This window comes from Zosterops lateralis, assembly GCF_965231275.1.
Source record: "Zosterops lateralis genome assembly, chromosome: 13".
In the NCBI taxonomy this organism is placed as follows: domain Eukaryota; kingdom Metazoa; phylum Chordata; class Aves; order Passeriformes; family Zosteropidae; genus Zosterops; species Zosterops lateralis.
In genome coordinates, this window is record NC_139773.1 from 12753527 (window position 1) to 13020974 (window position 267448).

Consider the following 267448-nt stretch of genomic DNA (forward strand, 5'->3'; position numbering starts at 1 on the left):
GGTGCTCGGGGCTGCCCAGGGTGAGAGCACGCAGCCCCCCCGTCCCCCCCTGCTCCGCAGCCCCCGCGCAGCCCCCATTAGCATCCCCGCGCCCGGCCCCCTGCCCAGCCTTGAACTTGGCCATGCCGGGCTGCGCTCCTTCTGCCTGCCTGGGCTCGCACAATGCCGGCCTTGACCCATTGTTTGCTTTTTTCGGATTTCAGCTGGGAAAGCGGCCACCTCGCGCAGCCTGCCCCGAGCACGCCGGGAGCGGGGCACAATGGGGAACCCTGCTCTGCAGGCAGAAGGGCTCCAAATCATTTGAGAGACATATTCATTATATTCTTTCACGGGGGTCTGTTTGCATTGGGTTTAGCGGTTACTTCCCAGACGGGGTTCAGACCAAATAAAGATCATTGAGCGGCGAGGGATTCGCTCGGGCTTTCAGGGAAATGTGCCTGATGCGGGGCACGGCACAGCCCGGCTGCTCGGCTCTCGGCTGCTCCCGCTCCCCTCCTCATTTGCCTGCGTTTATTTTGTGCCCATTGCCTCCTCCACCTCGAGACTGCACCAAATCACACGCTCACTTTTGCAAAAGGGAGAGTTTATTTTCAACAGTGCATAGGGTGGTGGGGGGGAGGGGGGTGGGATTTGAATGGGAGAGAATTACAGGCAGTACATTTCTCTTACAGGAACACAGAGGGTGCAGTACAACAGCAGCAGGGCTGCCTGGCCTGGACAGGCTCATGGTCCTCTGGGCTCCAAGCACAGTGCCCTCAGGAAGGCTGCACTCCCACAGCTCCACAGACACAGGGATCAAGAGCAGCAAGGGCTGAGCTCTGCTCCATGAGCAAAGCCAGGGGCTAAAAGCTCCCTCCAAACTTCACACATCTGGTATTTCACCAGGTGAGACAGTGACTGGCTCAGGTCTCTCTGCCTAAGCACTTTGGTCCCGCTCTGGGGCATTGAGGGCACTGGAGGCAACATACAGGAGTGATGTGGGATGATCCCCTGGCTCCCTGTGTTGCCCTGGCTCCCGCCCCATGGCTGCATTGCTGTGTTTTGAAGTGATGCAGAAATCCACTGTGTTCACGAGACAAAGCTGTCTCCTCTCTGGGGCCAGTGGAGAAGCAGGCTGGGACCCTCCTGGAGAGACTCGGAGAAGTCAGATGGCAAGTCCGGGCAGGTGGTAGCCAACTGCAAGAAGGAACTCACAGGCTTCAAAAGTCCCTTGTCCACTCACTGGGATCTAGGAAGGAAAGAAAAAAAAAAATGGAATGATTATAATCTCTGTCAGAAAAATGGTCCAGTAGTGCTTGGCTGAGAACAGATAAACTTGTCTCTGATGGAGCAGAACTCCAATCCTCTTTCCCTCCTCACCACACGTTTCTCATGGCTCTGGACCACCTTACCCTCTTCCTTACTGGGAAAACTGTAGTCCCCAGGATGCCAAGCTTCCCCTGCACCCTCCTCAATCCCCTACCTCTGCCTGCCCCGTACACTGCCAGCCAGGGGAGGGCTCACCGCTTGTCCTTCCTCCCTAGGCTTTGGGGCATGGGATTACTCTGCATGTCAGAGCCACTAAAGGCACAGCCCTCTGATGTTTTAATCTTCGTGTTAACTTTCCCTGCCCTCGGCGCCCTTGCCTGACTGGAGAAAGTGATACCAAGCCACCAAGCTGGAGCCGAAGCTGTGACGCTCAGCCAAAGTCCCCTTCTCTGCTTTCCCCATGCCTCCCGTGATTTGCCCCACACATCTCGCACCTTGCAGCACCTTCTCCTCCCTTTTTCCTGATTTTTTTCATCTATTTCCTTTACATTTTACCCATGTTGAGTGCGTATTCCCTAGCCCCCAAACCAGCCCCATCCTTTTCCTATCCTCCTTTTGCTTTGCCCATAAACTGTTACACTGGGAAGGAGTAAAGACTAATATAACAAATCCTTGCGTACACTTGCAAAAGGAACCATCAGCTGGCTAATTTATTCTTTTTATTGCACCAAATTGTAATTTTATAAAATATTGCAAATTTTATAAAATATTTGCAAGCCCATTTTAAGAGATAAATCTTCTGTGTGGCTCTCTAATGAGCCGCCCTGGGAGCAGCCGGCATGTGATCTGCTGTAGGTCGCACCGCGACGTTCCCAGGCTGTGACTGGATGAACCACCGTAACTCTTTGAACTGTGCAAATACTCTACACTCTGGGGTCCAGGCTGCAATTTTCATGGGTATTTTTTCTCTCTCTTAAAAATAGATCTTCTGTAACCCCTTTATTGCAATATTCATAAAGCACTTGATGGAAATCCAAGGAAAATCCCTTCCCTTCTGCAACTTTGAAGCAAGCCTAAAACTTAAAGAGAGGCAGAGGCCAAACCCACCCCATGTACTTGGGTTTGGGGAAGGACTGTGTCCGTGTCTGGGTGTTGAGAGGACAGACCCCATGCTGCGTGCGTTTAGGGAGACCCAGGCAGCAAAATGCCAATGCTCAGCACTTCTTTGTCCTGTGTGAGATTAGGAGTCATCCTGAATGTTCCCCCAAGCCTGGAAAGGATGTTGAGGTCAGGGCAGACGAGAACTGAATGATGGTGGGTGCTTCCAAAAGCCCAGGAGAGGAGGAGGTGGCTGAACCCTTGTTTCTCAGCAGGGGAAAGGCAGGTGAAGTCCCCTGTCCTGGGCAGGGACAGCCCCTGGCCTCTGCAGGGACAGGCTAAGCTTGGTTTGGCCTACAGAGAAACTCCTCTGTAGTGTGGACAGAGAGGATGCTCGTTGGTACCAGACATCAACCCAGCCTGGGAATCACCCACTCTCTGCCTGGTGGGCTTGAAACTTCTGGCACTTGGAAACTGAGGGCAGGAGGGGCTGGGCCAACCCTGCTGATTTGACATAAGCTTCAGGAAAACTCAAATCTCCTGCATGCACTTTCTCTCTGAGCAGAGTTCAGCCTTGCACTGAGGGTGCCTGCAAAAATGGGGCTCCACCAGGACTCAGCTCCAGCCCTAACACTGCTTTCCCTCCCTGCACAGGGAAAACATTCCTCTGTGTGGATTTACTATCCATCTTTTTTTTTTTCCTTTCTTTAACTGAATAAATAATTGAAATTGTAGCTCAGCCTCTGCCCCAACACTTGCTCCTGTGCCTCCTTGTGCCCTTACAAAGCCAGCACTGAGTTTTATACGCTGATAAACTGCCCTGCCACAGCAATTCTGGGCGGTGGGAAGAAAAAAAAAAAAAAAGCTCCTCAAATAATGGTAAATGGATGCAGAACGCTCTGCCTAATCAGATTCCTGTCCCCTATTGAGGCCAGGAAGGAGGGACCCCGCTCCTCCCCTGCCCTCAGCCCAGCCTCCGCTTCACCGGCTCACACGGAGAAACTTTCTGGACAATTTAATCTCGACAGGGTGTTACTTAGAAAAACCTTTTTCACTGTCAATTTTTTCCCCCCCTCCCTTCCACCCCCCCCCTCTTTTTTTTTTTTTTTCTTCCCTCCCAGCCTTGATTGAATTTTGCAAGCCCCTGATATCTTTCTTTTTTGTAGGGATGCACGCTGCTTATGCAAATACCAGCCTTTCATACCAGCCTCCCTGGCTCAAGCCCTCCAACTTGAATGTGACCAAAAGCTGTGCTCTCCCCTGCTAACTCCTTAGCACAATTACACCTCCATTCTGCTCCAGGGGCCCGGGGAGGGGGAAAAAAAATCATTTTAAACTAATAACACGTGCTGTTTGCTTTGGATAATTACAAGGGAGCTTCGGCTTCTAAGAGCTATGAAATATTCTGTTCAGCGGGGCGGGAGGGAGGCTCCGTGTTCCGCCTACGCCGCGAGTTTTATCTCCTGACGGAGATGCTCGTGCGGCCTCTCGAGGCTCCCTCCATCTCGTGCTCATCCTCCTCTGCACCTGGGCAAGCATTTACATCTCCTACGGAGCAACTTCCCGGTGCTTTTGGGCTACGGGAGAGAGGAGAAGGCGCCTGACATTTTCCTTATCTCAAGTTACAATTTCCTGCAAGCATCAAGATAATAAAACATGGGCGATGGGCAAGATGAGCGAAATGAATGCGCCGGGCGAGGCTCCCGCGGCAGCGCGGGAAGGGCCGGGGAGAAAGGACACCCGGGGGATGCGGCTGCTCCGCTGGCTCTCGTTTGCATCCCGGCCCTGGCGTTATTGTCCTCCTGCCTTGTCTGCTGGGGAAGTTTATGTGGAGGGCTTTTTGCCGGGGCGAGGAGGAGGAGGGGAGCTTTCCCCAAAAGCACCCAGGAATCTGTCAAAAGAGGGACAGAAAAGAGAAGAAGAAGAAGAAGAAGGGAGACAGAGAGTGGGAACGTCAAGGACCCCTGACTAATGAATAGCAAGTTTGCCCTTGAACCTCCCTGGGCTTTGCCATTCCCAGGCTCCAAACAAGGGCTGATGCATGCTTGGGCCCAGCTGCAGGGGGACTGGGCTATGGTTCATCTCAGACACTTTGACAGCCCGGGCCTTTTCCCCACATAGCTCAGACTCGCCTAACTACTCCCCTGGCAACAGCTCAGTGCAGGAACCTGCGCTGAGGCCCTGCCTGCTGCATACAGAAGTACGAGGAGGAGGAGGGGAGCCGCTGGGAGAAATTAGCTAGAGACTGGCTTAACCCATCAAATGCTGGGCAGGCATTGCCAGCCCCGGCACCCTTTGCTCAGCCCCAGCACCCTCCAGGCACCCCTGGGTGCTCACTGGCCGGTACCTGCAGTGGAGCTGGAGAGGGGCAGGGGTGGGTTAGAGTCAGGTGCAGAGTTGCTGTGTACCACAAATCCCACAACCTGCTGCTTCACCATGACCCAGTGCCTTGGACCTCGTGAGTCTGAAGGTGCTCATGGTGCCAGGAGGGAGCCAAAGTAGCCAGCTGGAAAAGGCCACTGGACACTGAGAGGAAAGGGCATGGCCTCTCCCCGGTGTGGTGGGACAGGGCACCCCTCCCTGCCAGCCAAAATGAGGGCAAGGGCTGGATGAGAGGCACAAACTTGCCCTGGATGCTCTTTCTGCATTGCAGATCAAAGGCTGGGGACGAGCTGGCCTTAGGGGTCTGCACTGAATGGCTGGAGAGAACAGGCACAAGCACCCGGCGGCTCTAAAATGCGACCCAGAAACGTTCCCACATCCCAGCCCCATATAAATCAAGGGGCAAAAAAGGGGGAGCTCCATCCCAGCCTCTGTTTTTACAGAGCATCTTTCATATGCAGCCCCTGAGAGAGGGCTTTGCCGAGCTTGTTAAGGATGGCTCCTGCGCCAGGCAGAGAGGGGGACGCACCATATGGAGAGGAGAAAAAGAAAAGGGGACACTGAAAATGGAAAATTATGCAAAGCAGGAGGAGAGGCGCTGGGAGAAAGGGGGGAGGGAGGCAGCAAGGAGGTGGGGGATGGGGAGACAGGAGGCTGGAAGGGAGCCCTGACTTGGGGAACACCATTAGCTGGCACTGGGGCTGCATGAGGAACAGAAGTTTCCTGTGACCAGGTGCAGGACAGCCCTTTGTACCCTTGGGTGCTGTCACTGGAGGGCAGCTCTCCAGCCTGGCCTGAGAGGGTCTGGGCTATGCAGGGTGATGCCCAGCTGGGCTGTGCTGACTGCACTTTGTTTCTGGAGTTGTGCTGCACTGGGAGACACAGAAAAACGGGGTCCGTGGTGACCTACTTCAGAGGTGAGGTGTCCTGAGGACTCATGTTACTATAGCAATGAAGTTGCAAGCAAATATTATGGTCTTTTGGACAAGAGTTTTGCTTGTCATCAATCACAAAAAACAGACTCGTGTAAGGAGGTGCTGGGGCATTGTAAGAAAAAGCTCTGATCAACAGCAACCATAGCAAGGGCCCAAACTGCCCTTGGGTCTCATCTGCCTGTGCAGTGAGGGTGGATGCTTGGCTGAGCAAAAGGAGAATCCAAATTCAACTGCCAGAGCTCTTCCCTTCCCCTGCAGAGTCCTGGTGCTGCAGGGTGAGCTGCAGGACCAGTAGGGCTCAGGAATGCTGTGCAGGCGTTCCAGTCCAGGCTTGTGTTACTGCCCAGCTTGTGCTCAAACTCCAGCATCTGGCCTAACGTGGTGTTTGGAGAAATTACTTGACTCTTCCCAACCCAGGCACAGAGCTCCTTTTCTCTGTCCTGGAAACACTGGCCACCTTTGGGGAAACCACCCACCTTGTCACTGTGACAGCTTCTTTTTCCCAAAGCCACTCTGTGCCCCAAATCTGTGGCACTCTGCTGGCTCCCTGTCATGGGCCACAACCACCTTGCACATCCTCACTGGGTGCAAGCCCCCTTCTCCAGCCCATCTTTCACCCAGCAAGGAAAGCCACCTACCCCTGTGCTTGGTGCTCATTGCTCTGTGACTCCTGCTTTGTCCCTTCCATGCCATTCCCATCTCCCCATTCAGTGGTTTTTGTCCAGAGCAGCCAGTGTTTTTCCTTCATTGTCCGTAGCATTCCCCAACACCCAGGAACACAAACTGCTCCTGGCTCCCACCTCTCATCTCTTATGGCTCTATCACAGCCTTTAATCTCACACCTGTATCTACCACACTGCTCCCTTTTCTAGCCCCTTCTCCTGCTTTTCCCATCAGGAAACCTTCCCTTGCTGCATCCCCAATGGATCTCTCCATTAAACCCATCCACTGTGCTTCCTTTCCTTTACTACTGGTTGATTTACCATCAGCCCTATGCCCCTAAACCCTCATTTCAGGCAGGAGTGGGGCAGATCCCTGTGAGGCCAGTGCACAAGAGGGGCTGGTACAGAGACAGGCGTGGGCCTGTGCCTGCAGAGATGGGCACGCTTGCCCTGGCATACACGTGTTCCTGCCTGCACATGCCAACACCTACATGTTCCTGCCCACGTTCCCGCTGCCAGATCCGAGGCTGTGGGATTTCAAGGGGAGCTCTTGTTCTCCAATGGGGCATGAGCATTATCTGTGCAGCAGGTGGGGATTTGGGCTGTTTGGTCTTACAGTCACTAGACTCAAAAGATGCCGTACCCATTTAGTTTCTTCAAGAACCATGCCCTGGAGTAAGTGTGCTGGCCTCAGTATCCTGGAATAAGCTGTAGGCACTGAAGAGGATTCATCTAAGCAGCATACAAAGAAAAATAGCAAAAAATAAAGTTCACGGGGGCACACGAAAAACAGAGCTTCCACCCACAGAGCAGCTGTGTGGGGCTCTGGAGACAGGCAGGCAACGTGGGAGATGTTTCAGAGCTTGCTCTCGAAATGATGCATTTGCAACCGCTTCCCTTTTTCAACCACTGGAGGTACACTGAGCTACCTGCCCTGCAGAGACACATTTCAATCTTCAGGCACAGGACTTTGTCCTGGGCTGCTTTAAGGCTGGCTGGCCCTTGTGGCAGCATGATGCAAAAATGAGATGTGCCTTTGTGGGAGAGGAAGAAGAGGGATGTACTCTATCCCTTGGCATTCTGACACAGGCAAGAAACTGCCTCTCCACGAACACACCCAGGCAAAGGGGCTTTTTGGGGTCCTCACTGCAAATTCCCACTAGGAATGGGTGCCATGGGGAGAGCAGATGGGATTCAGGGTGTCCTTTGGATCAGGCTGGCCTCAGCTGCTGTGCTGGAAGCTGAACCATTTCCAGGGAGGATACAGCAAGAACAGTGAGTCCTGCCCAAGTGACGGTCCACAGCGCTGGCACTGCGTCCTGATTCAACCTCGCCCCAGATTCCTGCCCTTGGCTGGCATCCAGGTTTCTTTCTCCTTGACCCATCTCCATCAAAAGAAGTGCTGTTATGAGTCTCTGCTCTGAGTTTCTAGTCTACAAATAGAAGCAAAGCAGCACCTGCTCCAGAGCTGAACATTTCCACTAAACCCTATTTTGATGCCTGTCCCGGCCAAAGAAATCTTTTGGGACCGTGTCACTTGTATGAGATGTTAAAGATTTCAACCTCCAGCAATACAAGACACTGATACGAAACTGAACTACACAGTTGCTGTATGTCCCTGCACTTCCGCCTTGTCTGCAGAGATGCCCCACAAGGGCTCATCTCTAGCAAATATTTCTCTGGACAAGGACAGGGAGTTGGCTGACTTGAGCACTGGGGCCAATGTGTTTATCGGGCAGCAAAGCTGGCCCTGCCATCTCTCCCGAGGAAGCTGTGCCATGGGAGCTGCTAAAACAGCATTTCATTTCCAAACAGGGCCCCAGAGACCTCTTGTGTGAAGGATTCAACAGAGCGAGGCGGGGTAGAGCAGAACAAGGAGACACAACCCCAGGCTAAAAACAAGCCAGACCCCAGGTTTGATGGACCTCATTGCTCTGCGCCAGGGTTCAGGCTGGCCTGTCCCTTGAATCAGTGCCAATCTCTCCTATGCCACCACTGATGGGGAAACAGCGAATTGGGATTTTTTCACCTCCCTCTTCCCCCCTTTTCCCTCCCCTAACTCCTTTTCCGCATCATAAGCAAAGTCCTAATAAAGCTCCCATCCCCACTGCCAGCCCTGCACCATGCTCCCAGCAGAAAAGAGATGCAAAGCCACGCTTGGAATCTGATTCCCCGGCTTTAAACGCTGCTCTGCCAGCAAAGTGCGACTTGAAAGCTCCCCTGTCACAGTTACAAAGCTCCGAACAGCCCTTCCTCGGATAATCACGCTTATCTCCAGATTAAGAAAGAGAGACCTGCAGCTGAGGCTGGTCACATGGGCTGGGATGTGGGCAAATCTCTTTTAAACAATCCCCATATAGCTGTGACCTCCACCACAGCCCAAATACACCATCCCTCGGTCCCACTCGAAAACCAGCTCTGGAGACATGACAGAGCATGTGAGAGGAGACTGGGCTGGTGATGGGGGGGCTGGAGGGAAACCAGGGGAGAGGAGTGAGAAAGCAACGGAGAAGAGGAGGGTGAGAAAGACGGAAGAAGACATAAGTAAAGGGAGGATGTGGGAGAGGAATAGGATGTGGTGGAGAGGGAGGAAAAGTGCATGAATGGAGGGGGAGGATGATGAAGGACAGGGAGGTCTCTGCTACTCTTCCTGTTGGGGATTAGTTGTCCCTGCACTGTCCTCAGTTTAACTCTTCCCACTCTGTCCCCGGCTGGCAGCCTAGCCTGATTACGTGACTCCAGCTGTGCCAAGCAGCCTTGGCAGGGTGAGCACGTTACCTACTTTGCTGCCACGGATTCATTAAGAGGCTTTGCTTGTGTGGGAATAGTCATCCCAATGGGGAAAAGGGAAAAAAAAACCTTCTCAGATCAACCTGGCGAGGAGCTCTGACAAAGCGGTTTCCACAGCCCTGCCCAGAGTTTGGGAGCAGAATTAAGGAGAGACAAGGATGTGCAAACAGGAGAGGAGGGCACAGGGGTGGGGGGTCAGCTGGAAGGGGGTCCTTAGCACGGTCACTGCTCAGAGATGAGACACTGGACAGGGAGGGACTGCAAGCCCTTTGCAGGATGCTGGTGCCTGGTTCTTCTTTGTGAGTAAAGACCACCTTGCATTTGGGTCAGGCATGGATGACACATTCACCCTCTGCGTAAATGAAAGGTCTGAGCAACCGCAGAGTGACTTTTTCCCACAGCGAGTTCCCCTCTTACATCCTTGTGGGATTAACACAATTACTTTGCAATGGAGGAACCCAAACAGCTCTGAAATAGGCACAGAGTGCTGGGGCTGCACCTCCCTGAGGATGACAACTTTCTGCTGGCACTGACTTGGGGTTTCCAGCCGCGGCCACCGGCTGCAGCCCGCCGGAGGGACCGCAGTGCTGCCTCTCCAGCTGCTCATTATTCACCCTGTGCAATTAGGCACCGCTGATAAGTCACATGAAATTGCCTTTGTTCTCCAACTGGAAGACCTGCATTTCATGGGAATCCTTTTTTTCCTGCATGTTACTGACATGTACTGCTAGAGTGGCAGTGAGGATTTTGGGCTGGCCTTCATAGATGTCCCCATGTGCAGGTCAACGGGGAGGTGTAGCCCGGCCCTGCTTGTGTTCCTGGATTTCCCTGAGCACAAAGGAGAGCTGCTCCTCCTGCAGCCCACCCTGCCCCACCAGGGACTTGTCAGCTCTCCTCCTGGCAGGTGGCTTTGTCGCTTCCTGGCTACTCTACCATCTCTCCATGTCAATTCCCAGCTTCCCTCCCAGCAGCAGAGGAAAGCCCAGTGCACCTGCCAAGTCAGTGGGGGAAGAGGCATCAGCCCTACCCAGCCCAAACCCTGTTGATGCCGACAGCCACCTTTCCTTGTTCACGACCTTCCCCTTCCTCCCCAGGCAGCCCATCAGGAGTCAACCCCATGCTCTGCTGCTTGGACCAAGCACCTTCCACCCAGGCTCTCTGTAGTGCCAGCCCTGCTCCATTGTGTATCAGCTCCTGCTCTTCATTCCTTCACTGCACCAGAACCCAAGTATGGAAGAGCAGGAGGAGCAAACTGGAGCCAACATGAAGCTGGGTGCTACCAACCTCCACAGGAGGCAAGCTGTGCTCCAGTAAACTTCCCAAAATGACTTCAGAGCAGCCTTGTGCCATGTAAATCCCTACTCTTTCAGCACCTGGCAGCTGCTCAGACGGGACCACAGGGAGAAAAGACATCTTGGCCCACTCAAGAGTTTCTTCCCATTCTGCTCAAGAAATGTATGTGGGCTCTTAAGTCTTGTTGATTTAAGGGAAAGGATGCAAAATTAATTTAGACAGGAAATTAATTAGATGTGAACTGATGTTTACATCCCTACACATACAATGAATTATTGTGTGAACCTACAGAATGCAGATGGATGGATGGATGAATGATAACAGCAGTCTAGGAATGACATTATGTGCTGGTCCATACGCTGGGGATGTAGAAAGACTTTTCTCTGCATTGGTAATTAATAACTCTATCCTGAGCAAATGTTGATAAATCCTTTATAGAGCACGTTATCTCTGTCTCTCCAACTCCTGTTCTGCATTTCCATTTGCCTGTTTCCACTGCTCCACCCCTGGCACCCACACGCTTCACTTCCCTCCCATATTTTGTAACTGGTAGCAGATTTGACTCCCTTTCTGGAGAAAGAGCCAGAGGTTTTGTTACTGGGGCTTTGTGTGAGTGATTGCATGTGTATGTGTGTATACAAAGATGGATACAAATCCATTGGAAATAAACACCTTTTAAGGGACTTGAGAGAAAGACACACAGGGCAGAGGAGAAGAAAGAGCCTACAGACCCTCAGCCAGACAATCAGCCAAGATGAAGAGAAAGACCCAGTGAACCAAAAAAAGCCTCAGTTCTCTTTTAAACTCTCCACTATTTGCAACGAAAGCAGCAGATCCCATTGCTGGGAAGCTGAGCTCTAGCGATGCAACCCTCACCCCTTCTCCCAGCCCCACACAGCTCAATTACCCCAGGCTGCCAGGCTGCACTGAGCACACCCCCACCACCCCGCATCTCCCCCGCCGCCGAGACAGCTTTCACCAATGGAAGGAGTACAAATATATTCATTGGCACCTTATCAGACATGCATGCAAAACTAATTAACATGGGGAGACATGCAAGCTGCCACCCAGCCACAAATACACACCCACGAGCATGCACACACACACGCACGCATGCACAAGGCAACCCTTGTCTAGGGGGGACATTCAAAAGGCTTTGTCACTAATTTAGGCATCTGTCTCAGTCTGGTCTGGTCCTCCTGACTAGGCTGGAGTTGTGGTTTTTTTCCCACTCTGTTTGACAATGCTGGGAACATGCCCGGAGACCCCTCATTCAAATCACCCCTTGACAATGGTCTCATTGTGTGAGCATATAGAAAAGGGAAAGGATGGGGGAGAAGATGTGGAAGGGGGGTAAGGAATTAAAATGTGAACCCAAGGAAGTGTTTACTAACACAAGCCTCGCAGCTGCCCCGTCTCTCCTCCACCCCCTTCTTCCGCCCCCAGCCGTTCCAATGGCCCAGCTTGTCCCCAGTTCGAAGCAGGCAGCAGGATGTCGGGACAGGGGAGTGGGAGCAGGGCTGCACAGAGGTGCACAGAGAGCAGGCAGGCTGAAGGGATGAAGCCTTCAGGGTATTCAAGTCTTTGGCAGCAGGGGGGCAGGTACAGGTTAGAGAAGAGAAGATAGAGCCAGAGATGCCTTGGAGAGGATTAGGGACTTAAAATGTCCTGGGAAGGACATCTTCATGGAGGAGCAAGAGATTTATTGGTACAACCACTCCAAGGCTTTTTCAGGCTGGAACAAAAAGTGCTTAAACCTGGCCTCGTGGATTTAGAGCAAGTGAGCAGCCTCGCTGCACGGTTTGGACTGCTCTCTTTGGTGCTGCTGCCAGACATGCTACAGCACGGGAAGAAAGGGGGGGAGCAGCAGGGTGTTGGGGCTGGGGGCTCAGAGCATGGACCAGATTCCCTTCAGAACCCCACTGTCTGCCTATTGCTAGTTATTAAATACCAGGGAAAAAAAAAAATCGGGAAAATGCCCCAGTGCCCTGACCAGCCCCCAGGCATGCCTGGGGAAGGAAATAGCAGAGGTGCAGATGGGGGGTGTTTGCCCCCAGCCCCACCGCGCTTGGCTGGCCTTGGCAGGCTCCATTCAGCTGGAAATGCCCAAGAGCCAGCAGAGCAAAGGGAACGGGAGCTGGGGAGGGGGAGAAGATGATGACAACGTTTTCCATATATGCAAATGCATCCACACAAGATACCCAGAGGGAGACAAAACAAAGAGACCTCAAAGAGGCTGGGTCTGAGACCCGCACAAAGCCAGATACCTCCGCACACCCACGGTGTTTGCACATGAGGACCTGTGCAATGCAAGATGCAATGTTGCTCAGAGGTTCTCCCCAATCTTGAGCAGCCTATCAGCCTAAAGAAAGCCTGGTGGAGGAGCCCAGTGAAAGCTGCAAAGACAAATGCCACAATCCCACATCCTCCTACACAAACAGGTGCACCTTAGGAGTACAAAACTATTCCTGTCCTTTAGCTTAGTCAGAGAAGAGAAAAGCTGTGATGCAAACCCACATGAGCCGTGCCTTGGTGGGCAGAGGTAGCTCTGCTCCTCCGACATTGCTCCTGCAGTCAGATCCACCCCCTAGACCTTTGTGTGCTTTCCTTAACAGGAAAGCTAGGAAATTCCTGGACATTACTAAACAAGGCTGGGCAAAATGTCACACAGAAACCCAAGAACATATATGAAGCAAAAAAATTCTTTCTCACAACCACTGTGATAAAAACAAAAGTCACCTGTGCAAACATTTCTGCTTAAAAAAGGGAAACTACTGCCAAGTAAGCAAATCTGTGCTTTTTATCCAAACAAGTGGTTGTGAGCAGTTTTATTGCTACATTCCTGTGCCCCAATACACAGAGATAAGCACTCGACACACAGTGACATGCAGGGACTTGGGGACAGAGCTGTTGTTTTAATAGGGCAATGAAGACAGCGAATGAAATAAAACCCTACAGAGATCAGCTTGCAGAACTCAAGGCTGAGAAAATCTATTTGATGGTAAAAGGAAACAAGGACACTCGTGATTCTGCTCTCATTTCCATGCTGTAAATTTGGGCTTTTACTGAACGCAATTAAATCCTCACTTAGGATTTAACCTGGTGAAGCTGAGGGCAGACCTTGCTACAAGACCCACCTCTGAGCTCTTCCCCTCAACTTGCTCTGCAGAGGCCAGCAGGAGTTGTGAGAAAACTGAGCAAAAAAGCAAAAGAATTCATAGATCCCTGTCAGTGTGGCCATTTCAAAGCCCCCTTCAGCTCTGTCTTGCCTGCTCTCTCCTTCCCCAGTGATTTGCTGCTTTGCTCATGGAGCTTTGGCTGCAAGGAACAGTCAGTACCAGCCTGGCAAGCACAGAGACTCAATGGTATTTGGGCATCTCCTTTGTCTCTAATGGGAACTGAAAACCTCAGCAAACCCCTAACGTATCCGTTCCCTGCCTCTGGTGGCTGATCTTTCCTTTCCAATACTCTTAGGGTCCCAGTGGGGATCCCGTGCAAGACTCTTGCAAGAAATCCTGCAAGATCCTCTGTTATTAACGCCTCTTTGACTGTTCTTTACATTTCCCTTTATTTCAAAACAGGGCATTTCAAAGGCTTTTGCCCAACAGCACAGTTTAACACACTGAGTTTCCCAAGTAACAAGTAATAGAACTCCTCACCTACTTGTACCATACAGGTAAAGTCACCTCAGGGCTGTGACCTTAAATCCATACATGCTTTTCCCCATGGACACTGAGAGCTGTAAATCTCAACATCTCATTAAACAGATCACTCAGAACAGATTGCCTCACAACATAACTTTTTGGCTGGCCACTACCCACAAGCAGATGATTTTACATGACATTTATTCATGCAAATTGCCGAGGCTGTAGTCTGGTTACCCAGCAAGAGCATAAAAAATTACAGTTTAGATGCATAAACGCTGGCACCATGAGAGAAGACACGATGAGACTGGAAACACATTGCTCGGTTTCACATGGAGTGCAACGAAACTTAGAGGGAGTCCTCATCAGATGGGGGTTTATCAGGAATGACTCCCCCCCAAAATGGTCCAGGGGAGGCAGAGAAAGGCATGTGCAAGGCTGCAGGGGCTACAGAGAAATGAACTTCTCCTGCTGCATGTGCATGAACCTGCCATGGGGAGAGCACACGCAACATTTTACGTCACTCACAAAGCCTACTCTGTCCAATAAAGTGGGGAAGTAAAACAAAGCATGAAATCCAGGCATAAATTAGCATCCCTCTAGCCTAGCTTTATTTGTGCTGCTGCTGCTGTGGATTAGCATCTAGCTGGCTGACAGGCTGATAGGCAGACAGAAACAGGGAGAAATAATAATAAAAAAAAAAAATCAGTGGGTGTCTTTTTTCTTCCCTATGGTTCCTGGGATGTCTGCCTTCAAAGTGCAGGCAGTGTTCATCCCTTTAGGACCCGAATTTTCCCATCTTCCTGTGAGAGCAATAGGCTCTGTAGGAAAGCAAATCCCCCTGAGATATTTGTGCCTGCACCCTGTGGAGCCAGCACCCGTCATCAAACGCAAGCCCAGCGCGAACCCGTCACATCCTCAGCCGGCATCCCTGCGGCATCCACAGCTCCACTCTGCAGAGAGCCACAGAGCCCTGGGAGCAGCTCCGGTGTGGGGTTGGGAGACCTCGAGGATAACACCTTGCCACAGGCACGTACAGGGAGCAGACGCCTCGGGATTAGCTCTGGATCATGTTCACCATCGCTGGGGGCAGCTGCTTCCTTCACCGCTTGCAGCCACGGCTGGGTTTGGTACCTGATCCCAGATGACATGACCAGGATCTCACGCCGGCATCTCCTCTCAGTTTGTGTCAGAAATGTGTCACTGCCAGCTCCTCGGGCAGGAGGACCTGCAGAGAGCTTCCATCGGGCTGACACACAGCCCTGCACTCCTCAGGGCTGCATGGCAAAATGAGTGGTCGTCACCACAGACAGCCCTCCTCTAAGGGCTTGGTGGCCTTGTGCCCACACGCCCTTTCCAAGCACAGCCATGAAAACACAGCACTAAAAAGGTGCCAGTCAAGACCCACCACTCCAGTCCTTCCCAAACCAGCCCTGGCAAAGGAGCCTTTCTGCCCTAGCGACTTCAGGCAGCAGGGAGGAGCTGGGAAGCTCCTCGTTGTGGCACTGGTGCACAAACCGGGGCAACAACAGCAGTAAACTTGACTGTGGTAAAAGCAAACTGAAAAGCCCATTTCCACCCTCACTGAGCCATTCAGAGTTTGGCTGGACTCTCAGGTCACAGGAGATTTCTAGTCCTTGCCTGTCTTTTAAGGAAACAAACACAGAGCTCAGTTTTTAGGCTACAGAAATCAAATTTTCAGCCACTTTTCAAAGGTGGCCTAGAAAACACAGACTAATTCTGCACAGCCATAAAGCAAGTCCCTCAGGAGTACAGCATGGAGTCCAGACACCCCCGTGTCCCTCTGCCTGCCACCATGACTCTCATTGAGTGGGTCTGATCAGAGGATGCAGGTGTGAAAACTCCCCAAGGTGCAGAGAATCCCTCCTTGGCAAAGCCCTTGCAGCTCTCAGCCCCTCAGCCAAGTGCACTGGCCCTGCCAACGACTGGTGCCACAATCCCAGTAGATTGGTGCTGCCTTTGGAGCATGGAACAGGCAAAGCCTTTCTTGCAGCAGGCATCTGTGGCCAGTTCTGCTTGCTCCATGCCCAAATGGGTCAACACAGACAGGCTTTCCCCAAAGGAGGCAGAAGGGCACTCTGCAGAGCTTCGAGACAGCTGCAGCTGGAAATAGCCCAAGCAGAAGAGATGCATCCCTGTTCCTCCAGCCACGCCTTCCCTGGAGTGCTTGATCCAAGTCTGGAATAAAGCACACCATCACCATCCTCATCCCACTGCACACAGCAAGACAGTCCCCTCCACATCCAGCACCCACAGAGGTATCTATGGAAACATCCCATGGTATCAGTAGGGCTAGGAAGGAAGGGAAGAAGGATGAAGAGAGTGTAGAAACCAGAGCCTTTGTTTCCCAGCACTCAGCCATGCTGTTAATTAGGTAGCAGAGACCAGCCACTTCCTACCACATCCTCAAGCTCTTTCAGCAATAGCAGGCACTCCTTTCGTCTCTGTCCTTTGGGGATGAGAAGGAGGCAAGGAGGCAGAAGTCAGTCAGAGCCCACAGAAATGCAACAAGCTTCAGGAAGGATCTTTCCTTTGCAAGGGAGCAGGCGCCTGATGGGCTCCCCATCCAGCACTTATCTATGTGAACCATTTGTTTCCTCCCCAAGCTCTCAGCTTGCTCTGACACATCACCCATTCACCTGATTGCAAGCAAAATGAGTCAGATGGGTCCCAGCCTTGCACCCACTCAGAAGCCCTCGATTTCTACTCTGCTCCTCAGTGCCACGCCATCAGAAAGCTCAGCCTGGTGACCATGTAGGACCACAGCTGCCTTAAAAGCTTGGTACAGGTCCAGACTCACACATACAGTTTGCCCTTTATTCTGAAGAGCTCCAGTACACTTCTGCATAACATGCATTAAAACTCACACTGGCAACAGCACATTCAGACAAGCGGCCACTGGGACCAAGGCAATACCTATGAAATATATCACAAATGGACTGAAGGAGCACATTCCCTCGAGTCACTGGTCCAAGTGGCAGCTTGGGGCATGTCTGCAGCAGCCTGGGAAGATCCTGCACAATCCCATGAGGACACCACAGAGACAGCATCTCCTCCTCTGGCTCTTAAGCAGAGTCTTCCACAGCACTGCACACAGTACACGACCTCTTAGTTAAAGCAAGGACCAAATAAATTTTAAAAAGCATTTTTTTTTCTGAGTCCTGGCAGCATGGAAGTCAAATACTGTTCTTCAAGCTGTTCCCAGAATAACACAGAGCCACACATATCCACAGGCACAGCCAGTCTGCATCTGTACAGCCTTGTTCCCACTACCTTCATTAGCACATACAGAGATGTGCATCCCTCTCTTGTAGAATAGGCTGCCAGGGACCAACATCACCAAATATTACTTTCCAGACCACAGACCCCTGTGCCCAAGTTTCTCTCTGCCCAGGGCCATACAACAGTGGCTGGGACCACTCCTGAGAGCCCTCAGTATGTCTAGGGGCTTAAATGAGACCCAAGCCAGCTGCTATCCAACCCAGTGTGATCCATGACACTTTGAGTTGTCAGGCTCTCTTTTACTCCCTGTTTGGCTGTTACTCAGCATCCTGCACTGTCAGCCTTGAGCTTTGCGTCTTGATCCCCAAAATTGCTAAAACCAACTAATTGGAGGACTATTTTTCAGACTGATAATGCCTAAGCCCTACGAGGTCTTTGCCTTGTTTCCAGAGTTTTCCTTGCAATTAAGAGGTCCCTAAATACATTTCTTGTTAGCATAATTCTATTAATTTTAAGTGAGAACTGAGACTTTTAAACAGTCCTTGATTACAGTTGCTGGGGGTTTGCAACAGACACCCCAAATCCCAAGATTTGCTCTAAAACCCCCGTGAATTATTCTAGTCCAGCCTTGCCAGCTGCTCTTCTACCCAAAAGGCACCTTCCCTTGAGAGCGGGATAGTAGAAGAAGGAAAGAAAGCTGGAAAACAGCCATTTCTGGGACTACAAATGAAATCAGGAGGAACAGTCCCAAAAGCCTCTCTTAGCCTTGGCCACCAGCAGCAGCTACTCGTGAAGCTCCCACCAAGTGAGAGCCAAAGGAAGAGACACATTGATCCTGCCTTGCTAGATTTTATGCCAAGCTTCCCAGGAAATGCAAACCTCTCCTTTGTGTGGCTTTCTGGACACCTCCCGCTGCCTCCTCTAAATCCCAAAGCCAGCAGCATCCCTTGCAAGGTGCACACCATGCCAGAGGCAGCAAAGATGTGCTCCTTGCGGCCTCCTGGCCCCAGGCCTTCTGCCAACACCGTCCCAACATGGGGCACGCAGGCAAAAGAGCTGCCAGAGGAATCCACGCCAAGCAGCACTGAGCACGACCTTTCTGCTTTACAATGGTAACCTGAATCCTAAATACTGGATTTCTAGGCACGCATTAAAGCCATGAGACAATGGAGACGGCGAGGCTGGGGCTGGCTGCAAGCCAGCTCCATGCCGGCCCCGCCAGCGCCCGATGTTTCCCATTTCCTTCTTTTTTCACCATGGCAGATAAGCGAAGTCCCCCTCAGCCAAGAGGCAGATGCATGCACAAGCTCACCCCTGACTTGGGGACTTGTGTGACTCGCCCCCAAAGAAGGTGGATGCCCAAGAAGACCCAGAGAGGTGGTTGCTTTCCTCTCTCCCTCTCTCTCTCTCTCATATGAGCATTGCTTCTCCTTTAATTGGTTTCATTCATGGCGGCCCTTTGCTAAATGTAATTATGCCAGGCTCTCTCCATCTGTCTGCGTTCAGGAAGAGCCATCGCTCTCACTGTTTTTATCTTCAATCTTTATTTCTGCATTAATCCCCGCTCTGCAGCTTACATGTACAACAATGTCCAGGACCTCCCGAGGACATACAAGCACATAATGAAGAGCAGGATTTGTCCCTGGGTCTTTCCTGGCTGGAGGACATTTTTTCACAGAGAAAGCCCCATACCTCAGTCACTCTGTAACATTTACATCTCTCAATGATACCTGCACAAGCCAGTCCTTTTGCAGACACTCAAGAGTTGTCTGTGAGCCCAGGCAAGAGGAGACGGCTTGATTTTGTCTGCATCACAGAGATGTCTCTGCCCTGTCTTGCCTAGCCCAGCACATAAAGGTAGCAAGATGTCTGCTTAGGTTGACATGGACCGCTTTTCACGTGGAGACAGCATTCAGTCCCAAACTACCATGCTCATTTTCCTTTCCAGAAATGCAGACAGGGTGAACACGGCTGAGCACAGGGATTAACAAACCTCAGCTCTGCAAGGACAGCTCATAGCTGCATAGCTGAGGCTGCAAAGCGCCCAACAAACCCAGGATTTCATCCCTTGGGATTCGTTACCCAAGGTCCTTACACCTTCCTTAGCCAGGGTAGGTAGATCTTGGGGGAAAACACAATGCTAAAGGAGCTGTTGGTTTATCGAGAGACCAAACCCAGTGACACAGACCCTGGGCAACCAAGCACCATCTGGTGACCGCCGTCTCCCGACACAATAGCCCACGTTGGCATGTTTATGATAGAGACCAGAGGCAGATTCCCATTATCCCCATCAGATCCTGTGATGTGGTTTCAGGAGAAGGACCATGAGAAGCAGATGGGATGGCAGAAGAGAAAAGAACGCAGTGAGACAGACAGACAGGAGAGATTTATATGAAGCTAAAGCGCATACCCATAAACATGGGATAAGTAAATAGCATGTAAGTATGAAATTAAATGCAGGGAATCCATGGCATCCAGTAATCAGTCAAATATCTCCTTCACCTCTTTTTCAGTTTATCATCGGCATTTTAAAATGAGATATTTATGCCAATAAGTAAGCCAGTTGTATATTGTAACCCTGCAAATATTGGCTTGGATCTGAGAGATTTGTCCCGACAGACAATTCATTTTTACAGTTATTTTTGGACTCCCGGCTTTCGTGGAACACCGGCTCTCTGTGTTGGATTTTATGCCCCTGAAATGTATTTACAATGCATGGCATCTGTATTGTGCATTACACACTTAAATCATTGCATTTCATTCATCGCTTGTAAAAAAAAATATTGCAATATCCTGAAGCTCTGAATACTCAAATTCAAAATATAACTGCTGCATTTTCAGAGTAATGCTATAAAATAACGTTGTATTTTTAGATAAAGGAGAGAAAATTGATCATGAGGAACATGGATTCCCAAGATCTGGGAAGAAGGGGAGTTTGGATTTCACACCACGATAAATGGGAAAAAAATAAAACTAAAAGCTGAAAAACCCACAAAGGTTTATTTTCTAAACAAGAACATAGAAACATTTTGTCACTTAAACAAAGGGAGGAGGGCGGGGGAGGCTCCGCATCCTTGGCTTGCTCTCTGCAATGGACAAATACTATCAGAAACAAAAAGCATGGCATAGTTAGCAGGAGCTCAGCGCTTTAGAATTAATGGTATGTATTTAAGTTCCTTTTAGAGGAAGCCTTCTGCAACTGGGGGGGAAAAATATTCTTGGTTTTAAAGGCTTCTGTCATTGTTGCCCACAAGGAGAAGAGAAAGGCGCTTTCTTTGTCATCCGGGGGTTTATGGCAACACCTTAATATGTCCTTTTCATAGGTGAAGCTAGGCGCACAAAGCAGCCGCGTGCCAACGCGTCCCCCCGCCACCAGCAAAATAAATAAATGGAGGAACGCGGGGACGGCGGCCGTCGTAATCCCTCGGCAAAGAGGCAGTGAGGATGGTCTGGCGGGGTAAATATCGCACGTCTCCTGCCAAACCCCGCGTGGGCTTTTGTCCCACCACCCCTTTTAGATGTCATTAAGGATTTTTCGCATACAACCAAACGAGCGGAGGGGATGAACGCACTCGCTTCTTTCCCCACCAGTTGGAGAAGCCATGACGAGGCGGCTCGGAGCAGGCGCAGGGAAAAAACACAGGGCAAATTAGGAAGTATGTTAATTCAGTTAATATCACAGAGGGGCTGGCGGGCGGTGGGGGGGAGGTGTGCGCACAGATTTTCCGCCCGAGGAAGGAGGTGGCAGAGAAAGAACTGGGGCATGCCAGCTCCCGTTATTGTTCTGCCTTCATCGGTAATTAGCAAGATAAGGAGGGGACGGCGTGAGGGAGGCAGCGTGGCGAGGACAAGGCAGCGCTGCACCCCACCTCATGCCCATGCGGCCATCTTACAGGCGGCGCTCGCCTCCCGCAAAATGGCCGCCGGGGCCCACGCTGCCTCAGGCCCGCAGCTGGCCCATCCCAGCGGGCTCCCCTCCGCCAGCCCTGAGGCGGTGGGCACCCGGGAGCAATGGCAGCCAGTAAAGAGGGGCCCCAGGAGGAAAGGAGTTGCCATGGTGGGCCAGAGCGCGCTGGCGAGCGGCCATCTTAGCACGGACCCTGCTCGCGGCGCCAAGGTGCTGGGCACGCGGCGCTCCCACAGCTCCTTCCCCAGCCCTCCTGGATGGAACAATCTTGGTACACTTTTCCTTCACCGGGCAGGACACATTGCCTGGGCCCTGCTCCTGGCCACAGAGGCAGCTGTGCCCTCACCATGGCTTTACTGTTGGACACAAGTGGGCTTATCCTCACACAGGCACCTGCCTCCCTCACTGTGTCCCAGTGGGTTCTGAAGGCTGCCAGGCACTGGATGGCCCTGGGAGACATGGCCAGAACAGATTGAGAATTCTGAGAGCTACAAGGCAAGACGTCTCCTGTCCAGCCATCAGAGAGTGAGTTATGGGCAAATTATGCCTTTCTCCTGGCCAAAACAAAATAAATCCCAAACCAAAACTGCAGAGATATCAGTAAAGAAGACGTGAGCTTCCTAAACCTTAATTTAACACAAATTTGAAACAAGGTCAGTTATAAAACGCATGGTTACACAGAAGACACAGACAAAGCTACAGATACATTTCTCACTCCATGGGAGCTTTACAGTGGATGCATCAGTGTTGCTCAGTTCTCCAAATGAGCAACACCAAATACCAACCAAGGAACCCTCATCTCTGGTCTCGGGCTGCCCTCAGGACAAGACCAGCAATTACTGACACTAAAGCGGTATTTGGGAAGCATTTCACGTGTCTTTAGCTATGATGGGACTATTTCACACGGTGCAATGGGCACACAAGCACGTTGAAAATTCGGCATCTGCTCCAGTACTCTGTGGAGGACTAGAGGGTGATTGCAACCACATGCAGGCAGGGCCATGTTATACATCTCAGCTAGACAGTGAAACATAAGGGATGGCAGGCTAGCTGCTCCGCTCCAGGGTTGTCTACATGGAAAACCACACCATTATAATGACAGCACCATAGGTCAACTGCTGCTGCTCCTCGCCACGCTGGTGCACATCTCCACTCTTAAACTGGCTTTCTCCAGTTTAGCTTAAACTGCTTCCAGCGTGACATCACTGGTATACAGGAGAGTCCTGCCTTCTGCTAAAGTAAATACCCACGGAGGTTGTACAGCTCCTTGCTTTAAAATCCGCCCCCCAACTGTACGTCTGTAGCTAGACCTGCCCTTCGGCTAACCTTTCTGTACTCCACACACTCCTGGGCTGTTCACAGTGCCCGTGAAACACTATTACACCCTGCTTCCCTTGGGTGCTAATCCTGCTTGTCAACCCAAAGGCAGAAGCAGACGGTGGCTTGGCATTTTGATTACGTTGTGATCTGTTTGAACCTTCCAGACTCTTTTGATGTCTGTGCAAATTTGAAAGGGGGAGCCTTCATCCCCCACAAGGAAACTCTGCTATCGCATGGTGAACCATCTCAGGACTTCTATGTCCATAGCCATTGCTAGATTTGAAGCGGGAAGGGGAGTTGCAGCTCCTCCAGGAAGAGTCTGAATTTCAGACTAACCAGTTCTGGCCCTGAGCAGAGAACACTACGGGGACAGCGTGTTGCTCTTCAAACAAATGCATGCGTAGGGGAGTGTGCGCATGCACAGAGACACCAGATTTATACAAATAGATGCATTCATAGGAAAATGCAAATAGCATCCTCTTCCATCCCAGGCTCCCTTCGAGCTCCTGACATCCCAAGGTTTCAGAGGAGTACAACGGAGCCTCAGATCAAACATTAGCCCTGCGGGGGTTCCCTCAGGGAAGCAGCCATGCACTGGGGTCTTTTCCCCGCTTCCATGTGAGGTTTCCCGACCCGGCCTTCCGTGGGTGCTCAGTTCTGACACGCGTACGACACACGCGCGCGCATGCAGAGCCTTGCTAAAAGGTGCTCTGGGAATTGAGCTCCACTTCCTCCTTCTCCTGAATCAATTGTCATAAACCAGCTTTTGTTTTATTTTTAACAAAGCGACAGAAATAATCTCCACACACAGCCCTTGCCACTCCCACGACCCTGTCCTTTAACAGAACAAGGTGTCCAGGGCCCTCAAGGACATGGGCACAGGGAGACAGCAAGGTAAGAAAGACCAGGAGAGGCTGTTTTCTGGGTGCACAGAAATCCTCTGCTCCTTTTTTGACCCCACTGATTGGCAGGCAAAGAGGTGGTGGGATGAGAAGGGGACTGGGTGGTGGGCAAGGCCACCAACCCAATCTCCAGCTGTTCCCTTCATCCCGCACCCACTGAAGTACTCACTTTCAACCTGCATTTTACCTTGCACTCTGTTTCTCTTGCTCTTCAGTGAGCAAGAGGTGACTCCTGCAGCACCATTGCAGCAATCAGTGGGCTGATGTGCAACGTGTGACAGCCCGAGCTCTGCCTGCCTGTGGCAAACCCCTGTCTCCAGCGTGGCCAAGGACTCATCTCTCCTCCTCCTCCTCCCATCCCACATACCCAGGTTCAGGACTCAGACACATATGGAGACATTTCTTGATGAAACCTATCAGTGGGTGAGTGGCAGCTGAGCAGGTACTGAGCAAGACGTGGGGCCAGACAGCAGCCAGGGGGGAAGGCAGCGGGTGGAGGGAACGTGCCTCGGGAGGAATACTCACAAAGGGCTGCTTTCATTAATAAAACATTCCCCCCTCGGTTGCCTTTTGATTTGGGTGTAAGAATTAACCCCATCTGCCCAACAGCACGCTACCAAGTCATGTCTGCTGAGGAAGGCCGTCTGACGTGTCTGCTCAACTGCCTCGCTTCCCACTGCCCGCACTCCTTGGCAGCCCAGACCCCTCCAAACAGCTCACCAGCCTTGCTGGGTCTGCCCTATGGAGGAGATCCTCTTCCCACAACATAGATTAGACCCAGTGAAAATAGGCTTAGTGAAAATACCATTTCACTATTAATGCCACCCACCCCCCCACCCCCCACCAGGCTTCACACTCTCTCACACCCAGAAAGATTATAACAAATCCTAGTCACCTTTTGCCCCTGCTAACTACTGCTCCAGTCTTTGCACTGCATGCCTTCTACCACGAGTAGAGAGCTGGGCACAGGGAGTACTTACATAGGTACACACACATCTATCTAGTCAGCACTGGAGGTGTTCAGCTGCACAACACACATCTCCCTGCACAGCATCTCGCTTTGTCACAACACCCCAACCCATCCCTCTCTGCTGTAATTGCAGCGCCTGGTCCTTGGGCATCAGCAGAAAGTTGCAGCAAATCCTGTGTTGGTTAAAGCACAATCTGTCCATTCAAAATTGGTGGGGGGTCGCTTTTAAATCACTGAGACATTTCTATTCCCTCTCTGTTTAAAGTAAAACCGAGATGCAGAGATGCCTTCGAACCGACAGCCCCTTCATTTTTCCAGAGGTGTGTTTTAATGAGTGACTCGCCTTCCAAAAAGGGGCCGGCAAAGGGGAAGGACGGCAGATTCTCCACACAAATTCAATAGCTGGTAGGTTGCCATGGGCTAAAGCATTTCTTTGCACACATGAAGGGAAGGGACTCCAGAGCACTAAGGGTTTTGCCTCCCATGAGTTATAGCTCTACCCTTCAAGAGCGGAATAAATGCTTTATCCCATTGCAGCCTGCGATGTATTCTACATAGATGGATTGATTTCCCCTATTGTTCTTAATAAATCCTGGCGCATGAAGAAACTCACTGCACAGCCATTTTTCCTGCCTTGTTCTAACTTGCAGAAGTAATAAGGGTCAGATGTGACTGCAGTGGGAAGCAAAGGCCGTACACAAGGCAGCGCTTTGCTGGATGCAGCGGGTGCAGTTGCAGGGGCTTGGTGGGTGCAGGCAAGCAACTCCCTTTTCCCTTTTTATTACCCCTTTGAGTCAAAGCTGAGAAAAAGGGGAACCATGGCTGGGTACCGCAGCACTGGCGTGGCTCTGACAGGAGCTGCACAAGCTGAGCCTGCACAAGCCTCCCAGATCTGCACAGGGAAAGGCAAGGCTCTGGCCCTCTCTGACTCAAGCTCTCAATTGTGAGAGATAAATACATATATTGTATTGATAAATACAGGGCTGAGCCCTGCACCACTGTAGAGCCTTCCTAAGCACACCCAGCTCTCTGTCCATCAGATGCCCTGTCCATCAGACCTGTCCCTGCCCGTGTACCAGCTGAGAGAAGTCCACACCACCAACATAGGGGCTCCTCTTTTTGTTTGTTTGGGGTGTTTTTTAAATCAAAATGCCAAACCAACCTCCTCTCAATGATTCCCAATGCCACAACTCAGACCTCCAGATTGTTGTTAAAATGTTCTTTCCCTCCCCATCATACCATCTTTTCTACTCACAAGGTTGACACTCATCCTCTTTTACTGCTCCAGGAGGGTGTTTGCTGGACACAGCTTTGCTGATGTCCAGCAAGGAGGCACTGCTGGGCTCCAAGAAGCAGGTGGCTCTGCACAATCCTGCCTTGGCCACCTGCCTCCAACTCCATCCAGGCTCCCTGGATTATCGCTGCTGGTCTTCTCTACCAGCAGCTAACAACTGGCCCTGTTTCAAAAGCCTGGCTGGGAATTTGGCTGTGGGAGGGAGGGAGGGATCAGGTAAAAGAGCTGGTCTCCCACGCATGAGTTGGACTCGATCCTTCAGCAAGACTTCCAGGGACTCACCTTTCCTTGCTCAGGTGGAGACGTCCCAGCCCTTCCCAAGGCATCCCACTCCACGAACTCTCAGTCATGTCTGATTAAGGAAAAGAGAATTTGTCTCAATTAGAAAGAGGTTCCCATATGCATGGACGGATGTCAAGTAATTACCACATGTCACTCACGTTTGGAAAAGAGACCTTAAATTTGGGGCCGTGCAAACTTGCACACACAATTGCAAGTGAGTTACAGACCTTGGCATGCTCCAGAGCATACGTTGTGCAGATGCTTTCAAGCCCATCCCTTGGCTGAAATACACCCAGCCACGTAAAATACAGCCAGACACGACCCCATTCTCTAATAAGGAAATAAAGCCGAGTGGACCTGCATTGCCAGAGCCCAGACAGCAACACTGTCTCTTTAATTTTCTCCCTGGCTATCTCATCCTTTGCACAAACTCTTTCCTCCCCGTGGCTTCTTCCAGCCTGGTGGGCAAAGTGGGAAAACATCATTAGGGAGGAAAAATAATTTAGTTTGTTAATCAGTATCCAGTGGTGGGAAACAAGAAAGACAGAAAGCTGGGCTGGCGGTTAGGGCTTAGGAAGGGCCAGCACAAAGCCCACCATTCATGACATCTGGGGCTGGGATTCTCATTGAATTAAACAGACACAAAGAGCAGAGGCATTTCATGCTCTCTTCACAAGAATTATCATATCTCCCTGGCACTAGGAAACCTTCAGCACGGGAGAGGGGGAGAGAGAGAGAGAGGGGAAAGCGGGCAGGCTGGGTAGAAATATGGGGCAGGGTAGAAGAGGCTTTGTTCCAGGGTTGGATTTATGGATGGGATGCGGCGCGTTGCTTTGCAGGGAGAGACAGGGCCCTGGCGCGCTGGGTCTAATAAGAATCAGCAAATGTGAAACAGGGGGCCCCTGTGTACCATGAAGCAGGGAAACCCACGTTTGACAAGCCAACAGAATAACCGCTCGCGTCTCAAGGCTGTGGAAGGATGCTGACGTTCCTACGAGATGTGTCGTCTTGTGTGTGTGTCAGCGAGGAGGGGGAGAAGGGGAGAGGCGAGGAGTATAAACAAGAGACCAGGCAGCATCGTTCAGTCATGAAAATTAATTAGCTGATGTGCAAACCATGGCTGCCTCTTCCCACTGCCCTGCAAGCATTCCCCATAAAGCTATGGTGTGTGCGGAGCCTGTGACTGGGAATGACAGGGGCAGATTAGGCAGCTCCTTGGGACACAAGCCTGGCAGCAAGAAACCCACAGCCCGTGCAAAAAAGGTGAGGAAGGGATGATTAGTGTCCTTGGGGAAGGGGCAGAGCCCAGGGACCAGAAGAAAGAGAAACGGGAGAGACCGGGCACCAAGCTGAGACCAGGAATCACGTTGCTGCTGCAGCATAAATAGGGGTGGATCTCAAAAACCAGCCATTAAAAAAACAGGGGCTGGTGGACAGCAAAACCATTTAAGGTTTAGATCACAAACTCTCTGGAGCAGGACCTGTCATCTCCTGCAGGCTCACACCGTGGAGGCCTGTCCTACTCGGTCTCTGGGCATTACCAGAAGATCTGCTTTAAATACTAATTGCTCCATGATCAAGACCTGTGAGCTGCTGGGAGGCTCCCTACAGCATTACCTGTGGGAAGAGGGGATAGATCTCTGACCTCAGATCCCCAGGGTAATTTGACCCCGCGCACTAGTGCCACAAGCAAACATTACTACCCAGTGATGAAGATGGGCAATTCCTGACCAACTTCACATATCCCATCCCCAAGCTTCCAGATCCTAGTGTCATATCATGCTTATTCTTTGGCTGGAACAACCACAGGAGAATGAGGGTGCCAGGGAAAGGGGCGGGGGGAAAGGGAATGAAGGGATGCAGAAAGAGATCAGTAGGGAAAAAATAGAGAAGACTCTTTGACATGGGATGAGCAGAGTGAACACAGAACGTGCTGGAAACAAAGGGATGCAGGGAGAGAGGAGAGGCTGGGATGGGCATCTCGGCAGACATGTAGGTAAAAGTTGAAAAGGAAGCACTAATTAGCACCCAGACCATCACTTTCCATTAATAGCTTGTCACCGTTTCCTTGATGTTGCTGAGAGCAGGGAAGTTGGTATGTGTGATGCTTACCTGTCTCTATCTCATTAACAGAAGTGAGGGTGAGAACAGATGTTTATTGCCTGCATTCAGATAGACAGGCCCTTTGCTGAACTGAGAGGCAGGAGAGAGGGGGAAAGTTATGAAAGAGATGCTCATGAAACACAAGCCAAACCCAAACAATGGAAACTCAAACGCAGGACACTTAGATACCTGAGCCAATCCAGAAACAGCCCCAGGCAGGTATCAAGTTCCAGGAATTCTGGAAACACAGAATTGCTCGGTCAAATAATTACAACCCAGGGCAAATACACTGCCAGCTGGGGGAGAGTGCTCTAGCATCGGCACAAGGTGTGTGCAAGGGGCTGTGACTGCATTACACCTGGGAAAGTAAAACAAAGGGCCGCTTACTTTGCAGACTGATTTGCTCAAGGTGTCCACTCCACTCAAAAACAGACAGCCAAGCATCCTACTGAGAGTCAGAATGGAGATACCCACCAGTAAACAAAGGAAAAAAAAGAAAACAAAAAAGTGCTATTTCAAGAAAAGACAAATGTGCTTTGCATATAATCACCTTCGGAGTAATTCTTCCAGCAGCTAAAAAAGAGATTATCCTTCCTATGTAAAACACAAAGGCCTCTCCTTTCCCTCCAACATGTGGAATGGCTCCTGACAGTGACATGGGAAAGAGGGAGTGTGCAAGGCAAGGCAAGACAAGGCAAGGACGCCAATCAGCAAGTACCTAGGAGCTGGTAGCACACGTCTGCTGGTGCGATGACGGGAGCGTGCGTGTGTGTGCACATTCCTAGGGACACCCTCGCTTCCACCAGCACACTAATTCACTACACAAGCCAACGGTTCCTCAAAAGCAGGAGCCCAAACTTCCTTAGGAGGGAACGAGGGAAAACCAAAGGCAAAGAAAACATCAAGGCAGGGACTGAAGGAACAAAGGCTTCCCCCCTCTCAGCTTGGAGACATCTTCTTGGCCATTCAGATCAAGTGTAGGCTCTCTGTTGACTCCCCCACCTATTCAAACGAACACTTTCAATAGTCTGATAGGTCTTTTCTGCTCTACAGCTTCTCTACCCCCGTGTTTGACGTCCCCAGCCAATGCAGGTAATGCCACATGCAGAAATACTGCCCTGAAGAGCCCTCGCTTAGATTGCGTGGTCAAGCACTTCAAAGTTAGGAAATGTCCAATTTATGGCTGCCCATGCAACCTTAATTCCACCTCGCTGTGCAGCCACTCTGGACAGGAAAAGAGGGAGTGAGCTAAAAATAGGCTGTGACCGTGTCGTCAGCCTCGTAAGGGCATGGGCAGGGAGAGGCTGAATGAACGTCTCATGGTCAAAATGAAATCAGGTACCCCCCGACTTGCCAGCGCTTGCTTTGGTGCCTTCAACCATGTACATTTTTAATATACAGAAATCACGTGCATTCTAAACATACAGAAAAATGCATTATTTATAGCTAATAAATAATAGATTGTTTATATAAGCAAAAAGAAAAACAATTGTAGGCAAGTGTAACAAATTCCCCTTCCTCCACCCCGCACCCATCCCTGCTTCATCCTGCGCGGGCAGAGAGATTTCAAGCCCCAAGCCTCAGCACAGATTTCTGCCACTATGAAATACAGGACTAATGTTATCTGGCAGCGGCAGAAGGCTGCTCTCCCGGGGCCGGCAGAGAAGAGGACTGCTGGGGCTGGCAGTGCCCAGGCCACTGCACCCACATACCCTTCACTTTCTCCTCCTGGCGCCAGAACATGGAGGAGTTTTCTCCCAGGAGAAGGGTCTGTGCTGGAAGGATATGACCTAAAGGTGGAAAGGGGTGATGGAGCTGGCTGTGAACACCCTCCCACCTTCCCTGGCTGGTCCAGAGCTCTGCAATAAAGTGGTGGGAGTCCATGGCTTCACCCTGCTCCTTATCTGTGATTATTATTCCAGGGAAACAATAAATTTTAATTTCCCCCCCCACAAGAGGCAAGCGAAGGGAAATCGTGATTCTGAACAATTCATAATTCAGCTAAACCTGAAAGGAATTTAAGGGACAAAGAATAGGCATTTCTCGACTCGAAGAGCTTCCCCCAGACGAATTTCAAGGGCCCACAGCAAACAATGGGAGTGTCAGAGGTTCTCAAAAAGAAAAAAAAGTTCAAGAATCTTTACAATAAAAAGTGTTAGGCAACACAGAGGTCAGAGCCAGCTCCTCCTATAATAAATAGCACCACTACCCTACATTAACTATAGGAGACATTTTAATGCAGTGCCTCAGCTTCGTGCTAATTATACTTTTTCACCATATTTTGAACCTAAGAAAAAATGTCATCAGTTAATTATAACAGATGAGGGAGTGTGAAGACTTCCTCAATAAATAATGCCTTGATATCTCATATCCAACAAGCTGTGTGCTCTGCTCTGAAGGTGCCCAGAAATATGTCTTCTCAGGAAATATATCAAGAACTGATGGTCCCATAAGCTGGCTTTGTTTCCAAGCCTTGATTTTCAGCCCAATAATTAAGTGATTTTTATGGATTGCAGAGAGTAAAGGTCGTGGGACTGCTGGAATGGTGCCAGAGAGAGTAAATGTTTAAAAATAAATAAATTCCTAAATCAAAACGAGATACAAGAGACCTCAACAAATTCCCCCCACGGCTACACAGACACGATTTGGTTTCTGGACCCATGTCCCATCCTTCCTGCATTTGTGGCATCTCCATGGGAGTCTGGCATACACTGAAAAAGCCTGGGTTTAATGAAACCAGGCCACTGCTGCCAGCATGCCACTGGGAGCCAGTCACCAGTGTCCACCTACCCCGAGGAGGAAGGGCACGGTGGCCCTGCTGCTGTGCCACCCTGGGCGCTGCCCGTGGCTGCACCCATCCCTGCCGAAGCTGCTGGGCGGCCGGCTCCTTACGAGGTTCCTCAACTAAACCATCTTTCTTTCAGCTCCCTTCTCCACCTAGCACCCCTCACTTCCCCCTCTGAAGAGCCGGGATTTGGCGTGGGAAAGATGTCTTTGGGCTTTTCACAAATCCAGTATCCCCTTGAACCAAAACCAATTAGCCTGGCCCAAGGTCCTGCCATTGAAGGACTGTCCCTTCTTTTCAAACCCCCGCGGGCTCAATTGCTCTAAGGAGCCTGGATGTGAATGAGCAAAGCCCGCTTAAAGTGGTACTTAAGGCCAGACCAGGGTGAAGGAAAAGAGAAAGCCTCTATAGGAACAGCAAACTGAGTTTCCAAGAGACAGCTAACTGCCGGAGATTGTGTTCTTTTGCTCCCCCCATTTTCTTTTTTTTACCCCCACTCCTCAGCTTTCAAGGCAAACGCTCCTAACCAAACCTGAGCCCCTGAATAAATATTAGAAAACACGAAAGCCAGAACCTCGTCCTGACTCTTTGCGGATGCCGGGAGTCCGGCTGCGGGCAGTGTGATGGCCCAGCCTCGTATGCAAGCTCTGGTTGCAAACATGCTCTCAGAGGGACAGAGGGATTGTGAGAAGCCTGAGATGATGTTTTTCCAGTTTGGGTCCTGGCAAACACCTTTCCAAGGTGACCAGGCTTGTGAGCATGAAACACCAAAATCCTAACCTGGACAGGGCGACGCCTGTACCATGTGTTGGGGAAGCCAGCGTAGGCAGCCACATGTCCAGCTCATGCTGGTGGCCCCTGGGGACATCCAAAGACTCAGGGTGACCGGGGGGGCTGAGATGTGGCAGCAGCAGTGTCAGGGTGACACACGGTACCCACACCACAAACAGTGTGTGCGCACCACCACGTGCCAAGCACCTCAGTGCTTGCACCTGCAGATGCCAAATCAGCACCTTCCCTCCACCCAGACACGAGACTGTTTCCAGCAGGCAGCTGTGATCCCTCCCTGGTGGACGAGCAGCACCCATCCATGGCCACAGGTTGGATGGACCCTCCAAGCTCCTGTGCTCTGCCCTTTCTCCGGTGACACGGACAATGCCAACAGCAGGTAAAGGGAGTCACCATCCATTTACATCAAGGGTGCAGGGACGGCATGGGAGCCAAGAGAGACAAAAGAAATGGCTGAGCCCAGCCTCAAGAACGTAACTCGCCATTGCCAGGCAGCTCCATAAAAATGCCCATTGATGGGATTTCATCCATAACCAAGTGTGCATGCTCACACAGCCTGGCTTCCAGGGGAGCTCCTTCAAACAGCAGGGCCTGAACAGCCCCTTCTCCACCTGACCCCGAGCCCTGATGAGTTTGGCTTCCCCTGGTATTTGGTATAAACCCCCTTCATCTCATGCATTAAGCCAAACCCACTGCATGGCGGACAAGTTTTAGGAAAAGGTGGGAAATCATGAGCTGGAGCACACGATCTCCAGAGAATCATCTCCCTGGGATAAAACCCGCAAACTGTATTTTCCATTTATCCCCCAATGGCACATGCTGATTCTTCTGTTTCTGTCTCCCTCTGCCCATCCCCAGCTCTGCCTGAAGAACAAAGACATCACAACCCAGCTCCAGGAACCTCACCCACGTTTGGCCTACGCTGCATCCTATTGCTCCACCAGGAGAGTCCCACTGAGAAGAGAAGGAACCAGGAATGCCGGGACATGGACTCTCATCTCAGCACGCCCGAAAAAGACGCCTTCCCTTCTGGGTTTCGCCTACGCAGGGGCAAAGATCCATCCTAACCAACAGCTATTCTTACAGGGCAAGAAGCAAAGCCAACAAAGGGAACTGTGTCCAGCCAAAATCCATCCCTAGCCCAAGGACAGACCCTTGGGGACCTCCCTTCCAATATGGCACTCAAAAAAAGAAAAAAAGAGAGAGAGCAGAGACCTGTCGGGGGGCTGCCAGGGAGTCTCTAGATGCAGCGGGTATGTCACAAGCAGAGATTTGCTGGGGGGCTCCATCCACCGCCTCACCCCCCACCCACGTACGCATGAGCTGGGGATTCTCATACCGCTGTCCCCCATCACTCACTGCCACCTCCCTTGTTAATTGAGGGGGTGCTGCCTTCACACCTCCTCAAGACACCCACAGGCTCATGCCAACAATGGGGGCAAAAATGAAGCATTAAAGCACCAGAAAAAATGTAACCGCGATTTCTCTCTCCTGGACATTAAAGGCCAAATTGCTCAGTCCCTGTCTCAGCCCCCTTTGGGGGAACTGCTCTGGGGTAAGTGTACCAAGTACATGGCCTGAAAAAATACCTGAAAAATCAGCTCAGGAGAGGTGATTTTGTGCAGAAAAAAAAATAGTAAAAGTCAAGAGTGGTTTCTGACCAGCTGATTGAATAGCAAGGTGAAAAAGCTTGCATCAATCCTTTGTAAGAGTTCTCATGTAGACACGCATTTCCACACTTCCATTTTATTTCATAAAATTATATATATATATGTATTTATATATACACACACAAAGACATTTATTATATGTGTGTATATTTTTTTTCTCAGATCCTCTTTTTATATTTTCACCTTTCGCAATTACAAAAGCCAGGGACAGAAATACCTCCTGGGTTCTGCCAGTGCAGAACACTCCCACCAAACAGATTTTCTCTAACATGCTGGTTGAATGATTCCTCCTGAATTACATTCATTAGGAATTTGAATGTTTCTTTCCTCCATCCCCCATCAAATCATTACTCCGGAATAAATGCATTCATCAACCACCTTGCTCGGTTCCCTCCTGCTTTGTTCAGTCTAGTTTTAAAGCATCTCCACTGAAACCGTTTGCACCTGACTCGATGCTAGCGCACGAAAGGGGGAAAAAAAAATAAATAGGAGAAGAATTGAGCGCCACTCACAATATTGTGAAAATAATTGGAAAATTATTTCTTAAAAATAGCCAACATAATAAAGGAGGGAAAGGACTACATTCCTTCCTCCCCACCTCCGATCTCTTCCACAATTTCTGGGATTGCATCGAGTATACATATTCCAGATGGGCTGGAGAGAAGGAGGTTGGTTCTTAATGACACGTCTTTCGCTGCCTTTGGAATGAATGATTCATTCGGATCTTGCCGAGACTCGGTGCCACAGTTGAGTTACATTTCTAGAAAATCCGTATCTTTAATTCTGGCGCTGCGTGTGGGACCCAGCAAATCATGGAATTACTGCTGTAACTTCGGATTAGTAACGCTTTCTAAATGATAGTCTAATTCCAGGCCTTCATGCTTTTCAGCGTTCACACTCACACAGCCTTTTCCCTGGGAGGCTTCCCGCGGAATTAGTGCTGGCGTCTTCGTCTTTCTCTGCCCTTTTTAATTTCTCCAATGACTTCTCATTAGAATATATAATAACAGCTCCTCAGAACTTTTCTTTCTCCCGGTATAGCCAAATTCAGGCCGAGATCCTTTTTTCCTTACTGTGGTTATGGCGGTGCTCTGCTGGCCCTGGAAGGGTGCACAGGCAGATTTAGCTTTGCGGGCCTACGTGGCATCTGACGCCATTCCCCCGTGCAAGGGAAGGTGGAAAACCTGCCTGCGAGGTGCGGGGGGCTCCCACCTCTCCCCGCCGGGCGCGGGCGGCTCGGCCCTGCGGTGCTGCCCTGTCCCTCGGCAAGGGATGCTGGAGGAGAGGACGGGGCAGGGCGCCTCGCCCAGCAGCGGGAAGGCGGCAGCGCCTTTCCCAGCCCTCCTCACCTCCCGCAGCATCTCCTGGGGGGCAGAGAGGCGGCCAAGAGCCCGCCCGCAACCCCTGCCACGGGAAGGCTTCTCTCCGCAGCCTTCCCGGAGCTGGCACCACCCGTGCGGGGATGTCCCTGCGGGGTGCGAGGGGCCGGTGGAGATGCTCCCAGCCCGCCCCAGGGGCCGGGGGGCCCGGGGGACCCCGCTCCCGGCCAGGGGCGCTCGCCCCACGCCAGCTGGGAAAACGTGCCGGGGAGGCTCGGCGGAGAGCACGGTGCTTTGTGTCGCCATGGGAACGGAATGCAGATGTGCCAATTGCTTTTCTTTGCTTTCTTTTTCCACCTTTTTTTTTTTTTTTTTTTTCTTTTTTTTTTTTTTTTTTTTTTTTTTTTTTTTTATTATTATTATTATTATTATTACTTGCCAGACATTGTAATACATATTATGTTTCAACTTCTGGGGCTCGCAGCGGAGGTGAGGGAGGGTTTGTGCCGTGCCAAGCGCTCGGCTCCCCGGGAAGCCTCGGGGCTGGAGGGGAGCGCCGGCAGCGGGACCCTTCCCCTTCCCCTTCCCCTCCCCGGGCAGGGCAGGGCAGGGCAGGGCAGGGCAGCCCCCGCAGCCCCGGACAAAAGCGACAAACACCGCGCCACAAAAGTGATCGCATTCTCACCAACTTGACCTTCCAAAGGGAGGCCAGGATCAAATCCAAAGCCGAAAAAATAGAGCAGAGGAAAGAGAGAGAGAGGGAGAGAGAGGGAGAGAAGGAAAGACAGCCCAAAGCTGTGGGTTTGTGCTCTGACCCGTGGGCTGGGACGGGGGGAAGGTTTATTTGCGGGGGCGCTCACTCTCTGCACGGCCCCGGAGCCGCGAACCCGCAGCCCGGGAGTGAATCTCGACGGGCGTTTAAGCGATAATTAAAGCCCGGGTTTGTCTGGCGAAGGAAGAGCTGACGCAGGGCTCGGCTCCTGTCCCGTCCCGTCCCTCCCGCCCGCGGCCGCGGAGCCCCCGGGCTGCCCGAGCGGCCCGACGGGGAGTCCCGGAGCCGCAGATCTTACCTGGAGCCCCCGGGCGGCGGGTCCGGCCGTCTCTGCTCCGCCGGTCCCGGCGCGGCCGCGTCCCCTGGGCGAGCAGGTCTGGAAGTCATTTCTACTTTCGGTTATCTAGCTTTATGATGGCTCCACAACACTCATACAGCTAGATAACCAAAGACAGAAACATCCCTCCGTCGGGGATGCCGGCCATCCGTCCGTCCGTCCGTCCGTCCGTCCCTCCGCTCCAAGGTGCGGGCACGGCCGGGGCAGGGCGGCCAGGAGCTGCCACCGGGAACCACACACACACAGAAAAAAAAAAAAAAAAAAAAGAAAGAAAAAAAAAAGAAAAAAAAAAGAAAAAATAAATAAAAGGAAAAAAAGAGGAAAAAATAAAAAGAAAAAAATTAAAAAAAGAAAGGAAAAAAAAAAAAAAAAAAAGAAAGAAAAGAGAGAGAGAGAAAAAAAAAAGATAAATACGAAGCGGAGAAGATGAGCCGGGGCAGAGCCACGGGCGCATGGCGGGCTGCCGCGGGGGCTCGGAGCCGAACCGCGCCGTACCGAGACAGGTCGGGCTGTGCCGGGCCGGGCCGGGCCGGGCAGAGTGCGGGGCCGGGCAGGGTGCGGGGCCGGGCAGGGTGCGGGGCCGGGCAGCTCGGGGTGCCCATCCCGCCGGGCCGGCCCCGAGAGCCGCTCTCCGCTCCCGCCCCGCTGCCCAACTTCTACTCCCCTCGCATGGTAATCGCCCCCTTTGGGAAGTGACGTCACGCCGCGCCCAGCCAATCCCCGCGCCCTCATTTAAATCAGCGCCCCCTTTCCCGCGCTTTCCGCCCGGGATGGGCTTTGCGGCGGGGCCGGGACGGGACGGGATGGGACGGGACGGGGCGGGCACGGCCGGGATCGGCACCGGGCGGGATCGGCACCGGCCCCTCCGCCGCGCCCCGGCACCGCCGCCTCCTCCCGCCCTGCCCCGGCCTGTGCCGCGGGGCGCTCACCTTCCCGTACCCCCTCCCCGCTCCCTCCCGCCCCGACGTGTCCCCGCGGCGCCTCCGCTGGGCCGGGGGAGAGGCAGCAGCGCCCTGCACAGCCCTGCACCTGCAGCTAACCTCCCTTTCCCCCTCCTCGGCACTCCCCTGTCTCCTTTCCGCCTCTTTCCCTTTCCCCTCTCTTCCCTCTCCCCTTCACTCTTCTCCCTTTCCCTGGCCTTGCCTTTCTCCCCACCTTTTCCCTTTCCATCCATTTTCTTTTCGTATTCCCGACTCCTTCTCCCATTTTTCCCTCTCTTCCCCGCGCCCTCTCCCCGCCTGCCATCCATCCCACCCCTCTGACACCTTCCCCTCCCCAGCACTGCCCTTCCCGCCCGGCCCCGCACCTGGGGGCGGCCCCTCGGTCCCTTTATCCCGGCCAGGAGCGGGGCCCGCCCGTCCCGAGGCGTGTCCCGGGGGCGATCCCCCACACATCCTCTCCTCTCCCCGTTTCCCCACAGTTTTAATTATTTCCCCTGCAGGTCCTGCTGTTTCCTGCACAGATCCTTAACGCGATGTGCGTGTAGGGGCGAATCCGGCACGTACAAATAATAACAGCCACAACAATCAGACTGAAAATGCCAGGAGATAAATACGATTATCTGGGGCGCTTAACTGACCTGCTCCTCACTAAAAAAAAAATTAAAAAATTAAAAAAAAAAATTGTAATTTTAATTCTAAACATCGCCTTTCTTTAAACCCCAGAGGAGGGTAAAATGTGACCCGCTACAAAACGAGGCGATGCCGGCGGGAGCAGCCGCGGCAGAGCGAGCGCTGCCTGCCGGTCCCGCCGCCTCCGCCTCCCGGCGAGCTCCGCTCGGGTTATTTATTTCTCCCTCTCTTCGCCCTCCCCCCTCCCCGCCATCCCCTTAAAAATAATTTTAAAATTAAATAAATAAAATGGACGCGCTCAATCAGCTAAAAGCCGAAGGACGAGGGCTGCCAGCCCTTGGGAGCCGGCGCGGAGCCCGGCCAGCCCCGCTCGGCTCCCGGAGCTGCCGCTCCCCTCCCGCCTCCTGCCCAACGAGACACGGCCCGGGGCTGCTCTGCCCGCCCCGACGGGGCTGGGGAAGGTGGGCAGAAATATTTTTTCCTTCCCCAGCCCCTCGGTGCCTTCCCCGCGGGCCGGAGCCGCTCGGGAGGGGACTTGGCCGGTTTTATTTTAATCTATCCTGGAGACAGAAGGGAGAAAAAAAATTGCCGTGAATGGGATCTCCTTAATTTTACGGCCTTGGCTTTTCTCCTAATTTATAGATTTTTCTGTCGGGGTGGTCTCTGCTCTAGTGCTGGGGGAAGCCCCGGAGAGCAGCCCGGGGTGAGGGGACGGCGGTGGCACCGAGCGGGCACCGAGGGCTCGCCTGGCCCAGGGACAGCCTCGCTTCTTCCCCCGTTTGTTTCTCACCGCGGGCCCCGGTGATGGGAGAGGCTTTGGGGGCTCTGGCGGCTTTCCCGCTCCCGGGCGGCGAGGCGGCCCCGCTCCGGCCCCGCTGTCCCTGCGGCAGCGCCGAGGGGCCCCGGGCGGGCAGGGCCGGCCCCGGGGAAGGCGCAGCAGTGCCCGGAGCCGCGGTGAGAGCTCTCCCGCCCGCCGTGCCGAGGCTCCGGGCCGCTCGGCAGAGGATGCTGCGGGTGAAGCACCGCGCCTCGCCGGCCTTCCCGGGGCCGGAGACGGGATCCCCTCTCTCTGCCGGTCAAAGGAGGTGATTTTCTTGGCAGAAATATAGATGATAATATTTTTTTTCCTTGCTCCTTTTCGCAATGTCTTGCTCTGCTCGGAGCTCTCGCCTTGACCCTCTCCTCCCTCTCTCTCCCCTGGTACGTGGGAGATAATAATCTTGCGCTAGGGGTATTTTTGTTTGGTTTTAGGCTTTGCGTATGGAGGAATTTTTTTTAAAAATTGGTTAATTTTTGGGGTTCTTTTGGAGGGGGGGATAGGGGTTGTCTGGGCTTTCTTTTTGGCGCAATTTTAGCAGGACGCGCACAAAATGGCTCCTTGGCAGAGCGCAGAGCACCGGCGAGAGCCCGGGGAGGGCTCGGCCGGGCTGCCCTGGCTCCGGGGCTGCGGGCGGCATCGCCCGGACACGGCTCGGCTCCTCCTCCCCCGGGCCGCCCGCGGGACTCGCCTCCATCTGCACGAGAGAAAACAACCCGACCCCGGGCGGCCCGACGGGGCGGGGAGGGCCAGGATGGCTCTGGCCATGGTGCTGCACCGGGCCCGGCCTGGGACCTGCCGCCCCTCCCGGGACACGGACAGGGACAGGGGCAGGGGCAGGGGCAGGGACAGGGACAGGGGCAGGGACAGGGACAGGGACAGGGACAGGGGCAGGGACAGGGACAGGGACAGGGACAGGGACAGGGGCAGGGACAGGGACAGGGGCAGGGACAGGGACAGGGACAGGGACAGGGACAGGGACAGGACGGCCCCGTTCCCTCCCCGGTGACCCCGGGCCGGGCAAGGCGGGCGGCCCCGCACCTGGGAGGGAAGAGCCCGGTGACCAGGCCGGCCGTGAATTATTGAAGGTGCTCGCCCAGGAACGAGCCCGCTGCCTTCCCCTCGCTACGTCCTGCACGTCTGACGTCACTTTTCTTTAATTAGGAGAAGTTATTTTTAGCCAACCTGGAGTAACCCCCCACGCCTCTCAGCCTCGAGCTGCATCTTCTTCTAATTGTTTTATTTTTGGGCTTGTTTTATTTTTTTAAATTTTTTTTACCCTTTTTTTTTTTTTTTTTTTTTTTTTTTTTTTTGGCTTTCCCCCTCCCCATCGGGGCTCGGCAAAGAAGCGGCAGCTCCCGACGGGCGTGAAGGAAAACGCGTCGCTTTGTTTAGTAATTAAAAGCCGCCTCTGAGCGAACCCCGGCGCCGAAAAGGCAAAGCGGCTCCTGCGTCTCACCCCCGGCTCCTCTTTCCTCTCCGGGACACAGGTGAGGACAGCCCGGAGGTTCCTCGGCGGGTCCTGCCCTGCCCTGCCCGCCGGGCCGGGGGTGGAGGCACGTCCAGGGGATCCGGGCAGGGGCAGACGCTCGGCCCACCTGCACTGCTATGATTCGGGTTTCCTTAAGGCTGAGGCCTAAAATGCGTTTCACTTCCAGGGTGATACAGGGAAAAAAAACAAACAAAACAAAACAAAACAAAACACAAAAACCAAACAAGAAACCCCGAGGAAATGAGCGTTCGCGGGAAGGCAGGGAGCAAAAAGGAAGAATGAATGGGGGGGGGAAAAGACAAAAAAAAAAAAAAAAGAAAAAAGAAAAATTTTTAAAAATTAGGATAAAAACAGAAATTAAAAAAATATAATAAACGAGGATAAAGTAAAATTAAAATGCCATTTTTTCTTTTTTTTTTTCTTTTTCTTTTTTTTTTTTTTTTTAAGCAAAGAAAATGCACACAGCATTGAAATGCATCCAGCATGAAAAATGAAATAAATCCTCCAGCCCCAGGAGCCGGTGGCAGATGAGGGCACGAGCAGCGGCAGCCCCGTTGCTGCTCCTCAGGGCTGAATCCGAGCAGGGCAGCGGGACACCCTGATGTCCGCCCTCTCACCCCCAAAAACAGGCCCAGCAGCGGCAGCTCCCGCCGCACCGGGAGGATGAACTTCCCCGGGATTCCTCCCGCGGCCTAAAGCCCGGCTGTCCCGGGAGGCTCGGCCTCATCCGGGCGTTTGGGCCGGTGCCGCTTCTCCCCCCGGCGGGAGGAGATTTGGGGGAAACCCGGCATCATCCCCCAGCAGCGCCCGGGCCCCGCTCCCGCCGCTCCGCCGGGGCTCACCCGCCCCGGGACCTTCTCCCGGTGCACCGTCCCGGCACCCAGGGAGCAGCTGCCGGAGGGAACGCGGCCCCGGCAGAGAAAGGTGCCGGTGTTTCCCCTCGTGCCCCGCCGAGGGCGAGCCGGGGAGCGGGTCCCGCTCCCGGCACCTGCAGGCGCCCAACTTCCCGCCGGGAACCGGCCCGACTCCGTGTCCCCCTCCCCGTGTCCTGCCTCCCTCCTCCCCCCCGGGCAGCCGCCGTGTCCCCGCGGAGGAGAGCGATCCCCCCGCGCCCCCCCGGGGCCGCCCCGCCGAGCGGCGCTGCCCGGCCGCGACACTCACTCTGCTGCCGTACCGAGGGCAGGACGGCGCTCCCCGGGAGAAGAGAAGAGAAGAGAAGCGAAGCGGGCGGCGGGGCCGTTCCCCTCCCCGGGGCGGGCGGAGGGGCGGGCAGGGCTGGCCCCGGCCGAGCGGGGCCCCGCAGCCCCAGCCCCGGGCGCGGGTGGCGGAGGCGGCTCTGCCCGGTCCGCGCGTCCTCCCGGCGGCTGCCGGTGCCGGCTCTGGTCGCTGGCCGGGAGCTGCCGCCGCCGGCAGGCTCTGCCCGCACTGACGTCAGCCCGGCAGCCGCCTATTCACTCCAACCATGGCGGAGAGGAGGAGGAGGAGGCAGAGGGGGAGGGGAGGAGGCGGTGGGAGGGAGGGAGGGGGAGAGGAGGAGGACGGGAGGAAGGCGGCGGTGGCGGCGGGGGCTGGTGGCTGGCGGGCTCCGCCGAGCAGAAAGCGCGGCCCCTCCGCCTCACCCCCTAATTACCCCCCGAGGACGGGGCTGGCGGGGGCGGGGGGCCGGGTACCCCCCTGCGCCCCCGGGGAGCCCCTCTGCCCCCCGCTCCCCCGGGGCCGCCATCGCTCACCTGCCCCCCCCCGGGCACCCCGCTCTGCCTTCCCCCAGCCTGGGGGAGCCATTCTCGGGGGGAGAGCGGGGCCAGCTCCCCCTGCCCCAGACCCCGCCACCCGGGTCCCCTCTGGGGGTGTCCCCATCCCATGAGGAACAGACCCCGTGAGGCGGACAGGAAAGGGCTGCGGCCGCCCCTGAGCCTCCCCTGGCCCGGGCGGCTCCCACCAGCCTCGCACCGCTGTCCAAATGCTGAAAGGACCCGCGACGGCCCGGCCCGGCCCGGTATGGCACAGCCCGGCACGGCACAGCACAGCACAGCCCGGTATGGCACGGCCCGGCACAGCCCGGTATGGCACAGCCCGGCACGGCCCGGCACAGCCCGGTATGGCACAGCCCGGCACGGCCCGGCACAGCCCTGCCCGGCACAGCCCGGTATGGCACAGCACAACCCGGTATGGCCCGGCACAGCCCGGCACAGCCCGGCACGGCCCGGCACAGCCCGGCACGGCCCACCCGCAGCCGTCGGGCAGAGCCGGGGCACAGGCTGCCCCCGGGCCGAATCCCCGGCCCTGGGAAGGCGCTCTGCCCTGTAGCCGTACCGGGCCGTGCTGTGGCCGTACCGGGCCGTGCTGTGGCCGTACCGGGCCGTGCCGTGCCCGGCGCACAGGCCGAGCCCAGGGGCCGGTGGGGTCGCCCCGGTGGCCGCAGAGCAGCTCTCGGTGTTCACAGCGAGCCGGGAGCGGGGCACGGGCACTCCGGTACCGCCGGCGCGTCCCCTCCTCTCCATCCTCCTCATCACAGTCTGTCCAGCATCACACACCCCGCACCGCCCGCAGCCTCTGCTGGAAGGCTCAAAAAGCCCCCCCCAAACCCCAGAAGCTCCCCTCGCACCCCAATCCCTCCTGGCACACCTTTACTGCGCTCCTGACCTCTCCTCTTCCTTCCTGCCTTTAACCTGGCTGCTAATTTTTATCTCCGATTCGCTGCCCCGCTGCCCCGGAGCGGCTCTGGGGAGTCTCTCGGCGCCCCGATGAAAACACAGGGATCCCCAGACAGGTTTTCTATGTAGGAAAAAAACAAACCGATCGAGCCCGAGAGATCTGCGACAGCCCAACACGCCGCCTCGCCTTTACGTTCGTGTTTTTAAATTCCCCCGTTATTTTTCTTTTTCTTTTTTTTTTTTTTTTTTGCATCTGCGAGTTGCCACGAAAGGAAATACAACCCCAAATGCCACGGCCACAGCAGAAATTGGAGCTCGTTGCCAAAATCCGGAGTATTTTATTTTAAAAGCGATTAACACCATTAAAAAAAAAAAAAAAAAAAAAAAAAAAAAAAAAAGGAAAAGAAAAAGAAAAAAAAAGCGCTTCTTCTCCTCTTCCCGGGGAGTGTAAGAAATCCTTTTGCTCACCCAGAGTCGAAAACCTAATGGCATTGTCGTTAAACACGAAAAGGAGAATATTAAGAAATTGCAACACTCCCTCCCGAGCGCTCCCCCCCTCCCAGTTTATTTGCCCTAATAATTAATTCACAAGAGCTTAACTTCGGTGTAACCCCGGCGGTCTTTTCATTAAAAAATCCCCGCGTTTCCTATTGAATTAGCTCTGCTCCATTGTCGCTGAAATGAAGACGCCAAACCAACTTTTACCCTGAGCATTTTCTCACCAGCCCAAAGAAAAGTCTCTCTCCTTTTTCTTTTCTCTGATTTTTTTCTTTCTTTTTTTCCTCTTTTTTTTTTTCTTTCTTTCTTTTTTTTTTTTTTTTTTTTTTTTTTTTCTTAAAAAAAAAAAAAATATTCAAGCACCCAGGCGATGGACGTGTCCTGCAATTTAACTACTTTCAAATTCTTTGTTCGGGTCCCACCGGGGCTCTATTGTCACCCTATTGAGAGAGCTTATTGCCAAGTCAAGCCTGAGCGAATTGAGACACGCACGGGAGGAGCCCCGGGGGCTGGGAGCGGGATCCGGGGGCTGCTCGGCCCGGGGGGACCCCGGCCCAGCCCCGAGGGAGCGGGCACGGAGCGGGGCCGGGGCTGGGGGCAGCCCCCGGGCCGGGAAAAGCGGCACCGATCCCACAGGAGCCGCAGCCGCCGGAGCCACCCCGGCCCCGCAGAGCCCCGGGATGGGGCAGCCCCGGCCCCGCAGAGCCCCCAGCCCGGGATGGGGCAGCCCCGGCCCCGCAGAGCCCCGGGATGGGGCAGCCCCGGCCCCGCAGAGCCCCGAGCCCGGGATGGGGCAGCCCCGGCCCGCAGAGCCCCCAGCCCGCCATGGGGCAGCCCCGGGAACGTGCCAGCCCCGGGATGGGGCTCCTCTGAAGCCCCAAAACGTCCCCCTGGCTCAGGTACCGCCGCTGCGGGCAGGAGAGGGACTTACCTCGGATGCCCGCGGTGCCGCCAGCTTCGCTCCTTCGCTGGTTCTCCCTTAATCCCGAAAAGGAGGGTCCTCTTCTCCTCTCATCCCACCCCCGGCCCCTCCAGCTCGGAGCCGGCTCCCGCCTGTCTCCCGTCGCCCTTTTCAGCGCTCACTTTGGGAGCTCCGGGCTCGCTTCCCCAGCAGGGGAAGAGCGGCATGTTGGGGTGCTTTTCTTTTCTCTTCTCTTTTCCTTCCCTCTCTCCCGACTCCTCCCCAGCCTGGAGAAGGGGTTGCGAGCTGAAATAGGGGGGTACGAGCTCCACGGAAGGGTTATTTGAGGAGAAAAAAAAAAAAAGAGAGCTGAAAGAGCAGTGCCGGGCACGGATTCCCACGTAAGCCCACACGTCACCTATAAAAATTGCCCGTTTCTCCCGTTTCTTGGCTCCGGGGGGGCAGCCGAGACATCTCTACCTGTGCAGGGAGGAGGTGAAACCCCGTTAAAAGCGGCACCCCGTAAAAACCCTCCTGCTCCAGCTGGGAGGGGAAAGCAGAGCCGGGAGATGCTGGAAGGCAGGGGCCGCCTCTCTGCATCATCACCCTCTGCCCCGTGGTGATGTTCGGCCGCCCTCTGCTCCCCCAAAACACCCACCTGGAGCCCTCCTCAGCCTCCCCGTGCGGGGAGAGAAGGAGCTTTAGGGGACTCCACGCCGATGGCACGGGAAGGGCCGCGGCGGGGACAGGGGACACTGCGGCCATCACTTCCCTGTTCCTGCCGTGACCAGCGGCGTCCCCGCCGTGTCCCGGGGGAAGAGGAAGCCCTTGACCCCTGGCCCCGGGGGCAGCGGGGTTAAACAAAGTCCCACCGCCCCATTATCCGACAGACAGCGCTGAGCTCCCGCCGGGGACTGGGGGCTACAAGGAGCTGGTTGAGAAGTCGCAGCTCCCGCCGCCGGTACCGGACCCCGACGGGGCGCACCGGGATGGGGAGGCTTCTCTGACAGACAGACAGAAAATAAAATAATAATAATAATAATAATTAGGGAATTAAAAAAAAAAAAAGGACCAAAAAAAACCCTACTCCACACACCTCAGTCTGACTTATGCATTGCATCCAGCTCTGCTGAAACGGCGGATTTTTGAGGTTATTTCGGGTTGTTCACAGTGGTGACTTTTTTTTTTTTTTTTTTTTTTTTTTTTTTTTTTTTTTTTAATAGTGGTGCGTGCCTTGCCGACCCTTCCTGCCCGCACTGGGGTGAGGCACAGGCGGCCCCGGCCCTGCAGGACAAGGCAGCGGAGCTCGTTGTCGTGAACCCTCCCCAGAGCGCTGCGAGAAACACTTAGAGGAGAATTTATTTTTTCTATTTACTCTTGGGGGAGAGGAGGAATTTTTTTGATGGGGCGGGTTTGGATTTTTTAGAATTTAATTTTTTTGCGAACACGATTAAAAAAAAAAAAAAAAAAAAAAAAAAGGAGATAAAAGATGTCAAATAAGAGAAATCGGCGTTAACACAATGCATCGGAGGGGAGAACAAGTGCACCCGGGTCCTTTCCTGGAGCCATCCCGCTCTTCCCTTCACTCCAGGGCAGCTCGTGGCTCTCCCATCCCGGTCAGAGCCTTGGAGCATCCCCAGCCCCGCCGAGCTCCCGCAGGAGGAGCAGGAAACCCGGAGTCCCCGCTCTGGAGGTGGCCGAGGACAGGGAACCCCTGAGCTCCCGGCGGGCTCGGGCAAAGCGGGTTCCTCCCGCTGCTCAGTGAAACCGGGTGAAGCACAACCCTCATATCGAATCTCCAGCTGGGGGGCAGCGGGGACTTTGGGGGGCACCGAGGGGATGGGAAACGCGTTCAGAGCCGCAGAACCCTGCACTGCGCCCTGTCTGTGTGTGTGTGCGCGTTCCTCGCATCCCACACCGCTCCCGTGCTGGCTCTGCCTGTTCGGAGGGCGGAGGGCAGCGGTTCTGACCCTCCATCCCCCCGATCCCGCACCGCGAGGGGAGGACGATGAGGAGCTGGAGGGTTGGAGAGGAGGCGCACCCCGGGTCTGGAGTTCCGCAGGGGCCCGGAGGGGCGAAGGGCAGTCGCGGTGCCCCTGCCCGGTGCCGCACGTACCGCGGGGAGCGGGACGGGACCCGAGCGGTGTCCGCGCCCCGACGGCCCCGGGGGCCCGGCCCGGTCCAGCCCAGCCCAGCCCAGCCCAGCCCGGCCCGGCCCGGCCCGGCCCGGCCGGGCCAACAGCGACGGGGCCGCAGCGCCACCTGGCGGCCCGGCCCGCCCAGGCCCGGCACGGCCCGGCCCGGCAATACCAGCGCGGGGCTGGGCTGGGCTCTGCCAGGAGCCACCGGCCCGGCCAGAACAGCTCCTGCGGCGTCCGGGGAGCCTGCACACACCTGTCCGCACCTGGGCACCTCCCATTTCCCTTCCTTGTCAGCCTACATCCCATTCCTAGCACCCTACATCCTTACCTTGCAGTTCATGTCCTGGCACCCTAATTCCTAGCACCCTGCATTCCCTGCCCTGCATCCTATATCCCATTCCCTTCACTTGTGGCCTTTCCCCTGCACATCCCTCCCTGCACCCCACATCCATACCTTGCACTCTACAATTTGTTGTACATCCCATTCCTTGCACCCTATATTCCCCGCCTTCCATCCCTGCATCTCTGGCCTTTTCCCTGCCTGCAACCTACATCCCCCATTCCTTGCACCCAACACCCATTCCCAGCACCCTACATCCCACTTCTTGAACCCATGGCCTTTCCCTACACCCCATTCCCTGCACTCTACACCCCATTCCCTTGCACCCTACATCCCGTCCCCTTCACCGTACATTCCTTGCACCCTACACCCTCTTGCCTGCACCCTACAGTCCATTATCCCGCACCCTGTGCTCACGCTCGGCTCTTCACCCACTGCTCCATCCCCAACCCATCCACGAGGCTTGAGGCTTTCAGGGTGACAAGGATCAGCGCGGTGCGTGCTGGCGCCGCCACCCTGAGCATCCCAGCCGCCTCCCGCGCCCCGCCTCCTTCCTCGGGCCGGTTTCACTCACGAGCAAAAGGCGCACCGTGAGCGCGGTGAACCCGGTACCGGGGCCGCGGGAGCCCCGGCACGGGCGGGAGGAGCAAAATAGCGAGCGCCAGCACCCAGCTCTCGGTGCGACCGCGGCAGGACTCGAACCTGCAATCTTCTGATCCGAAGTCAGACGCCTTATCCATTAGGCCACGCGGCCACCTCCACTCCCGCCATCCCGCGTGTGTTACTGAGGGAATCCCGGCGGGCCGGACCATGCGCGGGAGGGGGGCGGGACGGGACGGGACGTCACCGCGGCCGGAAGCTCCCCCGGGCGCCCCGGTTTGGATCTGCCCGCCGCTCCAGGCCCTGCGGCGCCTGCGGGACCAGGTGGGACCGGGGGGATTTGGGGGGAAACATCTGTATGGGGAAACATCTGTATGGGGGAACATCTGTATGGGGGAACATCTGTATGGGGGACACGGCTGTATTGGGGGCACGGGGTTATGGGGGAAAACATCTGTATGGGGAAAACATCTGTATGAGAGAAAACATCTGTATGAGAGAATACATCCGTATGGGGACACAGCTATATGGGGGGCACGCCTGCCTGGGAGCACAGCTGCACAGAGCAGTGCGTGACTGTCCAGGACACGGCGGGGCTGGTGCTCAGTGCTGAGCTCACCCCTCGCCTTTTCTCCCCCGCAGCTCCAGCTGCCCGTGCCGGGCACATCCCGGGGCACATCCCGGGGCACATCCCGGGGCACATCCCGGGGCAGGAGCACCATGAGACGCGTGTCCTGGATGCGCTCGGTGAGGGGCCGCAGCCCCCCGCCCCGGCGATGCTCGTCCGGCTCCTCGGCCAGCCGCCCCCTGCCGCAGGAGCCGGGCCAGGAGCCGGGCCAGGAGCAGAGCCAGCGGCGCATGAACCCCCTCAACATCCAGATGCTGTCCCGGAGCCTCCACGAGCAGATCTTCCGCGGGGCCCGGGTGCGGTACTCGGCGGAGGATGTGCAGCGGAGCGTGCGGCACCTGCAGCGCCACGAGCTGTGGGGCAGGGAGACCTCCACCCTGCCCGACGTGCGGCTGCGCCTGCCCCGCATGTACGGGGACAACATCGACCAGCACTTTCGCCTCCTGGCGCAGAAGCAGAGCTTGCCCTACCTGGAGGCGGCCAACGAGCTGCTGCGCTGTGAGCTGCCCCCGCTGCCCGGGCACTGGGCCTGGGAGCCGGGCTGGACCCGCTACGGCCCCGGGGGGCGAGCGGAGCCCGTGGACTTCCCCCAGGAGCGGGCGCTGGTGTTCGACGTGGAGGTGTGCGTGGCTGATGGGCACTGCCCCACCCTGGCCGTGGCCGTGTCCCCACACGCCTGGTGAGATGTGGTGACAGTGGTGACACTGGGGTCACGGCAGGGATGGGGGGCACACGGTTTTGAGAGGATGGGGGTGGTCCTGAGTGGGGATTCTTCATGCAATCCACTGCTGGCTTGCAGGGAAGGCACAGCAAAGCCCCAGAGTGTGGCTTGGGGATGGGGCGGGGTGTGCTGCTTAGCAAACACAGCAGTCCCTGGGGTTGGTCTCTGGGGTTGGTCACCTGCTTGCCCCCCCATGGCCCTGTGGGTGCTTTGTGACAGCTGTGGGTGCCCCGTGTCCCCTGCAGGTACTCGTGGTGCAGCAGGAGGCTGCTGGAGCAGCGTTACTCCTGGTCCAGCCACCTCACCCTGGCTGACCTCATTCCCATGGAGAGCCCAGCAGGTGCCAGCTGTGCCAGCAAACAGGACTGGATGGAGAGAATAGTGGTGGGACACAATGTGGCCTTTGACCGGGCCTTCATCAAGGAGCAGTACCTTATCCAGGTAATCCACTGAGCCTTTGCTTTGTACTGGCAGTTTCTTATCCAGATAGTCATTTGCACTGGGTCTTGAGAGTTATTTTGACATATGCTGTCCTGCACAGGTACCCCAGGCTTGTGTTCACTTTTTCTTGCAGAAAAGGTTGAGGCTGAATCACTTTAGAGGAAAATATTCTTGCACCCTATAGGGGTGCTAGAGGCTGCAGGGTGGCAGCTGGGGATGTGGCAGGAACCTTTGAACAACTGACAGCCTGCCCTGGGGAGGCTTTTGGCTCTCAAAAGGGGAGTGTGGGAGGCAAAGTTTCCCTTGGCAAAAACAGCTTGAGCAGAGGACTTGCAGCTCCTCCAGCATATCCCAAACCCTCTCTTCTCTCCCACTGTGTTGTGTCCCAGGGCTCCAAGATGCGTTTCCTGGACACCATGAGCATGCACATGGCCATCTCGGGGCTGACGGGCTTCCAGCGCAGCCTCTGGATGGCTGCCAAGCACGGCAAGAGGAAGGGGCTGCAGCAGGTCAAGGAGCACATGAGGAAAACACGCAGCAAGGCAGAGGGGCCGGCGGTGAGTGAGGGGGCTGAGCTGCTGGCAGTGCTGTGGGTGGCAGGGCACCTGTGGGTGTGCTCCTGTGATGGGGTCATTTGCTCCTGCGCTGGCAGAGTGAGAGCTGTTGGAGCAGCTCCACTGAGTGAAGCTCTCCCAGCACAGCTCAGATTAGGTGGCCTTGGTTTAAGCTGGAGCAGCAGCGTCCTTTACTCCTCCTGATCTTGGCTGCAGCTGGTCGTCCTCCCACACTGTCTGACCTCTCCATTGTGCACAGATCACCTCGTGGGACTGGGTGCACGTCAGCAGCATCAACAACCTGGCTGATGTGCACGCGCTCTACGTCGGGGGAGAGCCGCTGGAGAAGGATGCACGGGAGATCTTTGTGAAGGGCACCATGGCTGACATCAGGAGCAACTTCCAGGTACAGCAGGCCACCCCACCATCCTTACAGGCAGCAGGAACTGGAGAGGGGAGCAGGATGGTAGTAGCTGCTGGGGTAGTTTCTATTTTGCTGCCCTTTCTTGCAGCACTGGGTGTGCATGGGGCTGTGACCTGCTCTGTGCCTTGCCCTGTGCTGGCAGAGGGGTGGCTGCTTTGCCTGCTCTCATCTGCTGCTGTCCCCAGGACCTGATGTCATACTGTGCCCATGATGTCCAGGCCACCCATGAGGTGTTTCAAGAGCAGCTTCCACTGTTTATGGAGAGGTGAGAGCTGCCAGGTTCTGGCTGGTGTTGGCTTGGTGGGCAGTGGGGAGGGCCGTGGTCCCTCTGGGTACGAGATGTAGCTTCTCTTGTCCTTATGGTGTCCTGAACTACTTTTCAGGAGGGACTTCGGACCCCTCCTATGTAGGTGGCTGAGGGGTGTGAGCAAGTTTCCTGAGGCAGTCTGGAGCAATACAGTTTTGGGGTTGTTGCACAGGGCAGGCAGAATATACAGGGATCCTTGTGGTTTAAGGGAAGAGCATCGAGGGTTGTATGAGGCTGGGAAACTTTAGATGAAGACAGATTCATAGCTATTGTAGTCTGGTGCTTCTAGGGCCAGTCCCCTCTGGCAGATATCTAATTCCTTGCTGCTTTGGGGTCCAGGTGTCCCCACCCTGTCACGTTTGCAGGGATGCTGGAGATGGGAGTGTCCTACCTGCCAGTCAATGGGAATTGGAAGAGGTACCTGAACGATGCTCAGGGTATTTACGAGGAGCTGCAAAAGGAGATGAAGAAGTCCCTGATGAACCTGGCCAATGATGCCTGCCAGCTTTTACATGAACACAGGTACCACGGGCTGGGGCTGCAGGAAGGAGCTCAGGTGGTCCATGGAGGGCTGTGGGTGGGTGTGAGGGACAGGAGCAAAGCTGTGGTGTGACAATGGTGTGTCATCAGGTACAAGGATGACCCTTGGCTCTGGGATCTTGAATGGGACACACAGGAGTTTAAGCAAAAGAAGAATCCAGGGAAGAAGAAGAAAGGTCAGGATGGGAACAGCCAGGTCTCCCCAGCAGCAGTGGATGCAGAAGAGTCAGCACAGGAGTGGCAGGAGGGTGAGCACAGGTGAACCCTGGGGATGAGGGATGCTCCAGGGCTGCCTTCCCAGGGGTGCCCAGACAAAGGGTTTGTTGGTGCTGCAGGGTGATTCATTGCTGGCTTATGTCCCATGCTGCTGCATGTACTGGGAGACTGGTTTGATGTCCCTGTGCCCAGGAGGGTGGCACAGAGGGCCCTTTGCAAGCCAGTTCTCCTTGCCCCACCAGACCCTGGTCCCCCCAGTGAGGAAGAGGAGCTGAAGGTCTCTGCCAGCCAGCTCTCTCTGGAGCGCCTGAAGGAGACGGTCACACTGCAGCCCAAGAGACTCCAGCACCTGCCAGGCCACCCGGGGTGAGTTGGGGACCCTGTGTGTCCCCAGGGTTCTCCCTGCACTTTCTGACCCTTCCCTGCTGCTCCCCAGCTGGTACCGCAAGCTGTGCCCACGCCTGGAGGAGGAGGGCTGGGTGCCTGGCCCCAGCCTCATCAGCCTGCAGATGAGAGTGACCCCAAAGCTGATGCGCCTGGCCTGGGATGGCTTCCCCCTCCATTACTCTGAAAAACATGGCTGGGGATACCTGGTGCCAGGACGGCAGGACAATTTGCCAGCAGCCCCCCTAGAGACCGATGGCCCCTCCTGCCCACACAGGTGAGAGGGATGTAATGGGGTGCTGGGCTGGGACCTGCCCCACGGGGGTATTTGGGAGCTCTCTGGCACCCTGGTGTTCTGCCCAGGTGCTGCCCCAGAGCCTTGGGCCCTGCTGTGGGTGTTTCAGCCCTGCCCTCTCTTCTGCCAGGGTGATTGAGAACTTGTACAGGCAGCACTGCCTGGAGAAGGGCAAGGAGCAGCCCCCGGGGAGGGAGGCAGCTATAGAGGATGAGCTGCTGGTGATGGACAACAGCACGATTTGGCAGAAGGTGAAGGAGGCGATGGAGGGTTCCCTGTTGGGAGGGAGGTGTGGGGCTGTGCTGCTTCTTCTGTGCATGCAGTAACCAGCCCTGTGTGCAGCTCCAGGGGCTGCAAGTAAGAAATTCCCTTTAATAAAGGTTACTGGAGGATTGGTGTTTGATCTGGCCTCCCCACGGTCCTTCTCTGCTGCAGGTGGAGGAGCTGAGCCGGATTGAGGTGGATCCAGAGGAGAAAACAAGCAAAGCACACCAGAGCCTGGTGCTGGTAAGGGGGGCTTCCTGTGGATTGGGGTGGTGGATTGGTCTCTCTTTCCTTAATTTCCCCCCTCCTGCCATGCCTGAAAATGTTCTTGGCATTGCCTCACTTTGCTGGTTGCAGGAGGAGATGGAAGAGCTGAAATGTGCAGAGACAAGGAGCCAGCCCTCGTTCCACCATGGCAATGGTCCCTACAACGATGTCAACATCCCTGGGTGCTGGTTCTTCAAGCTGCCTCACAAGGCAAGCTGGGGCTCCTGGGGCTCTTCCTGGCCACACACTACTGCTGGGACCTGCATGATCTCACCCCATGGGGTTGGGTGGGGGAAATCCATCTCTGTAGCTGGGACAGGAGGCTGCACAGAGCTTTGCTGATGCAGAGTGATGGCTTGCTGAGCCCTGACACCTCTTTTGCTGCTAAAGGATGGGAACGATAACAACGTGGGAAGCCCTTTTGCCAAGGATTTCCTGCCCCAGATGGAGGATGGCACCCTGCGGGCTGCTGTGGGCCGCACCCACGGGACAAGAGCCCTGGAGATCAACAAAATGATCTCGTTTTGGAGGAATGCTCACAAGCGGATCAGGTGAGCAGCTGCTTTCATGGTGATAACCCCTGTGGGTGGGGCTGTGTTGAGACAGGGAAGTTCATGTGGATGCACGGGGCCTGGGAATCTCACCTGCCATGTGTCCCCTCAGTTCCCAGATGGTGGTGTGGCTGAAGAGAGGGGAGCTGCCTCGTGTGGTGACCAAGTACGGTACCCAAATCTGGACTGTCGTTCCCTTTACCCCGCGCCAGGAGGGCTCTTGCAGGGTGATGCTCATCCTTGCCTCTGTCCCAGGCATCCTGACTATAACGAGGAGGATGATTACGGAGCCATCCTGCCGCAGGTGGTGACTGCAGGCACTGTCACCCGCCGGGCAGTGGAGCCCACCTGGCTGACAGCCAGCAACGCCCGGGTATGGCCACACTTGGATCCCCGTGGGACTGTTCTGGGGCTCCCTCTGTTTTGGACTGATGGGAGCTCTCAGTTTGGGTTGGAGTAGGAGCTGGATATAGATGCTGGAATTTGGGGTAGCAGGGCCAGAGCTGGGGTCCTCTTGCTAATGTGCTTTCATATGGGAGAAGGGAAATGGTCGGCAGAGGCTCTGGAGCTTCAAGATGTGATGGAAGGGGAAGAAAACACCAATGTACCAGTTTCTATCTTTTCTCAAGCTCCTCTTCTTCTCTGCTGGAGTAACCAAGTGGGTGATGCTCCACATGGGTCATACCTGGTTTTGACATTGAGAGCAAAACTTAGGGGCACACGGAGTGTGGTGCCAGCACTCTGTGGCTGTGGGAGACAGGCTGCTCCTGTGCCATGGAGGAGGAGAGGGATTGGCTCACCTGGGCATCATGTCCTGCAGGCTGACCGAGTGGGCAGCGAGCTGAAAGCCATGGTCCAGGTGCCACCTGGTTACTCCCTGGTGGGAGCAGACGTGGACTCCCAGGAGCTCTGGATCGCCGCCGTGCTGGGCGAGGCGCAGTTCGCCGGCATACACGGTGAGCCAGGGGAGCGGCTTTGCAGGACGGGGGATGATCCCCCACCCTCATCCTGATCCCAACCTCTGCTCCCCTCCCACAGGCTGCACGGCCTTTGGCTGGATGACTCTGCAGGGCAAGAAGAGCAACGGCACGGACCTGCACAGCAAGACGGCCGCCACCGTGGGCATCAGCCGGGAGCACGCCAAGGTCTTCAACTACGGGCGCATCTACGGGGCGGGGCAGCCCTTTGCCGAGCGGCTGCTGATGCAGTTCAACCACCGGCTGACGCAGCAGCAGGCGAGGGAGAAGGCCCAGCAGATGTACGCCGTCACCAAGGGCATCCGCAGGTGGGTGCTGCTGCCCGGGACAGTGCCGACAGGGCTGGTGGCAGCGTGCCACAGGAGCTGGGTGACTCGCTCTCCCCTCCAGGTTTCATCTCTCTGACGAGGGAGAGTGGCTGGTGACGAAGCTGGACCTGGCTGTGGACAGGGCGGAGGATGGATCGGTGTCGGGCCAGGATGTGCAGCGGCTCCAGAGGGAAGCCATGAAGAGGTGAGATGGTCTGACCCTGCACGGCTCTGTGGCAGCGGGGTGTGAGGCAGAGAGGGCTGCAGCCTGATGGGCAGTGGGCAGAGAAGGGAGGTGGGGCTGGATAGTCTTGGTCCTCCCTTCCTGCTCCTCCAGGGCCAAGAAGGTTTGATGTGGGGGCTGTCAGCCTCCCCCACTTTGCCAGTGAACAGTTAGCAGGGTCTCGTCCTGCTCCCCAAACCAGGAGGGAGTGTTGGAGGGTCTGAAACAGTGACCTGCAGCCCCCTCCCACCAGTAAACCTCCCCTCTGCCCCACAGGTCCCGGAACGGGAAGAAATGGAATGTGGTGGAACAGAAAGTGTGGGCTGGAGGCACCGAGTCCGAGATGTTCAACAAGCTGGAAAGCATTGCCTTATCCCCCTCCCCACAGACCCCAGTGCTGGGCTGTCACATCAGCAGGGCCCTGGAGCCTGCCATGGTCAAGGGAGAGGTAAGGATGCTGCTCTTGGCTGCCGAGATTTTAGCTTTGCTTATCTATTCCAAAATGAGTACCTAATGTTCAGCCTCTCTTAGATTGCTGGAGACCCACTAGGCTTTTGTAGCCATTCAGGAAACCCTTTGTGCCTTTATCTCCATGCCATCAAGAACACCCAACCACCCTGAGTTTAACAGATCTCTCCCAGGAGCTGTCCTTTGTGGGTACCATGCCCTTGGCTGCAGTGCTCTCTAACTGTCCATCTCTTTGCTTTCACCAGTTTGTGACCAGCAGAGTGAACTGGGTGGTGCAGAGCTCAGCTGTTGACTACCTGCACCTCATGCTGGTGGCCATGAAGTGGCTGTTTGAGGAGTTTGACATCAACGGGCGCTTCTGTATCAGCATCCACGACGAGGTGCGGTACCTGGTGCAGCACCAGGATCGCTACCGGGCAGCCCTGGCCCTGCAGATCACCAACCTCCTCACCAGGTGAGCTCTGATGGCTCTGGTGTCTCCTGGGGAGGAGCAGCAGTGACTCTGGAGTGGGACAGGCAAGCCCCAGAGGTTGGGGTTGGCTTTGCCTACAGCAAGCTGGTGCCCTTCTGCTCAGGGCAAGTTAGCAGTACTGGAGCCTGCAGTTCCTTCATGTGTGACTCAGGTGCCTATAAATGGAGCTCAGCTTTGATTTCCAAGGATAATGTGCTGGCAAGAGGGGGATATCATCAGCTTTTGGCCCTGCAGGGATTGGGCCAGTCACTGCTGGGATGCCAGTGCATCACTTCCTGCTCTCTTCAGGTCTGCAGCTGTCACATGGCAGCAGCCTTTGGGCTTGGTTGAGGAGCTGGGAGCCTGAAACTGTCCCATCCCTCATCCCCTGCTGCCTTCAGGGCACAGCAAGGGGCATGGCTCATCTCTGCTGTGAGCACCAGCACTGTCACCCCTCCCACAGTGTGGGGTGTTCCTGCTGCTTCTCTGCCCCATGCAAAACTAAGCTCAGCCTAGAAAGCTCCTGCCCTCCAAGGGCTCCTCTTGATCCAGCTCTGGCACAGCCAGCCCCCTCCCAGCACCGTGGGGTATTTGGTTACACAGAAGCTGGCCAAGGTGAGCTGTTTCTCCTGTGTGGAGGCAGGAATGCCACAAACAGCCTTTCTGCAGCCGCAGCAGGGACAGGCACCCTGACGTTCCTGCCTTTGTGCTGGCTCCTGCAGGCACAGAGCTTCCTGCTGGGAAAATCCTGCATCTGCTCTGCCTGCCAGGGAGGATTAGCCAGCAGTGAGGGGCTGGATTCTTCCCTTTTCCCGAGGAGGCTCCTTTACTTGCAAGGAGGCACCATTACTGCTCCTCCCATGCCCACTTTAGCAATACTTGACCCTCCTGCTATCCAGTACTTAGAAAGTACCTTGTCCCCCACCTGCTGAGTGATGTGGGTGCATAATACCCTGTGAGGTGTGCTGGCCAGTGTTTGGTAAATGTGGCTGACTGGAACTGGGTGTGACAAGGCCAAGGGTGATATCCAGCACTGTCCCACCTGCTTTCTTGTTCTCCAGGTGCATGTTTGCCTACAAACTGGGCCTCCAGGATCTGCCACAGTCAGTGGCTTTCTTCAGTGCAGTGGATATTGACCAGTGCTTAAGGAAGGAGGTGACCATGAACTGTGTGACGCCATCAAATCCCATGGGGATGGAGAAGTATGGCATTCCTCAAGGTGAGTGCTGTCTGTGCAAGCTGCCCCCTGCAATCTCCTCTGCATGAGCCTTCCCAGCTTAAGCAGAGCACTTGGCCTCAGCAGTGATTCCCTGAGGGCTCCTTTGTTCACCTCATGGGCCCTTTGGTTCCTCACACATCTGACCTACACGGCACTACCGTGCTGGAGCCTGCCCCTCTTTCCTCAGTGCTTGAGCAGTTTGCGCTGCTGCTTTCTAAATACTTGTGACAGTGATAAGCCAGGCCTGGCCCTGTTCTCCCATGCTTTGTGCCCCTTGGAGGAGCCCTCCTGTGCACTTTTAACACAAACCAAATTTAATTTCTTCTTCTCTGAAAGGAAGCACCTCAACAACCTTGTCTATTTTGCCCTGCAGATCCAAACTTTTCCATCTTTCACTCCTTCCCTGTTCTCCCTTAGCCAAGCACAGCTCTGTTCAGAGAACTGCTCTGGCATTGCTGGGTGCTTCCTCAGCAGTCCCAAGACCTCAAGTCATCCCTATCTGCACTCAATGTAACCCTCTAATTGCTGCAAGCAAACATTTAACTCGTGGCTGGGAAAGCAGCTCCTTCTCACTGTGCAGCAGCTCTTTCCTGGATAAGGGAAGAACCTGCCCTCAGATTTGTTCTCTCAGTCGCTGCATACATAAGATGCTCCACCCTTAATTAACCTTTATTAAGACTCTTACAGGCAAAGTGTGCTTCAGAAATAGGAATTGTGTTCTGTAGGCAAAAAGGGCACTTTTCACCAAGAACAAAGCAAATTAAACAAGTGCATCACAATCAGGGTCAGCAAAAACGTAACAGCAAAACTGTGCAAAACCATTCTGGGCAGAGGAAACGGTGGCCTCTCACTGCTCAGCAGCTGCACACAGCAGCTTCAACTCCAAGGCAGAACAGCTCATGTTCCCAGCTCCCTGCTGGTGCTGGTTTCTGCATTCTCACCACCACCCAAAAGAGAAATTTGAATAAATTTAGAGCTTTCTGGGCTAGATGCTCTAAACTAAAGCAGATCCCAACCATTGCTCTCTTACATTGCACAGTCTGAGTGTACTGCAGGGAACTGACTGTCCCCTTGTCTTCCAGGGGAAGCACTGGATATATATCAGATAATTGAAATAACCAAAGGTTCGCTGGAGAAGCAGTGATGACACCAGAGGACAGGACAATTGTCCAGACCACGTGCCAAAGCCTCCCTGTCCTTTCAGAAGCTGATCTTTTGGCAGGGACTGATCCCAGTTGCTCCCTTTCCATTCTGCTGTAAGAAGGGATGTTCCTGGGGAAGAGTTTGTAGCAGCACATTCAAATAGCAGAGGCACTTCTGATGGCAGCAGCCAGCTGTGAAAACTGAGACAGGGGCCAGAGTTGCTCCCGTGGACAGAAGGAAGAAGGCATAAATTCTTGGCAAGAGAAGCAATAAACCTTCATCTTCATATCTGCAGCCTCTGAGACCAAGGAGAGTCCACCATGGAACAGGCACTGTGAGGAGGGAGTGGCAGCATCCCCAGCTTATTTTTTTCTCTGTCTCTTCTTTTTGGGTTCCTGGTTCTCATCTGTCTGCTCCGCTGTGCTGCTCTGGAGAGGGGAGGGACAGAGCAGCAGTAGAGTGTGATTGTTTTTGTGTGAGTAGTCTAAGGAATGTTTATCTAGAGCAAGAAGCCAGCTGTGCAGAACAGGGTTTAGCTCTTTTTTTTCTCACTAACAAAATGACCTGAATATGGGATTCCTGTCAGCCACTGAAACTTTCTCCATGGGCTACCCCCCCTCCCCAGTTCATGCTGGAACTTAGATCACAGGCTACCAGTGGCACAGAACAGGGACCCTGTCCTGGGTTCTGGCTTGTTGAAACACTCAGGAAAATATGGACAGAAGCACCAATAAAAACCTGGACAATCAGCAGAGTAAATTGTTTATTTTTCTCCGCCAGCACATTGCACTGCCTTCACCAGCACTATGCAGTAGAGATGGGTCTGAGGAGAATGATGCCTTGCAGAATTTGCCCTGCCAGGTCTTTATCTACAAAAACTTGCATACAAAACCACTTTGCATTGTGCTGCAAAGGTCTGATCCTGGCCAAGTTTCACTTCTCCAAGACCAGGGACACAGAACTGGTGCATGAAAATAGAGGCTGCTCGAGGCAGAGGGCTGGGGTGCAAGGGGTGTTCTGAGGGAAACTGTTCACTCCTTCCTATCAGCTTAGTATTAAAGTGAGAGCTAACCCGGGGGAGACAAACTGTTCTAACCTCACACATTCCTGCACAACTCACAAATACAGCTGGCTTCTAAAGAGGAGGAAACCTATCAGTAAAAGCAGCTGAATGAGTTCTGACCTGGTCATTGTGTGGCTCATTCTCAGCCTCCAGGGAGTTCTGCTCCTGCAGGGCGCTGTCCAGCACGGACGCGTTGATGCGGAAATCCCGCGAGGTGCTTAACTTCATGTACTGCATCAGGTTCACCTGCAGCAGCCAAGGGGAAAACATTAAGCCATGAGCATCTTAAATTTAGTTTTCTACCCTGCCTAGTCCTTTGCACAGCCCTGGGACAGAGTTCATCACAGTAATAATGCAGGATTGAAGCACAAAGTGGGTGAAAAAGCACCTGCCCCTGTGCAGTCCAGGGGTCCATTTACATTTTCCTAAAAGCCAAGTGATTGCCAGCTACTCCCACTCTCATGTAGGACCTCATGGTACATTTCATGATAGTGAGGAAAGCTGGCACAAGGTGTGCATGTTCCTGCTCCACCAGGAACCACTGGTCACAGGCAGGACTGATGTTGGCACAGGCTGGTATCAGTGTGGCAACAATTCAGCAGTGTTGGGCCAGGAGCACGGGCAAGGGCTGAAAGGTCTTTACATCTTCATAATTTGAGCATTAAGAGAGACTTGAACAACAGCCCTCCACCACGCCATTGGTGCCACTGTTCCACCAGGTTCAGGTCAAAGAAGATCTCTGCTTTACATTACCTTTGACTTCTTCGAGAGATGGATAAGGAACTTCTCATATTGCTCAATCGCAAAAATCAGGTTTGGGATTGGCTTGGTGTCCCGAAGCACCTTGGCCTGAAATGTGAGAGGAGTGAGATGGGTCAGATTTGGAAGGGCACAATGGCACTGTAGCATGACATGAAGACCACAACATTCCCTGTTTAGAAAAGATTCTTCAGCAGCCTTGTTCTGTACCAGTCCTGCCCCACCCAGCAAGCCTTGCCAGCTTTGTCACTAGTTTTAAACTGACACCCAGGATGGTCCTGCAGTGAGGCTCTCCTGTGCATTGTTTTGTGCTCTGCCTGCAGTCCACAGCCCTGATATCCCTGTCAGCAGCTCCTCTGCTCCAACTCTCCCAAGGCACCACAAGCGCAGGCCATCCAAGCAAGGAGCACCCTGACATTTCACCACATTGTTGTCCTGCTTATTTACCACAACTGGTGTTTGTTCCCCATGGTGACAGAGTGGTAAAGGACATGCAGCATTTCAGCCTGTTTCCATACACTCAGGGAAGAGCTAGGAAGATCATACTTGTGGCTTTTAAACCCTTAACATCACAGGAATGTCTGGGACAGCTGACGAGATGGAGGAAATGCTGTCTGGGAGCACAAAGAAAGGACATCAAGGACCAGGAACCTGCCAGCCTGCTCACTTGCTACCAAACAAATAATCCAGTTATTTTCAACTGCTTTACTTTAGTGGAATCCATTCCTTTCTTCATCTTTAAATGTACTGATAAAATTAAGAAACACTTAAGGAGGATGCAATTGGTTCCCATATCTATAATTTCATAGCTTACCCTAAATGGTAAAAATATCAGACAAGGCAGACTATCCAGATTGACCTTTGTTTCATGTCCATGAGATTTTAAGCTGCATTTAGTGAAGATAGCTTTTTTTTTTTTTTTTTTTTTTTTTTTTTTTTTTTTTTTTTTTTTTTGTGCTTTTTTAGACTTTTCTGTGAAGTTACTCTGAAGTAGATTAAATTTGATTTTTACTTAAAAGCCCAAATGACAAATTGTCTGGTGATCTGTAAGAAGCCACCAGGTACCACAAGCCTTGAGGTACATGATCCTGCAACTACAGCCCATGTTCTAATGGAGTGAGTCAGTCTTACCATTACTGTGGAGACTGCAGCAGCTTCATCCTCTTTCTTCTTCTTTTTCTTCTCTTCTACAAAGCTTAAGCTCTCACTGTGGATGTTCTGAAGGAGGATGCCAAAAGATGTGTCATTAGAGGGCAAGCTGGAAAAAAAGGCCAGCCAAGAAAGGCCAGAGAAGTCCTTGCTCTAGCCAGCTAACAGTATCACCAGCTAGATAACAGAAAGGTAGCAATATAAGGGTGGAATTAGGTTTGATCTAAAAAAAAACAAACAAGAAAGAAACTAATTTCATAATTTATACATTCAGAAATGTGCATGTATGATAAGTCCCCAGTAGTGATAGCTCTGCACACCATGACACCTTCCCCAATATGTTGTACAGTTCCTGTGATCCTCACACAAGTACCCAGTTCCTCTCCAGGCAGATAAATCCCAGCTCCAGCACTGCAGTCTTTGGCACCCACATTACTTCACACCATGATGACTGCAGTGTTGTTGACCTTTATTTGCCATTGTGGTTAACAGCAGTATTAATCTCATCCAAAAAACCCCATATGAACAGAGGGAAAAAAAAACCCAGGTAAAACCCAGCTCCTTTCCTGCTCAAGCTGCAATCAGCATGCTCAGTCCCAATGGTACTGAAATGTCTTACGCTATATTTGACAAAGTAAAGCTTGAACTGTAAGAAACTCAGGTCATGTCAAGAAGATTAATAATCCCCAAGGGTGCCCGTGTACTGAAGCTGATACACCACTCAGCAACAGATAGACTGCCTGTGATTCTGCCAGTTAATTTAGGCCTTACCTGTACGTAAGTAATGAATGAGTAACACTGTGGGGTCAGATGGGAACCTGAGAGCTTCACCTGTAAAGGAGCAGAGAGAGAGGCTGGTGTTACTCCTAACTCAAGGCAATGAGCCATTTCCCCAGAAATTTGCTCACACTCACCAGCTTTTCCAGTCTTCCTGGAATTGTATTTGAGCTGCTGCGACAAGCCTGGATATACTGCAAGGAAAACATGAGTTTTTCTAGGTGTGCTGTTCCCATCTTGTATCCAGGCTCATACAATGGCACAGTGAGGAGGGCAGGATTTGCACAGCTATCTTCCCCAGTGGATTGTTACATCCCAAATGCCATGCCTGCATTCCAGAGCTGTGAGAAGAGAGCTCTGGGGCAGTCAGTCACCACTTCATCTCAAAGGAGCTCCACAGGCCTGTGTTTGATGGCCCAGTTCCCCCAGGTCCTGCTTTAGGGCATGGGAGTGAGTGGCAAGGGCAGGGCTGGTGAGAACACCGTGAGTGCCCTTCATTGTGCACACAGTTGTGTAGAGGAACCCACAGCACACACTGGAAACAGCAACTCCAATCCATGCAAAGCCAAATTCAGCTGGAGAGAAGCTTTCCTTTTATCTCCACTGGTACGACTATCACTGCTCAGAAAGGTCATGAAATTGAGGGCATAAAAGCCAACAGAACAAGGGCTCAACTCCTTCAAGAGATCAACAGCCCAGTCCCGAGCATAGCTGCTGCCAGGGGTCACTGTGAGCTTGCTGCAGCAGATGGGGAGAAGGTTTTTAGCTCAGAGGCAGCCCACTGTCAGCAGAGCACACTCACGTGTTTGATGAGGGAGGTGAGAATTGCATATGTCTTGCTGAGGCTTCTCAGCAGTGTGTCCACACAGCTCCCTGCTGGGAGTGCAGTCTGCACCAGCTCATGATAGACTGTCAGAAGAGTGCCCAGCTGCAGAATTACACCTTTCTCCAGAGCCTGAGTTTGGTTTGATGCCTGAGAGGAGTCTTCTGGAAGAAAGAGATGGATATCTGGTGAATATATATCTAATGAATCCAGTAGTGCAGGTGGCAGGCACAAAACACCATCTTTGTGTCTGATGCATGAAGACCCAGTGGGGCAAGGGGAAAATAATCACTGGAGAGATTTTATGACAACACCCTTATCTTACTTTGTTCATGTGGAACCAGCTCAAGGGAGAGCTTAACCTGGCCTCAGATGATGCTATCTCAAAATCCTCAAATATATTTTCGCTCTCTGTCTTTATCTGTTTTTGACAAAGGTGTAACAGTAAGAACTGGATCACTTTCATTACCTGATGTGTCTGACCCCAGACTGGTGAGTTTCTTGATAAGCCAATCCACCTCTTCAAGGACCTTATCCACCTGACCCAGAACCAGCAGCTGAGACAGAAACCAATAACAAAACAGGTATTTGGAGGAGTTTGGCACAACAGGAAGCTGCAAGCTGCTCCAAGCACAGTAGTAGCCCTGGACACTGCAGGTGTCACACACACACACTGTTCTGACTCACACAGACTGTGGGGGCTGCAGTCTTGGCATTCACTATGGCAAAATGGCACCGACCCTCCACTTCTACATCCTGGGCAGAGGAGAGAAAACAAATTCTGGTGAGTAAAACTTCAACTGCTGTCACATAGTTTGCACCAGAGATGCACTCATTTCTGACAGCACTATGTGATGAAGAGCTCAGCTCTTCCTGCATCATACCTGATCTATATCTCCCAGGCAGGCGTGGATGTCTTGTGCAAGTTCCCGCAGGAGACTGACAGGGCTCTTGTAGAGAACATGGACACTGAAGAGCAGAGACAGCAAACCCTTGCAGCAAGAAATATCCTCTGTGGGGAAGAGAAAGTGACACAGTGCCAGGTGCAGAGCTTGCCTAGCTACTTAGGAACATCAGACATCCAGTGAGGCAAAGTCTCAGATTCAGTATGGATTTAACAGTAGGTGAAAATCCTATCAAAATACCTCAGCTACAAAAGCAGGGTTTAAAACATCAGGCATCCCATATAATAGGGCAAGGGGAACTATGGCCCACTGGAGCTGTTTTGTCATAGAAAATGGTGACCAAAAGCACTGAGAAAGTGCAATACAAACCCTGGCAAAAGTACTGTCTTTCCAGAGTATAAATCCCAATTTGATCCTAAATAATAGTGTAGAAAAGTCAAGTATGTGAGCTGCTCCCTTTCCTTCAGAGAAGCTAATAGTTTTAGAGATGGAGTTCCCTCTCTAATACTTGTACTCATAATCACAATGTTGTGGCAATCTGCCACAGAATGGGACCTGGATGGATCTTGACAAAGAGGTAAAACCAGGACAGAGCATGTAAGGGTCTAATATCAGACCTGACACATCACATCTAAATGTGCTCCTCAAAGCTTACTTACCAAGAGCATTTTCTTTGCAAACTTTGACTGTCCAAGTCAGGAACTGAAGGAACTATTTAGGAGGAGAAAAGATATCATGACTTTGAAACAGAATTCAAAACACAAAACTACTACTACTACCAAAAATTCAAGACAATGAATCACAGTAGAGGAAGATGAGTAGAGAACCCAGCTGTGCTCTGTGAAGTTCCACAGAGCTTAGCCTACTAACGAGTCCTAACAAGTCAAAAACTGAGACCCAGGACAGGGTAATGGCTATATATTCCCTTAGACAGAGTAACAGCTCCATTTAATTTAAGGTAAATGATGACTCCAGACTTCTGGCACAGTTAGTGCAGTTCCTAGCTTGTAAAATTGGGGCACTTTAGCAAATGACTCCTTGCATAGAAGGAATTAGGCACTCAGCCAGTTTGGACTGGACACAAGTCTGCTGGCCTTTTTTGCCTCTGCTCCCATGTGGAGGCCACACCACAACCAGACTATGTTAGGAGTCCCTGCTCAGGCAGACAGATCATTCAGGTGCCCAAAGGCAGGATCAGAATGTGCACGAGTCAGATAGCAAGACAACTTCCTCTTAAGTGTCCTTGCAGGTGTGTGACAGGAGAGCCCTTCACAGTGTAACAGAACTGTCCCTTGCACCTGGTGTGGTCTGTGGGAGGAGGCAGGACACACATGGCAGAGCCCACAGATGCCAACCCTGTGTGACAATCTCCTTCCCACACCCATGGCTGTGACACCCAGCCACCAGCTGAAGGCTGAGAAGCACCTGCTGCGAGGCTGGATCCAGGAGTTTGGACAGTGTGGAGAGAACGGTGATGAGTGACTGTGTTTCCTTGGCATTGAAGTCATCTTCAGCACTGCTGAGCTGGTTCACCAGGGACCTCTGGGTAGGGGAAGGAAAACACTCCTTGAGTGTGAACATGTGTTGCATAAGCAGATAACCAGAAGCTGCAAGCAGACAAAGGGATCAGCAGCAAGGAGAATGACGAAGAGTACAAAAACAGGACTCTTCTCAAGAACAAGTGCTGATTTTTGATAGGAGTGCTTACACACAGGCTTGCATATGGTCAGTGTGACTTTTAGAATACTCAGGTAAGTTTATGCTGCACTGAAGAACCTAGAGTTCTGTAAATACACACGCAAGTCCACCCAGTTCTGTAGGGCACTCAGAAGAAGCTTTCCTTAGGGTTCAGAAACTTCACTGAACTGCTAGTGAATCAGTGCCACAGTTGCTATCACATACTCAGCCCTGTGGTCAAGCAAAAGAGAGCTAGCAGTGTTTCCTGCCAGAATCCCAAATGCTTTGGAACACTTGCAGCACACAGTGGTACTCACCTGAAACTGTCGGATCTGGAAGGCAGCTTTCTCTGTGACATTAATATCCGTTTCTTCTGCGTCACCATCAGTAATATCTGGCAGAGACAGAGAGGTGCAGAAAAAAACCTAAATGCCAAGAGCAGAATACAGGATTTATTTCCAAAAGTGGGAAAGACTGCTCACAGCTAGAGGAGGAATACAGACTGCAGAACCATGGTGAGCTGAAAAACATGTTAAAGGCAAACTTCAAATAGATGAATGCTCTATCAGACCCCAACTATCCTCTGCTGACAGACTGAGAGCTGTAAAAAGGCAGGTAAAATTTATCTCTGGAACTTGTCTCTGGTGTGAAAATCTACGCTATTAAGCCCACTTTGTTACTGAGAGACAAGAACCAGACCCATCTCTCCCTAGTTATGGATAGAGGGTGCTGGGTCCCTACCTGCCCACACATGGGCTGGAACCTGGAAGGTAGAAACCAGAGCAGAATTGTACCATGTGCCTACCCAGGGCTTGCAGAAACTGGGGGATCTTGGCAGAGTACAGCTGCTGCACCGTGTTGAAGATCCGCAGCAAACCTTCCAAGCACAGAAGTGAAATGCTTTTGCCCTTCTTCTTCCCTGATTCTTCAACAACGGTGGGAATTGAAGTGTACCTCCAAAGCAGAACCCTGTGGGATGGGAGATGAGATTTACTCCAGTAAAACTGGCTGCACAGGGCAAGAACTAGATTCTACTCTTAGGATCACATTTTTCATATAACTAAACTGGAAGGTCTTTTACCTATAGGAAAAGAGTGGAGGAAGAGATCTTTTTAAAGAAGATTTTATTTCAATGTCAGCAAAACAGCTACTGCATTCTTCCTGCACAGCTAAATAATTTAATTCTTTCCAGGTGCCAAGGGACCTTCCAATCCCATTTCAATCCATCTTTATACACTCATTTCTTCCACTCAGCTTTCCCTCTTTCTCAGACCACCCTGACCACTCGTGTCAAATCCACCAGTGACAAAAAGAGCTTTTCTTGTGGCAGTTTGGGTCTGTGAAATGTCAGAATTCACTACAGAGCTATCTATAAATAAAATCAGAAAGGTAAAGGCAGGCAAAGCAAAGTAAAAAGCTGTGAAGGAAAGCAAAATTGTTTGGCCCAAAGGAGACTTTTCTATTTGTAGGCAAACATCTTTTTCCCGCTTCCCTAACTCTACTTCTTCCCTTTTTTGTTCTCTCTCCTTTCTTCTCATTAGTTCTGTTGCCTGCACAGATGATCTTATTCTGTTTCAATGTCCAATCACGCAAAACATGTAGCTCACATGTAGTCCTAATGACTGCAACAAAAATAGCCTCTATTATTTGGGGTGAGACACAAAACCGGCATTATGCATGGCAGGGGTAATTTGCATTTTGTGCTCTCTGCTGACTGGGCTCTGAAAAGACCCCATGCAGATATGACCTAGATTCCAAAAGACATTTACATGGTTCACATTCTTGGATTTCCAAAGGATTAGATGCATGAATGTCTTCAGGCATCTTGCAGAAGTCCTAAACAAACACTTTCTAAAGCTTGTGTCCCTCATGCATCTGTTTTGTTCTGTAGCTCGAAGTGAATTTTAACTTTGCTGCATTCCAGAGGCCTCAAGAATCCAGCCTATAATCATCTTACCTTCTCTCTGACAATGAGTGATGAACATGAAGTCAGAAAGAGGCTGAAAATGTTTGATGGCATTTAGTTCTTCCAGGCCAAGTTATTAAAGCTGTATCACTCACTGTGGCACAGAAACTGTAGTGCCCCCACCTATTCCTCAGGAGCACAAAAAGGCACTGACCTCAACCCAGCAACAACAACAGTTTGCTACGGACTTCTTTCAAAACCCTACCCTGGGAATCAAAAATCCCTCATGTCTCCACATGCCACACTGACTCACTGCGTGATTTTGCAGAGGTTCTGGAACATCTTCTCTGGGTTTTGTCCATCTGGCCCGTCCGTTTGTCCCGTCTCCTCCAGCTGCTGCACCTTCTGCAGAGCGACGCTGACGGCGTAGCGCAGGAACTCCGTGCTGGAGCGCAGCACAGCCAGGCTCTCCTCGTGGCTTTGGGCATTATCCCTGCAGGCCCAGGAGAGCTGTCACACAACTGGGCATGCACAGGGGAAGCTCAGGGCTGGCCTATGAGGTCCAAAACTTAATAAGCATTTCCAAATAAAATCTCTGGCTGAACTGAGGGTGGAAAAGACCCTTTGTTTTGGTAGCTTGTAGTGAACACTCAGAGGATAAGGGTTGCACCAGCCTTTCCAAGCATATTAATGAATTGTTTGAACTGGTGTCTGGCTCTGCTCCACAGAAGACTGGACACCTTCTCACCTGAACAGAGCTGTCAGCAGAGTAGATACAAAACCCATGGACAGGAAGCTCCGTGCAGTTTTGTTGCTCGAGGCAGATTTGTTCTTTCCAGCTTTCTCCTTCAGGATTTCGGAGAGTTTGTTGTAACATGTAAACAGGCCTAGGACATCCTCAAATTTGTTCTTACTGCAATAAAATAGTAGAAAGCATTAATGGAGAAAATGCATTCTTGGAGTTTCCCATTTGAAGCTGTCAAATTACACAATGACGCTGCTAAAATGATGAAACCCATTATATCTCCCTGCCTTCCCTAACAGTGTATACCTCACCCAATCCTCCTCAACCTGCTCTTCTACAAAATGTCAGATCCCATCTCCCACAGCACATGACATTCCAAAGGAAAACACTTCCCAAGGCTCTGTGAGCGGCTGTGCCACGAGGCACTCACGCTCAGATCACTGATTCTGTGTTGGCACTACCATCCTGTGCCTGCAATGAAGCTGTGCTCCAAAGAGCTGGGCAAATAATAGCACAGCTAGTGCTGGAGGGTAAGATTTAATGTTTTACCTGAAATTCCCGATGCTGAAATTGTACTCAATCAGAACCTCACAAATTCCCATCACCTGGATGGCATAGATGTTATTTTTCACACCGACACCAGAAGACAGCGAAAAATCTGCTGATTTATCCTGAGAGGTAAAGGAAAGAAGTGAAAAATCTTTTCAAAACCTGACAAGAACTCGGCGTCTTCTCCCACTGAGTCAAAATCTGAAAATCTGATTTACCAGTTCAAAGTCTTCCAACTCGCTCTTGATCATTCGTCGTGTGACAGATTCTAACATATCTTCAAAGTTTTGCTCAAATCCCACGCCCTCCTCCTCCTCCTCCTCCTCCTCGTCATCTTCAGCTCCTCGGCACAGACGCACGGTGCTCTTGTACCAGGCCAGACAGTGCTGGATGCAGCAGAGCAGGTGGGCCTGGAGGAAGCAGCCACAGTCACACTCAGCCTCTGACCTGTAGGTCACTGGCAGAAGTGGACATGGGCCAGGCTGTTATGGTGGGATGTAAAAGCTGTAGCTGCCTTTGTAACTGCCTTGAGTCTCGAGGATATGCCTCATTCCCAAATTGAGGGGATCAGTGATCTCACACACAGCCACCCAGTTCCAGCTTCAGACAGTTCTCTCTGACTGAGCTTTTCTAGATGGGATGTAAAGACTCAACTCCCACCACTCCTTCCACCCAAGCACCTCAGGTAGTGAAGGAGATGGAAAGGGAATTTCCAAAGGGACTCTCACTCTACTTGACATGTCTGAGCCCTTCCTGGGTTTGCTACTACACACAAACTTCCTTAGGGGATAACAAAATGATTAATTTGAATTTGTTCTCTTGGAAATCCAATAGATCATTGAGGTCTCATCTCCAACAATATCAAAGGAGCAAAACCAAAGGACAAATCCTTCCCCCTGCCACACAAACACTGCACAAGTATTTTATGTGGAATTAAGTTCAAGGAGGGAAAAAAACCCCGCAGGGTGAACTCAGTAGAGGATAACAGAAGAACACTATTCCTAGAGCATTTTTCACACAGGTCCCCACAACCACTATGCTTGGGGAGCTCTAATAAATAGCCTGAGGCAGGGGTGAGATGCCCAGCTCTGGTGCCATTAAAAGAATTGCTCCAGGCTAGAAGAGGCTGAAGAAGCACAAGTTATTCAGCTCATGCAGGAGGACAACTAAAATGCTAGTAACAGATGAGCCTGCAGCTGTGGCCAACCAATATAGCTCTTACCAGTGGCTCTTGCAGAAAGATTTGATCTCCTTGAGCCATAATACATCCCTCTAGTTTGAGTGGAGGCAGGAGGTCTGGCTGGGGCAAGTAATATTGCTTTATCTGTCACAGAAAACAAGAAATAAAAATAACCAGTTACTTGGTAACTGAGCCTCTTAGGATGCTTGAAAACAGAGCACAATAATCTTTGTACCCCATTCTAGAGAGCAAAACCTGGCACTGTGATAAGGGGACTATACAAGTACAGGAGCCACGTCATCTACTCTACTGGTGATTAAAATCCCTTCTTGAGTTGCTCCTGTACCTCAGCCAGGACACGTCAGTACCCTAAAACAAGATTAGCTGACCACTTGCTGTTGTGTTGCCTCAACAAGTAACATCACTTGCATCCCACCTGCAGTGTTACCCCTCCTTTAAACAGTGAGGATCAATAGCTGCTGCTGCTGTAGAAAGTTATAGATACATAATGATGCTATTAAATTTTACACCTTTACACCAACTTACTATTAAGTGCCCTCTGTTACCCAAAAGCTGTCTTGGCTCTGTTCATGTTCCTTTCTCAGACCCTAGACTGTCATGGGAAAGCTGGAATTAGTCAGCATGAACTCTTTGGATGATTAAAGGGAAGAAAATTACTTGTCTCAAAGAAAGCACAGCCTGTCCAATGGATTGAGGAAATGTGATTGTCTTGTTGCCATGAGCAACACTGCTGGGGGATGAGTTAATCCTCCCAGATCCTACATGGACTTGGGTATTCTCCCGATGGGAGGACAACAACAATAATTACTGTGTCAGCACATATTCTTGGGGAACTATGGGAGGGTAACTGCTGTGCACTGCTAAGGAACAGGGAGAGCACAAAGAACTTCTCTGGACTCACACTTCCCACAGCACCTAAGAACTGAAGGGCTGGAAAGAGCTCCAAGAGATCCTTCCTCTTCCACCTCAGGGCAGGAAATGAACCTGTCTCCAGACGTTTACCTGGTCTGCTCTCTCAGCACAGCAGGGGTTTGAACACCTCTTTAGGGAAGTGTCACAGCACTCAAATATGTTTCCAGTGTGAGGGAGAACAATTTCCCCAATATTTAACCTGAATTCTTTGCCATACTGGTTGAAGTGCAGAATTCCTAAGAGTGCCTGGAGCCCCACCACAGAGCAGGACTTTACCTGGGACAACAGTGTTTCCATTATGGAGCTGGCGAGCTGGGAGTTCCTGCGAAGGACATCATAAAAACCCTGGAGACAGGAAGGAAGGACAGGTTGGCTGACACAACAGAGAAAATGAACCACAGGCACAATAACTTGGCGTCATGAGATAGCAACGACACTTTGGCACCGCCAGGAACCATGAGGAAGTAACAATGTGTTCAGCGTAAAACTCCATACCTGGCAAAGCAAAGGCACCACAGAAAGAAGGTATGAATCAGAAAAAGTATGAATTTCCTCACAGGGGCCCTCTCACAAGCTGTATCTCCCTAGCAGCAGTGGCATCGAGCCCAGAGTGACTTTCACTGCTATTTAACACTAGCACAAGATCCAACTTCAAACTGTGAAACCCTGCTTCAAAGGCAAAACAAGCCAGTGGGGAAACTGTAGGAGGCAACAAATCCTGCAGACTGAGAAAGCTCAGTGGATGGATAAAGCAATGAAAAAAGCACAAGTTTTCTAGCAACAGTGACAAATACACCCAGAACTTGCAGCTCATCAAAGGTCAACAACCCAAGACACGGAAACAAAATCTCTCTGACCTGTACAGGTTTATTTCCTCAAGCTGGTACCCCATGGTTATAACACAACCTAAGATATGCACCCAAAAATGGCCCTTTATAACAGGCCTATCACAACAGACCTAAGGACAGCCAAGATTTTATATAAACTTGGAAAAGAAGAGGAGAAAAGATAGATCTCTGATGCAGTCTCTAAGGAAGTTTCTCCCTACTCTCCAGATAGGGTTTTCTTTGGAGCCCATAGTTAACTCTCAACAGCTCCACATCTACCCAATGCCTGTTATACCACTCCTTCTCACAGGGCAGCAAACATCCTTCCCATTCCCTAGGCCCTACCACAGCAAGAAAGACTCTGACATGTTTTGCTCTTAAACAATGCATGAGCTGAAGATATATCGACATGTCTTTGGGTTTATAATGGTCAAAAAAACAGCAGCAGAAGGAGTGAAAATATGTTACATGTGTCCCATGAAGAACAAAACTGAGCTGAAAGGCCATTTTTCACAATAACATGGTTGTTGTTTACCTGAGGCTAGAGAAGAATCAGACCACAGAAGAGCTTGTGGCTGTTTAAGAGACAGAAGAATCCATGTTTACCTCATATAACATGAGTCGAACGTCTGCTTGCTGGCTCAAACATCGCCTCAGGCTGCCCAGGATTTCTAGGCAGAAGGCCTCATTAGCTGCAGAATTATAGCAGGCATGAACATCTGCCTGGACCTGAGAAGGAACATTAGTCACGTTATTCTGGTTACATTATCACAACACACAGGAGCAAGGTGGTAAGTGTCTGGCCCTTGAACAATCACTGAGATAGTCCTTGTGCTGCCAGGCTCCTCATCATGGTCATGGAGCAGTGGGAATGCTCCCCAGAACACTGGTGCTGTGAGAGAGAATGACTCTGAGAAGCAACATCTCTAGGCCAGCTTCTCTTTGCACTTCCTAAAGCTTTCCTTACAGGAAGGAAATCTTGACTGGATTTCCAGGACTAATCTTTACTAAAGCCATATTTTCATTCTGGGGGAACACTTCCCTTTTGAGTTGTTTCAAACAGTGCACATCAGACACCTCAGACTGCCTCACATGTCCACACAGGGACTGCAGAACAGCACTTACCTGAGTGGCACCAATGGCCTGGCTGCACTGGGAAGAGGACAAGCTGCCCAGAACCTTAAAATTTCTTAGCAGGAGCAAAAAGCCAGCGACTGCAGCTTTACGAGCATCGAGCTGCCTGGGAATCGGGACAGGAAAGAGGGTTATATAAGGAAACGTGGAAGCAAGAGGCTCAGAAGCACATAAAATATCAACTCACCAATGAAAAAAAGGCCACAAATACAGAGTGACTGGGCCCTGTACAACTGTATTTCCCAAAAGGGCAGTACAGTCCCAAACAGTCAAGAGCTGGGCAGTTTTTGCTGAAAACTCACCTGCTCTACACTCTCATAATATTTAATCTCCTTTCTGTCCTTACAGTGCTCATACTCAGGGAGCATCCAGGCCAAGACCCAAATATTAATATCCCTTGAAAGCTGGGAGAGTGTCACAGACCTCAGAGCTGGAAAATTCCTAATAAAAACCTGCTGCTTTGCTTTGCTCACAGAAACGCCAAGCCTTTCCCAAGACCAAGTCCCTTGCTTTGAAAAATATTCCTAAATTTTTGAATTCTATATTCATAACCAGGCAGCCACTGGCCAACAAAATGCAGTCTACAATCACAGCAGGATGGTTTACTCAAAGCATGACCAAGACGACACCTTGTAAGGGATCATTGGTTCTTTCCAGACCCTCCCTGGATATATTCAACTGTGCTAGACACATGTTGGCACATAATTTTGCCTATGCATTTGGAGGCCCCAACAGCTTTCTGAACTTGCAAAGCCCATTCATTCAGATGGGGGTTGGGATCTGTGTCTCAGTTCAGTGGAGCTGTGACTGTACTACAGTTCCAGGCTAAAGGGACAGGAGATGTCACTATCTAGTTATGGAAAGAACACTGTAAGAAAATACTTAGCAAAAATAAAATAATACTTCTGCTCCAAAACCATAAATGAGGTGTAGAATTTTTTTAAAAAAATCCTCTCCCCAGCTTACCTGGAAAAGATAGCTTTTTGGAGAACAAGTATCAGGGAGTCCCTCACTGACATGCTGACTTTGAGCAGAGGCTGGAAAGGAAAATAACCTTTGGAGAGAAAAGCACTAAGGCATGCCAAGCCCTTGGGGCATATGAGCTCATCTTCCTTAGGCCCATCTGGCCCTGCATTTCCAGTACTGTCATCAGTACAGTAGGAAGACCAAAAGATCTTAAAATAGACAAGAAAACCCATAGAGCTGTGGCAGTGAGACACCTTTGCAGGTTAGTGAGGACACAGTGCAAGGGTTTAGGAAAATAACTGTTATCCCCAGGTAGGACAAAGCAGGTAAAAGTTAAAACACCAGGGCAATATCTCAGCCCAGGCAAAGAGGAATATTGACATGGAGCTTGGAAGGAGAAAAATCAACGTGACAGCTACAGCTGTTCAGCTAAACACTGTAGACTTAGTTATCTACAGGGTGCAGCATCTGGGCATCTTCCAGATGAAAGGTCAGCACAGAGCAGTTTTGGTCCTACACCATATGCTTTTTGCTAGAGGGCACATGCAAATCCATGCTTGAAGAACAGTTCCATGCTACACCGAACAACCCACAACAGAGAATGAAGGCTCATTTCATGAGGAGGGTTATCAGATCATGCATATAATTGTGGCCCAGAGCTGTCACTGGAACTAAACTAGCAAGGAGATGCAGGGAGAAATGCAAATCTTTACCTGTACTGCCCGGAGGAGCCCTTGCACTGTGTCAATGGGCAGAAAGGACAAATTGTCAAAGGTCTCTGTGACTTTGGAGGATGAAGTCTGAAGCACGAGAGGAGCAGACACAACAATACTGGACAGCAAGTCTGAAAAATAAAAGGACAAAAAGAACAGCTGATGCCAAGGGGCCAGAAAAGCCTGAGCAGAAGATGTCTCTAGAGCTAACAATTACAGACTAATCAAAGACCTTCCATGACACAGAGAGGTCATGACAAAATGAGCATCGACAAACTGAGTCTACTGCAGACACCAAGTATTAAAAATGCTCCCAGCCCAGCTGAAGGGCCTCACCCCACCAGAGGGCACTGAGGTGTAAGGGAAGAGGCTGCAGCACTGACATCCCAGCAGCCCCAGTGGCTCCCAAGGACGAGAAGGCAAGGCTGGGAACGTGGAACAGGCAACTGACTGATGATTTTGACTTTCTGTGCGTCAGCTGTTCCATGGCAACTGCCTGCAAACATACTTTTCACCTGTGATGAATACAAGGCAATCTGATGCAGCTGATACCTCAGTCAGAGGAGAAGGAACAACTGATTTTCTTGGCTTCAGGTCACTTCAGCAGGAGCCTCAGATAGCAAAATCACATCCTGGGCTGCATCTAAAGCAGCTTGGCCAGCAGGTTGATGGAGGGAATTCTCCCCCTCTACTCTACTCTACTCTGCTGAGAGTCTCCTTGGAGTACTGTGTCCAGCTCTAGGGTCCTCAGCACAAACAGGACAGAGACCTGTTAGAGCAGGTCCAGAGGGGCATAAAAATGCTTAGAGGGCTGGAGCACCTCTGCTTACTGAGATGGGCTGAGAGAGTTGGGGTTGGTCAGCCTGGAGAAGCAAAGACTTTGGGGAGATCTTGTAGCCTTTTGGTACTCAGAAGGGGTTTATAAGATGGGGACAGACTTTTTATCAGTAGCTGTTGTGATAAGAAAAGGGCTAGTCGTTTTAAACTGAGAAGGTAGATTCAGAGTGGTTATAAAGAAGAAATTCTTTACAGTGAGGGTGGTGAAACATTGGCACAGAGAGGTGGCGGATGTCCCCTTTAACATTCAAGGTTAGGTTGGATGAGGCTCTGAGCAACCTGATCTAGTGGAAGATCTCCATGCTCATCACAAGGCAGTGGACTAGATGACTTTCAAAGGTCCCATTCAACTCAAACCAAATTTTGTGATCTATACTGTGTTTTGAGGAGCTGTGTTGTGACTGTCCACAGAGCAGAGCACATTTCTCTCCCTTTCCTGTTACCTATGAAGTGGCTGACAGGAGATGCTGCTTTTGTGAGGACTCTGTTCAGGACCTGCTCAAGAATATCACTTCTGATGGGCTCATGAACCTGAATGAGGAAGAACAATAAATAAAAATCAAAACCTTTAAGATATTCCTGTACTTCACAGCACAGGCATTGTACAGTACAAAGCAAATCCAGATCTGACAAGTAAGCAAGGATGGTCACCAGAAGTCCCCTTTCAGCTAAGTCCATACAGATTGATTCAGATTTCATCCCAGGACAATCAGAACCACCACATCAAGGCACACACAGTACACTCAGAACATAATGGTTCCAATCATCTATGGGATGAAAATTTACCAAATTGGTGAAGATGAATGGGTTTCAATCCCACCTTGTCAGATTTTATTTGTACTTCTGAATTTCTCTACCTTCTCTACCTCTGCAGTTTCTTGGAAACTGTAATAGGGATTACACAAGTATCATGACAGCTGGAACAGATTAGACTTAGATCTTTGTGAAGATGGCCTCTTCCAGCTGGAAAGGGGCAAATAGGAGACAAAATGTAGCATTGTTTGCAAAGCACTCACAATGGATATAGCAGGCAAGGTTTTGACGCTGTTTACCAGGAGAGAATAAGAACAGAGTTGTTCTCCCCCCACCAGAAAAAAAAAAAAAAAACAAAAAAAAAAAAAAAAACAAAAAAAAAAAAAAAAAACCAAAAAACCAACTAGTCCAAAACCTACATTACCTTAAATGTTTCCAGCAGGATACTTGCTCCCAGTCTGCAAGCCTGCTGGGCTGGCATTTTTGAAAGGCCATAACTGTTATCAGCAGCTTTTCCTCCAAAGGGCTTTTTTGGTTCATAGGATTCCATAAGGCTGAAGCCAAGATCTACCAGGCCCTGAGTAACGTGGTCCCAACCAAATGCACTGAGGAAAACATTAAACAGATGAGGAAAGAAACAACTTAGCCATAGGAAAGTTTAGATTAGAGCAGAAGTAAAATCTTCTGCAATCATTCCAGGGTCCAGAGCAGCAGTGAGAGACACTTGATGACAGCAGGGAAGATGACAGCCCTCACAACCCTGTGACTGTCCTTAGGCTGAGGGACAGCTGCTCAGCACATCTCTGCAGTCCTGGTTCTCCATCAGAATTCATTTCCAGCCCAAAGGTTTCCTCACCATGGGGAATGACCTCAGGTCTGACCTGAACACAACAGTAGGCTACAGTTGGGATGCATGAGCACCCTATTGATGTCAAGATCTTCAAGTTGGAGAAGAAGAGAAGAGGAATGCCTCCCATCAAACTAAAGGACCACTGGTGACAGACCAGAGCTATCCCACAGGATGTTTAAAGGACTAACCAGTGAACCAGACTAACCAGTGAACCTATTCCTCATCCCTTGGTCAGAACACAAACTACAGCCAGCAGCATGACTCACACTACAGATTAGGCCCTGATCAGTTTAATCCTTTGTACCACCAGACCCTGAGATTTGAGGTAGAAGGAGCAGATTTATACAGCCACACGTTGTTTTTGGGGTTTTTTTTTAATTCACTAATATAAAACTGGGATAAAACCTTTGGATTTTGACACTGATCCCTGCCGGCACGTGGTCAGAAGTATTCAGCATCCCAGAGTGTTTTAACAAAGCTGAAACTCTCCCCACTCCTAAAGCCCATTGAATGTTCTGCAGCACGTGGCAGCAACTCACCTATTTTTCACCACTTCCAGAATGACAGCAGTTATGTCATACTGTTGAGGAAACAAATCCTGCAGAAACTTGGAGGCCTGAAGGAACTGCAGGTCCTTGCAGCTTCTTGTGATTGATGTTTTCAAGAAATCAAATATCTGGAACATAAAATCATTAAGTGTGAGGAAATGATCTATGAAATGGGACCTGTATAGTCTTGGGTATGTTCCAGTAAGAGCACCAGCCAGCACCAGACACAAGTTCCACTACAGCCTGCCAAAAATCTTAACTCACTTCTTTGTCAGGACAAATACACCAGTCTCATTAAGTGCCTCAAGGAGGGTGACTTGCTGCCAGATGCTCTTCATGTGGCCACCACAGAGCCAAAACGTTAGAAAAATAAGACTGCTTTTCTTCTCATCCTACAATACCAACCCACAGGAATCACTACTCTGGAAAATTGTAATATTTCTCTGGGGTCTTTCACAGTGTTCACTAAAGTACAACATACCAGTGATCTAACTGCCTACTCATGAGCATCCTGAAAGCCTTTTAAGCCTAATTCTGATGGGACTCTGACCTAACCATGCTTCCTTTCCTTTACAGGGAGTGCAGAGTGCATCCCCAGGGAAGCTCTCTGCAAGAGATTACAAGATGTGTAATCAAGCACATACCTGCTCTTGCAGTCTGTGTTTTACAGCAACTGACAGCAGAAGGGCCACGCTGAAGGGACACAGGGCTCTGCCAGGGTCCTTCTGTTGCTCAGTCTAGGAAACAGCAAGGAGCAGTGAGAAAACTTGTTATCTTTAACTGAAACACCTTGGAAATTCAGGAAGCCATCAGGCACATGTTTCTTCAAACATAACACAGCACTTGCTAAAGAGAACATGACTGCAAATCATAAAAATTATTAAATCCCTTGTCCAGATAATAAATTAAGATTTTTAACCCCGCTTCAGTATCTTCAAGAACCGTGGCTGCTCCAACCCTGCTATACCTTCAGATGTCTAATCAGCTCCTCGCCCAGATCCTGGTCCAGGTTGATGACAGAAACAATGTGGAGGATAACGGTGCCTTCCACGTGGCGGAGCTGGTCCAGCGGCATTGTGGCCACCTCAAGGTCCACTGACCTGTAAGTTTTACCAGAAAATAATAAGCCATCCAAAGGCAGAGATCATTCCTTATGGATCAAGAAGGATGTTCTTGTACAAGGTTAAACTGTTCAAACTGAAGAAGCTGTGGGTAGGACCAGTGTGACTAAAATACCCAGGCAGTAAAGAGAGGGGGTGACAGAGCAAGAACTTACTGTGGAACCTTCTGTTCTTCCTTCTGTCTCTTATCCAGCTGATTGAAAAAACTGATGATTCCTTCCAGAACAGTCTTCTTACTGCCCTGCAAGGCAGGACACGACATTAAGCCATTGCAGGGCCTGCAGTATCCCAGAGAACAATACTCAATCCCATACCTATCACAAATCACAGGGTATCCCTCATTTCCCTCCATAAATTGCTAAGGCAGGTGAGCGCTCCTGTATGGCTCATTTCCAGATTTCCTGTTTTCATATTTCTTTTGAATGCACTTATTTCTTTTGACTGCATTATCGAATTGCTGGAAGAAACTCAAGCTCTCAGGTGTTCTGATTGTCCGTTATTTTTTTTTTTTTTTTGAAGCTGTTATTAATTAGAAAGGATCCTTTATGTTTTAATCAATTGGGAAGGCTTTCAAACTCCTAACCTTAAATCTAACAATACATTTTGGCCAGTGGACCCAAATGACCCTCTATAACACACATATAATTTGTCTTTGGATCATCTTGGCATTGACTTGGTCACAAATGAAGCAAGGAAAAGAGCCAGATCACCCTGATAAGGGCAGAGATGTCCCTGGCAGTCTCTGCTCTGGAGAAGAGCACAGGAGATGACACATCCCCAGTACAAGCCAGACTACAGCCCAGGAGACATTCATAGTGCATGAGCTATTATTATAGCGTGCAGATCACAGAGAGTGAGCAAAACCACACTGAAAAAAAATCAATCCTCCCTGCTATCTGCTAGGTCTGTGCTCATCCCTTTTTTCCCAAAGGTTTGCTTCCTTTCCCACAAGGAAAACCAAGATCCCATTTTTCTCTGAGCAGTCAGTTTCTTCAGGCTAGAGAGTTAGAGGAACACAACCTACAGATGTTCCACTGTGTCTCTACAGTGTGGTTTGGGAACAATCAGAATCCCTGCCAAAATCCAGACTATAGATCACTCTGGACACTTTTTTTTTCTGATGGAATAAACCTGGGGAAAATCCATTTCCCATGAGCTTTTACCTTTGCAGAAAGCAGCAGCAGCTGATAGACCAGAGGGGGAATTTCCTGCAGGTCTAATTTGGAGAACATCCTAAGGACCTTTTCCACCACAAACTGCAGCTCCTCTCCTGACAGTGGAATATCCCTGTTGAATCAAAGATTTATTTTTTTTTTATAAATACATTATTTATTTGCCAAGGCTTACTCACATATGGAATAAAAACCATGATGCCATGCCCAGATGTGTTTTGCATCCAAATGGATCAGGTGTGGATGCTCATTGACCAGCCATCCATGGTGCTTTGCCTTGGCATGGTCAGACCTATTTGTACTTCCCCCAAACTGCTTGTGAAATAGGACACAGACAGGGCCACAGCACAAGTCGATGGTGAAGAGAAAAAGAATTACCTGAACATGTTGGCAAGATGTATTACACACTGAGGATCCCACCTGGTAAAACAAAGATATGTTGGAAGACTGAGGGCAAGCTGGATTATCATTTAGCTCTTCTCTCCTACAGAATTATTCAACGTCACCATTTCCCTGTTACATTCTGATACTAAAATGAGAAGCCAGATTTCCACCAGAAATCATCAGCACCAATCTAAACCCCCCCTCCATTTCCACAGTTCTGAACTGCCCCAGCCCCTCTAATAATGAAAGCCAGAAAAGGAATGAAAACAAGCATTTCCTGAGACCAGTTCATGCAACAGTCTCACAAGATCTGGGAACAGGGTGCACCCTTGCCTTCCCAGCTAGAGAAAACACTGTAACAGAGGGCACAGATTCAAGGATGACAGGACACACAGCTCATGGTGATGCCTTTTTCCAAGCACAATGTGAAAGCACAACATTTTGCCACGTAACCAAGACCTGCCAGACATACATACTTGCTGGAGCAGAGGGTATTTATCAGCTGTTTCTTAAACTCTTCCCCATTCAGTTCACCTGAAAAAGCAAAACTCTTAGGAGTTGATTCCAGAGGAAGGGAGGACAAACTGCAGAGAAGGAGCTGACAGGGGTTACCTTTCCCATAAGCCAGGTTCTCCTTTGAACTGGCCAGTGCTGTGAGAACAGTGGAAAACAGCTCCAAGGATTTCCCGTTGGTCAGGCTGCCCCCTTTAATAACATCCACAAACAGGTTGGCAAGCTCTGCTAATGCATGGCCTGGCAGCTGGCGGGCCTGGGAGTGCACACAACAGGAGAGAGCCTGAGGCAGTACACAGAATTCCACATATACATCCACATTGGCACCAAAACCCAGCAGAAGACAGAATTTCTTACAGGGAAATGCTCCCTTTAAAGGAAAATTCAGCCCTGAGATCTCTGTTTTGTACTGTTTTTTACAGAACAGAGCAATAAATCAAGATTATGTGATTATAGGTTTAGAGTTTTGAGCCTAAGACTAAATATCTAAAGATAATCAAATTCATACACTGAGCCAATTCCAATACCAGCTAATCTAGTGTAGGGAAGATCCATGGAAAGGACACAACTAATTTTCCTCAGTGGCTTAGTGAAGTATCTCAATTTGCATATTAAATTACACTCAGCAGAGCCCAGCAAAGCCAGCCCAAAGGAGCTTTACCTCCAGCATCAGCAGTCCTATGATTTCAGACACCTTGCTCAAATGCAGGTCCCCTGACTCCACCAGTGGGACACAGTGCTTGTAAACCTGCAGTCTCCTGAGAACACCACTTCTCTGGGAACAGGGGGAGCCTTAGAGCATGGAAACAGAGGGACAAAAGAATGGGGGGAAAAGTTATGCAAGTAATAACACGTTGCTAAACTCCAGGAAATCAGCAAGGATAAACTGTCACCTGGCTGCAACTTCCTATTTTACCTATCCGACAAAATAAATAAAAAACCCCCAAAGAACAGGAAATGAGACACCTGGATAAAGTAGGCAGCCACCCTGTTATCACATCCCGTGGTTCACTCAACCTGCTGCTGGAGATCAGGAAGTGTCAAAGTTTTGAGAAGAACCAGCTTGACAATCAGCTTTTATCTGTCCAGCTCAGTCCTACTGCGAGGTCCCCAAGGGCTCTCAAAGTAAATGGCACTTACCACGGGCTCATCACAGCTCTAGTGCAGTTTGCTACCTCCCCGCAGGTATTTATGGATGTCGTGTTTCCCTGTGACAGCCCGGGCGGGGGTTTCTTACCAACAGTGACATTTCCCTGGGCGCTGCTGAGCACAGGCCGCACCCACCGGGGCCGGGGCCGCACCCCCCGAGCGCGGCTCCCACATCACCCACCTTTGAAGATCCCTCTCAGCAAAGCCGCCGTCTCCCTCCCCTTCAGGGCCTGCTTGGTCACCATGTCACCCAGCTGCAAGAGAAGGGGACGCCGTGAGGCGGCGGTGCGGCCCCGGCGGCGCGTCCCGGCCCGGCCCGTGGGCAGCGCGCACCTCGCCCTCGGCCAGGCCCTGCAGGGCCTCCTGCAGCCGCTCGGGGCCCTCCTCGGCCGCTAGCGACAGGATGCGCTGGGCCATGGGGCTGCGGGGCCGCCCGGGACCGCCCAAGACCGTCCGGGACCGTCGGGCCGCAGCTCCGTTCCCCGAAATTCCCGCCCGGAAGTGCCCGCGCGTCGCCCGGGGAACAGTTCCCGCCCCCGGCGCGCGCTTCCCGCCCCGCTGCCCTCAGGGCCGCGGGTTCGAGTCCCGGCAGTGCCACTGAGGCACCGAGTCACAGAGTGGGTCAGGATGGAAGGGACCTTGGTGGGTCACCTGGCCCAGCCTCCCTGCTCAAGCACTCTGCTAGAGCACATGGCACAGGGCTGCAGCCCGATGGTTCTGGAATGTCTCCGTGAGGGAAATCCACAGCCTCTCTGGGCAGCCTGTTCTTGGTCGCTGCACAGTGAAAAAGGGAATGGAGTGGTGTGCAGGCACGTGGGGTGGACAGCCGGGGGTACCGGGGCATTTGGTGGCCATTCAAGGCCACCCCGCATCAGCAGCGAGTGCCACCCACGTGGGGTGCAGATACATTGGAGTAAACCCCTTAATTCCGGGGGACATGAGGAATGTCCCTTTTGGCGTACCAGGAGGTGTAGCCCGCCTTTAAGCAGCGGGATTTGGCCAAAGGAGCCGGTGCCAGCACAGCGTGGGAGCTTTCGCAAGCCCCGTGCTCACGTGGAGCGGGAGGTGATGCTGCTGGGCGAGGGGAGCGGGTTTGACATGGGGCTGTGGGGAGGGGGATAACCACATCTGGAAGAGACATGCACTTCGGGCTCTGTCACAGTACATTAGGGTGGGTCCTCCTTGAGGCCCATTTACCCAGGACAAAACACTGGCTTTGTCATGCTGGGTTGTACACACATGTGTCTCCAAAACTATTTCACTTGTAATAACCATGCTGGCCAGGATGCCCAGGTGGCCCAGGGATCACAGGTTCTTTCTGGCACCCCAATAGAACATTATTTGGTCTATTTGGGAAACCTCATGCTCTACCCCTGTTATGTGCAATCTTGCACTGAGCTGCACACAAAGGTCCAACAGGATGTAAGAGGGAGCTGAGCCTTGCCCCAGGGCTGGTGTGGAAAGGGGATGGGAGGGTTGGGGTCTCCTCTAAGAGCAATGCACAGTGCCTCTGGCCACGGTGGCATTGCTCAGGGGTTTGGCACAGGTCTGAATTTTCCCTCAGCAGCACCCCCACCTTTCATCTGGAGTCTCGTGCCTTCCTCCTCCTCCCTCCCTCACATCAGGGTCTCAGCTTCGCTCGCAGGACAGCCCCATGTGGAAACCAAATCCGTAAATCCCAGAGGCATTACAAAACATGCCTTGTGTAAGCCCCTTCAGCCCTGCTCTGGTGCTTAGTCCAGCCCTGCTACCTCCCCAAAATCCCCATCATGGTAAGAACCTGGCCAAGCTCCTCTCCTGGGCTTGAGCAAAGATCCTCACCACATCTTAACCCAGCTCCCACAGCCCTTGACCCAAAGAGTTAAGGCTACAAGGGCTCTCCTGCCTTATGTAGCTTCAGCATGCTGGGGCATCCCAGAAAAACCATTTTGCCATCCTCCTGCACCCACATGTGGACTCACCTGTGTTTCTCCCACATCCTGGGGTTCCCTTCAGGATCTATGGCATCTCCCTGGGGGCGGCATGGGTTCCAGTTCCCAGAGCTCTGAGCAGTTAATCATCACTTGAGAGCATTGTAGAAAATTTGCCTGTGTCTTTTTTTTTTTTTTTTTTTTTTTTTTTTTTTTAAGCTGAAAGGGGCCTTGTATGCATGCTGGTTTGGGAGGCCTCATAGGGGAGGAACTGGAGAGCCCCAAGAGTATCCTCTGCCACAGACCCATCCCTGCAGCCAGACCCTGCCCACGCGGCCAAATTGAGGACATTGCCAGGGTTTTTGGGGCAGAAGCTGGGGAAGAGACCTGTCCTGCTCACCCCGGGGAGCAGGCTGGGATGGCAGGCTGCCCACCACCTGCCTCTGCCCCTGCCCCGTGCTAATGAGCGAGTTACACAACAAGGAGCTTTTATACTTTGTTAATCGGGTCCAGCATCCAGCCCGCCTCTCCACGTACACACTCCGGCTGGCGGCCGAGCCCCAGCTCCCTCCTTCCCTCTCCTCAGCTGCCTTTTGTAATGTTTTAATGGGGTTTCTTTCCTGGGCTGTGCTGACTTAATTACAAAGCTGCAGTGAGTTGATGCCTTGTGACGGTCTAATCCCAACCCGGTGACTCTACAAAGCTTTCGCCCGGTGTCCTCGCTGCTCCACTCCGGCCTCGCCGCCCCTGCAGCCACCTCAGCTCTGTGCACTGACCTTCTGAGGACAGCTCAGCTCTTCCTGGTGAGTATCCAGGATGTTTTTCAGCTGAAAGAACTGCATTGAAGACCATCATCCAGCCCTCACTCAACTTGGCACTTACGGAGTTTGAAGTGGATTTAGAGCCTGGAACAAGGGGATGCCTGTCCCTTTCCCAGGAGATGGAGGGGAAAAGGATGCCCCTGGGAAATGGTTGAGCTGGAGCTGAGCATCCCTCACAGAGCCTGGGCTTGGAGCTGGTGCTACAGCCAGGCAGGGGTAGAGGCTGGAGGAAGGATGAAGGCAGCCATCCTCCTCATGGATGGGAACAAGGTGTTTCACCCAGACTGCCTTCTGAGAGGTTTATAGTCCAGCCTTGCAATTGGTGGAGCCCTGAGACTTGAGAGTTTGGGAAATGCTTCAGGAATAAGTATTTATTTTGGTAGTGGAAATAAAAGGATGAGCTGGCTCCCTGGCCAAAGTTGGATGCTCACTTCTACCCATGTAAAGATGGTCTGAGACAGAACAGTGCTGGGTCGGCAGAGGTTGAGTTGCCCCCAACCCAGAAGAAAGGCAGAGTGAGAAAAGCGTATGAAGGTATCAGATGATCAATACACAGATTTTTAAGCTGCTTTTGCAAACACCCCTGGTGTTTTTCCAGGCTGCTCAGCCTCCTTGGGCAGGCAGAGATGCAGGCAGTAGATGATGGAGCTGAGGAGGGTTGGGGTTGTCCTCTGGACACCCACTTCTGTCCCCCTCTGTGCAAGATGGGCAGGGAATGGGGCATAAGGGGGGCCGTGGAGACCATTTGGATCCGTGCTGATTCCTCCTTCCCCCTGCCAGTGTCCTGCTGCCGACAGAAGACAGAGGACAACATGTCTGCAGTTGTGAGTACTGTCCCCACGCTGCCCCATCCTCTGGGCTCTGACCGTGCCCTCCTTGCAGTGCTGGCATGGGGTGCACAGGGTGCACCTCAGTCCAAGCAGCACACAGTCCATCCCTATCCCACTGCACCCCCTCGGGTGCGTGTGTGGGGCCTCTCCCCTTCCCTGTAGCTCCCAAGGAGATGTGCAGTGTGGCAGGGAGCTGGGGGGCTGTCTGGGGAGCCCCCACATGCTCTGCTCCCCCCAGACGGGCACGTTCCGGATCGTGTCGGAGGAGGAGCAGGCGCTGCGCACCAAGCTGGAGCGCCTCACCACCAAGGACCACGGCCCCGTCTTTGGGAGGTGTGAGAAGATCCCTCCCCACACCCTGCAGAAGGTGAGCAGGCTGTGGGGAACAGGGGGCAGCTGCAGCCTGAGCCTCCTGCTCCTCAAGGGCCAGAGGAGACCCTCGACTGTCTCTTGCACTAGGGGGGGATGCACTTACCCAAATGTCTCCAAACCGGGGACTTGAGTCATTCTGCCCTCCGTATGCCAGGATGCTGCAAGGAGTTTTCAAGGAGTTTTACTGTCCTCCCCCAGTTTTTGGTGCCTCCACGACCCCTGGGGTGTTTTAGAATGCGTGCAGGGCATCACTGCGTCCCCTCTCTGCCCTCCCCAGGCAAAGGATGAGCTGAACGAGACGGAGGAGAAGAGGGAGGTGGCGGTGAAGGCGCTGCGGGAGCTGGTGCAGGAGCGGGCGGGCGGAGAGGACGTTTGCCAGAAGGTGGCCGAGAAGGTGCGGGAGAAGGACGACTCCTTCCTGCTCCGCTTCATCCGCGCCCGCAAGTTCGATGTGCACAGAGCCTATGACCTGCTGAAAGGTGGGCAGGGGTCCTGGGCTGTGGTGCTGGGTGGGGACGAGAGTACACATCCCCCAGCAGCTCCCAGTCCTGTGCTGGTGCCTCCTGGCCCAGACTGGGCTGTGCTGGCAGAGCAGGACCCTGACATGGGAAGGGAATGGAGAGAGGGGATGAATAGAAAAAGTCAGGGTTGAGGGGCTTGGAAAGAGTTGGGATGGAAAAGGAAATAAATGAAGGTGACACCAGGCATCCTGCAGCACTAGGACAGTCCCATTCCTTGCAAATTTTCCCAAATGAAATAGAAAACCCCCTCACATTTGGTGATGATTTTGTTCATGCAGCAAACCCAGCTGGCTTGGGCTGCATCCCCTTGAGAGCCCCATGCCCTACACTCCCCCCTCTGTATCCCTGTAAGGAGACAGTTCTGCACCCTCCCAGTGCTTCTGTGCAGGGTGCCTGGGGGGTTCTGCACCCCTGGGGCATCTCTAGGTCTGGGGACAGTTGGGGTGCTTGTGACACCCTCTCCTCATACTGCGAGTGACCCATAGGGATGGAGGGGGAGCAGAAGGGCAGCCCAGACAGTGGCTGCTGACTGGAACCTGCCTGGCTCCAGCTCTGCTCTTCTTTGTGTCAGCTTGGGGGATAATGAGTTGTAATTATCAGTGCTGGCTCTCAGACAAGCTCTTTGTTTGCCTGCATTTTTCCCAGGATGAAATTCCTTGTTTTGTGCCTGTAGGGTGCCAATAGAGGGTAGAATGGGGTTTTCACCCAAACAGGGAGGAAGGGGAGAAGAGAAATGAGGAGGGAAATTACTTTATCAACTTGTTGAGGTGTTGGAGAGAAAGCAGGTGTGGGAAGCTCCTGGCAAGGGGAGGGATAACACCGAGCATGCTGGGGCTGGTCTGCTGCTGAGCTTCTTTTTCCCCTTTGCTGGGGGAGACTTGACCCACATGGGCCACAAGCAGAGCTTTCCACAGCTCTTGGGCTCAGCACTGCCATTTCACCATCACCAGCCCATCCCATCTCTGGCAGCTCCCCCAGCTCCCCGAGGCCGGGCGAGCAGCCAGTTTTCCCAATTTTTGCCTCTCTCCCGCAGGCTACGTGAACTTCCGTCAGCAGTACCCCGAGCTCTTTGACAACCTGAGCCCCGAGGCCGTGCGCAGCACCATCGAGGCCGGCTACCCCGGCATCCTGGCCAGCAGGGACAAGTACGGGCGGGTGGTGATGCTCTTCAACATCGAGAACTGGGACTACGAGGAGATCACCTTTGATGAGGTGAGCCCAGCCCAGGGGTTGCTCCCAGTGCAGAGTGGTCCTGTATGGTTACGATTCAGGATGGCTCATGTAATGACATGTAGAACTCCAGTTTTTTCAGAGGGCTTATAGCAAAGTTTATTGAAAGACAGATTCTTTTTATACCGTGTTTCGGTACGAATATTCGGTAATGAATAGGATTAGTCCTTTAGGGTACCGCCTTTTTGTAAACATCTCTACCAGCAAACAAGTTGGAAAAACACTAGGTGTCAGGAGGAGGATATCTGCAAGGTTGTTTTGGGTCTTTCTTTATGATTTCCGAGGCCAGACTGAGAGAGTTTTGTCCTTGACTTTCCTACAGGCTTCAAGGCACTGCCTGGAGCCTAAGAATCCATGTTCTGACCACTGTCAGCTGCCACAGTCTTGTTGTTGGGCTAATCCCTCTTGGCATGTCTGAGCACAGCATCCTTACAAACACACAGACATGCATCCATCCAGCCTTACAGGGGGAAGGAAATCTGTGGCCCTTTGAATTTATCCTTTGAGGGAGCCTGGGAGAGCATGGTCTACCCCAAAGGATGCAGTGCAAGATGCATGCCAAATTCAGGGTGTGTATCCCCCAACCCATGTAACAAGGGCTAAAGAAAGGCATCACACCATTAAATCAAGGGTAAAGGATGAAAGTGAGGCATAGAGCAGGGAAAGGGCTTCTTGGCAAAGAGGTCTCCAGGCATGGAACTCACAGCTTCTCCCAGTTACCTTTTCTGCTTAGCTCTGGATCTGGTCTCAGTGTATCACTGATCCAGATCTGATGCTCATGACTTGAGAATGTAGTCACTCCCTCCCTGCTCTGAAATCTGGGGGCTGCCTGTGATAAGCAGGCTGGAGTCCAACAGACTCTGGATAACTCCATGGGACTCTTCCTGGGTACCCTCTAGGGTCTATGGGAGGTGAGGCCTCACACAAGACCCTGCTGTCTCTCCTTTCCATTAGATCCTTCGTGCCTATTGCATTATCTTGGAGAATCTACTGGAGAACGAGGAGACCCAGATCAATGGGTTCTGCATCATTGAGAACTTCAAGGGCTTCACCATGCAGCAGGCATCAGGGATCAAACCCTCCGAGCTCAAGAAGATGGTGGACATGCTGCAGGTAAGGTGGCAAAGTCTGCATCCAGCAGTGGCAGAGGGGACCCTGGAGAAGCAGGGAGCCTAGAGAAGAGAGGCAGCAGTTTGGGATTGCCACCATGCTGGAACACTGAGAAAGCATCACAGAGAGGCTGTTCCCCAACACCCTCTCCCTGCCTTGCCAGTTAATTGGCTTAATCCTGCAAAATTTTTCCTACCCCATCTCCCTGCCTTCTCAAATGCCCTACCAGAAGGAGTACTACCAATCCTTGCAGCATCCTAGGGCATGGCCTGGAGGTGTTTCCTCATGAGCCTCTCAGCCCAGCCTGGTCCAGGCTGGATGGAGACTCACAGGCACTCCAGGATTTCTGCCCTTGGACCAAATGCCAAAGACACTTGGCTCTTCTCAGGGAAGGTCATTCTCATGGAGTGGGAGCAGTGAGCTATCTGGGAGGTTCTTCAGCTCCCTGGTGCTCCTGAGGCTGCTGGGATGGTTGATCCTCTGGGTCAGAACAGAAAGGGGCCATCAAACACAGAAGGGGACATGGAGCAAGGAGAGCTGTGGCAGTGCTGGTGTATCTATTGCTGCCTGCTCAGACCTGGGTGGACAGCACCATCTGTAACCATCTGTGTCTGGGTTTGGGATCCTAGGACTCCTTCCCAGCACGGTTCAAGGCCGTCCACTTCATCCACCAGCCTTGGTACTTCACCACCACCTACAACGTGGTCAAACCGTTCCTGAAGAGCAAACTGCTGGAGAGGGTGAGTGTGGGAAAGGGACCTGCAGGCAAAGGCATGTCCTTGGCTGAAATGGAGCAGTTGGGAAGAGCTGCCCTGGTCCTCTGCTGAGGGTCACTCCCATCTCCCTCCAGGTCTTTGTGCATGGTGAGGAGCTGGAATCCTTCTACCAGGAGATCGACGCTGACATCTTGCCAGCAGACTTTGGTGGCAACCTGCCCAAGTACGACGGCAAAGCCACCGCAGAGAAGCTCTTTGGGCCCCGCATCGAGTCCGAGGACACGGCTCTCTAAAGCAGGATCCTGCTGCCCTCCCCTGTACCACAGCTCAGAGGTGGCCCTCTAGCCCCAGCCACCTCCCTCCTGTAGCATTGGTTGAGTGACTGCTCGTGCTGAGGCGCTGCGGGCGCGCTGCTCCACGCCTGTCCCTCCTGTCCCCGCTGGAGGCAGCGGGATGTCCTTCCCAGGCACAGCGTCCTTCCCTCCGGAGCCGGTGGAGGCCACCAGCCCTCTCCCACAGCATTTCCTGGAGCTGCCAGGGGAGGACAGGAGAGTGTCTGCTCTGGGAAGGGAGGGCTACAGTGAGGGAGAAATAAAGTGTTTAACAGCAGGGCTCTGCAGTCCCTCGTGGTGAGGAACAGGGGCACAGCTTTTTGGGCGCTGGCTGCGTTGCTGGTTTTAAGGAGAGCAGGAGTGCCAGTGTTTGGCAGGAGACCTCTGTCCCCTCATCATTGACTATATTTTTGCACTGGGTCCAAGGAACTGCCCATCTCCATCCTCCCTGCATTCCAGATCAAGTCCCTTTCTTGCATGAGAAAGGACCCCCGGGTTCTTCATTATCTGCTCTAACCAGGGCAAACAAAACAAAACCAGTTTGGTTTTTTTTTTTTTTTTTTTTTTTTTTTTTTTTTTTTTTTTTTTGTTTTTTTTTTTTCCAAACATAAACCCAAATGGGGTCCCAGGTGGAGCTGTTTCTGCCTAGTTCCTGCTTAGGGAGGGAGGAGAGCAAGCTGCCACTGAGACTAGGAGATGGATTACAATCACAAAATAATTGAAAGACAAGCAGAATGTACTCTCCTAATCCTTCCAAAGCCTCAGCATAGTTATTTCTCCTAGCACTGCACTGTGGGAGCTCAGTCAGGAAAGCCCCACCAAAAGTCACCACTGAGGGCAAAGGATAGTTGGTACCTGTGCAGCAAACAAGCTGAACCTCACACCTAATTACACCTTGCTCAGGTGGGGAGGAGGGAGGCAGAAATAGCTGTCCCAGGCAAGGGAGTCTGTTCTGGTTCATGAATTAGGCATGGCCTCCAAAAGGCCAATTGGACACCCATTCCCAGACCATCTCCTCCTTTGGCCAGCGGCAGGGCTCAGAGAGGAACAAGTTCCAGGTCTCTGCCCAGGTTACCTTCTCCCTGAGCCTGGTCCCACAGTGTGTCCTATTCCCCCTCCCAGCTCCATACGGGTCCTTTTCATCAGCCAGATCAGCCTCCCACCTGAAGCAGGCCAAGGTGGAGGGTGCTGACAGGAGCTACATTCATCTGGGCACTGGCTCAGCCTCAAAGCAAACAGGACATCAGCTCTGAAGCCACAGGGAGGATGGGGCCTGTCTGGGGTTAGATCTGTTTGCTCCAGCCTCAGCTGCTTGGTAAGTCCATGCATGGCAAGTCCCAAAGCCTTGTGCAAGAGTCCAGAGACAGAGCAAAAGGCACCTCTCCACCTCCTTTGGCTCCTTTCTATACCTGGAGCCATCCCAAGGAAACCACATGTGACAACCCTGCAGCCATCAGGCCAGTGCAAACACAACAGCACAGCTTGCCTGGGAGGCAGAGCAGTTGCAGCTTGTGGAAACAGGATGAGGGGAAAGAGACACATCCACACAGACAGCAGTATCACATTGCTGCCTCTGGGATTTGGACTGGGAGAGTCCCAGCTCTTGGGAGATGCCTGTGGCTGCTCACCACTCCTGTGACAAATTGTCAGCCAGGATGGGGAGACAGAGGACAGCACAGCAGAGCTGGGAGCCAACTGACCAAGGCAGGAAGGAGTTTTGAAGTGGATCTAACAGCTAATTCACAATGGCCAATAAATTACAGATGAAGCCCATTGTCTCACACAGAGCACCAGTCCAGCTACCCCAGGTCACCAGTCCCAGTTACCTTCACAACTCTCTCCCCTTGGGCTGTAGATAACAAACCACACATCGGTGAGATGTTAGGGGCAGGTGAGTAGTGCTTTTGGCAGGGCTTTCATAGGCCCTAGGCTCAAAGATGTCACTGTCCTGGCCAGAGATGCTGGTCTGTGTTTCATCTGCCAGCAGCTGAAAGATTAGTAAATGCACTTATTGTCACATAGGGAAAAATAACAGATGTTTGCCATGCACTGGCAAAAATATTTTTTTCAGTAGTTTCATGGCAGCTGTGGTTTTTTTAAAGCCAAGGCTATGCCTATTCTGCACCAGAGTGGTATCAAAGACCTCTTCTTGACCAGAAGACAAAAAGCAACCAGGAAAGGCTTGAGCACCACGAGTGCTTGTATCACCTTCCCCCCAGCCAGCTCCCCAAGCTGGGCCTCAGGGAAGACTGAGAGCCTTTGCCAACACATGGAACTTCACACACAGGCACTAGATGTAGCACTGATTTCAATAAGTCCTTTATTTTTAAATAAAGAAACCCCACTGAATCAAAGATAACAAAATTACATTTTGTTCTGCAATGACTTCCATTTTACAACACACAAGAACAAAAATTAAAGAAAAAAATCAAAGACAGTTTTATATATATTTATATATAATTTTAAAGGTAAACATCAGCAGATATAGAAAAATTGCATTGCTAGTTGCAAATCATCTCCCCTGCAGCTCTCAGCTCCAGAGAATCTGACTCAGAACATGGCAGCAGGGAGGGTGTCTCAGTACACATGCTTCTTCAGGGCAGCATTTAGAGATAGTTACAGAATATAACTTTGCCAAATCGAAAATATTTTCATAGTCAACTGCTCACCAGGAACACTGGAAGTCACTCTGCCTGTTCTAACACAGCTGCATGAGAAAAACAAGGGCACAGGTCTCCTCTTCCCAAGCTCCTTACACACCTTTTTGGCTAGGAACTTTCAGAGAAAGGTTATGCTTTCTCTGGAAGAATGGCTAGAGATCTGTCACTGGGAATTATAGTCAAGCTGTCATGTAACACAATGAGAAAATATGTCCCTTTGGAAAGTTGTTGACTTGGGCAAAGCAGTAAGATTTGGTTATATCAAATACAAATGGGTTTTATTTGGCTTTTTTTTTTTTTTATTTTAAAGATTTTCCAGTTGGCAGGAACCATGAGAAGGGTCAACATCCCAACAGAACTATAGTGGAGATCCTAGAAGAAAATTCTGTCTCCTCTCTGGTCATGCAAGAACTCTGATTACAATGGAAGCTTGTCAGTCAGACCAAAGCAAAGGGGCTTTGTGCCACCTTGTACAGATGTTCAGGATAACTCCAGGATTTCCATGTTCCACGCATGGAAAGCTGGCAATTGCTTTGACTCATTGATGGCATTTGTGCCTAAGCTCCCCTAACAGCTGAGGAAGTGCAGGCCAGTGTCACTCCCATCCCCAGTGAGAAGAAGGTACAGTAACAGGGCACCCTCCCTTGGGCTGGTGCTGCTCTGAGGCATTCAAAGCTTGGAGAAAAATCATGAAGTCCTCACACCAAGAAGGACTGTTTGCTTTTCACCTAAAAGCCATGAAAGAGACACTGCTTTCAATCACTGTGGCTCCAGCACCTTTCCAAACAAACCAACCCACATAAGGGATACAGACACACGGAATATGACTCAAGCCAGAAACAAGATGTTCCTTACAACAAATGACTTACACAGGCAGCACAAGGCTCAGGCCTTCTCTGGTCTCCCAAAAAAAGACTGAAGAATTTCAGTAAGCTCCAGACAAGCGTAGCATTTCCAGAAAATTTTGGAAGCAATCCAGGTGACTAAACTGCCAATTAAGTCCTGAAGATGGTACTCTCTGCTCTTTCCTTTCAGATGGAGCCACTTGAGCAATCTACCTCCAGCTATGCTGGAGTGTTAATAGACACAAAAACTTTGGGATGGCAGAATAACAAGTCACACACTAAGCAAAGCAAACCCTGCTTCTATGACTCAACTCCTATTGCTAGAGAAGCAGAGAGCTGAAAGTGATCCACTGCTTATATACATTGTTATTTTAAGCCTTGAAATTGACTGTAGCCAGTTGTAGGCTGCCCACAAAGGTCTTTTTAACTAAGCACTCATTTTGTACAGTGTGCATCACAGGTGTGTCTCAGTAACAGTGTCTGAAAATTCATTTACCAAAAAGCAAAGCCCCAAAAGCTCTGACAGAGCTGTCACTGAAGTCTCTAGATATGCTGATGTCAAGGGAAGATGAGGAAAAGGGCAAGGCACCACGTGTCAAAGGGCTGTGGTCTAGGAACTTGTGACAGACCCAGGACAGATGACACACAGGTAGCTTGGCTAAATTCAGTACTGGAGTTAATAGTTCCCAACATTTTTACTTAATGCCCTGTATTTGTAACCCATATCTTCATCAACAGGAACTGCAGAAAAACACTCAGGAGAAGGACTGCAGGGAAGTTCAAGTGTTTGCCTTTACAGTGCAACTACAACACTGCCAGACCCACCTGAAAACACCTTGATTTAGACACTAACAAAGGGACAATTAAAAACGCTGGCAGAGCTCTTGTAGTGGAAGCTGAAGTTCCTTGTGTTCAGTCAGAGCAAGTCTGAGCTGCTTATTTACCATCTTCAGATATCTCTATAAAAATGGCAAAGGTGATGGTTGGACCAGCCTAACCATCAAAGAGTAATAGTTCTGCAACTTGCTGTCTGATTGAGAGGGTCCTCAGGGTTCATGTTCGAGTGCTACTTACATTCAGTGATGGGGAAGGTGTATTTATCATGAGACTACCCATAGAAGGGCTCTTCTAATGATTTTTCTAATCCCAGTTTGAAACTAAGCAGAGCACATGTCAGATTCACCATGTTGTAATCTTGAACTGCTCTATCAGACCACACTGCAATGATCTACAAGTGCACACTTCAGCAGCCTCATGTGTTTTGACAGGAGATGAAAGACTTCACCTCTAAGACTGAAAAACTCAGACTGCATTTAAGGCTAAGTTCACTGGGAAAATAAAGACCACCTGCTCACACAACAGGACTAGTATTGCCCTATTTAAGGAGATAAGAGTATTTCAGATCAGGAAAGGACAAAGTCCCATGTGTCACTAGGTATCAATTATCCACTATTGTCAGTAGCAAGATTTAATACATAATTTAAAGGTCTTTAGATAACATGAACTGCAGCTTAATTCTCTCCCCCCTAGTTCCAAGACCTCTAAGTGACTGCTGCAAATCTGACTACAGTTCTTGCTTTGAAAGAAGCATCAAATTCGTTGAGATGGAGAGAATAGTTGTTTTTTTTACACTGCTTCCACCTACAGGCTTAATAAGCTGAACCTCAAGCTCCAGAAACCTTGCACAAAAAAGTCACAACAAAAGCTGTCCTTCCCCAAAGAAGCCAGACTAGGTCAAGTCACAAGTTTTGAACAAGATTTGAACAGTTTCAGATTCAAGTGCAAAAACAGGGCAAAGGAGCAAGACAGAGACCCACGGTACTTCTGTAGTTGAGAGTTTCAGAAAGTCCACAGCATTGGCACTTCTGAAGGCTTGGCTTGTGGGGCAGGAAGGAGTACTCCTCAGAAAGGCTCTCCAAGTTTAAAAAAAAAAAATCTCTACTTGATTAGACAAAGCTACAGCTCCTGCTGCTTTGAGAACTGCCCCGTTGCTCACCTCATTTTGGGAGACTTAGACACCTAAATTTAAACTGTATCTATTTGATGTGTACATGTGTTGTTTACACTCCACTTCTGCTGAAGTGAGAAGATATTTAAGTCATACCCAATGAATATTACATGAACACTACTTAAGTAAAAAAACTGAAATGTCTTTTATGACATACTTTAGTGATGCAGTATGAATAAGAGCATAACAACACAGAGACAAGATATCCATCAGCTAAGAATATCCTTGCTAACTGATGCCCTAAAATAGTTCTTAAGGAACAGCCACAAGCACAGCCAAATCTTGCTGTGCTTTACTTAGTTTCATCTTCTCTTTGAAGAAAAAAGAAGCCCAGATTTACTAACTAGGAGAATGTGCAGATATCCACAGTTCATCATGGATCACAGGCCAAGGTGTCTGACCTAAGGCAAATGAAAGGAGTTTCCTGATATGACAATGCACCTTTGCTACAATAGTTAATTATTGCTTTATTAAAATGAAACCCCACCTACTCAACCTACTGAAGTTCAGGGACAGGGCAGTCCAGAAGGCTTGTTCCCTAATTCTGTTGTTACCAGAATGAAGACTTGCAACTTGTTTCACCTTTAAGCTATAAATTAAAGTGCCTGGAACACAGACCAAGGCTGAAGTAATAAAGTGCTGATGAGGGAAGTGTGACAGGAAAATAACTTCACTGACACTGTGATAAAGAAATCCTAAGGATGGATTAATGACACTACAATATTGACAGAACAAACAGTAAGGAAAAAAAAGATTTTTTACCACTAGTTTCAGTCTCCAGATTGTCATGGGACAACTTTCCTTTAGTAACTCTCTTGGCACAGACCATAACTGCCACTTGAGGGAAAAGCACAGGTGAGTAGCCAGCTTTCCTGCAAACAGCTTTCACACTTCACTTTGCACATTAAAACTAGAAGGGGATGTCTGGTTGTGGAAAAGAAATTCTAGTGAGAAAGAGCCCAATGTCTTACTGGAGCCAGTAATCCTACAGCATTACACAGATCTGGAAGTAGTCAGCCATGCAAAGATGTCATTTCAGCTGCACAGGGCTGGAGACATCCAGTTCCACATCAACTGTAAGGCAAGCCACATGTCTCAAACCCACTTGATGCTCTGAAAGCTAATGGGAAGAATTTTGGTATTATTTACCCTGACATAAGGGGAGTAAATCTAAATAGATACACCCTACCCCCCACCAATTAATCCCTAAGAGTACAATAGCTCTCCACGAAATATTCTTTCAAACAAATTGAGCTCACAGAAAAAAATCCTGCAGATTCTTAATCATGGGTTTCCATTTGGAAGCCAGAGCCAGCTTTAAAAAAACCCAGGTCAAACAAAGAATCCAGTACTGAAGAGATAACGGTATTTAAAAAGAGGCAAAGATGACAAGAAAGTGACTTATCAGGTCCTGGAGTGAGAACATGTTTACATAGAAACATTAACTGGCATTACCAGGCTGCATTTTCTCTAACTGGAGACCCAGCATAAAGCCACCCCAATCCACTGACAGCTCAAGCATGGAAAAGTTGAGTATTCTTAAAGTGATTCATTTGTGCAAGTGCATTCCTAGGTACTAAAAGGTTTCCCTTGAGATGGTGCAAAGCTGACACTACACTTGCAGTCAAGCATCTGTTTTTTCCCAAGCCACACTATAGTGTTTTACAGACTGAAGCACTCACTGGCTTGTGGCTCGGTACAGGGATTTTCCAGCACCCAGACAGAGAAGAGAGCCACAGTTATCTCATCATCTACACCTAAACAAATGCTGCAGATCAAGTTTTTGACCAGCAGGTAAAGAGATTTTGACATGTGAAACTTCTGCTATATTAAAGCAAGCAGTCTTTAGCTCAGTAGCTCTGTAACAAGCTACAGTCAGCAACCCAATTCTTCAAGCAGAGCAGTAAATTACAAATCCATATGACTGGATATCCAAAGAGGCTCTGACCAGATGTTAACCTCTGCTTTAACTCCATTTTGGAAAAAAACACATGGTGATCAGACCCCAGCTATAGGATATCAAGGAGAATGGAAACCTGAAGCAGCAGGTGAGGGAACAAGATGTTCCCAAACAGAGATATACTGAAGTGATCCAGAGTCTTTGGGTTGATTACTCCTGACCAGACAGATCCTGCTCAGCATCTGAGCAGTGAGGCTTTGTCTTCTCCCACTGGCAGATGGCATTGGCATACTGTATCACCAGCTTATCCATCCAGGTGAGAGGCTCTGGGAATAGCACAGACCCCTCAAAAAATCCCAGGTGGCCTCCATGAAGGGGCAGCACATGCATGACATTCTCTCTTTTCTCTGTAAAAGAAAAACAGGCAGAAAGATCCAGGAGGTTAACATCTTCAAGCTGAGAATGAAAGCATCTTGAGTTGCCAGGACAAAGGCTGCCCAAGAGGTGCTGCTGGCTGGGCCCTAACAGCAACACCTGTATTGCTGTTAGAATGGTCATTCTTTAACAAATGAGCACCTCTAATTCACATCCACTGGAACTAGGACTGTTTGCATCATGTCAAGCTGCACTAAGCTCTGACAGTGCATCAGCCATCTTGTTGAATGGACAGCAAAAAACTCTGTGCTTGCTTCTGTCTGAAAACAGCTGGGGATAAATTCTTTGCTCACAGCCTCTAACCAGGAAAAGAATGAACTCTGCTTTCCTCCCTGTGCACCCACTCTTTGTGTGATGAAGCAGCAGCAGCTCCCTCTTCTGAGCTTCTAAGGATAATTTACCTTTTCTCTTGTTTGAAGGCAGACAGCTCAACTCCTTTCAAGGGAGAGATCCCAGTTCAGTGCCAAGTGACAGAGCCATGCATGCACTGTCCCCATTTCATCAGCAAGGTGGGGTGTTTTATCTGTGCTTCATCCAGACTGTCACCACCACCCATGTTCCTACTAAATCCCAGTGGGCAATGGAGATATGAGGAAGCCTTTTTTCACCTTTTATCAACACAAGCAACAGATGCCTGAAAGGACTGAAGTTCTTCCTGCTCAGGGTTAGGCTTTTTTAGTTCTAGCAATTAATGACTTAGAGGCTTAGCATACCTCCCACAGCATTACAGGTGTAAGGAGGCAAGTCAAGCTGCTTTGAAATCAGGAATTGGGATGTGATAAGCAAGCTGTAGGTACACAAATATGCAGAGCTTGAGGAGACTGTTTCAGCATACCTGAAAGAGCTCTTGGAATTTGTAGAAGACTCTCATGGACAAGAGGGTCATCAGCAGCATTAACCAACAGAAGAGGAACGTAGATCTGCATCAGGAAACATGACATGAAATGACAAAACCAAAACAAAGTGGTTAGTATGTGAATGTCAATCTACCAACTGTAAAAGTATCTTAGCGTAATTCAACTGAGATCTTATTTCAGAGTTAATTTTTTCCTCTAACTTAATTGTAAGAAAGAGGCAGAGAGCAAACAGACTAAGTCCCCATTCCCAGAACTGAAATAACTACACCCTTTTTTTGCTCTGCATTGCTTTGCACATCAGGCAGCTATTGCCAGCTCAGTTATCAACACCTTGGGTAAAGTCCAGGAAATGCCCCTGGAACATCTCCATTCTCTGGTTCAGTAGAAAAAGGAGGAATTGATCTCAGTTCCACTTTGGCAAAACTCTGCTCAAGCATCTGCCTGTCAGTGTCCTGAGTCTCTTCCACAGTATCCAGTAAGCCTTTCTTCCCTGAAGGTGCAGGCACCCATTTCCCACTTTATCCTCATACATTCAGAACAGTTCAGCTGAATGTGTGGCTTTCTCTCCATCTCTTGGGTGCTACCACCTGCCGGAGTTATAAACTAAGAGAATTTAGCCCCAGTGTAAGTCGTAGCAAGATCTGAAATCCCACTCCAATATACTGTGCCTGATTATTTCTGAAAACCCCAGGTAAGACCAACCACAGAAACCACAGAGTATTTTCCTTCCAGTGCAAGAGCAGTCTGCTGCAAGAGCTTACCCTGTGCAAGTACTGCAGGCAACTTTCCTTTTCATAGTACTCCTTCAGTGAGCTGTAGCCATGGAATTTCCTGAAATAGAGCAGACTGTCATTAATATCACCTGCTCCAGCCATGTCACTGCCCAGACACACATGGAGAAACAGGAATGGTGCCTCAATTTCTACAGACAATTTCTTTAATACCCTTTGCAAAACCCTTAGGCAGCACATGCCTTGATGGTTTCTGTGCCTTCTCAAACATTCTGAGAGCATGGGCAAGTGAAACACGCAAACCGAAGACCAGTTCAAAGAAACACCCCACTTCGCTTAATTGTACACGTGGATGAAAGAAAGTTAGGATCTTGTTCATCTTTCCCTAAAAGTCTTTTCAAATACAAACCCAGCACAGCTTATAAACCTCAGACTTATCAGACAAGTTCCCCAGAATTCACTGTGGTTTTACTTCTTTACCAGATCCCTTCACACCATCCCAAACCAGAAATTCAGTAAGCCTATATGCAAGTGCCTTTTTTTTTTTAATATAAAGGACAACATAGCTGTTCGTCCACACTAGGCATGCAGGGATGGGGACAAACAGGGAGATTTCCCAAGCAATGGTGTTTTTTATAAGCAGCCAGCCATACTCTCAGTTTGCCAAAAGTGTCACAGCTTTTTAGCTAACACTTTACAGCTGTATTTTGGAAAGGGGTCAATGCCTGATACAGAACATGCCATGGTATGAACACTGCCACTTAAAGTGCTATGTTGTTGTCAAGGACACAGGCAGTAACAGGCTACTGCTTATTAAAGCAGAGCACTTAATGAGGTGTGAGTATGACAAATAAAGGTTGCATTATCTCAGCCAGCCCTATTGTGTGTTGAGAAAGCAGCAGTTTTTTATGGGGAGAAGATTTTTCAAACAGAGCAAAGAAAATCCATGGGCAGTTCTGCGCTGTTCCCCACATTCCCTTTTTCTGTTGCTAGAGCTTGGCAGCAGAGCTGGCCTCTTCCTACCTTAGTGAAGGCTGCAGGTTCAGGTGTTACCAATAAATAAATGCCTCCTGGATGATTTTAAAGAAACTGTGACTGTAAAACAGCTGTTTTTTGTTTTATTTTTTTTCCTCTGCTAAACTTTCTTTAATGTTGAGGCAAGTAAGAATTTGAATTTGTGTTCACTGTATTCCAGCAGACTCCTACAGGCACAGGAAGGGGCATGCAAGAGCAACACTGGGAAGAGGAGGTACTTAGAATTCTATAGGGGAGCAGAGAATTGCCCTTCATACCTCATTACATTATCATCGATCTGCATAAGTGATGTTGCTGTATAGAGCTTGCCCAGATCAGCATCTGACAGGTTTTGTGGCTTCTTCATGTTGTTATCTCCAAAAAGAACTTGCCTGGAAGAGTGACAGCAAAAATTACATCCAAATAACACAAGGGCAGCAAAACCATGACCTGTTCAAGGACAGCTGAGTTTACCAAATCTGACAAGATAAGATTAGAAGTGGGCTACATAAACATGAGGCTTTTGTGGGAGCAAGAACAGCATATTTGTCCACTTACCTTTGCAGCAAGACATAACAAACCCTAGCAGCATCCTTGTAGGAAAAAATGGTTTACTTATCTACCAAGGGGCCTCTTAAACTTCCCAGAACAGAGAGCACTAAGGGTATTAGGACTAGAGGACTACATGTTACAGGGAGGGTTCTTTGGCTTCAGACCAAACCTGTGGGTGGTTTGAGTGAGAGCCTCAGCAATGATGGGCATTGCATCTCCTGCACCACTTGGTTCTAAAGCTCCCCAGCACAGACTTCAGGCTACCACACACACAGAAATTACCCAGTGTATTACCTTAGCAGAAAGCTATTTACTATGGACACTTGTCATGATTGATTATTGCCCTCAAGGGAGGATGTGTTTCTTTACCAGAACAAACTTCTTCCCTAACAAACAGAACAAAAGCCACAAGTTGCAAACGGATTTTTATTCCCTTTGAGAGGCAGCTGCAGGGCAGAGCAGCAGAGAGGCTAAGTTTGATTTAGGTGGGCTAGAACAAGTGATTATGGAAAAAGTTTACTTAACACTTCCCTTCAAGCTAGCACTGGCTTTTTCTGGGTTAATAATTTAAGTACCTTTTAATGGTAGCTTACCTAACTTCCCAGGTCAAATTTATTCAAGTTGTCTAAATATTTGTAAACCTGGACTGAATCATGGGGATCATCCTACACTGGCTACTCTCTTTCTACAAGTATTTCATACTGCACAGGAGTGTAAACAAAGAACCAAAGATCTGAAGTGACATGCTCCTTCAGTGAAATAGGTCTTAGGATATTCCCCTCAGTCAGGTCACTTCCAATACACAGATGAGATACTTTCCTGCCTAGAAAGTACCACCCAGAGAACTTTTGATGGGGAAATCACCAACATCGAGCATGTCACCTGTTTAGCAGACAAATTTCTTTGTTATGCAAGAGCCACGGGGATCAGCAACAGCAGCACAAGGATCCTACAGTACACTTGCACTCCAGGAACAGCAATGTTAAATGTTTTGCTGGCTACATGCTCTTTTCTAGAGGAACAGCTAGAAGCCAGAGCTACAGGTTTGACTATTTGCTTATTTGATAAGCAGCAACTCCATACAGCAGATCTTGAAGATTAGTCCTACCTCAGGTAGGTGGCAGAACAAGAGGCTCCTTCAATAGGGAATTCTTTGGCTAGAAGTGAAACAGATGCAGAACACTCCACTTTGAAGTCTAATTGCAATGTTTTCCTGTGTATGTCTTGTTTATTCATTAGGCAAGTTTCCACAGAACACGAAAAGACAACAATACCTTTCTTCTAACAAGATTTGTCTATTTTACAGTATAATGAGATTGACATGGGCTCACCTTCTCTGTTGGTTTATCTAAAGATCCATCAAGGACCTTGTGCTAAACCTTTCAGGAGTCCTGTTTTAAAGGACCAGGCAGAGAAATCCAATACAGCAATTGACCCAATCAATACTGTCAGTATGAGTGATGTACTGCAGTACCTGTGAGAAAGGATGATCTTCTTCATGTTGTCTGCCATTAGGAAGTTATAAAATCTTCTACAATGATCCCACTGCATGAAGGTTTCCTGTGCCCTGGAAAAAAAAAGTGCAGAACAAACAAAGCTGCTAATGGAGCTCTTGAAAGATCAGATTAATACACTGTTAACATCTTATGACAGCCTGGAGGCTGTGTAAACAAACCTCCAGGCCTTCCCTGCCACAGCTTAACCTTTTCCAGGAAATGACTTCCACTTTGATGAAGTTTGTTAGTATCAGAAAACAGATCTGCAGTCTCATCTTGCACAATGCAATTAGCAGTTTTGATCAGACCATTTAAGAGCCATCAATCAAGATCTATAACACTGACAAGAGGATTTTAGTATCCCTTTGCAGAAGTTGAATGTAATTTACATAATGGGACTTTCAAGGAAAGGGCTAAAACCTATTGCTCAACACTGTTGTCTATTGTGTAATAGAGCTCTCCAGAGGAAATAATTTGTGCAGATGTTTCCAATACATACAGATACTATTATTGTTTTATTTCATTGGCAGGAACTGTAGGAATAAATACTAGTTGCAGCTGCAAGTGGCATCTGAGTTGAAGTCTTTACCTATTCTCAAAGCAGGAGGGCACTTCACAGCTTATCCGTTGTTAAAACAGAATTTAAGCCATCCAGAGTTGTGTGAGCTCTGCCAGATACCAGCACTCCTTTGCTATGCAGGGTCATGGGCAGGTTAGAGCTTTCCTCCTAGCAGGGTTTGCTGTTACTGAGGGAACACACTATATCATTTACTGAGAGACTGAAGAATGCTGGGAGCAGTTTCAGCTACTGAAGCTCTCCTACCACTTAAACATTAACATACCATGAGAACTACTGTAGATTTAGCATGACCTTCCAAGCTATAGCCTGCAAGTCCCCTACCAGGCAGGAGAGCAAGCTGTTTTCTTGTAATTAGCCATGCTGGAGAGTATGGATTAAAAAAAAAAAATTCATTACCTTTTTGTCTAGCCAGGCTATACATACCACATTTATGCAAGGGCAGGGGAATGACAGAAGGAAAATGCACATTTCTTTCTTCACAAAAGGTTTTCCAAGAAAACCAAGTTATTACAAGATGTTTGAAGTTAAAGCTACTACATTTCCCTGCAGTTCCTGTGGTGTACAGCAGTACTCCTAATATGAAGAGCTGCAAGCACTAAAAAAAAAAAACCACAGGCAGCTTCCAGTATTTTGAGGACTGCCCCGGTTTCAGAGCTGAGGTCTCTCCCCACAGCCTGTAGCTATGGTGAAGATGCATTCCACAAGATCAAGAAGCAGAATCAAGCCTATGCAGGCAGAGATTAAGGAATAAGGAGACCTGTCCCTGTTCAGCCTCAGGGAACACATTCCCTAGACTCTGTGTTAATTCATTAAACTAAAGAGTCTCATTCTTCTGGCAGATCCTAGTATTGGTGCTGCTCTGGAAAGTTTTTCCTATTTGAGATCCTTGATTCACCTTACTAAAACCATTTCCCTCACTTACGAAAGTTATTTGGGGGAAAAATTGCTGAACAAACCAATATTTTAAAAAAACTGAACTGTAAACCAACTGGTCATGTTACCAGGGTGATTCATTTCCATGTAGCCCTGAAGGCTGAAGTTATTTTAATGTACCAGACCAAGCCCAGGAAGGCAGTGGCTTCACCATTCTACCTGTAGGTGTTTTGGACCTCCTCCCTCCCACTTCTATAATCAGGGCACAAGAGCCTCCCTCCTCCTGCCTTTTGCTCAGCAGATGTGGCTTTCCCCTAACTCTTCAGCTAATTAGCACTTAAAGCAGATGCAGATATTAGGAAGGGAGACAAGACCTGAAAAGCCTTCCTGCTGGCTGTCCAGTAATACAGAGCAGATGTTTTGTGGCAGGAGGTTTGCTAGGAGATGTTTACCCAGCAGGTGGAGGCAAGAGCTCAATAATCCACACAGCCCACATGATGGGGTGCATTAAACTCAGGGGAAAAAAAAAACAACCCAGTGAGTTGTTTTTCCACACAAATATCCAAGTGGAGAATTGTTAATCAGGCTGTCCTTGCCATGCAAGCATAACAGCATTACTCACAACAGCATTTTGGAGATCAGGAATACAATATTGCATAATCGTAGAAGATGAACCAAGTGGACCTCAGCCAGATATTATCCCTGCAAACCCTGTCTGATGATTGCAATTAGAGAGCTGGCTTCAAAAGGATGCTCTGTGCTCTATGCCAGAACCCCAGGACAGCTAAGAACATTTTACTTGAAACAAAACAGAACAGCTGTTCCTGTAGCATCTGTTCAGACTTAAAGGGTGTGAACTAGCAGCAGATTATACACTTTTTTAGCAGTAGTCACATCTGACCTCAAGGGGGATTAGATAGCTGGAATATTACATGCATATCAAGCTTTTACTCACATCTTAGTGCTTCCAGAAAAGCTTTTTGCTTTTACCTGTAAGAGCCTGATTCATAAAAGGTGTCTTCAAACTGCTGAATAACAAACTGGCCCCTACACAGGCAGAGCATCATCTGGAAAAGCTTTTCTTTCAGCATCAAGAGTTCCAGATCCCCTGACCAGGCTGTGAGGCTGAATTCCATAGCAAGCCCCTCACAGACCTGCCACAGTTTCAACCATTCACATCAGGTCAAAGGATCTTGATCCAAAAACTGAGTCTCAACAGTCCCTTTTGCCTTGTAAGTAATCTCATGCCTCAAAACTGCAGGTAAATTACTGCAGAGTCAGCTACACCTTAGTAATTGTCTATACATACAAAGAGTAAAAACTGGAAATAGCAGCTTAGTCAGTTACAGTTTTAATTATTACCTGTGCATATATGGAAAGGTTAAAGTACATTGGTTGAGTCCAGTTTTCAAGCAGCACTGCTGTGCCTGGACCCACCATCAGTACATGCAAGTGAAGCCATCACAGCTCCTAAAGTGCCCCAGCCTTGGCTTCCAGGTGGGGAAACATTAATATTTTCAGACTTTAGGGCTGTAATACTTTTTCTCTCCACCTTCCCCACTCCTATAACACAGCTGCAAGCACCTCTCCATACCCTGATCAGCCTGTTTCAGTGACACACACTAAAAGGGGAGCACAGATTGACAGAGAATGTGCTGTCTTTCCTCTCTCTCCAGGTAAGAGCTGCCAGATGGAACTGCACACTGAAGCCAAACAAGCTATTACGAACCACGGGATATTTCTCAGAGTGATGAGACAGTGTAAACTATTGCTTGCAAACCTGGCATCAGCTCAGCAGCTGGTCACACTGCCCAGCCTGCCTGGTTAATCAGGACTGCACAGGGAATGTCTCCCCTTAGGACACTGTAGCCATGAGACAGCGTCACATGCACAGTCCAAAAGCTGCCAGCATGTACCTGGCTAAATACACAAAACCTGTTTGCATTGCTGACAAAGTTTACTTGTGCTTGTAAATTAACAAAGCTTCAGGTGCTCCTTCAGGAGGGTGCCATCCAACACAGTCAGTCTGTCAGACCAGCTCAGTGCAAGAGAAACACCCATCTTCAGGTGGCCCTTGCAAAGAGCTACCCCTCTCCTGCACTCCCAGAAGAGAGCAGCACAGAGAAGGCTCCAGACCTACCTCAGAGCACTGTACCCCTGGCACACACTGACACAGCATAGGACTCGCTCCTGGTTGGCTTGGCTCTCTCCCAGGTATTTGCACACTATGTTTCCACCCAGGCTGAAGCCCACAACCACCAGCTGGGTCTGAGGGTAGGTCTTCTTGATGTAATTCACCATGGCACCAAATTCCCAGGTGCATCCTAAAAAGAAGAACAAAATTAAAAAAAAAAAATCTAATATATTTAAATTCTCACTCGAAGCTTCAGTTGCGTGCTTTGAATTCAGCTTCTTACCCTTTCTGACTTTTCAATACCTTCAATAAGGTTTTAACAGCTCTGATTCACATGTGTTCATACATCTGTGAGTCCTGTGGAGCTTAGCTCATCCTTAGTTCTGACAGAGCACCAAAGCAAGATGAAATTTAGTTGCTTAAAAATCATTGCAAGAGTTAACATGAAAATCAAAACTCTTCCTTTCTAAACCAGCTTTAAAAAGCAGCAACTCTGGGCTTGACATTACTATGCAAGAGCAGCACACACCATTACTTTCCTGAGGCAGTTTGCTGCTTCTGAAGAGAAGTGGGGTATTTGGAATGCAGTTTGCTCCTTTGTTTTTAGCAGGACCACCATGGATCCCTAAATCCATGCTGCTGTGGAGAGGGGAAAGGAGTGGCTTGTCAGGAAGAGCTCCCAGCAGACTGCTGCAGAGCCTGACTAAGCAGGTGATCTCTGGAATCAGGGAGAAGGGTTTAAGCAGAGATATTCGACCCTTTGTAACCAGTGTATGGGTAAAGATACTGCAGCTCCCTGAAAGACACATGGGTATCCCACATCAAGAGAATAGTTAACTGTCTCTATACAGATGTGTTCCATTGTCAGCAAACACCCACCTGCATCCCACAGGCTGCAGGCACTGAGGGATCCAGCTTCAGGCAGTACTGGCATCCTCCAGTTGTTTGACAGACTTGAGGAGCTCTACATATACAACAATCTGAGTACCTACAACTATTTCTCCTGCTTGTGAGAATGGGAAAAGGAGATATGGAGAAGCAGCTGCAATAGTGATGGCATTAGTACAGTGGTATCAACTGTTTATGCAGCTTGTTAATCTCCCCTTTGGATTCAAGGCTGCAAACCACAGAAGGTATCACATGAACAACAGAAATAGAACTCCAGATGTTTCTTCCTGTCCAGAGTCAGAAACTCAGCTCTAGCCTGTGGAACTTGTCCAGGGAGATAAATCCTAGGATTCCAGCATTCCACCATGTACTAACCTAACACTGCTCCACTGTGCCTCCACCCCAGCTGTACTATCCTCAGTAGGCATCAGACGCCAACTTTACCTGACTCTGTAAACTCTGAGCACCAGGGTTTGTTTGCTTCAGTGAACAGCAAGCTCCTGGCTGAGTGTTTCAGCAGGGTTTGGGCACTTCCTTGTGAACACTTTTAATGAACAATCTTTAAGATAACAAATTCTGCACTGCTCTGGTTCCCTCTGGAAGACACCAGCAGTCAAAATACTTTAGTGTTTGACCTTCATGATTTCAGGGTAACTCAGAAATCCAGAACTAGAAAAGCAACAGGCCAAGCTTGATATAGAGGCTGGGATTCAGTGAATCCCAAATTTAGGCTACTTGCTCCTCAACAACTATTCCCGGAACACAGCAAAGCTGAAAGAGCATGGAGTTATTTGGGTAGGAGGCAGAGTAAAGTCTACTGGACTTGCTGGCACTTTACTTAACAAGCAACTCTGCCAAGTGATGTACTGTCTTACTCAAAGGAAGTGCTAGTCATTCTTTGCCCTTTCCAAGGCTATCAAAGACTCAAAGGTATGTCTCAAGAGATGCACTACAGAATAACACCCTAAGGCCTAAAGCAAAGCTCCATGAAAGCAAACTCTTAACTTTTATCAAAATAGCAAATGCTTTAACATTAAAATTTAGTTTTCAAGACATGGTAGTCTTGCAGCCATTAACAGCCTAAGGCCTTACTACAAATGAGGATATTTGGTATTCCTGAAATATTTCCCAAAGAGGAGTATATTAAATAATTCTAAAACAAGCAACAAAGCATTACAGCCTATTTGCCTGCCAGACTTGGCATCTCAAAGCACAGTATTTCTGTTTTGACAATTTAACTGTTGAAGATAACTGTTCTGTTAATCCAAAATCTAAGCAGCAGCTTAGCTAACTTTAAACAATAAAGCCTAACACAAGTCTGCTAAACACACAATTGACAGGGTACCCATAGATACTTACAGTAAAGAGAGAGATCAGGGCTCAAGAGAGCTCAGGAACAAGCAGATTAGGTCACAGAAAGAGAGGCCCCATTCTACAAAGATCGCATTACTCACCAAAAGGGCAATTAAGACTAGCTAGAGTCACCCTTCACACAGTTTCAAATAATTTATTCCTTTTAATCTCTAGGTTAAGAAAGACTTCCCTATACTCAAGGTGAGAGCCATAATCATGGCAGTTAAGCACTACCACTTCTGTAGCTTTACTGTCATAACTGTTGCTGTTGTTGACTTGTGTTACATCCAGGAGCAAATCCTCACGTGTCTCTCCTAAGATATAAGTGCACTTTCTGGATAGGTTGGTACAAACTCCTCTCAGGTTGCATTTTACAAAGCATCAGAAGTGGCATTTACCCTTCAGAGACAGGTTTGTTTCATGTTCCATGAAACTGGCAAATTCAGTATTTCTAAAATCATTTGAACAGCTAGGCGTAAAAGGGATTTTTTTTTCCCCCTATAAAGTTTTCTTACAAAAAACTGCCTCCTTGATGAGAGTACATGTGTAAAAGCAGAAGAGACAAAAGTGAATTTAGTATTAGCCTCCTCTCTTCCTCCCGTCTAAGTTCAGTTTAGTTCTTAAGAAACAGTACAAAACTGTTTTACCCCCTTTGGGGTACAGCAGTTCTGTTATCCTGAAGGAGGCTGAGGAGCTTAAAAATAAAGTTCCCACAGTGGCACAAAGTACCTACCATATGTGAACATCCGTGGTGAAGTGAGCTCAATGTTTGGCAGGGCTCCCAGGTGATTCAGGACAGCACATCTGTAGCCATTTTTCTGGGCATAGTCAACAAAGGTGCGGATGTACTGCTTCTCACTGTGGTTAGCAATCCCCGGGCAGATCACCATCGTGACATCCTCTGTGCTCAGGGAGAGAGGGAAGTTAAGTAAATGTCACTCCATGCAAATTAAGAGAGTCAGAAGGTTTCCATTTCAGATCAGTGGGAAACCACCTACCACGAGCAAGCTACAATTCCTACTAGTCTGCCAAAAATCCTGTATGGGACAGGAGACCAGCAGCTCCAGTGCTACAGATGTGAAAAAGTAATTCATGCTATGGGAGATGAACAGTTTTTAACTTCAGGGAAAGCTGTGCAAACAGTTCTCCAGGCACTGCCTAGAGACCAAGAGTACATTTTTCTCTCTGAAGGAGATTTGATGTTGCACATGTTCTGCCTTCTGACAGCCTGTTGTGATGTGTGTGGAAGCTGTGGAGCCCAGCACTCCAAGTATGACTGGTTATGCTATTTCCCCCTCATTTCCCTTCTAGAGCTGGGTGTAATACAGATCTTCCAAATGAAGCTCTGCTAAACACAGACATTCTGATCAGCTGACACTAACCATCATCTACTTTGTGGCTAATCTAATGATATTTGATCTGCTGACACTGTTCACTAGTTTAACAAGATATCATTTCATCAACCAAGAAAGTAATTGCTGTAATTCAAGTAAGCACAGTAAATTACATTCAGGATTATCATATGCACTTCAAATTAACTGTAACTCTCATGTGCAAAGCTCCAACATTACCAGCTCTAGCCACTGAATTTTTATCTCATTAGGAAAGCACTGCTCAGATTCTCTTCAGCAATAAAGATAACAGTAACTGCTCTAGTGCAGCATTGTATCATGAAGATCTCAACACTGACAGTTTAAAAAAAGAAATCTGCTTCTTCTGAGGGCCAAATGGGAGCCATGGGCTCTATCCTCATCTGTCCTCCCCACAGCAGAGAATCAAGTTTAGCAGCCAGCAGCTGTTGGACTGACCTCCAGTGCAGTGCTCAGAGAGTGGCTCAAAGAGATCAAAGGTGGCTGTCGCTCCATCTGGCATCGTGAGGTACTTGCGAAGTCCATATGGATGTGGTGATCTCACTCTCCCCATTTTTCCATAAAGAGCTGTCTGGATATGTCCACTCTTTCCCCAGATGAGGGGTGGAATGTACCTGAAAGGCAGTAATTTAATTGCTTATCCCCTGCTGTGTTAACAAGCCCTTGAACACATAAGCACTCCCATAACAAATCTCTCACCAGCTCCCAAATATAGTAACAAATATGGAATTGTTTTTGCTCTGACGGAACTGGCAGCAGTGATCTTTGCAGCCTTACACAAAAAGAGAGACCAAAACACTCTCAAAGCTGAAAAAACAGCACTGATAGCAGCAGCAGAAGCCACAACCCAGACATTCCCTATATTGAGATGTTAGAGGAACAAATGCTTCTCACTAAATACACAGAGGCCTTGTGCCTTAGTGAGATTGGGAGTGCATGTTGCTAACCAACCAAAGTGACCTCCAGAACTGCACAGTGCTGTAAATCTGTTTTAATTGAAACACTGAAGCCTCCTGGGTCAAGCCACATGAACTTGTGTATGCACTTGACTGTACAAGCCAGTGGCAGATACAGGATTCACACATCAAGTTCCAGAAAATTGAAAACCCTAAGACTTGCTAGTCAGGACCATTTTACACAGAACTGCTTTACCAAGTTAAGCAAAGAGCACAGTACAGGTTGATTTTGCCTTTCAGAATTAGGTAAGAGTTGGGACAGTATTGAGAGAACCAGTCAGAATTGACCAAACTCCATCGAATAACCAATTCCTTTCAGTAAGGGGGGGTGAGTCTACCAATTACTTATGCTTACTAAGGGTATATTAAAGCTACGTGACAAAGCAGATTGTCTCTCCTTTCCTGGCTTACAGGCCCTCAAAAAAGATATGTGAGAAACACAGCTATGAGCTGGAAAGTATTAAGGGCTTAGTTATCAGATTTTTTTAGCACAAGCAGAGCTGCAAGTGGTTTAACAGGAAACATACTGTGCCCTAGCACCATCACCATGTGGGCAAGTCACCTGGTCACTCAGCAAAGGTGACTTAGCCAATGCCTTGAAAAAGAGAGTTACATCAGCTCTGAACAGGAAAGCATGAATGATTTATTTTTGAGGAGAACAGCAGTCCCAAGGGACACACTTCCAATTAAAGAACTGTGGTCTCTGGTGCACAGACCAGGGTATCCAGAAGCTTGAGAGCTTCTGTCTTCACCTTGGATTCTGAAGGATTAGCAACGCCCTCCCTGTTGTGTTTAGGGCTTCCTACAATTATTCCTTTTGACTTTTAGGGAGCATAAAAAAACCAGATCATGTTCTTTCCTGTTCACAAAAACCAGGCAGCTCAGGACTCAAATTTACTAATTAAGCCCACAATCCACTAGAATGTGATAGAAACCCTATGCTTGTGCTCTGACACTACCTACTCATACAGCTGGACCTTTCCCCACGCCAGCTCTTATGTGTCATATCCGCAACTCCCTCTTGGCCCACACCCTCCTTTAAAAGACTTCCTATCAAATAAAAACTACTTTGGGCTGTTTAACAAGACAAGGCAGCAGTATGCCCTCCTTCTCCCCATTCTTTTCCCACACCTAAGGGGGGGACTTCTTACAGTCAAAGCAACATAACAGCTTGCTGTAGTTTCACTCATTTTTGCAAGTGCACTTCCCAAAGAGATCCAAAACAGATTTCTGGAGAAGCAGGTATTTCTTCAATAAGGCTGCAAAAGCTGCCAGCTGATGCTCACAACCTTGTAAATTAGCCCTCAGAGCATTCTAGATTCCATCACTCAACTATAAAGCTTGTCAAAGGATCCAGGCAAGGCCAGGAGTAGCATCCCTCTTCTGTCAGCCCAGCATCTCTGCACTGGGTCTTGCCAGGCACAGTGTACAACTGTGAAGATTCCCAGCAGTGACAGAGGCTGGACAAACACATCCTCTGCAACAGCTGCTAGAAGTGCAAAGCAGTCAGTGGGTCCATTCTCGCAATTCAGGGTAGATACCCATTGGGATAGGACAATCAAACTAAACCAGGCTGCACAAGAACTACACGTGGTTCTGCTCAAGTCACATACAACTCAGTGCAAGGGTTTTGAATACAACTATTATGCCAGATGGAAGAGACACTGCTCTCCTAACATAAGGAAGAACAGCTGGCTTCACCCCAGTCATTTACTGTACCACCAGTTCATATCAGTAGCCATACTCCACACTAGACAGTGCTTGACTGTCTTTTTGTGCTTTTCTTCCACAAGCATCCTTCACAGATAGAGTTTGCTAGCACCTTCTGAGGGGAGTTGACAAATACAACCTATAGTAGGATGCAGCTCTTTTAGAAGAGACTCAGACATCAACATTGCTTCAGGGTTTCTAATCTTGGGCAAGAACATGGATTGGAAAGTTTTGGTGATTCTGCTTCCATACAGTGCTTTTCAAATCAAAGACTATCCACAAATCTTACCCTACAAGCCTAACAGGAAAGCAATTTGTCCAGCTACAGCGGCTAAGTTATACAGCTATTACTTATTACTGCTACCATGAAAAAAAACCCAAAACAAATCAAAAATCAAGGATCTCTGCAAGCACCAATCCTATCCTCATGTTTAATCTACAGTCCAGTTTCCAACTATAGGTTACAGCATCCACTGGAACAGAGGCAGCAGCACATACCACAGGATGCTGTTGGAGTTGAAATTAGAATAGTCTTTAAAGCCTCACCACTACTGCCAGAGTTTAAACAAAGGCAATGGTTTCAAGCACAATGCTTCCCACAGCCTGCCTCTCTGGGTCACTGATGGTTTCTCTGGGGAAAGAAACCTCAGACCTGTCTTTGCATAACCCAGCTGGAGCTTATCTAAGTACTGATCTGCAATAAATCAAACCTTTATACTACTTTTACAGGCAAACAGCACATGCAGTTTCCTTGACATGTCTTCTGCTTAAGGCAGGAATCCCTTTTGCTCCATCCATAATGATGATCAAGTGACAACTACAGTTTCCACATTTCCCTCAAAGCTAAAACTGTGTGAAACCCTAGGGACCAGAGAGCATTCACTGTTGCTCCCTCCAGAAAGCACAAGTGTTTGAGCATCCAATTGACCAAGTAAAATGCTCAGCTTCTCTTTTATGATGCTAACTTCAGTTAGCTGCTTAAGCATTGCTGCCTGCAGCAAAGATGGCTTGTGTTAGTCACTCTGCATGTAGCCACATTCTTTGAGATAAATATTCAAAGGCCAAGCTCCAGCATGAGTAATGTGCATAGGATTCAGATGCAGAATTTTGTTAACTCCCTGATGCAGAGACTTGTAACTTCTACTGAGGCATTAGGTATATTTCTAGTTTGCACAAGTTTTAAAGGAGTTGAAGCTCTGAAATACATGCAAGTGTTGAGGCAGAAGCTTGTTATCTCACCAGTCTTTTTGTTTGGGCCCATCAGCCTTTAAGCAACAAACTTGTGAGGCAAAACACGTCCCTTAAGGATCCAGGCTAAGGAGACTGAACACACTTTAATAGGGAAAGGGAAGAGAGCTGCCTAAATAGTACAGATCTTGTATTAACAGTAAAAAACTAAGACAGATTAGAACTTACCTTGCCAGACTGAAGCAAAACCAAGCAGCTAATACTGCAGTTTACCACGATAAGTTGCCAATCTAACCTACTACATAACCCTGTAATGCCTTTACAGTAAGAGTGATTCCTCTCTTTTACTGAATTCAGGTAAAATCTGTTCTCAGCTGAGGACAAGGTATCCTTATAATCTATAGCAGAATCAGACATATGATCTGCCTGTCACACTATTTCTGTTGACACTCCATTTTGCCAATGGGCAAATCTATTTTTGAAATCTTCATGTGACTTCTGTGTCTTTTGCTGAGACAAAGTCTACAAGACCTTCCAAGAGCAAGTACTGAGCCTAATGGTGCAAGACTGTACAAGACTGAAGGATGGGTCACCTTTTTATACAGGGTTTGTTTGGACTTTCAGCTTGCTTTTACTAAACCCATGCAAAAAAAAAAAAAAAAAAAAAAAAAAAAAAAAAAAAAAAAAAAAAAAAAAAAAAAAAAGCACAGAAAGAACTCTTCAGTCCTGAAGGTGCAGAACACCACACTGGTGAGGGAGAAAACTCACCAGAAATTGTACAAAAACCTTTGCCCTCTGAAAGGACAGATCAGATCAATTTTATTTAAGCCTATTATGTGAAAAGCAGTTCCAGAGACATTTCTATCTTCAATCCAGCTGAAAAAACCTAACTACTCTGTGCTGATAGCAAGAACTAGAACAGATTGTTTTGTAGTGAAGTCAACATTCCTCCTGGAAAACAGCTGAAAAAAGATGCTTCTCCAAACCAATCATCCTGCAGACAGAAGAGCATGTACTCAGGGCATTCTTCTTGTGGTTTACCTTAAGAAAACAAGCTCAGCAGGATGCAACACAGAGAAACACAACCATGCAGACTGAGCAACTAAGTAGTATTCACTCTAAGGAGCATTTGAATACTGCCCTTCAGATTTTATGCTAAAAGTATAATTACTGCTAAATTTAACCATGTCTTCCAAACAAGGGCCCTTCACTCAAAAGCAGGTGGCCTCCCTCCAGCATTGATAACAAGTAGAAACAAGGAAATTGTTCAAGGACACAACAGATTTTCTACTCCTTCCTCTGCGTCTGCTCTAAATTGAAGTGGTTCTGAAAAGCAGTGTACTGCAGAGATTACTCCAGCACAGCACAGAGATGGTTCAGTACATATTCCTCAGTGTCCTGTTCCAGAGAAGCTGCTCCCAGATGTACAAAAGCCCAGGAACAAACACCATGTCCCTAAGCAGCATTTCCCCTGTTATGCAATAGTGGCTTATGGTGACAGGAGCTGAGCAATGAGCACCAGCCAGGAGGACCTCTTGCCAAGGCCTTCACAGAAGGACAAGGACAACACAACAACCCAGACAAGCATGTACTGATAAAAAAATTCCAAAAGGAAAAGTTGTGTTGTACCAAAAATGGAGATTTTTTTACTTCTGTGAACCAAAAATGGCTTCTGAGCTTTCTCCAGACCAAAAGGCTTTTAACTGATTCATTTCCCTGTTTTGATTTGGTCAGTTGCAATAGATAGCAGGCATTCTGAATAAAAAGAAATATTTGGAGCAGTTTTGTCTTCCAGTAACAGGACCCTGCAGCAGAAGGCAGACAGGAGAACGGGCGTGGGATGGTAGTTACTTATTATGGAAGGTCACTTACATGGCTCAACAAGTTCAGAGTCCATCACTCTTAAATGAATTCACAGCCAGTTACATAAATCTGCTCACCAATGTTAATGTTTGAGATCCAAACCTCATTTCAGCTGTGCAGCAGAGCCTCACATCTTGATAGGTTGCTGCCCACAGTGCTCGAGAACAAGACAATTCCTAGGTTTTCCCAGAAATTTCTCCTAGCGTTTTAATATTTAAAACAATTCCAGTATGTGATTGTAGATTAAGTTTAGTGGCTCTCAGGCAGTAGATTATCATTTTAGAGCACATACATAATCCAGTATGCAGGAATTTAGGAAAGCAGCAGCTGTATAAGCAGCTCACACAAAGCACATAAAAACTGTGCTATTTTTATTAGCAGGCATCAGCATTCAGGTCCTCAAAGATGTGAAGTGGAAGTTCAGCAACAGGCTTATTTCTGGAGCATTGCTTCATTTCATCTGAGGAGATTAACACTTTAAACATTAACTCTTACATGTCCTTTATGTGCTATAGCACACTGGATACTGATGGTGAGAAAACAGAGCTTTCAACTTGTTAATATCAGGACATCCAAAGAACTTTTGCATGCATTACAACAGGTAAGAGATTGTTTTTCCCCCTTTACAGAGCAGTTTGGAGGTATTTAAAGAATGCTTTACAAAATCAAACTTCATTTGACCCTTGTCCTTCATTTGATGCTAGGGAATGCAAATTGAATTCCAATCAAGGAAACTTATATAAAAATCTGCAGGGTTTTTCAACCCTCGACCCCAAATACGTAGAAAGCACCATTTTCTGCATCAGCTCAGCTAAGCTGCTCAATGTGACGAGGATGCAGCAAAAAACTGCAACAAAAAAATTAAGTAAGTTATGGAGCTTCCACATTCCCTGAGTCTCAAAAAAGAAACAAATGGAGTAGAAGTGTTTGTTTGCTGCCCACAGTACCTGTATGAAGTCAGAACTATTTAAAAGTACAGACTGTCTTCCTTGGCTAAACTACCTCCCTTCACTATTTAAGAAGCTTTTATTTAGTAAAGTGCCCATCACACCCCTCCTCCCCCACCTGTGACTACAAGAAGTATTTTAGTCAAAACAAGGCATGAGGATTTACAGCACTTAGAATCCTCCTTGCTGATAAGAGCTGGAGAACACAAGGCTGCTGCCAATGCCACAGCACCCAGCAAAGACTCAGACCCCCCCAAGGCTGCTTCTCCACAAGGTCAATGCTTCAATTTACCAACAGGGAGCTGCCATTCTCCTCTACCTCTCAGCATGTTCACCTGCCAAAGCTTCAGGGGTAACACTGTTCTTCTAGTTTATTATTCTCCTGGAAGTGTTCCTTCCAGAGTAAAACACCTAGGAGCTGACAGGGATCAAACACTGCTTGCTATTAGGGGGAAGAAAAGAACAGTGAAAAGCTTGAAGACAGCTTTTCTGACTACTTATCTCCTTGCATCTAAGAGAAAAGCAGTGACAGTGTAAAAGAGTCTTCTGGTACCAGGCAGCCTGCTCACCCAGCATAGGTTGGTGTGCAAACAAAGGATAAGAAGGATCTAGGCTGGATCTTTGACAGTGTTTACTAACAGGCTTGACAGTCATTTGCCTCAATCTTTGAGGAGCTTGCCTTTACTGATGATAAAAAGTGTGCAGACAGCAAGGATAATTATTTTCGATGCAGGTGACACGTGGCACATCTCTACAAAAATAAAGATACACACACTTTGCTAGAATAAACTGTAAACAGCCAAAAATGTCTGGCCTAGTACAGCAAGCACTGGCCAAATTTACCCTCATGAATCAAAGAGCCAGCACTGCATTTCTACAGGAATAAGAGCAGATGAAGGACTTTCTGTACCCTTTTGAAAGACAGGAAAAGGACACAGCTGCCACCAGCAGTTAGGCCCAAGTGCTCAAGGACATAAATTTCTGTGCTGAATTGCAAGAGCTTCCATACAAACAGCAGCAATTTGAATGGAAAAGGGTCTGATTATGCTACTCCACTTGGTAAGCCAAAGTACAGAGCTGGACATAGTCAGAGGAATGGAAAAAAGGGGTAAGAACATGAGCTCTAGGAAGACAGATCCTCTTGCTTCCCAATGTTTGGTAGATATGTAGAAAGTTTCTGGCAGTTTACAGAACTGTAAAAACCAGTACTAACATCTATAAGTACAAGTACCTGGCACATAGCCATCTCAGGCAGTTTTACAATTCAAAGTTCTTAAATTATTCATCCACCACCACTTGGCTTACTGAATGACACCACAGTTACAATGCACTGAATTAGACCAGAGGTGCAGGATTGTGCCATAAAGGGAAAATAAAGTCCAGAAGTGTTTACTCTAAGAATTTTTAAACACCTGCACAGATAGAAACAAGAAAAGTTACTCTCCCTGCCGGCTTGTTTTCCACAGCAGTGTCCTCATCCTTTCCTCCCTTAAGCAGGAGCTGAACAAACCAGGTCTGAAAGCCAGTTCACAGCTGTGAACATTCCTCTGCACAGAAGAATTGGTCTTATAACAGATCTGACAACAAACCCAGTACTAATATAACAGAAGGGATTGCTGGGCTACTTATTTTGCTTTCATGGTAGAATCTGAAAAGAGCTGCTTAATCAGCTTTCCTAACACTCTGAATAATTAGCAAGTAATCAAAGCCTTGCAAGATTTTTCGGTGGAGTATGGCACAAGCTGTTTTCACATAGCTTTTTCCTAATTATCCTACAAACTGTTTCATGCATAATTGCAGGAATTTAAATACATTTGTTCCCCTTTAGTTTCCAGGTGACTTTCATGCCCAAAGACAGGATTTCTTTGATTTTTTTTTTTAATTCCTATATTGAAAAAAAGCCTGTGATAACATCACTAGAATAGTAAAAAGAAATAATCACATGTACATCTTAGAGCTGTCTTTCCTGTAAACTCTTTCAATTCCTAGCAGCAATTACATTCCCAACACCCATCTTCCTTACCAGAGACACAGGTAAGAGGACTGAACAGCTACCCATTGACACATTTTGTTCTGGTTTGTTTCAGCTGACTTTGCTCCCTTTTGTCATGAAAGTCTTTCAGACAATATTTTAACCCAAGAACCAGGTATTGGAGGTGACTGCCACAGTTTTCAGAGAAGCTGATCTGGAGAAAGCAAGCAAACCAAACTTGGACACTATTAGCACAATACCAGGGTTCTGCAAGCAGCTCATCACTCATGCAATTAATGCACAACAGATGTCTAAATACTGCTGGACATGTTTTGCATTTTCACTCTCTTGGGAATGCTTCGCTCTCCAACTGAAAGTCAAAGACATGGCCCTAGTACAGCAGTGCTAGGAGCCTGTGCTGTGAGAACAGAGCTGAAATTACAGGAAAATTGACTCTAAATTAGCTTACAATTCATTTCCAAAGACTGGCCTGACACTAATATGCCTTCAAGGCTAGTAATCAGCACAGCTTCATGCTTGCTCCTTCAGTGCCTAGGGACATGTCATACTGGAGTGCAACACTGGGACGGCAGGGATCTGAAGTACCAAGTAACTCAAAGCTCCTCAACATATTTTTTAGGAAAGGAATTGCTTTGCAGTTAAGGCAGTAGACATAATCAAGAATCCAAACATTTATGTTACCACCAACCTGGAGTGCATCATAGAACCCTCTGTGCTCTAATTTCAACAGATAATGCTTTGTTTCCTCTAAAAGTTTACAGACCCATAGCCTAACATACCTTATATGATCAAGGCACCTAACACAGCACTGCTAAAAGCCTCTCATCTCCCCTAAAATGACTATCCTTAAGTCAGCTTGACTTTTGAGATCCAAAAGGAAAGTTCATGCAGCTGCACTCAGCACTTACTATATAATTGATGTACTTAGAGCTTCTAAATAGGACTTGCAAGTTTTCAAAGTGATTGCAGAAGAGAAATACTGTAATCAAAGTCCTTGTCCCTCCAAAGGCTCATGAAATTGTACTAAATGCTTGCTATTATTGGAGAATGTTCTTGGTGAAGCTAAGGGCAGCTACACTGATTCTGGAGGTCTTGAAATGGAAGATCAGGGATCAGCCTGCTCAAATACACAGCTGACACAAGGTCAATTTGAAAGTGTATTCAACAGGCTTAGAGCTGGCCTCTATGTCATTACTTTATTAAACTAGTTAGGATGTGCTCTACCAGTAATAAATTTCATTAGCTTTCAATCAACTTGAAGTACTTCAGATAAGAGCAGGCACTTTAAAACTAATAGACAACCCTGTGTTCATTATAAGGGCACTGACACATCATGAAAATGTTTCCTTCCTATAAGACCCAACAGATTCCTCCCCTAATAAAAAGAGTACAAGAACATGAACAAGTGCTGACTGCATCTATCCCTCCCCCATTTCCACAGACAGTGGGCTTTTGGTGCTGGCAGAGCATAATATCAGCATACAGCTTCTATAAAGATGGACAGTGATGACTTTTCCTATGCATCTGTAGAAAACTCCACACAACAAGGCTTGGTCTTAAGTCCAGGTATCTGAGAGAATAAAATGCTTGGCTTAGAAAAGATTTAGTTTAGTAAGAGTACACCCTGATTTTCATTTGAACCCAAGTCTATGAAACACAAGGAAGAATGGATAAGTGCAGCTCTTCTTCCTATAATACAGGTCAACATGGAAAAAATATACTACTTACTCTTTGGTCAAAAGTGGGCAGGATTTGAGCAGAAAGCGAGCCAAAGCAGAGTCCTGGTAAATGAGCTCAGGAGGGGCAGTCGGGCTTTTTAAATTCAAGCAGCGAACAATAACATAGAGAACAGCAGCAACTGCAGCCAGCTTCACCCCATCAAACACTGCTGGCAGCTCAGAGGTTTCCAATATTGTACTCATTTTCAGCCTGGAGATAAAAACAACATTAAAGCTTTTAGAAATACACTGCAGGATAAGAATATCAACTGTCATGTTAAATATACAATTGTGTTAACCAAATAAATTTGTCAGTCAATACTGCCAGGAAATCACAGCATATCAACTCAGACTAGCAACTTCTAAGTTGGAAGAAAATTTAGTTGGTATTTTTCTAAACACTCTGACCAACAGAAAAAAAAACAAACAAAACAGATGATCAGCTGTGAAGGAGATTTATTCCTAATCAGTGCTGCCCTAGAATTGCATCAGTGTCTCAGGTGTCAGCCCCTGGTCTGCAGCCAGGCAATGCATGCAGGACCTTGTCCAAGACTCCCCAGGTGAAACAGAAGCTGGGTGAAAAGCCAGGCTGTAAAGGCACCTTGGCAGCTTTGGACATGTGTTTCTTCACAGGTGTGGCAAACCAGACTTGAAAAGGAGCACCTGAAAGAACTACTGTGTTAGTTCCTCAGCCTGAGTCTTGCAGTTCCATGAGAACACTGGTACTAAATCCTGCCTGCACTTAAGATGGTCACTTTATGTACGGGCATTTTCAGCATTTCTTTTTATTCACTGCAGTTGAACAGCAGCAAAGAAGTATAAAAAAATTATACCCTTCCAGCTTGAAATCAAATTCTTAAACTGATCCAGCTTATTTTGAACAAACAGTTCAAACAGCTGTCTGCATTTATTGTTGAAAGGACAATTTTTTCCCTGGGTCTTTCCTAACCCAAGTAAGATAAGTGACAAGCCAAGTCTTACCAATTTCGATTTTCTTCAAGCTAAAAAAAATTGCCAGTCTTCAGTAGACTTGTCACCGATCCACGTGCTGCCCGAGCTAGCCTGTGGTGGGAGAGGGAAAGCAAATTGATTATTACTGATAAAGATGCATTTCTCAGCTGGAAAGGATGAATACAAATTTATACAAAGGTCCTGTCACAGACATGGAAAGCTATCTGTGTAATCAGTCATAACCAACTCCGATCTATCTGCATCAGAAATCTTTTGCCAGTGGACAGATTCCAGACTAGATCATTTGCCTACAGGGTATTAACTCATCTGAAGTATGCAAATGCAATTTCATGAGCAGAGAGACTTCATCTCTGCAAGACGGTGAGACATTGTGCTCAGAAAACCTACACAAATATCTTCCTATTTAAAGGACCAGGATTAGCAGGATACTCATCTCAATTTTGCAATATCTACAATGTTACTGAAGTGTGAAGCCATTCTGAGAGAAGTTTCCTGCTACTGTTATTCAGCCTCAGCAAGGCAGCTCACTCCTACAGATGGACACTTGTAAACAGTCTCTGCTTGTTCCCACTCTCGCTTCTTGAGATGTTACAACATATCACACTTCAACACAGTGGGAGCCACGGGAGGCTCAGACACAGCCACCTAATTAATGCCAGTGCACATGCAAGAAGGCTTGTTACAAGAATTTGATGATGCCAATAAAAGAGAAAGCTTTCAGCCTGTGACCATAAAAGTGTAAGCAATACTTGCTATTAGAACTGCCTTCCCACAGGCACAACAAATCGATGGGGACTCAGAGCTTCCAGGAAAAGCTCCAGAACTGTCTGCTCTCTACTAGAGCTGCTGCTTCCAAATGGAAAACACTATCAGGACAGACCATACCAAAGCTTTACTCTTCTTTATAGCAGCAGTAAAGAACCCAGAAGTACTTTCTGTACTCAGTGTAGCTGCACCAAAATCCCTTGGAAGAAAGCACATGTGACAGTAGCTATTGACTAACATGCTGCAAAGCTGCAAGTTTCTGCCACCACAACCACCTGCATAGCAGAACAGTGTCAGGGGAGCAGAGATATTTCATCTTGGACAACTCTTCAGCTTTTGTTTTCCGATTCTAAGCTTCACAGTAGAAGGGAAAGGATGGGCCACAAAAAGCCTTTTCTTCTACTCAGAAGATATACATGGGCATCATGAGAGGAGTTCAAGTACAATGTTTAGCTGCAGGATGTTATATCACATATTTACTTGATAAGCTTTCACCAACACTACCATCAGTTCTGTAGGAGACAACAGGCAAACTACAGCAATGGCTTCACCGGGGAAGGTACAACTGGATGAAAAGCAGACCAGGTTCCTGAACTCAAGGACAACCAGGTGCTCAGGCAAATCTCCCTCAAATCAAACTGCCAGAAGTTCCATTGTCATCTTCCTATCATTGTTTTATTCAGAAAATTAAGAGACACTAATACCTGAAACCATCCTGACACCTAGATTTTAAGCTAGTTTGCTGTTTACAGCTTTCACCTTAGTGAATTTATAAAATAAAACTGAGCTCCATTAGTCATTAGGATTTTGCACTACTGACTCAGTACAATTGATCCAACTAAGCCCTATCCTGAAGAATGTTCTCTCCCATATAATCTTCAGATTACAAACACACCACATCTTCTCTGATACTTTTATATCTCATGTTAGCCTGTCAGTCCCTCAAAACAGCATACCAGCTTGCCATTACTTTCAGAAAAATCAGCTGTTGGTAGGCAGGATTATGCTTTGACACTTATGAACTAGTATTTTCCATTTTAGACAGTCTTTTAAAACAAACATTCACAGAACTTCCACACCTCAAACATGTGCTAGAGGTTCATGTATTTGTCAAAATCTTTACCCAAGAGCTCAGATCAGAGCTGTAGATGTAACACAAAGCTGGCACTGCTTCAACTGCACAGCTTTCTGCAGTGATTATTTAAGAAGTGGATCTAGTCCTTGAAGACTCCATGTCCTATGGATTCAGCTGTGTTCCTTGAGGCACATCCTCTAAAGTCTGGTATTTCTGAAGACCTAAACAGACCTGTCTCAGCCAGGGCAGATTTGCAAAGGCTGAGTCAAGGCACTCAGCTCTAAAATTTTAAGGGTTTAGCTTACTAAAATGGATTTGAGCTTTGCCTCTAATCACACAGGACAAATGTCTCCCTCTTTAACCAGCTGGGATGAGGTCACCTTGCTTCTGTTTTGTTAAACCCTTTTTGCATTGACCCAATAAAATTGTCTGTTAAATAAGCAAACAAACCCCACCACACAAAAAACATCCCATAGATAATCACAGGGTTGAGCCAGACAAATTTTAATCTAGAATCTCCTCATACTGGGGCAGCACTAATCTATACAGCCAAACATTTGGCTTTTTCCATGTATAAAATGATGGATTCACTTCTGGCAGGCTAGGGAAACTTACCAAAAAGCATACCAATGGAAGCAATCAAGCCTTTCCTTCAAAGCATTTGAGACCCACATTGAAGAACCCAAAGAAGTTGAAGTTCTTGGCCCCAAGGATGTTATTTTGAAGCATCTCAATTGCACAATTCTTACTTTTTTTTAAAAAAAATCACTTACAGACGTGACAGCCCCAAAACCTGCAGTCCTCTCAAGCAATGCTGTTAAGTCCCAATTTTAACTGAGGAAAAATTTTAAAATCAGTCACTGGAAAGTGAGTGTTGGACTTCTTGTCTTTTCACTTGCCCTTTCATCACAAAAAGCTGAAAATTGTGTTACAGGAAACATTTCAGCATTACTGTTAACAGTGTGCACTTCATCTCTACAAGTATAACAAGAAAAAAAAATCCCAAGTCTCACCCTTTCCACACAGAAACAGACACAAGTACAACAAAAAACCAGTAGAGCTACAGCAAATTCTTTGTGTAACCTTTCAAAAACACTGGGGTTTTGGGAAAGCCATCATCAAAATATTCATTTGTACAGTAAGTGAATGCACAGCTATCAACAAATCCAAGACCTTTACACATTTTGGTTCCAGGTTTCCTGTGGAGAGGAAACTGCCAGGGACAGAAGTCACTGTGACTCAACATGGCACACACAGCATTTGGGAGCTACCAAACTTTACAGCTCCTCCACCCACAGAAACAGAGTCTGACTCTTCATACTGGAAAGTCAACATTAAAAAAGCAAAGATATTAAAGGAAGCCATTCCCACAGGATCCTCCCTCCTCAGGCCTTTTAACAAGCCATTGAAAGCCTGGCAGACTCATTTATTCCACTGAAGCATTAGAAATACTTTGGGCTAATGCAAGGATGCAGCTATATGGAACACAAAGAGCAGATGCCTCCTTGAAAGGGGCTCTGCTAAGGAGATATTCTATTCTCCATTACATGGACTGAAGAATCTTGAAGAAATGCCATTTCCAGGAAGGGCAGCTTGGTACAAAAGTCTCATGGATACCTCCCCACCCCTCAGCATTCTGGCTCACTGATGCTCTCAGAGCTCAGCTGGACACCAAAACACTGCAAACATGCCTGGCCAACAGTGAGAGTCTTTTAAAATTCCCTTTCCTATTCAGTTACAGCTTACCAAGCAGAGTAATACTCTTACCCACTAGGACTCAGAAGAGCCAAAGAGACAATTTCTGGCAAATTTAAACAGGCAGACTTTGATAACTAACATATCAGACATTTCTTCGATTGGTTTCATATGTTTTGGTGTCTGCTTGGGAATAAAACTCTGAAAGCAAGTATATCAGACAAGAGGAAAGCAAACCCACTTTAAAGTGTTGTGCCTAAGCAGACTGGGATCAGAAATAAGGTGGTGGTTTCTTTCCCCCCACCTTTTTAAGGAGGAAGGTTGAAGTTAGTTCTTTATGGAATGTTTCCAGGAAATTAATAATCCTTAATATCAGCCAAAGCTAATGACTCCTCTGAAAGGTACACTGCAAACCCAGAAGGTACAGGCTTGTCACTACCAGGTAAGTTATTTAGAACCCCATTATGGCGAAAGGAACTTTATTAAGGAAAGGGTAAAAAGAGAGCACTGCACAGTTTTTTAAACAGACAAATTTTATGCCAGCATATTACTCAAATGTCACTCCAGGAAGTGCATGGAAGTGTCACACTGCTGAGCTTTCAACAGTTTAAATGCAGAGGACGATGTTTAGAGACCATGCAGATGAAGATGAATACACTTGAGAAAGGCCCTGAAGCATGTGTCCTGATAGAAAAAGCTGCCAGACTAAGCACTAGAAGACAAACTACGTGAGTACAGAACCTGTGCAAGTGGACTCAAAGAAAGCCTCAAGTTTTATGGCACAGCTCCATATCCTGTCTTTTACCCAGCACTTACATAAAAAATGACTTTGTTTTTACAACAAAGTGTTAAGCCTAAACTGCTTTGTTCCCTGAAAATTACACAGACACAAGTATCTTAGGGCCACACCAATACTATGCCTCATCAGTTTAAGCACATAAACCAAGTCATAACACCACTTAATCTTGAGACTGGCATGTACCCAGCCCAAGCTCACCCAGGGCAGAACCTCCCATTACCTTCAGTGTGGCTCAGAGAACATGTCAGAAGCAAATACTGAGAACTTGATGCATCACTCAGTACTTCTGGCCATTTAAAAGAGCCAGCTAAGTCTCAGACTTCAATGCACAGAGAGTATAATTAAGAATTAGCTGAGCACTTAAGGCACTTAAGTTTAGGGTTAGATGTGGCAATGGGAGATAAAGTGCAGTCCTCAGGAGTTTGGCAAAGCCCACCACGGGTTTGTTGTCCAACATGTGATAGATTTTATCTCCAAATAAAGAGGGCACACTGACATGCCCCATCACAAGGACACTTAAAACAACACTATTTGAACAGTCTATTGAAGTTCTCAGTGCAAACCCCTCCCTGTGCCAGAGCCATACCCAGGGCCAGGATCTGGCTGGTTGGCAAGTACAGAAACCAGCAACAACAGAAACCAGCAAGTATTGTTTACATCCTGTTCAAAAAAAAATTCTTGGCTGGTGCCTTCACTGGAACTTGACCTTTTCATCAGTTACAATACTTGGCTCATTCTAAGTTTAGAGGTACTGTGAGGTTACTGGGATAAAGTTCACAGCACAAGGAACCACCAGCACAGTCGGAAAGACAGGTGCCTTGAACTAGAGCTTTTCACCTTGCCCTTGAGGAGTTCTATACCTTCAGAGCAGAAGCCAAGCATCTCAGAGGGCTGGGTGTACATCCCAAGGCATGTTTCTTAGAAATGCACCCAAGAATAAATCTAGAGCCAAGTGGGCCAAAGGTTCTTCAGCACTCTCACTTCTCCCAGAAGGTTAATTTACAGTCAAATGAGCCTTGGTTTTCACTTCCTTATAACTACAGGAACTGCCTTTTGTTTCCCCACAATATCATTTTAACTTATCAGAAATTGTTCTACTTCAGGACAAGCAACTTTGATACATTACCCAAGGTTGCTATGTAGAGTCCTTGTTATGTCACCTTATCCTGGTTCCTGTTTGTGTCAAATGGTTTGAAAACCTCTGCATTAGCTTTTATTGTACACATCTCATGAACATGATTAAACCAATACAGGATCAGACTCTGACTTCACAGAAATCAATTAATTGCCATAATTCAAATAGTTATGTTTGCTCAAATAACATGAACCTTTCCTTTGAGATAAAGTGAAGAGACTTGAGACTGTCTCCCTAACCACTATGTTATGTAACAACAAGGCAAAGCTTCAGGTCCTCGTGGAAGAGGTAAAGATAACTTTAAGGTACAGAGAAATGTTGGGCAACACCTTTCCAGAGTCTTACAGCATTAGCAGGTGTCCCTTGCCTACCAACATAACTGTGCCAGGGAGCAGCACTAAGCTCAAGGGAAGGAATGGAGTAAACAGGCTGTAGAGAACCCAACAAACCATGCTCAGTAGCTGAGGGAATGCTGTTGGAATCAAGCCACAGAGAGCTAAGTGAGCTAATAAAAACTGCATTATAGACCAACCCTCTTCAAGGAAGTCTGCTCTATTCCTTCATTATATTTTGAAGCATCACATTGTTAAAGCCTCATTTATCCTCTGACTCCAACCCCTCCATTCCCACACTGCCGCAGAGCTCAGCTGAACACGCTGGAGGAACAGCTCAAAGTCCAAGCACATCACAGCGGTTTGCCCAGCTAGAGGGTTGAGTAAGTGGGGAACAAACTCCACACACAGCAGGGAAAGCCCACCTATAACAAACCACAACACAGGTAAGAGAACTTTATTTGAGAATGGTCCAGTTCGAGCAGTCTGAAAACACCTATACTGAACACAATGAAAAGCTGAGGTGCTGTTTTTCACTGAGGTCTTTAAATACCTTGCTTACTTTGTTCCCCTGACGAGCAGCTCCTCTCCACAGGGGAGCAGAAGATTTGCAGAGTCATTCTCTCACAGCCTGCCCATGATAGATAGAAGGCTTGCACTAGAGGAGTAACGTAACTCACACAAATACATTGAAAATTAAGCAAAAGCACTTCAGGACAAAAAACCTGCACACAAAGAGACAGGGGATGACCAACACACAGCTACCACCACTGCTGAATATTCAGGTTTGCCCAGACTACAACTTAAAGAGAGGTTTTGGAGCACTACAGCAGTCACCAGCAATTCCAAGTGCAAAGAGCTACATTGCCCTGTCCCCTGCTGAATCAGAGTGACAGGCTAGGGGTATTAAAAGTTCATGATTTAGGACATTTTGTCCTTACCTCTTCCAAGGAGGGTCACTGTAAATGACTGTGCATGTGCTTATTTCACTTAGTACAACCCTTCACATTCACATATGCTCAACGGGCACTTCACAGAACTGGGTGTTCTAGATAAGGGAGAGCCAGGCTTGAACCCTCTTTGCACAAGCTTTTTGGACCCTGCAGCTCTATATAAAAGCATCTTTGAGGCTGCTTTGAGGTAAGTTTAGAAGCAGGACAACTTAACAGTGAGCCTCTCAGCAGCAGTCACTTGTCCCTTCCTATAAGGAGCCTGTACTATACCTTTTGAGTACTCAATGCCCTGGATAGGGCTATAGCTCAGTTACTTGCAAATAAGACATGAGACATCTCAGGAAACTTTGATGTTTGCAGGTGTTCAACCTATATTAGCAGAGGAAGTTGTCAATGCCATTTATTTTAGTCAGACTTGACCCATGATAAGGAGAAATAGAAGCATTACTCAACAGCAGAGATAGTAATAGGCAACTGCACTCCTTGGTCAGTCTAGAGATAGAGACAAAAATCTGTTCTCTGCCAAGTCTGGCAGTGCCTTCCACTGCCATTACCTCTAAGAGCTCAGGCACGATGACATTTCAAGCACCTGGTGTGTACTAAACTGCTTTGCAAAGCATTTTCAATTACTGCTGCCTGATACTGGCATAGTAAAGCTGGTAGTCAGAGACAATCTTTATTATTGAGTCAACTGAGAGAGCTGAAGGAAAGATAAGCCCTTGGGTGTAGAAGCCTTCCCAGAGCCAGAAAAGGCTAAGAGAGCTGCCCCAGAGTACCATCACTGCCACCCATGTATGCTGGGCAAGTGGGACTTTGCTTCTCCACAGAAAGGACAGTGTGCCCTTGCACACTGAAATGAAATCAATTGAAATTCAATCAATCAGCTGAGTTTGATCAGACGTTTAGCCACATATAAGCTTAAGCTTTGCAAGGTATATAGGCAGAAGGGGAAATACTTGCATAGAAAATCAATTGATCTATAGCACATTAAGAACATCAACTCAGCTATAAGACATCATGAAACACTCTTCTAGAGAAACTCAGAAGTGGAGATAAAGACTCTGAAGTACTAACAAACTATGATTGTTTAGGCTTTTGCTGAAAAGTCCAAGTGACCAGTTTCAGGCTGGTCTTTGCACCTTTCAGTAGGAATTACAAGAACACAGCACTAACACTCCTACCAGAGACTGAAAAATCCTGGTTTTGGTTAGCTAAATCCAAGTTCTGTCAAAGCTGGCAGTGTGAAAGTCTGGATGAAGAGGAAAGAGATATGGAAGAAGAGAGGTAACAGGACAATGTAAATCCAGTAGCACCCAGGGATCTCACTGCTCTAAAGCAGCCCTTTCCTATCCTACACCAAGTCCCATCTGGAGTATAGCTGGAACTTAGTAGACTCAGAAAACATCTTCAGATGTCTGTTCAAGGTCAAAGGATGTTATTTTGCCATCTTTCCTTCTCAGTGCCACATCCCAGAACAACTCTTTCAATGTATTAATTTCTGAGTTTTCACATAACAAGTTTAATAAAGGAGCTTTATGAAACACTAAGAGTTTAAGCTGCTATTCTCTCCCTGAATAGAGAAATACAGCTTTTACAGGAAGAGTAGAACAAGTTAACTTTTAAGTTTGACTTCTTCAGAAACAATTCTGCAAGATAGAAGGTCTTATTTAGGTTTAATCCACATCTTTTCCACACCTGAAAAAGACAGCCTGGCACAATCTTAGGTAAGCTAATTCACTCAGTAACACAGAGGATCACCATGCAAAAGCAATTATTTTTAAGAATAGGACAGGAGAATGGAAGAACTCAAACACTAGCTTTTACTTCTCTTTTCATATCCTTCCTGTTCTTGCTCTTGACTTTGAAACCAAAGTAAATGATGTCTAGAATAGGAAGAATGGCTGCATGTCCACTGATATAAGAAGAGATAAGAGAAGCTATTGAAACTTCTTTTGTGATAGCAGGACTACGCAAGCACCTCATAGAGAAGGTGGCACATGAAAGATAAGACAGCAACCCAAGACTACCTGTCAATAACAAAACTCCCTGCACAAGAAACACACATTATCAAAGAAAGTCTGAAAATGAGATACCACATACGCAAACAACTGAACTGAGTGTTTTGTGAACACCATATCAGCAGGAACTAGAACATGTCAACTTCAGCAATATTATGAACACAGCTGAGCATGATAATAATTGATAAATAAGGCATGTAAGATGAACACACTGTACCAGTTAGCTGACTAATAAGCCAGGAACATTTGTTACAGAAGGATGCACCAGTGCTGTGAAAGCCAAAAAGCAATCTAAGAGGCTGACAGGAATCTTTAGTACTCGCCAGACCAGTGACAATTGTTCATCAACAATAAGAGGAAGCTGCTAAGAATTCTCTGAGGGAACCTCCATGAGAATGCAAGGATAGAATGCAATCCTTCCAGCCATAACTGCATGAATAAAGCTGCTCCTGACATACCCCTGCAAACAAGTTAGCACCAGATGAGAGATCTCAGCAGCTGTAACTCATCAACTGTGATAGACACATCGACACATCCTGCGCTGGAGATTCATAAGTTGCAGCTGAAGGTGCAGGATGGAGCAGTCCCATCACACAGGGTAACAGGCAGGTACACAGCAGGCAACAAAGGGCAGCCTGGAGCTGATGGAAGATGCTCGTAGCAGGGTCAGGACCTTGGAGCGTGAGCACCAGGGAAGAGCCTCACTTAGCGGGAGCAATGTGACCTGACAGGAGTCACAATCCTCCTGGCTCTCATCCACACAAGGACCACCCTCTGCCCCGCACTCAGCTCCCGATCGCATCCCACTCCGGCCTTCCCTCCCTGCGAGCACAGGGATGCGCTGCTCCCACCCGGCTCCTGCCCTGCTCAGGGACCAAAAGTGGAAGCTGCCACCGCACCACCACCTCCCACAGCTTCCAACGTCGGGGAGAACCGCGACAGGACCGGACACGGACCGCCACAGCCCCACCGAGGGCCATCCCCAGCTCCCCCTCGGGCAACAAACACGCGGGGCCGGGCACGCAGACAGTGCACGGCAGGACGGCGGCTGGGCAGGGACAGACCCGGCCGCAGGGCAACCCCCCAGGCCTGACGAGAGGAAGGGGAAGGAGGCCCGGCCGTCCCCTCAGCCCTGCGGGAAGGGGCTCCCGGACGCCCCCACCTCACCTGCAGCCCCGGCCGGGCGCGAAGCCCCCGACAGCTCCCGCCGCCGCTCCCGCCCGTCTGCCGCGGCCCCGCCGCCCGCTGCCCTTTAGCGGCCGCCCTCGCCCTCTCATTGGCCACCGCCGCGCCGCTTCCGTCCAGGCCAGCGCGTCGATTGGTCCCAAGGCCAGTTGAGAACGAGTCCCCCATCACTGACGCGCGGGTGCCATTGGCTGGAGAAGGAGCGGGGGGCGGAACACCGCGGTTCCAATGGCAGTGGCACCTGTCAGTCAGGGAGAGGACAGTGATTGGCGGCGGCGGGCCGGGGGCGGGGCCATCGGCGGCGGCGGGGACAGCGGTGGCGCTGCCATGACAGAGCGGGGCCTGGGGGCTGGGTGGGTGTGAGGGCTGGGGGCCGCCTCTGCCTCAGCCTCTGCCTCAGCCTCTGCCTCAGCCTCTGCCTCAGCCTCTGCCTCAGCCGCATTTTCAGTCCGTCGCACGCCGCGCTCCTGCCGCCAAAGCCATTGTGATGTGGGGCACGCAGCCTGGAGAGCGGCTCCAGCTGAAGCACACGGTCGCTCCTCAGTGACACGGAGCTCGGTGGTCTCGAGGACCAAAAATCCCTCCAGGCTGCCCGACAGGCCGTGTGCTGTACCCGGTGCTAGATGCTGGTTACATAATGCTGCATGTTTTAGTGTCTTCGAACATGAAAAATGGTGTCTGGGCCCCCCACACGCTGGGCTTGTTTATCTTGGGCCCACAGGGCAGCTCTGCTGGGATCACCCCTGGGCTGTGCCTGCAGCACTGAAGGGTCTTCCCTGGTCCCTCAGAGTGCTCAGCATCGTCCCACCAAATGGGATGTGTGACTGGGACAGTGAAATCCACTCGGAGATGGACCCTACCCCATCTGAAAGGCACTGGAGGAAAATAAATGATAAAATACAAAACTGTCCACAATGCGATATTTATAAACCTACTGTTTTTGTATTCTTCTAGAAGAGCCATGCGTTATGTTGCTGGTAACATCAACCATTCTGAGCTGTGTTAATGGTTGCTTTATATAACTGGATGGAAAAATCCTTCCTCTCATTTCAGATATTTTGTTTCCTCTGTTTACTGGGTGTTGGAGCTTCCTACGTGGAGAAGGCTCTCAAAGAGCAAGTCACATTTTCCAGGGCGCTGTGTACGTGGAGAGATGAGTAACTGCTGTAGCCTGAGTCACAGGGAAGGAGGGAGCGCTGGGTAAGCGCAGAGAGGGAAATTCTGGAATGAAGGTGGCAGAAGAAACAGTATCCTCCTCTCCTCCACACTTGCTACAGGTGTGATCCCACACCACTCAGTCAAACAGAGTTGTATTCCTTATCTTTTAATTAACCTTGTGGAAATACCCAGGGTTTATGGTTGCTAAATTTGTCAGTGGCTCGGCTGGGCTGAGGTTTGGTGTATCTCAAGGCAGCTTGAGTTATGCTTGTGATCGAGTTAACAGATAGGCTCAGCAGATAAACATCCGGTATCAGACTCAACTAAGTATTTGAGGAATGTGTTTGAGTTTGATTACGGAAAATTGCAGTCCAATTGATTCCAGGTGTACTTTAGCTCTTTCACCATTTGATCCAGGCAGGAAAAAACAGATCCAGGCAGGAAAACACACCTCAAACTGGAGCTGAGCTTCCAAGCAAGGCTTTTGTTTTACGTCCTTGAGACTGTTGGAGATTTCTCAGACCTGAGAGAAGCTCAGCTATTAGAAGAGAGCTTTGTTACAGACCTGTCACAAAACAAAGCAAACCAAACTTGCTGCTCACTTCTTGCTGAGGACAGGTGAACACTGAAGAGGTGACAGCATAGATTTACAGGTGGCTGTGGCAGTGGGAGTCAAAATCCTGAGCTGTGCTGATTGCAAGGAGGGAAGTGATGGAAAAGGTGCTGTGTCTCCAGAAAGGGAGGGAAGAACCAGTGCAAGTCATCCATGTCTTACTCTGGGCAGTGTTGAGGGGTTCCAGCTGCACCTTGTAGCGTGGGAGCAGGGATGTCTGGGAGGAAGCAAGCGCATTTTGGGAATGCAAATCAGACTTTGGGCTGTTAAAACAGCGGGTGAGCTGTGGCTTGTGAAGGAAGCTGCCCTCCCTCGGTGTGGGGAGTTACTCTGGCCGATGTGCTGGTGGGCTCTGCAGGGTTGGTGCTGGAGCAGTCCTGTGCCTGGGTGGAGTGCTCTGGCCCAGAGCCAGGAGCAAGGCTGTGCCACTCACAGTAAACAGGTCATACTCAGAAAATGCTATCTGAGCAGGAGCCTGAGCAATCCACAAAACAAGAGTGCTGGAAAGAGCTGAGCTTCATTTCATGGGCCTTCTAGGGAAGGATTTAGCTGCTTCAGCCCAGCAAATATTTCTGCCTGCTGTCATTGCTGAGAGGTGGGATGGGAGTGTCCAGGAACACCCTTTGGAGACAGGAGGATCCCTCTGAGCAGTGTGGCTACTGCAAAAGGGGATAAATGTACATGCTGGAAACTGTAAGCACAGAAAGAACGCAGCTTTGCCTTGTGCTTTGGGCAGGCAATTACCTCTGTACAGAGAGGCAAAAAAAAAAAAAAACCTGATGAAAATTCCACCTTTTTTAATGCAGCAATTGGAAAGGTACCAGGCAGAGAGAACTCCACGTGCTGCTGAACCAGCCTGAGACACCCCCGTGCAAAGCCGTGGTGACAATCACCTTTTGTTCCTCACATCCCTCTCTCTTTTGGCTGTTGCTGCCACAACTCTGAACTCTTTTTCTGCTTCATTTCCCCATGCCCAGCTTTTCTCCTGCTCAGCAAATGTGCTGTGTGCTGAAGGACTCCTGTGGACTTTGCACCCCTGAGGAAACCTTTTTGCCAGAGGAAACATCAGGGTGTTCATCGATGGCAGTGTGTAGTGGGAGCAAAAAGGAAAACACCTCTTAGGCAGAGTTTGATTGCCAGTTGAAAATAAGCAAAGTGCCTGTCAGTGACATGTGAGCACAAAAAAGCTTTGCAGATGGAAATAAAGGCAATGCTTTTTCCTCTTCTCCTGCTCTGCCTTCCCTGCAGTGCCAGTGAGGCTTTGGCTCGTGGGCTGCTGAGCCGTGCTGTTCCTGAGCCTGTTGGATCTGGAGGCACAGCGCTCTTTGGACTCTTACATATTTGCTGAAAATGGTGTCTAAAAGAGTAATGGGCACTTTGCAGAGCTCTAAATAGACCAGGCTCTGTCCTTAGGAGCTGGCAACATACGGAGGCAAGTGCCAGGGATAGGAGAATGGCTGCATCATACAAACCAGCTGGGGAGGTGGCACGTGGCCCACCTGATCAGTATTTTTCCATCACATTCTCATTCAGCTGCTCCTTGCCAACTTCATCTCTGTCACACTCCTCAAAAGCTTCCACTCTGGGTTTATTTAGCATGCTATTTATTTCCTAATTATAGAACTGAAGTGACTGACCTCAGCCCTTCCGGGTACTGCTGTCCACCTTTTTGTCCCTTCTAGACCACAGGCTCTGGTCTCCTCTAATGGCTGACAGTCATTGCTAGAGACTTTCTGACTCACTTTTTTTGTTTTTCTCCCAAACCCAAGAGGGCTCAGACTGCTTATAAAGAGAGCTTCACTGATCATTTCACAGCAGATGGGCTGCTGCATTCCCAAATTCTTTAGGCCAAAAGAGAAATGCCACTGAGCTGAGCATTTTACCAGGCTGTGTTCTGCTGCTTCTGTCCACAGTTTCCCAGCAGCCAGCTCACTGCTTTCATCCCACATCCAGCCACAGCTGCTGGGCAGAGGAAGAGGTTTTGAGAACCAGTCCCTGGCATCAGCAGTGCTGCTGGTCATGCTTTTGATTGCTCCATGGCACTTGAACCCTGCCTGACTCCACAAACAGACTCAGTGGTCTCGGAGAAGGATCCATCTGTATCTCCCTGAAAGGAGTCTGTGCCACAACACTACTGAATTTTCCAGGGAGTATAGTTAGGTGAAATTCCTACCTTCAGGATATCTTCTGCATCAAAATCTTCCAGGCTGAGTAGACCTGGTCCCTGCAGCCACCTCTAATGCCACCTCTTGTTCAGTTAGAGCCGTTTCTGCCCCTTTCACACATTTTGGTAACTTAAGATACAGCTGCAGGAGCCAGGCACTGCTTTGGTGTGTCACCTGTCCCCAAAGCCACCTGCAGAAGCAGGCAGGTTCTGTGCAGGGAAGGTGACAACAGAGCAGCAGGTGTCTGTCTGGCAGGCAGTGAGAGCAGGGAGAGGGGGTGTCTGTGAGGGAAAGCAGGATGGATTCAGACAAATGGATGTACTGGGGCCAGAAGGATCTATGAGCTTCTCCTGGAGAGTTTCCAAAATGTCATACTGAATAAAGGAAACCACTGGTCTTCTGTTTAATCCCAAGTGGTCTGTCTGACATTTGCCACTACAGTGTGTTCCCGAGGTTAGAGTCTGGAAAGACTGTGATTGTCCCGCCTCAGAAAGCTGGCAAGGGTGTCTGTTAAGGCCACAGTTTTATGGGGATTTTTTCAGTGGCTGCTTGCGAAAGGCTTTGTGTGGAAAAGTTTCCATAGAAGTAGTGGTGCCTGAGGAGAATGCAGAGTTGCAATCCTGCAAACTGAAATGCTCAGTGAAGTGAACAATGGGATTAGCAGCCCCGTGTAAAAATCCAAATTTTAGTACTGCCTGAGGAGTGGGGAAGGGCCTTTTCCTAGAGAGCAATATTCATGGAAGTAAATTGAGCAGAGGCGGAAGATTGATTTTGTGCCAAAATAGTGGGAGTTGGGATAGATCTGGGAGGGAGGGAGGGAGGGAGGGAGAACACAACAGTGTTTGGATGATGTTGACTACAAAAGAAATGGTTACAGTCGTGACTGGGGAGAATGAGTGATGGTGTTTGGGAGCAGAGAGCCAGAGCTCTGTTTCCTGGAGGTGTAGAAGGAAAGCAGGAGTGAGAGAGAGGAGACAGGCTTGGTGCTGGTGCAGGGAGGTGTGTTGTGGGTGAGGCTGCTGGGGTCCACGGGAGCATGGTTTGGCAAAGTGGGTAGGTGAGCAGGAAGCTGCAAAGAGCAGTGGGATGGCTGGGATGAAAGGCTAATCCAGAGCATCCCCATCTGCCTGGTGGCTTCCTGGAGATGCACTGGCAGTCACAGCCAAGCAGTGAAGGTCTGCCACTATGGCCAGGGGTGAGCTGGGGGTGACCACCCTTTTCCATGCACAGGCACCTGGAAGGCTGCAGAACAGTGTCCCAAGAAAACAAAGCAACTTCAGAGCTACTGCACTCCATTCCTCTGGCTGACCTCACCTGCCTCTGCAGGAGCAGCACTTCCTTTTGTGCCACCTCTGAGTTAAAGTATTGCATTGGCTGGAGGAAATAAACGGTATTTCCTGCTGCTGCTGACACTGTGTAATGACCCCATCTCCAGGCTGACTCCACCTTGGCTCATTTCAGGCTCCACCTTGCAAAATTGATGTCTCAACTTTTGGGAAATGACGTCTGATTTGCCACATGTCTCCTCAGAGTGGACCAGCTTTGAGGTCCTGTCCTCCAGAGTTCCCATTAAATCCATCCTGAGATGTGGCAGTAATGCTGCAGGAGGATTTTGTCGGAGCTGTGCGGGGCTGGACGTGTAGGGAGTGTGGCAGGATGGGAGGATGCATGGCTGAGTGATGATGGTGAAGGTCCTTTGTTCCTTCCAGCTCAGGAAAGAGCTAGCGCCCCGGCGGAGGCTAGAGGGTGCTGTGCTGCAGGGAATGGGTGTCCTCCTCCTTCCCTGCCCAGCATCCCTTCAGAGCCAGGTAAAAATTTGCTAGGAATGCTGCCTCTGAGCTGAGATGAAGACGAAGGTGCTCGCTGGAATTACAACCAACCTCCAGGGCTTTTTTTTCAGAGCAGAATGATTCATTATTTAGCACCCAGAAGGTGACATACAGAAGGGAAGGGTGGCTTTTCTCAGATGGGTGTAAAAGCAAAAAGTGGGTAAAAGGAGTGAGAAAATGAGGAACAGATCAGAAGATAAGAAAGCTGAGTGGAACAAAAGCAGGCAATAGAAGGGTAAAGATAGAAAATAAAAGGATAAAAAAAGAAAATAGAAGATGAAACCAATGCAGAGGATCACATCCACTGCTGTGTCCAATTAAGGGCTTCAGATCTGCTGAATGATGAAAGGGAGATTTACTTGGGAGAAAAATAAAGGAGCACTTCTTGCTTGCGGCAGCTGAGGCTGCAAAGCCCCCGGCTGATGGGGCAGGATCAGCTCCTGTTTACCCAGCTGAGGTGTGGCTAATCCTGAGCACCACAAAGAGCAGAGCTGAGGAGTGAGAAGAGGCCGGGGGGAGCACGGGAGACAGGGCTGTGTTTGTACAGCAGCTGACAGGCAGCTGCAAGCCCGGGCAAAAACACGACACGGTCGCGAACAAGCAGCTCAGTGAGCCGAGGGCTGCTCCCTGGAAAGGCTGCCAGGAACCACAGGCGGCAGGAGCAAACGTGCCTCCGGCGTGGGGCTGCACGTGCTCTGCAAAACACAGCCCTGCTGCCCGCCCTGTGGTTGGGGTCACTGTCCTCACAGCTGGCAGAGCTGCTCTCCCTCCCTGCCTGCCTGCAGCAGGTGGGGCAGATGTGCAGGCGTAGCTGGAGCAGGAGGAAGCGCAGGTAGATTGGTTTTTGCGTTCTCAGGTCTTACAGAAAACGACCTACCAAAAGTGAGAAGATGCAGGCAGACAACAGAGGAGGAAGACTGCAAACGATTCACAGCTAAAGGGACTGCACCTCCCTCTGGGCCATGGGGAGGTTCTGGGGTTCTTTCAGGTGAGTGGTGTTTACAGCACAATGTCAAGAGGCCAGCCCTGCTCACAGAAATGAGGCACATCAGACCTTGTTGCAGGTGACCTCCCTTCTGTTTTCTACCTCAGTCCTGAGGTGGGTTAGCAAGGACTGAAAGAGAGCTTCCTTGATTGGAACAGATTACCACACAAGCCCCTAATAACTGCCCTGGCCCCACCACATGTGCCAATGGAGGTGCTGGGGCTGCATCTGTAGGTCCCTGGGGGACATCCTAAAGAGGTACAAACAAACCCAGCCTAGAAGATGGACCAAAGGGAATGCTGTGATAGGCTGCAAAGCCCTCTTAGGAGCTGAGGGGCTGTTGAACCCACATGTTTCCACTCTGTGTCTACTCTGGATGTCTGCAGTAAGAATCACTGGTTTTACTGCTGGGCTCTCAGAGCAGGAGCCCATTGCCAGCTGGGGACATGTAGAGGGACTCAGCACTGGAGCTGCAGCTGCTTACCTCTCTAAGAACACTGGGAGAATGCAGAATAGGTGGGATCTACTCTTATTAACCGGTCTGTGGGGCAGGACAAGGAGGTGAGAGGGAACAGTGAAATGCGAAAATGCCTGGAGGGGGTGTTGATGGCAGAAGGCAAATGGGTTCACGCTCTAATAAAGGCTCTGTTGGAGGCTGGACAAAGTAGTTGGTGTGATGGGAGATCCCACTGAGAAGGAGGGGTGATTGCAGAGGACATATGGGGTATGACTAACTGAATGCATATTGTAAAAACATATTAGAATAAACCTCCTAGCAGGGAGGGAGAAACACTTGGGAGACTTTACAAGGGTCACACAACTAAGTGCTAGGAAATATCCCTTGGGGGAAATTTGTGAAGCAGGTAGGGGAGCTGGGTGAATACCCCTGCCCATCAGCCCACTCTTGTTTCTTCTGGGGAGCTCTTCCCCACTCCAAACAGTGTGTATGGGAACTGTACGGAGACATCTGTGGATGTGCAGAGCTATCAGTTGGCTCCTTGCCTGGAAGTTGTTGTCGCTGCTGAGAAAGGAGGTAGCACAGCCCCAGGCAGAGCGCTCTAGGAGGACACAGCTGTCCAGCCATCCCGTGGCATCCCCTGCTCCAGCCTCGTGTCCCCCTGGGTGCGTGCTGCCCCTGGGACTGGCTACGTGTGCTTCTCCATGGCGGGGCTGGACACCCTGACCAGGCAACAGCCCATTGAGACCGTGGTGATGGCTCTGACAGATGGGTTTCATTGAGGACACATATCTGGCTTGGAGCTTGTTTTTATTTCCTTTTGAGGGAAGGAGGAGCCATTGGAGAGGAATAACCGAGTGGCTGAGCAGGCTCTCGTGGACACAGACCGCGGTGCCAAACAAGCTCTTGCTGCGGTTTCCGCTGCGGCTTTGGAGGCTGCAGCCCAAGGGGCAGGAAGTGGTTGAGAAGGAGTTTCAACTCTTGTGCCAGCAGTGCAGGGTCGATCCAGGATGGGAGAGAGACAGAATCATAAGGGGAAGGCTCTGATGGGTCACGGGGTGAGGGGGATGTATGGCTCTTAGCCAGCACAGGAGCTCCTGCAGCACCTCCAGTGGAAGGCACCACTCACTAGGAACTTCCTTCCAGAGCAGAGGTCCTACAGGAGCCAGCATCCTGCATCAATGGTCTCCACCCTCTCCACCTAGGGACACAAGTGGCTCCAGGTGACTCCGAGAGCTGCTTTGGCCTGGGGGAACCAAGGGACTAAGGAGCTGCTTTTGAGGTGTGATCACCCTGGATTCCCTCACAGGGTCAGGTGTCTGTGTGAGAGAGAGGAAGGTGTGCAGGGACTGATGCTTTCCTGCTACATCAGCCATGGTTGTGGCTACTGAAGTGTGTTTTAGAAGGCCACAAATATGCTTCTCTCCAGGAAGAAGTGAATCCTAGAGCTGTGGCAGTTCTCCCCTTGCCTGCCAGGTTCTGGGGGATCAGAGCAAGCAGGAGGCATGGAGAGGGTGGGTGGACGAGCAGAGTTCAAACCTTCCTGTTATGCTTCAAGATACAGAGATCAAAAGACAACTTTACAAATTAATAAGGCTTCCACCTGGGCAGAGCCTCTCTCGGCATGGATGGGCGGGAGGGGAGCGTGCAGTAATGAGCAAACTGCCTCTTCTCCACCAGCCGGTAGGACAGGTTCTGGGCTCCTGCAAACAAACCCTGTGGTCTAGCTCGTTAGAGTTCATTAGTGCTGTTCCATATTCATACAGCATTAGCGCCATCAGGCCCCGTGTTTAATCAGACTGTGAACTTGCCTTAAGCCCTGCAGGCATTGGAGGACCTTCCATCAAGTACATGCCAGAAGCACAGGCATCAAATTGGTGTCTTGAGTAAGGAAGGGTCTTGTGAGCTTGGTAACAGGGTGAGGAACAGAAACCTGCCACAGAAACCTGCGTTATCAGAGGAACCTGGATAATAATGCTATCAAGCACACAATTTAGTGCTTTGTGTCAAGGCAGGAGCTTTGAAGAGCTTCCTGAAAAAGAACAAAAGAGCCATGGCTTATCTTCCTGTGGTATCTGCTTGGTGCTGGTCAGGCTGCTCCAGTTTCTAATCCATGGGTCCATTAAGCACCCGTGGTGTTCCATGGAGCATGGGCTCGTGTTACAGGTTGGTGCTCCCAGGCAACAGGCTACAGAGGACAAGGCAAGTCTGGGATATGGACTGTGCCCCATCTGTCCTGGGCAGTGCTCTGAGATGAGCACCACAGGGAACCACTACCACAAAAGTCTTTAATCCTGGCCCCAGGTCGATGCTAATCCGTCATCAGTGAGGAGACAGGTATTTCCCAGGGTAATTCCTGCTGTAGCATTTACAAATGACCTTTGGAAGTAGTGCTGTTACCACTGGCTGAGGAGTGGTGTGTGTGTAAGAGGCCAATCCTGCATGTCTAGCTTTTGGATGGACAAAATAAAGGGAGATATGTCTTTCCCTCCAGCCCCTCCAGCCCTTAGTTTCCCATCTGCTAAATGAAGATGAAGGCAACACCTTTCCTGCTGGAGATAAGCATGGATAAATCCTTAAAGACTGCAAAGGATTCAGAGAGGGGGGTTATATAAAGGTGCTTATATTAAGTACCTTACACAGACACCCCAGCTCTAAGCTGGGCATAATCTTGTTTATTTAGGTTAGAGAAAAGGACTTGAAGTTAAACTGGCTGGAATCTCATCTGAGCTCCGACAGGATCAGCAGCGGGCAGCGGAGCAAAACCTGGGAATGGTGCTGCCCTTTGCCTTCTTCCTTTTAAATCAGAAGGTTTCAGATATCCTGAAGGGCTCTCAGGAGCGTTATGGAGCTTTCCATGCCCCAAGGATATTCAGTATCTTGGTTTTTTCATTAGTCCTGAAGTTTCCGATTCCTAAACATGAGCATCCCTAAGTGTACAGCCCGTGTTTAAAGAAACTGTTGCCCTTTTGGTGGAAAGGGCAGAGAGTGTGGAAGCCTTTTGTTCCTCAAGAAACTAAACAGAGAAGTCTGGCTACATGCAAGGATTGTCCCAGCCAGTGGAAGTTTTTGGCAGCTGCTGGAAACCATGGGCTGGTAGGCCAGTGGGCAGTGACGCTGGCTGGGGCTGCAGGAGGTTAGAGATGCTGGCACAAGCCCTTGGTTATCCTGTTAGAGGGATTAAGAGCAGACTGGGCCTTAATCCACTGCTGTGGTGCCACAGATCATTTCTCCTTCCCACTCGGAGTGGCTAACACGTGTGGCAGGATGGGAGGCTTGATCCCACACGGCAGGAAACTTTCCCAGGACTTGTGCTGCGGCCTGAACCACAATTTTAAACTCTAAAAAAGAGTTGTGCCTGCAAAGGATGGGGGCTACCTCTGTCAGGGGTATTTTGGGGGCTCTCAAAACTGGGGTGAGACAGGAAAACCGTGTTGCAAGGAGTGTTGTGGGAGCATTTTGGCTGAGGAATCCCCCTGGGGTGTAACAGCTGACTTTTGAGATGGACCTAAGCCAGTGAATTCCTTTACAGAACAAATAGTTTAAACAATAGGAGCTGCTGCCTAAAAAAAGATCTATTCAAGGGCTGAGCAGGACTTTGCTGGGGGTGGAGGGGCATCTTTGCTACCTGATTGTGGTGGGGAGAGGTCCTTTGAGTTTCTGAGAGGGAGTGGAGGGAAGGAACATAAAACTATGCTGATACCAAAGCTGTCACTGCACATTCATCAGCCGTGAGACGCACCCTGGTCAGTTTTATGACAGATGGGGGCTTTATGCTTGGGCAAGAGATCACCTGTGTATTGTTCACCTCTCTTGTTCACAGGAAAACACCTTTGTATAAGATGGAAAATAAATAAGATTGCATCAGGGAAATGCATGGCCCCATCTTCATCTATTTTCCTCTTTATCACCCCAGCTACGGGAAGCAGGCTATCTGCTATCAGCACAGCTTGGAAAGGGTTAAGCACAGCAGAATCTGGCAGGTCTCCCTTCAGAAGAAACCAAACCCAGTGGTAAATACTGCAACAGCAAGGCCTAAGTAGTCCCTGCAGAAGGGAGTGAAATTATGCCTGACCTTCGACCTACCCAACTCTTTCAAGTAGAGCCATCCCTTGCAAAAACTTGGCGGCTGTAGGAGCCCGGGCGTGGTGTTTGCCTGTGGGAGCTGTCTCTATTCTTCATTTCTTCCCTGTCCTTGACAGGTTGTTCCTCTCTCTTCTCTGCTGCCCATGTCCAGAGCTTCCCTCTGCCCACTGGGACAGCAGAGACACTTCCCAAGTGTAGTTTCTCATGGGATGCCCATCTCCATTACAGATCTCCATGGTACTTGCAGGAAGCACTGTCCTTGTGGAGAGCATTGCTCCATCTGGCCTCCACAACTCGCTTTTTAATATCCTTTCCCATGGACGTTCCTAGGACATTGGCATTCATGCCTCTGGGGACAGAAAGAAAACATTTTGCTTTCTGTTTTTAGAGAGGCTGATGCTTTTTCTGCAGCTCCCTCTGGGTCTTGCATTCTCTCTGAGACTAATCCAGGCAGTAGCCCCTCAAAAGGCTGAACAAACACCCTTGTCCTAGTTGCTTGTGCACAGCTCTGGGAATCTTGCCCTGTGCACTCCTCCTCCTGACCTTGTTTTCCTCGGAACACCACAGCAGTAATTACCCTGAGGTTGAAGGGTTATTCGAAAGCAAGTACTGTGTCTTGTGTGCTCCCTGCTTTCCAGCTGTTGTTTCTCTCTACACTGGAGTTAAACTCTACCTGGAGTTTTCCTTTGTGTTGTTACTAATTTAGGGAAACACCAGCAGCGAGGGTGGTGGGTGTGGGTGGGAATACGTGTCCAGTTCCACGTGTTTCTGATTCTTTGGTGCCCCGAGAAGTCAGCAGCACAGTGGGGCAGCTGGACCTTCCACTGGGTCTCTCTCTGGGGTGCCTCTCACATTCTGGATGCTCTCATGGGCACTGACTGGTTGACTGAGTCTGACAAAAGCATTAGCTGGACACTGGAGTGGAGGTGGGAAGACTGGTCAAAGTGCATGGCATGCAGCTGGCCTGCCCAGCTCACAGATGCCTGCGTGGCTGCATTGCCAAAGGCAACACTTGGGAAATGTAGCAACACTAGGGAAGAGTCAACACATAAATATGAGCGGCCCAGGTGTCTGAGGTGGGTTAGTTAAGGCTGAAATGGAGGGTTTTGCAAGAGATAAAATCAGCTTCACGTTTAGGAGGAGGAAGGTTTTGAGTGGATTTCCATTACAGGGTCAAATGATTCAGCATTCCTGTGCTCTTTTCCAAAGAATTTGCTGCTGAATATGGATTTAGCCTGAATATGCTTTAGCCTTCCAGGGCTAAATATGTTTCTGCCTTCCAGGGCAGAGCTGCCCACAGGGCACCAGTTCCTTTGAAGAGCATGGCTGGGCTTTTCCAGCTCTTGGTGGCTGGGCACAGCTCAAAAAGGAGCTAGTGTGTGGCCAAACCAGTGGAGCTGTGGTGCAGTGCTTTGGGCAGAAAGCTGTAATGTCACTCTGAATCCCTTTCAAATATTTGCCCGACCTGGCTGCAGGCTGTTTGCCTTGATGCTAGTTAAGAGGAACTCGGGGAAACCCCACACCACTGGCACGCTGGATGACAAGGATGGCACAGGGCACTTGTGTTCACTGTCCCTCGGAGGGGAAGCCCTCTCCAGCTTTCATCCCACCCAGGGAGAGAAAAGTGGGGTTTGTGCTGCAAAACAGCTCCTCCTTTGCCAAGCGCTGGCAGCCCCCGGTACATCCCGGTCCAACTGTGCACCCTGTGCCTGCCAGCCGGGGCCAGGAGCCGCGGGCACTGCCAGGCTCGGGAAGTCCCTACCGGCCACCCGAGGGCCAAGATCTGGCGTGGGGTCCCCGTCGCTGACACATCATCAGCGTGGCTGTCGTGGCTCTCACTTCCAGAGACGCCTTTACTGCCTCGTTGCCCGTACCCCCCGCGCTGTGCATACCCCGGGGCGCGGACCCTCGGCCGGGCAGGGCTGTGCCCCTCCGGCTCCGGCGGGGCCGGTCCCGCCCCGGGGGCGGGCGGCGGAGCACGTGGGGCCGCGCCGGGCCGGGCTGAGTCACTGCCCGCCCCGAGCCCCGCGGCGGAGCCGAGCCGAGCTGAGCTGAGCGGAGCCGAGCGGAGCGGAGCGGCTCGCTGGGGAGCGCACGGCACGGCACGGCACGGCACGGCTCGGCTCGGCTCGGCTCGGGGCGCAACATGAGGGCGGCCAGGTCGCCTCGGGTGCTGCTCGCCGTGGCGGCGGCGTCCTGCCTGCTGCTGCTCGTGTCCTGTGAGTGCCAGGGAGACGGGGGGCCGGGGAACCGGGGATCAGGAATGCCGGGGAGCCGGGATTCGGGGATCTGGGTACCGGGGAACCAGGGTTCAGGGGATCCGGGGTGAAGGGAAACCTGGGTGCCACGGAGGCTGGAAGGCTGTGGATCCGGAGTGGTGGGGATTTGGAGTGCAGGGAATCCGGGGTGCAGGGCAGTCCGAGGCTCAGGGCAGCCACAGTGCAGAGAATCTGGAGTGCAGGGTTGCCTGGTGTGCAGGGGATCCGCGGTGCAGGAGAGGGTGAGTTTCAGGGGACCCAGAATGGAGGGGAGCCCGGAATGCTGGGGATGTGGAGCGCAGGGGATCCGGGGTGCAGGGGTTGAACGGCGTGCAGGGCTCGTCTGGTGTGTGAGGGAACGCGAGATGCCCGGGATCCGCGGTGCCGGGGATCCGGGACGTGGAGCGAGAGGATCTGGGATGCGGGGTCGGCGGGCCCGGGCTGCCGTGCGGGTTGCAGGGCACGCAGGGCCAGTGAAAGGGCGTGCAGCCCCAGGGCTGCTCCTGCAGGAGCGGAGGATCTCGGGTCCACGGCCCCGTCCCTGGTCCCGGGTCGGGAGTCTCTCAGCCGGGCTGTCGTGCTTTCAGACTCTCGCAATGTAATGCTCTCGCAATGTAAACAGCATCCCTGGGACCGCCTGGTACTGCTCGCCCAGCTGGCCGGGCCAGGACAGCCCCCGGGAGCAGCAGCTCCGTCATAACCCCGTGGGTCACGCCTGGGGCGCTTGGCTCCAAAAGGGATGGATGAGACCAGGGAAAAGGGGAGCAAAGCCTAAGTGCAGTTTCCAGGTCAGGGGACAAAGGGCAGCAGGAAGGGGTGAGGAAGGCCCTGTTTATGTTCTCTCTCCCTGGATGGCTGAGGTGCCCTTTTTGCCCTCCCGAGACCTGACTTCCCCCAGCCCCGCTGGGATGAGCTGTCCCAGTATTCGGAGGATGTTATTTTTGCCTTCCAGCCAGTCTGTGGGTTCATATAAGCAAACATTTCCAAAAGCGGTGGTTGATCTTTGTTGCCTTGGTTCCTGAGTGTTCAGCCTGTGACAGCTCTGTCCCTGACTGGAGAAAAATGTGTGTATGGAGGATGGAGATGCTGAACAGCTCTGAAACCAGGCCTGAAACAGCCCAGAAACAGGACCATCCAAAACTGCTTGCTACAGTGGAAAAAGTGACCTGTGTGCCTCACTGCTAAGCAGGGGGCTGGCTACCAACACCCACCACATAAGAGATTATTCCTGGGAGGGGATAAAAGGGAGTCCAGTTACTTGCAATAACTAAAGTATAAAACTTGGACCCCTCCTGTCCCAGCCCTGGGAGGAGACCTTGGTGCTTTGCTGCCATATCACACCCCAGACACTCCTGATGCTGGGGAGCACCCGTTCCTTGATACTCTGTGCCTGAGGAAGCAGCCAACTCCCACTGTTGAACAGGAGCAGCTCGGTCTGTGCAGCCTTGACCGGCTGCTGGGAGAGATCCTTGGGATGGGGTGGAGGGGCATGGGGCAAAGGCATCCCCACGTATCAGCAGGAGCCCTCTCCTCCCATGCTGTAGCTCAGGGCAGCACATTGATGGAGCATGAGATCATACAGAGCAGGCTGGGCAGCACAGGCAGTGACTTGAACGGTGCCCAAGTTTTTCTGCCTCCTGAGGCTGGGCTAAGGGAGCTACAGCATCCTTATGGAAACCTCCACCTGATGCTGGCCTGCCTGCCACCAGTGTGTATCCTACACATGTGGAGTGTCAGGAAGAGTAGGATTAACTCAAAGGAGTCCTGCTATTAAAGGACTGATGAGTAGGAGCTCACTGAGTGGTAGCTTAGGCAAATGAGAACTGCGTTGTTTGGCGTGGGTCTGGGCAGTGAGCCCACAGCTCATCAACTTCCACCTTCTCCAGGTCATGCAGGTAGTGAAGGGTTATTCCTAGGTCTCCACCCGAGTTCAGCCCTTCTTCTGACATCTGCAGCATGGCAGAGAAATGCCTGGCATCAAGGGATGTGCTGTCCTGTTTTACGAGGGGTTACTGAAGCTTTCAGCCAGTCCTGTGGAAATCTGGTCTAGGTTTATGGAACATTGCTGCCTTGCAGCTTTTAGGCAGAATAAATTGAGAGTGGGAGGAATTTCAGCCCAGCTCTTGCAATCTGATTCAGCTCTGCAGTGGGGCGTAGAAGGTTGGAGGGTACAGCGGGTTGACATCATTCACGTCCCTTCTCAACAGGATAGGGTGGGGAAAAGAAGGAAAAGATCCAGAGTGGGTCCTTCCCATGGGCTGCAGTTATTCATGAACTGCTCTGGTGTGGGTTCTTTCCCACACCATGAGATGCAGTCCATGAGGAAGAGACTGCTCCAGCCTGGAGTCATCTGTGGGCTGCAATGTGGGTATCTGCTCCCCTATGGTCCTCCACAGGCTTCAGGGAGACAGGTCTTCTCCATGGGCTGCAGTAGAATCTCTGCTGCTGCACCTGGATCACTTTCTTTCCCTCCCTATCCTCTGCTGGGGGTGTCTGCAGGACTGTTTCTCTCACATTTTTCTTACTCCTCTTCTTCAGCTGCTGCACAGTGTTTTTTACTTTATCTTGGATATATTATCACAGAACCAATCCTAGTGCTGGTGATGGGGACTAGCTTTGAGCAGCAGAGGGTCTGTTTTGGCATTGAGTGGGACTGGCTGTCTCCAGCATGGGAGCAGCTCCTGTTGTCTTCTTACCGAGCCACCTTTGCAGCCCTCTGCCACCACCACCTTGCCATGTAAACCCTACACCGTGGCAGATGCTGGAGATGGATGAACAGGCAGGAAAGATGGTGCAGCCCCACCAGCTCCCTGGGGGAGCCTGCCTGTGAGCCAGGGCCTTGTGGGAGCTGCTGGGAGAGTGATGGAAGTCTGGCAGGCGTCCTGCAGAGATGGACCTTGTGCTTCCTCCCTGCGTGGCTGCTGCGAGCATCTGGGAACTGAGGCATGCGAGCTCCCCCTACAATGATTTCTTTTGGTGTTCTTACAAGTACAAACTTACATTAGCAAAACCCAGCAACAGCACCAGCTCCATTCCCTGTCCCTCTCATGCCTGAGCGAGCTCCAGCCTGGCCAATCCGGTTTCCCAGCCAAGTGTCAAAAACATTTAATACACCAAAACCTGGGTTTCCCTGTCTTCACTTTGTCATATGGTGTCCATTAAACCTCTTTTTTAGTGTGCCAGCACAGGGCAGGTCCTTGCTGCTGGTTATGCTCCCAGTCTCAACCATTGCTTTTGAATGCCAGCAGCCCTGTGCAGGGTCCAGCAGCCTGTCCCTGCCAGGTGCTCCCTTTTCTGTGGGATTTGCAGCAGACCATTCCTGCTGCTGGGCTGGGACGCCTTCATATGCCTGGGGTTCTGGTGGATGCCTGCCTTAGGGATGGTTGGCAGTGACACCTGCCTTTACTTCCAGGTGACTTCTGTGATGTGAACCACTGTCAGAATGGGGGCACCTGCCTGACTGGGATTAATGAGGCCCCCTTCTTCTGCATCTGCCCTGAGGGCTATGTTGGGATTGACTGCAATGAGACGGAGAAAGGTGAGGAGCTGACTCTTTCCCAAGTGCTCCATGTCAGCCAGGAGCCTTGCTGAGAGTTAGTTGTGCCCTTGTCCTAGCTCTGCACCACTGGTCCTGGGGTTCAGTCCTTCTGATGGCTGATGGACACAGAGCAGAGATCTGAGTAGGGACATGGTGATGGAATGGCATTGCATTGGGGGGAATGCAATGTCTATGGGGAGTGGAAGCCCACTGAATGCTCTTGTTTTCAACCTGTGCCTATATTACAGTTGTTTTTCCCTTTCCCCAGGGCCCTGCCACCCCAATCCTTGCCACAACAATGGTGAGTGCCAGCTGGTCCCAAACCGGGGTGACGTCTTCACTGACTACATCTGCAAGTGCCCTGCAGGATATGATGGGGTGCACTGCCAGAACAGTGAGTACAGCAGGGGGGCAGGCAGGGAGAGCCTGGGGGCCCCTCGGGTGAGAACTGGAAGGTTGTGCAGCTGTGACTGTGTGGGGCACCAGGCTGTGTCAGGCATCACGGGCTGTTTTGGAGCTTGCAGGGTGGAGGGAAGGACCATGGTGTGGGGACAGGTTATGTCTGAACCTTGCTCTGCATCTCTGGAGGGACTTGGTGCCTCAAGTAATAACACAAGGGGTGCCTCAAGGCTCAGCCTGCTCTGTGCAGGTTCCCAGCCTTGATGTGATTGTGTGTTCTGGTGCACCTGCATGGCTGCTCTCAATGGGGATATGGCATTGATGGGTCTTTGGGTTAGAGCTTCAACCTGTACCACCCAATCATCAGGGACCCTGCCATGGCTCTTGTTAAGGGGATGGCTCCCACTCTTCTTGCTGCACTGAATGAGGGGTCTTCTCTCCAGGACTGGTTTTGGGAATTCCTCCTGAGCTTCTCCTCTTTCTCTCTTAGACAAGAATGAGTGCTCCTCCCAACCTTGCAAAAATGGAGGCACCTGCCTGGACGTGGATGGTGACTACAGCTGCAAGTGTCCTTCTCCATTCTTGGGGAAGACCTGCCATGTCCGTAAGTCTTTGGCACCAACTGTGCTGAATTCTCTTTCCCTCCTTTCCTCTCTTTCCCTCCTTCTTGTTCCCCACTGTCTGTCCCCTCATTGCCAGGAGGGATTTCACCATCTTAAATCCTGGTTTAGGGGATCTAGAGGGCAGATGTGGCTGCCCTTAATGCCAGCAGGTCTGGTCCTAATGGAGGAAACATCCTCAGGATGGTGCTTTCTCCTCTCTAGAGAAAGTGCCCCAGGATGGCCCTTTCTCCTCGAGACCTCTGTGATCTGAGTGGGACTGATGGATGGTGTGGTTTTGGCTGAGGGATGAGGAGGAGAGGACGTCCTGGGGACAGCCAAGCTGTAGGGCTGGCCTCCCTCTCCTGCTCTGTTCCCAGACAAAAAGCAAATGACTCCTAATTCTGCTCCCTGGTTACTGTCTCTCTTTGATCCTGATCTCCTCTCTGCCCCCAGGCTGTGCTGTTCTCCTGGGCATGGAAGGAGGAGCCATCTCTGACTCCCAGCTCTCAGCATCCTCTGTCTACTACGGTTTCCTTGGCCTCCAGCGCTGGGGGCCAGAGCTCGCCCGCCTCAACAACCACGGCATTGTCAATGCCTGGACCTCCAGCAACTATGACAAGAGCCCCTGGATCCAGGTACCTGCAGCAGGACTGGAATGTCAGCACAGAGAGCAGCCCAGCAGCCAAGGCTGGTCTTGCAGTGCTGCAAGTCACAGGATTTCACTGCTCCTGGTGGCCAGCATGGGGCTAAATTGCTGCATCAAGCTGCCGCCCAGGGGCATCTTGGGATGTGCCTGTAGGAGGCAAGTCCATTGGAGGAAGGTGGGACATGGGTTGATGATCTCATTTGCTCTGCCCACCTTGGGATGCAAGGCTGGAGGGTTTCCTCCACAAGGGATTTCCAGCACCCTTTCCTTGTCCCAGTGCCCACCTTCCCACTTGGTGGTCCTGGTGGGTTCAAGGGCTGTACACCCCATCCTCAGTGCACCCCACTCATCCTCCTCTCCCCTCCACAGGCCAACCTGCTGCGGAAGATGCGGCTGAGCGGGATCATCACTCAGGGTGCACGCCGTGTGGGGCAGCAGGAGTTTGTCCGCGCCTACAAAGTGGCCTACAGCCTGGACGGGCGGGAGTTCACCTACTTCAAGGATGAGAAACAGGATGTAGACAAGGTGGGCTGCCATGCTCTTTGTAGGGGTATCCCAGCTCTCCCCATCCAGCGGTGCTGTGGGTGCTGAGGTGGCTGTGAGCTGCATCCCTGTGTGTGGGAAAGTGCCTTTGACCTGGGGCAAAGCTGTGTTGGGAACTGATGGGAACTCTCCTAGCAGTGAGATGGCACAGGCAGTTCCAGTGCCAAGCAATACTCCCTGCCCCTGTTTAATTGACCATAATAAGCACAATCAAAGAAGCAGCACTGACTTATTTAAGTCATTCAGATAGTATCTTTATCCCTGACACACTGTGGGAACTGGGCTTGGTCTGGGAGTGCTACTGAGCAGCTTGGGTAGCTCAGTGTTGTATCTGCAGCAAGCACTAGCTGACACTGTGTCTCTCAAAGTGGGAATGCTTATAGATTGCAGCACTCTCCGCTCCCAGCAAGTGTCTCTTGCTGGCTTTCTGAGCATCCAGGAAATGGCTGGGAATATCTGCTTTGCTTTTAAAAAAATTGAAAAATTCCTCTTGTTTCTGCAGCAGTGGAAAAAGTGCATGAAACACAATTTGGTTCTATTTATTACGTTAAAAAGGAAGAAGCGAGCCACCTCTGTGCTTGTCATGATTTGAGGATCATTGTGGTACTGAGAGTGGGTGTTGCTGTATGTGTGGCTCTGTGGGGGTGAGGACGAAGCAGAGAATGTTGCAAAGCTCTGTTAGAGTGTTGGAGCTCCTCCAAGGTCCTGCATTATTCCAGGGCACAAAAACAGAGCCCAGCTTCCCCCTCTGTACTCTTTTGCCATTGGCAGTGCTGAGATCTCTCTGCCTGCTGTGCAAAGGATTTGATACAAGAGACTGTGGGAGAGCTGGGGCACTGAGCCCTGATTGTTGTTGCAGGTTTTTGAGGGGAACAGTGACTATGGCACCATGAGGACCAACATGTTCAACCCTCCCATCACGGCCCAGTTCATCCGCATCTACCCCGTGATGTGCCGCCGCGCCTGCACGCTGCGCTTCGAGCTCATCGGCTGCGAGATGAACGGTAAATGTCCCCTCTCCGGGGCTGCAGGGCAGGGGGTGACATGGGGCAGGGCATCACCCCTTGGCCTGCTTCTGATTCTGATCCCTCGGGACAAGGGATTTGTCGCTGCTTGTTTTTCCTCACACTGATGCCTGGAAATACCCAGGGGTGTGTTTGGGGAGCACAAGCTGTTAATCCCATCGGCTCAGCCAGCTTGAGCTGCATTCTCATGCTGCTAACACCTTCCCAAGCCAGGAGTTTTTACTGTGCCCCCTCCCTGTCTGAGCTGTGAACCTACTGCTTTTCCTGCTGGAGAGCTTGAAAAGCAGCGGAGGATCAAAGTCCTCTGGGAAATGTAAGGGATCATCAGCCTGAGCCCTTTCCCTGTGCCTCCTGCATTCCTGCCTTGCAGCATATCCCTGGGAACTGAGTGGGACTCGTGTGTCGGTGTGGGAGTGGGATGTTGTGGGGGCTTGGTCCTGTCCTGCTGCTGTGTGGGTGTGGTGCCATCCGTGCTTTTGGCTGGGGATATCTTTGCGTTGCTCTTTCCACATCCTTCTCTGCCTCCTGCCAAAGCTTTCTGTATTCCAGGGCTGGGCTGGGCTGGGCTGGGCTGGGCTGGGCTGTGCTGTGCTGTGGGGACATCCACTCATCCCTGCAGTAGGAGGCACTGTGAGCCAGGGAATAGCTGCGAGCTAAAAATCCCTGGAAAAGGCAGCTCTGCGCATTTGCTGAGCATTTCCTTGCCTGGCCCTGATGCCGCTCTGGGCGGTAGAATGAGAATGTGGGGATGACTTTTGACAGGTCTGCGGGGTTTTGCTTGCAGGGGTGCTGTTGTCTCTTTCTTTTTCACTGCCTGTGTAAACTGTTGTGTTACAGTGTATTTCAACACGGCAGGTTGCTCGGAGCCTCTGGGCATGAAATCACGCCTCATCTCCGACCAGCAGATCACAGCCTCCAGTGTCTTCAAGACGTGGGGCATCGATGCCTTTACCTGGCACCCTCATTACGCCCGCCTGGACATGACAGGCAAAACCAACGCCTGGACAGCCCAGAACAATGACCAGTCCGAGTGGCTACAGGTGGGTCTCTGGTCTCTGTAACCTCATGTGTCCTCACCAGCTCCTCCAGCTGTCCCTAGGGCCACCACCTATTTCAGCATAGCTGGAACAGTGGGGTTGGTGTGGCCAGAGCCTTGTTGTGGGTCACAAAGTCCAGCAATGCTCTTGCTGAGTAGGGATCACAGGGGCAGTTCAGGATGGAACCACAGCCACCATTTTAACAGCAGTTCTGGAGCTCTGGGTCAGAATCAGTGCCCATAAGGACAAGGTAGTGCTGTATCTGCACCTTCTTGGGGGGTGCATCAAGCCTGCAGCACCCCAGTTCTGTCTCACCCCATGAGGAAATGCCATCCCAGCCTGCAGTGGCCATCCCAACATCATCTGGCTGCCCAGAACACCATGTTTCTCTTTTGCAGGAAAAAATCAGGCTTGCTTTTCTCTTCCCAGTCTGGAATAGAAACAAATAGTTTTGAAATTTCCTTCTCAGTTTCCTTTCCTCCCCTGTTTTTGTACTTTTCACATGATTCCATGACATAATAGGACAAAGCAGTTTAGATATTTGTCCCGCTTTTTATTTGGGAAATGATTAAAAGCAGCTGCCTCACAACTCTAAATAAACCAGCTTATCGAGATGTTGGCTGATGATGGGGTCAGGATGACACGCTGAGTTGGGCTGTTGCACCACAGACTGCCTGTTTGTTTATAGATTTACATGTGCACTCAGAATTTATGTGTATTGTATAGCTGGAACTGCCTTCTCTGAGCGTGAAAACAGAACTAAATTAATGAGGCCTTCAGCTCCTTTGGTGGTTTATCCTGTAACATGCCAGCAGCAGTAAACACAATGTGGCAGAGTAAAGAGAATAGAAAATGTCTCACTTAGAACCCCCCAAATGTCAGATTGTGTTGAACTGTGTATTTTCTCAGCCAGAATTACTTTCCAGTGGAAATGCATTTCCTCTGTGAATCCTGTATTTTTTTTGAGTTAAGATTTTTTGCTGTCCTTCCCACACTGATGTTTCCGGCAAAAAATGTGGAGGTGGTAGGGGTGGGCAAGGGAGCTGAGATGGGTTTGCCCACACTTTTGGTTGCTTTGAGGATGCTGTGAGTGTTGAAGGATCAAATGTTTCACAGTCATGTTTTATGATTTGTCTGGCATTGGCATGGGGGTCAAGTGGTATTTTCTCCATTCTTGATCCCTGAGGGCCAGCCCTTCCTGGCTGCCTCTGGAGCATGAAGGGTGCTGTAGGGGGAGCACTGCTCCTGCAAGGACCTGTGACGAGCCTTATCTCTGCCAGATTGACCTCCGGGACCAGAAGAAGGTGACAGGCATCATCACACAAGGAGCCCGTGACTTCGGGCACATCCAGTATGTGGCAGCCTACAAGGTGGCCTACAGTGACAACGGCATGAACTGGACCCTGTACCGGGATGCCCGGACAAACAGCACCAAGGTGGGTGTGGGGAGGGCAAGGTGATTTCCCAGGGCTCAGGGAAATGCCGTGGTGGGGAGGGATGAGTGATGGGGCTGAGGTCACAGAATCACAAAAATAGGCTGAGTTGGACAGTACCCACAAGGATCACTGAGTCCAACTCCTGGCCCTGCTCAGGACACCCCAAGAATCACACCATGTGCCTGAGAGTGCTGTCCAAAGGCTTCTTGAACTCAGTCAGTTGGTGCTGTGACTGCTGCCCTGGAACCCTGGCAGCACTGATACCCACCTTTCTCCCCTAGATCTTCCAAGGCAACAATGACAACTACTCCCACAAGAAGAACGTGTTTGATGTGCCCTTCTATGCCCGCTACGTCCGCATCCTGCCCGTGGCCTGGAACAACCGCATCACCCTGCGCGTGGAGCTGCTGGGCTGCGATGAGTAGGCACGGGGAAGAAGGACGGGGCTGCTCTTCCCCGCTGCCCAGCCTGCACCCTGCCTGCCCCTGCCCACTCCTGCTCTGACCTCACACCCCCCTCTCCATGTCCCCACACTCAGGAGGTGGCCAAGAGGGCTCCCCTGCCCCGCATTGGTGCTGGGGCTGCAGCACTGCACTTGATGGGGCCCTTGCAGATGAGATGTGGGGACTGCTCCTGCAAGTGGGGCTTTCTTAGGGACACCATCCTGCAAATGAGGCCTTGCTGGGGGACCCTGTCCTGCAGCCAGGGCTTGGCTTATCTTCTCAGCTAAGCCTGGGGACAAATTTTCTCCTTCTTGCTTCTGCTTCCAGCAGAGAGGCTGCAGCCAGTGGCAGTCCCTTGCCTGAACTGTGTCTTGGGGCTCAGCAATTTTTAGGGTCTTAGGGCAGGCTCCCCTAGCTTGCAGCCTCTGACATCCCTCCTGCTCTCTGCTTGTCTGCAAGCAGGGGCTGTGAAAATCCTCTGAAGAAACTCAGCTGTTGTTCCCTGCCCGTTTTGCCAGGCCCTGAGTCTTCTTGCCTGCAATGTCAGCACCACATAGTGCGAATGGAGTGATGAGATGGCTCCTGTCAAGAGGCACCAAATCCCCACTGATGGTGGCTCTACCTGCTGGGCACTCTGGCAGGCACCACAGTGGGCATTTTGGCAGGCACTGCCCATTCCCCTTCCTGGGATGCCAGCTCCAGCAGCCTTCCAAGTCTCAGCATTGCCATCATCCCCAGCTTACTGCATTTTGGGGTGCCTGGCTGTCCCTTGCCCTCAGAGCCCAGTGGTGACTAGAGGGACTACGATCTGGTAGTGGGAAGAGTTGGTTTGTAGCCACAAGGATATGGAGAAAAGATGGGAAATGTGGCAGTTAAACCACCCAAATGCAGTGGGCAGAGAGCTGTGCCATGACCCTTTCTGTAACCTGATTTTTTTCCCTTTACATGGGGTGGAGGGAGCCTCTTGCAATGCTCAAGCCCTCGGGATTAGGAGTAGGAGATGAGTGAGACCCAGGTGGGAGCATAGGCAGGCTGTCCCGGGCTGGCAGTGATGCTTCCCCTGCCTGCTGGGATGTGAAGCAGCCATGGGGCTGGGCCAGCAGTGGGTTCACTTTGGCAAGGGCTGAGGGAGCCCGGGGGGGATGGCAGCGATGGCCCCACTCTGGGGTGTCTCTGACAGTATTAAAACCAGCTGAAACTTTGGAGATGTTGGCTCTTCTGCTCTGTACCTCCCCAAAAGCCATCTCCCAAAGCCTGGCTGATCTGGTGATTCTCCAGGATCTCCTCTGAGCCCCTCGACTCCTCCATCCTGGGGGGTGGCCAGCTGCTGTGCTGACCCTGCACCTCTTCTGCCTTCACAGACCCTCCTAGCTCCCTTCCCTGTCTGAAAAACAGGGTATCTCATGGTTCTGTGTGCATCTTTCCCACTGTCTCCACCCTGTCGCAGCTGCTGGAGACTGCTCACAGCTGGCCAGGCGCGGCGGGATGGGACTTGGGGAGGGGAAGCCTCTATCAGCACCCCACACCCTGTGTCTCCTCCTTTGGCTTTGATCCTGGAGCAAATCCCCCAGCTTGGAGCTAGATCAGCTCTTACACCCAAGCACACTCCCAGGGCTGGAGGGAGCTGTGAAATTTGCAGGGTCTACCTGTGGGGATGTTCTCAGCAGAGCCCTCTTGGGTGGGGCTGGGGCATGGATGCTGCTGGAGCAGGATCTGCCTGCATTGAGGATGTGATGAACACCACATCCTGAGGATTGTGGTGAACAGGACAGAGGACCTTTGCTCATGTCCAGAATCTGCCACACTGGGCAGGGACCCCTGAAGTTGGCATGAATAGCCAAGCATCACCTATGTCATACCACAGCTCTCTGTCCCTGCAGCTCTGGACAATCTTCCTGCACCTCCCTTGTGCCAGCAGTGCCCTGTTCAGTCAGGCATCTCCTCCTTGGGCCTTGCCTATGGGAGGTGAGCTTATGCCTTGCCCTGGGAGTGCCAGCTGTGGGCATCAGAGGAGCTGGGGATCTGCTTGAGAAGACCAGGCTGAATTTATTGTGGCTGTGGCTGCAGCTGCCTGGTGACAAATAGCAGCCACAGCTAGAGCCAGGGACAGGGGGGACAGTCTGCCCAGTTCACCTCCAGACATGCCACCCTTATCATCGGGAAGCTGAGGCAGAGATAAGAGCAGTTCGCTTTGAGTCCAGCCAAGACAGCCGTGAGCCAGGGATATGGCAGAGGCTCCATGAGGAGGGTGACAGGAGCAGATGCTGCACATCAGAGTGGGGGATGCATCCTCAGCCCGTGGCTGGTGCTTCCCCCTGCCCATTGCTACCCCCCCAAGCAAGCCCCTCTGAGATTCTGAGCCCCTTCCCAGCCTTGTGGTGTTTCCTTCATCCCCCAGAGCCCCGGGATGGGGGGATTGGGAGAGCCAGAGTGCCCTCCCCACCATGCACAGCCCCTCACGGCTTGTCCCTGTCCCTCGGATGCTCTTCCTGAACACGGTTGGGTTGCTGGGACAGCAGGAAGGCCGGGATGGCCGGCACCCTGCTGCCTGCTGACTGTGCTGCTGGGGCTGCCAGCTGCTGGGAGCTGGTTCCTCAGGAAGCAGCCGTCAGGGAGAGCATCCTCTCACCACCACCCGGAAAGCCCAGCACGGATCACAGGCTCCTCCATCCCACCAGGAATGTGAGTGTTCCTGCTGGAATCATCCTGTGCAAGCAGTATTTCATGGACAAATCTCTGGTGAGGCCACAGCAGAGCTGTCAGGCGCTGGCTTTGAGGTGAGGAAGACAGGGATGACACTTTTATGGCTCCCGTTCAGCCAAATGCTCAGCCAGCCCTAGACATGTGTCCTAAACACGTGCTGCCAGGTCAGAGCTTCCCTGACCCTCCACAGCTTTGCTCAACCTGAAACCTGTGGTCACACCCAGGATACATCTCTGGGAATACAAAACAAAGAGGGTGAGAGATGAGGAGTGAAGGATATTCCTTCTTCCTCAGGGTCTGCTGGTGGCCAGATCTTTCTTCATGCCTCTGCTCCTAGGAGGAGATGGATAAATCATTGGCTACATCCAGACAAGAGTTGTGGCCTAAGGTGAGCTGGGAGCTGTTGCTGAAAAGAGGGTGCCTGAAAGCATCCCTGTCCCCTTCCCTGCTGCCGCTCCCTCCTCAGGCCAGGCAGAGGATGGCTGCTGGCAGGAGCAGTGGTGCAGGCACTGCTGTGGGGCTTGTTCCTCGGATCTGGAACAATGGGATAGCCATGCCAGGGAGCAGCGTGCCCCGACAGGGCTGTTTTCTGCACATTACAGGGGAGAAGGGAACTATCCCAATTGCTGGATCACTAGAACAGCTTGGGCAAGCAGCTGCAGCGGGGCACTGATGGCCGAGGTGCAGCTGGGACACCATCCCACCACCTCCTCCGGCCAAGTGGCAGGGCTGGGGGTGGCAGGGACCCTCGGCCAGGATGCAGGCAGTGCAGTGGCCCCATGCCGGAAGGTGTAATTGTCACTCCATTGTAACAGCAGCGGGACAGGCTGCTCCGGGCAGCGAGCAGGCGGCGTGCCCGGCCGTCACACCCCCGTGTCCCCGGGCAGCCCGGCCCCGCCGCCTCCCTCCCCGGGGAGGGCTGGTGGGTGTGCGGGGAAAAGGAGAAGAACAAGGAAGATCAGTCCCCCCAGAGCCCGGGTCGCACAGCCGTCCCCGGTGGGGCTGCCCGCGGGGAGCCCGGGCTGTCGTGCCGGCGCTGGCGGCAGATAACGCCGTTTCCTCGCTGGCTGCTCGCTATCAGCGTGGCGGCGACGGGCAGACACCATCGCACCCCGAGCGCTCCGTGCTGGGCTCTGTCGGGAAGGGGTCCCGGCCCCCTTCACCCCCAGCCAGCCTCGGGCCGTTTGTTTTTACACGGCTTGTTTTCTTTCCGGCTTGAAGCCATCCTGCACGGCGGCAAGAGCCGGACCGGGCCCCCCACGCCTCATTTCCTTGCCATAAAACAACAAAGTGGGGGGTGAAGCAGCGCGCTGGGCTGGGACAGCGGGTCGCTGGGTCAGGGCACACGCCGCATCGCGGTTCCTCTGTCCCGTCTGTCTATCCCTGAGCGGCATCCCCTGGCTGTGCCGCCGCCCTGCTGCTCTTCCTGAGGACTCGATCCCCTTGGAGCTGGGTCTGCCTGTCTGTGTGCCACCGGGAGCTGGCATGGGGGCATCGCCCAAGTTTAGGGATGATGCCCCCTCAGATGGGTGCAGCTGAGCACCAGAGGGGTTTTTTTTGCCCTGTTTTTTTGTGCCTCTGCTTTGTCCCCACAGCCCCAAGCAGACCCTGACGAGGCTGAACGCCGCAGCTCAGCTATCTCTCCTGAATTCCAGAGCAGGCAGGCACTGTCTGCACATCCTGGGCACAGAGCACTCCGTGCCACAGCCCACCTGTCCCAAGCTGATTGTGCCTGTGCTCCTCCTGTCATGTGTGTGTTGGACACCACCTTTGTCTGGGGACCTTGGCCAATCCCCTCCAGTGGGATGTGGGACAAGGGATGTCTCCTGTTCCCTGGCACTGTGACTTCACCGGGGCTTTACCTGGAACATCACAGGATCCCACCAACCCCAACAGGGCATGTGTCTCCCCACTGCTGTCCCTTCCAAGTCGGGGGCAGTGCAGGGAGCTGGCACACCACAGATAAGGTGTGTGAACAGAGTGTGGGCAGCTTGTGGGCAGTGTGTGGACACACGGTGAGGCCACCACCCAGGCACGGTGGGCAGGCAGGGGGCCGGGGGCACCCACCCCAGCTCCGGGCTGCAAGCAGGGGGTTGGGAAAGGCGTGTGTTTCCCTTTAAGAGGCAGGCCCTGGAGCTGCTTCCTCTCAGCCCTGCAAGAGCCCTAAACACAGTGCATCTGCCTGCAGCCTGCCTGCACGCCTGCCTGCAGCTTGCCCGCAACCAGCGTGAGTAGGGCTTGGCCCCAGTGCCGGGACTGGGGAGGGCTGGCACCCCGGGGCGATGGGCACCCTGCTTGCCGCCAGGGGCAGGGGGGGATGGCACTGCCATGGAGGGAGCCGGGCATCACTGTGAGAGGTGCCGGGCGTCGCTGTGCTGGGGGCTGCAGCACGATGCTCACGGCACCGCAGTCGAGGACACTGAGCACACTGCACGTCACCGCCACGCCGGGGGTTCTGGGGGGTGTCACCAGGCATTGGGGTGCAGGGGGAGCGGGGCTGGTGCTCTGCAGACCGAGGTGTGAAGCTGCCGTGCCTCGAGCCCACCCTGCGGCGTGGGCAGCACGTGGCGTGTCCCTGCGGCTCCGGTGCCAGCAGTGCTGCACTGCTCCGCCGGCTCCCGGGGCTGTGCTGGGGCTCCAGCGGGTGCACCCTGCACCCTCAGCACCGGCTCTGCTGGCCCCAGTGCATGCCCAGTGTGGCTGCACCCCATGGTGAGCAGAGGCACTGACTGCAGAGGAAAGTCTGGGATTGAGCAACGTGCCGTGAGAGCAGCCGGTTTCACACCCCGGACCCTGGAGAGGAGCACCGTAGCCGGTATTGGACCCTTCAGGGTTGAGCATCTGCTCTCCCGCAGTCCTCTGGCCCGGGGTATGTTTGCAGGCACTCGTAAGCCTTGTCTCAGCAGGGCACAGATGTCAGACTCCCCCTCGGTGTTGGAAGGGGTCTGCCGGACTCTTGCCGGGTGCCGGGCCCCCTCTGCCGGCCCCGGGAATGCTCACAAGTAGCCAATTCTGCTGGTAGCACCCTGGGTGAGCCCCGTGCAGGGCACCCTTTGGTGTCCTGGTCCCCAGAGCTCGGAGCAGGGCACATTTCTGGTGCCGTGGGGCAGCCAGGCTTCCCCTCACCCATGGGACGGGCTTTGGCAGCCAAATGTGCTGCATGGGGTCGGTGCCAGCCATGTCTGTGATGCAGAGCAACAGCTCTGGGTTGGACTAGGGGTCCTTGGCCAGGACAGCGACTGCTGCTGGACTTTGTCCGGAGCTGGGGCAGCAGAGGCAGCCCGAGCTCTCTCCCTCACTCCTTGGTCGGGTTGTACGCTCGGCTGCCTCTGTAAACCGAGCCTGCTGCTTTATAGTGGGGCTCAGCCACTTCTCTCCCCCTGCACCCCTACGTAAAGTTTTCCCAGTACTCCCTGTTCAAAGGACACCCTGGGATCCCATTTCTCCAGCTGATCCATCCCCGACTTGGTCTCGGGCCAGGTGCTCCCCCCAGTGGGCACCCCCACAATGGGCAGCAGCGGTGAATGCGGTGGTGTGAGCCAGGGGGGAGGATGAGGATGGAGGGGACCGCCTGGGGGGCGGGTCTGGGGCCACGGCTCAGGCTGCCTGCACTCTTCCCTGCGGCCAGGCGAGCTGCTCTGCTGGCTCTTCCCACCCCTCTCCTTGCACCCCTGGTATGGAGTCTGCTTGGCACCACTGCCAGGCAGTGCTGGCTTTCTCCTGGCTATTTGGGGATGTCACAGCAGTCCTTCCCCCTCTGCAGCCCAGGCTCAGGGTTCAGCCTCACTTCCCAGCCATGCTGCTGCTCCCACTCCTCCTGAAGGCCACCCTGCTGTGCCTGGCCAGTGGCTCCTACCACCCCTTCTACAATGGCTTCTACTACAACCACATCATGAATGACAATGACGACGGGCAGGACAAAGGTACATTGGGGACAATGGGGGCTGGTTGTCACAGGAGGCTGAAGTACCCCCCTGCCTCTGGGTGGGGTGGAGACCCATCGGTTGTTGGGATGTGGGGCACAGAGGAGCAGGTGGGAAAGCTCCAGAGATACTTGGGGGATGCTCGTGGTAGAAGAGGTGGTGGCTGGAGGGATAATCTGGGGATGCTGCCCAGCCCTGGATCCTGACCTACCCATCACACCTTCCTTCTTCCCTCCAGTGGATTACTTCAACGGAGCCAGACTAGTGGTGGAAACCTCCAGAGACCCTGTCTACAGCTACAATGGTGCCAATGTCACCCTGCCCTGCCACTACCACTATGAACCCGACCTGGGACCTAAGCGCAAAATCCGCATCAAGTGGTCCAAGCTGCGGGACGACTTCACCAAAGAGCAGGATGTGTTGGTGGCCATTGGCAAGACCTACATGGCCTTTGGGGACTTCAAGGGCCGTGCTCACATCCACCAGGCCAGCCGGCACGAGGCCTCACTGGTCATCACTGATGTGCGCCTGAAGGATGACGGCAAATACCGCTGCGAGGTCATCGATGGGCTGGAGGATGAGAATGATGTTGTGGACCTCAGGCTGAAAGGTGGGGGCTCATTGGGGACCACATGACCCTCTGTGCCAAGCCAGTAAGCCTGGCCTTCCTGTGGTACCTTCTCCTTTGGGGACACAGCAAGGCGAGGGGGTTGGGGAGCTTGGTCATGGCAGAAAGGGGCTGAGATGCTTGGTGTGATGGGGCAGTGGCTTGGGGCTGTCTGTCCATGGCCTCAGGAGTGAGTGAGCCCAGAGCTGTCTGCCCAGCTGGGACACCAAAAGTGCTGTTAGAGTCAGAGCTGGGAGTGACCCCAAGGCCGCAGCATTTTCTGCCTTTACCCACCCATCTTCCCACTGTGCTGCATTATGTGGAACTGTCCCCTCCCCTCCCAGCTCTGGATATCCCAATGCATCTTGTGATGATCCTTGGTGACTGGTCCAGCCTCTCTTGCTCACTTGTCATGAGGGACCTGACTCAACCTGACATTGCTTTTGAGTTCAGAGCTGTGGAAATGTCCCCATTGCCCCATCCCCTTGGTCCTTGGACCCTGCCTCCCACAGTGACTCGTCCCTACCAGTCCTTGTGACTGTGTCCAAAGTGGTGGTGCCCGTGGTTTTGTTGTCCATCCATCTGCACGATAGAGGTTCATTCATCCCCGTGCTGGTGGTCCATGTGTCCCCTGGGATCACGGCAGATTTGCTCGACAATGCTGACACCTGTATCCCTGTTCCTGAAGCCTGTGCATTCCCATGACAATCATCTCTCCATCCCCGCAGGGGTGGTCCACGCCTCCCAGGGACCGCTGTCTGTGTGTTCCCAGGACCGTGGTCTATACAACCCCGTGGTGGTGGTCCCTGAGTCCCCATTATAGCCTGTGCATCCCCGTATACACAGGTGCTGTCCCCGTCAGGGGTCCCTGTGTCCCCATGACCGAGCCCATGTGTCCCTGTGCCACCAGATGTCGCTGGCAACTCACTGCTGGCGCCTGCATGTCCGGAGCGGCCCCATCCCTGCATGCTGAGCCTTGTCTGCGCCGCACTGAGGTGGTGCCTGTCCCAGAGCCTGAATTCGACACGGGTCAGGGACCCCTGTGGCTCCTGCTGGGTCTGGGCTCGGGTTGGGCGGGTTGCCCGCGGAGCCAGCTGAGTGTCCCATCTGCCTGCAGGCATCGTGTTCCCCTACCAGCCTCCCCGCGGGCAGTACAGGCTCAACTTCCACGAGGCCGAGCACGTGTGCCAGGACCAAGGTGCCATCCTGGCCAACTTTAACCAGCTCTTCCAGGCGTGGAGCGAGGGGCTGGACTGGTGCAACGCGGGCTGGCTGGCCGATGGCACGGTGCAGTACCCCATCCGCCTGCCCCGCAAGCCCTGCGGGGGCGTGCACCTCGCCCCTGGCATCCGCAGCTACGGCCCGCGCCACCGGCACCTCCACCGCTTTGATGCCTTCTGCTTCTCCTCCGCGCTCAAAGGTGCGTTCCGGGCTGGGATGGGAGGAAGGGATGCTGGGCAAGGTGCTGTGCGTCCCTTCCCCTTAGGGCACACGGCTGGGTAGGGTTGTTCCAGGCAGCGATGCTCCAGATGGGGATGCTCCAGATGGGGATGTTCGGGATGATGCTCGGTGCTGATGCTCCTCTCTCCCGCTCCGCTCTCCCTCCTAGGAGAGGTTTTCTACCTGGATCGCCCGGCTGGGATGACGCTGGAGGAGGCCAAGCAGAGCTGCCAGGATGCAGGGGCCGAGATCGCCCGGGTGGGGCAGCTCTACTCCGCCTGGAAGTTCCTGAGGCTGGACCGCTGCAGTGCCGGCTGGCTGGCAGATGGCAGTGTCCGCTACCCCATTGTCACGCCCCGGGCCAACTGTGGCCCCGCGGAGCCCGGTGTCCGCAGCTTCGGCTTCCCCAGCAAGGGCAGGTTTGGAGTCTTCTGCTACAGAGAGAGATAAGGAGCCGGGAGGGATCCTTTCTTGGACGAAGGATGTTTCCAGCCTGCCAGTGCCCAGTGTTGGGCATTTCCAAGGGTTGTTTTGGGGGTGACTGGGAGGAGGTGGGATGGGGGGGAGGTTTCTTTTTTTTTGTTTCGTTTCCTTCTTTTATATTTTCCACATCTTGCTCAGCAGCTGGCACCTGCAGCTGCTTGGGGTGGCTGCCAGCTGGGCAGCATGGGGCAATCCCTGCTGTGGGATGTGTGCAAGGACAATCCCCATGAGCTACTGCTGCCATCCCACTTGGCCGTGCCACCCCGTGGGTGGTGGCCCCTTCCTGTGGTGGCAGGTTGTCACTGACACCCACCTGCCCTTCCAGGCTGGTCCTGCCTCTGAGTTCACGAGGCAAGGCCATGAGGGAGTGAGGTAAGTCTGGATTTGGCCAGAGCACAGAGCGGATATCTCCATTGCATCCTGGCCCCTCTTCCAGCCCCATCCATGTTCTGCTGAAGGATGCCATTGTGCCTGTCCCTGCCGAAGCACAAGTGCCTTATCTCTATGTGCCCCTTGCCTGGACTCCATTTGAACTCTGGTGCCTTCTTCTTTGATCATTGGCTATGAAAAGATGTGTTTTTCTGGACATCTTCTAATAAAACGGTGGAGAAAGCCCTGGAGTGACATGGCTGTGTCCCCATCTCTGTCCCAACACAAGAGAAAGGTCTGCTATAGAGAAAGGATTTGGGGATCCCTGGCTGAGCCTCATCCTTGGCTGAGCATTGTCTCATTAGTGCTGGCTCAGCTCAGCTCCTGCAAGGGCCTTGTGTTCCCTCATTAGTGAGTGTTAATTGACCCCCTGGGTGTCAGGACTGAAAGCTGGAAGGTGAAGCAGTTCCTGCTGGCCATGGGTTTGAGATGGGTTTTAAGCATGTGAGTTAATCCCCCTCCCAAAGTGAGAGCTGAACAGGGAGGGCACTGTCCTGCTCCAGGGTCCTTCTTCAGTGGGGGCTTGGGACACCTCTCCCACCTCCGTGGTCCCTTAAGTGCTGCCTGGGGCTGAGCCATTCCTGTGCAGCTTGGAGCACCCTGTTTGGGTTTTGCCTTGCCATGGGAGACCCCTCTCCTCCAGCCCACCAGACATCCCTCTTCCCTAAAGAAAAAACCAACGCTGACAAAGTGCCCATTCCGATTTCGCTTTCTTTATTATTTATCATTCTTTCAAAATAGGATATGTTCAAAAAATATAAATAGGTGCAGGGAACGCTGGTGCCCCGCACGGTCCCCTGGAAAGAGCACGTTGTCCCGGGACGGGCACTGCACTGCAGAGGGGGCGGTGGGGAAGCAGAGAGGGGCTGCAGCCCCCAGCACCCGGATCCCGGGTCTCAGCATCCCCTCGCCTCCCTCCTCCCACAGCTCCTTCCACCACAGCCCCCCCGGCCCTCCCCACCCGTCCTGACGTGCTGCAGCAGTAGAAGGATTCTGGAAAAAAAAAATAAAATAAAACCCCAAAAGGTGCTGTTCACCCTGGAGATTAAATAACAGAAATAATTACATTGTTCGTGGATAAAATCAGGAAAAAATAATCATCTTTATTATTTAACTTAACCCCCTGCCCTTTGCAAACCCACCCCCCTCCCTGTCCCCAAAGGCACGAAGATAATTGGAACCGGACGGTTAGTAAAAATGCTGAGATCTAATTCGTTTTGCTTTGGTGCTTGGAAAAACAATTACTTTTTTTTTCTTTAGATATATACACAAAGGTGGGTTTGTCTTTAATATATTTTTTTTTCCTTATATGACAAAAAAGCAACAAGAAGAAGAAGAAATCGACTCTGTTAATATAACTGTTCCGTTAAAAATCTCTCTTTTCTCGCGTTCCCCCTCGGTCTCTCGGCCCGCTCTAATGGGTGGGTCTGTGCACGGCGCTGCCGCTGGGTTTCGACCGGCTCCTGGGGCTCCTCTTGTATAGCCTGCGCTGGTAGCTGGAGGCTGTGGAGGAGAAGAAAAGGCACCTTGTTGGCAGGAGCCGGGACAGAGGAGCTGCTTGTCCCCCGCTGGCCGGCCCGGCCCCTGCCTGCCTGGGAAAACACGGGCGGCCGCAGGCAGCGCTGCCCGGGGCCGGCCGTGTGTGCCCCGGCGCCAGCCCGCCCGCACACGCACAATCGGCCCTTCTCCCGCCCTGCCCGGGCTTTGCTTCACCCAGGGGAGAAGGTGCCCGGGGCTTGGAGAGAGCCTGGGCAGGAGCATCATCTCCACAGCTGCTTGTTCCATCCTGTCCCTGTGCCCAGGCAGGAGGGCAACTCTTCCCCATCCCACCCACTGCCCTAAATCCCCAATCCCAATATGCATAAGCAGTGGGATGTGCTCAGCTCATAGGAGGAGGAACAGCCCTGGCTGGCTGGCAGGGGCAAGGTTTCTGCCTGATCTTTGCTGCCAGTCTCCCTGGAAGCTGGAGTGCTCTGGTGTGATAATTGCAGGAGGGTTTTGGTGGGAGCAGCAAAAACTGGCTGGGAGCAGACCAGGTCTCTTGATCGCTGTCAGTCCGTGTTGGGAACAGCCTGGAGCTCTCCAGGCCCACAGCAGAGCCAAAGGAATCAGCATCTTGGTCTGCACCAGGCAGCCGCCCTTGGACACCTCCATCCCTCCTCCTTTCATCTCCTCCCTGGGGCAGAGGTTTGTCCCTTAAGCCTGTATCAGCTTTCCCTGGCTGTGGGATCTGTGCTTAATCTGCCTTATCTGGAATTGCCCAGCCAGAACAGAACCTGGAAAGGAGGCCAATGGACAGATGTGGTTTGTCTGAGGCCAACAAATATCTTGGGAATCTGCAGGCAGTCAGGGATGGGACAGGGGTGTAGGCAGGCCTGGGAGTGGGCTGGGACACCAGTGGAAGAAGGCTGACTGCCATCAGCTGGAGGCCTGACAGAAGGAGAGTCAGGAACCCAGCCCTGTGCCTTGGCTTGTATATGCTGCAGGACTCCTGTCTGCTCCCAGGGCAGGAGGACACTGGGGAAGGGCTTGGGGGCCCCATAGCTCTCCCATCCTATTCTCTCTGTTGATGCAGGTCGTGCCAAAACTCATCCTTTCAGAAGCCATTTATTTTTCCTTCTCTGAGTAGCCTCGGCCATTCGTAAGCTCCTTGTTACCCTTTCCTGACTCTGGAGCTGCTCCTACTCTGCCTTGGTGGGTCTCCAGGGCAGTCCTGCAAGCCAGGCTCTGTGGTCCACACTTGACCCAGAAGATGTCATCTCCCATGGCCCCATCACAAGGGAAACTTCCAAGAAGTCAAGGGAACCATGGTGTCCCCTTCTGCCTGGCTCAGAGGCATCCTACACCGTGAGAGGATGCCCTGCATTCCCACCTCCTTCCAGCTGCAGGGAGGCCTCACCATAACCCATGCTAAGGGGCCCCAGACGTACGGTTTAGGCAGGATATCCGTGGCTGCTCCCACTGCCCGCTGGGCTGGCAGCGGATCGTGGGCACGTGGCGCTGGATGTAGCCTTGGTCGCACTGGTACCGCACCAGGGAGTTGATTTCATAGCGTTCCTTCTTCCCACCGAAGGTCCTGGCGTTCTCCACAGCAGGGGGGTCCCCACAGGCCACTGTGAGAGATGGGCAGAGATGTGGAGAGTGAGAGAGAGAGAGAGAGAGAGAGAGGGAGAGCACCTGGCTGGCTGAGCAGGCAGCTCACATCCAGGACAGGCTGGGCGTGCACAGCCTTGTCACTCATCCATGTGTAAAACCTTAACTGCCTTTGAGATTGCCTCTGTCCACAAAGCTTAGGGACAGGGGGATATGGAAATTCTGTGAATTGAAATTAAGCAGGGGTCTACCTTAGTGCTCCACTCCTGGCTCCTGAGAGCTGAGCATCACGACAGTGGCCTGTGTCTGTGGGAGGGCACAGAGCTGGTGTGTGGAAGTGATGCCAGGATATGACTCTGCCTGGGGATATTGAACTTTAACGGCTTATCCTTTTTATTTTCAAGTCCTTGTGAAACTTTCTCCTAGAGCCTACTTCTGTTTATAATTCCTTCTCTCTCTTTGCTCACCTTTTGCAGTAGCAAAACCCACATTCCTGGGAACTGGGCAGCACTTTGCTCCAGATCCACAGCCACCTACTGAGTCCCTCATCCTTGCCTGTATGGTACAGGGTGCTGACCTGTTCCTTTCTTGCAGGTGAAAGGGAGGTGATAGTTGCAGGGAACGTCGTTCCATTCGCCTTTCTCGTGCCAGATCATCACAACGCAGTCCTCGCCCGCCGAGAAGAAGTTGTCAGGTTGGTTGGGCCTCCAGTTCTCGTATTGCTGCCAAGAGAGGACAGTCCTTCATCTAAGGTTGGGCCCTGGTCTCTCGTATTCCCTCCTTCATCCTCACTCCACCTCTCTCCAGCAGAGCCTGTGGGTTGCCAGCACTGCCCTTACACCAGTTATTTCTGCTGCCTGGAACCCAACCAGCTTTTCTAAAGGCCGTAAAAACCATGGGCCCTACAAAGTTTGGGATTGCCTCCACTCAATGCCCAAGCCAAGCATTCAATATGCAAGCCATGAAGCCCTTCCCACTGCCCCCTAAAAGCTGTGGGGCTCCAGGCTCACCAGGGAGTGCCCGTCAGACCAGCGGAAGTCGTTCTCCACAGCTCTGTCACTGAGGCCGATCCACTGGTAGTCCTGTGCATGACCTGGAAGAGCAGGAGGGGGAGAAAAGAGTCATGGCTGTCCTACACATTGCTGGAAGCATTTCTTTGCTATCTCAGCTGTCCCTGGCCCTGGAGCCTCTGGGATATGTCCCAGTTGATATTCCCTGATGCTCTTTTTCCTTATATCATGTTTATCCAGCTCCCTCCCCGCTCAACCTGCCATGGGCATGGGTGCACCCATACAAGGATGAGGATTTGTTAGGATTCATACAAACACTCATGGGGCAAATGGTGGTTTTTACACCACTTTGGATAAATATGCCTGTAGAGTCAGAGTCCAGTGGTTGGATCCATGCCCAGTCTCAGGCTGCCCTCAGCACTCACTGTTCACAAATTCTTGCTCCTCTGGGGTGATGATACTGCTCAGGTGGGCTTGATGTTGTCGGCATCTGGCCTCTGCATCCATCCAAGTCTCCCTCTCTTCAAAGTGCCTGTAGCAGTTGCCCTGGAACTTGGTCCAGCCTTCCTCACAGTTTTGCAGGTCTGAAACACACAGAGGAGGGATGAAAAGGAGTTGGTGCATGTGTCTGAAAGCTTTCAACTCACCTCTTAGCAGCTCATGCTCCCATGGCATGGGACAACACATGGTGACTTTCACTAAAAAGTACACCCTGACACAGTTGCCTGTAGGAATTTCCTGGGAAAATTGTCAGAACACATCCAAGACACGCAGGGAGGGCAGTCTGTGTGGAAGGCTCTGTGTCTGCAGTGACACAACCAGTGTTACTAGAAAGCTTGAATAATACAGACTTATTCCTGAGAAATTAAATCCCTATGTAATGTTCCTGAAGTCTGCTTTTGAGAAACTAACCAAGCAAGAACATCTCTCTTCCCACTTGTGCTGGCCTGCAGAGTTTTCTTGCTTTGGAAAAAATCCCTCCAAACCCCACACCCAGATGTCCAGAATCAATGCATATGTGTTGAAAGTGAAAGAGGGGACCACCAGGTTTGGGTGGTTCCATCACTTGGTGTGATTCTGGAGCTCTGGAGGAGAAACAAACTGACCAAGATGGCTGAAAAGAAATGGAGACAGAAACTTACCATGGTGGAGAGAGAGAATTAAATCTCAATGAAAAAGCTTGGAAGATGCTAAAGAAGTACAAACATTTCTCAGCTTTTCAGAAGATCTTTTACCATCTGAGAAATATTGAGGAACTGAACACACAAATTAAGAAAAATAAAACCACAGATGGAGGAAAGTAGAGACAAATGGAGAAACTGCCAGAAAAGACCTTCAGCAGTTCCCATGCAAAGCAACACCACACATCTGTCTGCTACACGTGACTGAAGGAAACAGAAAATGAAATGTGTTTAATCTCAGCCTTTCAGATGCCTGATCCTTTTCTAGGAGAAAGGCCATGCTTTCCTACATAATTTTTTCTTAGAGTTAAGTATGGCAGCAATTTTCTTGGAAAAGAATGATGAAAATCTTGTTCCCTGGCAAGGACACTTCCATGGTGACAAAAGGGACTGTCTGAGTGCATTGTTCACCTATAGTGTCCTATTGTCAGGAGACCAACAGCATGAATGGTCTGTCTCATGGGACTATGAAGATTTATATTCTCCATGAGTTTTGGGGCACTGGCTTCCTCTTGCATCTCCCAGGCATCAGAGCCCATAATTCAGAGAAAAGAGAAAATTAAGTCTGGCTTGGATGAAACAAGATCATAAGCAGTCACAGGGTGGAAAATCTCCCTGTATTACAAGGATTTTCAACAACAGGTATCATGAGTGGTATGAAGAACTGATGAGGTTGCATTGGAAAATTGATGTTGAGACAGCACAATTCCTGCCCAGAAGGTCCAATGATCCTGAGCCTTCTCCTTATGGTCTACTCCATATGTTCATATTGGAAGCAGAAAGAGATGCAGAGAAAGGGAAGGAGAAAATCCAACATATATTATCATTACACGTGCCAAGGTGAAGAAGATACTGCAACCTTATTTCTCTTTTGTTTGAGCAAGACAGGAGAGCTTCCCCTCAGCCAAGCTGATAAAAGTTCAGACTTTCATCAGCTTTAAGGAAAAAACTCTTTTTTCTTTCCTTGTAGAAGCAAAAAGAAGTATTAGTGCAGGTCAGAATGCCTAATTTTGATGGAAATACAGGTTGCTTCCTGTTTTCTCAAAGGTACATTCCCTGCTGATTTTGCCACAGGAAGCCACGTTGTGGAGATGACAAAAATGTCACGCTGTGTCAAATCAGTGGAGATTCCTGGAGTGAATGATACTTTCTCAGCTGTATCTTCCCTGAGAGAAACACAATCATTTTTCATGGCTCAGTTGAAGCCTTTCCTTCCACAAAATTCCAGTCTAGCAGAAAAAGTTTGCCTGGGGTGAAGATGTACTCAGAGAGTTCCCTACTGTTACACATGAACGGAAAGACCCTTGACCCAAAGAGACAGCAACTTCTATGATCAACATTGTTATGATCTGTGTGGAGCTTCACTGAAGAAACTTAACAAAGAGAAAGTTGAAGAAGACAACAGAAGCTCCTGCTTAGGAATCTTAGAGGACATGGTGCTGTGAGGAACAAACTTATCAAATTAGATACGCAAAAGTCTCAAAGCTTTTCCCTTGTATGTTTTAAGCTGCTGTTAGAGGTTAGCTTACTGAGATGAGGGCAGCACTGACTGGGGACCAGCTTTTTGGGGGGGAACAAGGTGGTGCAGCAGTTAGTAGGATTAGCTGAAGCCAGGGAGGCCGTACCAATCTCACACAGGTCCCCTCCGTAGCTGGGAAGGCAAAAGCATTTGAAAGAGTCGATGCCATCAACGCAGGTGGCTCCATTCACACAGGGGCTTGAGTGGCACACATCAGTGTCTGCAAGAAATCAAGGGCTTCCATTAGGGCTCTGGGAGGCAAGTGCACCAACAGGAGAACTTGTTTCCTTGCTTGTTTAGGAGGGAATATCAGTTGTTTTGGGGGGACTTGAGAGGGTTGTATTTCATAACATACTGCCACTGCTGCTGCTGGAAGAATGAAGGCAAGAGGCCCAACCCACCCTACAAGGAGGACATTGGTTTTCTGATGGTTGAACACCATTCTGAAGATATCAGAACAAAGCTCAGCAGGATGTATCCAACACACAGCACTGGCTGTGGTAATTCTTCCTTGTCTGCTGCCTCTGCTTGATGCATCAAATGTGCAAACTTGTGCCTGTGCCTCCACCAGCTAAAGGTCTATGAGGAAGAATGTGGAATTCTTCAATAAGTGATGGAAACATCCTCAAATAGATCTCTATCTCCTAACCAGTGTTCCTGGTTTTCTGTCCTCACTAATTGTTTCTTCCTAACCACAATTTAGATGAAGTTCTGCATCAAGAAATCTCTTCTCAATGACGATGAAGAAAGTGCAGAGAAGAAAAAAAGTGTGTTCAAAGGTGGTTCAGAGCTCCTCAACTCTTTCTCTTTGGGGATCTTAGACCTGGCTATGGGTGCCTATTCCTTGGTGAGGCATACTGGAGTGCAGTGACATTTTCTCCAGACCTGCCCCCACTATGGGCTCTTCTGCTTGCGATGCAGATGGAAGAAGCTGGTACATCTTTTCCAACTGTGGACTCCATTTTGGTGGAGAGAGCTTAGGAATCAGAAGAAGGGTCATTCAGAACAGAAGGATTTCAGATACATTCAGCTCAGTAACAAGGAGGAAGCCTAAGTAAGAAAATGGGAACACATCCACGGGGGTTGGGTTAAATGACGGCTGGTTAGATCCTCGTGTGAGACAGTGTCTCTTTCACACTCAGGAGAAATGCAAGGCTTTAATAGTAATGACTAACACTCCATGCTCTTCTTGTGGATGACAGGGTTAGTGAGGAAACATTCAAAGATAATAAACATGCTGGCTGTGGAAACAGCAGAGCAGAGCAGTGACTCCCCAAGATCTGTGTTCATCTTCTGACTGGGGTGTATTTGGTTGGATATTGTTTTTGTGGAGCTGAGGCCCAGCTGCTCAGTGTCCCCAGGCACAAGAGAACAGATGGGCGTTATACCCCCTGTGGCTGTCTAGTGACTCAGTGGCCAAGGGCTGATACGTCATCTAAAAGCTGACATGTTCTGTAATGTGCCTAAGTGATGGAAAAAATCCTTTCTGACCTTGGATGGGAAATCTGTGTGTGCTTTGGAGCAAGGAGATTGTCATCTTTACTCTAGGCTGTACTACTGTGAGCAGTTAAATCATTCCTCAGATGGCTGATGAACCTCTTACTCCAGTCTTGCTGTTCTTCTCTGAGAGAAGGAATTTTTTCACTCTGGATTACCCTTCTAAATCTCACGAAACCTTTTTTGGATTTCTTTGTTCACTGCAAAATGAAGATAATTCCTGTTTCCATGATACTAGTAAATGCTCTGAGACTTTCCAGAACAAAATGGGAGTCACAAGCCTAGAGGAAGAATAGAGGAGCTGAACTTGGCTGAGTATTGCTTATTAGTCACACTTGGAGTTCCTAGAAGACAGGGAGCATAAAGAAAAACAAGGTATCCTGAGGGGTGATTGCAACTCAGGAGGCCCTTTGGGCTTCCCAACAGCAGTGGCAGCAGAAGTTCATGTTTATTGGGGTGGGCTCCAGCTGAACACGTAGGAAAAGGCTTTCCTTCATTCGTCAGGCTCTGTGAAGTGGAAAGAACACAGCAGAGGTGGGAGCGAAGCACTCATATGAGCTCAAGCTGAATGTTTAGCAGGGGATAATGAGCCTTCAGCTGTCTTCGGCCGTGTGGAATGAAACTTGGCGTGTCCAAGATCTCTTCTGAGATGCAGGAGACCTGCTGTGTGCTGCCATCCCTAGTCTTGGAGGAGGAGGGAGCAGGCACACATCTGTGAAATCATTGCCACAAATTTCCAGCTGGGTAATAAGTCTGGAACAGAGTTTCCTTTTACAGATATCGCATATAATATGGTTGCACATATTATATATGCAGTAAAAACAAATCTCTGATTATAATATATATGTTATGTATCTCTCCATACATATACATATATATTTTTATATGTAACATGTAGAGAAAGGGTGTGTACTGGTAGGTAATGTTGGAGAAACAAACAACAAATACAAGTGAGACAAAGACAGTTTCTTTTCCCCCAAGCTTCAAATAGCTGGAGAGATGTTTTAAACATGTGATGATCATAAACACCAAACTCCCCTTTAGCCTGTTGGTACTGTTGAGGCAGTGACCTTTTCTCCATCTAGATGTATCATCTCACCAAGCTGATACTGGAAATCTCAAATATATCTGTCAGTTTGGAGAAAGCATTGCTGATTCTGGTTCTCCCAGAGAATCTGGATCTCGGGGGTATTCAAGAAAGGTCTAAATGGTAAGACTGGCAATGATGTTGCCTCTGGAAATCCTGGCGAATTGGTTTGTGGGTGCTTCAAGGATAAGGCACCTAAGCCACAAACATGATTTACAGGAGGTGAGAACTCCATTAAAAAAAAAAAAAAAAATCTCATCTATCACACAACACTTAAGTTTTTGGTGGTGTTTGTGGTGTTTTTTTTTTTTTTTTTTTTTTTTTTTTTTTTTTTTTTTTTTTTTTTTTTTTTTTTTTTCTCCATAGCCTTTTATATACTATAAATGTGTCTACTCCACATTGTTCAGAGCTGGATGAGGTTAGCAAATCACTGCACACCTCTTCAGCCAGCTGCAAACCTGCACCACTCTGGGTGTGCCAGCTCTGCTCAGCACAGAGAGAGCCCCCACCTCCGCAGAGCTGGCTGCCAGGTACCCTGACACTCCAGGATTTAGACACCAGCTATTTATTTGCTTGGCTGAGCAGTCATCCAAAAAGTCAGCTCTGCTTTGCGATGCAGCTCAAGTGCTTATCAGCTGACAAGGAGACAAGACCACTGCTATTATTACCCCGAGCTAACAAAGGACAGCGATAGTGGAGGAATGCAGAAGGGAGGCAGCCCTCGCTTTCAAGAGCTGCAGCTGTAAAACAAAGACGGGGAGAAAATGCCTCGCGGTGCCAGGAATAGGAAACCCAGTTAGAACATGTTATTAACTCACTTCTTGAGGATAATGCAGAATTAGCAATTTTCTTCTAAAGAGGATTCATACTGCGCTTAATATTGCCCAGAAGTTGCAAAAATTCCTCAATTCTACTGTCACAACAGTTTCTATTTTTTGCTACTAACAGGACCCAAGGTCTAAATTTTTAGATACCCTTTTAAAAATAAACCAATTAAAACAAAATGGCCAATGCAAAGCAGGTCTTGCATCTGGAAGATGTAAACTGTTGGCTGGAGAAAGCAAGGGGAGTTACACAGCTGCAGCACAAAGTTTGAATTTGTTCCACCATTTTCTTCCTAAGACTTTTTTCTCCATTGTCAGATACACACTATATTTAGTCAGAATAATTTTCTTTTGGTGCAGCTAAAACCAAGAGAAGTATTCTTGTCATCGCTGCCCATGGTAGGGGGAGGTTCGAGCTAGATCATCTTTAAGGTCCTTTCCAACCCTAACCATTTTATGATTCTGTGATTCTCCCAAAGCCTCTGAAAAAAAAATTTTGTACTAGATCATGGAAATTGGAAAGAGAAACCTGGAAGAAATGAAAGAAAAATAGATTGGCCCTGGTTTTGCTCAGAAGGCAAATGACTTGTAAAAGTGAGCATGCAGTGTCAGTGGTGAGAAGGAAATGCTTTTAAAATTCTTCATTTCAAGCTGAGACAACAATACCAGAAACAATGCTACCATTTCCTAAAACAGTGCAGTCTGTGCATTTCTCTCCATGGCTGCCTATATGGAAGATGAGCAAGAATATCCATTAAACAAGGTCAGCTTTGTGCTTAAAACATCTACTAAAGAGGAGCAGCTGGTGAACAGAGGGGATGCTATCACTCAAACCCTGAACAAACTGTAGTTTCCCTGAAGCTGTGAGTAGCAGGTTTAGTAACATATTCTATGATATTTCTATATCCTCCTGGTTTTTTTTCTACAGAGCAGAAAAGGTCAGAGAGAAGGGCAAGGCATTTTCAGGATGCCAACAGTGCCTGTTGTGCCCCTCACCCTTTCTTTATAGACCTCCTTGTAAGTGCAATGATCCAAACAGGGAATCAGAGACCAACTAGATAATTATCTCCTAGAGATTGGGAAAAAAAAATCTAGGTACAAATTAAATTTGCTTTTCAGAGTCTGCTGGGAAGTTTGAACTACTTATCTGGTAGCTCAAGCATCAAAGAAAAACATCGGAGCAATTGTAGGGTGACTCCAGAAGAAAAGAATAGGAGGAGTTGGGGAAACCAGTTCTCTCACATTTTAAGTTAAATGCTAGCATTGAACATCATATAGCCAGCTACTGACTTACAATGAGCAATTAAGTCATTAAAATAATTAATTACAATAATTGAACCAAAGGCTCCATGCAGCAGAAGGGGCAGGCATTGCTGCAGCCTTAAAAAGACTCTGTTTTAGTAGACCGTCAAATTTCCAGGAGGACCTGTTGATCTACTGGAACCTTCAAATTGTCCAACTCATGGAAGAAGAGCTCAGGAAATTTGGTTATCTCTGTCTCCAAGATATTATGTGTAAAAATAAATGGATGTGTAAATAACACTAATCCAAGGCTGTAGGTTACCTCTGCAGAGGAAGGTTTTGTTTTAGCAAATTAACTTCTGATGCAAAGCAGACAGTGTGTCCAGGAGACATCAAATCATCTGCTCAGCCACAAAGAGTCTGTCCCTCTCAGCCAGGATGGGGACTTCCATCTCCTTCTTGAGAGTATAATTTGCATTCCACATTGGGTGAAACATTCTGAATCAGGTGAATATTTTCTTGACTTTTCATCTGGATGATTTTCTCTGGATGAACAAAACTCAATCCCTTGGACTTCCAGGTTGTTAAGTATGAGGAAAGCCCATTAAGATCTTTCCTCATTTGTATCCTAACCTTCTGCTGTGTGGGGACATAGGCAACAGACTTCATGGACTTGTTTCACCAGAGACAAGCAAAACTTAACATAAAAATATGCCATTTCAGCACATTTCTCTTTCCCCTCGCAACTGGAGTGATGTTTTAAAGTCATTGACTGGTCTGAGAGCTCCAAACCGCAGCCTTTCACTGAAGTGCCAGCATGTATTTTCAGCTAATAATTATTTGTCTTCAAATGCTACCAGAAGCAAAAAGACCCGCTGAGTTGGCAAAACCCGGGGTGAGGAAGCCAAGATTATGGACAATTCCTTCAGCTTGTGGGGTTCCTGTCCTCATGAAGGAATCAAATGCTGACTAAAGACATGCACATGCACAGTCTCCAGTTTGCTAAAGCTAAAACATACTGGCACTCCAAGTGTTAATCTTCAGTCTTCTGGCTCTGGCTTTTAGAGATACTTTTTAGGCTCCAGCAGAGCAGAATAATATCATTCTTCTTAAATCATCCCACTAAATAGACTCCTGGATCCAACTGGAACCCTCCAACAACAGGGCCAGAGGGCAAAATCCACATTTCTTCCTGTTCCTCACTCTAAGCTCCTGTAAAACTGAACCAGCTTGACCCGCTCTTTAATGTCAGTCAAAATTTGCTGCACTGCCTGGGCACCCATTGCACCCTACAAACCCTGAGCACACCACAAGACATGCATACGTGAGCTGATTGTTTTTTTTGCAAGAGCTAAATTTCAAGACTGGGAAGCTTCAAGTGAAAAGGCAGCCACGACATGGGAAATGGCATTTTGGGATCCAGCCTACAGTTCTTCCTTGTAGACTTTCCATGTTCACAGTCCCCAGAGCTCTGTAAAAAGTAACAGCCCAAAAAAGGAAACCTAGGATTCCTTTTCTTTCTTTTTTGTATTTTTCTTTTTTTTCTTCTTCTTTTGTCATCTCTTTGCTGTAATTCTCTAGGAGAGGTTTTCCTTGTGGTAGGAGTGTTCTGAGCTCATGGTCAACAAACTTTTTTGCCACCTGGATAAGCTTCCTTCATACCCTGACCAGGACTGCATTTAACTCTGTAGGGACACTGTAGTAAAGTTTACCAAAAAAAAGAGAAGTTTTACCCTAGAATATCTTCCCTGGTGGGAATACCAGCCGTATACACATGTGTTCGAGCCCATTTGTAATTTATAAAGTGTACAATTAAACTTCATGCAGTGGTTGCTTACCTCTTTCTGTCTCCTGCTAAGAAACCCCAGCTGCTACATTGTCCTCTCTGTGACTTGCAAATACACATATTCCAGTTTCAGAATATTTGTCAAGATTCTTCACACATGAGCTGCTGAACACATGGTTTTCTTTCAAAATACTTCACAAAAATGTTGGCTAACAAATGGTCTGAGGAATCTGGCAATCGCCTTGTGGTTAATTTTTAAAAAGAAAAAGCAGTGGAATAAAATCCTTATTTTGGGGCCAATAATTTTAAAATATTTTTTTTATTTTTACTAAGCCTCACTGGCTTCCTTTCTCCCCCTCAATGCTGCCTTTGCTGGCTTATTTTTGTCTCTTGGTTTGGACGTGGCAGTGGGCATGGCCCAAAAGCAGAGCCTACTTTTGCAAGAAGGGGTTTTGGGTCTGTAACTCCTGCACCACCACCCTGGCAAGCCCTGGGTGCTGTGCCAGGTTGGAGCAGTGGGAATGACCCTGCTGATCTGCCCTCACCCAGCACAGATGTGCTGTGAGCAGGACAAAGGTCTGTGATTACCTGTGCTCTCAGAGAGAGAGAGAGAGAGAGCAGAGGGGAATGCAGTGACTCACTGGAAACATTTTGGGGATGGAAATGACGTTAGAAACCAGGCTGAGCTTCATAAAGCCCTCCACTTACAGACCCCTACTGAGTCCAGAGCTACCCATCCTGAATGGTGTAAACTGACCCCAAAGAAGCAGTTTAGGAGGTAATGTGGGAAGGAGTAGAATTGATGACACTTTTGTCAGAAGGAAGTGAGCAAACCTCTTTGCACATACATTTTGTACCACACTTAAGCAACATGTGGCCCTACATGAATATGTGGTGCTTTGAGAACTGAGCACATGCAGGACATTCATACAATAGCACAAGCACTGATGGCTTTCCAATGAGGCTTGTCCCCAGGTGCCAACTCTTGATGGCAGCAAAAGGAAACCAAGCTGTGCCCAGGGATGCTGCAGGACATCCTGTGTTACCAGGACTGGGCATCTCCCTTGGCCAAGAGGCACAATGTCTTATATCTTGTTGGGTTTTTTTTTTGTCACTGCAGTGCACTAGTGCTTTCACAGCATGTGAACTCTTCACAGAAAATGCTCATCAGAATGCCAGGAGAGTGTTTTCACCATAAATGGTTAATCAGAGTTAAATATCATGTCTGTTTGTACATGGCAACAAGGGAGCCCAACCAAAGGCAGAGCACTAAAACACTAAAAAGGCAGGGTGGAGGGAAGGGCATTTATCAACAGAGCTGACAAAAGCTAGTGATGCTCTGAGCATTATCTCACACGTTTATCCCATTTTAGCTGCAGAGAGCAGCTACAGACCAGAGGGTGGCCACATGCTGAGCAATACTTGGGGCTGTAGGCACCACAGAAAGAGAAACAGGACTGAGACTATCAGCCCATCTTCTCCAGCTTCTCAGGTGCATGCAGGGTGGAAAACTGGCAGGTGGAGCCACTCTGTGGAACATTGGAACAGGCTGCCCAGGGAAAAGGTTGAGTCACCATCCCTGGAGGGATTTAAAAGACATGTAGAGGTGGCACCAAGGGACATGGGTTAGTGGTGGACTTGGCAGTGCTGGGTTAATGATCATAAAGGTCTTTTTCAACTTAAACAATTCTATGATTCTGTGATCATGACATGTGGAAAACCCCATGTTTATGGTTTTCCATCAGAACAATGTTCTGCCCAAGTCTGCTTCCGTGTTAATGTTCCCTGATTAGAAAAAACCAAAAAAAGTGACAGCTATGCCCCCTCCTTCCCTTCCACAAAGCTTTCCCTTCCATATGAGACACATTACCTTCTGTAGTGGGTCCTAATGCGTCAGTTGCTTCTTGTGAGACTTGGGGCAGGGCAGCAGTGGTGGTGGCCAGCAGATGGGGACTGTCTGGAGCAACAGCTGTCTCTGTCTCTTGTTCTGACACCACAGGAGGGGAAGGCTCCATTTCAAGCTGAGCCTCTTCAGGGTTCCTGAGTCCTTGTGTTGGTTCAACATCTGGAGTCCTGGTACTAATTACAATGTCTGGGACAGAGGTTTCCCCTGAAATGCCTGTGATAGAGTGTGTCACAGCTCCAGATGTTGTGTCAGGATTCTCCTTCTCCTCAGGAGTACCAAAGGGCTCCTCGCTGGCCAAAGATGTGGCAGCTGTTCTGATGTTGGCAGCAGGCAATGCAGATACTTCCCCACTGGTTTCATGGACTGTGGATGCTTCTATGCTGATCTCAGGAAATGTCTCACCTCGGGCTTCTTGACTTGTGGGTGTTCCTATTCTAATTTCAGGAAATGCAGAAGTTTCTCCACTGACTTCTTGAACAGTGGATGTTTCTATGAAAATTTCAGGATAGGCAGATGTTTCACCCCTGGCTTCTTGACTTGTTGGTGTTTCTCTGCTAAACTCAGGGAATGCAGATGTCTCTCCACTGATATCATGGACTGTAGAAGTTTCTATGCTAATCTCAGGAAATGCAGATGTTTCACCTCGAGCTTCTTCACCTGTGGATGTTTCTATTCTAATTTCAGGAAATACAGATATTTCACCACTGGTTTCATTGATTGTCGAAGTTTCTATCCTAATTTCAGGAAAAGAGGACATTTCCCCACTGATTTCATCAACCGTCGAAGTTTCTATGCTGATTTCAGGAAATGCAGAAGTTTCCCCACTGGTTTCATGGACCGTTGAAGTTTCTATGCTAATTTCTGGGAAGGCAGATGTTTCACCCCTGGCTTCTTGATTTGTGTATGCTTCTATTCTAATTTCAGGAAATGCAGAACTTTCTCCACTAATTTCATGCACTGTTGAAGTTTCTATGCTGATTTCAGGAAAGGCAGATGTTTCTCCACTGGTTTCGTGGACCTTCGAAGTTTGTATGCTAATTTCAGGAAAGCCAGATATTTCACCCCTGGCCTCTTGGCTTGTGGATGTCACTATTCTAATTTCAGGAAACGCAGATGTTTCTCCACTGATGTCTGGACTTGTGGATGTTTCTATTCTAATTTCAGGAAACGCAGACGTTTCCCCACTGATGTCTTGACTTGTGGATGTCACTATTCTAATTTCAGGAAATGCAGATGTTTCCCCACTGATTTCTTGCATTGTGGATGTTTCTGTGCTACTTTCAGGAAATGCAGAGGTTTCACCACTTGCTTCTTGACCTGTGGATGTTTCTGTGATAATCTCGGGATACCCAGATGTTTCACCCCTGGCTTCCTGACTTGTGGATGTTTCTGTGAAAATTGCAGAGGTTTCCCCACTGATTTCTTGAATTGTTGATGTTTCTGTGTTAAATTCAGGAAATGCAGATGTCTCCCCACTGATTTCATGAATCGTGGATGTTTCTATACCAGTTTCAGGAAATGCAGATGTTTCACCACTGATTTCATAAGCTGTTGATGTTTCTAGAGCACTTTCTGGCAGTGCAGATGTTTCCCCACTTAGTTCACCAGATGCAGAGCCTTCACCACTTGGCCCCAAACTGTAGGGAAAGGTGACAGTTTCCCCACCCAGTTCCTGTGATATTGTTGGTCTTGTCACCATTTCTACTAAATCAGAAGTGACTAAAGTGATTCCTGGAAGCCCTGAGGCCTCCCCACTGATATCAGTCACTGCTGAAGACAGCCCACTTAGATCTGTGGCTCCAGAAAAGTCTCCACTAATGTATGGGATTCCAGATGTCTCTCCACTCAAGTCTCCTGCCCCTGAGAGAAACCCACTAGTCTCCACAGCTCCAGACCCTTCTCCAGATACTCCTCTGTCTCCAGAAGTAAATCCACTGATTTCTATCATCCCAGATGGTCCTTCTCCCACTTCTTGTGCCACTGAGGTCTGTGTTACAACTTCCACCAAAGTGGTATCCACAAGAGACACCGTGGGAAAGCCAGAGGTGAGTCCACTTTCCTCTCCAGACAGCAGACCACTGGTGACATCAACTGCAGAGGTGTCTCCGCTGCTGTCTGTCACTCCACTGGGGTATCCACTCATCTCCAGCACTCCAGAAGCACTCCCACCAAAGTCTACATGCCCAGAAGGCTCACCACTGATGTCTAAACTCCCAGATGCTATGCCTGATCCATCTTCATCTCCTGAAGGCAATCCACTGATTTCCAAGGTCTCTTTTGCTTCTGCTTCTGTAATTGGTGGTGTTGTTGTCATTTCCTCCAGAGTGTAATCTACAAAGGTAGTGCCTGAGGCCTCACTGCTTCCATCAATACCAGAGGTAAGGCCACTTAGGTCCACCAGGCCACTGATCTCATGTGTTCCAGATGTTTCTCCACTGGCATCCAGTCCTGAGGGCAGCCCACTCAGCTCAGACCCTCCTGAGGGCAGCCCGCTGATCTCGGGTACCCCAGAGGGCTCCCCACTGGGCTCAGCTCCTGAGGGCAAGCCTTGGGTTCCACCACTGCTGTCCCACTCAGAGGATGGGAGCCCTGACAGGTCTCCTTCACCACTGACCCCGATGGACCCTCTTCCCTCCTCTCGCCGTTCTGTCACTGCTGTCACGACTTCCACTAATGTGGTATTCACAAGAGAGATGGTAGGAAAGCCAGAGGGGAATCCACTTTCCTCTCCAGATGACACGCCACTGACAAGCTCGGTGCCAGAGGTTTCTCCACTCGCTCCAAAAGGCAGCCCGCTGCTTCCCACTTCAGGTGGCACCCCTCTAATTTCTGGTATCCTCGAAATAGACACTGATATCTCCTCCTCTGCAGAGGGCAGGCCACTGATATCAACAACGCCAGAAGAAACACCACTCAGGTCTCCTGAGGGCAGCCCACTTTCTCCAGGTGGGAAGCCACTGGCATGCAGGTCTACTGATGGTAATCCACTCTCTCCAATCCCCGAGTGGTCTCCACTGAGTTCAAAAACTCCAGAGGCTGATTCTCCACTTGTCTCTGGGACTCCAGGTACCCACCCGGATGCTGGAGGTTCACCACTGACTTGATGCTCTCCAGATTCTGTCACCTCCCCTGACACTTCACTGACGGAAGCATTGGTACATGTTTCCTCTGGTTCTATGGTAGTTGGAGGAAAAGCAGATGGACTCACTGGAAAAGAGAGAGAAGACAAAGAGAAGGAGTTGGGACAATCATTTATAGTTTGTGAGGGTCTCAACCCTACAGCACCAGCCCAGCATGACTCAGGCTACAAAGAAGCTCTGAACCCACCTGAGAGCAGTGACACATCGGTTGGAAAGACCTCTCTACCCCAGGCTGTCTGATTCTCAGGCTGAGTGGCAGACTCTGTCTCCATGGTCACCTCCTCCCCAGAGGGCACCCCTTCCACTCCAGGGATCACTTGTGTTGCCAGCACATCTTCAAAGAATGGGGTGACCCCCTCCTCCTCCACAGGAGGCAGAGCTGGAACAAAAAGACATAGGAGAGCGTTTCCAAAAATTCACAATATAAGACATCGGTGAAGCGCCTCACTCAACCCGGCACCTCAACATGCCCAGCCTCCCTTTTGAAATCCCTTTCCCCCAGGAGACAGATTTGTGCACCCTGCATGGGCTGGAGGGTACCTCTGAAGCAGAAGGCGTGGTGCCGGGACAGCGGGTCGGGGAAGCCGGTCTGGTTGTGGTGCTGGTACACGGTCCTGACTCCTGGCGCATCCCCTCCGCAGGCGGGACGGGGGCTGACGATGGGGTAGCGCAGGCTGCCGTCGGCCAGCCAGCCCGCATAGCACCTGTCCAGGCCCTGCTTCCAGGCGGCGTGCAGCTGGCCCACAGAGGCCAGAGTGGCGTTCTGGCTGTGGCAGTACTGCTGAGCCTCCGGGAAGGTGAACTGCTCCGGCTGGGTGGCGAAGAACACATCACCTAAGGGATGGGAGGGAAAACACGCGTGAATCCCTGCATCCCAGCAGACAGAGGTGTGTGGAGCACATTTTTGCTCTGCAGCAGTGCTCGGGGGACAGGGGAGGATGTACCCTTGAGCCTGTCGATGTAGCAGTACACGTCGTAGGTCTCCGAGGCCGGGCGCATGCCGTAGGACCGCACACCTGGAGTGTTCTCTTTGTCCCCTATGCAGTTATTTCGGGGATTCACAATGGGATACCTACCGAAAAAAGGAAGAGTGGAGGTAATCCAAGGTCAGCCTTATGTAGCCAGGACTGAAGGACTTCAGTGTGCTTGGGAGCAGGACATGGAATCTTCACTGTTTGAGCCCCCAGTGTGACTTGAAGTCCACTTACTGCTCGAGGCAATAAATATAAATTTACTGCTACTCTTCCTACACACCAGGAAGGCTCACTGGTGCAAGATGTATACACAGGTTAGGAAATGAAGAAAAGAAGTGGACAAGAACATGTCTGTTGGCCACTGAATATCATGGCCTGGAGAAAATTTTGGGTCAGCAAAGCTTTTGATGTTGATGAGGAGAGCAGCAGGACAAACAAGAGTGAAGCCTCAATTTCCTGGGTGAATAGTCATTTTGAAGGGTGTCTTCCCCAGGTCAGTGTGACTTTACCTGACTGTCTGGTCCCGCAGCCAGCCAGCATCACACTGGTCGAAGCCAGCCTCGTAGGCAGCCTGGAGCTGCTGGGGGGTGGCAATCACAGCACTGTTCTCCAGACAGGCCTTCTGGGCTTGGACAAAGGAGAAGGCGTATCTGCTGGTGGCTGCACGGTAGTGAAACACCACACCTGGGGGAAGAGAAGCTGTGGTGAGACAGCAGGTACAGGACCACCCTGCACTGAGATGTGTGACCAGAAATGGTCTTCCAAAAACCAGTGCAAGGACCCTCTCAAACCGCTTTTGCTGGAAATGCTTCATTCATGGAGCCCTGCTGCCACTGAGGGTGATGTCCTGGGGATCTCTTTAGCCCTCCTCTAAGGTCTTCTTGCCTTGACTTTCCCCTTCCCTGGAGTCAGATGGATATGGGAGAGCAGAGTGTGACCACTGCAGCCCAAGCATGAACCCTGGTCAGCACATGATGGGGTGGCCCACAGCCTCTCCTCTCCTGCCCTACTGTGATGAAGGTGCTCAGCCTGTCCCTGACCCCAAACAGGCCTGTGCACCTCCAGGGACCTGGATGCCCTCTGTGACAGCAGAAACTCAGGCTGTTTTCAGCTGAATGGTAACCTCTAGACTGAACTGACCTTCAGGCTTATTGGAGTCCTGGTGACTTACCTGTGGGGGAGATGGGCTGCTCGGGAAGGTGACCAGCACCGGGGGCAGCTGTCACTTGCACAAGCTCATCTTCCACTGTGAATGGCAAGGCAGACTCCAGTCCTGGTGTGGCAGTCACCCCCGTGACCTCTTCCACAGAGCTCACCTCTGCTGTTTCAGTGGTACTAGCAGTGCCTAAATCTACGGTGGTGATGGCAGTGCCTAAATCTATGGTGGTGATGGCAGTGCCTAAATCTATGGTGGTGGCCTCTTCAGGTACAGTCCACACGGCTGTGACATCCTCCCTGGTCACACTTTCCTCCTCAGTGGCAGCTGTCTCCGGGGTGACAGCGGTGGTGAAGAGCTCGGGCGGGGCAGTGAAGCCCTCGTACAGCCCGGTGGCGCTGGGGGTGAGCTCGATGGGCTCCAGGGTGGCGATGCTGCCGCGGGCCTCCTCCTCCGTGGCATTGCGTGACAGGGGCAGCTCCACCTCGGTCTGGGTGACGGTCTGGACGGTGAAAGCGCTGCCCAGCTCGCTGCCTAACTCGTCGATGAACTGCCCTGGCACCAGGCTCTCCATGTCGTCCCCTGCATCAGGACACAAAGCAGCAATCAGAGAGGGTAATGTCAGTCTGATGAGGTGACCTGCACTGGTGCTGCCTCCAAGAATCATCTGGGTATCTCTGGCTCTGACAGGACCAGGGAAATCGTGACCGTTTGGTAAAAGACATTGTTTTCCTCCCTCCACTGTGGCTCTGTACAGCACGCAGGGCATGGTCACGAAGCACTGAGCCACCTCATGCTCCAAATCTGGTTTGTCAGCGGGGACATTGCCCTCGCTCCTTCCAGTTCTCCTTCCCGGGAACACCTTGCCCATATCCAAGTCTGTACTGACCTCTAGTGCCTGCTGCAAGGAAGTTGAGGTGGACAGAGGGAAGTCAGGGAGCAGAATAACCTACACGGCAGAATTGTCTTGAGCCGTGGGAGAAAGACAACTGGATCCTCACACTCGGTGCGTGAAATCTCAGCAGGATCACGATCTCCTTCTGCTCTGCCCAGGCAATGGCTTGAGAACTCATCCCATATTAACATCCTAACCCATTGCCAGGACAGCCAAGGCAACTTGCTGTACCAAACACATTCAAACAGCTCCCACCTTTCCCTTTCCAAATCACTTTCCTGCTCAAGTCACATCCCTTGGGTCTAGGAGAACGTGCTGAACATGGCACTGAGCAGCTCAGCTGACAAGGACAGTGGTTTGCAGAGCAGCATGAAACAGCACCATTAGGGCAGGTAAGGGGGGGATGTGCAGCAAGGCAGGTCTTGGCTGGAGAGGGAAAAGGTATGAGACAATGCCGGGGTTTTCCTCTAATAATGCTTTTCCTGCTCTATTTGCAATTTCATTTTACTCCTAGTTCATTTTAGCCAGTACCTTTCAGCTCTCAAGGGATTCCAAGATTTCTGTAAAGATGCTCAGACAAGCACTGACCATATGCAGCAGTTTCAGAGGCAAACCCTGAAATAACCAGAAGGCTGTGGCTTGGTGGACCAGTCTTTAGCTTGGCCACATAACTGGGTACCTCCATGAGTCTGGGAGAGGCATCTGAGCACAACAGATCTGATCAGAAGGGTTTCAACCCGTATTTTAAAATATTATTATTTTTTTAACCGTGACAATCCTATTTGAATGTTGGCCTCTGGCTGCCTTGAATAGACCATATATCACTGTGTGTCCCCCCTCTTCTTGCTGCAGGGAGAAGTGTGCACTTAGAAGAAAAGAGGAGCAGCTGGGATGCGATTTTAATCCACTATTCCCAGAGACTGCGTCAGTCTCAGATTTATCCCAGGATGGAAACTCAGTCACGCATCTGTACCACATCACATCTCATCACTACACACATCTTCAGGGTCAGACCTGCTCTCTTTCTCCTTCACTTCCTTCTCCAGCATTCAAAGTCTTGTATGTGAAGCACCTGAGCTCTGCTTCGTGTCTCCAGAAGAGCTTTAGAAGCAGGAGGGTGTGGGAGGACTGGAGAGACGTGGATTGTGTTACACCCACCTCCACAGAGCCCCCCATGTACGGGTCAAGCATCCTTTCTGGATCTGCTTTCTATCTCAACATGACCAGAGGACTTACTCCTTTGCCAAAACTGCTTTCTCCCCTTTCTTTTATTTTTTTAAAGAAAACCCAACAACAAAGAAGCAAGAGGTTGTGTCTGGCCAGGGAGCTCCTCTTTGCTGGTGTGCAAAGTGCCCCACGTGCGAGGGACTCACCTGTGGGCTTGATACTTTCTGAGCTTGAGAAGACCTAGCTCTTCTCAAAGGAAACTTTTCAACTTTTCAAGTTTTCTTTTCCCCAAAACAACCTTGTGTAAACAATATTCCTTTCCCATAACAACAGGTGTTTACTATTTCTACTACTTAGCCAATGGGAGAGGTGTCAGCCCTATGGACCTATAACGTGCCTTTTAGCAAAGCATGTTATAAAAGGGCTGGATGAATTGTAAATAAAGCCTTCTGATTTCTACTGTCTTCTGACTGGAGTCAAGCACCTTTATTTTTTGTCCTATTGCAACAAACAACAAAGAAGCAAGAGGTTGTGTCTGGCCGGGGAGCTCCTCTTTGCTGGTGAGCAGAGGCATTTTTCAGCACCTCATGCCCAAGGCACTCACCTGTCACCCTGAATTTTCTTGCTTCTGAGTCTTTGAATCTTTGCAGTGAACATTCTCATGCAGCGTGATGTAAACTACACATATTTTTAGAATTTATCTGTGTGTTTACATATTTCTTCTCTGGAAGGAGAAGTACGATTGATGGCAATGTTCACCAATGATGTCAGAGGGGTGGCAACCTGTATACCCAACCCTTGGCCCCCTGACCAAAACGTATATAAGACAGAGAGTCAAAAAATAAAGACAGAGCTTTCCTTGCTCGACTTTCTGCTTCCTGCCTCATTCCTTGTGTGTGGTGGATAACAACACTCACCGCTGTAGCAGATGGCATCATAACGGGAGTCGGGGTGGGGGTACCCCGTCTGGTTGACGTACAGGTACACCGTCCTCACGCCCACCAGGTTGCCCCCGCAGTTGGGCCGTGCCCTGGAGATGGGGTAGCGCACGCTGCGGTCGGCCAGCCAGCCCGCGCTGCACATGTCCATGCCGTCCTTCCAGGCCAGGTACAGCTCTCCTGTGGTGGCCAGGCGCGCTCCCAGGCTGCGGCACTTGTCAAAAGCTTCTTGGAAAGTGAACTTCTCTGGGGCGGTGGCGTAGAAGACTTTGCCTGCAATCAAACCGTCTGTTAGCACTGGAATTACCTGTAGGTTTTGATCCTAATTCCCTTTCTGTTCTCCTTACCACTTCCAAGAGTTTGGATAAGATAAAGACTTCTGTGTATTAGAGCTGAAATGCAAGCCCATGTTGTTGACTTTTTAAAGAAAGTGAGTCTTGTAGACCAAATGCAGATTTGAGCAAAACCACACCAGCTGGAGCCACAGGGCAAAGGGAGATAAAGGATAATTGGAAAGGGGAGATAAAGGATAGTTCTGTTGTGCTGAATATTTCAATGAATCCCTATCATAAGTATGAATGATTGACACATCTGAATGTCACACACTCAAATGGCTGATCAGGCAGGATGGCCTGGGCTCTGGTGGAAGTTAGACAGACTCCACCCTCTATACTGCATTAGTCATTTGACATTAAAATTGTCTAAGGTCTAATAAAAAGGCTGTAGAGAATATCTTGGCTGGCCAGGGTATGTGCTTTTCCAGCTTTAACCTGTCTTTTCTCTATATGCTGTTGTCCAATCTAGGTATGATGAGGGCTTTGGCTGTTTTAGCATCTAATAACAATAAAAGCTACAAATCACCTTGCATTTGCTCTGCATAGCAGTAAACATCATAGGTTTCATCTGGCTCACGGACACCGTAGGTCCTCACTCCTGGAAATTCGTCCTTGTCGCCATAGCAGCGCTCCCGGGGCCAGTGGATGGGGTACCTGAGGGAGAGATTGTGGATAAGGAGTGGAGGGCAGGACCCTGGCAGCCACAGAAGGCTGGGAAGGAGCTGCAGAGCCCTGTCCCGTTGTGACTTTCCCTTCCCCTGCGCGTCTTCTCACCTGACAGTCTGGTCAGCCAGCCAGCCAGCATCACACTGCTCGTACCCATCCTCATAAGCAGCTTGCAGCTGCTCTGGGGTAGCAATGACAGCACTGTTCTGGATACAGGCCTGCTTTGCCTTCTCAAAGTTCAGGGTGTATCTCGTGGAGATTGCTCTGTAGTGGAATACGATGCCTGGAAAAGACAATGGACATCACTCACAATCACCAACCCCTTACCTTCCAGAGAAGGCACAAGAAAAAGGTAAAATTAAACCTCGTCCTGTACAGTCCTGCAGTAGAAGCTGTCGCCCTGTCTTATACAGAAAGCAAAAACCACAAAAAAAGAGAAGGATTGTACAAATTTTTTGTTATTTTATCCACCTATTACTAGGACAGGCTTTGCAATACGGCAATAGAAGTTTTTTCCAGAACAGCCCAGTTCTCCAGATGAGGGCATCCCATCTCCTAAAATGTTTGGAAAAAATTAAAAGTCTGATAAGGGCCCTGTTCCAGCTTTACCTGCTTCAGCAATAGCCCAGTGTGTCCAGTACCACCTCCTGCCAAGGATGTGGTCTTTCAGTCTCTGTAACTCACCTTCTGCCAGAAGAATATTTTTCTTGCCATATTCTGCCATGAGTCATTTTACTGGTTTGTTTAGTCTGGTCCTAGCCTGCTAAAATAAATCCTAGCCCATGGCTTCTGCTCACCCACCCATCACCTTATCTGTGACCTGAGAGAAAGGGCTTATTCCTGTGAGGAGAGAGAACACTGCATTCTCTGCCTGTGTGCCTCTTCCTCCCTTCTGCCCTGACAAATCAGCAAGACACTGAGAGAAAAGAGCAAGGGCAGGACCCCACCTTTCACTAGGACCTCTATGGTGTCTTCTCTGTCCTCAATGCCGTACATCACTTCGCAGCGGTAAATCCCTGTGTGGTTGGATCTCAGGGCCTTGATCTCCAGTGTGGCATCAGTTGGGATCGCAGGGTAGTTGGGCAGGGAAATCACATCCTTGTACTCGCTGTTGAGACGGATCTTCCCACCCGTGGCCACCAGCAGGACAACTTCAGTGCCATTGGAGAGCTTGCTCCATTTGATCCGTGGGGTCAGCACAACACTGGGGTCCTGCTCCTCCGGGATGTTGAAGTAGCACGGGATATTCAGAGAGCTTCCCAGGATAACACGCAGGGGAGATTGCTCAGGTATCTTGACTTCCAGGCCATCACTACTGTCTGCTAGTTCCCAAACAGAGCAATGGTTATGTCAGTAACACATGTAGTACAAATCATCCCATGTTTCCATATGAGCCAGTGCCTATATCTGCTGTGCAAACCTGTACCCACATGTTCAGACATGACCTTTTTGGTCTGGTCTAGAAAGGGAAGTTATGGCAATGACCACTGCACCATGGCTGCTTTTGAGATTTGGACCAGTGCTGGGTATGGGAATGAAGGGAACAAACTGCTCTGCCGCAGCAAAGCTGCTGCCCACGCTATGAGATCACACCTGTAATGTTTCAAAAGGGAAATGCTGCCATTCTCTCAGTTCCCCCGCAAATCTGCAGCAATCTCCCTGGCTTCCCAAGCACCAGAGCAGTGAGAGGCTGTGGCACAGCAGCCATTCAAGCAGAGGAGCCTAGTGTGTGCACAGCACAGATCTTGGGCACATTTATTTCTGGGGGCTGCCTGTCCTTGGGGATGGGACCAGAGTGCAGCACATGCTCAGTCCTGCTTTGCCATGCCCTGGACACATACCTGAGAGCTCCACAGAGTCGGCTGCGGTGATGACTTGCAAACACACAAACACTAATAGTAAAGTGGTCATAATTTACCTGCAAGAAACAACACAGGGAGAAAGGATTTGTGTATGTTCACAGGGAGCTGAGTGCTGTGGATGCTGCTGCAGGGCAGTGCAATGCTTCCAGCTCCCCCTAAAGCCTCCTACACTCCTCACACCAGCAGGGAGAGCCTGTTCTTGAGGAAAGATTCTGCCTCAAAGTGCTGCTTGCTTCGGAAAATCAGCCCATGAGACAAATAAATAACATGCTCTGCTATGTACAACAATCTGAAATGTTATTATACATCACTTAAAATATTGCTTTCCCCCTCTCTCTCTTGTAATTCAGTCTTACTTATGGATCATAAAGACAATTTTACAACAGGTCTTCACACACCTGTTAAATATTTACTCAAGGGGGACCATCGAGTACACTAAGCCTTTGTCTCAGAACAGGAGCTGCCCTTCACTGGGCATCCTAAATCAAGCCAGCACTGGCTCTCAGGCCAGATGGTTGGAAGAATTTTGTATTCCTTAAAATGCTCAGAAGGGAAGTTTGCCCTCTGCATGGTGAAAAAGTCTTTCGTCCAACACTCCTGCATTGAGAGCCAGCATATCCTCAGGTGCCTGATCCAGAACTAATAAAAGAAATCCACAGGATACATTTCTGGGACTCTTAAATCCACCCTAAAAATATCTTCTTGGGATCCTTCAATTTGTCAGAGCAACCTGCTTCTTCTGAAGGCTTCAGGAAAAGAGAGAATCATCCTGCTGGCATTGAGTGACAGAAGCAATATAGGGAGGCCAGCTAATTTAATCCTAACTGGATTACCATCCAGTATAATATCATGCCATGTTAAATCACCACAAAGGCTCTAATTGATTTCAATATTTCAAATAAAAACCAGGTCCTCTGGCAACCCAGCACAGTTTGGCATCACATTTCAGCCCTGACTCAGAAGGAAGGACCACACCTACTGAATCACTGGTGTTTCCTTTGAGGTCCAAATATTGGCTGTTTCACTCCTGTGATCTAGAAAAATTCCAGATGACTTCAGCTGACAGGTAACATTCCAGGTATATGCCTATTGGACTTGTAGAAAACTCCATTACATATCCTCACTGGCACAAGAAAAGGTCAAAAATATACCCCATCCTGTACAGTTCAGCATTAACCTTTCACTTATGAAAAAACTGGCCTTCATGCACTCATTCATTTGACTCTGACACACCACAAAACCTTATCTTTAGTGAATAGATACAGGTCTTCTGGCAGAAAACAGGAGAGAATGGGGATTGAACACATTGGCAGAGGAGTGTGGAGACTTGGGTTTGCAGCTGTAGGGCTGAACAGGATCAAATGGAGATACCCCATTTTCTGCTGTGCATGGGAACAAAATTTCAAGGTAAGTGCTAATTACCTCAGGGACAACTCTGGGAGCTGTACATGTGTTTGGGTGTCTCTCTGGCGAGGGGTGATGTCTGCACAAACAATGCATTACAAACCTCAGCTGCAGATGACAGTTGACTTCACCATTTCCCCCCAGGGATGGACAGTGCAGAGCTGCAGAGGAGGTCAAAGAGTCTGGCAGCCAGCACGGGGTCAGTGAGAGGGGGCTGTGCCCCCAGGATGGGCTGTGGGGGGCAATGAAATGCCTTCTGCCCCTCAGTAAAGCAAGGGGAATTGGAATCACCATCTGCTACTGACAAACAGCCTGAAATCAGCTTGGCCAAGCAGCTGTACCAGGAGTCCTCAAGGAGCTGTCTGAGTGAGCTGCTGGCCCACTGATGCTTGTTCATATTCTCTGCTGGAGCACTGGGGCAGATCCCAAGTACTGAAGCACTGAGTCCACAGTCAGCCAAGATACACAATGATGAGCCTCATAAATACGTGCTAGTTTGATTGACATAAATTCCAGGCAAAATAATGGAAAATCTGATACAGAGTTCAGTTCATGAAGCACTGAAGAATAGACGTAATACTAATCTTAATTAAGGCACTTGTGTATAAAACAGGTGCTCCAACCTTTTATTATTTAGTGTGATTCTAAGCTTGTTTGATAAAGCTGCCTGCATGGGCTGCAACACACTGTAATTAGATTTTGATAAGGTTTGAATTTTTCAGGGTTTTTTGATATGAAGACGTGTAATGTCAGTAGTACATCCATTAAATGGCTTGGCAGAAGCCAGGCTGGTGGGGCCCTAATGGGATCCATCTGAGGGACCTTGAGGGAAATATTTCTAATGGGCATCCACCAGGGTTGGTGTTAGATCCAATGGGTTTCCATATGAACTGTATTTTAATAGAATAAAATATAAAATTGTACAAGAGATGAATGCCTGGCAATGGGATGTTGAGTCCTAGAAAGAAGTCACTCAGGAGAGCTGCTGCTATTATCCAACAGTAAACCAAACAGGGATTCCTCTCTGTACATTAGAGCTGAACAATGGGAATACTTTGCATATCTCTGGGCTCCTGTATTGAAGATATCAGAAAAAGGTGGTGAAGAAATATCCACTAGAAAGGTTATGAGGGCTGGGCAGAATGTTGTATGGGGGAAGATTAGAAAGTAGGAAGTTTGAACCTAGTTATGGTAACAAATGAAAAAAGAAAAACTCTTTTGAAGAAGTTGACAGCTGTGCACAAATACTGTTTCAAGCAGAGGCTGCTGGTGCTAAAAGGCTTTTTAATCTAGCAGAAATTCATGACCAGAACTAATAGCTGGGAGACATATGCTGAGTAAACTCAAATGAGAAACAAAGCCCACATTCTGCACAGTGGGTGGTGGATCACTGAAACTGGTACCAAAGGATGTAATGAAGTTTCTGTCAGGGTGTATCCTGCAGGGCAGAAGGGATTTGGGTAGAGGACACTCTCCTAACCAGTAGTAAAATACCTGTTTGAATATTAAATAAAAACTCTTATTTCTCCAGGCTGCTTAGATGAGGTTCCTTTCACTGACTTGCATTTTCCCAGAGTCCAAGTAAGCTGAAGAGCCCTGAGTGTTATGAGATAAACTCAGCCAAGAGAGTCAGGCAGCTCTAGACCTGGGTTACCACTAAAGAACAGAAACGCCCTAGAGCAAGGAGACAGAGATGTTTAAATACAACAGGAGCTGGCTGCTGAAAAGACTTATAGGGTCTGTGCCTACAGCAAACCGGTATTGTTCTGAGTTGATATTTCTGTGTAAATTTGCAGTGGATAGGAAGAGAGCAGGTTCATCTGTCCATCAGGTAGACATCACAGAACAGAATGCCCTAAAGAGAAGAAAATTCCTTTGTCCCAAAAGCTAAGACAAGATCATGTACTCTAAGTTTTATTCAAGTTTTATGCTGATCTTCCACAAGGAGAAACAGCCTCATATGAGAACAGCTGGGACCAGCAGTATCTTTGCAGTTTGGTTGAGCCATGGAGGAAAAATCCCAACCTCCTCCTATCCCACAGAAGCCCAGAGGAAAAGGATTTTCCTTGTGAGCAGTGGTTAACAAATCAGAATAACAATGTTTTGGGTGTATTCCGCGAAAGTGTTGAGTCCCTGCCAGTAAGAAACCCAACCTACTCCTCAGGGTGCTGTTTGCAATGTTGATCTTCATTTTTCATTCCCCCTGAAGCATGCCAGGGAGATCCAGCCCTGAGTCTGCACACAGCTCTGGTTGGGATTCACTGCACTGGGAATGCCTTTGATTAATGTCCCCTTGTTACAGCAGTGGTTCCATGCTGCAATACTTCTACTCTGTGGTGTCTCCAGTGGGATGTCCAGGCACATGCTAATGAGTAAACAGCTGCCTGAAGAAGCAGTTCTGGAAGCAAGTGAGTAAAGAGGGAGGTCTGTGTGAAAGGATGTGGATAGCACAGATGGTGCAGACCTGGCCTGTCTTGACAAGGGAGCTGGGGAGGTTGTTCACATCATTCTAAAGCAACATCTAAAAAGACTGGCTGTTGGGGCAGAGGAGGGTGACCAGCTCAAGTGTGGATGCTGTTCTCTTACAGGGATGTATGTTCAGACTGGGTGGGCTGTCCCCAAGGCACAGTTCAGTGTGTGGGACTGTCAGGGTGTGCTCACTGAGATGGGACCTGGCACAGAGGAAAAGTCCTCAAGGATAAGTGGCTGAGCTGCAAGACTGAGTGAAGGCATGGTACAGTCTGGAGCAGGCTAAGCAGTGGCAGCCACATCCCCTGCTCAGGATGTTACTGGTTGGCCTCCTGCTGTAGCTGAATGGCTAAAGAGAGAAGTGGACCTTTGAAACACACTGGGAGCACAGTAAATGCTCCCACCCTATGTGCCATAAATAACTCAGGCCTCTGGACATAACCTCCTTTGATTACTTCTTTGAAAATCATTGAGGTATTTTGGCTACAAGGAAAAGGTGAGATCCTACACCCACAGGAACTACCAGATCACTGCTGGCAAACTCCAATTCAGTACAGGGTCCTTCTCTTCTGGCAGAAGTCACCCTGAAAAGAAGTTGATCCACTGTGGGGGAGCTGAAAAGAGAACTTTGTCCAGGCTCTAGTGGAGAGCACTGTGAGAGGTGATTCTTCAGCACAGAGCCTTCCAGACAGGCAGCAATGATTACACACACTATGCTTTCTGCCAGGTCCAGGCTACAAAAACACCTCCCATCCCTGCAGATTGCTCTCCTGCAAAACTCCATTTGCACTTTCTGAGAGAGCAGCTGGAGCAGGCAGCTTTTGTGGTGAGAAGAGAGGAGGAGGCAGGATGAGTTACACAAGGTCATGGCTGTGCCTCTGCATCAGGATGGCTGTCCCCGTGTGGGGTGCTGAACAGTCTGGAACAACAAGAATCCAACCAAACTGCCACAAAAATTCTGGCCATCCTACCATCTCTAACCAGTGCCCAAGACAGAAACAAGGCCCTCTCCAATTCAGCCTGGGACAGGAAGAATTCAGGAAGAAAATCTTGCCTTTCTGAAAAGGACAGGGTTGGGAATTGCTGGTATGCTCAGGAGCTCCCCACCCCAGAGAACAGCTGTCCCTTTCACTGAAGTTTATTGCCACTCTATTTTACTCCTAAGACTGTGCTTCTGTATCAGGTTGTGTGCAGTGTCCTAAATTGGCCTCATATAAATATGTTTAATTGAGAATCTAAGTGTGTGTGGAGGGAAGTGTGACCTATGTGCAGACAGGTTTAATCCCTTGCTCTTCCAGCCACATCTCCAGCTTCTCAAAGGGCTGAAGAATGTAGAGGGAGCAAGAAAAGGAAAAGTCACTACTTCCAACAAGGTACCTACACAGTCAGACTGCACAGTGGAAAATAACACAGCTGAAGAGGTTTGCTTGCTGGAAAACATTTTCTGTTCTAGTCTATTTTAACTGAGTCTCATCTCAGTTTTTCCTGGGCCTTTGCTTGCTCCAGACCATGTTAGTCACCCTTGTTGCAATTGTCTTTTTGGGTTGTTTTTTTTTTTAGTAGGGGCAAATGGGTAATTTTAAGCTTCCTTCTTTGTCAGTTTTGGAAAGCCTTTAGTACACTTACATTTTGCTTCTGGCAGCTGATAAAATGTCACTCATTACCTAGAAGATCTGCCTGGACATAAAGGCATATCCAAGGATAATATTTCCTATAAAATTATGGATATAAAGAGGCTCCTGAGCAAGAGTTAAGTTGAGCTCTGTTTATTTAGCCTTGGATTCTCTTTCTTCAACTGGTTTTCCATCCCGAGTTTACTCTTTATCAGGGAATGGACCTTAGTTTCTCTAGGACATGTGGTCACCTCCATCCAGCCTTATCTCAGCATTGTTATTTTCAGGCACCAGCATTTGAGACCTGGGGTTTGGTGAGGTCTGAGGAGACCCCATCACCCAGCAGGGGCATCAGGAGAGCACATCCGATGCCCTTGTAGGCTTCAGAATCAAACAGTAGTTTCTCCTCTCCTCAGTAAACCTACAGGCTGTTCCTCTGTGATCTCTACAAACAAACACTTCATTGTCCCTCTGTGTGTTCTCAGCCTCTGTGCTGGACTCTGGGTTTCTCAGTTAAAAACCTCAGCCAGGTCCAGGAAATGGGAGGGAAGGAAAGGGGGGTGGGTGAAGTGAGTGAGGTGGGCACAGCCAATTTTATGTCTTCTTCTTCTCTTTTTAAATAAGGCAAAACTTTGGAACAGACATATGGCAATAAATGCACTCCTGTGATTTTTCATGTTTTTTCAGCTGTAAAGAAAATAAGAGAAATGTTCCATTCTCTCTGGCTTCCTAACCATTCTGTAAGGTCTTTATGTGCAGAGCAGCTTGGATGCTGCTCCTGCCGGCTCCGTTTCTGAAACCATCCCTGCCACAATAAAGTCTTCTATTTTATTTTATTTTATTTTATTTTATTTTCCCAATCAGAAAGACACATGGCAGCACCTGCTCAGATATTTTGTCATCGAAGGATGTGGTCCTGACAGCCCTGCAGCACTGCCTGCCTGGATTGCTCCAGGGGATGGCAAACTGGTGGCACTGAGGCACTTGAAGTGCACAAAACTGAGGACATTTATTGAAGATTAGGGATAATTTGAGGTTTCATCTCAAGCCTCAGCTGGCTCGTGTCCTCAAGCACCCCTTGGCACTGCAGGTATGGACATGGTCAGACACAGCTCTGTAGATGTACTCTGGTGATGGTACCAGGGTGCCTTTAGCCATGACATGAGCTCCAGAGCTCCTCTCTGTCCTCTGACACAGACATCCAAAGTTGGTGCTTTGCTCTACCCTTTTCAGTGTTTTTATGACTTCTCTTTCCATTAAAACAGTTGCATTCTGTTACAGTCTGACTGTTTAGCTGATAATATTGCTCACACACTACAGGAAAAGCCAAAATGCACAAGGTTGCAGGCTCATGCTTTCAATGAGCAAGATACCAGAGGAAGTCTTAACAAAACCTAAACAGCCCTGTGCTGGGTTCAGTTAGTGATCCAAGCTCAGACAGATGGGCTGGAACAAAACTCCTACTGAACACAAAAAGTTTCCCAAGCATTTATCTCTTTTCTGATATCTGCCACAGAACAGCCCTCATCTTCCCCTGATTTACATTGGTTTTACATTATATCTCCCTTGATTTCAGCAACAAGTTAAACACACAGGCTCCAGGACAGCAGAAGCCCATACCACCAGCCATTCCAAAACTATCCCTCTTGCAGGAAAACCAGAACTGTCTGCCACTAGCAACACCCACCATGGTAATTTTTCTATCCTTCAAGGACAGAGAAATTTCAAAATACCCACTTTGGCAAGCAGATGACAGCTGGAGCCTTTCAGGAAGGTGTGGGATCAGCACCAAGCCCTGGGCTGCCATGGCTCCAAATGTCTGCTTGATATGGAAAGCCAGAGCTACACTCAAACAGGCACTGGAGCCTCTGAATTCAAAGGAACAATGAGCCTTTGAGGCTGGTCGAAGCTCACACTCAAAATCCTCTCTAGTCCAAGAGGAGGAACTGAAAGTTCTAAAGAGCAGTTAATCTCCTCATAAAATAGGTGTCTCAGCTAAGAACCTTTAAAGAGGGGTTCAGCCCTTTCTGTCAGCTAGCAAGGGAGCCTGGAGCACTGTTAGACGTCTAATTTTTAGAAATTGGTGGGTGATTATGCTCTTCATAAAGTCTCCACATATCCTGTACACTTTTTTTTCTGGAGCTGCTGTCAGCCTTAAGTGAAACTCCCCCAGACATGGGAAGTAAAACCAGCACAACACACAAAAAAATGAGAAACCAGATCCTCCCAGATGTGAGGAGTGAGGATGGCAGCTTGAGCCATAATCCAAAGAAATCAATAATAAGTCCTTCAACTGACAACTTTTTCCATCCAGATGCACTGGCTCACTACAAATCCCATGAAAACCACAAAAGCTGTTGTTTCTGTGCACCTAGAATCTGAGATACCAAAGCCTAGTACGAAGGGGGAGAAGAAAAGATTGAAGGATCTGAAAAATCCTCTAGAGGAGCTTGTGCAGGACAGGCAAAGCTCATCTGAGGGGCAGCATCCATTTGTCCCCATCACAGGATGTCCAATTGCTCTGCTGGAGCGTGTGGATGATGCACAGGCTGCACTGGAGATTTTCCCTCATGCAGAATTTGACTTCTCACTTGTTTCAGGAGGAGGCTGAAACCTCATTTGTGCAAAGATGGAGCCTTAACAATGAGAAATCAACCCTCTCTGGCTGCAGAAGAAGATGTGTGTGTGACTGCAGAACAGCAAATCTCTGCAATGCTTCTAGGCTGGCAGAAGATTCCAAAGAACCATGGAATGGTTTGGAACAGAGCTTAAAGAGCTCATGGACAACCCTTCTGCTCTGACCCAGCTCCGCCCTTCAGAAGAATGGCTTTCCAGAAAGTAATAAAGTGCTTGAAACCATGTTTTATTAGAGAATCTGTAGGCATGGAGACCTAAATCTTCACAGACTCTGCTCGTTCCTGCCCAGATCTGGTAATACTCTGCTACCCAAAACCACCTTGAATGCTCCTTAGAAATACCATGTGGAAGTTCACCACTGGGTGGCACTGGGAAAGATATTGCAAAGCTGGTTCCTGCCAACTTCACAATGATTTTTCCAGATAGACAGAAAACATCATGCCAGCTTGGAATAACAACCACCTCAGGAGACTCAAGGTGAGAGGCACAGGACCATGTGTGTGGCTGTAGGGTCTCTGTACACACTGGACCACACTAATGACATGGGACCACATGGCCCCATTGCATTAATGTCCCTGCATGGGAATGGGCACCTCTCACAAGATACAAACCTGCAGCAACCTCTTGCCAAGGACACTTTCTACTGATGTGCTACATGCATCAGACTCCACCATGATCTTTGGTGAGGCTGTCCATGCTGGGAATACACACAGCTGTTGATAAACCTCCTCATAGAGTCACAGCTTGGACACAAAAGAGCAAGGTGAGCAATTATATCCCATCTGGGCCTTGCCTTAGAGAGTACAGCATGCTGCTGGTGTTTAACAGCAGTAAAAGCAACCTTTCATCCAACTTGGAGGAAGAGCTTCCAGCTTCATCACAGTCTCAGTATCTGCCTCTTTTTGCTCCTCATTTTCTCTTTCCAAAGTTGGCACCTGAAAGTTTTCTCTGCATTAATTCCAGACATTGTGTAAACACTGTGCCTAGATTTACTTAAATGAGGCTGTTTCAGCCCCAGTTTTCTTCCCAAGTAGATTTCCTGTCTCATAAATTCAAGACATGAACAATTTAGTTTTTCTAGGAAGGTGGAATCTCAAATTGATCCTCCCTTTGGGTTGACCTGGAAGACAAAAGGGCAAATGGCATGGGAGAGGGCCTGGGGTTTTCTGGTTACTGGCTGAAAGAGGGGAGCCATCCTGCCCCATGCAGTTCAGGATGTAGTGCCAGTGCTCCAAGAGACTGCTACTATTTGCCATAAATAATCTGCAGCTTTTGAAATCTACCAATTTCTTGGCATATTTCTTTTCCTTCCAGAAGATGGAGAACAATCTTTTCTTACTGAGCAGATCTCTGGCATTTTCATTGGAGAAGCAAGGGACTACTATTTTCTCCTGTATCCAGATCCTCAAAGTATTTGTGATTCCTTAGAAAGGCACATGCATATCAAATGTTCACACACACTCTTTGTGCAAGGCAAGCAGAGGAAGTCCCAGTAGAAAAGAGCTTTTCCTCTCAGCCTCTACTCACTGGGACTTCAGATAATTTCTCTGGCAGCAACATGAACCCCCAGTCACAATGCAAGTGTGAGTTTTGCTGCTGCTGCTGAAGGATCTCACACACTCTGGTGCCAAATGAAGGGTCTTTACCAGAGCCTTGGGGTGGGTTTTCACCAAAGTGGTCTGTTGTCTGGGAATGATATGACCACTCTCAGTTCTGAAGGTACTGGGCTCACTTTGCCTTCCAGCTTATGGAGAGGGCACACAGTATAAAGAGACCACGAGCTTCACATTCAGACTATAAATGAGGGTTTTGCTGCCTCGGCTGTGTTGGACAAGACTCTCCTACTTCTCCATTTCCTCTGCCAGCAAACCTCTGACAACTAAATTGAGCACAAAACAGCCATGTCAGCTTGTATTTCTCTAGGAGGTTGAATGGTACAGGAAGGATTAAGGAAGAGAAACAGCTTTTCACTCCCATCTCTGGTTCTAGGGAAACTTAATCAATGGCTGGGCATTGCACCTCCTGAAACTGCCCTCATGCATGACAGCAGGAGAATGGTTCTCTGTCTCCTCTCATTTCCTCTTTGACCAGCTCTCCCAGACCACTTTGTCCCCCTCTTGACAGCTTTAGCAGTGGTGAAAGGTTTTGTGGACCCTGGACAAAGCTCTGCCTCTTGGTCCTGTCCAGGGATGGAGCCAAGCAGCCGACGGGTGCTGGGCAGGGGCAGTGCCCCAGGCTGCTGCCTGGCTGTACAAACCAGGGCCCTTCCTGTAACTGTGTGGATGGCTTAAGGCCCTGCTGAAATCTCACCAGATAATATCTTCTTTCATGTTTCCCCTTTATATTCATCCCCAGTCGCTCCCCCAGCCATTGGCATCTCATGGCACCTGGTAGTCACCGAATTGTGGAATGGTTTGGGTTTGATGGGATGTTAAAGATCATCCAGTGCCAACCCCTCTGCTGTGGACAGGGACAACCTTCAGTAGACCAGATTGCTCAAGGCCCTGTCCAACCTGGCCTTGAACACTTCCAGCAATGGGGCATCCACAGCTTCTCTGGGCAATCTGAACTGGTGTCTCACCACCCTCACAGGAAAGAATTTCTTCTGAATATCTGATCTAAACTGCCCTCTGTCAGTTTGAGTCCATTCCTCCTTGTTCTGTCACTACATGTTCCTGTCCCAAGTCCCTCTCCAGCTCTCTTGTAGCCCCTTTAGGTATTGGAAGCTGTGGTAAGGTCTCCCTGGAGCCTTCTCTTCTCCAGGCTGAGCAATCCCAGCTCTCCCAGCCAGTCTCTAAAGAAGTGCTCCAGACCTCTGAGCATCCTCATAGCACTGCATCCCTGTACAGTTCCTTCTTTTTTTGTGTGCTCAAACTCTTCCTGTACCAGGGGACCATTCTGGTATGCAGTGCTCTCTTCACTCTTAGCTAAGACACACAGTGTGTGTTTAACTTAATTTAACTGGTTCAGTCAATAAGTTGTCTGTTTAATTTATACTGCTCCGTTCCTTTTGGGGAACAGAGTGCAGTCAACTGTCCTGTCCTGCACCAGGAGGTGCAAGGGGGACATCCAAGGGGATTTTACTGTGCAGGGAGCACCGAGGGGTGCTCAGCTCTCCATGCTAGGGGCACTTCCATTGGGTATGGACACTCATCCACTGCTCCTATTCACTTGTCAGGCCACTTTGTCCAAACAGTAATTCCTGCCTTTGGTTCAGACTGTCCTTTTCTTCTTGGGAAGAAACCAACGGGGACTCCAGGCAGAAAATAAATCTCCCTTGTGTTTTTCTGCTACAGTGATGCTCTAGAACGAAGCCAAATTGTACAGCGGAGAACAAACCACGACAAGGAAGAAGATAACAACAAAATGGTTCACAGCCAAACAAGCTTGTTTTGGGGCTGCCACAGAGAAGGACCATGCATCAGAGACATCAAAAGTGTTAAGTCCTGTTTCATGAGACTGGCAAGGGAGCTAGAAAGAAAGGAACAAGGTGATGGAGAAGATGCCCAAGAAATTGTCCTTTCTCAGCCTCTGACCTCTCCCTGCAGTGGATGTTGTTCTCTAGGTGATGTATTAACCCACCCAGGAGGATAGGTAGTGGGACTCCACACCATAAGAGAGACAATAAGTGGCAGAAGAATTTCAGTTCCTTGTCTTGAGATTCCCATCTTGGCTCAGGCCAAAACTTCACCAAGAAAACCCTTCAAACAAACACTTTCTGAAAAAAGCAACAAAGATAAAAGGAAAAAATTCTGATCATATGGGACCCATTGCTCAGTCCAAAACTCAGTCACAGGCTTTTTCTTTTTTTTTCCAAAGAGGGTCTTAGTGTCTTCTTGAAACTCTGCCCACAGTGGAAGGTCTGTTGCCTTCAAACACACAGTGAAACAACCCTAAAGAACAGAGACACTGCTCTCGAAATACAGCCAAACTCTGTAACCTGAATGTATATTTTCTATATAGAGATCCTTTAACCTTATAAACCTTATAAATGAGTTTAGGTATGATATAACTTAGGAGAAAATGGTGTGGATGTGACACTGAAAGAGAGAGCACAAGGAAGACAATTACCCACTCCAAAATGGGTTTCAGTCTGGGGTCAGTGAATGGATAACAATAGTCTTTTCATTATAGCTCACATCTCTGGGCTCCACTGAATAACCTCAATACAGGCAGATGACAATCTCTGCCTTAAAGATCTTGGAATCTAGAAAGCTGCTGCTGGCCAAGCCTAGAGAGTCTAAATGTGAATTTGGGGAGACCACGGGAATCCTGAATGAAAGCAAGGCTCTCACATGAAATATAAAATTATTCTGTAAGGTGTAGACTGTGAAGGGAAAGAAATGTAACCTTAACACAAGCCACAGACATTTGGAGAGCTGCTGCTGCTAAGCCCAAATTTGCAGTTTGCTAAGCAAAGTCCATATGTCAGACCTTCAAAAAGAGAAAGTGAGGTATGGAGGAAACCCAAACAGCAATTAGATGGGAAAAACAAGTTTTCTGAGAAGTAAATAAACTCCTATGTACAAGATGTGGCTGAGGGAGAGCTCAGAAATGCTGTCCAGTGTTTGGTGAAGTGTTCTGTAAGGGCAATAGAAAATGTTGTTTTTCCAGACATATGTGGAACACCTTAAAACCAACAGTGCCCACATTTTGAGGAACAGAAAGGCACCAACACAGATCCCCTTGTAGGCAGAATAACTGCCTAGCAAAGAGTTTAAAATCTGCAAATAAGGTCCAGCATGAATGGAGAAGATGTGGGCTTTAAAATGGACCGTGGAACATGTTATGCTGGTACTTTAACTCAAATATGCAACAATACCAAGGGAAACTGTATAAAAGTAAATTTGTTTTGTACTACTGGCATAAAAGACCAATTCAAAGGCAAGTAATAATTATAATTTATTTTAATCTATCTTGTCATTCTTCCAATAAGATGGGCAGGTAAATTTTCTGGTGGCCAGATCCAGTCACCACTGGAATCAGCAGTAAAAATGCCATTTACCTCTGAGGTTGGGAACATTAACTCCAAATTCTTCTATTAAAACCTAGTCTAGACAAGTAACTGCTTGCAAGTCCTGAAAAGACAGCAGGGAGAGCCCTCAAAAGGATGTCTAAATCCTCACAAATTGGCACAGAGAACACTGCTTTCAGACAGAAGAATTGATTCCTTAAGACAATATATCAAGGGAAAAGCTCTATGGCTTTTACACACAGTGTGAGAATTGGAATAAATCATATATAACATTTGGGCAGTGTCACAGAGCAGTTTGCAGATCATGGAAATTCCATAGCTGCAACTGAAGAGCCATCACAGCATTAGTGGACATTGATGCACCACTGAAATAAACCACACAAGAGCAGAGATGTTCAGAAAAACAGCTGACAGCTAAATGTTCAAACCAAAAATATTCCCTAACTCTTAGGATGAGCATTCCTGCAAACATGGTTGAATGAGTCATGCTTTCAGTTAATGATTTTTAATGAAAGTGTAATGGGAAGATGAGGCCCTACAGTGACATTGTTTGGTCCATACAGACTCCAGCCTTGTCCAGCCAATATCTGGAGTCCTCCAAGCCTCCTGTGGGGGTTGGGAATGTCCAAAATCCATGAACATCCTCTCCCCTCAGGCTGAGCCCTGTCCTTTCTCTCTGCACAACTCAGCGAATCTCCCTCCCACCATAAGGATGTTGCAAAAGGGAATGAAAACTAAAAACAAATGTTTTGGAAAGCAAGAAACACCAGACCCACTGGGCATTAACAAATTTAACAGATTGCTTCTATATGGCGTTTTCAAGGATCTTGAGTGCAAGTTTTGACACTATAGCAAAAGGTGTAGTGCTCTCTCTTGAAATGCCGTGAGATTTCTGGGAATGTCAAGACTGTGTAGTAAAACTCTGATGGTCTGCCAAATTATGCACTGTGTTTCAGAATTTAGAGATGCAAATAGATGAGCAAGGCACATAATAGAATTTGCAGAACTGCTTCTCTCTGTCTTTGGGTACTCTGCTGTAAAACTGGCTTTGAAACCCTAAAGCAACTTCTGGAAAAGGACTGATTTTATAAGGGAGATAAATCCAATCAGCTATCTGAGCATCTAATGACCCTCGTACCCAACCAGTTTAGTAATATTATTGTTTAATGATACCCAACATCACAGAAGAGAGAGACACCTCTGAGGGGTGAAGTACTGCATGCAGATTTACAGAAAAACAGCCAGCTACACTTGATGTTACAGAACAGAAAGCAATCCAGTTGGAGAATAGAAGAAACTGGAAATGAACCGTGCCAGGGTTGAAGAGAAGGTGCCAACCAATGTATTTATCTTCACTTTTGCCAATACACATAACGGAGGAATGAGTAAAGCTACAGTGTTAGTCTGAGACTGCAGTGTGAGAAAGTTTCCATTTCAAGCATAAAAACCCTCAATCTTCTTGTCTTTTCTGCTAGACTGGGATTCTGAAGTTGCTGAAACACCCTTTCTCCACCAATACCTGAACAGATGAGATGCCATGGAATATGCAGGAGGAGTGGAGAACCTTAGCATCTAGGATAGAAAGGGCTGAGCATAACATTCATAAAGTACATACGTTTATGTCACTTTGATGTGCTTATCCAAATAGGAGGCCAATGGCAATTGTATGCCAATGACCAAAACAAGAGCAGAAGTGAGGTATCTTGTGTGGATCTAAAAGCTGAAAAAGGGCAGTGTGATATTCAGCAGAGGCCAGCTCACTCGAGAATTAATTTCTCAGGAAGTCTTAGTAGCCCACACTGAACTTGAAGCCTTATTTTCTCAGAGGAGAGATGGTGCCTGGGTGAGATAATTCAGGTTTGCTGTATGTGCCAGTGAGAGCTGTAAGCACAGCATTGAAGGTGAGCAGAAATTAAGATCTTGGTTGACACTAAGTTCATCATGTCTGTAACCCACATTCCTACCTGGATATGGGAAAAGAATGGCCAAAATGATCGAAAACACACTCATGTGCTGATGGGTACAAAGGAAGGTGTGTGTGCCTATCTCTGTGCTGATATGCAAATGATTTTGCAGATGAAATGGGTACAGCCCTGCAGAGGGGATCAAGGGCAGGCTGGGCTTGGTCTGGAGCATTTCAAAATGCTGGACACATTCAGAGCTGAGCAATGAAGACCCTTCTGTCCTCTGCTAAACACATCTCAACATTATTGGTGGTGCTGAATCCTTTCATGTCTCCTGCAACAGGCAAGAAGCCACACAACAGGACTGGCAGGTGATCTCTGCTGTAAGTAGCATCAAGGTGTTTTTCAGCAGACAAACTGCAGGGAATCTGGGAATTATGAAGGCACAAGGATTTTGTCCTGAGTCTGGAAAAGTGGCTCCTGGTCTTGAAGGACACAAGGAAGGGTCACAGTCCCATGGGCAAGCTGGCTAAGCAAAGGGGTGATCCCTTTTCCTGCTGACACACAGTGGTGGTTGCAGGGTAGCATTAGCTCTGTGGCCACTGACCACCCTGTTTTTTAATAGAAGGCCCAAGTATTAGTGGTGGAGGGCTAAGCTGGGAGCCAGTTTCCCTCCCTGCACAATGCTGGTGTAACAGGCAATATTAGCAGAGTAAGAACCCTGCAGCCCGATGGGATCACTTACATACCAATTACTATGAGGCAGCAGGGTATTATTTATACAATAAGTGCTATACAAAACAGCAGAGCAATATTTAGAGGGCAAATACTATGGACAGGAAAGCTACAATTTGTTCTGCAGCAGCAGGATGTTCTGTGCACTCCAAAGTGCCAGGCAGGATGAGGATGATGCTTACATGCCAACTACTGTATGAGGACAGGTTATTATTTAAACCCCAGACACAATGGTAGGGAAAGAGTATTATTTACTAACCAGATCGAATGCAATAGCAGCAGTGGCAGTAACTGCATGGTATAATTTACAACAGAGGAAAAGACATCATTTGCAGACCAGTTATTATAGAATGGGAGGGTGTTTGTTGTGGTAGAGCACTGAAGTATTACTTTGAAGCTGAGCACTGTAGAGGTACAGGGTATTATTTATACACCAAACACCAGAGAAACTATTTTTTGGGGGGTAAGTAACAGTGACAGTTAATCATTTATATGAAAGCCATTCTGTAATTTCCAATATGTAACCTACACGATTATTTCAACCTTGAAACTGTGGTACAGATGATGTAATGTTAATTATACTGAGATCTACAGCTGCTCTACCACAAGACTACTAAGCTGGAATAATCTTCTGCAGTCAGTAGATTTATGCCAGCAAAGCTACTGAATCTGCCCTGTGCAAAGCCTGTGGTGCCTGGGGATTTCCAGGGGTGTTTATCCCTGACCCTGTGCAGGATCCCAGCAGGAGCTGCAGGTTTTTCTGTGGATTACAGGTTATTCAATCACCAGCACAGCGACTGCTCTCTCAGCAGAGGTGCAAATGATGGATGGGAGCTCCAGCTGGAAGAGATCAGCAACACTTTCATCTGTTTATCAGCTGCTGGCCTTTGCATTTTTCCCAACACCTTTCTCATCCAGTCTGTGATCTAACCTCAGGCAGGAGATGTTCCTTGGTTATTTCCTTTTAGTTTCCCCTACAGATTTTTGTGTCCTGTCAAATTATTCATATTGAGTCAAATCTGTATGTCCTACAGCCACGACAAATGATTCCTTTTGTCTTTCAGTGGTTATCTACACTACTAAATAAACAAATAATAAAGTGTCCAAGTCTTCTTCCCGCTAGGCAGTAACCAAGGGCACTGGAGAAGCCAAAAGCACATGAAAATTGCCAGACCCAATGAAACCAATGGTGTGTGTTCAGACCAGTTTCCTGCCTTAGACAAGACCTATATTACCAGCCTCAGAGCAAAGTTCTCATCATCGAAAAATAGGGAGTAAATTGCTGAGGAGGAAGTTTCTTTTTAACACGAGGCATTTAGTGGTTGCCTTCTGCCTTGAAGCATGAGTATTTACATTCCATATTCTCCCTCTAATGCACACTAGGTTTATTTGGCATGGCTTAATAGGCAATTTTACCCCTCTCAGGCTGAACCCGTGAGCGATACCCTGCCAGATGAAATTTCCTGTCCTGATCACTTCATCCCCATTACATGAGACGGTTGCTCTTGCAGATCCCCTTTTGTCTCTTGTCACTTGCTCTGTGGCCTCTGTTGAAGTGAGTCCCTTTCCCCCAGGACCTGCCCTATGCAGTGCTGGGCACAGAGGAGGGCTGGGTTCAGCTGCCCCACACCAAAGAGTGTCAGGAGATCCCTGGCTCCCAGGCGGCTCCCTGATAACACAGTGGCAACCAAGACTCTCCACATGTGTCAGGGTCATGTGGTGCCTCATTAATACCACAGCAAGCACCAGGGTCAAGCTGTCCAGCCCTGCCTCTCATGGGACATTCCCTAACCCAAGTTCTTCACAGCAATCACTGCTCCTTGCCATCATCAGCCCCCATACAATTAGTACACAGTGACAACCTGGCAGGAACTGAGCAATAAGGTAGGACTATTCATTCACCTAAGTTAATTTTGGGTTTTGTCCAAAATTTTCTCTACTTCAACTGCCCCAGGTATCCTCTGGCTTGCTCTATAAACTCATGAGTTGCTGTGCCTTGGTTAACATAAAGAGCAACTACAAATGTGAAGACCCAGAGGATTATGCTTGTCAGAAGTCTTTCATTACCCAGCTTTCATCTCTCGCTCCCTTCTCTCAGCAGAACTCTTTCTGTGGCTGTCCTCCTGCCCAGCTCCCTGGCTCAGCAAGGTTTCCACCTCAGTCAGCCTCAGGAACTGCCAGAACTACAGAAACCCACAGGCAAAGCCAGCTTCCAGGCTACTTCCATGCAGTGTATACAGCAGGAATGGGGTCCTGGTGGCTTCTGGACATGGCTGTGTGACCAACATGCTGAAGTCACAGCATCTCCCTTATCCTGTGGCTTGGCCACAGCAGCAGTGACAGGGCTCCAGCTGCCTCCATCCATGTGCTGGAGCCTTTGGGAGCCTTAGATTACTACAGCTGATGGCACAGCAGTTGGGCTTGTAAAGCAGGGGAAGGAAGTGGGAGCAAGGCAATCCATGGGGCTGCTACTTAACACCTCAGGGCATTTCAACAGCTACAGCACATGGAGGGTCCTGGGGTGCCCAAGGAGAATGATCTGGTATTTCTCATCCTTCCCCCACCCTTCTGCTCTCTGCTCTGTACGGAGCAATCATCGGGGAGGCGGGATGTCATGAAAGGGAGACGTGGAAATTTTTCTTAAAAAAGGAAAGTCCACTGAAAAGCACACGGAGGAGAAAAAAAAAAAAAAAATTAAAAATCTCGGTGTGTGAAGTGTCTCAAAAAAGGCTGCGCGGGTAAGCGCGACAAAACCCCCTGCCTATTCATCAAGCCAACAAAAAGCTTCTTTAGATTTATACTGTGAGCCCATTGAGAGGGAGGGGAGGGAGGCAGCTCACACACCGCCCTTGTGCACACAGCAGAGCCCGCAGCGCTGCCCTGCACACAGGCCGGGCTGTTCTGCCCACTCACAAGGAAGCTCTGAGCTTTTAAAAGTAAACTGTAAGGTTTCCGTTGTTGCACTGGGCTCAAGTAATTTTTTTTTTTTTTTTTAAATATATAACAGCTCCCTCTCTCTTTGCTATCCCTCTCTCTCCTCCGCTCTTTAAACAGCCCCGGCTGCTCTGGGCTGCCCGGCAGCCGCCGAGCGCTGGCTCCCTATGTGGTCCAGGCCCGCTATGAACACGGCTTTTGTTGCTGCTGCTGGGAAGATGCCTGAGAGCGGCACACACAGCCCGGCTTGTTCCACACGTGGAGCCTGCACAGGGCTCGGCCGGGGGGGGAAAGGAGGAGGAGGAGGAGGTGGAGGAGAGCAGCCTGGGTTAGGTTGTCTTGTGGTAGAGCAGCCATCCCACCGCTGGCAAGGGAAAGGGGGAAGCCAGGAGACGGAGGCGGGTGTTGGTGGAAAAGATGCCTCAGGCAGCTAAGAAAGGTCCCGTTGAGTTTTTCAAATGGGAGCAGCTGGCCCTCCACCAGCCCACGTTGCCGCTGGGTGTCAGCAGCATGGGAAGGCAGTGAAGTCACTGGGTCTGTGCAGCTTGGGCTTGTGGAGGATCTGCCCGGAGAGGGAGGAGGAAAGATCAATAATAGAGTGGATTTTGGAGTTCTGAGGTTCCTAATAATTATGTGAATTCCTGGGTGAGACCAGAGCACTGAGCAACAATTTTTTAAAATTTTTTTAAAATGTACATTCATTTGTTTCTGTCTCTTAAGTGATACCATCCATTCTCTTGTCCTTTAAACCCCTCAATGTTCCTCACTTCACTCCTCCAGCAATGAGCTGCTGTTTGCTCTGATGGAATCTAAGTCTGCTGAATTTTGTTTAGTGCCCTCTTTTCCTCAGTAAGTTTTCCCCTCCACCTCTTTCACACCATCAATTTCCTATCCTGTCTGCTCTCTTTGCCCATTCATCCTCCAGGCCTCACGCTGCTGTCAAACCTGGCTACTGTACACAGAGGTGATTATATGAAACATTAAACAGCAGTTCAAGTGGAACAGATGGAGCTTCCCCCCAAAGACTGCTCAGGCTGCAGAAAGATTTCAGCCTCTGTCCTGTCCAGTGATGGTGGGAGGTGATGCCTCCCCTTTTCCACTCTGACAAAAACTTGAAACATCTCAGAGAGGGGCAATGTCCCCTTTGACCTGTCAGGCAGATATAGCCTCTTCAAGCCAGCAGGAAAATATAACATCAAACAACCAAAGCAAAGAAAGAAATAGTTCAGCTTCCAATAGTGCCTTTGCAGGATTTGAAATCCCACAAATTTCAGTCCCCAAACCACTGGCCCCTCTGCCCAGCCAACATCCTTTACCAGGAGCTTATAGATGAAAACCAAAGTAGTGAGGAATGCTAAGAAATTCCTCTCCCAACTATTTCATTGTGGGATGTTTCCCCCTTTCCACATCTGGCAAAGCTATTTTAGAAACCAAGGAAAGCTTTACAAACTGACGTTTTCTTGGCTGAACAACTCAAAAGGGAAAGGTTAAAATGTACTCTTTATTCTGTGCGCAGAGACCTACTGAGCACAAGGTTTAAATGAGAAGTCTTAAAGAGCAGTGAATGAATGGAAAGAATTAATTTCTGATAGATATTCTGACAAATAAAACCTTTTTCTGCTCTCTCTACTTCTGGAGAAGAGCTCAGCTCCCTGAAAACTATTGCTAAAAATATGCTTCATCTGTGAATGGATTCGGAAAACGGGCAGGTCCTGAGGAACACAGGGAGCAGCTCACTGGAAGCAGCCCAGGGGACTCTGCCAGCAGCCAGTCCCTGACATCCTCACATAAGGGGAGAGCTGTCAAACCCTCAGGCATCCTGGATCTTTTCATTCTCTTTCTGAATTTGTCAGCCCCTGCAGAGCTCAGCACCCCTCCAGCTCAGGGGTCACCCTTTGCCTGCCCTGGGGCAGAGCAATGACACTGAGCAAAGCCACGACCACAGGAAAGCCCAGCGCTGGTTGGGACACTCGCCACAAATCAGCAGGACAGCAGCCTCTGTCCCCAGAGCTCAGGAACAGGGCCAGACACACCACCTGAGCTCCAGCAGCAGCTGAAATCCATCACAAACAATCACTGATGGGTCGGAGGGTCTGTTGGGGACAGAGAATGGGGATCCCCCTGTCTCTGCTCTCCCACCTCATGGTTCTGTCTGTAGAATCTCTGAATCCATCCTTGCTTTCCCTCCCTGCCCCAAGCCAACCAGACAACTTGGCACACAGCTGTTGCCCCTGGCTATAGGTCTGCTCCCCATAAGGTGTGGGATGCTGGTGAGGACCCATCGTGCCGGGGTGAAGCGCAGGCACAGGCTGCCCTTCACAGCAGCGCTGCTTGCAGGAGGGAAAAGCTCTGGCTCAATCAATTTTACAAACTTATCTCACATTTCTCTGCTGGTTGCTCAGCAGGGAAACAACCAATCCACTGACTGAGAGCCTGCTTCTGTAGAGCGCTTAGGAAAGTTAAAGGAAAAGACACCAAAGATAGAGAAGGGAGGAAAGCGCGATACGTTACCTTTAACAGTTCAGTGCAGTGCTTCCAGAATCTAAGTCCCATACACCTGGCAGAGAAATGAGGTCTTTTTCGGTGTTCAAGAAGTAAAGAGCTTTGCCACTTCTTGCTGTTACTGTATGTCTTCTTCACAATCTCCAGATGAGTTTTCCTGCACTTTTGGTTTTTTTTTTCCTTCCCTGGTTCCCCAGAAGAAATCAAAATTCCCTATGTGGTATTTCAGGTCCTTTCAGGCAGTGGCAGCAGCAGCAAGCTTGAAGAGTAAGTACTGTGTGTGAATGGCAAAAAAGAGAGAGAGGGTTTCAGACCACATTAGCTGCCACTGGCTGCAAAAGAGACCATCAAACTCCTGTCAGCCTCCTTAGATACCTCTTGAAGAGCTGGCACTCTAAGTGTATTGGATCCTCCTCTGGATTTTAGAGTAAAGGTAGGCAGGCATCCAGGGGGCAGGGGGAAATAGGAGGGCTTATGGACCAAAAAGGAAGCCCAGCCTCTTGGAAAGAAGGAAAAAAAAAAAAAATCCAAACCAAACACCCAACCCAGAAAAGAAAGGAAAGGGAAAAAAAAAGCATTACCAAAAAAAAAATAAAAATACTGTAAATGGAGAAAGCTGAATGGGGAGTGGGGGATTAAATTTAGCCCTCTGGTTTGGAAGCAAACTGACTGGGGCACCACAAGTGGTTGAGAGAGAAGAAATAGTTTGTGTAATAAAAAGAGAAAGTGGTTTATGCAAACTAAAATAAGATGAAGCTAATTAAGGAACCTGAGCAAAGTATGTGTGTCTGCAGTGCAGTCAATATCACTGCAGTCTGAGCAAAAGGAACAGATCCACTGGGAAGCCCAAAGACAGCAGCAAACAGGACAGTTCAGGGAACTTCTGCATGGCCCCTGTTGCTGCTGAGGTGGGCAGGCAGGAGATGGAGGGAAGGAAGGGATGCTCAGCATTAGCAAAAGGGAAGCACCTGGAGCATCAGTTAGTGATAAGTGATATAAAGGCAAAGAAAGGAGGTGTTTGGGAATGAGTTTGCTTAAAGGTTATTTGGGGTGAACTGGGGAGAAATGGAGAGCCTGAACACAAGCCTAGTAATGCTGGAGCCTGAAGAGACTACCCCAAAACTCAGGAGGATTCCATAACTGAATCCTTGGCAGTAGTGAAATAGCAAGAAAGTGCTGAGAGGATTGTAGTGTGTTTTCTTTTTCTTTCTTTTCTGTGGGATTACTGATACTTTTGAGATGGATAAAAAGCTGTGACTGGGGAGGAGGAAATGGGTCTGTGATTCCAGAACTACACCTTGCCTTCAAAGGGAGCAGATGACAGCTGGGAGCAGGTGAGAAACTGTTGAGGTGTTCACAATAGAAAAGCACTTTTGTTTGAAAAATCTGTTGCTTCTAACATGGAAGAGAGCACCACCAGCCTAAAGTAAAGTCTGAAACTGAGCACAGGCAGGTCCCCCATGCCCTCCTTGCACCAAAACCACATGGCTGCCCTCAGTATCTCTCCTTCCATTTCTCTTTTAATATCATCTTTAATATCTGCACTTCCTGCTCTTTTCCCAAGATCCTGCTTTTCTGTCTGATTTGTGATATTATAGTTTCCCCTCTCCCCATAAATTATTTTGGTCCCATGCCTCACTTCAAAACTTGCTTCCTTGACTGCCTCACTTTTTAACCTGAGGCTCATAACCACCAGCCGTGCATCCATCATCCTGACAGGTAATGCTCCCAGACCACAGAGCATGGAGCCTTACTTCTTCCTGCAAGCACCTTATTCCATCTCAGAGATTCAATACCAAATTTTGATTGTGAATTTCCCTCTGGATTACCGCCTGCCCTCCCACATACACCTTTTTTCTCCCAGTAGTGCAGCACTAGATATCAATTTCAAAACTTTCCTGGTCCCCGTATGTTGAAAGTCCAAAGGGCAGTGAGGGAAAGCTTTGGAGAGGATATTGGAAAGGATTGTGTCTTTACCACCTGAAACACTGCTTTTGATGCAGCCCAGGACATGTTTGGCTTTCTGGGCTGCAAGTGCACATTGTTGGGTCATTCTGAGCTTCTTATCCAAGTCCTGCTCCTCAGTGAGAGTAAACTCTCAATCTGTTCTCTGCCCAGCCTGTATTTGGGCTTGCTTCCCCCACCTCACAAGTCTGTCAGTCTATATGCGTGCCGCCTGTTCATATCAAATTTGATTCTTCATCTGCTGAGATAAACCAGGGCCTTTCGTGTCTCCTCAAAGGGCATTGGATCCATCCAAAGGCTGCCACCACCTGCAGGTGCTGGGCGGGCTGGGACAGACAGGGCTGTGCTGGATCATCACCTGCCTCCCCTGTCACTAATTGGGGTGTTTCCTCATGGGCAGCACGGTGTAGCCATAGCAATGGAAGGAGACAGGCAAAACACACTGCAGATGGGGCATGACAGCTCATGCTCTAGGCAGGACTCGGTATTTCCAGCTGGGTATAAAAGACACATAGACAGGATCTATAAAATGTGACCTGGCTGATTTTGCTCAGACTCACGTACGTGAGACACTCCGAAACAGCTCATTGCCTGACCACAGCCCTTTCTCCCCGTAACATAAAGATCTTTTGGGAAATGTACATGTTTAGTTGTTTTGCTGTGGAATAACTGAGCCCTCTGTACCCTCTGCTGCAGCCGTGGTTTGGCAAAGAAAACCTCATTTGAACCTTTGGTGAGCTTAAGCCAGGGAACAGAGAAAATTCCACTTCGGAGCTGACCAGTTAGGAAAATGTGATGCTCCACACATAGTGGTTTCTTAGCAGTTTCAGGAAAGGGGCAGAAACTGCTCAGTACCTGCTGGCTGTCCCAGTTTTTTGTCTGCATCAGGAAGGATTGGAAAAACAGCTAAATATGTTCAGAGAAATTGTGATTCATAAACTGCTCTTGTGTTTGTTTGTTCTTTAAGCTGAGGAGCGGCCAGGTAAAAAAAAAAGAAAAAAGTTGCATAGATGACTTTTGTTTTTTGTTTAAAGAGAAAAAGCAACAGTTCATGGCTCCTTGAAATACAGGTAACACATTGCAAAAGTGCTTGCAGTTAGGTAAGATTTTTACATGTCATTATAAAGTTAAAAGGAGGCTTATGTCTATTCCCAATCAAATTTAGCCTTCAGGGAGCATGAATATTTGAACAGAGAACAAACCCTGTGGCCAAGGAAAAATGGATAATAGCTTTTCTGTGAAAACTATTGAATATCCAAAATTTATATATTGGAGGCAGTCACTGAATGAAAATGGCCAGAAAAGAGAAAAACACCAGACAGAAGAGGGTTGTGTCAATTAAGGTGATAGTCGCAGTTTTTCCGAAACAATAAAAAGTGGGCTTGGGTAGGTTTTCAGCCAAGAGAGAGGGAAAGAAAAAATAAATAGAAAAATAGTAGAATAAAGAATAAAATTTTCAAGCTGCTTTTAAAATTTGTGCTAATCAAACCATTCAGGGTTGTGAGCTGCTGCTCCTTCCTCACAACTACCAGAGCAGTAATCTCACAGCTCTCAGCTTGTCTTACTCTCAGAATGAAAAAGAGGGTATTGTGTCCCTAAAACACTTATCATTTCTGAAATTATTGTCTTCTATTAAAAGCTATTTTGGCATTTTTAAAAGACCACTGTGGGCATGATAAGGGGCTGTGTGATCCCAGCAGCCCTGTGCACAGGTACAATGGGGTGCGTGATTTCAGTCTGTGAACACTCTTCAAGTGCTGAAGATTTAAGGTCAAGCCAGGACTTTTGGGCTTGTGTCCCAAAAGCATTGTTCATGCTTTCACAGTCAGTTGTCTGACATTGCAACAGACACTTCTTGATCAGCTGCCACAATTTCCTTCAGCGATCGATATTTGAGCTCTCCCTGCCCTGCGGTGCTACCGAAGCTCTGACACCACTGAAGCTGAACTGAGGCACACAGAAGCAAAGTGCCCTGCTCAAGGCTATGGGGGAAGCCAGTGTTAGGGCCAGAACATCTCCTTTCCCAGCCCTCTTCCCCCTTTTCAAAGCCCTTATCTGCTGCAGCAGTTCAGGAGTGCGTTTGCTGCTCTGCTAAGCTGTTTCTCTGGGCAGTGATGCAGTAAGGGGGAAGATGCTGCCCCAAAACGTCAGCTTTGGCCCTCATTTTTGGATTCAGCATTTCTACAAGCCAAGATCCCATGATGGGGAAAGGATGGTGTAATATAGAAATGTCCATGTCATGGCTTTTATCACTTGGTCCATGAGGGTACACAAGTCACTGAGTGGTCTTACTTTGGAGTCCCACTGGAGGGATGAAAAGGGACAGTGCTGACACACCTCTAGCTAAAAATTAGGAGAGGACTAAAATCTCCCAGGAGACGCTTTGCCTACTTAAATTTTATCCTGAAAGCATGGAAAGGATAAAGAAATGAATCAGCATCTGGGGGTAAAAAGGGCACAGAGGAACTTCCCCATGAAACACAGCACCTGTGCCCTTTTATTCCAGTGTGAATATCGGCCTTGTCAGTGCAGGTGGAAAACCCACCCCATATTTAAAAAGCCAGCCCCATACACACACACAGAGCTTCTCCCAGCCCTGTTTGCATCCCGGATTGGAAACATTGCCCTTCCTGAACCTCCTGTGCTGGACAAAGTATCCATTGAACCTGCAGTGGCCAGGAGGCTCCTGCTGAATGAGCTGCCTTCTGCTCCCAGCCCATCCCGGCGCTGGCAGACGTAAACAGCGGGGCTCGCCCCCACCCCGATATTGTGGCTTGTTCATCTCCTGACAAAAATAGAATCCCGGGCTGGTGGGTGGGAGGGTGCACACAGACCGAGGTTTGTTTCACCATGGATTTTTTTTAAAAAATATTTTCTTCTTTTTGCTCCTCTTGTCCCCTTGGTGTCTTTCTGATTGCACAACAGAGCTGTGTGACAGGAGTGGGGATGGATGGACACTTTTGGTTAAAGATTTGGCACTGGACAATGCCAGATCACCAAGATGAGGCCTCTTATGCTGATCCTGGCTGCCCAGCATCTCAACTTCATCCTTGGATGGCCAAAGGGAAGGTCTGGAGGTGATGGCTGCCACCAGCTTAAAATACGTGATGTCAAGGCTCACACCAGCATTTGGGGACATGGAGGGGATGGCCAATGTCCTGGGGCTGCTCATCCCTCTGCACTTCTGGAGGGCTCCCCAGGGATAATTGCTCTTGTGTTTTGAGGTGCAGGGAAGGGCTGACATCTCCCGTGTGAGGGGAGAGGGCAGTGGTGAGGTGGCAGCCCGAGGTGGCACAGGGCAGTTAATTGGATAAGACGTGACTTCACAGTCCATCATGCACAAGGAACTTGCTGTCCCTCCTGCTGCTCAGTTCCATGCTCACAGTGTGTGACACATGTCCAGCCTTCCTGGCCATCCATGGGTGACAGTGAAACAGCTTTTGTACAGGAGGCACAGTGTGGATTGTTCCCTTGGCCAGCGCGATGCTGTGCACAGCTTCCTGGCCTCACACACAACTCACGGCTGTCCCCTTCTCCTTTTTTCCCCTTTTGCCACTTTCATGCCCTCACCTCACCTTCTTAATCAGCTGCTTGGACTGAGCCTAACTTTGCCCCCCTCCCAGCCTCCCCGATGGAGACTTGCAGGCTCAGCAAGGAAACGTGGGGGTGGGCACCCGGCAGAATGTTTGCACAATGAATAAATGAAAACAGGGCTAATTTTATGTTCCTCCCAACTTGGGATGGAGCAACACGGGAATACAGCCCCTTTTGTACGGGCATGGGACATCTCCTCTGTTTGCTTTTCTCCCAGAATGCCTCTTCTCACCCTGCACAGTATAAACAGGTCGCTGTTGACCTTGGAAGCTGGTGCAGGGGTTACGTCAAGCCCGGCAGGTTTGCTGGGCTGGGGATTTACGGTCTCGCACCCTCTTGCTCTGGCAAGAGGTGACGTACACTGAGCACTCCCAGCTCCCTGCTTGGCTCCCAAGAGGGGCTGCCCACCTCTGCCTGGGGCAGCAGGGAAGCCTGGAGGTCTCCCTGACCCCCAGTGAAATTTGCTGTTCGGGGGAATTCTGCAGAGAGTTTCTCCTCTAGCTTTGTTTTGCTCTTTGGAACAAGGTTTTTTTTATGGCATTTGTTTTGTTCCAGTGGGAAGTGTTTGCTTGTCTGAGTTCAGGAAGAGGAAGAGGCAGGGAGTGGATGAGGGAGTGCAAGGAGCAGGAAGCAAATAGGCTCTGGTAGCAGGTGTAGCTTCATCTGCCTTCTTCAAAAAGCTTCTCTGGGCTTGGTGGGATGTGCCAGGTGCTTTGGAGGTGGGACAGGTCACTGGAGAGGCTTTTGACCTGAGCACACCAATGCCCCTTTCACAAGGAAGTATTGAGCTGATTCGTTGATGGTGAAAAGAAAGCTCAACAGAAACACCAGCAGGAACCTCACCCATGGAAAGGGCTGCTCCACAGCTCTGGGAATGGCTTGTCCTCTGGACAGGCTTTGATGAAAGACAAGAGGGATGAGCCTGTGCATCTCAGTGCTGAGGGGTGACTGAGCTGCTCCCCACTCAGAGTCACTTATTTCTGGAGGGGTAAAGCTTTCTCCAGCAAGCTGGAAAGAACTTCTGTACTTCCCATCCTGAAGGTCATGACCACTGGGCTGGTAATTTAAAGCCTCTGCAGAGAACTAGGCCAAGGCACTTGGTGGCAAAGAGCTTTCCAGGAATCCTCCAGGCTGAGCAGCTTCAGCTAAGGAATAAAGGGATTGCAGGGAGACTTGGCTCTGCTGGCATGCAACAGCCCAGAGGTCATTTTTTAAGCAGACTGTCCAAGAACATTCACAGCAGGCAGTGGGCTTTTCTTACAGTAGTTAACTGGTTTTCAGTCCTCAGCAAGAAGTGTATACTCATCTCTTGGCCTCTTCTATCATCCTATTAACACAAGAATCCCCTCGAGCCTCTTAACCCTCTCAGTCCTGCCCAGAATATTCATTTTCCCTTTCCCATTTATATCTCACTTCTTAATTTGCAAGTGAAAGAGGTTTCATTCTGGTAAACAAGAAAATGTTGTAAAAAAGCCAATCTCAAAACCAAAACCTCACTAAAAGCTTCACTCAGCTGGACAGTAATTACACAGACCCACATATAACGGATGTAGATGTAAGATCAGTGCTGAATGTTGCTATCTGCAGCTGCTGGGGCTGTCAGAACTCAGCTGCAAACCTGTACAAATGGAAAAGAGTGTAGGGGGCTTCTTGAGGCATGACACATGGAAACCTCGATAAATTATCCAACCTCAGGGTTGGCAGTGAGTAGATAGTTTGTTCCTTCCACTTCTCTTGCATTTATTATTAGTCTTTCTCTTTCTTTTTCACTTTAACTAAGAAATCTCATCCTCTGATTCCATCATTTCACTCTTTTCCAGTGTTCAGGAAATGTGTCTTTTTGTTTGCTGCAGAGGAGAGGACATTTCTACTTCTGGACTTTAAGTTGGGTAGGTGGAGCTGGAGTTTTAGGTCAGAAGGCCCAGAAATATCCTCAGGGTTACTCCTAATAGCACACCTCTACTTTTTCTGCCAGTGGAATATGTAACCTGCCTCACCTTTTAGCTCTGAGTACTCAGGGGTGTAGATAAACCTTCCATTAATAAGACCATGGTTAGAGAGGAGGTTGTGACCCCTCCCATCCTTTCCCCAGCACTGGACTGGGGTTCTCAGAGATACATCCAGAGTTAGGGAGAAGCTCATATGGGTCTCCATTATTAAACACATCTCCAAACATCCATCCTCCTTAGCTCGGTGCTGCTGGGCCCTTCCCTCAGCCTGATGTCTCCTCCTGCCCTCTGCTGAGTTTCTCGGTGGAAAAGATGAACAACAGAGGTTTGAGCCTGGCTTGAGGCACAAGTGGGGTGGCTGGTAAGAAAACCTTGCCTTGGCTTGTGCTTGTGTTAGGAGAGAACATTTTGAACTAACTGCCCCAGGTTTTTGCGTCCGTGCTGGGATTAGATCTGCACTCGCTGCCAAATACTGGACCAAGCAAGGCTGCAGGGGAAAAGTCCTCAGAACACCTTCCCAGCAATCTGTACACTTCTACTTTACTGACTGCTATTGCTTTCCTTAAAACCCAGCTGGGACTGTGCTTGGAGCTCTAAACAGGTCTCTCTTTGACAACTGCTGCCTCCTGGCATCTGTACGTTTTTGGGAAACATCCCCCACTGGCCTGCAAAGAGGAGGCTGCAGCTCCAAGGAGGCATTTCTGTGCCTCTCTCCAGAGGTTCCTGGTACCTCAATCTGGATCGGGGTTAGACAGGTCCACCTGAGAAGTTCCTACAGTGGAGAGGAGAGCAAAGAACTAAAATCCAAATTCCCCCATCTTCATCAGAGCAGCTCTGCAGATCGAGGGCTCTCTGGAAATGTTATTCCTCAGCTGGATGTTGAGATCCCAGTGTCAATATTTGTGAAGTAGGAAGGGCCCTGCCAGATGCAGCATTCCCAGAAACAAACCTCTGTGCACAGGGCTGGGGCAGCTGCTGGGGCTCAGCCTGGGACACTCCACACTGCTGCAGAATCCCCTGGCCAGTGCTACCTTGTGGGGCTGGGGGAGGCAGAGGGATGGCTATACCCACAGCCCTAACCTGCCCCTTTGAGGTTTGGGTGAGATGTATCCTGTTCTTCAGAGAAGCGGACAGCAAGCATTGCTCTGATGCTGTAGAGTTTCAGCAAAATGCACAAATGAGTTGACTTTGATACTGCAGCAGAGTTGTCTGAGGGTCTGGGGGCAAGAGCCTTGATATCTGCTCAGGAATTATGCTCCTCCAGCACTGTTACTGTGTCAAAACCTCTAGGGGATAAGTTAAGGGTGACTTGACTCTCACAGCCCTGGGACAGCTGAGAGTGGGCAAGAAGGTGAGACTTGATGTAATGACTCTGATGTCAGGCTGCAAGGGTAATGTCACTGTCCCCAGGAGGGGACCTGCCACCTCAGAGGGAATGGGCTGGGAGCCTAAACATGATGTAATGCCAGGGCTCTTCAGGTGAGCCTTCAGACCTGCCTCAGTCACAGCATCAAGACCAGCTGCTCCCAGAGCACAGCACATATACTTCCTTCCTTCCTTCCTTCCTTCCTTCCTTCCTTCCTTCCTTCCTTCCTTCCTTCCTTCCTTCCTTCCTTCCTTCCTTCCTTCCTTCCTTCCTTCCTTCCTTCCTTCCTTCCTTCCTTCCTTCCTTCCTTTCCTAAATATGGGGATAGTGTTCCCCTAAGTGGTAAGTGCTTGGTATTGTTTATTTGGGGGAAAAAATAAAATAATAACAAACAAACAAACAAACAAATAAATATTTTCTTGCATGGAAGGAGTGGCATCCATGTTTCATCCTGTGGGTTTTGTGCTTCATCTTCTGTCTCCTCTTTTCCCAAGCACTGTGAGAAAAGGCTGCATTCATGTCCTGGGTGGCAAGGAAAATCCAGATCTACTGCATGGGAAAGTGGAACTGAGCAGCAGTTGAGGCTGCAAAGGTGGAAGCAGAGTTAGCAGACCAAGGAAATCCCCACACTAGAGAGAGAGGGCTGTGCATATGAACTACCCTACCCCTTTTCCCTTCTTTCTTCAGCCCCCACACAGAGCACAAACATTCTGCAGACAGCCTGTCCTTTGGCTTGGGACTACTCAGGTGGGAAATAGTCTTTCAGGGCTTTGTGATTTGTTTTACCCTTTCCTTTGTTGGGTCCTTTTACAGGAACCCAAAAGTAGCTGTTTTGAAAAGACAGCAGAGACTGTGTGGACCTTTGGTAACTTTTTTTGACGACTGTGAGACCTGCCAAAGAGCCTGAGAGAAAGGATCTCACTGTGTTGATTTGTTTTCTTTGGTTTATGGGAGAAAAAAATATTTCACACATAATTAGCGCAGCCACAGAGAGATTGTATTAAAGGTGCTTTACTGGAAATTTCAAGGGACAGAACAAGGGAAACCTGTGTTAACACTAGCAGCCAGGAGAAGGACCTTGCCTGCAGAACGGTGGGGAAGGACAATGTGGAGTGTTCAAGCTGCAAGAAAGAAACTGTTCAGGAGGGCAGCATGTGCATCAGGGGCTGGGATTAAACTAAGCTACTGCTGGCCATGCTACTCCTGCTTCCCTCCCCCAGCCCCTGTCAGGGCTGCAGGCTGCCAACCTGGGTGGTCAGCTCTGGGGGAGACTCCCCTCCCATGGATGGGGGAGAGCAAGGACCAAGAGCCCAACTTACTGCTCAGTATCAAAATCCTTGATGTCTCCTTCAGCTAAAGCCACCCAATGTCAGTTTTGCCCCTGTGTCAGTGTATGAAACCAGCCAGTCCTTCTATCTTGAAGACCTCTCCAACATCATATAAGAGCTCTCACCTGCTTCCTCCATCTGCTGAAACCATTCCAAAGAGAACAGGAGTTCTTTTAATGCAAAAACTTCCAAGACAAACACAAGTCACTCAGCCTTGTCCATACTCTAGTGAAAAGCCCACCACAGGCCTGTCTCTCTCTGGGTGTTTCCATGAAACCAATCACTGGGGGCTTTGCATTCCCTGGAGTTCTGAGTTTCCTGCTGGACCTTGCTTACATCCAAAAAGAGAGTTATGTGAGTGAGGTATGATATAGTTCAGGTGGCATTTTTTGATCCCTGGGGCTCAGTGAGGTGCCTGCAAATGAAGAACTTTACTTTCTGTTTTACTCTAGGTTGAGGGACACTGACACAGGAGTAGAGGACTGATGTGGGTGTGAGACCCACACTGGTACCTTATTGCATGACAGATACTGTTGAACTGTCTGAGCTCTCCACCCTTGCTCAGGTGTCACTTTTACTCCAGACACACAGAAGTATAATCATTTAAAAGCAGAAATGTGAAGTGCACAGCCCTGCCCAAGGCCATGTTAAAAATCTCTGCTTCACACTTAGCTGCCCACAAATCAACCTACAGTGCTCCGGTACAACTCTTCCCAGGCAGGGGAAGCAGCATTTAGACTCTCCTGCTCACAAATCCTGCTGTTTCCTATGAAAATAATGTGCTCGCTGCTGGCTGCTTTGTCTTCCGTATTGTTTCTGCCTGTTTGGTTTTTAAAGCTTACATCACTCTGTGGCCAGCAGTGTCTTGGGTGTCATACAAGAGCCACTCTTTCCCAGGTTACCTGAGGGCAAGGCCAGGACTGAACAGCAGCTCCACAGAAGGCAGGAATATACTGTGGCCATTTATTTCCTGCTGTGCTTAGGAGAGGAGTGAGGCATATTTGTGGTGGTTGCTATTAGACATCAGGGAGGAGCAGTGCCTGGTCGTTGGCAGAGGGACGGGCATGGGCTCCTGGGTTATGTTCACAGCAATGCCACTGACTTTGAGGGGCAAAGTGACATGACCTGGGCTCCTCATCCTTGACAGGGACATCAGTATATTTAACTATTCCACAAGTGAGCTGGCAGCACCTGGATAATTCAGTAATCCAACAGCAGCTCAATTGTTTGTGTGTCACCTCAGCTGCCACCGAGTGTTCTCTGGCTGTGTGGTGGTGCTTGGCTTAGGACACACACTTTGGGGTGCTGAGCAGGAAGGGCTGTGGAAGTAAAGCAGTGCAAAAAGCCACTCTACACTACATTCAGGTTGTGCCTATCCCTTTTTCTTGGGAGCTCATCTGTCCTCTTCTCCTTTTGGACTTAATACTTTTCCCTGCACAATATTCCCTGTTGGAATATCTCTTAGGCTCTCCTGAAGCTTCTGACCTCTGTTCAATTTGGAAGGTAATTTTTTTGTGCACATCCCCGACTCCCAGCTCATGTTCCTCTGTTTTTCCATGTGCCAGCTTTACAGCAGAAGGCAAAAATATACTGAAGCTGTTTATTTCCTCCTCTGCTTAGCAGAGGAGTGAAGTTGTTTGTGGTGGTTTCTCTCAGGCATTAGGGAGGAGCAGTGCCTGGTGGTTGGTGCAGGGACTGGAAAGGTACTGGGCCTCAGGCAGGAGGATCTGCCCAGGGAACTCACCTGCCCCAGGTGAAGGTGCTGCACTGGTGCTGCTGGGGCTGAGAATGGACCTGGGGAATACAGCATCAAACCCCTGCTGGCCATGGAGAACTGGGCACTGGGAAAGTGATTAAGCAAATGAGTGTTTATTCCCATTACTAAGCTGTTGCCTGTAACTCAGGATGCTGATTAATTGGGAAGCAGTACCAGGAGGCAGGGCAGGCCCTGGGACAGTGTTTACAGCACTCCTCCTTAGGACGGGGTGGAGGTGGCCAAGAATAACCCTTGTTAGCCACCAGCAAGGTGTGCTGCTTGGATTTTTCCATTTGCCCTGCGTGTGGCTCTCATCTTTGTCCCCTGACTCATGCCAGCCCTGGAAAAGCCCCGGCTCCAGTTGTCCCCAAAGAGGCTTCTCTGTTTAACACTGCTCAGGCTGTGGGGAGGTGGTTGGGGTGTGAGGAAGGGCAGTGCCCATCCCTGGGAGCCCCGGAGACACTCAGGCGGTGTCTGTCTCTTCACTGCAGCTCTTCCCTTATTTAAATCACCCCAGTCTGGATGCAGAGGTGAAGAACTGGCTCATGGCAGCCCCAGGGCAGGAGACAAAAGATGGAGGAGGGAAGCAAGGCTGATGGCAGAGGCAGCCAGGTCGGGAGGGATGATTTTCCTTTGATGTGTGTCTCCGGGCAGCGCTGCTCCACGCCGCCGCAGCCGCTGCAATTATGGCACTCTCCTCCTTGCCAATTTTCCGTGTCCGTTACTGCTGAGGGTGGTTTGTGACATTAATTCTTTCTCTGCTGACGTGGGCAAATAAGCTACTGGTGTGTCTCTGATTTAGGAAAGCCCGTGGTGCAGCAGTTTTGCCACAGCCATGCAGAGTGTGGCATGCCACAGGCAGGGGAGAGCAGGCACCAGAGCAAAACAGGGCAGCACAAACGGTGGGAAAGGGAGAGGTGGAAACTCAGTGCCCCAAAGCATCCTCCCTTCTCACTGCCTGGGGTCAGGGCTGCTCCACACCCCAGGGGTCCTTCCCACTGACCCCATAAACCACAGTAATAGACTCAGGCATTCCCTGCCTCCATGAATACCTGGGCCAGGTGCATGATGCCTGCCCCAGCTCAAGGCTGGTAGTCCCTCACCACTCAGAGTCCAGCACAATCCCTGCCATTTATTCAAGTGGATGCTGAGAGCATTGCCTCTCTAATGCTGGCCCTGTCAAACTCTCTCACTTCTGCCCTCTCTGACAGTCTCATAACAAAGACACCGTAATTTTATCTTGCCTGAATCACTTTAACCTTAAAGGCAGCTTGAGGGCAGGAGGAAAACTGCCTTCTTTCTATGTTACACGGAGTCACTCAAAAACCCTTCTGAAACCCAACTTTGAGCAGGAATCTCATTTGAAAAACAGCTGGCAAATGAATACAAGCGTATAATATGAAACAACAATTCAATTATTTTAAGGTCCCTGAAAGCAGCAAGCCTGAAGAGAGTTGAGGGGAAACTTCTGCCTCAAGATCAAAATCAGAGATCCAGTATCAGAATCCAGATGAGAGAATTTGGGTTGATTGGGAATAAATGGTCACTTTTCAGTACAGCAAAAGAAATGACATGAGATTTATGAGGCTGGATGAAGAGGAGACTGGTCTGGTATAACAGCTTCTGGCTTTCTGGACAGCAATATATTTGCCTCCCCCACCCTGGATCCAACCTCTCCATGGGGCCTTAGTCTGCACTGCAGGGAGCTCATGCTGAGGGAATTCAGTGTGTAAAGATGGAGAAAGAGGATTCCTTTCTTGGTGTGACCATGAGCTGCAGGGAGGTGAAGGAACTGGTTAATATGAGCTGAAGCCTCAATGGGACTCTTGATAGAGCTTAGAGCAGACTGACCTCAAACACACTCAGACATAATTTTCTGTCCTGGGGTGATTGCTAGCGCTGTCTTCTGAGAAGTTGCCAACCTGCTGCTGTTGGAGACTCACAGATTCTGACTGCAGGGCCTATGGCTGCCTTCATATTTCACTTCACACATCAGACACCTCCCCACAAGGTCCAGCACCCAGTGGGACCAAAAAATACCAGCAGAGAGAAAGCAAGAGTAAAAGAAAAAGATTTCAAGATTTGATCAGAGATGCATTTCCCCTTGCTGGATTGGCTGGAGAAGCACCTGCCTGGCCAGGTGTATGTCTGGGATGAAGGGCTGGAGGTGCAGCAGGCAGCAGAGTTTGGGCAGGTCTGTATTACTGCACTCACACATTAAATTAAGGTGTCTGTCAAACCCCCAGACTGCAGTGATGTGAACTGTGGGCAGAGCACTGTGGTGGGACTTCTCTCCTGGTGACACTCTGGTGCACTGAGAGCCTCCCAGCTCCCTGGGGTGAGCCTGGATTCTAGCTCCTTGCTGGGGGAGAGGGCTGAGTCCCCTGACAACTGGACACCTGGGGCTGGACTCCTTCCAGCACTTGTGGTAACCCATTTAAAGCTACTTGGGATAACTGTGCTTGCCTGTGGTGCTGGCAGTGCACACTTGGCCTGAGAGCAGCCTCTTCATACAAACTATGAAAACTGACTCAATGGCTTTAAAGGACAGGACCAAAGCTGCAGACAGCCCTAGGGCTGAAAAGCAGGAGTCTTGTTCCCAGTCCGGTGCTTAGTTCACTAAACAATCCACTTCAAGCTATGAAAAGTCTGTATTTGAGACCAAGGATTGCATTGGTGTCTCAGTAGAAAAGCCTGCTGAGCTCTAATCAGCTGTAGAGAGGGTTTTATAGAGGATTCTTTTCTCCCGCCCTGCTCCAGCTGCTAGGCATACACCAGCAACTCACCAGTGGATCTTCCTAAAAACATCAGTGAGTCTGTTATAATAGGTATCATGGGGTGTCCTGGCTGGAGAGGAGGTAAACTCTCCAACTTCAGAAAAGTCAGGAACAGAACTTAAAGCAGTAGGGTTCTCTGGCATGAAAATGGCCAAAGTTTCTGAATCAGAAACCAGAAATCTACAGAGGTTTTAGGGCAGTCTCCTTAAACATTGGCTGTGTGGGGAAAGCAGCAGAAATATTATGGGAATGTAAGAAGTGGCCCTAACACAGCACTTATGATTAGAATTTGAAGGTACCATTGAGGACATAAACCCAGGGCTCCTGCCAGTGATAGCAGGATGAAGTCCTTTGGGAGAAGGTTAAGATTCATCAGAAAAACAGCATGAAAGTGCATGGAGATGGGTTTCTGGGTGATAAAACAAAAACACTGAGGACTGTGTAGGCTTAGAGTACAAACTGGATTAGCTCTGTCTGTTGACTACGATTTTCTTTCAGGCACTGGGCAAGAGGACAAGAATTTAACACACACTCTTGGTCTAAGTGGTAGCACAGATAGCATTGCAACCTTCAGGTAAAAAACAAACAAACAAACAAACAAACAAACAAACAAACAAAACCCCAAACCAAACAAAACTCCATCTATGCTTAATTTAAAGCAGTTTGTTAAGCCAGTGAGCAATTTGCATAACTCTGATTTGAGGAGAGAAGAGGCAGCTCTAGTCCCCTTGTCCTGGCTGTTAGTGCCCTGGAGCTGGTGACCACAGGCATCTGGCAGGGAACAGTGACGAAGACCTGGACTTCTGGAAGAACTGGAAGTCCTGCAGCTCTCTGTGCACAGAGCACTCTTGTCTAGCAGGGCTCAGAGTGGACCCTGCACTTTGCTGCATGCTCCTCAGCTTAGTTGGACAGCTGTTTTCTACCTGTCACCCTTCCTAAATCAACAGGCTCCTTTGCTTGCTGCTTTTGTATTTTTCCCCGAAGAACTCAACAGACACATGCTGTTCAATCCTTTAATGGAATTCAGTGGGAGTTAAACTGTTATCTGGGGTCAGATGGTTGTTTGTGGAGTCTGAGAGCAGTCTTGCATTTGGGCAGTGCAGAAGGCAGGCTGCAGCCACCCACGGCATCTAATGGAGACATAACTGCTTCTCTTGTGCGAGCAAAGCTGAAAGCTTGGCGAGGTGGCTGGAGGTGTGAGGAGTGCATGCCCTCCAATTCCCATGTTACCACACCAGGATATCCAGAGACAAGAGCAGGATTGCTGATTGGGAGATCACAGAACCACAGAATCAGTAAGGTTGGAAAGACCCCCAAGATGATCAAATCCAGCCATTAACCCAGCAATGTCCATTCCACCACTAAGCCATGTTCCTTTAGTGCCTTATCTTCATAGCTTTTAAATACCCCCAAGGATGGTGATTTAACCAGTTCCCTGGGCAGCCTGTTCCAACTCTTGATAGTCCTTTTGGTGAAGAAATTTTTCCCACTATCCAACACCAGGAACCTGACTGACAGCAAATTGTCACTCACTCATAAATGACTCTAAGGACAGGTATGAGTCAGATTGCAAGTTGCATTAAGTACTTTGTACTTACGGGCAGTTATAAAATGCAGTGCTGCTCCTTCCATGGGTTACCTACACCGTGGTAGGAGGAAGGATGCTCTGTGTCATACAGTGTTGACCTGTTCAGTTCCCTGCATTGCTTCTGAGGGGCCATTGTGGCCTCTGGTATGTCTTGTCCTCTCAGTAATTGGATTTCCTACTACAAAAGAGGAGTGGCAGCACTGCCCTAGCACAGGTATGTGATGGTAATGCCTTTGAAGAGCAGAGCCGCAGGAGTAATGAAAACTGAGGAATGAATTCAGAACTGACTACCAACTGCCCAGTGAAGCTGAACAGGGAACCAGTTTAAAGATATATCACTTGTGCAGCAATGCAGCATGTTACCTTTCCTCTCCTCTTGCCCAGACAGAGGGGACATTATTTGCACAGTGTGTTTCTGTGACAGAGAAGGGTGACTTGCACAGGCCCCAGGACTCCTTGATCACTGCAAAGGCATAGAAGGAGTAGTTGTGACATTAAATGACAGGAAAATCATGAAGCTAAATGTTGTTGATGACGCTGTTTTGAGTAGAGGGCAGTGACACTTCCAGAAACTCCCTTGGAATTAGATGATACAGGGGATTAGGGATACAAGCATCATAAAGTCACCTTAGGACATCTCTCATCCAGCTTACCAGAGAGTCTGTGGGACCCATTTCAGGTTGAGAGAAATGGCCATAAATAATGAGCTGAAAGAGCTAATTCAGATCCAAAGCATTAAAACTTGAAACACTCCCTCTAAGGATGGTAAAAGACAAGCAACTAGTGTGGCTGCATTCACTAGTGTGATTACCTGCAAATGAAGGCAGCAGCTCTGACTCATGTGCTTATGGAGGAGAATTATAAAGAGATCTGTATTCCCAATTATTCCCCAGGCTGGAGGACAGGAGCTGGGAGATAATGGGCAAATCAGATTCAGAGGTAGAGAAAAGCTGTTTCTCTTTCTCTGCATGGCTGCATGAAGCTCACAAACATGAGATTTGAATTTTCTTATCTCCTAAATAGCATCAGCTTAAGAAAATATGGGCATGACTCCACTGCCAATATTCATACACAGGTGCTGTCTTGGCAAGTTTTGCACCATAGCACACCACAAGCAGGGCTTAAGGCACTTTGCTGCTGGTGGATCAGGGGACATCCTGATCTGAACCCTGATCCCAAAACCGATTCTGAGGCTGCTCAGCTTCTGAGCTGGGGAACAATTATATAAATAAAGGCAAATGAAATTTGGTTTCATGCAATTCCCTCCAGTTTCTCTCCTGCTTGTTGACGGAGAGGAAATGCTTTTCAGATGCCAGCTGGTGACACTGCTTCATTATAAATTGCTCATGTCCCGTTTTTAAATAGTGACTGTGAAATATCCATCCAGCCCTGAGATCAGGCTGTCCTCTCTGGGGCATCTACTGCTTCTTGGGCTCAGACTTGGGTAAGAGTTGTCTAAGGATTTAGCACCTTTGCCTGCAGACAGGCTTGGAAATTCTGAGGCTGTCCAAGTGACCCCTCCATTGTCCTTGTAATGTACTGGATCAGCCATGGGAACAGGGCCAGCTGGAGGCCTTTTTCTAACGCGTCTTTGCAAGGACCAGGTCATGTATTCCCTGTGCTCTCCCTGCTCCCACCGCAGGGGTCTGTGACCCCTCGAGGCCCGTGCCCTCTGAAAGCAGCACAGTCCCCACAGCTCTGTGTTAAATACCACAGCAGGGGTGTGTGTGTGTGCAGGGTGTCTGGGAGCTCCCTGCGGGAGGAGGAGGGCTGGGAGCGAGCACTCCCCGGTACTTTTCCATCCTCCTCTTTTCCATCCTCCTCTTTTCCATCCTCCTCCTCGCAGGCTGCTGGCTGCCTCGGTGGGAGCTGTTTGTAGGGCTGAAGCCAAGGAGTGCCCGTGACATGGCAAACCCTCCCGTGCCAGAAACCACCTTTTCAAAGCGTTTTCTCCCTCATAGTCATCTGTGTTTTCATTTCTCTCTCCCAGCTCTGCTGGGAAGGGAAGGCAGCCAGAAAGCTGGTGAGGATGGAGATGTCAACTGCATGGGGAGAGGCAGGAATTTTGCAGTCCCTGGGCAAACTCAGCATGGGCTGGCTGCCATTTGCACACCTTTGTGGATTCCAGCCCCTCGGGTGTGCTGGTGGTTTAACTCTTCCAGTGCCAGGCTAACACAGTCACAGGTGTGACTATGGTCTTTTCCCTCTCAAAAGGCATCTCCTTTCATCTGCTTGTGACAGAAGGTTTAGAAAGATGGTGATCAAAGTAGGAGCTTGGGAATTTCCCTCAGGGCAGGACAAGCTCTGTGGCTCATTTCCGAGCCTTTCTGAGTGGTTCAGACAGTTTTTGGCCTGTGTTTGGGCAGCACTTCAGAAGCAATATGTGTCTTTGATCAGAGATGTTTTATTTCATAATGGGATCCTTCCATGCTGTAAAATCAATAGAAGTAAATAGTAAGTCACCTGTCAAAGCAGAATTGAAAGGAGGTCTTGAGAAACCATGTTAGCCTTAACACCTGGAGATTTTTAACCTAGTCCTAGGGACATTGGTGACATTATAGATGGGAGCACTGATGTTTGTGAAGATCATTATTGAATCCTGCCTGACCAAGCTGGCAGTGTCCCATAGTAGACATTTCACAAGCAATAAGCACTTCAAGGAGGGGAGAGGATGTTGTCTAATTCTTTAGCCAGCTTCAGTGCACCTGTTAATTGCCATTGGGTTACGAGGTTTGTCCCAGTGCAGAGGCAGGGTATGGTGCAGAGTGCGGTGTATGGATGGCTACTGTGATAAATGTGGCATTGGGTAAAAATTCGTGATAAAAAAATATAGAAATATATGTTAGATTGCTGTTAATATAAAATGTGAAAAGGTACAGTCTGTAGAAACTTTCCTCCAAGCCAGGCTTCTGCCGTCCCCCAGTCCAGGGACAAAGAACGGGACAGGAGCCATCAGGAGGAACAAAGACACTCGCCAACCCAGATAAGAATCGGCATCATACCCAGACAGAGAAATTCCTCCCCGAACGAAAAGAGAATTCTCCACTGAGGAATACACAGTGAAATAACCATGGACCGGTGGGCCCCATGCACATGTGAAAAGAACCTTCCCGGAATACTATCTGCAAAGTTCGACAAATCCGGGAAGCCCATCCGAAAATTATTTGGACTATTTGCTGGACTATTCTAGGCACCTGTTTCTCCTCAGGACACGAAAACCCCTATAAAACCTTGAGCTGTGATCTGCTCCGTGTGGATTTGGGAAAACTGTACCTTAGAGTACGGATCCCTTATCCACCCAGCGCTGCGCTGCACGTCCTATTTGTGGTTTTTCTCTCTTTGTCAGTGATTTGGAATGTTTTATTAATAAATAGTTTCTTTGTTAATCTGATTTTTGCCGTTGCATTTATAACAGCCACCACTTTACAGGGGGCTTTACCCCTTCAAAGTTCCCTCAGTGGCTTGCATGGCAATGAGTTTCTTGTCCCTGTGTGATGACAGAGGTTGTACTTGAGGCAGAGAGCTGGATCCTGTGCCCACTGTCACTGCAGTCCTCTGTATGGTCTTGGGTACATCCCTTCCTTCTGTCCAGTTCTGTAATGGCTTTTAGCACAGACACCATCCCAACCTCTGCATTTACATGATGAGGCAGAAGAGAGCAACAGGACCAGGCTACCACAAGGGAGTCACATTTCCTGGAGGAGAACAAGCAAACCAAACCACCAGTGTCTCATTTCACCAGAACATGCCGACACCAGCTTATCCACACACCGCAAGTAGCAACAAACAACAGGAAAAATACAGTCAAAACCAGTCCTGGAGGAAAAACCCAACCATGAACACTGTATTTTGTATTCAGCTGGCACTTGTGATTTGCTGGGGTTTTTAAAAAACATGATGTTCCTTTGGGTGGACAACAGAAAGCTGTTTGAGGAAAGTGGAGCTCACCCAGCTCCACGAATCCCTCAGGCCAGCATCCTCACAAGCCAGCCCCATCCACTCTCCTTATCCTTTATCTGCCTGGGTCTGTCAGTCACTTCTTCTCTGTCACTTTTCCTCATCTTCACGACTCAGAACACTCCATGGTCTATGACTCCAGCTGGAACAAGTGAGGATCTGTGTCTGCTCCAACCAGAGCCAATTGCTGTGTGTAAAGTGATTGAATACAAAAATTAGAAATGAAAAGGAGACTGGGGCGAGGCGGCCAAAGAAAACACGCATTGCAAGCGCACGGGGAGAAGAAAAGCTTGTGAGATCCCTGAAACTGGGCAGCACTTGGAGTGCTGTGGTAGATACCAGGGAGACACTGTGGCCTGGTTTTGCCCTTGGGGGGCTGCTCTGCCAAGCTCACCAGGACAAGGTCTGGGTACATCAGGGCAGGTAGCAGCACTCTTTGCTCCAGGGATGTTCTGGGGAGCAAAGATGGGCTGGGATTTATCAGCAGTCCTCAGGGGATGGTGTAGCTCTGGGTGCTGCTGTGGGAGCAAAGATAATTGTATCTTTCCCATAGTTTGGTTTATTGCAGAGTTTCCCCCCAGCTTGCCATTACTCCCTGTTTCCCATGAAAAATCTTGCACAAACCCAGCTTCACTTTCTGGCTTCTTTGTCTCAGTCCACCTGGAGAGGAGATGCAGCTTGGGATTGAATTGATGGGAATGGCTCTTCAGCATCCTGGCATCCCCACCACAAGCCCTGCATGGGACCAGGCCCTCAGCATGTTCTCCTTCATGTTTTTAAGAAGTTATTGAATCACCCCAGCCAGCCCATGGGCAATCTGTGTGCTGCATCCTTCACTCACTTGGCATCTACATTTGGCAATTGGCCACCAGAGTCCAGCACCCTGGTTGAATAAAGGATGTTTTCAAAAACGGGACAATAATAATGTGTTTCTCCATAGAGATTTCCTTCACAGGTAGATCTTTGTGATGCTGTGTGCACAGTCATTGCACTCACAAATATTTTTGCACGTTCCCAAAGGCTGGAGGAGTGTTTGTGTGCAACAAACATGATCCTGAATCACAGCAAATGGACCCTAGTGCCTTTGGGGGGCAAGAGTTGTGTCCTGCACAGCCAGCAGAGAAGGAACACAGCTTTTCTCTAGAGCAGTGTTTTGACACAGGCTATGTCCAAAAGCCATTACAATTTGGTAGTATTTTTGGTTGCAGGAGTTGGGAAATCCCAGTTTTGATCCTGGTGACAACATGCTTAAAAATCAGCAGCTGTGGAGTTTGCTGTTGCCTGGCTTGGTGATTTGGCAAAAGGATCAAGGTCACTCTGTGTGCTCCAGAGTTTTCCATGTGCTTCTCCCATCGGGTTCAGCTCATCTTTGAACATACTAACCAATGAAAAGCTTCTATCCCAGTTCTGCCCAGTCTACCTGCACTGATAACCAGAGGGTATCAATCCAAGAGTCAAACATTTCTTCAGAGAGTTGACATAGGGTGAAGAGATTTCAAATTTCCCCTGAAAATCAGCTTCATAGCAATTATGGAGACACTGGAAGTGTGTTCATACAAGCCTGTAGGGCACTGGAATTGAGAGGTGAATTGGCTGTGAAATGCAAATCAGCCATGCTCCAGTGAGTGAGTGGAGCCACACTGTTTTGTCCTGGCTGAAGATCTAATCACTAGCACATAGTTAATATAAAGAGTAAGAAATTCAGTTTCCAACAAGGAAAAAAAACCCCTCATAATGGAATCATATGCCCAAATCCACAACAGGGAAATGCATATTCATATTTATTTTACATTTTGCATTTATTGGTAGTGAACCAGCTACAAATACGTTTCAGGGACAGAAAAAGGGGCCATCTACATCAGTTTAGTGCAATCTCAGAAGTGGGGTCGTGGGAAGAAGGTGCTGCTTCCTCAGGCTTATGTGGATATACAGAATTCAGCCAGAGTTTACATGGGCTACCACTCTGCTGCCTGGTTGCTGCTATGGTCTCTATTACAATGATTAGTGTCAAAAGAGGAAAGAAAGGAAAAAAAAAAAAAAAAAGCCCAAGGGAACATAGTCTGAGTGTGAGAAGTGAAAATGTTAACACAGGCCAAGGAAGCTTTTTCTCCTGCTGAAAATCTGTTGTGCTCACTCTGGAGCAGGGAGCTGGCAGCGGGGCCAGAGCCGTGTTCACTCTGCCGAGCCTCCCTGAATGGCCCTTTTCAGCCTGCAGTTTCTGAAGAAAGGTGGGAAGGAGCCAAAACCAGGGTGGAGGAACATATAAATACTATGTGTAAGCAATGATATTTTTTATTTGGAAGCAGACCAATATAGTTGAGACTCACCTTGGATAACTCGCAGTGGGGGTGGGAGAGCTCCTCCCACCTCTACCCACCACCACCACCACCACCACCAAAAAAAAAAAAAAAAAAAAAATTAGGTTTAGAAGGCTTGGGTTCCTTGCTGGCTTTTGAGAACGGCCTGTGCAGTGCAGAAATACTTCCAGCAGCTCCTTTTGCTCCCAGGTGCTGAGGTGGGTTGTGCCATCTCTAGATGTGACAAACACACTCCCAACTTCCCATGGGTGAGGCTTCCAGCGAGTATTAATGAAGTATATGAGGTTGGACTCACGTACAACATAGCAAGAACATCCACCCAGGGAGCTGTCACACTGTCACAGAAACACTGTTGTGCTGAATGTGGCTCTGCTGCAAGTCCCTCTTGGGTACCTTGCAAGGGACACCTTAATCTGATGTTGCATACCGAGAATACGACTTGGGTAAATAGAAAGAAAAAAAAAAGGACCTTCGACCCTCCCCACCCCCAGCTGTTCTTGAGACATTTCTTCCTAGAAAAAATTATGAGCAGGGTGCTTCATTATGAAATAACCAATTTATGTATTTATGCAAGATTTACATGCTTAAGCTCCACAGAAAGTCGCAGGGAATTGTGTAGGAACAGAGCAAACACCACGAGTGTCATGTTATGAGTCCATAACTGATAACTGTGGTGTTGTGTGCTGGAGGAGCTGTGCAAGGGAGTTATGATGTTTTCCCACTGCATCCCAGACCCAAAATCCCACAGAGCTTTGCAGTGTCCAGTGTGAGGCTGTCCAGCTCAGTAGAGTGTGATATTAGTATTAGGGATTTTATAAATTTCCCTCCTGTTGAAAGGTCCATTCTTAATTCATTTGGGTGACAGGCATAATTTTAAAAAAACGTCTTGGAAGGTCAGTAATGGAAGAGGTGGTTTTTTTTTTTTTTTTTTTTTTTTTTTTTTTTTTTTTTTTTTTTTTTTTTTTTTTTTTTTTTTATGTTATGTCTGTATTTTGAGTTTATGTTCCTGTGACAAATATCTGAAGGTGGTGAAGCCAAATGAAAAATTTTGCTTGCTTTTAATTCTTCTTCTTTGGACCAAGGACAATCTTCTTTGTCTTGGTGTGGACATCTGCAGCGGAGCAGTGGAGGTGACTGTCCCTTGGCTCAGTGGAGAATGGCTCCTTCAGCAAGGCAAAAGGGGGAAAAAAGGGGGAAAATGGTGGAGGGGGCTCATATCATGGTCTAGCAGATGGAAGAAAGGGAATAAACAGAAGCTGTTTGCTTTCCCTCAGTGGGAGAGCCTATCTGGGCAGGCAGGAAGGAGGGGACGGGAGGGACAGGCAGGAAGGCTGGCAGATGGTCAGTCTTGTGGAGGGGAGTGGGTGGCTCGTGCAAGGGAAGTTGGAGGGCTGTGTCAGGCACAGGATAGAGTTCCCTGTTTGCTCAGGAACTCTGCAGTGTGAGTCCCCTTCCTGCACTGAGGTGACATGTCCTGTTCATGATGCCAGCAGCTAAGGGATTTCACCCATCCTCCTGAGGCTGCTCCTTTCCTCACTGGGGGACAGGTGCTGACGTGGGATGGCAGAGCACTGGCATTTCTTGCTACAGAAGAGAGAGGAAGAGGTTTGGTCACTGGGAGAAGCATTGCTAGGTCCTCCTGAAGCACAGGACAACTTGAATTGTCATCTTACACACTGTTCCAAATTCTGATCTCAGCTACTCCATGAAAGAAATCCTTCCCTCCAAAAAAATCATGTATTTTTATGGAGGTGTCGCTCCCCTCCTGCTTTTCTGCTGTGGATCATGAGTCTTTCAGGAGGTTTCCAGAAGAAGACTTGCTGTGGCCCATGCCTTTCTTTGACAAGACCCTTCCTCTTCCCTCATTCTCACATCTCAGTGTCCCAGCATATCCATGAAGGATCTGCTGGAAGGGGACCATCATGTAAAGTTGCTTCACCAACAGAGAGGTGGGTTTGGATCTTCCTGCCATTAACATCTATGGGAAAAGCATTAGTGTATCATAGAGGGAAATATTTCTGAGGTCAGTGGATGGAGCCAGGTTAAAAGCTATAGAAACATCTGTACTGGCATAGAACCTTACTAGTGAAAACACTTCAATCCAGCAGCAGCCACAATTCCTTCCAGAAGGAGAGGGACCATTGCACAATGGAATCTGCAGTTCCTTTGAGCTGCAAATGTCCAGTCTTCAGGGAGAGGAACCTGTGAATTTTCATCTGAAGGGATGGCTCCCCATGACGCTCTTGTCATGAGATAGGATCACATTTAATTCACCACATCTGAATGGTTGCCTCATTTTCTTTCCTTGAAAACAGAAAGAAAATCCTAGTTTTTCCTTGCTGCCTCCTTTCCCCTTGACTTGCCTCACCTTGGGATGATGCTTTGCTACCCTCAGTCACCACATGAGAATCTCCCAGTGCAGGAGCATTCCTGGTTCAGTTTCATTCCCTGTATCCCATGCTCTGTGTTGGATCATGGAGCACTGCAGTGCACCAGTTGTCCTGACAGTGACATGGTAAATCCCACAGCTGGATGCAAATGGGAGCAGCCCAGAGCCAGCAGCAGACTCTCTCTCACCCCCAGGCATGGCTGGAGTAGCACCAGCAACAAAGAGCATGTGCCCAGATGGGTGACTCAGGCAGGCCTGGGGCTGTTACCCACTTAAGTATTCCATGTCAGGCTGGTCAGATCACCTCACTGTGAAAATTATTCAGGGGGTTTTATAGCATTTTTCAAATAAACATGCAGTGCAGACTATTTTCATTACTTTCCCAGCCTCCTGTAAAATTTGTCAACAGAGTGCTTGAGGAAGAAATTAACTGTGTGTGTCTGGGGTGGAGAGCTCAGCAACGAGAAGGTGTTCTGTCCCTCAGTGCTGCTTTACAGAGTCCCCATGCTCCTTTCTCAATGCAAGAGCCCAGAAAATGCTCTGGGTCAGGCATTAAGAGCCTCCTGAGCCCAGGGCTGTCTTAGTATGTTAAAATAAATCAATACCAGCGAGGCTAAGAGGGATAGATTTTTTCCATGGATGGTAGGACCAAAACAATGCTTCCCATGGGCACCTCCCTGGGGATGGAGATGAAACTGTCCAGGAAGAAACTTCAGTCCTGTCCTCCTGGCCTTCAAAGGGAGCATTTGATCTCGGTGTGTGTCCCAGGAGCATGGTTGATGGCTGGGTTTATGGCGGGTGAAATCATTAACACCCCATGAGCATGAATGCCCCACTTCTGCAGGGGCAGCCAGTGGGCTCAGAAGGGCCAAGGTGAGAGAGAGCCAGCCGAGACCTGGAAAGGCTCAAACATCCCCCAGCACATCAGGGCAGCTCTTGCTCAAAGGAGACTTTATCAAGCATTTTACATGATGTTGAAAAACACCCATTAATTAGCAACGCCTAATTTCTCTTTGTCCCTTAGGTGACAGAGATGCAGTCTCAGGATCTTCCTTTTCATTTCTCCCCGTTTCCTTTCCCAAGAACCCTTTTTTTTTTCCCATGTGTTTTCATTGTTGCCAAAAACACCAACAGTGCTTCTCTTTGGGGTTAAATGTGGGAATAAAAGCTTGTGTTGTGCTATTCCTGGCATGTTGGGAAACACTCTAGAAGCCTCCCTGGTGAGCTGGGACCTGCACTGATCTGCAGCCAGCCAAAAGGACTGTCTAAAGGTAGTGATGGCAACACAGAAGACTACAGTCCCACAGTCATCCATGGCTGGGATCAGACCCCTACTGCATCCTTTTTCACACCAGCCACCAGAACCACCCCAGACTCTCAGACTTTCCTTTAGCTGGAAAGTTTTGTTTGTATTTTGATCAAACCAAACCTTATTTCTAAGGCTGTGAGTCCTCATCAAGATCCTCAGAAGAGTTTTAGCAGAAACAAAGGAGACTGCATGGAGAATGGCTCTTGAAAGCCCTTCTGTCACATATACGCTTTACTTTGGTGCTCTGAGTCAGCATTTGGCCTTACTGCTCTGCTTTTCCCAGCCCAACGAGGAGAGTGGAAGAACTGGAGTTCCCGAGGATTTAGTAACTAATGTGACTAAGGAATAAAAACAGTGATTCATGTATTTATTTCTGAGCTTGAGCTCTCTGTTTGAATTGCTGCTATTTACAGGTGGTAGAACGTTGTTTCTGGGTGAAAATATTTGCAAACCCCTGTATTCATTAAGCATTACCCGTCCTCTGCTCACATGTCCTCACCATAGAGGTGCTATTTTTTGCTGTTGCTCTTTTAAACTGATTTCCTGTTCTTAATTCAGAAAGGGGAAAAAACCAAAGTCAACACCCTCAAGAACAAAACCAAACCCAAACCAAAATCAAAACTTGGTGCAATTCAGCTCCTGAGTGGCACAGCATAAGGAGCAAACAGGAAGGAGACATTGGATACTTCTTAACCCAAAAATCACAGAAGAGAGGTTCTTTTATAGGTGCTTTGGAGTTGCAAATGTTCTTAAAGAAGTTGGGCTCACTTCCCTAGCAAACTGATAGAAATGCCATGCTCTGGCAAATAACAACATAAAGAGGAGATTGTTGCTCCTGTGGGAATTCCCAGCAAATCAGACTCCAAACATTTCCAGTAGTGAGGTATTCAAATAACCAAATCTAGCTTTCCCTTTATGACTCTTCCTCTTCCATGAGCACCTAACGTGGTGGTAATCCTGAGCACCTAATCCCTACCTCTGATGTAACCCAGTCATTGCACTTTTTGGGCTACCCAGGTTAAAAAAAAAATAAATACTGAGCTGTGGCAACTCTGAATGTTTTTTTCCATTAAAGCTGCTTGGCACAGTGATTTCCTTTCTGTCTCACCCTTTGGACAGCTGCCTTGCACTTTATCCACATTTAGGTTCAGGACGTCGAGATGTCTGAGCCCAAGTGGTTTGGGAGTAAACAGGGCTAATGGAAATACCTCTGGACAAAGCCTCTATATTTAAAAGGTAACTATATATATTGTGTGTACAGACTATTAATGGGGTTTTTGGCCACACAACTGAATCCAGTCCCAGGGCTTGAGAGTACATTTGGTTATTAGTCATCTCCCTGACCTCTCTGAGATGAATCCCGCTAGGAAGGGCGGTATGGGAGCTACAGCTTGTGTCCAAGAGGGCATAGACTTTAGCCAGATTAACCACAAACCCACTGGGATGGGTGGTTTAGACACAGGGCTGTTAAGGAAGAACAGATTCATTCCAACTCCTTTCGACGTCACCAAATAATTCTTGTCATTAGTTGACATGGATGCTATAGTCAGTGTGGGAAAAAAACCCCCAGATTTATTGAATCCTTTTGTCTCCTCTGATTTTACAGTTGTGCTTTTGTTCCTGTCTCTCTCATTGGTATTTCCTTGGCAGCTCATGAGGGATTTCTTTTTTTGAATGATTGAGCTCATTTTGCGCCAAAAGAGAAAGGAGAGACAACCATTCTCCAAAGCTCAGGAAATGTGACATCACGCAAAATGCAGACCCAGCCCTTTGGCGGCCAGGTGGTAAAATGAAATATTCTCAGCCATCTCAGCATCTCCACTGCAAGGAAATTAGAAACAGAAACTTGGGATGACAGCCCTTGGCAGCTCTATTCAGCTCTGGTTTGGGACGCTAAAAAAGCCAGCTCGGGAAGGCTGCTAGAGAGAATAATAAAGGGGCCTAAATTTTGCCAGAATTGTGGATTTCTGCTTCGCTGCCGAGCAGAAGCTGAGTGGTGACTCACACGTCGCTTGACACAGTCTGGCAGTGCTTGCATCTCGTGGTCCTGGGGAATCGTGGAGCTGCCACTATCCCAGCCAAGCCCACCACCCCATCCCGGCAGCTCTGGCACGGGAACGGCAGCGCTCACACACAGAGGGGCACGGGAAGCTGGCAGAGAAATGGGCACTGTACTCTGCATCCAGACAGGCTGCAGAGCATGGGAGCCAACACACATCCCACAGCCACAGCCACGTTTAGGCTAATTTTGGGAAGAGCGTGTTTCCGTTTCAGTGATGGGCATTAGCAATGGGCATCAGCAATGGTTCTCAACAGAGCTTAACACTGGGAAAGCAAAATGTGACCAGGAGTCTTGCAGTGGGCTAACAGGCTGCTAGGGAAAGCAGAGATTTGTCTCCAAAAGGTACATTTCTGCTCACTGATAGAAAGAACGATTTCTGCCCTTGTCAGTTTACATTCTATGGCCTGGATCTATTCAGGGAGGTGTGGTGGGGAAGCCACCAGTTCTGGTCATAAAACCTTTGCCTCTGTGCTTTTGAATGTCTTTATGCTTTGATTAGTTTGACACAAGCTCTTAACCTCAGGGGTGGATTTGACATTTTTATGCTGCTGTGTAGTACCTGCCATGTGCAGAGCAGGCAGGAGGCTTTCTGAGCTGATGTGTGACAGCAGAGTCCTGCAGGCTGAAATTTGTTCCAGATAGGTACCAAAGGCTGCTCCAATAATCCTACATACCCGGTCCTCCACACCAGGGACAGCCCAGGTAGCCAATGAAGGCAGTCACTTGTCCATATTTGTGGTATAATTCTGTTGCAACCTCTGGGGATTACAAGCCCATCTCCTCAGAGAGGTTTCAGCTGGAGTGTCTCAAAGAGCCTTCATGATCTCTTAGCAGAGATATTAATATATCCTTTCCCAGCACAACAAAAGTCACCTTGAACTGGGAATCCAAACCAGCACCGAAATAAGAAATTAACCACATATACCCCGAGTGTGCTAGAGTCACCCAGCCCCTTCTCAAGGCCATGTGCCACTTGGAGAAGAAAGTCTTAGGAAGGGAAGGATAAACCCAAACATCGCTGATAGCAGCACCATAAACAGCCCCATGAGCACAGTGAGTGGGGCCATAGATCCCCTGTACAGTATCACTGTTACAGTATCACTATTAATGGAGTAAATGCTCTTTGCTGCAGCAGCATCACACAACAAAAGGCCAGAATATCTAAAGCCAAGCATGTGGCCACAGTAGGGCAGCTGGGCTGGCCACCAGTGCTGAAGACTCCTCTCCACCCATGGCTGGATGCAAGTGCAGAAAGAGTGTCAAAGCCATTTGGAGCTTGCTGGGTACCAGACTCTGCTGAGCAGCAGCAGCCTGCAGTCCCGCAGGCCAGGGCACATGATGAAGGAATGAGCCACGGTGCAGAGGACTCACCTCCAGCTCCACAGCTGCCTTTGAAATAAACTGGCTTTGGTATCACTACACTGAACCTTGTTTGGCTGAATTCCTGCATGTGGGATTAATGGGAAAGTGGAAGGAACAGCCACTGGTCCTTGACAGAGCTTCACTCCATGTTTAATCTGTAGTCACAACTACTCCATCCTGCTGGTGCTGTGATGGCTGTTTGGTAGAGATGGTAAAGATGGTAAGCATGGGGAGCAAACACCTTCTTTGTACTCCCAAGACATTGTGCCTTCAGCTCTTGTCTTTTTTGCTTATTTTCACTCTATCTGCAGAGTAAATTTTTTTCCTCAGTAGTATCTGTGATTGCTTTCTTTAGAATTAACCTGGGGGTGACTGCTTCTGTTTGTTTTTAGAGGACAGCCTATATGGAAACGTTCTTTTCCTCCTCCACCCCAGGGCCAGGTTCAGCGATGGGGGAAAATGTTGAGAAAAGCAAAGAGAAGGAGAAAATAAAAAGCCTGGCTCTTAACTCCCACACATGCAAGGAGACCCAAGAACCAGGTAGAGCCTTCTTGTGCTGAGTCCTTAAAAGCTTCATTGTGATGTCTTCGCGAGAACATATTTATTTTGTTTCCTGAGCTGTATGAGCAGGGCATTGTATCTGCTGGATTAAGGCAGCTCTGTGCTGCTCGGAGAACTATGAAATCCCTCCTCTGTCAGGCTGGTGTGAAAGGATCCCATTCATCTGGGCACTCCCGCCCGGTGGGGTCTGCTTAGCATTCATCCCCAAGTGCGACAGAGCTCCCACTGCTGTCTCTGGCTCAGGCCGCTCCTTCCCTCCTCTCCCACATCCCCGCTGCCCCGCATGTGCCGGCAGCCAAGAAAAAGAGAATAGGGAACCTTTGCTCCGTGTCTGCTCACGGGCCGCTCTCTCCTCATTGCTATGCAGCGGGCATTTGCCCCAGTACCCTACTTCACACCAGAGAATGCTCCGGGCCCCGCCGTGTGCCAGCGACGTGCGGAGCAGCAGAGCCAAGGGATGCGGGAGGGCGGCCGCCGCTGACGACGCGTGAATCAGCAGCATCCCTGCCCTGGCAGCCGGGCACGGCCGGGTGGGAAGGAGGAAAGGGAGCACGAGTGTGTGAGAGTGTGTCTGAGTGTGTGTGGGTGTGCCTGTGTTTGAGCAGAGGTCAGCCTGTGCAGGGGATGTGATGCCTGGAGCTGGCGGGGCTGGGAGGGGATGCGAATCAGGGAAGCAGTTGGTGTTAAAGGTGTATGGAAAAGATTAAGGTCTTGGTGTGTCGTCCCTGCATTTCTTGGTTTCAAGTGTTTGAGTCTTTGCAGCAGCTTCTCACGCTGCTTCATGTAAACAATATTGTATTCTTAGAATTTATCTGTATGTTTTGCATTCTTGTTCTCTGAGAGAGAACTTGACTGATGGTCATAGTGACCAATGGAGTCAGGAGGTTGTAACCTCTTTGGGCCAATCTTGGCCCTCTGTACAAAATGTATATAAGCCTATTGGAGTCAGATAATAAAAGAGCCTTCCATGTTTGACCAAGCTGCTGCCTGCTGTCCTCTGTGAGGGTCCGCTCCCACGTTGCAACGTGTTGCCCCTCTAAGGGCAGGGGTAACATTGGCATTGGTGCTTTCTTGTCCTATGTTTGCTTCAACGGCAACTGGATGTTGAGTTTTGTTCATAGTTTGGATTCCTGGTATGAAGTCAGATATCATTTATTTGCTCCAATTTTTTTAACATCTGTCTAAGGTCTCACTTTTTTTTTTTTTTTTTTTTTTTTTTTTTTTTTTTTTTTTTTTTTTTTATTGGCAGCCACTGGTCAAAGACAGTTTTGGGGGAAAATTGTGAAGACAGCTCTTGAGAATTACACATTGTCCAAGCCAGACACTAAGCAATGTTTCCTTCCTTGCTTACACCTTATTCAGATGAAATTGGACCTTTGCTTGTACATCTGTGCCTAGAAAATCTCCCAAAACACTTGCACCTGAGAGATAAGGATGGCTCTAAGTCAGCCCAGCCCATGCAGCATGTGAGATTGAAAGAGCAGCTGATGGTCAGAGCTGTTTCTCCCATGATGGTCATTTCTGTGTACACATGAATTTACAGTCTTGTCCACTGAAATTTAGCACTGAGAAACAGGTTGGTCAACTTGGACTGGACCTTTACACTTTAGGCAGGCTCTGCTTTTGCAGGTCAGCAGTGGCAGATGGAGTTGGAGGCACAAATTCCAGTCAGGCACTGATGTCTCATCCTCTGCCCAGATCCTGGATGGGATGGGGTATAGAGCATCCTCCAATGGATTGTTCCATCTCTATGTGTGGCCCTTGCAGCAGAAGGAGGTATCCAAAGTCTCTTTGGGAAATGAAGAGCCTACCGACAGCACAGGAAGCCTGCCAAGCTTCACAGTGTGTGGCCATATTGGACATCAGCTTTGCCCATCTATAACACCATTTATTGTTTTTAGAGGGAAAAATATACGTTTGTGAGCACAAGATTTCCCAAGCTGACTGCTTCTTTGGAGAGGGGGAGAAAAGAGTCTCTGGCGTGGCTGGAAGGCACCGCTTTGCTGCCTTCTGGGCCCCTCTAGAGGCATCACATTTCACTCAGGTTGTCATTTCTGGTTACACTTCCAGCCCTTTTTATTAACAGTAGGCAAGAAACAAATGCCCCTTTCTCCCCACCACAGGACTCACATGGGTGTGCAGGGGGAAGCCAGCCCCTGAAGAAAGGACTACTGAGGAGGGGCAATCCCATTGCACCCTCCAGGTGATGGCTTGGCCACATCCTGCTGGGGGGATCGTGCCTGTGAGCCAGGAGTGGCAGAAACTCCATGAGGATACCTGAGCGCTGACCTCACTGGAGACATGACGCAATCACAGAGCTCGGGAGGGAAAGCCCTGGGGACCGGCGGCTCAAACACTGCTGCCTTGTGCCTGGAACAACACTTCCAGTCTTCCAGCCTTAAGAAGCTCCAGTCTGTTGGCAGGATGCTGCTCAGGGCTTGCCGGGGGCCGTGGGACTTGGGGAGGCTGAGCGCTGGCTGCGCTGGGAGCCCCAGACTCCAGCAATGCCTCTGGAGACCTCTCCAATTGTCTCTCTGAAGAAGCGAGCAGGGTTCTCCAGATACTTGGTGTTTCCAGTGGTGTATTTTACAGGATCAGCTGTTGAATGAAGCAGAAGCAGTATCTGCCACTTCCACATGGCGTTGTGTCCCTGTTTGCTCCTTCTTTGCTCCCCCATCTATTGTAGTTCCCCTGCAATCAATGGAGTCACATCCAAGGAGCCAACCCACCTGTGGGTGTTTGAACACATGCTTTACACACTGACATGTGACTTCAGCATGTCACTTCTGGCTGTCACTGTGTCACCTGTGGCCAGCACACAACCACAGCACCACCAGCTCCCTTGCACCCTAATCTCATTTTTTTGGTGACTCTCTCTGGGTTCATAGAAGTGGGAGCAGGTTCACAGGCAGGCTTGCCCAGCCCCTGGGGAAGGAGAATTTAGCCTCAGATACAAAGATGGTGAATTTCTTTCTGAGGAGGAGATAAAATCTGTATATTTGAGAGGACTCCAAGAAAAAAAGAGGCTTCCTCATGCTATAAAAGACAGCAGTCTCATGACAGCTTGTTTCATGTGGTATTTGGTAAATAGAAGCCAGCTCTCTCTAAGAATGGGTTTTCCTGAGAAATTCCTACACTAATGTATGCAATCTGTCTGTGGAAAGGGTGTTGTGCATCCTCTTGGGGCCTCATCCAGCATGGGTGTGAATTTGTCACAGTTCCCTGGGGCTCATCTAGGACTCATCATCTCCAGAAGGAAAAGTTCGGGCTTCTGCATGCTCTGCACATCAGCTGGGCTGTGCTGGCCAAGCTTCATACATGTATAGTGGGGAGCTAAGCATGCAAACCACACCAGATATATTTCCTGAGTGTAATTTGTGCCTAAAAAAGCCAGCCACTTTGCTTCTAAACATTGCCAGACTCCCGTTCCTCCAGTCACACATATGTGATCCAGCTAGAGAAGAGGTTTTAATGGTACTGAGTACAGAAGCTATGATCCATCCAGCAGGACCTGCTCAGAGATGAAGGCCCTGATGTGGTCCTAGCTCTAGTTTGGATCTTTGGGCTGCAGGCAGGGAGGATCAAAGAGTTTCAAGAGCACAGGCTTCTGGCTGTGTTAGTCAGGTCCAAGTCTACTGAGTGATCCACTGCTTCAGCTGGCAGGAGTGAGCCCCAGCAGGGAACACCGTGCCTGGGACTGACCACCCAGCCAGGATCAGGTGCAATGCAAATGCTGACTGGCATTCAGAGAAGCAGACTCCAGCAGAGGTTCTTTAGTCATTGTATGATTCACAGATTGGCAATTGTGAATCTGTCCTGCCTTGTGTGATCTGAGGCAGTCTGCTGTCCCTTGTCATCACAGGAAAGATGGGCTGGGAGACAGACCAGCTCAGAAGGGGACTTAGAGACAGAAAGTCTTTGATGAGAGAAAAGAAGCATCCAAATGACACTTTTCTCAGTAATTTTTGCTAATTATAAAGCCATTGACTGCTATTCCCAAAGCCTCCCTGCGTGAGGGAGCTTAATCACCGATGACAATTTTTTGGCATTTTTCAGACTTGTCACTGACAAGAACACACACCAGACACTCCACCCAATGGCAACATCTGCCTCGACAAAATGAAGTCTCCACATTGCTCTCAGCTCCACCATTCACTCTGTCAAATTCTCTGTTTGCCCCACTAGTCACACCACGATGTTACCTCAGGGTAGCTACAGGTCTCAGTTGTTTACAGAGCATCCTTCTCACAAACAACACAAACATCTTCTCCTTCCAAAAGTCTCTCTGTGACCTGCAGTGTCCAGGAGAGGAACAGACAAGAGCCCATTTGCAGGCTGTGCTTTACTGATTGCAGATTTGGATTTCTAAACTCCTCAGTTTTGTTTGTGGAACCTCCCGAACACTTTTGACACTGCTGGTGTGGATTTGGAGACTCTGTAGACAACTTTAATCCTCAAGATAAAATAAGGAAAGAAACAGTGAACGGGGAAAAGAAGGAACTGCTTGCCCAAGAACTGACTTGTAGGATCCTGGGGCGAGCTCTGCCTTACCTCACCAGACCCAGGGCAAATTTAAAGCTTCACCCAAGGGTCACAGCCAGCCAGCCCTTTCAGCCAGATGTGGGAGCAGGCTCAGCCATGAGCCAAGTCTCCTGTGCTGAACGTCCAAAGGTGCTGGCTAAGCCCCTTCCCACTCCAGACATAATCCTAATTGCCAATGCTTGGCAGCCACTCCGTCCTGAGCAATAAGGGAAATTCATATTTTGTGTTTTAAATGTGTTTATTAGCCAAGAAGTTATCACCTGAAAGTGGACGCTAGGGCATGTCCAGAAACCTCTTTCCCTAAGGTTCCCACCAACAATGTAGGCACTGTGAGGCCTCATGGCAGCTTGGTACCAGCTCCACGGCTGCTAGAGCTGTGCAGGAGCCTAGCAAAATCCAAGGTTTTTTTTTTTTTTAATGTCACAGAGCAACTTTTTGAATGACTAACTCAGAAGGAAAGTTTTTTGAAAAGCTTTATGGTCACTGGAGGAAATTTGTGAGTTGCTGTGTGTGGCTGTTTGATGATGGAGAGCACGTAAAACGTCCTCTTGGGACGAGGCTGGCACGCTGGCTCTTTCTGCCTGTGACCTAGTGCACATTCACTCTCTGGTCTCAGAGCGTGAATATCCCACTCATCTGACTTCTCCACACCCCCAGCTAATTACATCTCTGCATTTCCTTAAAGAACCCCAGGCGCAAACACACAGATTAGAGGTGGTTACAGGAATAGGTTGGTTGGCTTGCAGAGCTAAAAGGTTATTGTTGCTTCCACGGGGGTTTCACACAGTGTGCATGTGTCTGTCCATATATATATATTTATATTTCAATTATATTTATGTTATTATTTCAATTAGAACCATCCATCTCTTCATAATGCCTGATTTCATTCTGCACTGGATTGAGCCCTGGTTGGATGCCAGCTCTGAAATGGCATGAATGAGTCCTCACAGCGTGAGGAACCTTTCATCATGAAGGTCTTGAAATAAATGTCACCACCACTCTCATCTCTTTCTCTGAAACCCTCTTTTGCCCCATCCCTCTTTCCTGCTCACTGAGGACACTATGGCAGTGTATTGACTTGTGAAGAAAGAGACTCTTCTTAGGTACCATACGTGCCCTTCAGCAGGAGGGAGTTGGGAGCCATAGACAGTTTGTATTCATCTGCCCCTTGGGATGCTGTGACAAGGGTCTTGTCTTCCCTGACCAAATAAAAATAACTAAAAGCCATTATGCTCTTCAGCTCAGATGCAGGAGTGAAGAGGAGGCATTATGAGTTTTTTGTAAAGCCAGTTTACCTGAGCCAACCCTTGGCACTATTCACGTGTCCCACTTCCCTGGGATAAACAAATGCTTTTAGATAGAAAAGGTGAGATCAGTGACTGTCAGGATCATACCTGACCCATCACTGTACAACCAGAGTGAAACCTCAATAAATTACCTATTTAATTTAAAAACAAAATAAGGTATCCGTTTAGCCAACTGCAAACAGTTGAGGTGTCTGAAAGACTATAAATGAAACCATCAGACCACTTTTGTGATCCAGCACAAGAATTTGGAGGCAAATATCTCTCAACTTTCCTTGTGGCCTCTACTATCAATGTTGCCCACAGCTGCCTGGGGGGCTTTTAGCTGCCATGAGAGGATCCTGTGAGGTGAAAGGGTGAGGGTGTCACAGACCAAAGCTTTGCCATCTCATCTTGGGGCATTTTGTATTCTAGACACATTCTTAGGAAGAAATGACATCAGGATGCCCAAATGAGGAGTGTGTGAATCATCCTGTGGAAAGCCATGTCTGAACAATAATCAAATTCCTGAGGATTCCTATCTCCAGACCTCTCAGATGCACCCGTGCCAGGAGGAGGAAGTACGATTCCAAACGAGACAGTCTGAAGTCTGTTCTCTAAGGGTTTAGAAACCATTTTACAGCTTCAGTCATTCTCACATGCTGCAGTTATTGCTTTAGTAAATGTATCAACAGGGAAGCATAAACTGCTTTAAAGTCAAGGAAATTCCAACAACTGGATGAGCTGCTGTGAGCACTGGTGGAATGAATCCCAGGCTCCTCAGGGCTAGGGTGATTCAGGCTTTGCATTTTCATGGTTTGTGATTCCACCAGATTTCCTTGATGCAATTATTTTCTTGCGACTCTGCAGTCTACAAATTCTAAATATAACTTTGCACATAAAATAATACCCTCATTTCTGAAACAGTCTCTTGTCAAAAGTCCTGCCAAACAGTTGCTTTTTATATTACATTAGTCATGAACTGTGGCTGACAACAAGTTCCTCTTTGCAGACCCCTCCCAGAAATCTTGTGGAAAAGTCCTTTTTTTTTTTTTTTTTTTTTTTTTTTTTTTTTTTTTTTTTTTTTTAAATAATTCCAGCCTAGCTGAGCATATCAGGCAGGAAAACATTAACATTTTCCAGAAGTGGATGATGTCTCATGCTCCCTTTAACAGTTGTCGCTGGTCCTTTAACAGATGTGTGGGAGAGATGCAAGTGACTGAGCTGGAAAGTGGTGTCATTGCTCAACATCACTAAATACACATGAGGCCAAGCTTTGAAAATATCTTTTATAGTCTAGGAAGGATGAGGGAGGGAACCTAGAGATCTTCTGTGTTAGTTAGTGGCAAGGTGCCATGTGGAATCTGAGTTTCAGACTCCCACCATCTCATCCTTTATGTTTTCACAGCTCGGGTGCTGAGCGAGGTGAAGGTTGTAAAACAAGCACAAGATTGAAAGAGTTCTTCAGGGCTCCCCTAGCCAGGGATGGAAGAGACATTCAGTGCTGAGAGCTGGAAGAGCCAGCCCTCTGCCATGGCCAGAGCTGTGGGTGTCTGCTTAGGTCAGTGCTAGAGAAGCTTCACCATCAGCAGGCTTCACCCATTCCTGCTCCTCAGAATAAGGAAAGAGCCATGACTGCAACTATCTCTGTCTTTATCAAAGGAAACAGGCTTCGATGATGGAATGGAATGGAATGGAATGGAATGGAATGGAATGGAATAGAATAGAATAGAATAGAATAGAATAGAATAGAATAGAATAGAATAGTATAGTATATTTCAGTTGAAAGGGGCCTAAAATGATCATCTAGCCCAACTTCCTTCCATAGGGATAAACAAGCCCCTGTCCCTTTGCCATTCTCTGAAAGGGACAACAGCTGCAGCCCTTAGGATACCATTCCTCATAAGCTTGTGCACTATGGGGACTCCAGGACCTCTCTGCCTCCCTGCCATTTAACACTGTCTCAATGCCTCACATCATCTCAAAGCCAAGGCAGTGGGATTTGGAGTCAAGCACAGAGTGGCACTGTGCAATGAGGTGTCCATTGCAGACCAGGCTGGAAATTGATCTTTGTTCAAGCACTGTCAGGAGGAGGAGAAGGGAGAGGAGGTGCAGGGTGTAGTGCCACTGCAATTTTTCTAGAGGCAAAGCCAGTTGAAGTTCGCATCCACCAGCTACTCCTCTGAAGTGAGGCAGCTGGTCACCCTGTTCCATTGTGCCAGCTCATGTCTAACTGGGTCAGGGATCTGTGTTTAAAAATACCCCTTGAGAACAAACACAAGTTTTCTTATGAACCTTGAAAATTTCACTGATTTTGAGCACAGAGCAGGTGCTCATCAACAGGAGTTTGAGTGAGGGAAGGAAAAAGCAGAGGGAGCAGAACCTCTCTTGGCTAGTTTTCCACCTAAACATGGATTCAAACCCAGTGGGAGTCAGCAGGGGCTCTGCAGGGAGCACTCATGCTGTCTAGGATTAGCAGGAAGCTAATCTCACTAGTTGGTAACCCACCTTTTCTCATCAAATACACAGGGACCACCAAATCTCAGCCCTGCTCCTGTACCCTGTGCCTGAATCTCCTGCCAGGGTGGTAGGGGTGGTCAATGGAGCCTGAAGAGCAAGTGCTGCTGTCCTGCCCTCGGCCAGCTGGGAGGGATGCAGCCCTCGTGCTGGATGATGCTCTGCAGAGCCCATGGAAAGCTGCTGGGATGTGCAGCCAGCCACACGAGGCTGGAGTTGCTATGGCTGCTCTTCAGGGACCCAAAGAGCACATTCCTCATCCTTGAACTCCAAAGTGTGTCTATTTTAACCCTGCTCTCCATGGCAACAGAGACTAAGCAATGCCATCTCTGCCTTGTGTACCCCCTTGTTGTTCTTGTGAAGGGTTTGCTCAGACCTGACCACCCGAACCAGTGGCTCATAGCTAAGCCAAGCCTTTCCCACCCTCTACATTTCCTATTTCCCACCCTCTACATCTCCTGGATGAAATTCTTTCAAGAACAGCTTGTTCCTTTTTGGCCTTGGTATTAGAATTAATAAATCAAACTTGGATACAGCTCTCGAAACCTTCCCCCAAGATGCCTTTTAATTAAAGCAGTGGAAAGAAAAGACCAGTCTAAATGTTGTAACGTTTTTAATTAGTGAAACCTTTATTTTATTTGCTAAACAACAAGATTACATTTAAGTCCATTAAAATGAGTCCTTCGTTGAAAGGCTTTACAGTGTGTGTGAAAGGGAGATTTAAAGGATATTAATAAAGGCTTAAACATCTTAAACATACTAAAACAATTGAAGAATGATATTTTTTAATGGAAGAACTTAAATAACCTTTTATTCCCACCACAATGAGTGTGTATGTTTGTGTGCTGATGCCTTTAAAGTTTCCTCCAACAAACATGCAGCTGCCTTCATCCAGACCCACCCATTCTTTTATCCCTACTGCCATGGGGGACTGTAGTCCTTTCCTAATAATTTCTGAATTTAAAAATGTGTTTCTCAGACAGGAAATACATGCTACAATCAAAAATATTTCATCTGCAAGTCCTCTTATTTATGGTCTCATGAGCTGTTTGTTGCAGTGGAGGACTCTTTCTCCTCGGAGATGTTTAGGAAAGGGATTTTATAATTTCTATAAAAAATACTTAACATTTTCAGAATTAGAATTTTACTGCTATCAGAGATATAAAAGTACCCAAGTCAATTCCTATAAATCCAAGAGGGTGGCAAATGTTCCTTCTTGGACAAACCTTTGAGTGTTGTCTGCTAATGGGTCTCACTGGTCCTGACTTAGCACAGCAGAAAGTACACACATGCTCTCTTCCTTGGCAATCCACCCCAGGTTTTAATGAGCAACGTTCACAGGCTCTTCTCAACCTGCTGACTGAGGAATCTGCTCAAAGAAGGCAGAGTTTGATTTCACAGAGATGTAGCAAAGCAAACCTGCTGTACCTGCCTCTCCATGAGTATACGTTGGAAGCACCCAATTCTATCATAGCTCTGCCATTGTGGAGAGACATATCAGTGTTAGCTGCCCACACACCTGGATGTTCTGTCCATGATCACCTGTTTTCTTTCTGCTTTTTTTTCTTTTTCAGGCATTCTTTTATGGCCTCTTGTTAGTGCACATGAAACTGCAGAGACATATGTGTTGTCTGTACATTATAACAAAGCAACAGAAGGCTAAAAGGGGTCTCAGGCACATAGAAGAGCTTTTTCATGGTCAGATGGTTGAGAGGAAAAGATGCTGCTGGAAGTACTTTTGACACTGTCAAAAGTTGCCTTCTCTCAGAGACCATGGGCATGGTCATCATCTACAGGAGGTTCTTTCATCTTCAGATCACGTTTAAGCCAAAGCACTTTCCTGCTTTACAAACCCAGCAGCTAAAATCAAATCAAGACAGGTTTAATCCATCCACCCCTTCCTGGATAAAGGGACCAGCAGTGGAGGGGTCCTGGGGCACATCCCTCAGCATGATACAGCTCTTTCCCTGCAGCTCTCCTGCAAAAAAATAACCTTTCTCCCCACCCTTCAAAAGACCTATTCCTTGTGATAGTAAAAAAGCACTGATTACTATTAAAAACCCAAACCCTGCAGGAAAGCAGGGAGGGGGAGTTTATGGCCATTGACCTTTTAACTCAGGTAGGTTTATAAAGAGCTGTCTTTCTGTTGCACCACTGGGATTGTACAGATTTCTTGGCCATGAATGGGAGCTTTGTAGGATTCTACTGTGTGGTCATTCACGGGCAATCTGTTGGTCTTTTTAGACACATTTAATAAAAAAAGAAAACCCATCTAAAATGCAGGAGGAGGGGGGTAGGCTGAGTATCAGCTAGCGGCCCAATCAATGAGTGAATGTGTTTGGGTCTCCTCCCGGAAGAGAATGCTTGTTTTAGGAATTTAGCCTGGCACTCACGGGGTTGTGTTTGTATGGCCCTTTCATTTTAAAAGATACAGGCAGGCAAGTAAGAAGAGATGGCTTGGAGCAGGCATGGGGAGAAGAGACAGGGATGGAAGGGAAAGGGGAACCAAGGGGGAGAAGAAAAGAACCACTGTTAGAATTGAGAAGAGGACAACAGTTAAGGATGAAGGCAAAACCAATGGTGTGTTCTCATTCTGTGGGCACCACACTGATGGAAAGCTGCTCCCTGGGATGGACTAGTGACCCTCAGGGTTAGGAGAACCCTGGTCCACCTGTGGTGGTGCACAATGGTGTGCCAACTTAGGCTGAACATCCAGACAGCAAAACTCCAGCAATCAACATCCTTCATCAGAAATGGCACGATGTGGTGTAAAATCCAGAGGGTTTTTGCTGATTGTATAAGAGCAAAACACAGTGGGGCATTGGGCAGGATTGGGATGACTGGACATGCTGTAGGTACATGGGATGGATACCTTTCAAGTTTCCCCTGGTACCCGATGGAAGAAGAGCACTAACTCTGCACTAACAGCCTCCAATAAAGCTGTCCTGCCAATCCAGCCAGCAGCTTTGCTTGGACATTGTGCTTTTCCTTTTAACTTGTTGCTATGAAAAACTAAACCAACTTTTTTTACCATTTTTCAGTGGTGAGGGAAAACTGCTCTCGTGTAGCATGATAAAACATGCTTAGCTCCTTACATGACAAAGACAATGTAAATACCAGGCTCAATCATTAGATGAGCTCATTTTTGTGTGTATGCTTTTATACATATATAATATGGATATATAAATCTTTACCTAACTCATCAAAATGTTGGTCTGTGTAATTTTCACCTTGCAACATGCAGCTTGTTAGACTCTCTGCATCACCCTGTAGTGATAAAAAAGGCTCTCACCTGTACTATCTCTCCTGGTACCCTTGCTATCTGTAATCTATTGGCCTTTCTTCCTCAAGAAAATTAAAGAGTTAATCTGTGAATAGTCACTAAGAACATTTAAGGATAAAATAAGTATGTAGCCTGGGGATAAGAAACGTTCAGTGTTCTTCACTGGTGCTCTCAAAGAGCTTAAAGAAAATATCTCCCACCAGCTGGTGTACAAAGTGTGTGACTTGTACATTTGTAAACCTGGAAAGTCAACAACCATATATGATGTTAATATTTGCCAGCCAGAACCCGCAAGTCATATACAGAGACCTTTGCTCTGTCCTTGCTAAGTTGAGGACTGGACTTTAGTTGTGACTGGCTGGAGGGAAAAAAAATTGCCTTGTGAAGGAAAACTTTCCATTAGCATAAAGCCAAAAGCATCAGCCAGTGAACCAGCTGGACGTGCCTTTACACCAGGGCACTTCAGGGGCAAGAAGGAGGGGACTTGGGGGCATCCCACAACACATACAGATAGTCCCTAAATTAGACCAGCCCCAGAGCTGACCAACAAGTGGTGGAGAGCCTGGGCTGGAGATCAGCAGCTGTGAGGTCTCTGTACCCACTGTACTGAGAAAGTGATGCCTGCTTTGGGGAAGCAATGGCTCTTCATCCCTGAGGAGCTCTGAGGAGGAGCAGGGAGGAGATGAAGTCAAGTACTCTGGGTCCTGCTGCACTTCCAGGCCTGGGGCTGTGTGTCCCTCCTGAAATCCTTAATTCCTAGATATACATTGGGGAAATGCTGGTGTCTCTTTTTCAGGATTTCTGAGGAGCTGAACCAGAGGCCAAAGCAAACCAGGGTTTGCTATCAAAGACTCCATTGAGGGCTGGGGCAGGAGGAGCACACAGCTGCAGAGCATGGATGCTGAAATGAGGGGGCCTGCCCAGCCTGTGTATCTGCAGGATATCAAAGTATTGGGAGGGAGGATGGGGGTGTGGAGAAGGATGGAGAGGTTGCCACTGAAAGTGTGGAAATTGCACAGATTCGGAGTTTCCACTCAAAGTTCTTATAAGGTGCGAATTTTGGCAGCTCTTTGTGGCTTCCATGGTAACCTGAGGAGGTTGGAGCCAGGATGTCTAGGGAGAAAGATGGCAGTGGTGTGTTTTAGAGTCCTGGTAGCTGTCCCCTCATTCGTGAACAGGGAGTCTCTGGCATGATGCAGCAAACAGGGAAACATCACAGACCCTGCCAAGACTGTCTGCCCCCGAGTCATGGATGGCTCAGCCCTGGGTGCAATGCTGCCTTCAGCATCACCTTTTACCCCTGCTCACAGAGTTCACCAGCAGAAACACCTCTGTGACCAGCCAACAGCTTCTGACAGCTGCACACACACACAGAGGTCAGAACTTCATTCCTCCCTGGCTGCCTGGCCTGGGCAGAGAAGCAGCAGGAGAAAAGCAGAGGGAGGTGATCTTGATATCAACCCCCTACTCCTCTCCTGCATAGATAATGGCTCTGAAACTCGTGTACAATAAATACTCATCTAAATATCCCAGCTCCAGACTTCCACAGTGCGGGACTACCTTGACCCTCCAGCCAAGAGCTCTGTTCCCAGAAGAAGGGAAGACAGAGAGATGTGCACAAGAGGTAGGAACAAGGTCCTGTCAGGTCAATGTGCCTGGCTGCAAGGATAATAATCAAAGCAACAGGGATCTCTGGAGGAAGAGAGCCCAGCAGGATCATCCCTTCTGCAGACACAGGCTGCAGGCACCCAGTAGTCCCATCTCTGCCGTGAGAACTGAACAAGCTCATCTGGCTTTTCCCCTGCTTCCCCCCTGGCCCCCCAAAAAACACCAACGCAAAAAACTAACGAAAGAGAGAACCAGGAGGAGATTGTACTTGATCTTGGGCAAGAAGAACAGGCTGGCCAGGAGACAAGTACATATCCTGCACTGACCATCCATCACCTAATGAGTGCTGGATGTGTTGTCCAGAGTCTCAAGGCAGGGGTGCTGCTCAGAGAACATCAGCATGTGTGTGCTGTAAAGCTGAGGGTCCTCTTTCCAGCACCTTCTGGAGTTAAAGCACAATCAGACAGTTGTTTCTGGATGGCCAGAGCACTGAGGCAATTCCTGCTACAGACAGTGTGAACAGGTGAGGTGTGGGCTTGAGGGACTGTGCCCAGGGAAGGTCAAGAACACCCCAGCTTTCCCTAGATGTGACATGATGGGACAGACCTGGAAGAAGAAACATCCTCTCCATTGGTACTGAGGCCTGGAAAATGCCCATGCTCCTTGAAGAGCAATCCTTCAGGGCTCTCTTGCTGCTCTCCTAGCAGCAGTGACATGTTTCAGTGCCTTTTGTGTTGCCCCACAGCTGGTTGGGTGGTGAGAGGGGTCTGTGCTGGGCAGACAAGCTCAGGCTGGACTGGGGAAGGGACAGAGGGGCTTGCATTGCTGGGACACACACAGCATGCTTTGGGACAGAGCACAGCACTATGGCTCATCCCAGAGCTTGGCCAGCCCAGTGAAAGCTGGAAAGAGCCCTGGGATGACAGAAGGAGTTCTCAACTCTTCCTCTGACTATGGCTTTTGTGAGTCAGGTTGTGTTTGCATAAACTGGACCTGGTTGCTAGCTGCAGGTTTTCCTGGCCATAACCATGGTGCCTTCACAGACTTTCAGCTGTGCCATTATAGAAATTATTATGGTGACTCCCTCTCTACCTTACTGCAGACACATTCTGGATGGAGCAGTCAGTGTGTGATAACACTTAGGGAATAAGATTATTTGGGCAGTTTTTCTTCTTTTGACAGCACTTAAACTATGAAAGATTCCAGTAAGAGCAATTACTGGCAGAATGGACATGGAAAGGGTGATTTTTTTTAAAGCAAATATTGGAGAGGGTGTTTGGAGTGAGGGATTGAGAAAGAAATTTGACCTGTGTCCCATCAGTGCAAGCAAAGCAGCTTTGTCACCACAGAGGTCCTACAGCCCAAACCTGGGGAGGGAAGGAGTTCAAGAACTCATTTTGAATAAACACATGCTGTGCAGAAAGCTGTGGTTTTTCCTCAAGCAATGTGCAAGCGAAAAGGCAAAAGACTTCAGCAACCCACTGGCTGACAAGTTTCTCCCCATTTTGACTGAGTGAAGGGAAGATATTGGCCAACATGCCTCATCCAAACTGGAGGTGTGCCAGGATGTGCTGAAGCTCTGCTCACATTCATAGCCTGACTCATCTGCAAGAGTTTATTGGGTGGAAAGTGCCCCCTCTGCAACCTCCATGGCAGAGCCAAGAGTTACAGGAGCCTTTGGGTAAGCCCATGGCAGGGACTTTATGGAAGAATCCTTGACCTTAAAAGCCTGGAGTTGTCTCGAGACAGAAAGCCTCATTCCACCCTGCCTTAGTCACATCTTTGCCTTTCCCACACGGTGCAGGTCAGAAGATGTGCCACATAACCCCCGCCTCCCCAGCAGAGCTGCAAGATTTGCTTTAGGGCATGTTGGCAATGCTGTGATAGGTTCAGATTTTCTTATACAGCTCAGATTCACCTCTCAGACCTTCCCTGGGACAAATGACTATCTCTACAGAGCCCAGCAGTGGCACAGGCTGGCACCTCACCTGCTTACTGTAGGAAAGCACAACTGCCAGAGGACTGAGCACTGGGAAAGGCAGGACTGCCTTGAAGGAGAAAAAAAAATAAAAGCCATGTTGGACATTTATGGCTTTTGGAAAAGAAATGTCAGAGGAAAAAAGAAAATCCAGATGTGCTGCATTTGCATGGTAAGAGGCTATTTGACACAGCACCACCTGATTTCTGGCAGCTTAGCATTGCTCTTGCAATTTATTATCAGGATTTTCTCATTATTAGCTCATCTTTGGAGAAAATACTATTCTTGCTTGGCATTTGATTGTCTTTCAGAAATACTGTTTTTATCACTATTCTTTCAACAAGTTTTCCTAAGAAGAAACTGAAGACCTTCAAGCTCAGATGGAGTTTTGCCATAGTCTTCTACAAGGGTGCAATCTTGGTGTAAGGCAAAGGGCTAAGAACAGGGCTGAAGGCAGCAGCATCTCTCTCTGCAGGTGCTCTCCTCTCCTGCAGCAGCTGTGATTAGAGCAGTGCAGAGTCACTGTCACACATCAGGCATTGGCATCTGCCATGAGAGATCTGGAGGGGTACTGGACTTTAAAGGCAGGCACAGGATGCAGGATTAATCCAAAACCCCTCCTGGTAAAGGGCAGTGGAGAGAGAGAAGCCACTCTGGGATAGTGAGCTCACCAAACAGGCAGATGTGCCTCTCCCTGCTCATGTATCTCCTAATAAAAATCTTTGTATTCCCAGTTTGTTTTAATGAGGCAGCTCCAGAGAGCTCCACATTAAGCACTTAGCAGCCAGTACATTTTGCAGCTGTCTACCCCGGTGGAGATCCAGCCTCTTCCCAGTTAAACTCAGACACCCACACCTGGCAGGTCAAGGGATGCTGAGCTACAGCTGCTGCTTTGTCAGCAAAAGCATTCCCTCCCACCTGTGCTCCTGCTGCCCCCGGGGCTGTTACACCAGGCAGGGCTTGGCCTCACTGAGACAGCAAACTTGCTGCTGAGCTGAGCCAGAGGAAGGCGCACACATGCAAAGCCTGTGATTCCTCTCATTCCTGAAGCCTGTTTTCCCCTACTAAGCATAAACCCAGCCCAGCCTCCTGCCTGTGCAAGGCCAAGGGAAGCTCATATCCTGCAGGACAAATCTGGAGTGAAGTGGGTTTCAGCAGCCCCAGCACAAGCCGAGGAAACTGAATGAATTTCAGACATTTCTGGAATTTCAACTACTTCATCAAGCAGCTGTGCCCTGCCCCAGGTGCTCAGTACTAAGGGCTGGCAGGAAGGAAGCTGATAGCTCAGCACAGGGAGAAGCAGAGGTGGGAAGGCCAAGGGCAGGCTGGTCCCACCCTGGTGCTGGCTGCAGCCTCCTGCCCATCTCATTGCACCTCAGGGCTTCTGCCAGGTCCCTCTGAAACACTGAAGGAGACCAAGCAGGAAGAGACAATCTTTGTCCCTGGCTGATAACACAGCATTTCTCAGAGACCACCCCTCTGCCCAGAGCCAAGCTTTAAATTCTGCACTTGGGGCCATCTGAGCCTAAGACCCCCTGTCAGACTGTCCTGGGGCTGGAGCTGCCTGTGTGTGACAGCAGGTGCAAAAGCTTGGTGGCCCATCACGAGAGAGATTTCTCTACAGGGTGGAACAGGCAAAAAAAAAAAAAAAAAAAAAAAAAAAAAAAAAAAAAAAAAAAAAAAAAAAGAACAAAAAATCCGGTTAGATTAGATCAGTCCTCTTAGAGATTTTCAGTGGTGTAATAAAAGTCCCTGTGTCCTGGATGCCAAGGAGGTCTGGGGGAGGGGGAAGAGAGGGTGAAAGTGAATTAAATGAGCCCTTCAGAAGAAAAGACAGCACTTAATCTTCTCTAGCCCATTGAGTGTAGATGCTGTTGAAGCATCCCTGCCACGATAGCCAGCAGAGCTCACCAATATTGTCTTCTGACAGTCCCAGGGGAGAGCTGAGCTGGCAGAGAGGAGCAGGGCAGGAGGAGCAGGGTGTGCGCTGGCTCCAGAAACAGGCACCAGTTTATACATGCAGGATGAAACCAGGAGCACACTATGTCCAGGAGCACTGGGATAGCGTGTACCTCACCTAGGAATGAAATACAGAGTTTATTTCAGCTTCACCCTCCTGTGAGAGACATTGGCTACAAGGTGGGATGGTGGGGAGAACATGAGGCTGTGAGCTGAAAGTCACCTTCACATGTGGTCACTAATGATTCCAGAAGGGAACCCAGGCCTGGAAGGTGGGTCATGGTACAACTGGGAAAAACAGGCAGATATTTCTGTTCCATGTTCACTTAAAATAGCACTAGAGGCAGCTCCAGCTTTCTGCAGGACAGAGGACACAGGCAGGCAGAGCAGCCCTTACCTGAGCCTGCCCATCCCAGCACCAGGGTTCTACAGGAACAGGCTCATCAGGTGCCTCTTCCTTTTGTGTGAGGATTTAGGTGACAGGGGTAGGAAGAGAATTTTTGTCAGGCTGCTGGTGTACAGCCAGCAGTACCTGTAGAGCCAGGGAACATTGTGCTGAAAGTGCTGTGGAGATGAGGAGTTTAATAGGAATTACTAAAAATAAAAATCTTTGGATTCTAAGAACTTAAAAGAAAGATTTCTTTTAAACACTTAGTGGCTGCAGCTGGGGGTCAGCAATGCTGCCTACCTGAGGCTGTGTGAACTAAGAACGTTAATTGAGCCTCCTGGGTATGTAAGCCTCTTATCTACTTACACACAGTGCTTTATCTGGGTGGGAAAAAAAATGAGATTATTAGCTACTTTTAATGAACAGCAGTAGGATGTGTGTGTTCACTACTCTTTGCTGGAAGATGCTTTCCTCTCTCTCTGTTTCTCTTTATAACTATTAGCTTTTTAGCATATGAGCCAGGACTTCAAAAGGAGTGTAGGTGTCAGAGGAAGGGAGATGACTCCTATCCATCTTTTTGGGGGCTGAAGATGTTCTCAAAGCTCCTGCTCTGCTCCTTAATCCTACAGGTGCTCCTCAGTTTCTCAGATCTGCTAACTCAAAGGTGTGGGGCTCTCCCTGCCTTGCTTAGCAAGGCAGCCTTTGAAGCTGCTGTCCTTGGCACCTCGTGGTGCCTGTGCTCTGTCTGGGGTGCACAGACAGTGTGGATGGGCCAGAGCTCCTGGCAGGCACAGGAACCTTGAAGATGGAAGTGGAGGGTGAAGGTTATGCTTGGGGTGGTTTAAATGCAACTTGGAGGCCGTGGAAGAGTCTCTGTAAAACCCAAGTTTTTATGCTGGAGGGTAGCAGACACTGGTCTGGGTTGTGCTCATGGCTTGGGGGTCAGGCTTGGCTGCAGGGGCCTGGCTGGGAGTTACCCACAGCTTTGCTCTGTTTTTAGGAGCTTAGGAGACAAATCAGTGTGAAATCAGCACCATGTTAGTGCCACCCCCTGCTGCCCTCTGCCTCCTGCCACCAATAGAGTAGGGGGACGTGCAGGCTCACAAGTCCCAAGGGCCTTGTGCCTGGAGAAGGAAGCTGATAGGGAAGGGCCTATCTGCAGGAGCAGGAGATTAAACCCTCAGCATGGAGTTTCCCAAGGCAGACTGACTCCAGCAAGGGGCTCCAGGGAGCCCTGCCTTCCCTCCTGTCTCCAGCCGTGCCTGTCACCCTGCCACTGCTGTGCCTCCTGCTCTGGGTGTCCTTCTGATCTGAGGGTGACTTCCACCAGCTGCTGCCTTTTTCTTTAATGTCTCAGAGAACTGTGTTTGCTTTTCAGATTCCCTTTCCTGATTGTTTTGAAAGACAGATGCCCTCTGCTCCCGCTCCCATTAAAAGCCATGGCTTTTCTTGCTTCTAGTGGGCTGTAAACATCTTTCCTGTTACAAACGTGCCCTTTCAGTTGCTCTCTGGCTCTAAGCAGTGCTGTTTTTCTCTTTCTCTTTGTAAGCTGATTCTTGTTTATTACCCTCTTATCCATAAGCTGCTCTGGCAGGCAGGCAGAGATGGGGTAATTTCCCCTCTTCTAAGCTCCACTTCCTAACTAAATTACACCTGGATCTACCACTAACGTTAAGGATGCTGTACTTGAGAGAGGATTCAGGCCAGGATGAAGGTTTGAGAGTACTGCAGGGCTTTATCTTTGCCTTCTTGTTGTGTTTGCACCTGGAGGCTATGGGGAACTTCAGCTGTGGGGAGTCCACAGGGGTCTGTGGCTTGGCCCAAATGATTTCTAAGCAAAGGCAAGGTGAGAGGGAAGAGCAAAACAGGTCCCAAAGCAGAGTTTTATCGTTCTCCCTCCTCACATCTAGACTGAATCCAAGGAGCTGATCAGTCCCTCTTCCTGCAAGAGCCAAGCACACCATAAAGATGGAGCTCAAGGCAGGGGCAGGCACCTTTGCAGCTCTGATTCCTTGCCCTCATCCTGCCCTAAGAGGCTGATTCTTCTCCAAATGCTTCCACAAACTTTCAGCTCCATTCTCAGCTTGAGTTTTCAAAACTGGCTCCCCCACTGCACCTGAGGGCTCATCTAACATCTTCCTTGCACATCTCACTTCTTGTCCCAGCTTAGCTGCTTCTGCTCATAGGGAGCAGAGGTGAAGAAAAAAAAAAAAAAAAAAAAAAAAAAGACCCTGTAATTGAGGACCTCAAAGTGTTTTGCAAAGCTCTTCTGCCCTTACTGTGATGTCGCTTCTGGTGGTGGGAGAACTGAATCAGGGAGCAGTGATGGGGCCATGTGTGTTTCAGGCATCAAGTGCCTGGGAGTACCAGAGCAGAGCCAGTTTGCAGGATCCCTGGTGCTCAGCCCACTCTTCCCAATCCCCACTGCACAGCCCCCTCTTCTCACTGCTTTGCCTCACCCCCAAACCAGCCCCTGCAGTATAAAACAGGCTGTGGCTGGCAGTGGTCACTTTGTACTGGAGTCCAACAGTGCCAGCCCCGGGATGGTGATGATGGCTCAGGTCGGGGGGCCACAAAGTGCAGAGGGAGCTTTTAAAATGCTGCAGGGCTTGGCATGAGGCAAAGAAATGCAGCAGCGAGAAGGCTCTCTTCCAAATTTATATATATTATTAAAAAAAAAAAAAAAAAAAAAAAAAAAAAAAAAAAAAAAAAAAAAAAAGAGGAAAAACCCCCAAAAGCTGGAGCTAAAAAGGCAGCTTGAGGAGCGGAGCTGCTGGAGTTTTCCGAGAAGGCTCCCAAGATGCACAATGGGAACATCTGTACCTCGGCTGGCGCCTTGGAAGGGTCTCAGGCCGCAGAGTGGGGCTGGCGTCAGGCGGCTGCAGCCCTGCCTCGATGCCTCCCTCTCCCCAGAGCTTTGCCTCGGCTCCTCCCGCTGCCCCTCTTGCCTCGCAGCGAGCCGTAAATCCCCTTTCCCACCTCTCCTCCTTCACCGCGGGCTCTGCGGGTTCTGAGCAGCCGAGCATCCTGCAGCAGGAGCCAGGGAGAAGGAGGTTTGGCCCTGGGAACAAGTGTCCTCTGTGCTGCCCGTGAAAGGCAGTTTCATAAGGCTTTCTTGCTCAAAACGTCCCCTTATTGGGACCTGTGAGCGGGTCAGCCCCACTCTGGGGACAGGGACACAGCCCAAACTGCTGCACACACAGACACACACACAGAGTGCCTTGGCTTTGGCAGTGTTCTTCTCCTGCTCTCAGGGGGGCAGGCAGTGAGGATTGATCCTGGTCCTGCCTGGTGGGGTTGTTGGGGGGCTGGAGGTGCAGTCAGTTCTCTCTGCCTTCATGCCTTGTGCCTGCTCCTGGTGAGGCAGTGGGTAAGTGGCCAGAATCCTCACTGGAGGCTGGCAGAGCCCCCACAGGCTCCCAGTGCAGCAATTTCCACGAACAGAGCTTTTGGGAAGTGAAATGGGACCTCTGGGGGAGGCAACGGTGGCCTGAGAGGCAAGTCTGAAGGGAAAACTCCCTCCTCTTAAATTCCCATCAGCTGCTCCATCTTTCTCTCTCCCCATGGCTACTGCCCCTGTCCCCTCCTGGTGGTCCCCTCAAAGCTCAGTGCTTACCAACAAAGCAGGTTTGAGAGGAGACAGAGCCCACCTGAGACTTGGTTCTCCGCAGGAAATTTTCTCTCCTGAGTGAGAAGTAAATGTGGAAAATGCACCTATGTTCAATATAGCAGGGGACACAAAGCACTTCCCTCACAAGGAGGTACCCTAAGCTTCCACAAAGGTAAATTATAGATATGACAGGGGTGTGGAGCTGTACTGAGGTATTTTTCCTGGCACTGGACATTACTGAAAAATTTGGTGTTTTATTTGCAGGGTTGGAGGCAGTGGGTTGTCAGGTCCCCAGGCAGAAAGGGTGAAGGTTTCTGAGGGTGGAATTTGCCAGGGAGGAAGGTGCCATCCCTAGATGTGATATGAACATGCATCTGTCCAAGGCAGGAGCATCATTTGATTGTTGGAGGGCAGCCCCCATAGAGGAGCCTGGAACTGAATTCCCAATTTAATGGGTTGTTTTGGTCAAGCTTTCCTCCACTGAGGGGGCCCTAAAAGATCAAAAGGAGGCTCTGTAGGCAGTTGTTTTGTTCATGTGCTTGTTCTCTGCATTCATCCCCAAAATGAGAACTGCTAAGGAGGCCTCTGAGTGCTATTTTGCCCTGTTTTTACAGCAGTCAGTGATGCCAGAGGCCAGGAGGACCATTCCTGCCTCCTGCTGACATTAGCTCCTCAAGACTCATTGGTAAGGAGTCCCCTCCAGGACATTTAGGCTGCTGATGCTGAAAGCAAACATAATTTCTTTTCTGTTATTTCCAGCTTGATTCACCCAGTACCAAAAAAAACCCAAAACCCTAACCCTAAAAACCAACAATATAAAAATAAAAGCTTGGCACAGTTCCTGGCCTTTGTTGCTCCTGCCCTGATGTCTGGATGGCTCTGCAGGACCTGGAGCAGTGTGAGTTCCTGTGAATGGACAGCACTCAGGGTTTGTCTGGGGCAGGGCAGAGATGAGAAACCATTTCTGGAGAAAAAATTTCAACCTAAACTGCATGTTAATGCCATCTTAAAATGACAAAAACTGCTGCTCTATGTAGTTCTGGCTTTGATGCTTCCCATCACTCTGCTGTTTTTAAGAGACCAGAGGGTTAAGGGGGACTCTGGCATGTCCCACGGTGCCACCACCAAGTGGCCTTGTGTGACTTGGCCCCTGGAAGTTGCCACTCACGGCTGAGATCTCCATCTTATAAAGGCAAGAGTGGTTTCCAAAGAAGGGGAAAAGGTCTCCACCCTGGCCAGGTGAAGGCCAAATGCAAACAGACCCCAAAGCTGCCCTGGAGCATCTCTAGCTGTGTCCATAGGCAGTCCTGTACCCACAGGGTGCCCTGCATCCCTGTCCTGCCACATCCTCCTGCCCACGGCAGGGCTCCTCCCTCACAGACACAGCTAATGGTGCTTTATGCCCCTGCTTTTACATTCCTAAATTAATTCCTACCCTCTGAGTAACACTAATGGGTGTTAGCTTGTCTTCCTCCTCTTTCCCCCTGTCTGGTGCTCAGGAACTAAAGCTATAGATGGTTTTTTTTTTTTTTTTTGGTGACAGTTAATGGATGGTTAGTCACTATTTTACTCAAATGCATTCAGGATGGAATTGCCTCTTTGTCCATTTTCTCCTGTTTTGGGGCTGTCACCATAATAGCAGTAGAATTTTAAAATACTAATGGATTCAGGAAGAGCTGGGGTATAGGAGAGAGGCCAGTGCTTGCAGAGCGTTGTCAGACCTCGAAGACCCCAAAACACGCCGGGATCTAACTGAGTGATACAAGGGGCCTTCACACTGCTTTCTTGCTTATGAGCTCCTTAAATGCATCCTGGGAACCCGGGGCAGAGCCGGGCCCCCTCCCATCCCATCCCAGCCTGTGAGGGGATAATTCAGGAACCAGCAGCCCGAGGGCACCATCTAGTGAACAGCCGGGACTGCAAAAACCTGAAATGGGCAGAAATGGAGTGAAAATTGGAACTGGGGGCTCCCCGAGAGTCAGTTCAGGGAATTGAGGAGTCACGCTTTGTGCTTTCCCACTACTCCTGTTATTCTTTAATTTTCTCCATCGGGTTCCCCCAGAGAAGAGCCTTCACCACACTGCACCTTTTCTGGCAGGGACATTGCCCTGGAGCACACCACAGTTGCTGCTCTGCCCTGGCCAGTGGTGTTGGAAAGATGATGGCATTATTGTTTTCTTGTTTGGCAGGGAAAAGAAAAAAGAAGGGTTATTTCTAGGTCTTTGTGAGGGGATGCAGGTGTGCAGGAGTGGAGTGGGGGAGGCAGCTCTGCTGTGGGGCAGGTCTGAGCTGGAGGCATGGGCTATTCTTTCAGCTCAGATGAAATCCCTCTTTAAGAGGAAATTTTAAAAAGCACCAGCTGATCCAACATCTCCCCATCAGGGTGAGCTGAGAGGGCAAAAGGAGAGGCTGAAAGAGCACAGATTGGGAGCACAGCTTCAAGGTCCCTGAAATGATGCAGCAAATGGGGTTGAAGGATGCACACACCACACTGCTGCTGTCCCCAGTGCCAGTGGGCTGAGCTGATCCTCTCCGCACATTGCCTTACTGGGAATTGCACACCTTACCAGGAGAAAGCTGTCCTATAACTTGCTGTGTTCCCCAAGGAAGATGGGTTTCTGCAGCCCAAAAGTGATTCACTTCTTTGATATCTACTGCTATTGTTGCCAGCATGACTCCTGCAACGTGTCCCTGTTCCCACTGATTCCAGGGCCATCCCCAGTCTCCCCATCCATAAGATCAGTGGCTATGTTGTTATCTGTCTTTCAGAGAGTCTGTGATTAAGGCATGGGCTTATGCTCAGGTATTCACTGTCCTTGGAGCCTTTTTCCTGGACAGCTGCTGGAGGAGAGAATCCCAGGGCAGGAACAAGGAAAGGTGACATCCCCAAGCAAGACCCCAGCAGTGACCAACCCCTCAGCTCCTCCTTTTCCTGGTGGTGCTGGGGAACACCCCACAATTCTCCAGTGTTGCACCCCACAAGTCTCTCCTGATCTAAAGGTGGCACCTTCAGTAGCCCCATGACCTGTTGGAATGAGCTCATCCCATGAGTGCAGGGCTGCGGGGTGCCTGTTTCGGGGTGAGCCATTCTGGGAGTGGCTGCCTGCACAGAGAATATACCAGGGTTATCCCTGGGGGCTTCTTTGTGTTTTGCTGCAGCAACCCTTGTCGTGCACCCAAAGCATTTGTAGAGCAGGGACTGGGGGGTACAGAGGTACTCAGGTCAGGCCACCCCAACCTGTCCAGCTCACCCTTTGCAGCCCCCTTTGGGGCCAGCTCCCTGGGGAGGACAGAGCTGCTGGGAATTGTGCCTTTCCCTCTCATATGCACACAGTCACGATGGTTAGTTAAGTGGCTTGTTTTTCATTAGGAAAAGACTGTTGCTAGGGCACCCTGTTCCCCGGCGTTGGTCGGGAAGGGGTTTTGCAGCCAATCCGGGAGGCTGTGCTGGGTTTTGCACACGCACACATCACGCACACCCCTCCTGCAGCCCAGGTGCTAAGCGGCTGCCAGATGTGCCTATTCATTTCCACATCACACCTATCTGCTTCTTCCGGCCAAGCCGCTTATTAAGGCCCCTGAGATTTTAATTTAGAGTTGCCTGCGACTTTTCTGCCTTCTAATTTACCCTCGGGGAGTAGAGGAGAGGGGTGGGCGAGGGTGCAGGGAATATGGGTCCTCCCTCTGCTCTGCTTTGGTCTCTGGTGAGTGAAGCCTCTGCTCCCCGACTGCAAACAGGGTGAATCGTCCCTCTGCTTCGAGGGGACAGACTGCCTCAGGTTAGGGGCTTGCTCTGGGCTGTTATTAGGTACCAGCATTGCTCCACCCCAAGACATTCAAGTTGTGATTTTTAGGGATGTCCTGTCCAACACCAGGTGTTGGTGAGCTCCTTCTAAAGCTGTGATTCTGTGATCTGGGCTTTACGTGGCATTCCAACCATGTGTACCTTGATAAGCAGAGCCAGCAGCAAAGCAAGCCAGGTGTTTGATCAGAGGATGCTGCTCCCAGCCGTGCTCCCCATGGAAACGGCCCCTGGCAGCTGGGAGAGCTGCTGGACCATGGTCAGGGCAGGAGGGTCAGACACATCCCTGCCACAGGGCTCCTGCTACAGCTGCTGTTCTGCCATGGTGCTATTCCAAGTACCCTATGGGTGTCTAACACCCACCCAGCAGAATCTCTGGTGCATGGACAAGGGAGGGAGCAAGCAGAACCCAGGATGTGAACAGATGGAGCCTTTCACAGCTGCAAGGCTCTCACCATGGCAGGAAAGGAACAGACACCAAAACACGCAGCGAAAGGTGGACAATCCACACAAGCCTCAGTTTTTTGAGTGCCCCCATGAAAAGCCCCACGTAGCAGGAGGAAAGCTCAATAAAAGCAAGAGAAAGCGTTGAATTGTGCCTGCTGCTCAAGGAGAAGCTGTTGCTAGACAGAAGTAAAGCCGTCGCCACCGGCTCCCATTGGCTCAGCCCCACTCCAATGACGGCCTTATCGGTTACCTGCACTCGCAGCTGGCTGGGAAAAACTCATTTGACAATGTTTTCCCTCTGATAAAAAAGCCCAGCGCTGGATTCATGGGTTTGGGTTAATCATTGTTCAGGGGTTGTTGAGATAACAGCTGAGTTTTTCTGCAGATTCTTCAATTAACACAAAATTAGGTGTAAATGGTGAGCCAGCCCAGCTCTCCTTCTCCCGCCTGAGGATGCTCAGCATCCTGACATGAGCTCCAGCAGGAGCTGCTCCTGAGATGAGCCGAGCGTGTGATGAGCTGGAGTTCGTTCAGCCACGGTAACTCCGAGCTGGCATGGAGGTGAATATTCACAAACACCTGTGAAAATCCCGATTAGCTCTCGGAGGCTGAAAATGGGGCGAGTGTTGCCATTTAGATTATTCAGAGCAAACATTGTTGGCAGGGATCAAGTTGCCACCACCTCTAATCATCCATGTGAGGTTTGCTCAGCAGCAGCCCTATTCTGGGGGGCTGCAGTACACAGTGTTGGGGTTTTCCAAGCCCTTCAAATCTGATGCAAATAGGGATTTACCCTAAAATTTGTTTCTTGCCTTCCCCAAAAGGTGGAGATCATGGCATAGAAGCAAAGCTTATAGGGCATGACAACACCAAAGGACAGCTGGCCTCTGGCTGCCTCCAAATTTGCCTCCAAAGCAGGGAAGGTATTTCAGCAGGAGGGTTAAATCCGTGGATGGTCAAGATTTTGGAAACGCTTTTTTTCCGTAATTATGCCTTAGGCTGATGGCAAGGCAGAGTCACAGGCTGATAAAGCCTTCTCCAGGTTCACCCCAACACCCCTGTGTCTCACATCGACCATCACAGGGCTTAGTGCAAGGCAGTGAGACAGGGGGGCTGGAGGGGCAACAGGTTGGGCTCAGGTGGACAAATAATTTGGGAGCCATGGAGTGCCCCATACAAGCTCTCCACAAACTGATGCAGACCCTGAGGGGAGGTGGTTACGTGGGCCAGGTTATATGGCCATGGGCAAAGCTCTGCTCTGTCCTTCCTCCAGGCCTGCTTTCTCAGGAGCAAAGACAGCACTGCTGCATCACTTTTGGAATGCCACCATCTACTGACAATGGGATGCAGAGCTTTCACTTTTCCTACACCTGAGAGGTGGCAGAAGGGAGCAAACAGACCTGCACCAGCTGTGCTCCTCCTGCACCCCTCTGCGTGCCCCGTGGGGTTCAGGTGCTGCTGACATTGCACAGCTCAGCTGAGCTGCACCCTGAGGCTGGCACAAAGGATGCTGCTGGCCCTGTTTTACAGCTTGCTGCATCAGCAACACACCTGGGACAAACTGGAACAAGCAGGAATTAAAGGCCTATTATGAGGCCAACATTTCCTTTCCTGTCCAAACCAGGAGCCCACAGCAGAGCTCAGGTTATATCCATTGAAGGATGGTTGTGTTTGGGCCACTGTGAGGACAGAGATTTTTAGAAGTGTCTGACACATTTCAAAGCATTTCTGAGCTGTTCCTGGCTTCCTCTGCCAGGCAGGGAGGAGTTAAGATGGGAAGTGCAAGATGTGTCTGGTAATGGCACTGATGTGTGCGTCAGGTGTGTCTGCGTCACCCGGCTGCCTTGGCCGCTTCCCAAGGCTGGGGCTGAGCTCTCCTTACCTTCCCCTGCCTGCTGGGAAAAGCCTGGGACAGTCTAGCCTGGCTGATGGGGTCATGGACTCCATTCCAGTGCTGGCTGTTGTACCCACTGTGCTGCACCAGGCAGCCCAGGGTGCTGGCAGCCCTCCAGCCTCCTCTGCCACCTCCCATCTCACAGCCCTGCAGTGGGACTGTGCTCACGGGATGCACCCCAGGGC

The 267448-nt window shown here is 49.4% G+C and overlaps 7 protein-coding genes across 10 annotated transcripts; 4 read left to right on the forward strand and 3 right to left on the reverse strand.

Moving 5' to 3' along the window:
• Positions 1-47029: 47029 nt before the first annotated feature.
• On the forward strand, positions 47030-57192 carry POLG (DNA polymerase gamma, catalytic subunit). The gene is made up of 23 exons (XM_083870585.1): positions 47030-47083; positions 47402-48066; positions 48354-48549; positions 48939-49106; positions 49363-49509; positions 49713-49792; positions 50174-50356; positions 50465-50622; positions 50833-50956; positions 51027-51251; positions 51400-51520; positions 51705-51776; positions 51891-52010; positions 52191-52351; positions 52464-52517; positions 52607-52724; positions 53172-53307; positions 53390-53636; positions 53719-53841; positions 54136-54307; positions 54573-54781; positions 55840-55997; positions 57080-57192. The coding sequence occupies exons 2-23, from the start codon at positions 47480-47482 to the stop codon at positions 57139-57141; spliced, it is 3621 nt and encodes a 1206-aa protein (XP_083726711.1). The 5' UTR covers positions 47030-47083; positions 47402-47479; the 3' UTR covers positions 57142-57192.
• A 270-nt stretch (positions 57193-57462) lies between these two features.
• FANCI (FA complementation group I) lies at positions 57463-80818 on the reverse strand (the record flags this gene model as incomplete). The annotated part of the gene is made up of 36 exons (XM_083870659.1): positions 57463-57568; positions 58324-58449; positions 58957-59052; positions 60094-60180; positions 60883-60942; positions 61026-61082; positions 61691-61875; positions 62181-62268; positions 62399-62467; positions 62596-62723; positions 63276-63327; positions 64042-64158; positions 64611-64687; positions 65099-65262; positions 66513-66692; positions 66948-67112; positions 67494-67615; positions 67712-67903; positions 68716-68817; positions 69883-69951; positions 71040-71162; positions 71559-71673; positions 72534-72604; positions 73247-73377; positions 74527-74614; positions 75261-75441; positions 76226-76362; positions 76879-76971; positions 77202-77334; positions 77511-77596; positions 78519-78642; positions 78906-78947; positions 79388-79445; positions 79524-79680; positions 80086-80216; positions 80755-80818. 36 exons carry the CDS (start codon positions 80816-80818, stop codon positions 57503-57505), a joined length of 3936 nt encoding a protein of 1311 aa, XP_083726785.1. The 3' UTR covers positions 57463-57502.
• Positions 80819-84354: 3536 nt separating this feature from the next.
• RLBP1 (retinaldehyde binding protein 1) lies at positions 84355-88376 on the forward strand (the record flags this gene model as incomplete). The annotated part of the gene is made up of 6 exons (XM_083870660.1): positions 84355-84501; positions 84784-84985; positions 86061-86239; positions 87212-87370; positions 87997-88107; positions 88218-88376. The coding sequence occupies 6 exons, from the start codon at positions 84355-84357 to the stop codon at positions 88374-88376; spliced, it is 957 nt and encodes a 318-aa protein (XP_083726786.1).
• Positions 88377-91351: 2975 nt separating this feature from the next.
• ABHD2 (abhydrolase domain containing 2, acylglycerol lipase) lies at positions 91352-129465 on the reverse strand. 3 transcript variants are annotated; one of them, XM_083870869.1, is made up of 12 exons: positions 129398-129436; positions 125822-125917; positions 119468-119548; positions 118497-118697; positions 108550-108725; positions 107475-107642; positions 104507-104690; positions 100892-100984; positions 99144-99257; positions 97882-97951; positions 97099-97183; positions 91352-96235 (listed from the first exon to the last, which is right to left on the reverse strand). In XM_083870869.1, the coding sequence occupies exons 4-12, from the start codon at positions 118688-118690 to the stop codon at positions 96039-96041; spliced, it is 1281 nt and encodes a 426-aa protein (XP_083726995.1). In that variant the 5' UTR covers positions 118691-118697; positions 119468-119548; positions 125822-125917; positions 129398-129436; the 3' UTR covers positions 91352-96038. The 3 variants fall into 3 exon arrangements, with proteins under 3 accessions (XP_083726995.1, XP_083726994.1, XP_083726993.1); XM_083870868.1 differs by having other exon boundaries at positions 125813-125917; XM_083870867.1 differs by lacking the exon at positions 125822-125917 and having other exon boundaries at positions 129398-129465.
• Positions 129466-142814: 13349 nt separating this feature from the next.
• MFGE8 (milk fat globule EGF and factor V/VIII domain containing) lies at positions 142815-153840 on the forward strand. Of its 2 annotated transcripts, none has more exons than XM_083870860.1 (10): positions 142815-142927; positions 146379-146504; positions 146773-146898; positions 147394-147507; positions 147959-148140; positions 148521-148676; positions 149554-149698; positions 150557-150759; positions 152037-152192; positions 152474-153840. In XM_083870860.1, exons 1-10 carry the CDS (start codon positions 142855-142857, stop codon positions 152615-152617), a joined length of 1425 nt encoding a protein of 474 aa, XP_083726986.1. In that variant the 5' UTR covers positions 142815-142854; the 3' UTR covers positions 152618-153840. The 2 variants fall into 2 exon arrangements, with proteins under 2 accessions (XP_083726986.1, XP_083726987.1); XM_083870861.1 differs by having other exon boundaries at positions 142816-142927; positions 150575-150759.
• Positions 153841-157507: 3667 nt separating this feature from the next.
• HAPLN3 (hyaluronan and proteoglycan link protein 3) lies at positions 157508-162355 on the forward strand. The gene is made up of 5 exons (XM_083871155.1): positions 157508-157565; positions 159102-159261; positions 159500-159871; positions 160986-161288; positions 161478-162355. Exons 2-5 carry the CDS (start codon positions 159135-159137, stop codon positions 161756-161758), a joined length of 1083 nt encoding a protein of 360 aa, XP_083727281.1. The 5' UTR covers positions 157508-157565; positions 159102-159134; the 3' UTR covers positions 161759-162355.
• A 1279-nt stretch (positions 162356-163634) lies between these two features.
• Positions 163635-188547, reverse strand: ACAN (aggrecan; the record flags this gene model as incomplete). The annotated part of the gene is made up of 17 exons (XM_083870661.1): positions 163635-163723; positions 165151-165333; positions 165891-166035; positions 166324-166406; positions 166749-166907; positions 169130-169243; positions 177330-180572; positions 180693-180884; positions 181046-181339; positions 181450-181577; positions 181989-182163; positions 182651-183217; positions 185615-185908; positions 186497-186624; positions 186745-186919; positions 187584-187955; positions 188478-188547. The coding sequence occupies 17 exons, from the start codon at positions 188545-188547 to the stop codon at positions 163635-163637; spliced, it is 6411 nt and encodes a 2136-aa protein (XP_083726787.1).
• Between the last annotated feature and the right edge of the window lie 78901 nt (positions 188548-267448).

Bases quoted from the DNA above. Each gene is read 5' to 3' on its own strand.
- POLG (XM_083870585.1), top strand. From the start codon at position 47,480: ATGAGACGCGTGTCCTGGATGCGCTCGGTGAGGGGCCGCAGCCCCCCG. The intron at 48,550-48,938 runs GTAATCCACTGA...GTTGTGTCCCAG, and splicing joins AGGAGCAGTACCTTATCCAG to GGCTCCAAGATGCGTTTCCT. The intron at 49,793-50,173 runs GTGAGAGCTGCC...TTTGGGGTCCAG, and splicing joins CTTCCACTGTTTATGGAGAG to GTGTCCCCACCCTGTCACGT.
- ABHD2 (XM_083870867.1), bottom strand. From the start codon at position 118,690: ATGAGTACAATATTGGAAACCTCTGAGCTGCCAGCAGTGTTTGATGGG. The intron at 100,985-104,506 runs GTAGGTCTGGAG...TTTTTTTTCCAG, and splicing joins CAGGGGTACAGTGCTCTGAG to GGCACAGGAAACCTTCATGC. The intron at 99,258-100,891 runs GTACTGCAGTAC...TCACTCTTCCAG, and splicing joins AAGATCATCCTTTCTCACAG to GCAAGTTCTTTTTGGAGATA.
- MFGE8 (XM_083870860.1), top strand. From the start codon at position 142,855: ATGAGGGCGGCCAGGTCGCCTCGGGTGCTGCTCGCCGTGGCGGCGGCG. The intron at 146,899-147,393 runs GTGAGTACAGCA...TTTCTCTCTTAG, and splicing joins TGGGGTGCACTGCCAGAACA to ACAAGAATGAGTGCTCCTCC. The intron at 147,508-147,958 runs GTAAGTCTTTGG...CTCTGCCCCCAG, and splicing joins GGGGAAGACCTGCCATGTCC to GCTGTGCTGTTCTCCTGGGC.
- HAPLN3 (XM_083871155.1), top strand. From the start codon at position 159,135: ATGCTGCTGCTCCCACTCCTCCTGAAGGCCACCCTGCTGTGCCTGGCC. The intron at 159,262-159,499 runs GTACATTGGGGA...TCTTCCCTCCAG, and splicing joins TGACGACGGGCAGGACAAAG to TGGATTACTTCAACGGAGCC. The intron at 161,289-161,477 runs GTGCGTTCCGGG...TCTCCCTCCTAG, and splicing joins CTTCTCCTCCGCGCTCAAAG to GAGAGGTTTTCTACCTGGAT.